The sequence below is a fragment of the Pezoporus occidentalis genome, unplaced genomic scaffold, assembly GCF_034315485.1.
Source record: "Pezoporus occidentalis ecotype Australia unplaced genomic scaffold, CSIRO_AGI_Poc_V1 ctg13, whole genome shotgun sequence".
Classification (NCBI taxonomy): Eukaryota; Metazoa; Chordata; class Aves; order Psittaciformes; family Psittacidae; genus Pezoporus; species Pezoporus occidentalis.
In genome coordinates, this window is record NW_026913103.1 from 14606329 (window position 1) to 14894686 (window position 288358).

Below are 288358 nucleotides of genomic sequence, written 5' to 3' on the forward strand. Positions count from 1 at the left end.
GCATTTAAAAAATAGCAACTCAGCATGTTGCACTGCTCACTTTATCTTCGGATAGTATGTAATTGTTATTATTAGAGATTTCCTTTTAAATAACTAGGGACATTTTATGAGAGTTTCCTAAAATCTGCACTTGATAGCACTAAAGTTTAAGGCTTTTAGATCAATATACCAGAGAGACATTACATGTGGCTGAGGCAGGAGGGAAAACATCATGCTTAAATCATAGAATTACAGACTCATAAAATAGCTTGGGTTGGAAGGTACCCTAAAGATCATCCAGTTCCAAACCCCCTGCCATGGCCAAGGCCACCCCTCACTAGACAAGGTTGCTCCAAGCCCTGTCCAGCCTGGCCTTGAACACTGACAGCGATGGGGCAGCCACAGCTTCTCTGGGCAGCCTGAGAAGAAGGAAGTGTGAGACCCTAAAGCACTCTTTCGGATCAGCTGGACCCACAGATGGTTTTTGTCCTCTCCCACCAGCAGCACCTTGAAGCAGCTGCCAGTAGCGGTGCTGGACAGGAGCAGGCAGAAAGCCCTGTGAGCAGTGGCTCTGCCACCACCAGAGCAAGGCTCCCTAGGCCCCACTAGAACATGAATGTTTCAGAACCATGTTTTGCATGTTACATATCCAAAGCACCAGACAAACAATAGCTAATTATAATCCTTACCAAAGGATTATGTGTTTGGCAGCTTGTGGTAAAGCCTTTTAGGTAATTGCTTCAGGGCTTTAGAAATCTAATACTTTGTTGTTAAATCGCCTTATAAAAATCACTGCATTTGGACAGCAAAGGTTCACAGGACCAAGCCCCATTTATCACTTTCCTGTGCAAACAGTTTTAATCACCAAAATCCTCAGCTGGGTATCAGTGGCAGCTCTAATGGAAGCAGCTGTCTTGGTCTCTGTAGCTCATGGAAAATAGGAGTCCTCTTCAGCAAACCCTTGTGCACACACACAGCATCCAACTCTGTGTTGCGGGAACTAGTAAACACATAGTACTGAGGTCTCATTGCTGAGAACTGACCAAGGCCACTGATGGCAGCTTTGGATCTAGCCCATAGCTTACAGGCTTGCATAGGAAAACACTATTCTTAAAAACAAAGGAAATGCTGCAAAGTTTAGAAGAAGAAACACAGAGGCACCTACTAAAGACCTGCTGTTATCTTCTAAATCTCATAGTTATATAAACAGTAATTAGGGTGAGAAGAGAGAGTACAGAGAAAACATCTTTGAATGGGAGTAATAGGATACTTTCAAGGAACTAGCAAAGTGCTTGGCAAGGATACTGTAACATTTCTGATAATCCTCCTCAAAAGCATGAGTGCCAATCCTTTTGGCCCCCACAATAAGAAGAAATTGCAGCTGCAGCTCTATAGCCCTACAAGGGAACCCTGTAAAGTTAACACAACTGTACTGGAAGCCGATAGAGCAGGCAAAGAGCAGACCCTGTTAGCAGTCATTTCTCAGCTGGCCCCCAAATCAGTAGTGGTTTTTACAGTCAAAATGTGGCCAAATTGGACCAAACCACCTCCAGTGTCCCCTCTTCACCAGCAAACCTGACTGCTTGTGAACTGTCAGCCCTTGTGCGGCACTGACTTAACAGGTACATAAAAACAGGCGAATAGGAGTAGAGAAAGTAATGCAAATGCCCACTTTACCTTGGGAGCCAGCTGAAGCGTAGCCAACAAGTTTAATGGACATTTTCACTTCTGAAGGTGAGAAGCTTTGTCGAAGCAGTTAAGTGAACACTTTTGCAGTCAATATTCAGCACTAGCAGAAACTGCCATACTGAAATGTTTCCTTTGTCTTTACTCAAAGGAATAAGACGTATCCTTACTTTCAGAGTATTTCATCTGCCTGGTTCTAACTTCTCTAGATTTCTGTTTTGGTGGAAACCATTGGCCTTACAATGCAGGAATGTAAAAGAGACTGGAGAGTATGAGCAACCCTAGCAAGGCACCATGTGTGGCAAGGTGCATGCTGCCTTCAGGAAGGAGGGCAGGTTGCTCTGGGACAAAGAGTGAGAAAGTTGGGGCTGTTCAGCCTGGAGAAGAGAAGGCTGCGTGGAGACCTCATAGCAGCCTTCCAGTATCTGAAGGGGGCCTGTAAGGATGATGGGGATGGACTCTTCATTAGGGACTGCAGTGGTAGGACAAGGGGTAAGGGTTTAAAACTTAAACAGGGGAAGTTTAGGTTGGATATAAGGAAGACGTTCTTTACTGTAAGGGTGGTGAGGCACTGGGATGGGTTGCCCAGGGAAGTTGTGAATGCTCCATCCCTGGGGAGGGGGTTGGACAGAGTCTTGGATGAGATGGTTTAGTGTGAGGTGTCCCGGCCCATGGCAGGGGGGTTGGAACTAGATGATCTTAAGGTCCTTCCCAGCCCTAACTATTCTATGATTCTATGGTTCTATGACTCCACCTGCCCAGGAAAAGCACCAAGAACTTCACCAGGCTCTCATGTACCAGCCGAGTGTGGAAGCCTGTGCATTCACTGACTGCAAATTATAGCCTCTAAATATCACAGTAGCTGAGGCAGATACATTTCACACACAGAACATGGGAGCTGCTCTTCTGCTGCAGACCAAAGGACCGTTTGGCTCTGTACTGTCCCTTGGCAGTGACTAGGATTGACACCTAGCAAGAAGATTAAGAGAAGAACCATTATAATGCCCTGCCCTAGTCATTTCCCATTCCTTTCACCCCATTTTTCACATGTCCTAAACTCATCTCCGTTCAGGAGAGGGCCACAGCATCATGCTTTCTGACACACTTTCTTGTCTCTTGAAATGTCCTTGTGTAGCAGAGGAATTATACTGACAGCTATTTCAGAAAAACAATAACTAAGCATAGTTCCTATTACACAGCAATGTAACCTTTTTCTTTGCCTTGGTCATGCTGGTGGCCAGCATTGCCTTTGATGAATGATCACTGTATTAGACTAAATTCAGAAACATGTTAAAGAAAAAAACATTGGTCTGGTAAAATAATGGTTTATCCGTTTGTAAGTCATGGGGTATTAATACCATTCTTTGAGTAAGAGGTGGATGTCCATCTTTCTCAGATCTTTAGCTGTGGTGATTCTGCTTAGCCCTGCTGAAGCTTTAAAAGAAACTTAATCATAGCGGAGGCACATTGTACCTTTTATTTAGTTTTGTGTGGTTTTTTTTTCTTCTTCTTCATCAATCTTCTCTTGTTCCTGTTTTGATTAAGAGATGGGTCATTTTGTAGCATGGAGGTGACTGGTCTCTTCTCCCAAGGAGCAAGGGATAGGACAAGAGGAAACAGCCTCAAGCACACCAGAGGAGGTATAGACTGGATATTAGGAACAATTTCTTCCCCAAAGGGCAATCAGGCATTGGAAGAGGCTGCCCAGGGCAGTGGTGGAATCACCATCTGGAAGTGTTCACAAACCATGTAGATGAGGCCCCCAGTGCCATGGGTTAGTGGTGGCCTTGGCAGTGCTGGGGAGAGGTTGGACTTGATGATCTTGAGGGTCTTTTCCAACCTGGTTGATTCTGTGATTTTGTGATCCACCCATCCATCCATCCATCCATTCATCCACCCATCCATCCACCTTCCTCCCTTTCTGCACATCCTTTTTCCTCCCTTCCTGCACATACCCTAGAAAATTTTGACTAATCACCAAGTGTTAAAAAGAGATTGATTTTGATTCTTTTAACAATTACATGTGACTTTTGCTTATCATTAAGATGTCTCGTGGGGGAAAGCTCCTGCGGACATGTACCCTCCCTCAGCTCGGAATGATTTCAGTGGCTTACTTCCAGTTGTCTTACAACTGCATGATAAGTGGAAAATCTCAACAGCTGAATATTTAGCATTGCAGATGCACCATACCCATGTTTCTGCTTTGTTTAATGCTTGGTACAGTTTCAAATAAAGTGTTTTTCCCCATGAATGTTGTGGTCAAATTTGACTCATTGATGTAAGCCTTGAGTATTCCCACTACCTGGGAGTCAAGCCCTGTCTACAGTAATTTCAGAAGTAGCAGTTGTGCTGTGTTATTTTTTATGACGGGTTTTGTGGAGTGATCTTAACAGGTCAATGCTAATGTTAACAAGTTAAAGGAAAACATGAATACCTAACCATGGGCATGCTGCCTCCTTGGGAATATGGCTAACTATTAATTAAATGGCAAAGGAATCACTAAACACAAAAGGTCCCAGTGCTTCTAGGTTAAGACTATTCAGGTCCTGCATCTCCTTCCAAGTGTGTCTCACAGATGCAGTAACACTAATGATGAGAAAATAGTGACCGCTAGCAATTACCACTCAAATTTCATTTAACAGGAAAAGTAGATCTGAGGCAATAGCAGGTTGGCCATAGTTGGTGAGCATTCATGGGAAGCAAAGCGGAGTCCGAGTATATTTTAGCATAACCCATTGACTGGCTGCCCCTCTTCCCAGCAAAGGATAGTCAATCAGCTCTTAAATGCTGGTAACACCCAGAACAGCCCATGTATTTATGTCCAGCTGGAAGCACTGCTCATTTCCAGGGAGAGCAGAGACTAGAGATGAGGATCCTCATTCGAATGCAGCAGGATCTCCAGGCAGTGACACCGCTCTGTGATGCCGGCAGGCTGTGCCTGTGAAAACATCCGTATCTTGGGGACAAGGAGGAGATCAAGCTCCACTCTAGTTTCTGGGCTGTAGTGAGGGCAGCACAAAAGGAAGATGAAATCAGTAAGAGTTCACCCTCTGTGCTCAATCTCAAGGCAAAACTGGAGTTTTCCCCATTCAAGACAGGAGCGCCTCTACCCACATGGGATGGCAGAGGAACAGAGGAGCAACCACTGCCCCGATGGTGTCTTGCCCCTATGCCAGGTACCCTCCCTTTGTGCTGCCTCTGAAATGTCATCTCAAAATGAGCTGAGTGTCAGCAGCTTCTTCTGTACACCATTCTAATGGAGGTAGAAACCCAGCTGAGGTTAGAAGCCCTTGAAAATGACAGTAGCTTGCAACTGCATGTGCATCAGTTCCAGTTAAAAGTTGCTAATGCTACTGGGCAGCCCAGCAAACTGGGGTTAGCCTCTCTCATCACTTTCTGGCAAAACCTTTATTGGCAGAGTGTGGGAACCAGTCAGGGTCAAGGTCTCCTGTGCGTGTGCTTTACTCTCTCCAACAAACTGGCAGGGCTGGTTTCTTGTGATCCTATGTCATTTTCCACATATTTCAAGGCACTTTGCATTTAGCAGCCAAGGTAACCTTAATTCTGGTTATTGGCACTCATTGCATGTGTTCATCAGCTATAAGGATGTCAGGTTAATGCAAGTACTGTGGTGGATTACAGTTTTCCCTGATACATCAACTTGTGAAATTGCTTGACGAAACACAGAGTTTAGCAACATCAAGTTTCAGTTCTGCCCCAGCTGCCATTTGTGAGGAGTGATGTTTAGGGTTTGAGGTTTTTTTAATTTTCATCAAAAAGAGGTTTAATTGCCCAGAAGCCAAGCATTCTTAATGCCTGCCAATAAGGTTTTATTTACCTTAGATTATTTTGGAAGTCCAAGTCTTCTCTATAAGTGATCATTAAAACAGTGATACTTTGTACATTTTCCATGAAATTATGGAAATTATTTGCTCAGCATTCCTCTGAGAGTGTCCTTTTAAAGTTACAAGACACCGGGACGTCCCCTACTAGGGCGTTCAAAAGTCAGACCTGAGCACTAGCTGCAGGAGGCCCATGAGTAGTTCTGGTCTTCAGCATTAAGTGCCCAGTCCCAGGCATGTAGTATCTCACTGCAGCAATGTGACTGCTGGAGGGAGATTAACCCCTTTCCCCTCCAATATCTGCAAAATAGATATTTCAGCTCCATAACTTGGTGCATGAATCCAGGGACAGGAGCACACAGGGAAGTCAGATGCCATGAGCATTACTTCCCCACTGCTTGTTAGGAGTGCCTTTTTTGTCCAGTTTAGTTTATGTCTTGTGTAAACACTAAAAAGTCCTTATTGCAGAAAGACTAATTCTGATAGAAAAGTGCAACTGTAACAGTCTAATTACACTGGCAGTACTGTGAAAAACTCCCATGTAGATAAGTACATCAAGAAAATCAAAATAGAAACTGCCTCTAACCAAAAAATAAATCTATTTTCATGGCCAAATTAAGACAAATATTATGAGTTGCTGGCTTTTGGTAGTTAACATTATGCAACTGCAAGGGTCATCTTTCTAGTTCTTATTTCACATGAGGTGCTGTCCTAAAATAGCACTTCATACTTTTGACTTTCTAACTTTCTTCCTCTCATGTGCTCCTCCCTAGCACTTGTTCATGCTTTTAGATACTTCCACATTAGGTTTGCATTAGTGCAATCAGCAGCAGTTCTGCACAGTGGAAGATAAAGCTCTTGGTGCAATGAACGGTGCTTTTATCCATCTGTAACATCAACAGAATGAAAAGCACTTTGGAAAAGGTTGGGTAAGGATGCTAGTTATGGAAAAACACACTGCACCTCTGTATGCTCTTTGTGTTTGTAGAACAGTTAGGGAAAAGCTGTGGTTGAGTCAACAAATGGGGAAAATAACAAGTGATATGAAGGATTTAAGAAGAAATTACCTGGATGCAGTTTCTTCCTTGTTACCATGCAGGAAAAGAGTATGAGGAACAATTATCACCAGAGAAGCAGAAAATAGTAAAAAACACGTGTGATAAAATGTCCTGCTTCTAATGGTCAGGGTTAACTTTTCCCTGTACTTGAGACAGCACTGCCAAATGTGTTGTCAGTCCTATTTTAACAAAAATACAGCACTTCCCCCCCTGAAAAAAAAAAATCTATTAAAAGCCCTCATATGGAAACAGGAAATGAAAAGAGCTTTCTGGAATGCTTTCTGCAAAGAGCCATCGCATTAATTCTTAAATCACAGCTCTTCATTGAGACCCTTCCCTCAGAGAGAAAGGAAGCTGTGACCAAAAAGCTCCACAAAAGACAAACCTCTGGTGAATGGCTGGGCTTTTAATAACTGAGGAGAACAAGGAACAGAGACTGAATTAAATCACAAGTAAAATTTTGATGTCTATAGCATGAAACCAAGAATGGATTTAAAAGAGAGCAGTCATGAGGCCTCTACAGAAAACACAAAAGATTTTAAAATATGAAGTTGAATCAAGTCTAAATTTATCAGATGGGCTCAGTATCTTCTATAAACTTATGATAAAGGGGGAAAGATTATGCACACTATTCTTTCTAGGACAAAACCATGAATTCTTAAGAAAAAAAATGAGGTACTGTATTGTTTTTTGTGGCAAGGTTTTAGTAGCTGGGAGTTACAAGGGTGATTTCTATTGAGAAGCTGCTAGAAGATTCCCAGATAGAGCCAATGCCAGCCAGTTCCGAGACAGACCTGCCACTGGCCAAGGCCGAGCCCATCAGCAATGGTGGTAGCAGCTCTGCGGTAACATAGTTAAGAATGGCAAAAAGTCACTAGCAGGCTCCTAGCAGGACCTGCGGCCCCATGGAGAGAGGAGCCCACACTGGAGCAGTTTGCTGCAGGACTTGTGACCCTATGGGGGACCCGAGCTGGAGCAGTCTGTGAAGAACTGCAGCCCATGGAAGGACTCACATTAGAGAAGCTCATGAAGGACTGTCTCCTATTGGAGGGACCCCACGCTGGAGCAGGGGAAGCGTGTGAGGAGTCATCCCCTGAGGAGGAAGGAACAGCAGAAACAGTGTGTGATGAACTGCCCACAACTGCCTTTGCCTGTCCCCCTGCACTGCTGGCAGGGAAGAGTTAGAGAATTCGGGACTTATTTGGGCCCAGAAAGCAGGGTAGGGTGGGGGTGTTTTAAGATTTTATTTTCTCATTACCCTACTCTGATTTATTAACAAATTAAACTAATTTCCCCACATCAAGTCTGCTTTGTCCATGACAGCAATTGGTGAGTGATGACAAAATGGGATCTCCACAGCCTTTGGAATTCAACAGCACCTGGTCAACATGTAAGACCTCCTGGTAATGAAAGGCTGTGCACACTCAGGAGCTGGGTTCACACAGCTTGAGCCAACATTTGTCTTTACCCTTCACTGCAAGCACAGTCAGGAAAATGTTGCACAAAAATCCAGATTAAACCTCAGATTACAAAGTGAATTTGCAGGTGACAGGTCTGATGCTCCGCTCAATGAGCTGTGCTGAGCTAAATGGCTAAACGCTCACAGAAAATGAATTCCAGTCTCGCCCATCACCAAAACACCATAGTTTTCAGTAGAAACACTTTGTTTCTAACATTGGCTTTCGGCAAGCATTTGCAGCAATAACTTTATTGCATGAAAAGTCCCGTTGGCAGACGGAAGCAGAACCACGTGAGTATCGCCCCCAACTGCAAGCAAGCGAGCAGCAATCAAGCTGTAGAATAAATGAAAAGAAATAGAGTGCAAACGAAAATTTGGCAAAACACATCACCTAGTCCTGATCAGTGGAACTGGAAGGAATCACAGCAACAGGCTACAGAGCCAGCTGGCCCCTCTGACATGTCAGGAGTATGAACACTTTGTAAATGTGCTCCTTGTCATGTTGTCAAGGCATGAAGAGCAGTCTCCTGTGACTCATGGCTTTATTATAGTCCTGAACTGTCTGTGGACATCCTGTGAAGAGAAACAGAAAAGAGGGATTTGAATTACTCAGTCTTTGTTTTCAGAAGGGCTCTTGCCTCATTTTTCCCCCAAAATTACAATATGATGTAAGTTTCCCTCACATCTTGCATTAGTGCCACAACTGATGGGTTTGGGTTCTTTGGACATTTTAGTGAATTACACTTTTTTGATTTCGAAGCTTTGACAGAAAAAGCAAGTGGTGCTTGTCTACTAACATTTTAAGTTATTAAATTACATACAAAGTAAAATGAATTTAAGTGATTTTTAGCCTGAAAAGCACCATAAACCCCTGCTTCATATGAAATACTACATGTTGAATGGTGCACGTAGAGTCAGATTTACCATCATAAGGAAGGGCAGTACCTGCATCCTGGTGGGCTTCCTCTGGGGAACAGCATGAGAGGGCCCCAGGTAATAGTTACTCAGAGGAAGGGAGGCATCAAGAATGTTCTCAGTGCCCCCATTGCCTCTTTCTACCGGTCTGGCTTTTCACACAAGACGAACTCATGCCAGAAATGCATGATCTGAGCCAAATCCCGCTCCCAAACTCCCATGGCAACAGCACAACAACATTTCATACCTGTTGTGCCTATACAGCGTCTTCCAGCTGTTGCTGCTGCAGAGGTGCAGTGTTGAGAGACAGCCTATGCATGTACTGGTTTTCTTGATCCTTTTTTCCTAGCAGCTTTTGTGTTTGACAAATACCCCTCTTTTATGTGTGCACGTTTACCTTCTTGCATTCACACTCACTGCATCAAAGCGATGGGACCTCTAAATCCAGGCTCAGCATCCTCACCAGAAGCCCATTCCGATGCTTTCTCCCAGAGGGACACCAACCAGAAAAATGATAAGAGAAGATCCCTGAATATCAGGGGAGCATCCCTCAAAGCTGCTATGCTGTCTTACATAAAGATACTGGGAACAGAGAGCAGTAAGAAAATGGTCAGGCATCCTCAAAGAAAAAGACTGGAACCTGCATTTCCCTTCTTTTTCTTTTATTTTGGTTGGCTGTGTTTTAGTTAATGATGGAGAAACATAGCCCACTAAGCTTCATCTCTGTAGAACTGTAAATGCGGAAGCAGGGGTGCAGGGGAGAAGTGAGGGCTGTTGCCTGCCAGGGAAGAGGGGAAACAGCAAGAGACAGCCATGCCTTTGACATTGCCTGCAACTAGACAGGGAATGTCTCCTTTTTCAGCATGTCACTCAGCTCAGCGGTTTATCTTGCAAGGATTCTCAAGTATTTGTTTTCTTTCATTTTAGAGCATCTTGCAGTCTTGTAACAAAGGCAAAAGAAAAACGTAACGAAGCTTCAATGCCACCCACAGTCAAGAGGCACAGTTATGTCTCTCCAGGGTAGGATGCAACACATTGCTGCCCTCCTGCTTGCTCACCCCATCCGCTGTATCCTTGCTTCCACTAGGCAGGACCTAGGCACACTGACGACAAGTGAGCGGTATTGACAAGGGGTTAAAAATAAGCTATCGGGTCTTCAGTTGTTTACCAACTTCTCATGAATCTCAAGGATCTTCCTGGTGGCTGAGACAGGGGAGGAACAGAAATCCGTGCTTTAGGGGCAGTCTCGAGAGGTGAGGCACAAACAGTGCATTAAAAGCCCACCCAGGGACACCTCTCTTGCCTACTCCACTGCTTCCCTTGCCGCACAAGGAAGGAGCTAACTGCTGTTTCCCTGACCCTCGCCTGAGGGATGGAGCAGCACTTGCCTTGCCCTTTCCCATCTACCCCACAGGAAGACAGCTGGGAGCACTGGCGTGATTTACGTCACCCCCAGAGAGGTCTCTGCAAAACCCCACCGGTGGCAAGGCATCACACTGTATCTGAGAGTGGAGGGGGCGGGGGGGGGGGGAAGTGTTTGCTTCAAGCTCTCCACTTCAGTTTACAGAGGACTGTCAGCAGCACCACCTTGTGCTGCTCCAAGATGATGTCCTTTCCTGACTGGCAGCAGCGTGCTCACAGCTGAACAAGGCACAAAATGAAGACCCAAGTTTTTAGCCCGTGATACAAAGCAGGGCACGCTGAAAGCAGGGAGAGCATCCTTGAAAGACATCCTTTCGTCATACTCTGTTAGAGTGATGACAGGAAATAAAGCTGCATGCAGTCACTGTAGCTGCTGTTAAGGGGGTGATGGAGGGATGTACTGTGATCACCCCATTTAGCCTGTGCCTTGTGCCTTTGAGGGCATGCTGGGTGTAATTGCATTGCCCAGGGTGGACCTGCACACAACTATTCCCCTGGGGGCCTGGTTAGAAATGGGAATGGACTCCCAGGTGTAAGACCTAGAGATATGTTTCAACCAAAATGCTGTCAAAATAAGACAGCTACAAACACAGGCCTCTAGCCTCTCTTTCTCCACTGTGGTTTCATGAGCACATTCATCCTAGAGAGCCATGTTCTTTTCTTGCTGCTGCATGCCTACATGAAAAGCATTCTGACCCAGCAGGATCTGCCTCCTGCTCCCAGTGCAGCAGCAACAAGCAGACCTGGTGGGGGGTCCATCAGTTAAACAAACCCTGCTACACCACCCCATAGGCAGGCAGTGTCACAGGAGGACCAGTGCCAGCACCCACTCACACCAAGCAGTTCCTGCACTGCTGATGGAGACACCCCAGCTCCCTCCAAGGATGGTTTCCTGCAGCAGCAGCAGCAATCTTTCCTCCCTGAGACAAGCTGCATCTGTGAGTAATGGTCTGTGGATGCAGCAAGAAAAACCCACTCCTCCAGGGAGGGCAGTAGCTCTATTGCACTGCTCAGCAGTAATGACAGTGTGACAAAATCTGGCACTAAATTATTTGCATTGAACACCAAATCCATAGTGGTGGCAGCCAAAGCCAGGCAGAAATTATAACTGCATGGTGACTGCAGCATCTGAATCCTGGGAAAAGTGTTTACCCCGGGACTGAAGTGGGTCTGTCTTTGGTCTGAGCCTCAGTTCATAAGATGATGCATACACGCCTATTGTTTCTTAGTAATATCTGATCCCATTGGCCAGAGAAGGAAGATTTTGCAAAGGTACTGTGCTCCTATAAGCTTTAGAAATGAGTGGCTGGGTAAAGAGAGGCACAAATTGCTGCCATGTACAGTGTGCGCTCTGCAGTCTGATCCTGAATGACCTCGGTTGTCCAGCAGGTACACACATACCCACTGCTGGCCAGGAGCACCGCAGCTAGCCCTAAACCCTTGCAGCCAGTGGCTGACCTGGCATTGAGGAGCCTGGGACAGAGCTGGGGGCTGTGGCACATGAGGAGGAGCAGTGGTAACCTGACTAGGTGACACCTCAAGGGAGTTGTGACTGCAGAAGGGGTAGCAGAGGGATTTGAGATGTCCATAGCAAACCTGCCTTTGATAATGGTAAGTGTCTTTCTGGGGCTTATGGTCATGAAGAGAAGCTGGAAACATGCTCTAAAAGCACCTTAAAATTACAAAATATTTGAAAGCAAGTAAGCCCCTTACATGTGTTCTTTTTAAAATTTCAATATTCTCAAGCCAACTTCATTATTTTGGACACACGAGTTGTGATTTCTGAGTACTTTACACCAAGCCAGGCTCTTACAGGAATGTCATGCATGTGACAGCTTTCAGCTATCAGCCTTGAAGAGCAGCTAAACACTGCGCTTCCTCTGCCTCAGCCCAGCCTGGCGTGGTTGGCTTGGACACAGACATCTGAGGGTATCTAAAGCTGGGCAATATCCCTCCTCTTTGTACTTTCTAAAGCCCCTGAGGTATTAGCACCTGTTTGGACACAGCTAAATTTCCAGCATACTAGCCACACAGCAGTGGTGGCTCCTTGGTTTATCTGAGTCCTGTGTTGGAAGGGGCTCCCAAGGAATGGTGGCCCTGAAAATTCAGGGGAGCAGATAGCAACTTGCAGGACTGTCATTTCTGGACTCAAAGATGCATTCTAGCTCCATTGGAGGCATAGCATCCCAGTGGTAAAATCGAGGGGGGTAAAACCGAGGGGGGAACCACAGCCAGCTCCACCACTGTATGCCAAGACAGTCCCCTGAAAGTTTCAGTAAAACAAGAATGCCAAGGTAGAGCCATCACCTCTTCCCATCAATTTATTGGCATTACTTGTTTGTTTTTCCTTCCCCCAAAGTCTTAAATATGATGCAAGTGGTAGAAAAAGACTGAAGAGCTCATATGACTTTTTCCCATGTTCTTCTACCTGAGAACTGTTTAGAATTAAAGTAGTCACAGTAGAAGGAAAATACAAATATAAACAAATGGATACGTTTTGTTTGGTTTTATCTATTGCAAAATAGTAATACAGCAGGCATAGTAGCCTAAGGAAAAAAATATCTTGCTCCAGCTTTTTTTTCCTGAACATATCCCTAAAGTCTCATTGTTTACAAAGAACATTTTACATCTGTCCTTCATCTGGCTTTATTGCTTTGAGCACACAGCAAAGAGGGAAGTGCCAGCACAGGGCCCTGGCTTACACCAAGACTTCTGCCTTACTCTGTGTATAGCTCATAAGGCAAGAAAGCCTTGCCTCTGATCAAACTAGAATACATTTCATACATCGTGTACAGCTATCCACCATTCCCACCAGGCACAATTTTCGTAGCACTGCCATAAGCTATTGAGGGTCTTTCTACCTACCTGTAATCATTTCTGACACTTTTTTCAACAACATAAAGGCTATGAAGATAGCTAGGAGTGGGTGATATTCCTGTTTTGAAGCTGAACAGAGGAAGGAGAGAGTTTGTTTATTCTAGATTTCTAGTCTCAGGTGGCACCGGCTGTTTCATTGTATTGTTTTTTCTGACAAGTTGTTTTGAATAAACAGAGCTGCTGTTACTGCTGTTTAGGGTGGCACTTGCTACATTCTGACTTGCTCCTTTGATGTCCCTTTTGGTTGTTTCTCAGTTCCCTCTTCCTTTTGAGATACCTCTGGGTCCTTGTTTCATTATGTTGAGTCACGCGTAAGGCAGAGCAGTGTGCTTGTGGTGCAATGATGAGGCTGGTACTGAGCCTGCACTGTCTGTAGTAGTTTATTATTGCTGCCAGTGAAAAAGAAATCTAAACCTGGCAGCTCAGCCTGCTGTGAATCAATATTTTACAGGTCGTGTACTTTGAAGAGATGACTCAAAGACAGACTTGAAGGAGGAGAGGTGGGGGGAGGGGAGAAAAGCAAGGAAGAGAAGAATTTACCTTGACATCCGTTGACACACTTTTCCTCCAAAAGTGAGGGAAAACAAGCACCAGGCACTAATGCTGGGGCTATCTCACATAACAGGACTCTGGAGCCTTTACAGGAGCTGTTATTCCCTGCTTGCCTTCCCTGCTATTGCTTTGCCCCAGATGGGATAAAACCCAGTAGTGATATAACTTAGCTCAGAGAGAAACTGCACTTTGGGAAAAGATGGAGCCAGAGAACAGAGCAGTCTCTCCTCGGGAGGACCCTCAGAGCCACAGCTTCTACGCAGCAAACAATCTGGGAAGGAGGAGAAGGAGCCAGCTTTGATGCACCAGCCTGTGCCTTTTCTTCCTGGAGTATTAAGGTTCTTGGCAAAGTTTGGGGTTTTGGTTTTTTTTTCTCCTTTTATACTGATCTGATTAAGCAATTTTTAATTCACCATACAACGGAAGCTTTCTAAGGTACCGTATGGTAATAAAGCCTTTCATTACTTTGCTCTGGCCACCCATTTACTTCCTGGTGAAATCAAGGTATCGGTTACAACCTGCTGAGGCCTGGATGGCCCGACTCCAGATTATCTGAGAAATGATCTCTCACTACCTTCCCCATTTTTACATCTGCTTTTAAATAGGACACTTTTCTTGTGTAACTCAAAGGTAAAGCTGGCAGGAGCCAGGCTCAGGCAGACCCTCGAACTCTGCAACTCCCTGCCCCCGGAAAGAGGTTTGAATCCTGTCTATAAAGTACAACAGAGTGGGTTCTCTTGTTTCCCTATGTTATTATAACAAAGCTTAAATATCCTGCTGGCTGGAGCCTAGAATTCAGAGGCAGGCAGGCAGGCATCCAACAGGCCATGGGCTTCAGCCTACAGGGTTTGCTCAGCCACTATGGGAGGGCTGGAACATCCTGGGGTGAGCCCAAAATAGGAGCCTTATCAAAAATGTGTAAGGTGCAATATCACAGTGACAGACACATCTCTTAAACACATATAGGGAGGTCAGTCTTGCATTGAAATAGATATAGTGGTTAAAATTACAAAACAGTTTGTATTTTACAGGATTTGGATCAGCCTGTGAGTGGAAGGGGGAGTGAAGAGTCTTCACCTCTATATTCATTAGCACAGGAACAATAAATTATGAAATTTTGACTAGCACACCAACAATTATGATGTTTTATGTTGAAATCTGAATAAAGTAAAGCTTCCTAGAAGAAACTAGAATCATATTTCTCCACCTGTGCAGAATGATGCCCCAAATGAGAAACATAGCTCTGAGATTTAATGCAGCAAGAGATCCCTAAGGACAGAGAAATAACTTTGAAAGATTAAGAAGTTTGCCCACAGTTTTACAGAAAATAAAAAAGGTTAAAGCTGAAGTTCACACTTTCCCACAGTAGTTTAGAAATTCTGCATTCTAACTCTGAGACAACATGTATCAAAATGAAAATTATAACAGTCAATTAAAGCCAGCTAATCTGACTTTTAAAGTTGGTTATTATCCTTATCAAGAGAAGTCAGTGAGACTGTCAGACCAAGTGGATGTGTGCAGCAAGAAGAGGGGACTGGGATTGTGGAGATACCATGATGCTTTTCTGGACATGAAGGGTGCCTTGTAGTTCACGAGAGATTTCAATAGTGGATGGCTGCTTGTGTCCATCTTACAAGCCAGCTGAAAAGTACTTGCTTTTCGGAAAATCCACCAGAATGAGACATCAGATCTCTAATTCTAACACCCTCATCATAAAAATGTGTGTAACATAATGCCTAATAGTTCAAAGACACACAGTGATGATAATTATTAGCAATAGCACATGAACCCTACAAAGTAATTTTGGTCAGGTATAAAAGGATTATTTGATTTGATCACAGAGAGTTACAAACCAAATTACTTCTGATACAAGAGATGTTATTAGTGATCTCCATGGCCTCCCTGACTCATTTAAAAATTATTTTGCAAATCTGAATAATGGAAAGTGAAACAATATAGATTTCCACCCCCCTTTCCCAAACTGTATAGATGAAAAGACTCTTAATCCACATGTGTGTACCTAGAATAATGACTGATCCAGGCTTACTTTTAAGTCTGCACTCCCTGATGAGGTTGATAATGAGCTGACATGAATTAAAGTGAATAAAACTCCTGAGACCTATAACCTGGAACCTTTGTGTCTTGGAACTGAGGTCTTGATAATTGCTTAACTTACAACACAGTATCATTTTAAATGCTGAATTACAAACAATTTGAGAGAATGCTTATGCTGTACCCGTGGCATAATAGGTATAAACTCTTACATGCAAAAATGAATGTACCCCTACTGCAGGTTAGTTTGACTCAATTCCTTAAACAATACGAACACACTTTCTTTATGAAATGCATCACCCACAAAGCCTTCAAGTCTGCTCTTGCAGTAACCCTTGCACTTACAGACAGGTATGTTGTCCCACATGCACCAAGCATCTGTTGAGGGAGGCACCCTTGCCCAAGGTATGGAAGCTTCTGCTTCCACCCATCCCTCCAGCCCTCCTCTGCCCTGCAACATAGCCAGGACACTGAGCAGGGCTTTGGCTGCAGACATCTGATGCTGGAAAACAGAGTTCACCAGTGTGTCAGTGACCCACAGGAGAAGCAGGGGCAGCTTCCTTTCACTCCTTCAGGGTCATCATTAATAATGTATGGAATAAATCCAGGGCTGATGCTGTGCCACTCACCAGCAGATCCCAGGATGACATGAAGAAACCCTGGTCCCAGGCTGCAGGCAGGGAGGCCAGTCTGCAGATGGATGTGCCCAGTCTTACTCAGGGAGCTGGTGGTGGGGCTGAGAAGAACATTTGGGCTCCTGAACGTGCTCTGGTATTTGGTGCAGTGCCTTATCCTCATTCCCCATGTTGATCGAATAAAAGTATAAATAGAAAGAGAGACATTTGAGAGGCTGGAGGGAAACAGATGAGGGAAAACCAAGCACGCAAATAAATTTTGTATCTGTAAACCTAGTTCTTATGCTACACAAAGATGTTACATACAGGCAGAGTTTATACCAAGTGGATGAACACAACATGTTATGCCCTGTTACCCTTTATCCATGGTGAGGGCATAGTTTCAGAAGTGAGGCTCTGAGATCAAGCTGCCCACCCTGTTTAACACACAAAGCATTATGCACGCTAATTTTAATTTTTTAATAGCATGAGAACGTCTTGTGCATCAGCATCCTCTGTCTTTTGCTCCGCCCTTCCATGGGGTCCCTATGTATAGACTTTTAGTTCACATCTCAGCAAACCTTGCAACCTGGCTACTCATAAGATGCAGCTGCTCTTTTCTATCCCCCCAGAAATATCAGGGTTTGGAACTGCTGCCCACTGTTTATGGGTGCTCTTAGCTAACCGTTAATCAGTTGAGTTTCCATTACAGTAATTTGCTTACCTAGTATGAAAACCTAGTATCTCAGTGCAATTACCTGGCATACACTGGATACTTAATATGTGCTGTTCATAAATTATTGACAAGAAAGTCTTTCCCTTCATCCTGTCCTACTGAAACGATGGCTGCTTTTAGAGATTACGTTTGAAACTTTGGTAGGTTTATAATTAAATCTCAGTTGTGGAGTTAAATGTTACATACCAAACTATGAAGAACGCATGAGAATTCATTTACAAGGTAATAAGAGGGATCAGCTGAAGTTTCTACTTTTGCTTAATATTCTGCTATTTTTTCCTTAAGTTTCCATCACTGTAAGCAAATTCCAGTTTGCTGGTATTCTGGGTGCAGTATTTTGGACTGGAATAGTTGAAACCCTGCTGTATTATTTTGAAATCAGCATAGGAAAAAAATCCAGAAATCCTTTTGTTTCCCTGTTTATCTGTATTTCCACAAACTCCCTGCTTCAGTTACCTTTACTGCTGTTTTCCTATACAAGCAGAGGTGAGCATCAGAACCTGCATCCCACCCCACCAGCCTGGCCGGTGCCAACAGGACAGGCAAGGGGCAGAGCACACACTGCATGTCTTTGGGAACAGCCACCCATGAGCAGCCCTTTACTAGATTGCAGCTTCCAACAGGACAGGGCAAATGTCCCATCTTTCCAAATACTTAAAGCCAGAAGTCATGATCGTCAAAAGTAACCTCACTGAAACACCTTGAGGCCCTAATCCTATAACCATACACTGATTTTAATGCTATATACACAGTATTCCCTCACTAAAAACAACGACATCTTTGGTGCAAAGTGAAAAAGAGATGTACCAGATGATAGCTCTAAAACTGTGTTCTCCCTCACCTCACGTGTCTATGTGAAACAAGAAGAAAAGATGCCCCTTGTAGTCCCATTCCCCTGGACTGGCTTGTTAGAGGGGATTTTTGGCTCTTGCTCTGTGCAGCCCTTGTAGATTTTAAGAAAAGGTTTGGCTACATATGAGTTTTCCTTTAAAAGCAAACTAAATTTGCCAGGAACAGAAAACTTGCATCTTCAGGAATAACATTGGTATGTTATGTGATTTAGCTTTCACACTGAGAAAAACAGCTATTTAAAAACAAGAGCTGGAATAATTGCATTTCACAAGGGTAATGTTTTATTACACTGAGCTCTGAAGCTCACATCACTGTTATACTTAACTCTACCCTTCACGGTAGTCGTAAACATATCAATGTATCTATTCAGCTGTAAGATGCTAAATAAGATGAGTGTTTTGGAATTTGAAAGGAACCAACTTTTAAGTAGCTAGGGCAGTTTTATGACTCTTTCCCTGTCTCCAGGAGGAGGTACACAAACCATTCCCGTTCCTATGACTGTATTCTTCAAACGTGACCAGACAGTTTCTTTTTCAACAGACTGATTATGGCTCAGTAGATTGGAAACTTTTAGGTTCCAACCCAATAGGCTGGAATAGGAAACAAATAAGGAAACAAAATAGAAAACAAATCTGCAATAGCACTGTCAAATATAGGAAAGACAACTGTTAGAATGATACTTTTCCTGTTTTAAAGCCAACAACCAGTTGCAAGGCTTACAAATATTGCAAAAGAGTAATCTTACCCAATTCCTGCTTCCAGTCCCAATAAACTTAACAACAAGCCATGTCCAGGCACTCTGCCAATGCATCTGAACAAGGGTCCTGGCTTCAGTGAAGCACTGTGATATAATAGTAGCACAGCCATTATGGTCCAAGCGCCAGCTATTTGTCAGCCTCTCTGAAATCAGGTTTCTAACAGATAAAAATTGAAAATCTGATACATACAGATGTGGAAGAAAATCCTTCCCTTCCCCCACACAAAAGTTTTGCCCTGGATTTTGCTTCAGGAGCAGGATTGGTGCATGGATGGGTGTTAGTTACTCTGTATATTCCTTATAATGTATTTATTGTGTCTATAGTGGCCAGGGTAGTAGACAGACAATGAATTAATTTAACAATTTGCAAAGCTGGTGTGGAATTTGATTTCATATACAAAAATCTATCTGAGATCAAAGATATGACATCAAGCCCTATGAGGCTGCTGGTTGGAAACCCGGTTGATAAAGGGCATAAGAAACAGCTAGCAATTTAAAGAGAAACTCAGCCTCCAGGTGAGCCAAGCAGGTGTAAACCCCCTTGCTGAGAGCTACAGCTCTAATCTGTCTGCCCATTTATAGGATGCTACACTTGCAGCATTTAAGCACCTTAGAAAGATAATCACAGCCATAAAATAGGCACATGCATGTGGTCTGCTAATCCACACAGTCCCCATTTCCTTTCATTCCAGCACCAGAATACCTGCAATAATATACATACACCATCAGGACATAAGGCTATATGCAGGCATTTTGGAGAAGAGGCTGTTTTCCTGCTATGATGAAAGTGAGAAGTATCTACATTAGTTTTATATTTATGTGTGCTTCTGCTCTGCTTGCTACCTGGTTTCAAAGCGTTGGCTGCTATCGGAGTTCACCACATACTGCAGGAAAGCATGCAGTGACTTTAGAGAGCTCAGCAGCCAATATTCACCTGAAAACCCCCATAATTTAAGGCTTACAAGTTTGATTATGATCGAACTGGGCACAACCAACCCTATCTTAAGGCAGGGTTGTGTCCTTTCAGTTGAGCAACCTCAGAACAATGATCAGGCTGGGAGAGACCTAGTGTTAGAAAAAATCTCCCAGAAATGCTCCCAGAAATGGACTTACCAGTGATAAATCAGGCTAACTCACATAGCAAGGGAAACAGCGGACTGCAAACAAGGCATGGGCAATACAGGTTGATCCTTTTTACACTGACTGCTACACATGAATGATACGCATAAAGTAAATAATGCTGTAGTGTGACAATGCTGATTTGAGCCACTGTATCTCATTCTGGGCATTCTGGGGAGCAAACACAACAGACCTCATGAAGCAGCACTTTTACAAAGAGTGGGAGCCAGCTGGTGACAGGGAGCCTTGCTGGGGCTCCCAGCTCCGCAAGGGTGAATGCAGGCTGCTGCAGAGATCAGGAGCAAAGCATCCACAAGAGGTGGGTGAAGGGTCAGGGCACAGCTCACTCTCCAGCGCTGATCCCTTTCTTGTCACCCATTCATTTCCTATATCTCATCACCTTAGCTTCAGAGCAAGACAATTAATTTTCTACTCTGCCATCTTTTAAATACTGATAACAACTCTTTATTTACCTGCACTAGAAAAATTAAGAGCTGTAACTTTGAGTGATGCAAAGGCAAAGGAAAAACATGCTGTATCTCCAATACATTCTGAGCTGGAAGTCACTAAAGAGGAAACCTACCCCTGTAAAGGAATATTGGAGGAAACCAATAGGCCAATGCTCGGCTGGGCGTCCTGCTTCACCTGCCAACAGATAATATATATGTAGGCTGTCAGAAGTCAAATTATTTTCCTATCAAGGTTAATGATAAAAACTGCAGCACACTCACCCTGACCTCACAAACCTATCCACAAGAAACCAGAAATTAGGTTTCCTCACAGTTTAGTAGTCAGAAGTTAATTCTTAGGAAAGCCCTGGCCAAAATGAGCCCTCTTGGCATCACTGAAGGACTCCAACCCTGGGGTGTTTTGCTCCCTTCTCTGTGCTCAGGCCCCTTGGATTTATTTTATCTGCGGTCCCCTGCAGCACTACCAAACATCCATTTTCTCCCTAGGATGCCTCATACTTCACAGGGTATCTATCTCAGTTAAACCAGCAACACCAGCCTGTAGTAAAACAGTTTAAAAACAACATTTAAATCACTTGTACAAAATCTAGTAGACAAGATACAGGTAAGATACATGGATATGGTACCCCTGATATCAGTTTTCCATAGCACTGTTTGTTCCTCATTAGTAAACATTTTCTTTAAATTATCTTGGATACTCATTAAATATTATCAGCTACTTAGAACCAAAGGATAATTATGAGTTTAATGAAGCATGTACCAGCTTGCTGAAGTCTAACGTTTGTTTCTCTGCTGGGACTCCATTTTACTTTGCACTTATCCTTCAGCAAAGCTACTCTACAAAGTCACTTTGGCAATAAGAAGTATTTAATTAGATTAATGAATTTTTATCACCTCTCCTAGGGATTAGGCTTGTTAAATCCTGGCGACCAAAGAACAACAGATTTTTTATTACTAAATGTTTAGGGATGCATTGGATGTGTTGCTGTGGCAGTCCTCATAAGTCAGGCTGCTTTGGGCAGTTCTACCTTGTGTATCCCTGGGTAGGCGAGGGATATTTGGCAGGGACAACCTGTGCCTTCAGTTAAACCACAGAAATCAAAATGCAAATGAAGGTTTGCAGACTCCAGACAGGGTTTCCAGTAGCTGACTTTGTTTTAAAGTTTTCTAACTAGCTCTGTGGGAGGATTAATGAAACCCCCCATCATGGGGTCCTCTCTAGACATGTGTGTTTAGCATTGCTCATTAGCAAGACCACAGCTACTGTATGAACTAAGGAAGCTCTGGAGTATTTGCTCTTTTGGTGGCTTTTTGTTACAGTCCTACTCACAGCCTGAGAAACCGGTTTTAGATGCTGCACTGAGACACAAAATGAGCATGACCTCTCCATCCCAAGCAGTTTCCCACTAAAGAACTCGTTGTATCGCACCACACAGAATGACACAAAGCACAGTTCTTACCTGACACCATCAGCGATGAGCGAATGGGCTCCTGAGATGCAACCAGGAAAAACATTTTAGGCCCACTTCACCAATGCTATAGATGTGTTTAATGTCACAATCATATGTACAACAGTTGCACTTTCAAAGCACAGTTAGAGATGAACTGAAGCAACCTCACAGCATAAGTAATCAGACTATTAGATCTAGGTAACTGAGTCCCACTCAAGATAGATGAGTATTTGAAGTTAGTTATGAGACCTTGCTGTCTCAGACTAGAGACTGCAGGTGTCTTTAGTCACAGATACAGTGGGGAGGGAGGATTTGTGTGATTCACATCACTCAAGCCTTATACCAGTTGCACACAAGTGATGGTTATCACCATTGTTCAAGTGAGACACCCAAGGAGGTCGTTTGTAAAATGTCACAAATTTAAAGTAGTAGCAAATGGGCCGAGAAACATAAACCATACACTTAATGTCATTTCTGTTCCTAAATCATCTGGATGCTTTAAAATCTCCACCTTAATGACCTGCCAAACGTGAATGACAGGTGTCTATTAGTCCTGGGACCAGAACAGCAGAGGCCCTGCCTGTCATGGCACACATCAGTCTATAGCTATCAGTGCTCTGGATTTCCCATTAAACATGAAACATTAATATCATGTTCCTTCATTCAGCACAGCTCAAAACCCACATGAAAAAGCTGAACAAAGCGTCAAGTTTCCCCTCATAGGCTCAGTTCTGCAGACTCCAGCTGCAGCCCTGCTGCCTTCCCTGTTCATGAGCAGGTAATGCTGCCTTCCAGACAAGCGACTTCAAAGAGTTTGCAAGGAAGGTGAGAAACTAATGGCAGCAAAGGAGATGACAATGCCATCAATTTTAAAAGGCTATTGTAAAGCAATAGCAAAGGGAGAACATGACACTGATACAAAGGATGACTTTTAAACAGTCATGCCTGCGTGATTGAACATTTGCACAGGTCTGATGCATGCAACCAAGTCTATGATGCTGTGTAGGACTTCCTGTGCACACATATGTGACGTTGCAGGCCCCCAGCTGAAGGTGTCAGAATGACACGGGATCACCGGCACACCTGCACATGTTTGGTAGGCTCAAGCAATTTCCCAGGAGTCTGGATGCGACCCAGCAGCTGTAGTCCCTCCTATCCGCAGAATGGCTGCATCCAACCTCACCCGTTAATGTATGCACACTTCTGTGCCCATCTGTCTCCAATAATCTGTCCCATAGGACTGGGAGAAAGAAGTAGTAATTAAGCTGTTCCATTAAGGAAAGAGGATGGTTTTGACCAGGGAAAGTAACTTATCCATTTAGCTCATCTCACGGACCAAGTAAAATGTGCACTTGTTGACCATTGGTGCTGCAAGTATGAAGTGATTTTAACATGTTAATGAAGATAGCTCTCTGTGCTGGGAGTGTTAGAAGAGGAATAGGGGGCTAGAGGGGAGCACTGAAGTTTATCTGTATTCTGCAGAGTGCATCTGAGTAATGAAGTCACCTTCCTCAGAAACCTTTGCCCAGGAGTGAGCTCGATTCCTCACAGCACGTTTAAAAGAGTCCTGTAAGACACCTGCATGAGTAATACCGAGTAGGACATGCTCACTGAACTTACTGGGATGCTGGATTCAAAGGGGAAAAGAAAGATGGTGAGAAGCAGAAAGAATGGGAGGAAACAGAAGGGGAGGGGGAGAAAAGCAGGATATGAGTAAAAAAACTGAAGCTGCAAACAAAACTTCCTGATACACTAAGGGGAAAATGCAAAGATACAAAAAAGATACAAGGAATTCATGGCAGAATTCATGGCAGTATCTCTTATATTTATTATTAAGAATACAATAGGACTCTTTCTCTGAAAAAACCTGTCTTGAAATCTATTGAGAGAAACATCTTCCAATTACCAGCACTTTAAACTCCAAACTCTGCCCTGTCACAGCAAACAGAGAGGGAATGACACTGAGAGGAAATGCGTGATTATAACTCCATCCGCATCCCAGCTGTGACAGGATGTGTTTTCACAACACATCAGCTGCTTAAATCATCTGATCTTCTTATTGTCTGATAGAGCAAATTAAATATATGATCTGCTTTCATGAGGCCTCCTTGTTCAAAACCTGCAAGTTTCCCTTTTTTTTTTTTTTTTGAATTCACTTTTTAAGTTAATTAGAGCTCAGCTTGCAAATCCCACAGAGGTGATCCATGGGTGATCTGGGAGAAAACCTATCATGGACTAAAAAAGGCTTTTTACAGCCATCCCTGCTCAGGAGGCTGAGGGTGTAGGGCAGACTGTGTCTTCAAAGGCATGCTCTGGGGCTTAACCATTCAGCTGGGTTTGCAGGCAAGGGAAAACATGTACTTGCCACCCACAGGGCTGCCTTCTCTGCGCCTCCTGTTTTGGGAGACAATGAGCTCTGGAGAGGTGGTTGAAGAAGGGCAGGGATATAGGAAGGTGGGTGAAAATTGCATAAGGGGCTAAGGGTGAAAAGTGGCAAGAAAAGGAGTAAAGTTTCTGGCAGGCTGAGATGCTGTCCAGCTGCCACTGCTGAAGCTCTGGCAGCCACCAAGAAGCAAACACCCAAAAATGACCTGGAGGAGCAAAGGCAGGAAGAATCACAGGCACACTAGCAGCTAGCACAGATTTTGAACACAGGGTACAGTCTGTAAAATTCAAACACACTGGACGTCAGCCCATTTTGGTAGGGAAAGTCTGACATGGTGGTGTGGCAGTGAGGGACAGAGAGGTGTATGGCACTTAGAGCATCCAACAGGCAGAAAATGCCCTTTCCAGGTGGAAAAGCAATTCCAGCTTGGTAGGACATAGTCTTTATTTTTCCAGTGAAACACTGATGAGCGAAGATTGGTCTCTGGACACATTTGGTTATGTTGGAAATGGATTGGAGAGGGCAGGAATTCAGACCTAGGGCAAGCACAAAGCACGCCACTCGGTGACCTGACTTCTGTCCTAGGGCCTGCTGACCCACATGGTCCCCACCTCCTTTCGGGTAGCACCAGAAATGCCAGGAGATGAATAAGACAGAGGTAAAACAGCTTAGAGAAAGCACACTGTGCTACTGTATGTATACGTGCGTTATAGATATATGTATATGATGTGAGAGAGATTGTTTGACATACGCTGTATTTACCTTCCTCTAAAAATTCGTTGTAGCTTATAAATACATTTGCTTGTGAAAGAAGATATTCGGGGAAAGGACCATCATTTTATTTACTGTTTGTAAAGTGATTAGTATAAAGGCATCTGCGCTTCTTTTCTGCACATCTATAATGCTGCTTAGATATTACAGGTTTAATAATAATAATTAATGCATGAAAATGTTACATTCTTATTAGTAAGGGCGCTTTAATCAGGTGATTTTCTTTACATTTAATTCAATTCCAGTTTGACCCAGAGTATCCAAAGTTTTCAGCAATATTCTGTGCTGCTATGAGCATAAATGTGGCAATTTTCAGACCTAAGGAAGATTCCTGCTTGTCGTTACAGGGGACCTAATAATGCTATCTAATTGCAACTTTACACTGCCATGATTATATAAAGATAGTTCTTCTGGCAGACTGCAGTTTGCAGAATAATTACATTACAAGAATTAAATGGAATTTGCCAAGTGATCCTCAAGAATACTACATGGTAGACTGCTGAGCACATACACTGGCTGAAACTACACAATTAAGGTGTCAGGCAGCTGAGTAGATCACACACAATGATTTTGCCTTGTACCTTAAGGATCCACTGTGTTATGCTGTGTAACGTGTTTCACTCCAGAGAGCAGCAGGAGGTAGAAGAGGCCTTACTACGCAGACCTTATAGCTTCTGTAAAGGCCTTTGACAAATATGTGCAGGTTAATTCAATATTTCCAGCCTCTGGTTTAGCACTGAAATAGTTCCTGCCTTATAAATCTTTCTGTTTATCTGCAAGTGCAGAGATAGAGGCAGTATGGCTACATCTTAATACTTTGTTGTTACATATAGGCTTTAATTTAATTTTACACTATATTTACTTTATCTGTTTTGATAAAACTAATTCTTGGAGGGACACCAGGGAGGTAACAGAAGGTGATCCTGGGGTCTGGATCTGCATAGGCAACCACTTCTAACCAGCCACGACTGGAGCCGCCAGAGAATGTGATTAGAGAGCAGTATCTTCCACACTCAGCATTGGGAAGGATTTAAAACCTAAGAGAAAGTGAAGGCAAAACTATAATATAATATTGAAAAATGAGGATTAAAGGTTCCATTACTCATGCTGTTTCCACTGTACATATGGAGGTAGCAGTATGTGATTTTGCTGGATAAAAATGTTGGCCCCATGCAGCTAGTGTGGTGCTAGTAAATCCCTACTGTGTTTGTAATGAGGGAAGGTTAGGATCATGCAGATGTGTGACTGTAAGCTGGTTTAGTATTTGGGCTGGCATAATAGGGAGTGATTGTTCCTTGACTTACTGGCAAGTCTGGGTATTCTCCACCATGTTGTGACAACAACAACAAAAGCACCAGGAGACTGGCATGGCTCCGCTCCACATCTCCCCGCTTATCGCCTTCTAATGCTCAAATTGGGTGTCAGTGGGGGGAGCTTCCCACCTGGGATGATCTGGACTTTCTTTCCCATGAGGCTGCTTTAATTTCATATATTTGGTAAGTGTCTGTTTGTAAAGAGCTTGGACAATGTCTAGAAGTGTGGAAAAAAATCCTGATAATTTCTAGGTAGTCAGGGAGGTCTGCCATAGTACTCCAGAGACACCCCAGGGACGAGGCTGCCTGCCCCAATGGGCTTACAATTTAACCTGGAGAATAACACAGCCAGGGACACTGGTGTGGGAAAGTGAGGGAGAAGGAGGTCACTTCACATATGGGAAGCTAGTTCATCCAATGTCCATGTAGGTTAGTGCAAAAGGAGTGGATGAAAGTAGCAGCAGTGAGCTACCTCAATGAAGTATGCTTTGGAAGTAGAAGAAAAATCTGCTCAAGGTTACCTGATGCACAGGAGCATCACTTATTCCACACCACTGAGGAGGGATGGCAGTTCTGGTTAATGTAAGCAGAGCCATAGAGAGGTGTGAGAGAAATTAGAGATGGAGCATCAGCTGTGAGAGGGACAGAAGAGAAGGAAGCTGGTAAGAAAAAAAGAGCATAGCAGGTTGTCATGGGGTGGAAACAGAAAGCAAGCACCCCAGATGAGTGATGTGGAAAATGAGCATCTTCATGAGCCTGCATGGACTGAGGAGAGACCAGCAAAGCCTGACCCTGAGCTCTGTGGAAGGTGAGGAACCACGTGCTGCTGCTGAGGGGGCTGGGGCATATGTAAAGGCAAAGCAAAAGCAAAAGAAATTATATATCATTCTAATCTGTACCATATTCCTTGTTGTCTGGGAATGTATGTCACCTGGGGACACCAGTGCAGCTTACTGTAATTAATTGTATTTTTACATTTCACTCTCCTCCTCACCCCCGACAGATGCACACACATAAATTTCTATAGGTATAAACATAACACTGGCGTTTCATTATGGTTAGCAGCATCACTTGTCTCAAACCATCGCATTGCTGTGTGAATGTTTTTCCACTCCATACCTCCTTTGATTCCCTGGGCAGATAAAGAGATTGTAATTTCCCAGAAGAAAAGGCTGGATTCTCTAGGAGGTTTTCTAAGTCTGTGTATCAGATCACCAAGTATTTCCTAAGACATTTTCTGTAGCTGAGTAGGTCTAGCCGACTGAGGTTTAAAATTAAAATCTCTTCATCATTGTATTACTGCTGTTAAGGCTTTTCTTACTTTTACACCCCATCATGCCTAGGAGATAACTAAGCAGGGACAAGTTCACTGATGCTGACCAGGTAGGCAGAAAATAGCTGACGGGCAGGGACCCAAGATGAATCATAAGAACCAGTGTCCAACACAGAGGTATGTCCTAGGTGCTGGGGTGAAGTGAGTCCACAGTAGTCGTTTTATTTTTGCTCTATAACAAACAATTCATTGTGAAAAAATAAAAACTGCATTGAAGATATATCTCTAACCTGAGGACAAAGCACATCTGAAACGGGGAGGCATTTACTTCTGTGAATGTACCTGTTCCTTATTGAACACATTAGCATACTGAATGCTGTATGAAAAGACACAGTACTTGTTCCCCAGAGTTTATAATTTAAATTATAAATACATTACAGTATCAGAAGGGGTATCAAAATCAACTCATGCTATGATTTACTGAAGCAGCACACCACCCCCCAATGCTGCCTCCACACTGGCTTTTCCCACAGGTGAAGCAAAAGCACCATGGGAAATCCAAGTCCTAGTGCTCTCAATGAGAGTTTTGCACCAACTTCAGCAGAGGTGGGATTTCACGTGGGAGCAATTGCAGTGTTCCTACCTGGATCACTCACGTTCTGTGCATCTGCTTCATCCTCCACTTAGAAAGGGGTTTTCTTAACTTTTTGTAACAGTAGCCAGCACAGATAAGGTTTTATCCAAAATAAAAATGCTGCTGTATACTGGAATAAATGCCCATGCAATACTGGTCTGAAACATTATGTCAGTGTCACTATGTTAACGTCACTGGGCATGGGAATACCTTGCTTTCCAAGTCTGTCACCCAAGTAGCTGGGATGTGCTCTGGTTTTCCACCACCCTTCCCAGTCTCTTGGTCCCCACAGGCAGGAACCCCAGTGTGTTGGCTGGCAGGATGACACACTGCACCCCAAGGTGCCTGAGTTTGCCACAGGGTAGCCAGTAGCTATACTGAGGCATGGTGCAGGAGGCTCAAACGATGGCACACACTGCTATAGTGCCATCCTCCATGTACCACGGTATTCTGTGGGGTTTCTGCCTTCGAACAGGAGCCAGAAATTGTTACTGACTAAAATGATTTTGCTCATTAATGGGTGTTAGAGAATGTCTATTTTACCAGTACTATGGATATTACAAAATTACAATAACGCCAGTATGATGGATATTAAAAAATCAGGAATATTTTTCTAAACAAAGATTTTTGGCTCCCCTTTGTTTAACCTCTCTTGAGTGTTTAAGATTCCTGCATTCAGTTTTTCCTGAAAGATATGATATCTGAAAACCCTTCTGTTGGCCTTTCTTCTTTCAGCTTTCTATTTTTATTAATAAAACCTGAGAGGTCTGTATTAGTGTAACACAAATATTTGGGTCTGAAGAAGAAATCTACATTCTTTAATATTTGATGGTCAATATTAAGTGATCAACACCAATTTAAAATTGCATGTAATAATGAATACATAGTTTGCATTTCAAGAAATTTGCTTGAGAAGTAAAAACTGGCAGCTAACTTTGGTTTACTAAACAGGTAAATGCTGCCTTTAAAGCAGTCATATTATTTCTCAGCATTAGTGTAAACTGTTTTCAGCTAGTTCTTGTAAATTGTTAAGACTGTTTTCCTCCACTTTCCTCCTACCAAATGAACTAGCATAGATTATTTTACACCATTTAAATGGTACTTAAGGCACATACACAAAGCATAAGTCATCAATATTGGTTTTGCCCACCACTGATCTCTGTATTTTCCCTTTAGTGGACAAAGATTTTACTCCCACTCCCTTTAGAGAAAACTTGTGGAGTAATCTCAGGGTCTATTACCCAGCACAGATGTCACACAGGGACACTTTTATGAATTACTCTGGCAGAGTTAAGAGCTAACGGGTATGTGGCCATGTGAAACATTTCCACAGTTTTTTCCATACTGCAGGATTTGAGTTTTCTCTGGCCAACTAACAATAATTTTTTTGTGTGGCCCCCTGAAGAGACAAGACAACATAACCTCTGAACCACAAGCTCAAATGTAGCCCAGGTGTCCTTTCAGTAATCACTGTTAAATTAATCAGCAGTCTTAGCGCCCTCTTCATCTTCACAAAGGATTTAACCTAATGATTGTAACTCTCAACAGACAAGAAGAGTGACCAAGACTGTCCTGGGCCATGGGTCCTCTCAACTGGGAGAAGACCAGGCAAGTAGTGACTGAGCCTTGTGACAATGAGAAGCACACCATGTATTTCAGTGACTTGCAAGAGGAGATGTGTGCCACAGATGACAAACACAGCCCGTTCCTATTGCTCAACCTGGATCCACCACCCTAGGACAGGCTGCAATCACTGCTAGCCCTCACAGTGTGGCCTGTCATCCTGGTCTGGTTCCATCCTTACAGAGCTGTCTGGAGGCTGTATTGCTGGGGACAAATTCAGTATTTCATTGCTGGTTTAGTGTCTGTTCTGGCAAGATACAAAGGATATTCATCTCCAAGCCTATCAACACAGCTAGCAGCATCAACAATAAATCCAGAAAAACATCATATTTTCAACAACTATTTTTGGTGTTCCCAAATAAAAAAGTCTAGTGTTTTTAAATGCTGATTTTTCAATAATTAATAATCCACAGTGCTAGGACAATACAGTTTTAGGGTCATACACATTTACTGCACTGTGAAGCCTGTGGAAATTTATACAGCAATCACCTCCTTCAGCAGCCTGAATCATTCCAGAGACAGATTGTCTGTAAGTAGGAGACCTTGAGGGAGAAGAAAATGTAAGTAAGAAAGTGCAGTTGCACTAACAAGCAAAAAAACTTAAATCAGGGAATGAACTTCAGTACTCAAAAGCATTTAAAAGGAAAGCTGACAGTTTGCCATAAAAAGACATACTGTCAATGCAAGACAAGCCAAGGGAAAACTAGCTGCCATATCAAACAAGACATAACAAACCTCTGCAGTACAGGAGGACCCATACTGTAGGAGAGGACCCTTTACCTTCATGCTTCTTCCTAACAGCACGTGGGCAGTGTGTGGGCAGCACAGCCACTAAGAGGGCAGGGGAACAACTCTGCTTTTGGTGCTTCCCACATGGATTTCCTTCCTTCCAATACAACCTTCTCCAGGGTCAGTCCTCCTTGAGGATACTCGGACCAGTGATGTCTGAAAGAAGTCCTGCTGCATCCAAAGACCCCCAGGTGGAGGGTGGCAGGCAGAAACATAACCAAACTGACAACTCTCTTTTAAAGAGCAGCAGCAATGCCCTGTAGGCTTGTTAGCATAAGGTTTGAAGGCATCACCTTGGTTTATCAGTAGCAGAGCAATCTCCCCCAGGGTGTGTGGGCTGAGTTGGGAAGGGGCACATGCACAGGGGATGGATGGGGTTGTTTACACCACCTGCCATGAGTACATTAGCAGGAAGGTGCTGCAGTCTTGGTGCTTCAAAGGTACCTATATCTAGGTAGATTTTATTAACTTGAAGAAATTGGTTCCAAGCAACTGGAGAAGAGTCTAAAATATTACTTCACCATGCAGAACACTTTTAAGAAGAAAAAGAACATTCAAGAGTCACCTTTGAGCAAATTCACAGGTGAATCAAAGCAAGGGAAAAGTGCTCTTTGCAGACAGCGTGAGCCACTGGTCCCTGCCCACAGCTGCAACATTCTTTTCTGTGAGAGCTTGAACCTGCAACATCCTCTTCTGTGACAGTCTGGACCTGTGCTTCAGCATTTACCTGTGGGAAATGAGTGCAGAGCATTTCCAAATGCCAGCGTGCACACTTCCACCCTCTGCAAAGGGCTGAACGCTTGGAGATGGGTCTCAGACCTGCCTGAGCTGGCAGTTATGGAGAAGCCCATCTGCAATAGGAATCAAGAGTGGGCATAGCAAGAAACAGTGTCCTTGTAACCATTTCTAATGTGGTCATGCGTCCACAAGACAGAAAAATATAACCTACCAAAGATGCAGCTCTCCAAATCCTGCAAGGAAATATGGACTTAAGTAGACCACCTACCACTTCAACCTTTGCCTTTCCAAGGCAGCAGAGTTATACCTACTACCTTTTGTGTACTGTAAATGTAAGCAGTGAATCTAGTTTGTACCAGCTTCCCTGGCCCCAAAAGCTGACCCACTGTCTTCACTTTCAAAGACAGAACTTATAAAGCCTGCATTGCAGTTCAGCCTTGAGTTTAGGCTGACATTTGTCTCCTTCCCCAAATGAGTTGCCTGGTTACATTTCAAGCAGACTTCTGAAAGTATAAAATGTACTTCTTCTAAAACTGATAATCATCTTCAAGGGGGGAAGGCTTGTATCCTGCTTTTGCTGATGAGAAAGGCCCCAGGCACCCTGAGTTAAAAAATGATCTGACAAGAAACAAAGACTCAAATGCTCCCTGACACATATACATCTGACACCTCAGATAATCAGCATAGTTTCATGGAATTAGCTGAAACTCCATACTCACCCCCTACCCAACACTTGTCATCTCACAGCAGAAAACATGCTGAATAACAGAGCATCGCACCAGGGCCAGGCTTTTATTATGTTTTCAGTGCAGAAAAGAAAAAAAAACAAAACAAAACAAAACAAAAAAAGGTTATTTTTCTCATTGTTTCTTCTCCATCAACAGAGCTATTCTCCTCTTGATGCCATATCAGATGTTCAAACATTTTCCACAATTCAGATTTAAAAGCCGTGAACCCAAGGAAGGAAGGAAAAATGGAAAAAGACAAAATGAAGCTGCCTGAGCTCAGCTTTCAAACAAAGAAGCTCAACCAGAATGCCTGTATCCTGGAGCTGGAAGCCTAAATTTGGACAAATGCCTTCACTTTTCACTGATTTCAGCAACATCTGCATACTGCAGGCATAGCATGGGAGAAACTGGACCCAACTTGCTTGGTAAACTCTCTAGCTGTGCAAGATGCTGCTCATAAAAGGGAACCTAAAGAACGTGTAAGTCATCTGAAAACATATGGATTTGGAAAAGGAGCACAGTGTACAGGAGTTCAATAAAGCATTGCTCCCTAGCCACCTGAAGTATTTTTGCAGCAGCTACATTTACAGGATCCCTTCTTTATTCTAATTCTCTTTGATCTATCCAGTTCCTCTGATGCAAGTGATCAGTCTCCATGTCTTTCCTCCCAAGACTTTTGGAGACTCTGTGCCCTACTCTCCTGACTACAGTCAGTATCCTCTGAGTTTGGTGGCTCATCTTCCTCTTCCATCTTTCTACTGCTCCTCCTACTGGTCAAATTCCCCAGTCTTTGCCCAGGTCTGTCTCCTTGTCCCTTGGCAACATTATCCTTAAGTGTCCTCACAGGTGACATCAACAGATAAATAACCTCTAATCCTCTCTGAATCCTGCCCATATCTACTTTGCTTTCAAGGATGCTGGTGCAGGAGGTGAAGGGCAAAACTCTGTATGTTCTGGCACCAAGGGTTTTGTTTCCATTCTTTCATCTCCACTTCATATGTAGCGCATTAAAACCTGATCTCTGTCACCTTTCCTGGCACCACTGTTTTTCTTGATGACCAGTACTGTTATTCCTATGTCTATCTGTACCTATGTGTCTCCTGACCCTTTTTCTATAAGCCCGGGGAAGAAACTCTTCTTTTTTAGCCACTGGAGCAGCCATGTCCCGGACCATGCCTGGACCTTCCAGCCACTCAGGTCAGGGCCATATTACTGATGCAATACTGTACATTAAGGGTTTGGATTTCTAGACATATATTCCTTTCCATATTTTTCTTTCAGCAGTGAGTTTTCAGTAACATCTGAAGGGTAAAAGCTTTACCCAGGCCCTGATTACTGCCCATCTTACTGGAGGTAGCTTATTCTACCAAACTTCCAAGTTCTCACCTAAACTGAATCAAGCACAGTTTCTTTTTCAGACTTTGCTTTAGCTCACAGAGATATGAATTTTGGAGTAAGTTAGCATCCAAGTAATAAGAATAGAAGAATTTCAGCCCACAGTACATTTTGGTTGCTTATCTGAGGTCTCTGAGCAACCACGGTTTCCATCAGCTTCAAAGATGGATGCTCAGCAACTTTTGAGAAAAGTAGGTCATTAAATTCAATAAATTTTATTTGAAAAACTGATATAAAACTGTTCTCTTTAAAAATTTCCAGTAGCTTGTGCTTCTAAAAGGCTAGGTATTCTTAAAAGGATGGTCTCTCCCACATGTTTTAGAGTTGCAGGTGCCAACAAGCACCAAAAAGTGCAGATAGCTGGGACAAAGGGGATTGATGCTTTTACAAGTTTGCAAGGAAAGTGAAAAAGCCACCAGAGTAAAAGGACAGAAAATACATGATGTGTAGATAAGATATCCCACCAGCCTTGCAGCATTCATAGATAAAGAGTTTGCAATCTAGCCTCATTGTATTCATGTGGGGAGTATTTTGTGAAACACTGGCATCCAGCTACACACATTACTGCACAAGTGTTACTATTAATACTGTTAAGGATTATGTTTATTATGCCAGACAAAGGTAGCAACAGCGATAGTTAAGATTGCAAACACTGCTCACTTTAACCCTTTTCTTAATCACTTTTGTCATTATTTTTCAGGCATCATTTTCCATATTCGTTTCAATACTTATTTTCATTCCCATGCTGGATGAGAAAGGTGTTTCACTCAGCCCATTATAGTAATGCTTAAGTACAATAGGGTTAACATCAATAATTAGATATAAAACACATCTGTAAATTTTGCAGCTGTGTTCATTCTGATCTTTTTACTCTACATGCTCAAATATATAATTCTATATGTAACTTTTCCTGTTTGCATGTAGTTGCCTCTCTATTTTAAAGACTGTCCTGGGGTCTTTGCTGTTACAAAGCATTACTTTGTGGCATTTGGAATCACCTGCCATTGTACAGTAAATGCAAGGACATAGACCCTTTATAAATAACAAATCTAGAAAACAGCTGCAGCCCTAGCCCCCTCATTAATGTTCACTGAGTGCCCTTGCAGGCAAGAGAAACCATCTGTGGACAAAGCTTGCTTCTCTGTCCAGGGCAATTCTGTGCCAACAGAGGGCATGGACATAGCCCAAGCAGCGTGTGTCACCTGCAGCAGGAGCGTGCTCAGCCTTGTGAGGTTTACAGTGATCAATGGCTTCAGCATCCTGAATTACTCTGGTTTGTTAAGAAGGGCCCTAAGGGAGCAAGAAATAGAAGCAGGGAGTAGGTTCACATTTAAAGGAAGAACTGGTACAAGGCAATTTATAGGTGAAAATTCAGATCGCCTCCTGAATTTCCTAAAAGCTTGAGGTCTTTTTGTCCAGGGCTTTGCTCTGGGTCTGTCACTAGAACTGATGTGCAAGTAAATAAGCCTCCTGTATGAAATCTCTCTTAATGTGTAAGGCACCATCAATCAAAAGGTGTAATCAGCTTTCCCCTGCTCAGTCCCTGCAGAGCTATTCTTGGCATGCTGCTGGAAGAAAGCAAAAGCAGAGAGATGCTTTTTTTTCCCCTCCAAACATGGTCTCAGTGAGATGGCCGCCCTGCATAACAAATACAGCCAGTACACCCTGTCTGTAAGCCGAGTTTCACAGTGTGTCATCGCCACCTCTGCCAAGGTGATCGATTCCAGGTGTCTGGGACTGTCGGGTCGGTGTCTGGTCCACACTCATCCATAGATATTTCTACCTCATTTGACTGTCAAAAGTTTCCTGCTAGTTCCTGGAACAGAGTCACCAGACATGCCTTAAAATTTCATGTGGGAACTACAGACCAGCTCCTGCCTCCCCTTTCGTGTACGTTCAGCTCTTCAGTGCACCATGAAAGCAGGGCAAAAGGAGTCACGTTCCCTCACATATAAGGCTGTGGAGCAGGATGTGGGAGCCACTACATAGGAGTTTTGGATGACTTTACTGTTTGCAATTATAGAAAACCTCAGGACATCACTGACAGCCCCTGAGCCGGGCTGCAGCCACAGACGTTTGCTGCAGCTCTTCTATGAAACAGGAGCTTCACACTAGGCATCAGGGATGCAGACACATTTTGGTTCTAGGGATGGGTTTTAAACCTATTTAAAGTATGTCTGTGGAATCAGGAGGACATATAAAGGCAGCAGAGCCCCACAGGAAACAGGGGCAGAGGAGTGCTGGGAATTGCCGTACCTGGGGCTGCGGTACTAAATCCATCCCCTCAGTCCTCCTTGGCACTCTGCTGGATTGTATGTCAAGGTTTCCCACACTGATGTTAACCCTCAATCCACACATCAATGGCTCTCTCCCTGCTGGGATGGTTCAGAAGACACACTGCCAGACAAAGCCTCTCAGCAAAGAGCACAGCAGTGAAATCAGATTGACCTCAGGAATTTTCTTCCTTTTTTTTTGTTGTTATACAAAGACCTTGCACTAAGGGTTACCGCATATTTTCCAATGCCAAGATGCATATCATTCACATATAGAGGTTATACAGGTGTCACTGGGAGAGCATATCCCTTCAAGAATTGTTCTAATTACTGACTTGAGCTTTCATTTAATTACACTCTTTAATACACATCTCGGAATTACAGAGGTGGGTGTAATTTAATTAGTAGAAAAAGAAAAAAAAAAAAAGACAAGTTTCTATTTCCTTAAAATATAGGTTACACTTGTGATGGGAACGACACAGATCCTTCTTCCCGGGAACCAGGCCCATAGGCTTCACCTTGAGGCATGCTCAGACACAGCCCTGGGCACAGAGCGTGAGCGTGGCTGGGGGCTGACAGCTGCTCATTAGGGTCTGCCGGGGGTCTGAGCCCTGCTCCGGGCGGACAGGTGGCCACATGACAAACGAACCCCCTCACAATTAGCACTAATTGACACTCCTGTGGCCGGCCTCCAACGAGGGGTCAGGGGGCTGCTGAGCTCAGGGGCTGAGCATCCTGCTCTGGCAGCGTGGGTCCGGGGAAGGGCGCCCGGGCGCCGCTGCCACCGCCGCATCTCCGCCTGTAACCACCGGGACTTGGCGCCAAGCTTTTGACAGCCCTGGCATTCATTGGAGCCTCCTGTGGCCACCGGTTTAAACTATCCCAGTTATAGCTCTGCTGTGAATGCCTCAGCCCGGCCTTTTGCCTGCGCTGGCTCCAGGAATTTGCCCCATCCATCCTCCTGCCTTTTATGCCCTCCCCACAGAGATGCTGGTGCTCTGGGGAGCAGATGCAAGAGCCTGAGTTTGCTACTGTCTTCCACCTTTCTTTTTTTTTCATTTAGAAACATTTCCACATTAAAAATGGGCAGTAAACTGACCAGCTGCCACCTCTTGATGCTTAATCCTCTCTAATCTGGTCTGGGAACACTGAAATGTACAACTTTCTTTTATTATGCAGCTTCCAAAAATAATTGAATGTAGCAAGTAGAGGGGGTAGCAAGAAAAGGAAACTAACCCCTCAGCTATTTATTTATCATTTGCTAAGGGCTTGCATGGCATGCTCACACCACCGAGAGCAATGTTCACCTCCTTAGAGGGCACATGGACTACTCAAGCTGTGGACTGAAAGATGCCCCCATCCAGCATGGGCCTTCTCCACCTGGGAAAGAGATAGCCCATGCCCCATAGACCTTGCAGTCTAACAGCAAACAACATGGTCCTCAGGGACAGAATTAATTGGAGTTTGGCTTTTATAACAGTTGGCTTGATTGACTTCATCTGAGGCCTCACAAAAGCAGTAAGTCTTTCAGAGGGGCTCCCTGTAAATTTATGGCTCACAAGGCAGGAAAAAAATCTCATGTAAATTATACCCTTTGAAAATGATCATGAGGTATCTAGATGGCCCAGGGGACTGGGGAGGAAGCCTGAAGTTTCATCTCTGGCTCATTTAGCATAGGTAAGTAGCAATAACTCATTGTTATTCTCTCAGAGTCATGTAAAAGCTTAGGAAAAACAAGTTGGTTTATTGGCTTGCTTATACCATGTCCAGTGTCCAAATACATTGACACCTACAGCCAGGCATCTACAAGGTTTTCCACATGAAAACCAGCTGGTCTCAGGACTGACTGGTGGGTAGCCACAGAGAAAGACCAGTCCCCTCCTTTCTTCTTGGATTACCTCTCCTCCTTTTGCTGAGAAGGCACAGTCACACCTTTTTGTTTGAAATAATGATTAGGAAACCCTGCCATGCGGGAGTGGTTGAAAGTGCATCTGACAGTACCACCAGCATATTACTCCATGTTGCTCCACATTGAGCCTAGGTTCGTCTGGAGCTCCACTGTCTTAATCATCTTGTCTTCAACAGCCTCCATGGCTGCAGTCATGATTTCTAATCCAAACATCTAACATGACCTTTTCTTGTGGTGCCAAAAGCTTTCTCCCCAGCACAGAGCTTTTCTTCAAGAAAATACAAAGCTTCATCGTTTGGAGAAATTATTTCTCTCAGGATCTAACTTGCATAGAAGAGAATTTCTGGCTAAGGCATACATAGGAAGTGAAGTATTCAGTAAAATTCAGCTTTAAAAAGTTCTTTTACAACCAGCTGTATCCCCCCAGTGCCTCAGCTCTGGGAAACATTAAGTTTTTTCTTTTACTTGGCCTGAGCAAAAGCTTAAATAAAGCACTATAGGAAGCTCTGGAGGTCAGGGTACTCTCTCAGTCATCTGCAAACCGTCTAACGAAGTCATCAGTTCTTAACAAAGTGCAGTATTAAGAGCATATTGTTTCACACATGCTGCTTGTCATTCTCCACTTTGAAACAAGCAGCTACAAGCTCTTCTAGAAGAGCAGTTTATTTCTAGCAAAGACAATCAACTTGGAAAAAGTGACTGATTGCTATAGTGCTAGTTTGCATTTCATGTCACCTTGCTTTCAAGTTCTCATTAATTACATTACGTTAATTAATTAATCCTGATAGCACACCTGTTGTTAAGAATTAACCATACTTTATCGGTCGAGGTACCAAAAGAGAGCTATTAAGAGGCTTTCTTAGGGTCTATATTAAAACTGGATACTCAAGTCCAGTTTTACACTGGACCCAGGTCATATCCAAGACTTCCCAACTTCTAAAATGAGAGGCAGCATCACAGTAGTTATTTTTTCCCTTCCCAGGATGCAGGAGAAAGTGTGGCTCATTTATGGAGCTGTATGTATGCAAGAAAATTCCCAAGCCTTTTCACCACAGCTAGGAAAGTCTTCTGTTGCTGACCCTTGATTTCTATCTGGGCTTAGCACAGAACCAATGTGAGCAGCTGAGCCCTGCTGGAGAGTTTACTGGGTGATGGGTACAACTGGGCCAGCCCTAGTCATAGGTTAAAAGGAAAACCAGTGGCCAAATCCTCATACGGCCTTTCCTTTTTATCGTGATGGAGGTTGACTGGAGTTGGGCTGGGCTCCCCTTTCCCTGGCTCCCTTGCCTGGGGTTGGAAATGGTGCAGGAGACCAGTTGTATTGGCCAGAGCAGTGCCCTCTCCTCCACCCGTCCACCCATCTGCACAGCACAGCTCAGCTTTGCCTGTGCCCTGGGAAGCCCTGCTGTGGGATACAGCACTTTGTGCCAGTCATGTTTCTAAAGGAATGCCATTGAGTTCCTAGATAGGCCATGGTGCCACAGGCAAGCATCAAGATGATGGAGATATGAGCAACCATGTCCCAGTCTCTGCCTGGGATGCATTAGAGATTTCCTGGTAACTCCTCTCAGGGAGAAGTAGACTTTTTCCAGACACAGTGTATTGGGCAGCTAACAATGTCCAGACAAGTCCAAAACCCCTTTGGGCTATGGCCCACCTGAATTTCAGTCTGTGTCCTCCAAAAAGGGCCACACAGCTCTTTGCATGGCTTCTTCACCAACTAACCTACCCACTCACCCAGGAAAACCAAGACTCCTTGCTGCTAGGCTGGGTCCTGAACAGTGTCTTCACATCTCATGAATGTCAAACAGTCCAGTTGCCCCCCTTTCCTTATTTCTCCCTCCCTTTCCTTTTGTTGCCAATGAAGAGGGATTGGGTCACGCCTGGCATTCCTAGTGCCCAGGTGGCTCTTCAGAGGTAGGACAGAGGTAAGAGGAGGCTAGCAACAGCAGGTATGGCCTGGGCACCACATCCCTGCATCCCCCTTTCTCTCTAGCAGCATTTTAGCTCATTCCAATCCCAGCAACTGAGTACTTCCCAGAGAGTTAATTTGTGAAAAGAAATGGTATTGATTCAAGGGGTGGGCAGCAGTAATTCTGTCATTCAGCTTCAGCTCCACGCAATCACACTTCATTTTTAGTCACCAAACAATAAATAAAGATAAAATAAGCATTGGCTTAAACAGTATTTAACAGGCATGAGTTCCCAAAGAGCAGCACGAAAGCAGGATTCGTTGCTGCTTTTCCTCATGAGAATCAATGAGAAATGTTGAATGAGCTAAGAAAAACAGAGAATTAAAAAAAGCAAAATAAAGATCACTGTTATAACAGGGGGTTCTCTTCACTGCTTGTGCTGTACATCCGTGATCCTTTTGTGTCCTTCTTTATCCTACCCTGGCATGGAATTAGCTTTCAGACTTGCCTTTTTTTTTTTTCCAAAGAAAAAAATTTGATCTTATTTAAATCAGCCCCTTAGCAGGTTGGCTGAATTCTTGAAAGCCTAACACAGCCTGCAGATGTCTGTCTGTGCAGCCACATGGCAGAACCAGGCTTTGGGGGTCCCCAGAGCATCATGCAGGACCGGGAACTTCTTGGTGCTGGTTCCAAAAATCCATATCCCTTTCCAGTTCATTACAAACACCTATTGTTTGCCATATTTATCTGCCATCACTGCTGTTTGTTAGCAAATGGAAAAAGAAATGCCAGGACTAAATTTCAGCCTGCCCTCAGAATAGTGGAAAGGGGCTACAGGAATTGAATGACAGATGGTCTTTGAATGATATACAGAACCTCTGCCCCTGGGCCTGCTTTGGAGGAGCTGTTTTGGATTGTTGCTCAGAAGAGTGGGAGGTTGTTGTATGATATGTAATTATTCCATAATAATTTTAATTATTTTGCCTGTTTTCAAACAATGGTCTCAGCCTTTTTTAATTTTTACACTCACTGAGTTGTGACACAGGCATTCTTCCCTCTGTGTTAGCAGGGATTAAAATCAAACCCTCCATCCCTTCCCTTTTTTTTATTTTATTTTTTTTTTCCTCAAATAATCCATGTTTAAATAAATTACCTCAGCCTGGAAAAGTGAGTTACAGGGCATTCTCCTGACGTGCATGGCAGAGAGAAAAGCGGAGGGCTGGGGAGCAGGGATGGGGGAATGGGGAAGGCTTTATTGTGTTTTGCAGGAGGAGATTGTCACCGTAACAAGTTTCAAGAAGAGGCTGCTCTTTAACTCCTCTTCGTCGGCACGGAGAGTGCAGCTCTGGGAGCCTCATTTACATGCATATGGGTATCTGATTGGATCTGTTCAAAGGTACAGTAGGAGTCAGTCAGATTGCATATGATGTGCATATAAATGAAGTTCCCAAAGTGGGGTGTGATGCTTCGGGAGAGACAGGGAAAATATGCTGTCTCTGCTTCATCCAAAGTCCAATAGAAACTTGGGGATTTTCTATTTTTTTTAAACTGGCTGGAGATAAGCAAGAGTGCAAGCCAAAAAAAACCCACATATATATGCACATATATATATGTATGTATGTACATATTTCCCTCTCCCCATTTTCTGAATTTACATTTTAGACCAAACGCAGCTCATCACTGAAACCCCATAAATCGTGTTAGATCTGCATATCAGAGCACGTGTCATTTGGTTTATAGGACAGCTCCACACACATCCCTGTGCACAGGGCAGAGGTGCAGGGTTCAGCTCCTTTGCAGCACATGCACCTCCCGCTCAGTACGCCAGCACCAAGCATGCCTCCATCCCTCCTCTCACAAGCAGGGATCCAGGGAAAGGGGTTGGGTTTTGCTGAACTTTGGTCTCTCTCAGCATGGCAGACCTGCTCAGCAAAAGCTACAGCTCCATAATTCTGGGGGTAACTGGGGGGCACAATAGCATGTGGCTTCGGATGAGCTTTGCTCTTAGGTGCAGGTAGCAAGCCCAGGTTGTGCAGGGAACAGCTAGAAGTGTCAAGAAAAAATGTTGCTTACAAGGAGGCTCAGTCCACCCTCAGGAGCTGGTGTGCTCTGAAAGGGGTAGGGATGCTCAGAAGAATGTAGCAAAATAACGTGGTAAAGGACAAAAGGAAACATTTTCCTCAGTGAAATAATCATGAAGGAAATCTAAATCTGTGGGCGATGCTGAATTTAAGTAATACCATGGCTCTAAACCAGGACAGGAAAATCACTTCTACAAGCCAGGACCCCTTCGGTCTATGGGGCCTCCTAGACCATCCTGTAGGATAGGAGCTGGGATGTGGCCTCACAGCACAGGGGTGTGCACTGGACCCCTGGGAGAGCCACTCAGCCCCCAGCTGCCCCATCCCTGCCTGCAGAGTTGGGAGAACAGGAGGGCTCTACCTCCTCCCTTGAGCTGATGTGAGGAGGAATACACGGATCCTGGGAGGCACCCAGAGGCTGCAAGGATGGGTGCTTTCCCTGAGCCTCACTCCTGCCCCATGATGCTGCACCCACAGGCCTGGGGAGAGGGCTGCAGAGATGGTGCAAGCTGTAGATGGGGGATCCTCATCTCATCCAGGGTGATGGGCTCTGTATCTGCAGTTCTATTCCCATCAAGTCTCAGACTGTGTCTCCGCAGAGAGGTGTCTCACTTGTCTGGCAGCTAATGCCCAGTTGAAATTCAAATTACTCTTACCCACCAGTGAGGAGAGCCTGGGGAGTGTACTCTACCTTCCTGGGGCTACACGCCAGCAGATGAAATCTATCCGTCCCTACAGGGCACTCTCATGCCACAGACACCAAAACAAGTCAGCATATATCTACCCATGGAAACAAAAATACTCTGTATTCCTGTCCCCTTGGCATTACAGGGGGACCTGAAAAAATAGCTTAGATGGTGATGAGGATGCTCTGGCAAATATCAGGAGTCCCTTGGAGCTAGATGCTGTGGTTTCAAAACCTTAAAGCCGCAACACACCTCTCTAAGACAAATGTTTCCAAAGCAATCTGAAAACCTGAACTTAAAAGCTGTGTCTTTTTCTTTTTTTTTGTCTTTTTTAGCCTGCCAAGACTTGTATTCTGGTCTGGGTGTTTCTTGTAAACATTAGATGATATCAAACACTTCAAGCCATCATTAAAAGGAAGTTACTGTACAGCTTTAGGGATACTACCAGACATAAAAGGAGTCAAGCAGAACACTGAGCACAGGTGAATACAACAGAGACATTTCCACTTCTACAGCTTAAAAGGTATTTGTTTCTGTAACTTTGGGCTACTTGCTATTTTCAGTTCAGAATCTAAACAGCTTTGCTTTGCCTTTGTTTTAAAGCTGCAGCTTGAACTCCTTTAGAAAGAACCCACAACAAGCAGAGCAGGTATCAGGTCTTAATAACAGGGCTTAAATGCCAGAGTTTATGGGGAAACACAAAGGAGGGTCACAGCTACAAGAGAGGACTCTCAGGCAGGGGCCCATTTCAGTTTTTATCTGCTAACCCAGATGATAAAATGAAATCTTGCAAAACTCACCAATAACATGAAGACTGGTGGAGTGGTAAACAAGGAAAGCAGCTTATTGTTACAGGCTGACAGGAATTGCCTGAATGGATGGTCGCAAGCCAGCAACATGTGCTTTAAGACAACTGAATGTTGTGTAATTCAGGTTATACATTGGGGATCTAAGAGCTTGGGACTGCAGGGCCTCAGGAGAGGATTTAGAGTCACTGAAGACAAGTGTTTCCGGAGAAGCTCTCACAGCAATGGTATTGCAGAAGAGAGCAGTGGGGTCTCCTGATGCATAAGGGGGAATGTCTGGCAGAAATCACAAACTATCTTGTCTCCACAGTCCTAAATCATAGAATCATAGAACGGTTTGGGCTGGAAGGGACCTTTGGGACCATTCAGTTAAACCCCCCCCTGCCACAGGCAGGAACATCTTCCACTAGTCAAAGCTCTGTCCAACCTAGCCTTGAACTTTGCCAGGGATGGGACAGCCACAGCTTCTCTGGGCAGCCTGTGCCCAGAAATGGACATACAAATGAAACACAAAACAGGGCCCGGAAAGGCATTTCAGCATCTCCAAGGTGAGCACAACACAGATGCTGAGCAAGAAGCAAGGCAAAGCGTAGGGACCCAGAGCCTGCACTTTTACCTATCAGGAGCCTTTCCAAAGGTAAGGAAGTATAAGAGTGCCCCGTGCATAGGGGATTTGTGTAGTTTAATGTCTTTTACCACCTGAAAAGCAGCCCTCAATCTGACTCATGGCACTAGCAATTAAAAAGTTACAGTGGCTGCTCAACACCCTGTTAGTATTTACAATGAGCCTGGGGATCTTGGTGGTGAATCTCCCACTTGCCAACACCCTCTGCCAGGTTGCTGAGAAAAATCTGATTTTGTAGGCAATGAAGTACAGGACAGAGGCACCTCACTCTTTCATTTGCTTGAAGGCTTGAGGTTGCCATCTCCTATCTTTCCATGCTTCAATCAGGGGGCTGGACTAAATGAGCTCCTGAGGTCCCTTTCAACCTAAATTATTCCACAGTTCCATCATGATAGCTCATAAAAAGCAAAGATCAAGTCACAGATCTTGCCTTCAAACCTTGCACGGCTTTGTTGTCCATCACCTTTGCAAGATTCCGAAGTTTCCGGCTAGACAGCAGCTCTTACCACTGAAACGCTGTAATTTCCTCTGTCAAACATGAAATAGCATGTAAAGAAAATGTTATTTTGGACAGCCTTTTTAGAAGGAAAAAAGAAGTACCCCTGGCAAATAATTGTCATCATTCATTCATTATTTAAACCTTCGGAAAACGCTTTGCAAACAGTTGTGTACAGTGCTCTGTATGAAAAAAAGTTAAACCATAGAATACATATATGATACGCAGAGTATCACTTCCTTGAATTGGTCAAATATAAGAGAGACTATAAAGTAAGAATATAAGTGGTTGCTTAAGTAAAGATTCATATTAAGGTGTGCAATAGTTAAATACAGATCTATCTCCCAGGATTAATAATAACAACAACAATAATTAAGTTTACTTCGAACATTTTTCCCAGACCATCTTATCTAAGGCTTAGATTTTAGTGATGTGTAATGCTAACCCACGTTGTTTAAATGCCTGCTGCCCTTCAAAGTTTAATCCATCTGGAATTACAAAAAAAAACCAAGAATCAGTATCCAGTGGTGCTGTTAATTATCCTTCATGGATTAAATGCTTGAATTTCACTGAGTTATCACCCTATAACACCACTGCTCAGTAACTTTGCAGTATCTTTACTCGCCCAAAACAAGCTGAATCACATCATTTCTGCATACCGCTGCTTACATAGTTCCCGGCATCTTCTGCATAATGTTATTCCTGGGAGCCAGTGATTGAGAGAGCGCAAAATGTGTGTCCTGAGGGTTTCCATGAAGGGCTTAAATGGAATAGAAAGTCAGAGGTCCTAAGAGGTCTCCTGGTAAGGGTTGTGTATTGTGCCTTAAAGCAGAGCTCTAAACCGCAAAAGAAGCAGAATATTGGAATATGTTTTTTCTGTTCAAGGAACCAAATCTGTTGAAGTTACTAAGTTCTGATTTTGAGACAATTTGTTCTTGGTCCCATAACAGCAGATTTAACTTCTTACTTGCAATAATTTTATTAAAATTCACTGACATTTCACTGGGAGACCAGAGAAAAACCGGTGTTTCTCACGCCATACCCTGGACTTAATCCTGCAGATCAAGTCAGAAAGGGAGGTGGTTTGTGCAAGGACTCCTGGAAAAGGTCCTTAGTGGAAATAATTGGTATTAAATGTGCTAACATTTCTTGCAAACGGTCAGTTCAGAAAGCACCTGCAATGACGTGGTGTTTTACTCTTTGTCATTCAGGACACACAGATCATGCTGGCAGAGAAGAAAGGTATTTCTCTAACTCTTTCCGAGATACCAAGGGAGGACTTCTTCTTTCCCTCTAACAGATCTCATCATCATCTCAGCTCTTAATTTCCTTGACAAACTCAAGCAGCAAGACCTGGTACTGAGAGAAAATATATTCTTACTGAATGCTGAGCATGTTTTTTTTGGAGAAGCCCTTTCCACCACAGACAAGGTACTGGGATACTATCCAGGAAGTAAAATTTAACTGCAGGATTTAGTGTCCGTCTTTTGCTCCCTGCAGAACCTTTTTTCTTCAGTTTTCACTATTTCAGATAGAACTGCTAAAAAGAGCTGTTTTTTCTTGAGAATTTGCAAGTGCAGGCATACATATATACGCACAGAGATGGAAAAAAATACAAACAGCCTAATTTAATATAGGATATGTATTCTTCCTTTATGAAACTCTATTTTAAAATTAATCGTATTAATCAGTATGAACATTAAAATAAAAAGTAAATCAGTCTGTACGTACAAATGGGTTCTTCGGCAATTCCAGGAAGCTACAAAATAAATGGAAACAGTCATTTAATGCTTACTAAGTACAATATATATTGAGTTAATCAATGCAAGAATACAAAGGATATGATTAAAATGCAGGTTTGGTTATTAAAAGGTACAAAAGGCTAACTCTCTCTCTATATGACTCACCTCCACTAGAAGCAGAAATGGTCAGAAAATTTATGTCTTAGGAAAGGGTTGTTTTGACTGCAAATACCTGCAGGTGAAATCATAGCCAGTTCAGTGAAATTTCCTTTAAAAAAGAAATCAGCATTTTGATGTAAGAATGCAAATTGCAGTATAAAAATTTTGCTTTGTGTTTATTTGAATTTCATTTAAATGCAAATATTTACTTACTGCATTACATATTTACATGGTCAGAGCATTAATGCATATTTTAATTATTATATTATCTTAATGGCAAATTGACATTTTAAAATGTCACATAAAAGCACAAAGTAAAGAGGCTAGCTTAATACAATAAACATGATGTGTGACTAAGAACAGGTACTTTCAATTTTCTTCTGTTAGACTAGAAATACTTAGTTAAACTATTCTGGGGATTAATAAAATTGTTTCAAACCAGTTTATTAAGATACAGGCACAGAAGAGAGTTTGATCTCACAGAAGTTTCAGTCCCAGGTAAGTATGAAAAATAATTATTTCTATTAAAACTTTACAACTTCTTTCAATTCATGTTTTGGTATGCTGCTCATTTAAGTAAAGTACAAAAATTTTTAAAAATACAAACAAAAATCATTAATTTAATTTTTAGAGTGGTAATGAACAGAATTTGTGAGACACTTGAGGTAATCCCCTTTTCGTGGAGAAATTGAATGTGCTTGACATGATTACAAGGAAGGCAAGGCAGTGATGGTTTATTACCCTCAACATACTGATGTATCATATTATTCTATCATAACTATAAGATGTATCATATTATAGATCATAACTAGTCTATGATTCTATGAATGGAAGGAAATTGCTGTTGAAGTCTCAGAGCCCACAACCTGATTCCTTGCCATGGACCCTGCCCCAGTTCTTGACTGCTCTTGCAGACAAAAACCGCTTCTTCTCAGTATCCAGCTTACACCTCCCTGACTTCTCATCTGATCTCAAAAGGACACCTAGACAGCTCAAACATTTTCAGTTTATGCTTGCTGTGTGTTGAAACTGGCCTATGTCCTTACTTCATTTTCTTCTTCAGATGAAACAAAGCTAATCCTGAATTTTTCCTCCAAAGGTCACGTTTACTGGTGACCATTACTGCTGTCCTTACCTGCTCCAACTCTCTGTTGAATATACAGCACCTAACATTCATCTCCAGTGCCAAGCACCATGCTATTTGAATATCTGCATGCTAACATCTAACACATAGCTTTAATTATCCTTATGTAATGCTGTGAATGTACATTCATCATTACAACCTCCAACTCTTCTGCTGCTGAACAGCTCCCTAGACAGTTATTCCCCCTCTTGCATTTCTGCAGTCAATTATGCTACCAAAGTGTAGGCTCTTGCATTCATCAAGATCTATCCTGGTTCTGCAGATAAAATCCTCAAATTTTTAATATCATTCTGAATCCTAACCCTGCCCACCAATGCACTTGAAGTGTTTCCCAATCTGGTATTTCTCTAAATCTGTCTGAGAGTGCACAAATCACAGAAGAGGGCACTCAGTGCAGCCTTACAGTCTGTCAGCAAAGGCTTCCTTGCTATTCTTTGGCCAGTTTACCATCTAGCCATTCACCCATCTGACCATAGGTTGTGTTTTCCATATTTGCTGTTGATACTGTCATGTGAGACATCAGAACTAGGAATCATGACAACTGCATATCATTCTTCCTTCATCCAAAAGGTTTGTCGCCAGTAAGTCAGTCATCTTGGTTCTATGAATTTTATTCTTGATGGGGCCATTACTGGCTGTTGGTCATTCTTTTCTTTCTATCCAGTGGTTACAAATTGTTGATCCATTGGCATGTATGTCAAAGAATTGAGTTAAAATGAGTCTAATTCCTGAGATCTCCCTTCTCTTTCTAAGAGAAACTAGATCCCCAAGCTGCCATTCCCCACTTTTTTGAAGCTGCACACCCCTTTCCCAAAATTCTGCTAATTCTCCAACTCGTTCAGACAGCTCCCAAGCAATCTAAATTCAATACTGGCATGTCCAGCAGATTAAAAATGTCCCAACTTCCATATTAATTCCTTTCTCATTCTAGCCAGAGTCCTTAGACATTTGTTACTAGTATTACTTAGAATCATAGAATAGTTTGGGTTAGAAGGGTCCTTCAAAGGTCATCTAGTCCCTCTGCAATGAGCAGGGACATCTTCAACTAGATCAGGTTGCTCAGCCATTTCATTTAATCATCGATTAAATGCAAAGAAATACCAAAAACTTTGCTTTTCCTAGCTTCCTCCTTTCTAGATTTTCCTCACCATTCAAGGCTGGACTGACATTTTTTCTGGTCTTCCTCTTATGAGTAGCATGTTTTCAGAATCTTGTATCTTTTACAATTAACTTTCCTTGCTGCACTTCCACTTAACTCAGTAAACACCTTGTAAAAATCATTTTTATTTTAAGAGGCACACACAAAAGAAAAATGCAATTGCTTTCTGTAACATAATCAAATAGAGGTTTTCAAAGTTACTATGTCATTTAAATATCCTGGATCAGTAGTGACATGGTGAATGCCAATGAAATACCACTTTAATATTATACCAGTATCATTCTGCCAGTAAATTTCCTCATGTAGACAAGTCCTTAGCAGTATTCCCCAGTGTTCTCCCATTGTGAGTGACATTTCATAGAGCTGAGAAGAATAACATTGAAATGACCCTAAACCGTGATGGAGCGTGGCAAAATTGTGAAAATGCAGAGGCTTTGAATGTGAATTATTTTAGATTTTAAATACATCTTTCTTTTATTAATCTAGTGGAATTAAGGAGCTATTAAATACAGCAGACTAAATAAAAAGAAACCAGGAACTGTCGTGCCAAACAAATTATTCCAGTCAAAGTGAGAACACTAGGCTAATTCTCGCTGCAAAATACCTACAAGGTTACAGCTATTTGCGCACATAGACCCTCGTCTTACTCTTCCATGTGGTGATAAATGCTCACTATGCACATTTTTCTGGGAATTGGCCTTTAATAATTATCATAATCATATCTGGCTCTAAATACTGGGTGGTTTCTCCACTCTTGCCAGCCTGTTGCCCTTCTAGCTGACTTCTGCGTTTCCTGTGACAAGCAGTGACACTGTGGATATCAAACTGTGCTTGGCAGCTTCACCAGAGAAGCTGGGAAGGGCTCTGAGAACATCTCCAAATCATCAGACTTCCTTCCTTCTCCAATGGCAGTCGCAGAAAGCCAGAAAACTTCACTGAGGAGGCTGCAAGTCAAGGTGAGGGTATCTTTGTGTTGGGTGTCCTGTAGTAGTTTCACCTCAACTGCATTGAGGTAGATGGCATGAGCTTCCATGTGTTGGTCTGTGCAGCAAATATTCAGGATTACAACAAAACCTCTCAATTCCCATTAGAACTTTCAGACATGAGATGGCTAAACTGTCACAGTCTATTCAATGAGTTCTCAGCAAATTATGCGTATATAGAGAGAGGAAGATCATAACCATAAATTAACCGTGCATCAAAGAGCACCACATCTTGGGCATCTGCTCACTGGCAAAACTTTACGGTGCAAGAACTTCTCCCCCCAGAAAATGGATACTTATCAGGGTAGGGGATGAACAAATAGGAATAAGCAAGGTCATATCCAGCTGTGTTTTGAATACTTGCAAAGATGGAGACTCCACAGCCTCTCCAGGTAGCCTGTGTCAGTGCTCAGTCACCCTTGCAGTAAAAAAGTGTTTCCTGATGTTCAGAGAGAATCTCCCGTGTTTCAGTTTGTGCCCATTACCTCTGGTCCTGCCATTGGGTACCAATGAAAAAAGCCTGGCTTCTTTATGCCTTCCCTTCTTTGCATTCTCCCTCTTATTCAGGCTGGACAGTCCCAGGTTTAATTCCTGTATATAGGAATCTCATCAACTTTAAATCCCTCTTTTAGGACCAGGCTTAACTAAGCATTCGCCTGGGATGGGGCCTCTACAGGATACCTTCGAGCTATATCAAAGAAAACTTGGCTTCCATGGGCGCTGCAGTAGCTGTTTGGGGTTTAAGTGGGAGACATATAGGTGCAACATTGTCCATCCAGTCTGGTTAAGAAGTGGTAAAATCCCGTTAGTTTGAATGGTTTGTCCCTGTGTTTAAACATGTTCCTCGGTTGCTCTTTGATAGTAATTATTTTGTTCTTACACCTCTTTTTTGGTTTTGTTTTTTTTTCTTTCTGATGATTTTAAAATGGGTGGGGGAGATATTTCTCAGGAAAAAAAAAAATCTATATATATATTAGCAAAAGAGAGTTTCATGCAACCATAATTCCATTTAGATCACTGTCAGTGACAGGCAGAATTTACTTAAAGATATTTTCTGTGCTTTACGGTTACTCATTCATGCAAATAAAGATAGCCCTTGAAGCCAAGTCACCTTGCCCTCTCAATCATCCACCTTGCCCTCCAGAGCTCTGGGGGGAATGCTAAATTAAAATCTGTCTGCTCTGGCAGAGGTGGGTTTTTTGATATAAAGCCAGCATAATTATTCAGACATATGTTTACAGCTGCAAGGTTATATTTTGCTAAAGATTTTTTAAAGTGAAAATGTAACTTGGTTGCTAAAGGGTTTTCTGTTTAATCTGTGCAGAGGTATGGAAGACAGGGAAATTTGTGAATTTGCCCTCTTTCATCTCACTCCTTGCAACTTTTCTTTGCTTTGCGTACAATTTTTTTAATTTTTTTTTTTAACAACTTACAGTTTTGGAGGGTTGAAAACCTTTCCAAGGCATGCCATTTAAGGATTTTCATTATATTTTTCTGTGTAGAAACAAAGTTACAGTTTTCCCCCTTTTTTGGCCTTCTGAGATAATAACAATAGCTGGTCAGACTGAAGTAAAAGACTACAAGAATGTTGTGTTAGTCACGTTAAGAAGAGTTCAGTGGAGGGCTTCAAACAACATTTAAAGTTGTTTTGCAGCACTGAAGATTAACTTGAAGGATGACAAATGCAGATTGAGAAATGCCAACCTGGAATTTACAAACTCCTGTAACAGAAAGAGATCCAGACTTTATTTTTTTAACTGTAGCAATCCTTGAAGCAACAAGAACAGAAGAAACAGAAAGGGAGATACTCAAAAGGAAGATGAGACTCTTTGATGTTTTAATGGCACTTACATTGCATAACCCTTGCAGGAAGAGGTAATAAAATACAAAATAAAACCTCCACAAATGTGGCAGGATTCCACTTTAGGTGTTAAACCCTGGAGTAGTGATGCATCTAAAGAAGCTGTCAGAGGAGTAACTTAACAAGACACCTGAAATACCTCTAGGGTGCTTGTCCCCCTTTTTATTTAAGCTTGAGCTTTCAAACTACCTCTGTTGCAAACCAGACCTGGCTAGCTTGGCAGACTCTGTTTTAGCCTCAACACCAGAACACCTATGCAGCGGGTGAGATACATAGTATATCCTGATTTTTGTCTCTCATTACTCTGTTGCTGAGCTGCTCTTGGAAGAAAATCAGGTATAGTTAGAGCAGTAGATCTCAGCTGTTCACCTCTCTCGAGCTTTCCAGTGCCCTGAAAGCACAACCTGATGAAGCTGCAGAGCCAGGAAGGTGGTGAATGCCGAGGCTCTGAGCAGGTGGAAGCTGGAAACGAGGGAAAAAGCCTCAAGTTGTAGTAAATACTCAGAAAATTTGTTTCACAGTAAAAGACTCCACAAACTTAGTTATAGTATTTAAGCCAAAAAGACTTTAGGCACAGTTGGCTGTTGTACACAGGCACCTTCATGAGGAAGAGATCTATGAGGCTGCTTGGCTTTTTATTCAGCAGAAAAAGACATCCGGGAGTTAGAAGACAAAGCTAGGGGAAAAAATTAGAAACAGATTTTTTAAAAGGAGCATTACTGACACCTCAGGGAATCATGGGATGAAGTTTTGTGAATCCCACATTCAGTCATTTCAGGACTGGGCGGGTTTCTAAAGATGGTAGGAACTGCCTGGGAATATTGATCTGAGGGGAGCCTGGCTTGTGTCCTTAGGGAGGTCACACAAGATGGTCACTGAGGTTCACCTGGCCTTGCAGTTCCATTGATACAGTCAGAGACACCAAGGAAATACCTTCAAGTTAAGGTGCTTGCAGGCAAAAGGACACTACCTGCAGCCTATGAGTCCTTACTTGTGTCACTTCTGACAAAATCTTAAAACTAGCCCGCATGTTATGGAGTGAGAATGGGCTGAAGGAGGAAGAGAATATTGCAGTTCATTCAGAGGAGGTTTGCTTGTTTGTTTTCTCCACCTGCCTGTCTCACACTACATTGTACATAGGGGTGTTGAAGTCTTCAGTGTCATCCAATAAAGAGAGTTTGGGAACAAATTTGTGTACACAAAGAAACTTTTTCTCAGTTATAATCCCTAAGCCTGGATAATGCTGCTACATTTTTGAGACGCTGAGGCCAGCGTTGTAACTGAGCCCATTCCAAGACCTACCAGCTTTCATTAACACAGCCATTCATCCCTGCTTTAATCTTTCTTCTTAAACTAATCAAACTATGAATCAAAGAAAATGTCTGTGTCCATATGGCTTAAGTTTTACCAAAGTCTGATATTTAACTCAGGACCTGATTCGCAAAAACATTTGACCACCAATCGAGATTTGTGCACCAATTTCCAAGTAAGACACCTTTCTTAAAAAAAACATACTCCATACTGAAATTTAACACTGCGTATAGAAAAAAGCATGCCGACACTCAGTTCAGGGGCTTAATGAATCAAACCAGAGTGATTCAGGCCTTAATAGCCCCAGTTATGTATCATTTCATCTTATACAATCATTTTTCCCACCCATTTAATTTAAGAATAATCTTTTGTCACAGTTATTTTTTTAACATTTAGGAATCAGGTGGATTGCCATTGAGGACACTTTCTGATGCAATGTTTTCTTCTTTAATGAATTGTCAAGATGCTTTCCAGTTTTTCTGAAAGCAGATCATAAAAGGAGTTCTTTTAAAGGAAGTAGGTTTTTGTTCTTTGTGGATCTTGTAGAGGGTTTGGCCTCCTGTTTAACTGAACAGTGGACGTGTTAGGGAAATTCCAACCTGTGAGTTGACTAGACATCTGGGAAGTAGCAGTCTCCTCTTGTTGACCCTGTGCCTTCAAGGTTTCCTGTCATGGGTTTGGATTGACCATTTGTCAGTAGCAGGATTTTTGAATGACAGTAAAGACTTATCTTCTCTCAAGGTATCTAAAATACCAAGTGTTATATTGCGAACAGGCAGAAAGCTAGATGATCTCTAGCAATGCAGGAGGAGAGATGCCATCACCAGCCCCCCTGCCTTTCAGGTAAGTCCTGCAGTCCTGTAAACCAGGACTAGTGCTGCTAAAGATACACCAAGTTGTACAGAGAACACCAGTTCCTTACATCCCTCGGTGACCCACTTTAGCAATCAGCCTTTGAAGTGGTGTTTGCTGTCAACATGAGTAGCTAAGAGACAAATCCAATCCATTTCCTCACTAAGAGTAAATCCTAACTCCTCAAGTAGCCTTGTTAGATGGAGAGGTAAGGAAGTGTGGGGAACCTTTGGCTGTACAGTAAGCTGAGCTTGTGAGCCTCCACAGCTCAAATAATTGCAAGGTAACAAGTCCATTGCAATTGCTGTATACATACATGAGCTGGTATACATGCCTACGTACCTACATGTGTAGTACATATAGATATATGTGGCACTTACTGAAACCCACAGATTGGGTGGAATGATAAACATCAAGCAGGAATTTTTGCAAATGGACATCAAACATATCCCGCACCGGCAGTGAGATGAAGAAAGAGGCAGAATAATTCATGATCTGCTATGAAACATCTTTCCTTCTCAGGCTGAAGTCCTCCCAAAATGCATCATGACAACTCTATGCAGAGCTGCAGCCGTCTATACATCCAGTGAGCCAACTTCAAGTTCTCACAAGCCACTAACTTCAACACGAAACTCTTCACTGGACCCTGACAGCCGTCTGGCTCCATCCCAAGGCTGAATCCCTCTCTCGCAATGGGATTTACCTCTTTCCCAGAGGCCTTATGCCCAGGATCTCTGTTGCTACCCCTCCATTCCCTCCCACAGGTGCCTGCCACTGATGTCCTGAAAAGATGAGAGAAATTGTAGAGTTAGGTAATGCCATGTAGACAGCTGAGGTATGACCATGAGGAGACACAGGCTGGTGCAGGTGGCATTCATTTCAACAGCCATGCACTGGAAAGGCAGATTTTGGAGCTTCCTGATGGGCGAAGTTACTTTTCTGTCTCCTGGTACACTGCCACGTGCTAGCAGGAGAGTTTTCATAGGTATCCGGAGAGACAGACTCGTGACTTTTTGCCATCTCCCTTAATACCACTGGAGGTTTTATGCTCCCTTCAAGCAGGCAATACCTCAACTTCCCTCCATTGCAGCTGGCACTGCAGTGCTTGATAGTCTTGCAAAACCACAGATGACTCAAGTTAATATCAGCCCTAGGGAATATGGGACTTGCTTGTAACAGGTGTTATTTAGCTTTTGAAGTTCCTGAAATTGCCAAGAAGTTAAGAGAAATTTGAACAAAATGAGTTCAAATACTTTTGGTGGGGGAGGGAAGGGAAGGTTAATGAAACCAGTGTCATGAAATCAACACTAAAGCATTTAAATTTCAATATTTGAAGCTTCATGTTAGCTGGTCATGGTCAAATTTTTCAGTCTTAGAAGCTAGGCAGCATGCTTTAATGTGGTCTTAGTGTAATTAACCCTTTTCTTTGGAAGCAAAAAACATACAGTTGTTAGATATCTCCTGAAATCAGGTGAATGTGTGTGTCCAGTGCTTACAGACTCTAATAAGCTCCTGTAGTTGTAAGAGACACAGTACCTTCTGCTTAATCATTGATGTCTTAAATCAGTTTGCAAAAATGCCTCAGGTGAACCCTGTGGCCCTCAGAAGAACATAAGCAGGACTCAGATCTGAATTTTAAAGGTAAATACACAGCCTGGTGCTGCAAATGAAGTTAGCATAAAACAGATATTAAACACTGAATTCTCTCTTATCAAGGGATGCAGTGCCGGTTCATCTAAATGAGACTTGTAGCAGCCTTTGCATAGAAACATGTTTCCTATAGGAGACAGGGGAGAGGATTTACATTCTATGATGTTGATGAAGTCTTGGTAAAGAAAAACGTAGGCAGTGACTACAAGTATATGGATGAATGAGACAAGACCTATTTTGAAGAAGAAATTGTTGCAACTATATAAGGAGATACAGGTGAGCATTATAGTTGCTTCCAGTAACTGCAAGTAAATGGAAACTACAAAACATACCTTCATCATTTGATGAAGAGCCTTCTTGCCAAAGACCAGATATGTGCTCTCTATACCAAAGGATTGCCCAGCACACGTTTCCCAAAGTCCATTCATGAGGATGAACCCCTAATCAGCTTGCATTAATCAATGTCCCATTATGCACCAAGCACTTACAACATGACTTGTCTAGGTAGGACAGAAAGAACTTTGCAATTGCATGATGGCATTAAACATCTCACCATGGTCCCCAGGATAGAGCAGGATTTTACAGTGATCCCAAGAACAGACGCCATTTGGCCAAAGTACAAAACTCTCAAAGACCAACTCACCCTCCATTCCTGACCTTCACTTAAGACTTGGGTAGGCCAACCAGCAAAATTCATGAAGGTTCAGGCTATGTTTATCTGCAATCAGATGGAAGGTTGACAAGAAGAATAAAGGGAGCCTAGCCGGGCTTTTTAATACCTAATGCTGTTAGTACAAAACCTTGCCATTTAAAACTTTTGGTTGAAAGTCTATCCTAAGCTTCTGGAATACTCTTTTATTTTTCCTAATGAAACGTCTCATTCTTGTGTTCAGGACTGTTCAGGAACTTAAGTGCCTGGAGCATGTTTGTATGCACAGACTCCCTTATAATTCTCTGCCTCCTCCAGCTCCCTTCCTTAGCAAGTCTTAGAGAAGAAAAGTTTCTTCAACTTTTTCAGCATTCGTGTTACAGCACCTGGCCAAGCCAGCCTGATCACAGAGAAAGAAAGTGACAGTGTTCACTGCCTCATCTCCTTTCCTCTCTCTGCATGGTATAACCAGCCTGGATAGTGCTGGAAGCCACCAGTCTGGTGTGCATCAGTCTGATATGAACCTTTACTGATCATGTTTATCCAGCACCTACTCGGTTTGATCTGCATACCAAGCCACATGAAAGCTGTGAGGCAGAAAGTGCATTTCAAAAATGTGATTTTCCTTTCAGATAAGCACGTTTTACTCGGAGCAACCTGAATTCTAACTTCTCTCACAGATTTTGCATTTAAAAATTGCTCTTGAAAGTTGAGCAGCTAAGCATCCAAATCTATGGGGAAAAGTTCCAGCACCAGTCTGTAAGGCAGGAGCTCTCCTCTATCGATGCCCTTTCCTTTCTGCTTCAGTTTTTGGCTAGTCTTCAGTTTATTTATTTTTTATTGTTTTAGTCAGGGCAGCTTTGGGTGCCTTCAGACGCCCACAGGATTGTCCATCAGTTAAGATAATTATAGATCTGTCCCTAAGACTACCAGAAACAGAACTTTATTTTCACTGAAGTTACTTGTTGTTACTTAGCTGGATGTCTTTAATTGATGTTAGTTACATCAAAAATGAAACCGGTCATTAGGAGATGCCCATTGAGCTGTCAGTACACAAAGCTATATCTTACTCATCTGAAGTGACTGCTGCCTTTGGTCGAATTTCCTGTATATAGGACATGATGATGCATGGGACTACGCCGAGGCTTTCTTCATTATTGTAGTTGGGGTCTATAGCAGGAGAAGACTTGTTTTCCCTATGCTTTCTCTAATGTCCCTGCATAATACTTCAAGGGTAAAGAAGAAAAGCTGCATCTATCAAAAACTATGGAGAGAGTGAATGGTGTCAGGGAATCAAGCAGGATGAAGACTTAGGGAGGAAAATCAGGCTAAAGCAACAGCCACACCGCACTGTGCCAAGACCAAGATGGGAAAACGAAAAAAAGCTGGGACAAACAGAGCAAGGATCTCAGGAAGAGAAATTAGCAGAGTGCTGGGAGAGATTCACAAGAAAAGATGTGCCAACACTAACTGTGCATTACATTTATAGATGTATGCTTAAATATAAATACAAGCGTTTGGGGAAAAGAAAGTCCAGATCCCACACATTTCAAACTGACCACCTGAAAGAAGCCTACCTGCAGCTCTTCCTTGCCTCCACTCCTCATCTGTAAGACAGCAACAGCAGAGTCACCATCACCACACTCACTGGAGAGCCATGAAAGCAAACAAAGCAAGGTTTCTGAAGCACTGCAAAAAACACAGAGATGGACAATACAGCAAGACCTCAAGAAACTTAAAAACTTTTGCCTGCCAAGCTGAGTTTGAATAGTTTGCAGAGACCACACACAGAAGAAGGCAAAACCAAAGTGCTGAATAGTTGCCTGTTAAGCAAGTATTGCCCCTTCCATGTACAGAATAAGGCCAGCTCCTCAGGAAAAATATTATGCAACACTATGACTAAAACTTGTTATGCAGGGGGTAAATTAAGGGCTGCATAGAAAACTTGAATGTTATTGATATGTCTCTTCTGAGTGCTTGTCCACATAATAATTTCCTTTGAAAGCATCTTTTAGTGTAATAGATATAAGAGAGGGAAACAAATTTATGCAGAGCCACATGAAGGTCTGGAAAGAAATGAGGTATTTGTTCTGTGCTTTTAGGTGGACTCTCAGGTGAGTGCCCCTTGCGTGGATTTCTCTGATTTCAGACCCTTCCTGTGAACTTTCCTGAAGGAAAAAGAAAGCCAACAACAGCCACACATAAATTCCTAGGAGACAAAACAAAACATTGTTTTTCTAACTTCTTCCATTTTCTGTTTTATACACCCCCACAATCAATGGTAAGTAAATGTCTTTTTCTGATAGTGTTTGCATGAAAGGTGAAAAAAGCTTTTTGGGGGAGCTTTTTATTGATTCACCAGATTAATTTCTGAAGAGCTTGTCTCAAAATTTCTACCTGAGTTCAGGTTTATAATTATGTGCTCTCAGATCCTGAGGCATCCCAGCAAAAAATCCCAAAGAGAAAGCCCAAAATGTTTAGGATCTGTGTCTATATCTCTGTATCCATTAATGTCTATATATCTTTATATAAAAACACAGGTGTAGGTACTGTACATATAATTACATTTATATTTAGAAGTATTTGTATATCCATACATATATACATATTCATATACATTTATGTATAGAAATATATATATAAGTGTATATATATGGATATAACAAGCGATATATCAAAAAGCTGGAGAACAAAATATTGCCTACCCAGTGCAATGCAGACCCAGCCTTAGTGTCAAGGGAAATAGCAGGGAAAGGGAAACCCGCTGAGTGCTGAAGTTGCCACAGCCTTGCCCTGTCCCCCACTGGTGGGGGATGCCTTGGCCGCTGCTGGCACTCCCAGGGGACGCAGTGTAGCTGGTGGTGGGAACAGCAGCACAGTAGCAGGAGCAGGACTGTGATGGGCATGGAGGAGGCTATGACATGTGCCCTGCCGTCAGGGTCCCCAGGGATGCTGCAAGTATCCCCTGCTGCAACTGAACCTTCCCAGGGAAGAGGGGGCTGGGGGAGAGGAGGAGAGGCTTGGATCCCTGATTAAATTTCATTCATCCCTCCACTGCTTCTCAGGTTGCTTTCAGAATCAGAAAATCCAAGAAATATATTCACAGATGTTCCCTTGTTTATTTGTTGACTCTGTGTAATTTGTTTGCCCTAATTTGTTTTTGTCTGTCATGGGACTTCCCTTTTTAATTTCCCTTTCTCTGTTTACCACTCTTTGTGGAGCAGCGGTCTGTTAAGCTGTGAGAGGCACATGCCAAATTAAAAAAATAAAAAAAAAAAAAAAAAGAGGAAAGAAAAAAAAAAAAAGGGAAGGCACTGCAGATTGTTTTAAGCATTGGCTGCCCCTTTGGGCCTGAAGGCCTTGCTTGCAGCCTGCACCTGCTCCTCCTCTTGAGACACAGGGCTCCTGATCTTTATCCCTTGCCTTTAAGCTGCCTGATTCCTATTATCCAAACTCAAACAGCGTTCTCTACATTCACGCCTCCAGCACTTGGCATGAAATTAATAAGCCTGGCTGATATATTTCCCTGGAAGCCTGCCACTCTTTAACAGTGGTGTTAGATTAAAAATTTTGGCATGGTTAATGAACAGGGAAAAGCTGAAGCCAAAAGTTTCATGCAGCAATGCAAAGATTTGGGGGTTATGAAAAGAATACCAACTTTGTTCGCATTTTCTGAATGCCGTCCTAATTACAGGGTTAGATAACAGACACAACAAAATAGTCATAGCTAGAAGAAAGGACAAGTTCTCATCCTTTCCTCGCATTTGATTTTATCTGTAGCCTTTTCAATCACATCCCATTCTGCTGTATTGTGTAACCTGAAATGCAGTGGTGCTCAGTTGGGTTCAAAACTCAGTTCACACAATTAGCAACAAAAAGGGGGCCCAAACCCAGATATTGACTTGTTGTCCCCCCCCACCCCCTCAGGGCCTGAGAGCACTGAAGTCCTCCTTCAGCCTCTTATGGAGCCTGGGAACAGCCTCTTCCCCAGAAAGCAAAGTCCGATGTGGATTGCAGGCAGTGACTGCAATCCCAGATCATTCTGGCATTTGGGCATTTCAGATCTTCATCCAACTCTAGTTTTAACAGGTTTCATTTATAGAATGCTGTCAGCATGATTATGTTTTTTTCTTAGAAATAATATAAAGGAACTCCATGTGCTTAAGCATGTACATATGTGAGAGTCATAAAAGCATGTACGCATGTGAGAATCATAAATGCATATGCATGTAAGTAACTGGGTGTCTGTACATATGTATATATGCACAATGTAAGAAATGCTATCTGAGTCTTTCAGGTGCAAGCCTTTTACCTAAATTTATGTAACACACAGCATGCATTGACTGGTTTTCTGTTCTCCCACCTTGAAAATGTTTTCTTTGGAAAGGATTGATTTTGAAGATTCCCCACAATAGCCACTTTTTGCCTCCTGGTTACTACAGCATGACTATGCTGTTACTACCAAAGCTATAAAAACACTCTGAAACATACTGTCTGCCAGACTGAAAGAGATGGAAAAGAAGCTGGTGCTAAAGCATCCTTAGCATGTCACCTATGGGTCTGATTTAGCGTTAGGAAGAACACAAGACCTACCTCTTTGCCCAACTGCCATAGTTTCCGTAGCTGCAAAGTCTTGGTGCCTTACTAACAGCAGAAATGCTCTTCCCTTTTGTTTCCTGTAGACTCTGGGCTGTGCTCCTGAAAATCCCCCAAAGTACTTCACCAAGCAGCTCAACTCTATACAAAGGGCCACCTCCTGCTGCAAAGAAGCCCACTCCTGGGAGATCTCCAGCAGTCATTTTGCTCCTGAAAGTTGTGCAACAGTGTCAAACACAACAGAAAAGAACAACTTCTCCAGCTCAGTGCTCAGGGAAAACTTGAAGTGCAAGGGCCTTACTATTGTTCCACCTGCTTTCCTTCCCCTGCCCTTTTTTCCCTCTGTTACAAGCATACATGTAGTATGCCTTGGCCAAAGGCATTTAGCATCTCCTGCCTCTTCTGCTGCTCCCAACTTCCTTATTTCATTACCTCCTCCCTCCTGGGATGCACTTTTTTTCTCCCTGTAAAGGTAGCCTTTGGAGCTGTGTTTTCCTGGTATTTCCATGTAGACTCCCTCCATTAAAATTTCCTTTTTCATACTCTTTAATGACTTCCAGATGAGTAAAAGGAACATCTCCTAGGCAATAAAAAGTCCTGGCCGCTCTGCTGCCACTGAGGAGGCCAAACTCCATTTCCTTTGGAGAAAAGGCCTGTCCTCAGTACTATGTTTCTAAGGTGAACTGTGTCCCTCCCTTGAATTAGCAACATGAGGCACTCTTGCCAGGCTGTTAGCTCTTTACCCACCATGCTGTCTGGTTTTGCTCAGAAAGTGCCGGTATCACACAGCAGCTAATGCATTAATGGCTAGCTTATACTACCACGTCAACTGCGGTCTCAGCTGATACTGCAGAAAAGTGTGAAACGATAAGGAAATTGCTAGTCTGAGTGATAGGGCATGGCTCTGTGTGCAGCTCCTACCTTTCACAGCTGCTCTTTACACATGCATGCCCTTGGACAGCTTCCCAGGCTGTCTCACTCCAAAGGTCCCCCATAACGCTCCTCCTCTCCATCTAGGGTCAAGTCATCTTCTCCTGCGCTAGCACCAACAGCTGGAGGCCAATGACATATGAAGTGCATGCCGAATATAATAAGAGTTTACAATGCTAATAACTTAAGCAGGCAGCATTTGACTGAGGCACACATGTGACATGGCAAAAAAAGTCATATGGAAGCACAACTTGTCAGATTTTGCATCTTAACATCCAGATGAAAGAGAGCATCTGCAAAACATGACCTTTCCTAAGCTGCCCTGCCTAACCTACTGTGGAGCTCTTCCAGGAGTCAGGAGGGACAGGCACATGGGGAGCTTTTGTTCCTGAACTCCGAAATTTTGCTGAGAATCTGGAAACCATTTTTTTCATGTGTATGCCTAAAGGGAAGCAGTTTATAGTTTTCATTTTATGAGCAACAATTTCAAGGAAAATTACTATTTAGCCATCAAATTACTAACTTCCCACTTGAAGAAAACAGGTTGGAAGGAAAGGTTTTGGCTTGGCCCAGCCACCAAGCATCAGTTTTTTCATTCTGCAATCCTACTTTATGAGTCCTTTGTGCACCATTGAGCTCAACTCTTCCAGCCTATGTAACAGCACCAACCACAGTTTCTTTGTACAGTCGGAGGAGGCTATGCAGAAATGGTATACATTACATTGTAAGACAAGGTAGACCCAGCCATATGCTCCAAATTGGCAAAGTTATGATGTTTTCAATGTCCAGAATGCTTCTTAGTTTTAATGATGAGTTGTTACACATTAGTTTATCATAAATAAAACAGAATCAAAAGTAATTGATTATGGACTCACTGTGTATTAATCAAAATTGTCTCCTACTTCTAGAAATAACAAATACTCTATATCATTACTGCATGAAAAACAGAGGACTGGTTTAAATAAGTGGTAAGACAACATTTAGTATTATGTAGCTCTCACTGTTCTGGTCTTTCTATTCCATGTAAGAATGGCAAAATCAAAGAAGATGTAGAGCACAATGATACTGCATCAAATGCTGCTGCTAGAAACAATAATAATACAGAAATTATTTGTTTATGTGACATTTTGAAAAGAATGTGACAGAAATGCTAAATACCTCTCTACATAATCTCACTACATAAACTGTTTCTAGCGTCTGAGTCAGCCATACTACGTGATACTGCAAACTCTTCAGATTACATGAAGTTTGAGAAGTGCAGATAAACACGAATGTTATAATTGCCAAAATAAAAGAGTGTTAAGACAGGGAGAATACAGCTTAAAGCCTAGCTTAAGAGACTGAATCTGCTCTCTTTCTGAAACAGCTTCATCTGAGCACATTTAGGAATCTCCCTGTAAATCATCTGTAGTAGTGTTTATTTCCTCCATTTCAGGTAGGCAGCCTGATGACTTCATGCCTTGGAACACCCCTCTTTTTATTAGTAACCCCTCCCCGTATATTTTAGCTGGATGGAATTCCCTCCCTGCCCCCCCCCCCCCTTAATCTTTATTATTGGTTATACTGATTTATGGAAATTAATGATCATAAGGGAAAAAGACATTTGTATTTAGACTGGGTTGCAGCAATAGTTGGCATAACAAAGAGCCTCTGGGACCTGGTTTGCAGTATTTTCCCAGTAAAGATTCTGAAGAGGGGTATGGACTAGTGATAACTGCAGCTTAACAGTCTGCAAAGACCCGCAGTGTTAGTCCCCTTTCAGACCCATTTTTCCATATCTGTTTGTCTGTTCTTACTCCCCATTCTGCCTTCACACCTTTTTCACAATGCCTGTGGAAGCAAGTCCTAGGCTACAGCTGGCCAATGATAAGGCACCACCAGAACAACTGGTGCTTGTCAACATTTAAGGTTGAATGAGTTGAGGAGGTAGCTCCAGTATAACATGGGGGCTGTGATGAGAAATGGGGCTGTGAGGGTTACCTAGTGAATCGGGGAAGGGGCATAAGGAGGAATGGGTCCTATGTGTAAAAGGTATACATGTGTTTTTGGAGACACACACAAAAGCAAAGTCACAGGGACAATATGCTAGAGAAGGTAGACCAGAACTGGACCCAAGGACAACTGACTGCTGTCATTCATACCCCTGGCCTCTCCCAAACAGTGTCAGACAGTCAGAGATCAGCTGTAGAGCAGCAGGTATCACAAACCCATGACAATGCAGGACCCTGAGACAGTCATCTTCACATCTCCTTATTTCCTGTGTTCACAAGGGGTTGGTTTGACTACTGGTTCTGGTATTTCTCCAGAAATCCCCCAGCTCTTCCTTTTGCTCCCCATGTATCTCCCAAGATTGTGATTGGGTTGTGCTAATTGGCCCCTGGTCTGTGTGAGTTCCCTCACTGCCACTCACACACAGCTGCTGTGGAGATGCAGCACCAGTGCAGGGTGTGAGGAGTGTGTCTCCTGAGGGGTCTTCCTCCCCTGCTCTGTGACCCAGCATATTTCAGGACACAGCATGATCCACTGCACATGACTGCATCCATCATATGGTTCAATATGCAATTTCCATCCCAACATGTGACCTAAGAAGCATCATACAACATTTCACACTTACCTAATTCCAAGTTACACCTCAATAGTTCATATTTCCTGTATTTCTGTGGGGTTTCTTCTCTTTCTTTTTTAATTCCTTTTTATTAAGGCAAAGGACTGTTGTCAAACATGTTATCAACACGGATCAGTCCCAGTTGAAGCTGGAACACATCACTGGAGTTTTTCCCTGGGGACTGTGCACACTGCTCTGTGACAAGCTCTCCCTTGCCCTGCAACCAGCAAAAAGATCTTAAACTACCCCAGGTGCCAGCTGTATCCTGCCAGATGGTCAGGGATTTTTCTCTTTTAGTTTCAGGCTGACCCAGCAAAGATGGCATGCTCCCACCAACATTATGTGACCCACCTCAAAGCTATGTCCTTACATTCAGGCAGCTTTGAGTGGCTGCTCTCCTGTAAATGTGTTACTGTCACTTTTGTAAGAGATCTGGGAGGGGAGGATTAATCTTCATTAATCTGTGGAACAGGGACCTTGCAGTTACTAAATGATTTGGTGCACTGCTATCTCTAGCCCTGGAAAACCCCAGTTCCAGGCACCAGAGGCACCTGGTGCAAAACTCTGTGCTGTGGACTCGCAGCTTGCGCACATTTGCTGAACTGCTGAAGGCCAGATATGTTGAAGATGCCATGCGTTATCCTGGGGGCTCTGCTGACACCCTGCCAGAGTCAGGCTGGCAGGAGCTGCCGAGGCAGATGCTTGCCTATGTCTCCCAGCAGAAACGCAACCGAGTGGTGACTCTTCAGCAGAGGGGAAGAGGTATGGATAAAATCCTCAAAGTAAGAGCATGGTGCGCTCATGAAACCTGATTCTTTCCTAATTATTTCACTTAGCACTCTTAATGTTGCCAATTATACAAGAGGGTGCAATTATTCATGCTATAGAAGTTGCGACATAAAAGCAGGTCAGCGGACTTTTTATTATTAGATAAAGTTCACCTCTCCAGAAATATTCTCATGGGCTAGTCTGTGGCAGACGAATGAACTCTCACAGGAGTGATGAACCATTGCTAATTCTCCCCTGATCCATATGCAGAGCATGTTTCACCATCCTTGTCATCTTTAGCACTATCAGCAAGGTATCTTTTAAAAAACCTGGAAGACCCTACCACAGAAGCCTCTGCAGGTCCTGCTCTGGGAATAATGCAAAATTAAAAAAAATAATTAAAAAATAAAAAAATTGGTGTTGTTTTAAGTAGCTCAGCAAAAGCTTCATGTAGACACACTGAAGTTAGAATTACTGTGGTAGATCGGAGACCATAGGATAGAACAGAGCAGACCAGAAGTTACTTCTTTCTCCAGATCAATTAGCCTATACTTTGGCAATTAGGAGTAGTTAAAATTGATGATGCTGCCAGCTATCTCTTTGAATACGTTTATTTACAGGCGTGTATACAATGCCCTGTTTCCTGAGCAGGGCAGGAATCAAGAGGAAAGCTCCTCAGTCCCAGCTCTACACCTCTTCCAGCTCACACTCTGCCCAGAAAATTAGTTCTCTTCCTGCTTTGCTTTCTTCTTTTCAGCATCGTTTTTCCTGGCCTTTTCTTTCCATGTCTTAGATTTTTTTGGCTGTCCAGCTCATCAAACTCATCTTCTCCTTCCCCTAAAAAGGTTAGTTTCTGACCAGGTTTACAAACTATTATACAACTGTTGCATTTCTTTTAGTCCTGGATGCTGTACAGTTGCCACATTCACCAGTTTTGATCAGGTTTCCCCTAACCTCCACCATAAAAATAGAACAGCCAAGTAACCAAAGTTTGGTAACTCCCAGTGACAGTGGGCTTGAAGAAAGAAATATTCATGCAGATACTTAGGAGAAACCTGCTCTTTGAGGGAGTGTCTGCTTAACCCCTGTCTCTTGAATGGCTTCTGTATTCACTGTGGCAAAAAGGTTTATGTCCCTTTTGCAATACACATCCTATCTAATGTGACTGTGGACTTCTTAGTTATCTGTAATCGACCTAAGAGTAAATGTCTAATTTGCTTTTAATCCTGCTAACCACTTGGAGCAATATATCTAGCCACCATGAGCTTCACAAGTTTATTCTGCATTGTGTTAAAAAGAATTTCTTTGGATTTTAAGTGGTAATAACACTTTCTGGCTTGGATAATTGTTTCATCTGGCACTGCCAGAAAGAATATGCAATCTATTTACTTTGTCCATTCTAAGTATTATATATTCCACCAATATGTTCCCACCTCTTTATCTTCTTTCCAAACTAAGCAGTCTTAGTCATTTCAACTACAACTCAGATGGAAGCAGCTCATTTTACAATCACCTCTGCTACCAAGAAGGCAGCTTCTGCTTCACACTTCTTTTTGAGACAAAAGAAGTAGAACTTTGACCAGAATTCTGGATGATGTCATATTTTATGGTTTGTGTCTTCATAACACGTCAGATAGGACTGTAACATGTTCAATATTCAGCCTCATTCTTTGCACAGCCAACCTTTCAATCCTTTCACCTATAGCTGCATATTGATCATCTACTTCCACTGAGCTCTTAGGCTATCCCAGCTGTTTTCCAAATTATGCCGTACAGAAGTCTCTAGAGGTGATTCATTGCCAGCTGTTATAGGTGTCTGTCTGAGGATGTTATGAAATACTCTCTGGAGATCCCTATTCTATACATCAGGCTCCAAAATGAGCCTTCATGATCAAGTTCCAGTGTAGACATCCAAGAGCCATGAGGAAACTAGCTTTGTTTAGATGTCTAACTTAAAGACAGCTGAGTTAGATTGGGTGTACTCCACCCAGTCCTCCTTTTGATTAATGCCATCTTCCCTTTCCAGAAGACAGAAGGAAAAGATTATGACCCCACCACACAGAGACCACGGGTGGTCAATGTGCAGTGGACCCAAAGAGATGCTGAGCACAGCAGGAGCCTGCAGCAGCTGGCATGGCAGTGGTCCAAACCCCAGCAGTGGCTCCTCTAGAGATGAGTTTGGCCACCTGCTATTTTAGCTAGCAAGACTCCAGCATATACATAGTCCTGCCTTCTGCTGTAAGCCACAGGAAGGCTCAGGCTAACAGCTCATATACCTACACTCACTGCACAGAATCAAAATTGCATGCAGACAGAAGAAAAATTAAATCCCAAGCCCACAATATTTTCCCCATTACCCCATTAAACCCATAATGAACAGGAGAAAGGGAAACATGAGCAGCCATGAGAGGCACACTTACATGACTGGGTGCAGACAGATGTAATCTCACTCCAGTATGAAAAACAAAGAGCTGCATTACTGCAGGGATGTGCTTGAGCTAAAAACTCACCCCTATCTCCTCAGACCTTAGTTTCATTGCAGGAACACTGGTGGGGATGGCAGTTGTGAAGACCTGCTTGACAGAAATGAGTGTGAAATGCAATACTGCTTGCTCAGCTGTTTGATTACATTAAGTGCCACTAAAACACTGCAAGTGCTACATATATTATTCAACTTTTAAAGGTATAACGGGAACTGGCAATCATTATTGGCCTGGCCAGAGCGTGTGTCAGATTTGTTCTGGCTGGCAATAAAAAGTGTAGCTATTACAATTTGAGTAGGAAAACTTGATCATTAACTCATATAATTGCCTCATAATATATAAGGACTGGTTTATCTCTCTGTGTTCAGACCAGGGAAACAAGCTCATAATCCTCATAGCCAGTGCCACCAGATTTATCATTGGACATATATGGTCTGAAAAGTCCAGCTCAAATTCTGCTCTGGTGGAAGTGCCATATAGACCTGCTGCAATGTATACTGCAGTGATAACAGGAAATGAGAAAAAAACAGAAAACTAAAGAAAGAAATTCACTCCTACCTTAAAAATACAACAGAACCCTATCATTGTTGCCACTGGGTTTCTCTTGCAGCCAGACTTCACCAGCCAGACCAAGGCTGTGCACCAGCAGCTGCCTTTCCCCTGCACAGACCATCAGGCCCACAGTCAGAATCGGCTGGGTAAGAGGTACGTAGTCCAGAAGGTCTTATAGAACATCTTCTCCAGTGCCACCATGCTGCCTAGCCCGGAAAACACTTTCTAAAATGTTACTATGACCCTTAGTCAGTGCCAAAAATGTAGAAAGACAGCAGAAGACATCCACCAGCATCTAAGCACCTAAGACCATGCCATTTAAATAATCACTGTATTAATAAATGAGAAAGTAATATAAGTGTTCAGGAGTCAGGAAATGACAAAATGAATGTGACCCTAAAGATGTCTTGTGCTTATGTTTTACAATACAGTCCTTAATTACATTACTGCTGGGTTTTATCTTGCTTTCAGTACTCAAGATACTAGGTACAGGAATTGCTGTTTTCTGCTACAATTTGCTGTGGTAGCACCCAACCTTTTCTGCCAATCACCTGTATCAATACAGCTACACACCCCTCAGTGACAGTCCCACGCTTGTATACTAGATTTAACGCTTCCCAGAGCATGAGGTTAACTATAAGTATGCGAGGTATCCCATCAGCTGATTTGACAGCTGAATTTAATGGACTTGCACCAGTCAAATAGACCACACAATACGTTTTCTGAGCATTCTACAGTGTCATGTCTCTAGTGGGTTACTGCTCTTTGGAGGAACCATTTCCTCCTCAGGTTCTGTAGGAGCAACCTCATTCCCAATTTAAGCTACAGTTAGTCAAGGTGAATAAGCACCCATGATACCTATTTTGTTGGATAGTCATCATTTTTGTAATAGCCACTGTGCTTGGGGTCAATCTCTATGTACTCCGTTGTACATGTACAGGCTGTGTATTTGCCTGAGTGACTCAGGCTGGACAGCCTTAAGAAGAGACCACACGAGTCCATCTGCCTGAGGCATGGACAGCATTTTAATAAGCGGAATGCACTTTGATAAGCATATTGGGTTTGTATGGCAAGGTTTTGGTAGCAGTGGGAGCTGCAGGGGTGGCTTTCTGTGAGAAGCTGGTAGAAACTTCCCATGTCTGATAGAGTCAATGCCAGCCAGCTCCAAGACAGACCCACTGCTGTCCAAGGCCAAGCCCATCAGTGATGGTGGTAACATCTCTGGGGTAACATAGCTAAGAAGGGGAAAAAGTTACTGTGCAGGAGCAATTGGAGATGGAGAGAGGAGTGAGACTGTGAGAGTCATAGAGTAGCTTTGGTGGGCACCCGGCATCCAGCCAGGGTCAACCCACCACAATAAACAGAGGAAAAAGGTAAAGGTGAGTCAGCTTTTTCAGGCTCTATAAACATAGAGCCCACCAAGGTTTGGTTCTTTTGAACCAAAATTCAGGGATGCTGTGAAGAAGGCCCAGCACTGACTACACAGTAAGAAATTAATCTGACAGAGCAGGATCAGAAGGTCTAGAGGATGAGGATGGTTTTTGATTTAGAATTAAAGGGAATGTTACGAAGGGGAAGAAATGAAGCAGCCAATGAAGGTAGATTTTAGATACTACATCTGACCAAAGAACCCAGAGGAGCCTGAGGCTGTCCAAATATCTAAATGAAAATTTCTGAGAGCCCCCAGCACCAGAAAACAACTTTGCCTGGAGTTCTGACCTGTGTCCAACGAACAGCATCACTTGAGTACCAGGGAGCACAAACAAAACTATTTAAAAACAAGGTTAAATGCAATCTTCACTTGAAATGGGCTTGGCAACAAATATCAACCCTAGATAACAGAAAAACTTATCTCTTCTACTCTTCTTCTGCAGCTTTCACCTGTAAAGCTTACCATCAGACTCTTGAGATGGATCTGTGACTGTTCAGGAAGTCATGATAGTCAGCAGAGCCTATTTCTGCACAAGGACAGTCCTCAGAACCCTGTTCAGATGCAAAGACAAAGAGATTGCAAGGCACACAGGATTAATTGGCCTTATAAATTTGGTCCATTAAAATTGGGGTTATGTAGAGCAATTAAGTTTGGGAACACCTCAAAAAAACTTTTATGGCCCACTGGAAACCATCTAGCACCATCTTTGTTGGAAGTTGAACTGGGGCAGGTAAAAACACTGAATAAGTTTGGTCAAACGTATCAGAATTCCACCAACATGCAGCAGGTCAATTTGATACTGCAATTATCTGCTACCTGATTTATCATTTTTATAAGAGATGCAACACATTCAAACAAAGATCATCAACTTTTATGAGAGATGACAGTGTTCACTGATCAAACATAGCTTTTTTCATCCAAAAGGGGTCAAAACCTTATGTTTTGTGAGCCAGAGCCTGGCTAATCAGACCTCCTTGTATTAGTATTCTGAGGGTGGCCCAGCAGCAGGGTAGCATGGAGGGTAGCAGTTGTTTTGATTTGAGTCCACTTCGTGTTTTTTAGCCCCAAGCATCGCCTTCAGCCACTTGCACTTTCTTAAGAGGATTATTTGCTAGTCATATTTGCTCAGAAAAACATCAACACAATGTGAAGCCTTTGCTTAGGAAAATAAGAAAAGTTAATGACCAGGCATGTGTCCAGGAGGGATTACTGATGTCGTTAATATTTCTTGCTTATTTAGTGACTTAAAAAAAACAGCAGCAACAAAATCAGACTTGTCTCAAAACTTTTAGTGCAGAGTAGCTGATCTTGGTAATCTCATGCCCCTCTCTCCTCTTCCACCATCCACTTCCATTGCTTAGCCTAGAAGTGCTTGGCTTTCAGCTCTCCAAGCAACAGAAACAGTTCTCATAACCAAAATGTTTCTCCGGGTTGACCCAGGTCAACACTTTTTCAGCATTTCAGGGAACTTAGACTGCAGCTGGGGTCATTTTTGGTAGATGAGATCACCTGGCAGAAGTCATTGTCAAGAGCTATCTCCCATGAAGGGGTGAGCTGTGATGGGGACGATTTTGTGCCCCAGTACTGGAGGCACTGATGGAGGTTGGAGATGGCTGTTCTTCTGTGAGAGCAGAGAGCTGAACTGAAATCCTCCACTGTTCAGAGCACTGCCATAAATCCACAGTGGTCCCTCTTTGCCCTCACTGTCTCTCAAAGAAGGCAGTGGGAGGTCCTGTTTTGGGAGGGCAGATGAGGTTGAACAGGAACCTGCAATCCATTTTCTTTGTCCTCCTCCTGAACCCACAGCTGTTGTTTTAGGGACTGTGGAGAGCACATCCCTGCCTTGAACATGTTTATGAACCTACAGAGCATTTATGCAAAGCAGAAGAGCTTCAGCAGAAGCTATGTGGAAACACACCACGACAAACCACACAGCAGTCCAGTGGAGAGCACTTGAGTACGGGTCAGGTTTGAATTAGAGGAGGAATTGGAAAGATCATCTCCCACAATCCAAGTGCCTGTCCTAACTCAGTTGAGAAGATCTGGCAGGTAATTGAATGATTTACTGGTGATACTCAAATAGAAAAGGCTTGAAAGTTATTATGGATTAGGACTGCAAGTCAAAATCAACATCCTGCTCTGGAAACAGCTTGTCATTTCTATGTGCTCCTTCTCTCCACCTTCATTTGACACAGGCCTACCTGCAATAGGCAATAGTTCCCATTCCATATGGCAAAACCTGTTCCTTACAGGAGAAAGGTCAGTATTCCTTCAATGGCAAGTCCGTAGGTATATTCTGGGTGGGACCTTTACGTACTGCAGCAGGTTTCCATCCTCCTACACAGCACCATTTGTTTATGTCCTTACACATTGCTCCCAAGATAACAGCACTCAATACAAAACACACACAAAAAAGGAAAATATATCTACCATAGACATTCACATGTCTCCTTTATCTCAGGATGTGGGAAACTCACAGTTTCCAGTGTACTTTTCCCCAGAAGAGGAAAAAATGATTATTGTTCCTACTTTCTAAACAGAGAACTTGAAGGCCAAGTGGACTACCAAAACCTCGCAGATGGAGCTAAGTTTTTAGAACCAGTTGCTGAGATGCTAAGGAAAACTCCAGATATTTAAAGTATATAAAAAAAGGAAATGTCTACTTATTGGTAGGTAGGTCACAAGGAACCAGCTGGCAGCATGCAATATCCAATATTTAAAACAGTTGAAACATTTAACACCCCCATGCTGCATTTGCTGTTGGAGGAGGTAACACAAACAAGCACCTCTTCAGATATGGTTTCTGAATTCCTCCCTGTTGTGTTACAAAAGTTATTTAGAACCTACTTTATTGAGAGATGGTTCTGCCAACAAACTTACTGCCCTGACTGTTGAGGAAAGCAACCAGAAAAGGGAACAAGATTCTAATAACAGAAATGCTCTCCCTGCCTCCCCCCAAAATCACTTACTGGTGGGCTGTGTGTGGGTTTGTGCACACATACCACGTCAGGTACAAACCTGGAGGCTCAGTTTGGTAAAGGGGAATAGTGAAAACAACGCAAGTGTAGAGAAATCCTTCTTCTTGAAGTTTAGATGCAATTTTGGCTGTACTGTAATCCGGGCCTTCAGCTGAAAGAAATGTGTTGCAACCCAAGGCGGATCTGGAAGACCCATACAAAATAAGCCAGATTTGTAAATGCCTGTAAAAGCAGTGAGAGATAAATCACATATGTACCCACACAGTGAGTCCAATCCATTCACAGTGGGCATGTGGAGCCTGACCCAGCAAGCGTCAGGCTGGCCAAATAGAGATTTTCATCAGTCACCCTGTGGTTTCTCATCTGCCCTTCACGGTTAAGGGTCAGGCTCCTCTTGCTTTTCTAGTGCCATCTGAGTGTCCTCTCCTGTCAGCATGAGCACTGGTGACCAGCCAACCTGGCAGCTGAAATGATGGGTCAATAGCCTACTGGTACACATCTGGCCAGTGAATCTATACCCTGTGTGTTACATGGAGTCAAAACTACTTCAGCACAAATCACAAAGCTCCTACCTTGTCAGCTGCTAGGGGCTGTTCTTCTATAATTAGCTGATGGAGCTTGTACTTGGGGAAATGTGAGTTCTGCCCCTGCTGCGACCTTCTTTTTCTGCAATGCCTCAACACAAAGTCTGGCTACTCTACTGCAAATGTCAAAAAGCTCGAAAATGCTTGAAGTGCTACTCAAATACAAATAGACACCCTCTCCCTAGCATCAAAATGTTATGAAATCAGCTCCTTGACAGCCATCCGGAGGTACTTTTATCCCCACTTTGTGCTAGGGAAACTGAGGCACGGCAAGCGTGGGTGACTAGCACAAGGTCATACACGCCAGTGGGAGTTCTGGGAATAAAGCCCAGAAGCTTCTGGCATATTGAGACACAAGCATATATTTCATACTGCCTTGGCAGGCTGCGGATGCTCTCCTCTCCTCCCCGCACTCGCTGTGCCACAGAAACAGCCTTTGTTCTCCCTAACTTGCTTCCAAATGTTTCAAACATCACTTCTGCTGTGAACTGTAAAACTCGCATTCGGTCTCTATGGAGCGCTTGTCCAGCCGGTATGCGGCCGTTTCTGCTTGCTGTTAGGCTGGATTTCCTCTGATCCTGAGTGTTTGCCAACTTCTCTGTGTTTGATCAGGATGCAGGGTCAGTCTGAAGAGCTAGTCCTGACATTTTTAGTTGTCTCTTGTCCATCACAGAGACCCTCTGGCCACTAACACTGATCACAAGGAGACCTGTGCTCATTTGTTTTTACCAAAAATGTTTAATTCTGATTATAATTACAACTTTTGCCCTTTGCTTGCTTAGCAAAAAGCTAAGGCAAAGAGATACACCAGCCCATTAGCAAACCCCGGGAGGGTCTTGACCTCTAGTTTTGTAATTAAACTGCTTGTTGGCAGAAACCTGTGCAGAATGTGGGTCAGATCTTTCTATGGAGAAGGAAGAATTCAGCATGCACCTAGGACAACTTGTGAGCACCACAGATAGCCATTAAACTGCTGGTTCTTGGGCATTTTTCTCGTGGAAGGAAGTCCTGACCTTGAAAGTTGTGTAAACAGAGGAGTTGTACAAATACGTTTCCACTGCTCCCCTCTTGCCCTGTGTGCAGTACCAGGGATTGTATCGCAAGCTCTCCACACACTGATGATAAGCTGAACTAACAAGAATATGAAGAAAATGTGCCAAACCCGCATAGGGAAATGAAAATCAAATCCCCTTCCTCGCATCAGCGTCAAATTTTTATTTCTTGACAAGATAGGAGCTCGGTGGAAGGGAAACGAAACGATTAAAAAACAGATAAAATCCGGAGAGAAACCGCATATCCAAGTCATCCACTGCCCTCCTGTGGCTGCCTGTAAAGCACCTCCAAAGCACTTGGCAGCAGAGGAGGGCCTCATCTTCAAGTCCGTTCAAATACATTTGCCAGGTTAGTGGATTGTCTTTAGGTTGTCCTTCCCCAACACTTAATGCTTGGCTGTTGGCTGAAAGACCGTTTTCAACTAAAACAGGGGCAGAATATTAACAATTAAAAAAAAAACCTAGACAATATTTTATGTGTACAGTTTAAAAACCATGGGAAAATATAATGTATTCACAGTTCCCTACAATTTTTAGAGGAATATAACAGTGCATTCTTGTGACAAAATCAATAAAAGCTCTTGCTACACTGGTGTTATTCTCTGAGATTAACCCTGTATTTTTCTTTACTATAAAGCAAAAGTCCCTGAAAAACTTCTGTATCAGGCACAGACAGGATTACAAAGTCTTACCCATTTTCCCAAGCCATTGCCAAAGGGGCAGGCTTGGGATTGCTGAGTGCGTTGGAATCATTATTATGTGGCTTTTGCTCCAGCAGCATTTCTGGCGTGTGGTGTATTTGTTGTCAACGCTCATGCGACTGAGGTTGAAGAGATGCTCAACAACCCTCAACCAAAAATTGACTAAATGTTTTCAGAATTTCTGCAGTTTGCAGGAGCCATTTCCCGCTTTTGCCAATCAGTAACCTACAAATTGCTAAATTACTGCCACACTGCCAGCACTGCTGCACTGTGTCATGTTTGCAATACTGGGAAATACTGGGAAGATGTGCTGTCACTGCACAGCGATGAAGGTCATCTGAAGGACAGGGTGCTTCAGGGGCAATGTCAGCTCAGTGTAATAACTGAGGGCCAGCTCTCGGCTGTGGATGTTTTTGCCATTGGGCAGGTTGGCAGGCAGCTGCCCCATGCAGTGGCAGAGGAATCCAGTGGAGGGATGTCCCATGCTGCCCAAACCTGCTATGGCCAGTATGCGGTTGTGAAGAACCCCCTAAGCAAGGCGATGGAGAGGGGATTTTGAAGAATGTTCATGTATTCCTATTTAAAAAGGGCACCTCAGTAAACAGCCAACATGCAGAAAGAGGAAGGGCCCTGGTTTCCTCTCCACCAGGACACAGAAGAAATGGCTTAGTTGGTGACACACAGTGAAGCCTGGAGGCATTTGTTTCAGCACAACATAGCATCTCCAGAAAGCAAATATGCTCGAACAGCTGCATCCAGACACCACACAGGGAAGAATAAGTTGTCAGGAACTGGAAACAAGAGAAACTAAGGAGGCAGATTTGTCACCACAGGGGGATCCAGGAGTCATCCGAGTGTGCCGGCAGGACTGCACTACCACCAAGTATCCATCAAGGCAAGCATAGGTGTCTGCAGAAGAATGATTCAGGATGCATCAGGGACTTTTCCTGCAGCTGACAGGAATCGTTCATCAGCAAGGATTCTGCAAAAGGAGAAGAAAGGGGCACAAACAACAGAATTATGTACGTTTCCCTGATGTATAAATATAAATATGGCAAGATTGGATGGGACATCTTATATCTCTCTTCTAGTAACAATACATAACTAAAATCAACAACAGTGCCACATGGGCAATCTCTTAAAGAAAGATGTCAGCATCTTTTTTGCAGCTTCTTCCAGAAGATCTCTTCAGAGTCTCTTTCTATTTCCCCCAGGAAAGAAACCAGGAATATTTATGGTAGAATCATTCATTGCTGGATCCTCTCCTAGTGAGACGGCAGACTGCACAAACAGGAGGGTGCACATCACCGCGTGTGGGAGCAGCCAGCTGTGCCGGACACTTGTCAGAACAACCAGGAAGAGGTTGAACTGCAGAAGCAAACGGAAGTCAAATAACATAGAAGTTCAACTCCAGTCCTCCACAAAGATGTTTTGATGAATGCAAAGTGGGTGGTTTATTTCCACTTCCTCATATATGGCTGCTAAGAGATGAAGTACCAAGTAGGGAGCATTAGGCATTTTAGAAACACAGTATATCTCTGTTAGATGATGTAATTGTGTAGCTGAAAGCTCATGGCGTGATTACCCTACCAGCACATAGCCTTGAATGTTAAACTGGCTGACTGTACCTTCCTTAGGATGAGGAGGCTGAAGGAGGGGAAGGATCAGCACTTTAAATTACAAACATCACTGTCTCATTTAGGGTTCTGGATAAAGAGAAACCACTGATACTTTGAATATGTGTGGAATAAAATGCTGACTAAACTAGGCCAGGAGCGGGGCATCTAGGGGCCTGACATCTCCGGTGTCAGTCAATCACTCATATCTATTGCATTCCATTCACATGTCAAAGAGGAAAAAATATTTACTTACCTAACAAAGCCTCGTTTGCTTACGTTTGCAGTGGCCTGATGACATGAGCTACCCTCAGCTCAAGTACAGACGCAAGTAGGCTTAGATTACAGTTAAAAACAGCACTTCTGTTTGACAGAGATTACGCACAGAGGGAGAATGAAAAACCAGTTAAACAGGGACTTTCTTAGACCAGACCAATGCCCAGTTAAACAGGGGCATTGTTAGACCAGATCAGAATCAGGGTGATTGACACCTGAGTTGTCATTTTAACTCTGGCACAGAAGTTTGGGGTTCTGCAATTAATAACTGGCCTTGGTGCCTCCCAGCAGCAGGGATCGGATAAGGGGCATGGTGGGGGGCTGCTGCTCAGGTCAGAGCTGCCTCAGACTCATTTTCCTAAAAACACTCTTACTCCGAAGCATCATCCTTCTGTCCTGAGCCTGGGTGGAAACAGGAAAGTTTAACAAAATCTGTAAGCAGAAATCCTGCAGCACAGCCCATCCTGCTCCAGCATGCTTTGCCTTGTTGAGTGGCATGGTGTGTATGGGAAAACGGCCCTGGAGAGCAGCATCCTTGAGGTACAGTGATGTACTCAAACCAAAATAAATGACCTGTGACTCCTCTGAGTCTTTCCAGCCATGTTTTGGTATCCACGAGATTAAATCATGGATGTTTGTAATCAGGGCTGTAAAACTATGACTTTATAAAGATGTTTACCTGAATAGCATTTTATTTATCATTGCCTTCCTCACCCCAGTTTCTTCTCTCTCTTCCCATCTCAGCCACCAGAAGACAGCAGAATACATGACTGTCTGTAGAGCTGAGAAACTGTTTGATTTAGATGATGAATGAACCTCTTTCTGACTTACAAATCAATGACACAAGTGTGCACTTCCATTTGTGCAAGTAAAAGTTGTCACAGAATCTACTGATGTTTACTCCTTTTGCTAAAACAAAACCCCAATCAACAAATCCTGAAGTCTCTCACCTTCTTAGCATGGAAAAAAGCTCAGTTTTAAGATAATCTGAAAGAAGCCATTCTGAAGTCTTCAAGATACCACCAAACCTGGGAGCATGGTTTTAGACAGGTGAAAGTTTAACACAAAATCTACCTATTCACTTTGCCAGCACTGGCTACTTCAAGACAGACTGAACCATCACTGCCATAAAGCAAGCTGTTTCATACAGACTTTGTGAACAGAAACCTGCCTGCTGTAGCCACTTGATCTCTATTGTCAGGTATCGGAGTGTTAACAATGATGGAGACACCCTCCCCTGGATCTCACCTCCCTTCTTCCTTAGGAAGTTTTAAATTGTACTAGGTAGGACTCTAAGACCACACGACAACTATTAGGTTTGCATGTGCAACATGATTGCTCATCTTCTGTATTCTCCTCCTATCAACAGCTTCAGTTTTACCCCGTTTGTTTAAATGTTTGCTCTTTTCCACACCAGCCACAGCTATTTGCCAGCATGTGTCACATACATGGTCCTTTCCAACATTTGCCTGATGCTGTCTGGCTCAGGAGATGCATGTTTCCAAAAAAAATCTATCTATGGATTTAACAAAAATACATTATGATAGACAAGGCAAATCATTACTAAGTACTTGAATTCTATCTTGTTAGCCAGCTGCAAAACCATGGAGAGATTAGTTAGCAATCACACCATTCATTCTTGTTCGTTATATTTTTAGGCTCATTTTAAGAGCACTAATATTTTCATGGCTTCCAATAAAAGACTGAAGACTTCTTTAACAACTTATCTAAGGGATTTGATACTGTGAACCACTTCATTATGCAGGCTTTAAAAAGACTGTTATTCATTCTGGTTCTCCAAGTGGGTTCCAGATTTATCCATAGCTATATAAACGGTGTATCAGATTTAGTTATGTTTTTCTCCTCTTTGGTTAAGGTTTGCTTTTGGCTTCACAGCCAAAAGCTAACAATAGTTATAGCAGCCAGAAATTCTTCATATCATCCTCAAACTTTCACAACCTATTAGTATTCTGCAAGATTTCGTAGCTGAGCTACACTGAAACCCAGGCACTTCCCAACTCACATCTGTTAGGACATGTACATAAAAGTAAATGTAATCTTTTCAATTATTTTAATGAGAATAGCAGGGCTAGCATTGGCTTTCAGATGACAGCTGGGAGAACATTTACTGTTCAGATAGCACTAAGCATGAGAAGGCAGAATAGCTACAGTCTTGCCTTTAAAATGTGTGACAGTACCTTACAGCTGAAATATTACAGGGAAGTTTCCTGGAGCTGTAAGAGGAAAAGCATGGGCTGCACAACTTGCACATCAGCTCAGGAGGAAGAAGGCACAAACTTCACCCCCTGCTTTTCCAAGATGCACACATCTGGGAGCCAGCTGCTTTCATGGTGATGCTTTCTTCATCACAAACCTTCACATTTTTCCCTTCTGAATCACTTTGTGGCAATAAATCACCGATGACCTTCAGCAGCAGGACCAAAAACTGGGGTAGGTGCAGAGAAAGGCTGGGGTGGTGGGAATCTTTCCTGTATCCCCAGGTGACAGTAAACATGCTGCTCCAGCTCCAGGCATCTCAGATCCCTTTCCCTGCAATCACTTTTCCCTGCTCCACTGGCTACTTCTGTGATGCTGCATTCACAGGTCAAAAGGGGTGGCAAGAAGCCACCCTGACCAGAGCCACAGTTAGCATGCAGTGAAATTTGTACACTGAATGATTCTGGGTTTCTCCATCACAGTGAATTGCTATTTGTGAAATTATGGCAATTTCTCTATGCATGCACATACTCAATAAACCAAAGCTTCTTATTAGACAATAACTGTGCTTCAGGTGGCTCCCAAACACATGCTGCCTTTGAAACAATGGCAAAGCATGGCCCAACCTCAAAGCCTTTGTGCTTGGACAGAGAAAATTCAGGTCCTTTCCCTACTGCCTGTAAGGGCAGCACAGCCACAGCTGTTGGAGATTTTGCTGTGAAGGACAGAAAAAAGGCCTCTGACTGCTGACAGCCCATGGCTCCTGTCTCCAAATCTTACTATTTCTGTATCACATTTCTCCTTTAAACAATTTCCTTCCTGTTCTGACAAACAATGCTCTGTTTTAGACCCTCAACTTCCATCCAAGAGTAATCAGCTCTTCTCTAAAACCCTCTAACCCACATCAAGTGCATCTGCTAAAAGTATCTTTGATGCCCATCATTTGTTTATGTCTTTCCTGTCATTGAGCCCATCCACTGGCAATCCTATACCATATTCCACTTTCTTGCACTTAGTTTCAATGCGCTTGACAACTCCGTCTTTCTAGTCTTGTCTATTACTGCATGTCAATAGGGATGTTGTGAAAATAAACTCGTTAGTATTTTTGAAGCTCCCAGAAACCACGGTAATGACTGCCACAGAGAAGCTTGGGGAAATTAATCATTCTGTTTCCACTGTAGGGCTGGAATCCTGTGCAGCAAATAAGGCTTGAGGGTCACACTTCAAATGAAATCACCAGCAGCTCATCATTAACTCACCAGTCTCTACCCCCTGCACCAGAGGTCCGAAATTAAAAATACAAAAAAATAGTAAAAGAGTGACAGAAATTAAATCTGCAGCTTGATACTTAGGCAGAAAGAGGTGGCATTAAAACTGTATGAGCTCTGATATTTCCTAACCAGAGAGCACTCAGTGTTACAGCCTGAAGGCTCCTTGAACTGCTTCTCCTGTCTGAAATGGTACATCATTTCCCAGAAAAAGTATGGAAACAGAGGTGATGGCTGGGCTCTCAGGAAAAGACACAGCCCTTCTAGGGTGGGATTCAGCCTGGGATTAAGAGGTGTTAATTCTGATGTCTGACTGTAGGGCATGCTCCTGAGCTGTATGTTCAGCTTCCACTGTCACCCACAGAGCTCTGGGCCATACAGCCAGCACAGTGGGAGCAGGGACGCTCATCCAGGGCAGATACTTTGGCTCTGCTGAGGAGCCCTGAGGCTGAACAGGCCACCTGGAGCAGATCTTCATGGATTTACAACAGCACAGAGACCTAGAGATGGCTAGAGAAGTCTTCATACAAAATCAAATGTCAATGGCCAAGTCCAGAGCCATATACTGAAACAACAGAATTTCTCTTCTCAATCTTGTTGCATCACTACTTTTCTGGGGTTGTAAACCTCATGGTAGGCAGTCTGAGCCTGTGAAGAACATTGTACTCAAGGACTCATGCTGGTCAGGTAACTTGGACCCTACCATACATGCAACCAACCCCCCTACAATGAGCAGGCACAGTATTTCCACCCAGGACCTGGCCGATTGCTAAACTGCTTTTCAGACACCATTTTTGTGCAGTTCTCTTAAGGATGCCATCCTGGGGCACTCTTAGACCACCTTCCTCCATCTCCTCACATGGAAAACGTGTGGGCACCCTCACCTTTTCAGCAGATGATCCTTCTGAAGGGAGGATCAGGTTTATCGCCAGTTACTGTGATTGACCAAACTCATGCCCAGTGCCAACATGGCCAGAACTACTGTGTAACTTCCAGAATATTTCTCACATACCTTAAAGTTTTTGGGACTGGTGCATAAACAGAGTCTGTGACTATTTCACCGAGACAGAAGCTCCCTGGAATGGAGAAGCCCCTTACCTTGACAGGGCTCTCAGCTTTGGCTGCCAGCTCTTCTAGGCTTGCACTGTTTTAACATTTCAAGTCCTGTATTTCAACATAGGTACATGTTTCTGACCTCTGTGTTATTTAGAGACATTGACATTTCTAGTCTTCGTGGAGGAAAAGTCTATAAACACCAACCTCGCCAGACATAAAGCTGTGAGCCAATGAAAAGGAGCTAAAAATCTATTCAGATTGGTGCTACAGGGTTGACCCTGACTTGTCTTTTGGTTTTTTTCAGGTAGCTGAAGTGCACCCACAACACTGACATCACTTACAAAGTGGTATTTGATGTCCAAGCCTCTGCAAGGTATTAAGGCACCTGTGTACAGTCTTGCTCTATCACCTGCACACTGCTGCCCCATATTTCTTCCAGCAAGGTCACATCTCCTGCCACACAGTCCCCATGCTGCATTTTGTGCAGCATGCTAACTCTGGCTAAGGACTTACACTTACTGAGGAGTGTCAAGAATGTTACTGTGTGATGATACCAGCACAGTGCTTTGGACACAGACCATCAGGAGCGCATAAGCTTTAAGAAGCTCCCTTCTCAGGATTACTTGTTTTCTTGTTGGTAGCAGTAACCATGAGACAAGAGAGAGGGGAGCAGGGACCCCTCCTCACACCCAAGTTTAAGTGCAGCCCTTCCTCTTGTCCTGGCCCTGAAATCCTTCCTGCAGAGTCAAGGGGAGAGATAAGGAGTGACAGAGTGACCCCATCCAACTACTGGTGGCCACCAGTTGAGGGTTGCAGAGTTGAGGGTTTAACTCACTGGCCACTGAAGTTTATGTACTCCCCATTCTCACACTGAAAGAGAACACTGTTAGTTCACAGCTCTACAGAAACCACAGCCCACTGTCAGAATAAGGACATGAGCCAGAAAGGTATTTTTAGATCCATTAGTTATAATTTACACACCAATGACATACAGCATTAAAGACAAAATATACAGATTTTCATATATATACATACATGGATCAACACAATGCACAAAGTTATGTTACAAGTAAGTGTACAATTTTAAATATGGCTTTATAAACTAGTAGTAATAACAGTGCTAAAATAATGTACGTCTTATGTAAGTTCATAGACAAACAACATAGTGTAGCTACAGTATTAGAGTCCTCATTTAGCAATGTGCTGCTTCTTTTTGTTAGTTGAACCTTGTACACTGCAGCTAGCTGGATATATCCCTCCCCCCACACCCATCCACATATATTTTATTTCTTGCTGAATTGCACACTCCAATGATTAAAACTTTGGGACTTGTATTCTTCAAGTATCCTGAAAAATAAAACCCTGTGCATTCAAGAAGACTTTTGTCATAAGAACAAGCTAAGAAGTGAGGGAAGAACACACACAAACATAGCGCCTAGTGAGAATATCAGCACAACCAGTGATGATTAAAACAGCACTGTCTTCTTCTTGCTGTTGGTTAGAGAGCTTAGAAAAACCCCAACAGCCACATCTTGTTTGCCTTACTGCCCCAGGTAAGGCAAATCTTTAGGTGAGGATAATTACACAGAGGAATAAGAGAAGTGGTAAATTCTGGGTCACTTGGAAACTTGGTTGGAAACTCTGGCCCCGCTGAAGCAAATGGCACTTTTGTCAGCAGCTTCAAAGGGGGCAGGATTTTATTTGTTCTGCAGAAGTTGAATGCCTTTTGGAAGCATATGCTTCGTTTCAGCTTTAGTTTGCTGAGCTGAATGTGGAAATCATTAGACAAAATCCCACAACCCTTTTTATGCACAAGTCAAACAATGCCCATAACAATCTCCTCTCGCCTTAAGAATCTGGAAGTGAGGCAACCAGGACATGGTACTCTCATTTTAGCATGTAGTGACACACTCAATGTTTTCATCAACTGAAATTCCTGTGCTGCACAAAGACATTCCATTTCTTTTCCAAGCAGCCCAGGGAGCATCAGAAACCTCTGCCAACAAGTACTTCACATTAGGGTAATTCCATAGGGAAGGATTGCAAAAAGAAGTCCTCCCCGATGGCCATCAAAGAGAGAATTGCCCAAAACCACAGAGAGCTGACTGATGCTGCAACACTTTTACCCACTAAGGCAGAGCCATAAAGATTAGGGTCACTGACCTGAATATCAAACCCCTGCTCCCGCCAGCAATGCATGCAGTACAGGGGAACACCTTCTCTCAACAAGGGGCCAGTGGGAACACAACAGCCCATGCTGACCAGAAGCTCAAAGCTGTGCTTGCTGCAATGCTCTGGAAAGGGTCAAAACCAAATGGCTCCTTGCCCTTCATCACCAGGACACAGACAACCATGCGGTGCAGGCACAGGATGACAGTATTCTGACAGCCTTACTTGGAGCCACAGCTACTGAATGAGTCCCTGCGCTGCTACCTAGCCCTAATGAATGCTCAAAGAGTAGCACAGTGTACATGAATACTCGTGGCACTAATGAAATGCTGAAAAACACTGCAGTCAGTCAAAGGTACCTCTAGTCCTCTTGGTCCACAGGATTAAACAGGATTACTTGGGTGATCCTCCAGATCACAGCCTCTGACACACATGGGCATGACGCACACCTACGCTATGTATATCCATTTCCACATGCCAGCTATTGGACCACCCAGTATAATTGTGCTTTTAGAGAGCACAATCTGCTTTACTTCTATCATATGCCTAATAAATAATTTTGCAGTGTTTGGGGATGGGGAGGGTTGGGCTAAATGGCTACTTGTCAGAAAACAGATTCAAATTCTTATTCAAACATCTAAGGACAAGACCCACTTGAATTCATCCCCTGCCACAGAAATTTCACTTGGTGAGCTGCCCTGCATAAATCTGCACATAACACACTTTTCCAGCGGGCAATATTTTGTAAGGCTTAGTATCTGACAGATACAGCCCTTTCAATGAAAACAGTATGAAACTGTCATGATTACTTGAGCAGACATCATTGACAAAAGGGAATTCATGCCTGAACTGTTGCTGCAGAAATATTTCAGGCAGTAATTTTTCAAAGAGAATATAGATCTGGAGGGACATTGCCAAAGTTTTAAAGATCAAAATGTGTGACTTTCAGTGTTGTAATTGGATGGAAACAGTCCTTCAGATATGAAACATCAGGTTCGCTTTGGCTTTTAAATCAAGCAACACATTTGAAGGATTTCTGTAGGACCTATACATCCCACCGTCTGTTTCACCCCCTCGGTAACAGTGAGCTCTGCTGACAGAGCCAATGAGGCCAGCAAGGGTAAACAAATCCCTTCTGACATGACAAAGTGTTACCCAGTCAAACACTGCAATTCACATGAAAAAAACAAGACTACTTCAAATCTAACTCTACTGAAAATGCAGGCCTTGATTTAAACTCCCTTTTGCCAAACAAGCAGCAGAATAATTACCCATTCTATTAAAGCAGCAATAGAAAAACAAAGGCAGTACTTGGCTTCTGGTAGTATTTAAGGTAAAGTAACTGGAAGGAATGGCACTGTCTCCTCACCAGGATGAGAGGTCATGCTCCAGTCTGTGAGCAGGGTAGGGCACCCTGTCCAGTCACTGGAACAGTGGCATTAGCCAGGACACAGGTTCAGTCTTCCTGCAGCCACCCACCACCTAGCACCCTTCCTGCATCCCACTCTCTCCTCCTCCCCTGACCATCCCAAAGGCCCCCTGCCCTATTTTGGGAGGGGCCAGACAGTGCTGAGGAGGCCAAGCTAGCTTTCCTCTCCTTCTGACAGGACTACATACCACCATCTCCACAAAATCAGCAAAAGGCTGTGGCTGGGACCACAACCAGGTTTGTCACCAGCAGCTGTAATGCTCTCAGAGACCTCACGAACCTCCGACTCTCATGAGGAAGGGCTCAGGGACCCTTGTTACATTGTCCCGCACTGAGTGACTGGCTGCAGGAGCAAGACTCCCAGCCAAGGAAATACCTTATGTGGTCCGAGTCACCTCAGACACGACATCGTGGCATCCATCACCCTCCAGCTTGAAGCAGCCATCCCAGCTCACCTGCCAAGCAGTTGTTATCCTGCAGTGTCCCAAGTTTCATGGCTGGAGAGATACCTGATGTCCCTGACCCCCATCAGCAGCATGGACAGGACCTCTGGCATGGAGGTCCATACAATGGACTTGTTCACAATTTTGATAAGAGGAGGAATGGGGGAAAAGGAGAGGGAAGGGGAACAAAACCAAAAAAAAACAAGAGGAAATAAGGATGCTGTCTGTTGGTTTGTTTTGTTTTGGGGGTCTTTTTTTGATATTTTTTTTTTTAAGAAAAACTCATCTTCTCTTTCCCAATGCAAACCATAATGAACACTTTGTCATAAAGGTTAAAGAAGTTGTTTGTGTATATTTTTTTAAACATCCTTTTTTTCCCCTGGAACACTTTAGCAAGACCAGTTTCTAAAGGAAAAAAGCTTGCATTAGATCCTTTTAAAGAAATCCAACAGTTAATTTTGTTTCCAGAAGGGATACACAAACCTAAGGATTTCCCACCAAACCTGGACAAAATACTACACCTGTAAATTCCTACAGAGATGCCACTTCCTTATTTCACCTCCAGCTGGAAACACAGCTAAGCTCAAAACCAATGACTTTATCAAGAGTAGCTGTCATGAGGAGGAAAGCTAACTTCTCTAAAGTAACCTGGGCAGTCCCTCAGAAAGGGAACACATGTGACAAGCTGCAAAATAGTCATTTTGCTAATCAACAACCTGAAGAACACAGCTACAGCAAAAAGCCACTTCCCCTTCTGCAACCCCTTCCAATCCTCTCTTCCTCACCCTCTCCAGGGGCAAAGCCTGGCTGGTCAGGGTAGGTTCAGGCTCCACTGAGGCACACCAGTTATTCAAAACAAAAGCAAGGAATGCCAGATGTGAACGTGACCACAGCCCAGGGAAGCACCTACATCCTCAGCGCAGGTCCCCATGCAATGGTGCAGCAGCACTGGCTCTCCCTGCCATGGCAGCAGCTCTGAGCATGACACCAGCTGTAGACTGCATTGCGTCTCTTGTCTCCGCACCCACCACTGCTTGCGGCCATAAAAAATCCAGACCTGGCTGTGTGCACACAGAAGGGGAAATGATGTCACTGACTTGTGGTTAACCTGCGTTTGGGATGTTGCAAGGACACTGCCATGGACAGATCTGTCAGCCCACTGAAATTATAAAGGTGATACTCCCAGCTGAACTCAGGCTGGTCTTATAGCTGGGACTCACAGGTGGGACTCACCTGCTGCAAGCTAAGATGGAGAAAGCACAGCCTTCAAATATGCATTGGTAAATGACTGAGAACATCTCCATCTGAATTTCCAACACACAAATACTTCTAAAGAGAAGCTTTTTCACATAGATGTCTTACCTAGAACACCAATACCTACATTTTTGCAAGTAGAATCTGCCCTAACTTGCCTATGAAGTTTCACAAGCATTTCAGGCCATCACCTCTGTGCTTTCAAGCCCAAGACATGCTTGTGCCTGATTCTTGTTCCTTGGTTTCCCGAGAAGATTCCCAAGTAACTGGATGATATCTTCCTCCTCCTCAGTTTTGGTTCACTTTGCACATGATACTTGCCCACAACAATGGAACATGACAACTGAAGAGTTGAGGAAATGGGTATGAATTCATACCCATCTCAGACCACACCAAAACTCAGCTCTTGAAGCGGTAGTTCCTATGCATGAACAGTCCCAGGAACTCACTGCAGACCTGTGTGTCTCTGCTTTCAGAGCCACAGCTAGCTCAGTGTTTCCCCAGAACAAGTGCTTTCCTCTGCAGAAGACACTTCACGATATAAAAAAGAGAGGTATTTTTTTAAAGCTGGAATCCAGCTTTAAAATTTGGAATTCAAGCTCCAGACTATTAGGACTACCAATAATTAACATCCTAAAGCAGTTGTCTGCCCTGTCTGCTCCCAGAATGTATGGCACAATCAACACATTGTAACAGTTTTGCTGTAGGATCCTAATTAATCTAACTAGAAATAACTGTGAAAGTCATAATTAAAGTATTTCCAAACAGACCTCCATCAATATCTGCAGGCAAATACCCAATTGTATATGCATGTTTACAAATACCACAGCTCTCTATGTTCTGTATGCTTTACCTTTACCTAACATCAAGTAGTCACAGCCAAGCAACCCTGACATAAATGCTTTGCCTTCAAAGTGGTGAGTAAATCATTCTTCATTCTCACCTTTAACCCGCATTTAAGGAGACACGAACACAAAGCATTTCAGCACCTGTGCAATCATTCTAGATTTGGGGTTCCAGATTCACACATGTGCTAGCAAAGGCGTGTTAAAATCAATTCTGGTCACTCTTTAAACACCTGGAAATCTCCACAGACAGCAGTGCTGACTTAGCTGTCCTGTTTCAACTGCCTCCTATGCATCAGCTTTAGGGACTGTGCACTGTAAGCTCGCACAGTGCCCAGCACCCCCTGAAGCACCTTCCTAACAGCTCTAAAGCATTCGACTGCCTGGGCCAATATCCTGCATTTACACAGCATCCCACACCTAGAAATACCCCAAATCACTTTGCAAGCTCCATGGCTTTGATGTGCCTGTTGGTAAAAAGCACAAAACACTCACTGCTGAGATACACCACATGTTAAGTAACAAAACCCAATTCTTTAGCCTTGCCTAACAATAGCAGGCAAAAGCCAGGGGCAGGAAGTAAAAACATAATAATAAATTGAAAACACAGAAGAAATTCAGCCAACACACATTCCAGATGAGTGTTTGGGAGATTACAGAATAAAACTGACATTTCCCTCCTGAATAAAAATATTCTAAAGTAGCAATTTCAATATTTTTCAAAGAACAACACTAAAAGCTGCTTTCTGTAGCAATGTTTTTCTCTTGTCCTCCTTGACTGTCTCCAAAAGAACTGGGAGCAGCTCTTTCCTGCAGACACTGTAATAACATATGAACCCAGAGTATAAGTAGCTATCAAATAAAATCCTCCCAGAACTCATAGAATCACAGAATTCTTTAGGTTTGAAAAGACCTTTAAGATTGTCAAGTCCAACTGTTTACTTAGCACTATCAAGTCCACCACTAAACCATGTCCCTAAGTGCCACATCTACATGTCTTCTAAATACCTCCAAGGATGGTGACTCCACCACTTCCCTGGGAAGCCTGTTCCAATGCTTGAGAACACTTTCAGTGAAGACATTTTTTCCTATCCAATCTAAACCTCCTCTGGCACAACTTGAGGATCTTTCCTCCTGTCCCTTGTTACTTGGGAGAAGACACTGACATCCTCCTCACTATAACCTCTGTCATAGAGAGCAGTAAGGTCTCTCCTGAGCCTACTTTTCTCCAGGCTAAACAACCCCAATTTCCCTCAACTGTTCCTCATAAGACTTGTGCTCCAGGCCCTTCACCAGCTTCATTGCTCTTCTTTAGGCAGGAATGAGACACTCTCCAGCACCTCAATGTCTTTCTTGTAGTGAGGGGCCCAAAACTGAACAAAGGATTTGTCACCAGTGCCTTGTACAAGAGGACAATCACTTCCCTAGTGCTGCTGGCTACGCTACTTCTGATACAAGCCAAGATGCTGCTCACGTTCAGCTGGCCATCAGCCCACACCCAAAGGTCCTTTTCAATACAGCATCAATCATTTTCTTCCTTGGGAGAAAGATGTGCCAGTCATGCTTCTTCCATTTTTGTCCTCAGTGCATTCCTGTAAAGAGAATGTATCAACACAAACTAGCTCTGACAAATGCTCCACTTCCCAGAGGTCTGTCCCACCTGGCTGCAGTATCTGGTTTTGAACTCAAAAACAAAAATGCAGGTCATTGAAAGGTCCTGTTGCCCTCTGGACCTCCAGTTTGCCTGTGTTTGTTTTAAATAACACTTTACCTTGGTTCCACCTGAATAGTTACACAAAATGAAATAAGGCTGAAATAGTCCAGGTAGCATGTGACAGCTGAGACAAGCACAATGGTCTCTTCTGAAGTGATATAACTTCTTCCTGACCTGGAGGAGAAGACAAATCAGAATGATCCCAAGAAACAGCTTATCTGTAAAATGGGATATGCCTGTACGCATCACTTGCGCTGTTCATAATCTCTGTACTCATCCATGTCCACATCTGAATCAAAGAGGGAGTGTCCAGTGTAATCCGTGTCAGGGGTTTGAGAAATACTGTTCCCTTCCTCGTCAAAGGTTTCTGTCCTTGAATAAAAACTGAAGTCCTGCAAAGGGGAGTAAGTCTTGCTTGCTTCACTGCTTTCCTCAGATTCATACAGAGTGTTATCATCATCGTGGTGCCATTCTGGCCAAAATTTCCTCCTTATTCTTTCACAATACATAGCAAGGTTGATCAGTTCACCTACAACACAGCACAACAAGCTCCAGTAAATACATACAGCCAACAATGGTCTAACTCATCTGTTAATCCAGAAACAGATTAGCACTGTATGGAAATAAATTGTGCAGATTCTTTCCAAAGAGGTTTCAAGTTCCAAGATCCCATCAACCCTCTGTTTGTAACTTAAAACACGTATTATTAACCTACATGCAACAAGAAAGGTTACACCGGAATGAACATAAATGCATGTAGCAAAACAACTATCCCAAATTCAACCTCTACTGAAATAAATCAGGATAAGATAGCGAGACTAAGCTTACATAGTAAAATTCTTGCTTATTTTTTCAGAAACCTGGTTTCTAAACACAGAATTTGATCCTATACATACAGAATACACTTATTAAAAAACAGTGAAATTGGGGTTTTCACCACCAGATGGCAGCGTTGTCTGCAAGATAAATTCATGGGTTTAGATGGTAACCGGCTCACGCCTAATGTTCTCAGTACCTTATGCCTTATGTTTATATACACAACTATGCTTAGAGAAGAAATAACAAAAACCTTCAAACTAGTCTATGCCTCCTGACTGTTACTTCAGTAACACTCTCGTGCACATAATAGATCTACGGGTCAAATTCATTCTTTTAGCCCTATTTCACATCTTTTTCCTCCTTAGCTCTTCCCATTTTTCATACTGTGTGGTTTGATTCTGAAAAGGGATGCAAACACACTTTCACATGCCTGTAACCGCACACAAGACAAAAAAAAAAGAAGAAAAAAGAAGTGTGTAGGGGAAGGGTATGTTGCTTTCCAATTAATACAAAATGACAGTAACTCCGAAGTAAGGCTGCATTTCTTCCTTGCCCAGCACGTCCAGCAACAGCAAAGGCCGTAATTTCCATGATACTTGCAGTTTTATCATCAATGAAACTACTCAGTTCAGCAGAACTTGGCTCATGGCCATGCTTCTGTCTTCTCATACTTTACCCAGCATTCATTCCTTAGAGACATTCAGGTCTTGCTGAATGTTAAACAGGGAAAATATCAAGGACTGGGACAGAAACAATTACTGTGTAGAACATAAAAGAGAAGAAAAACAAGAATTTGAAAAGAAAACAACATTATGTGATACAAATGCTACATCAAAGGCACAACAGTCTGCAATGCAGCTGAAACATTGCTACATTCCTCGAATGTTCATCCCAGGTGCTCCAAGTTTAAAGACTGCGAATGCCACAAGAGTTTTTTCATCAGAGATCACTTCAGCTTTCTTACCTTTGATTAGTCTCTCTGGTCGAGTCCCTGGTAGTGTCCACATTGCCTGTGCCAGATGCCCAAAGACTGTGGCATCAACAGTGGAAATCTTTGGTCCCATAATGTACTTCTTGTCACCTGTAAATACAAAAGAAAACATTTCTCAACCAAATGTCACTTCTCAATTAAAAATAAATAAATTTTTAAAAATCCTCACTTATAGCCTTAGCATTTTTTTTTAAATTGAAATCATTTAGCTGAAAGGTTCACTCTTTCAAGGACAGGGATTCCATGTTGAATACAGTTCAAAAACTGTTTGCTCGGGTTCAGTGGGTGAAATCCATTACTGCAGCTTCCCCTGTGCTCACTTCTCTTCCCCTTCTCTAACTAGACCAATTGCAGAGCTACTGCTGGCCAAGTAACTTTCTCCATTCATCGCAGCTGGCAGAGCATACACACTGCACTAGTTCTGCCGCATTTAAAGCCTTCCCTGCAGCCAGCAGGTGCCTGAAAGCATGATTCTTTTTGGTGCAAACCCAAAATTGCTCAAACATCATTTGAAATCATGACTGCACTGAAAGAAGCTGGTCACCCAGTACTTCGCATGCATGCAGACCCCGTTTCAGATTACCTAGCTGATCACAAGAGAACAGAAAGCCATGCACAAAGCTTTCCTCTGCCACCATTTGTTCAGGATGCAATCAATGCACCAGCCAGACTGGCCGCAACTGCTCAGAAAACCCTAAGCCTCCAGGAAGAGGGCAAAACCAGGCAGGAGTGAACAGCTCCTCTCACAGATCACCAGTGGAGTGCCCTAGCTGCAAACACTGGCTCTACTTGGCAGGGAACAGGGGCACATCAGGCACGGAGGCAGGCACGTGAAACAGCAGCCTGGTCCAGAGGAGGGACATGTCTGCTCCACACTGCTATTCTACTTACCCCTCTGGGCACCCCAATGCCATGATGGTTCTAAGTGGCCACCACAGCACAAACAGATGGATAAATATGCAAACAGGGAACACAGGTGAAACATGCAGTATTGCAGAGGTCAGGTTAAATGGTTGCACTGTTCCTGCCTTGTCCTAAAGTGCTATAAACTCCATAAAATGTGGTAAGTAATTCAATTCTCCAAATCCAGTTATCCCATCTCCCCAGGACATTCTTCCTCTGCCCATAATTCAGCTGGTTATTAAATGTTAGGGTTATTGCATGAGCTTAGAAAAACTGTCCAGCAGTAAAATGCATCAAGTTCCAGAGTACAGTACAAAGACTGCTGTCATCTCCCTGTACAACAGTGTAAAAAAGCAGTGCTCAGGAACAACCAGTAACAATAACCTCCTCTAGCCTGTCAGATATAATTTTAACACGAAGTTGGCTCTCCCCAGCTCTTTCACAGTTGTATCAATCTACTGCTGAAAAACTATGTATGGGGTAAACACGCATTTTCAGTATTTATGTGACACCTAGCATTCATCAATCTCAAACACAGCTCTAAAACTGGTCTCCAAACCACAGTTATGTGCCAACACCAGGATTTAGCACCATACAACCAGGTCTGAGACTCGATGCATAGAGATGTTGCACTGGGAAGGAATACTGCCATTTCCATCTCGGCACAACTGAGACAGAGGGTGGGTGAGGGCTGAACCATCCCACCCTTCTACAAACAGAGTGGCTCCCCAAGCACAACACTCCACACCATCAGGTGTGTGGAAACAAAGGGAAAGAGGAGGAAATAAAGCTGGGGTTCTGTAAAACTGTAAATCTGGTAGGTCAACCTGCACCATGTAACATGGCCTCCATGCCCATTTCCTTCTACCAGTTCCAACGTGTACCCAAAACTTCCAGGGCAATTTTTATCCAGAAGACTTTCTGACAGAGCAGGTATCTCTCAGTGCCTAGTTTTGAACCAGATTACACAGAACCTCTCACATCAAGGCTGCCATAGTGCTTATCATTGCAAACACATCTCTGCATCCCCTGGCTAATCCAACGGAACTGTATTCACCCCATCACACCTGGGCAAGTTTGTACAGCCCAGGGGGATTTGAAAGCACACAGCTCTGCTCTTTTGGAATGCACGCACCAGAGGATTCAAAAGCAGCTAATTCAGCATTGGGTCAAGAATCAAGAGAGAGATCTGTAAGGCACAGGGCACCTTGTGCCTGCACCCTCCCACTGCAGCATGTACAGCCGGCACAGGCCATCACAGGGCATTTCAACCAGCATTAAAGGCTCACCTTCAGGTTGGTCCCACCTCTGTGTTTCAGCCCTGAGCACCCCTGCCCTCCACAAAACGTCAAATGCTTTTAAAAAGCTGGTTCCAGCAGCTACTGCCCTGCAAGTCTTTGCTCAAAATCCTCATTTACCCTAAAGCCTGAGGCAGGCAGACTGCTAAGAGAGCACCAACAGATTTATGGGTACTGCTCACTGACTTGCATCTTACCCAAATGTATATCTTTACATATTGCTAGTTCATATGCCTGCTTCCCCCAACTTCCTTACACTTCTACCAGGCAGCAGGAACCTACCATAGCACAAGGAAATGACATTTGTGGTTTAGAGACTGCACAACAAAGAGCAAGATGGTATTAAGGGGGCAGGCTAATCCACCACATGAGGATTAGTTCCAATTTCCACATTTATATGAGATCTGGAGGAGTCTGTTAGGGAAGTAGGTATATGAGAGAAGGAAAAATGATTCTCAGAAATTAAAAAGAAAGAAAAAACAGCACCCAAGATGTGACTGGAAATGTCAAAACGAGTGCCACAAGACTTAGCAGCTGCCAAGTTACCATTCTCTGGAAGCAACTCTTGGAATTTAAAAATTATTCTTGTTCCCATGAGAATGGGCTCTGTTAAAAAATGGGGAGCATTAAATTAATCTGATATGCCTGGTGACTGACAGCTACAGTTTGGCACGTGCAGCTATGCTGCCTGACAGGCCTCCTTTGTAGGCTCTTAAGATTGCCCTCTAATTAACAGCCAAAATTCCAGCTGCTTCCTCTGCTGGGAAAATACATCAGCACGTGTATGGGGAAGGGAATCTTACGAAGATTCTTGTGCAGGCAACAGGCTGACTGACTGCCTTCTCCCTTCCCCTGTGAAACAGGGGAGTCTCCAGTCAGGCTAGAAGTCCTCATTCCACCTCCTGTTCCCATTTTCCAGGATAGTACCTGGCGACCACAGTTACTATCTCCAACCATAAACAGCTGGCTGGAGAAAACCTGAGCATGCTGATGTTAATGAAAAAAATCAAGACAATTATAGAACAGTAGACAAATGAAGGAACAATGAAAAGGGCTAATACAATGATTCACATAACTGCACACTGACTAACCTGACATCCATTTCAGAAGGGAAGATGAAAAAAAAAAAAATGCACAATATTCAGATGTTAATGTAGTAAAATAACAGGTGTGCAGCAGATTCCCATCAAGGCTTTTTGAAGCATACAAAGCACAACATTCTCATCAATAATCTGGAAGTAAATACAAAACCTCTGCTGATAACATATGCAGACCATTTAAAAATATATATATAGTGAAGAAAACACCTTATCCTTGAGGATTTCCAGTGATTATTCCCACCAAAACCAGGAGAGACCAATTACAGCATTTACTTTCACAGGAGACGACCCAAGCCACCCAGGGAAGGAGAAGAAACCAGTAGGAGCATCTGCCTGCAGGCTGGAATTGGACAAACTCCAACTTGAACAGGTCAGATCTTGAGCAGATTTTGATGGTGACCAACATCTGTCACCAATTACTAATGAAAGTGGTGGCACCTCCCCCTTGTAATCAAAACTGAATGAAAGACATACTCCAGACAAAAAAGACACGGTCCTCGGGACAGCAACCAAACAGTCCAATTCAGAGATCTATCTAGATGATTTAATGATCCCTTTGAACTCCAAACTTTATGAATCTGAGTGTCCGTACAGACTCCAGAGACAGAAAGATGCAGATTTCAAATAAGCAAACCTAGAGGCTTCTACAGGTACTCAGGAACATGTTTCAGTTTTCTTTTGAAGGCTATATCTGCTCTAGGCAGACAAAGATGATTTTAGCACAGACACATTCACTGCTGCTCTATTCAGCCTGCCAGCATTGTCTAGTCAGAACTAGGGGGCTCTGCTGAGGTCCCAGATCATAAATTGAACTCGCTTTAGCTTCCATTCCAGCCCCATTCGTCTTTGTGACATACATGGAACCATACAGTGCTGACTTCGAAGTTATGGCAGCAGAAGTCCAACAGTTGAGGGCACCTTGATCTGGCCACAGCTCTGCAGTAGATGTGCCCAGACCTCTTCTAAACTGAGCTGCTGCCGCCCTTCCTCCCCCAGAAAGAAAAGGGACCTCAAACTCCAAACCAGGTTTTCTTTGAGAAGGCACTAAAGTAGGTAACTTTTTTTGTTAACAAACAAAATACAGCATGAGAAAGTGTTGACAGAAGAGCTATCAACAATTCTTCCCCTTGCCCATTGTGCTGATGCATCACATGTCTTTTTTTCCACTTTGCTCCTAATCCATCAACTTGGCAGGTGTGTTTCATAAAAAGTTATGGAAAACTCTACACACCCCCATCTAGGTTCTCCTTTCCAAAATACCTTGGAAGTCCAGAAGTATCTCTCTTCCCCTCCTTTCTGAGCAAGCATGCAGTTTCTGCCTTTTGCTGGGCTCTCCCTCACCTTGCTCCCTTCATCCACTCCACCTATTTTAAGCACAGGGCACGGGAGGCATCCCTCCTGCCCTCCACTCAGCCACCTCTTTAAAGCAATCACAAAAGGAAACAAAGCAGTCACATGTGTACCATCTCTCTTGGTTCTTTGTGCCAGAGAGGCACAAGCTCAAGGGAAGAAACAACCTGCTCCAAACCAACTCCTCAAAATGCAAATTTTACACAAAAGCACAAGATGGTTAGCTCTCAGCACACTGCAAGGGGAGCAGCACAGCGTAGACAGCTCCAGTGCAGATTTCAGCCTAAGCTACAAAACAGAAACAAGGTCCATACTGTTCTAACTGTGGACAACTTTAAGGCTAACTCCATGGGATCCATCCATGGCAATTAAGAAGCTTAAAACCACCTATTTTAACAACACAGACCTATCTTCTACTAGCAGCTTTGAATAAAGCTGCTAATACCAATAAAATACAAAGTCCAACTTATCAAAATAACATCTGCAAAGAGTTTCAAATGGCAGCCTCCTAACAATCTTATCAAACAGCCATGAGTCTCTTGAAGAAAAATAAGCCCCCCCCCAAAAAAAATATAAGCAAGTTTCATTTGCAGAACTAAACACTATGTTTTCCTGAACTCACGTAGAAAAAAGCTCTTCTAAAATCACAAGCCACGTTCTGCTCCTGTAGATATGCATACCCGGTGCCACTTACTCCTCCAAACACACAACTTAGCGGCAAACAGCAGGGAAAGAAACACTTGTCCCTGCCAGAGTGAGGGTGGCACTGAATGACAAAGCAGTGTGGACTCTGCCTATTGACAAAAAGAGATTGTGCACACAATCAACCTGCCAGCTGATTCCATCCTGCAGACAGTGGGGTGCAAAAAAAGAGAACACATGTAACTTGCTGTACGTTACCCAGGAGACTTGCTAGAGTCCGCATGTCCTTCTCCATCAGTGTGTACATCTCCTCCTCTGAGAAGCGGCCAATGCCATGGCCAAACATCTCCCGCTTCACAATCCCTTTGGTCAGATGGCACAGAATCCATTTCAGCAAGTCACTGAAGGGGCCAAAAAGCGAAACCATCTTCTGCGTCTCATGAAGATTTTCCACCCACTGGCAATAAGTTAAAGTCCTAGAAGGATATAAAAATAAGTTACAGTGGTGCAATACCCAGATAGCCCATTCAAGCCCCTGCAAAGGCTCACACAAAGGGTAGGCAGCAAACTAATGCTGAACTTCTTAATGCTGAGTGCTCACTGCCCTGATGGAGAGGTGGTTTCCAGTGAAGAGTAGACCCTGATGCAACTCAAGAGTGACAGCAGGGAAAACTTGACTTTGTGGTATTTACGCAGACTGCCCAGTGCTTATTCCCTCAGTAAATCATGACTCACTTCAAGAGAAAATGAGATTCACATTGAAACACAAAATAAAAGTTCATGTAACAAAATGCAGTGCCAAAAAGATTTATTAGCTATAGATGATTGACTGTGCAGATCTGGGGAAAATAACAAGACAGCCCGCAAAGAAACGAGTCTTTCCTACAAACATATACTCCTCATTTTCTATACTGCTGAAACTTGGCCAAGCAACTGTGCCCTAACATAAATATTGTAGCAGTCACAGGTTTTGTCCTCTATTTTTTCCTCTTTTCAAAACGCCAATTTCATCAGTAAGGCATTTCTAAAGGACTCTTGTATTTTAGGCTGCATTTCAGCTGTACTGAATGGCAAATATATTCTTTTGAAAGGTCTTTTATAAAAAACTTGTCTTTGCAGGTGAAATTTTTATTTCCTAAGTGAATTTTTTTGTTCTTTACTAATATTTTAGGGAAACAAAAATTTGGTTTCTTGCTGTCACTACTCAAGAAACTTATGAAAAAACGAACATTAACTTTCTGAATATCTAGCATCTTCTGACATTACAAAGAAATCAAAGGCACCACACAAATTCTGTGACCAAATTCAAGGAATGTTGGAAAAAGGACTAGAAACATCTCAGAGTAGACATATGAAGCCAACAGAGTCTCAGAAACATTGCATGTTGATACCCATATTCTATTGTGTTTGTATCAGTTTCCAAACTGAAAAATATAAATGTGGATTTGCATATTTGAGGTCACATAAAAACATGCTCATGGAGACATAATAAAAATAGTGAAACTGGACCCTTAAAGTTGAAATATCAAAAGTTGCAAGTTCACACATGCAATTATATTAAACACAAAGTTAATAATCAAATGTTTCCATTTCCAGTATGATTAGAGCGCCATTTTTTTTTAGTTTGGAATATGACTTCTCATTGCACATAATCTCCTTACTGCTGATATGGATTACCTCATTCAATTTAAAAACAAACAAACAAAAAATAGTAGTAGTATCTCCTGGAGAACTCCTGTGAATTTCTTTTCTAAATTAGACTCCTATATGTCATGAAGCTGAATTCAGCACTACCATCAGGGAACAACTATGTTTACAATAGGAAAATGATCTAACCTTTAAGTTTCCTCAGATTCTTGGATTAGTAATAACAAGAAGTAAAAGGAGAGTATTTGGCATAACAGCAAATCTACTTACAGCTCAAATTTAGAGTGCTCCCGACAGAGTGGGTGAAAGGCACTTTAACTCTATTAAAGATTGTCCACTGCAGAACAATTCCTTCTGCTCAAATTGATTTCATTAAAGTCAGTAACAGTCAGGCATGTGCAGGTTTTGCTGCAAATGCATGAACATTGAAGAACAAGATGCCCCTGCTATATTACTGGTGGCTTTATCCTCAACAGAGGTTTTCTCCACAACCTCTTGTGCTGTATTAATGACAAAAGCATACCACTGACACTTCACACACTTCAGTACCACTCTTCAAACTGGGGGTGTCCTGCACAATCCTTGTTTTTCACAATGGATAAATCAACTCAAGTCAATGGGCTGGTTGCATCACAGGAGAGTTTGAAACAAAGGCAGAGTTAGTGAGAGGCACCAGCACAAAATGGGAACGTGAAGTAAGCAAGCACAGGAATAAATAGCTACTGAAACTCCAGAAGTATATAACCTTTGTCTAGAAAACATGGTGTGAGATTGCCTTGTTCCATGACCAAAGGTAAAACAGGATTTAAGAAGGATGAAGAGGAGACTGGACTGAAAGCTTTAGGGTGTTCCGTAGAGCAGAACATTTCAGTAGTCGTGACTCACGGGCCTGAGAAAGGACAAAGTCCCTTGGGCAGGTACAGCTCTGAATAGGGAAAAAAAAACTGTGGTCTTGATTGGAACACTGGGAAATAACTACAAATACTAACTATATCTGTAAGTTACCATTTATTGCTTGAATAAGCTAAGAAAAACTTCTTCTCTGAGAGCACTGCTGTATCTTGCTGCACAGACCCTCCTTCCCCAGCGTGGACCTGACCAGCTTCACCTCCAACTCTGCAACACAATCTAGTTTCTTTAGGATAACAGGCCTGGCCATGAAAGGGACAGCAAGACAGCAAAACAAAACAGAAAAGGAAAAGAGGAGACTCTGCTTTAGCACTTTTTAAAGCATCACTCCAGTCAACCACAATTAACATAGCCCTGTGGGCTTGTCATCAGTATTGTTCACTCCTACCACACCAGCAAGCTGCTACTGCACCAAGAATGACCAACCATGTCCAGGATGCTTTTAATTTCATGAGACAGGATTAACAAGGTTTCCCACAAAGCTAATTAGCTCATGCATTAAAGTAAAAATACATTTCCCTAGTGCTTGCTTGCTCGCTCTGGGGGAGAAGGTCTTTGTGTCTGGAAGAGGCAGAGACGAGATCAAGCTTTTAACGATCAGGACACCAGTACAGAAAGATCAGAGCTGCACAGGATCTAGGTAATCCTGTTTAGGCTAAATTGTCAAGCACAGTCTTAGACATCTACTTGTCATCTTGAATTAGTCAAGTTGCCACATGTCCCAAATCTCAAATTTATATGAGCAATGAAGGCTGCTAAATACACAACCACAGAGTTTACTTCTAAAATTGTATAGTTCTGAGCAGGCAAAAGCAAAGAAAATAATAAGCTCAGATTCAACAGTTACAAGCATTTTTAAAACTGGCTTTACAAGCACTTTGTTGAAATAATTCTATTCAAAGGCTCATTAATCTGCCTCCTACCAAAACATGCTCCCACCCATCACGCCTCTGTTCAGACTACATTACTAGAGTATTATCAACACTACAATAGGTTAAGGAAATGCCAGAAAACAGGTAGCGTATATAACCTACTTCAGCATAACTATATATTTTAAGCTACAGCTAGTATTTATGGGAAGACATGATTACTTTAAATATTGTCCTGAACTGAGCATTTTGGGAAGCATTAACAGTCCCATTTGTGCCAGGACATCTGTACAAATATTAAGGGTATAATAAACCAAAAATGCTTTAAAGAGCAATGCTGTGGAGGTAAAGCAAATCTGAAGATTAAATGTAACAGCAGCTTTGGCCTCAATACATAAATCAGGAGAGGAGATGGAGAAAGTGACTCATCAGTAGCAGCTTGCTTGATTATCCCCAAACTGTCTGTACATCAAGAAAAGGGAGAGGTGCTCACAAGGATGTGAACTGGGGGTTATTTTTCCTATCTGAACCTGTGCAGACTGGAACTTCTTGATATACAAAAGGACTGTAGCAAATTAATTCCACAGTCAGCTGTAGAAACCCCACCTGCTGTTCAACTTCCCACAGCAACTGGTTTTTAAGCCATGTGGGACATTCAAGACTCATCAATAGAAGGAGAAACATCACTCTTACAATTGGCTTGATGTATTTAAACATTTATACTATAAACATATTTTATGTTTAATACATTTTAAGTCTGAATACCAAAGTCAGATTTATTTGTATTCTCATACCACGCTTTTCCTGGACTTCAAGCACTCACCACTTATGTTTACATCATCTTCTTGAAAGACGAGGCAAAAAATGAGTTAAATACATATGTGTGCACATGTATACATACACACACTTACTTATAAATTACTACGGCTGGTTTAACTGTATTGTCAAATACCATCTAAGGGATTAGTGTGGTTAAGCTGCATATTCAAGGCTTTAGGTTCTCACTAAGCACATCAGTGTCACTAACCTGAGATCCCTCACCTGAGATTAAAGCACCAGAAAGCACTTCACAGTGATGGCCAGCCCTCCAGGTACCAGCAGCTGCCGGGCTTGAAAGCTGGCAGTGCCACTGAGCCCAGTATGCCAGCGCCAGAAGGACATGAGAAACAGATGTCCTCAACCTATGTTACCACTGAGGTCCAATCCCACAAATGTGCTGCAGATACACCAAAAACTTAACACATCCTAAAGGTGGCCGTGGATGTCACACTGGTTTCTGAGGGCACACAGCTGCTGGAGACAATGGAGGCAACCCAGGGTAAGCGAGCAGTTGACAGAGGTCTGCATCAGAGCCTGGACCTGTGGTCAGCACGACAGAACTGGTCTGCTCCTATCTCTTCCCTGATGACTTAACCCATTTAGGTTATCGGTCTTTTAGTCTTTTGCCAACATAAATGTAGCAAAAGCCTAATAGTTATAGCATTCCCCAGAAACAGCAGCTCCGGCACCAGCTCCAAATTAGTCTTGAGCCTCTTGGAGATATGCTCAAATCCAAGGATGAAAATAGATACACTCACTCAAATGCTGTCTTTCTGCCTGACCCCTGCTAGGTAGCCTGGGGCAGAGACAGGGTGTCTAGAGGCTGAGGTTCACAACAGCTCTGCACTGCTCTCAGCTCCAGCCAGAGCAGCAATTTCCACGTGTAAGAGGCACTAATTGGTAAAGATGAGCAATTACCTCAGCAAAACCAAAACGTTTCAGGAGGAAATGCTAAGCACCCACCAGAATTACCTCCATCCAAAGAAGCAGCCACAGGATGTACTTTGCTGCTCTGTTCAATAAATGTCCTATAGCATTACTTATTCATGATGAAGCTACTTTGCATGCTGCTGGCAATGAAACACTGTGAATCAAGTTTTATATCACTGCTTTGGAGGCTTGATTTTATAAACCTCATCTGCAGAAAGGTGATCACTGTTTTAAATTCCTCACGATGGTACTTGAGAACACCACGAACAAACCCTAAGCTTCTGGTGATAAATTGGGCAGGTTCAAGAACCAGTGTGAAGGGATTCTGCAACCACAGATACAATGCTAAAGGGGTCCTGCACAGCTAAAGCCTGATCTTATTTTGGTGTATCTACAAGATGGTCAAAATTGTTAACCAGGAATTACAGTGCTACAGCTGTGATGCCTCATAGCTCAGATTTTGCCTAGTGCAGAGAACCAGCATGGTATAACCTCACCAACATAGCAAGCCTCTGGCACAGCCACACAACAGGGACATGCAATAAGGCTTACAGTTGGATGTTTCACTATGCTGCAGCAAAAATGCATGCCTTAAGGAAACTCAGCTGCATGACTCAACAGGAAAGACAACAGGCACATAAGCCACGCATGCATATCTCTATTCTTACTTGGCCTAGCCACCTCCCTGGGTCAGTGCCTGAATTTGGAATACCTGCCTCCCATGTTCCCCTACATCATGTCAAGCAGTGTCCAAATCAACTCAAGAGGGAGCCTGGATGGACAGACAACAGCTTCACAGAGGAAAGTGTGGTTTGTAACTGACAGCAGCAGTATAAATTGGTCATCAGTCATGTTACAATTTAAACAGTTAAGTCTATGGATCACAAAAAAAAAAAAAAAAAAACAAAGCTAAGGCAAGGAGATGAAGCATTAGGGGATTAAAAGGCCTCTTCCCTTTGGCAGCTGGAACAATTAAGGGGGGGAAAATGAACAAAAAAAATGTTACATTTGCATGCTACCTGAGACATTTGTGAGGCTATGGCACTAACAGATGGGTATAACTGATAAAGATCACACTTCCTGAAAGGCAGAGATTATATTTCTAAACCATATAATTTTAATCTGCCAACTGAATGCTAAAATTATTCCCAGGAAACACTAAAAATTATTTGAAGAACTGTATGTACACATGTTGCTGCTAATCTTCCATCACAAGGTGAAAGAAAAAGCAGGTAAATGCATTCAATTTAAATCACATGTTGTTTTGGAAAAAAAAAAAAGTGCAACATAAATGCAAGACTTAGCATAGCCAGGACTTAAATGCAGGCTAAAAATAAATGGGGGGGCTGGGGGGGAGGAAACAGAAAAAGCCTTGTGCTTGTTGAGGCAGCCAATGCAGCATCCAAGATGCCATGTCTACCTGCTAATTCTATGAATCCAGACTGGAAGAGGCATTTAAAAAGGAGTGAAATTTAAGGTGGGGAGGAACGCACAGGTATTCTTTTCAAAAGTGCCAGTAAAATGCTTAAAGTACCAGCAAGGTTATATTTATGTTTTCCATTCATACATGTACTTTAGCTTCCCAGGATACTGTACTAATACTGTATCCTATCAACTGGCAGCATTGTCAACAACACATCAGCAGGAGTATCCTGTGTTACAGAAAAGACAATAACCCATATTCTAATCACACGCACAGATAATTAAAATTAGTAACTGTAAAAACACAGTATTGCAGATTCACTATGAACACCAATTTGTTCCCCTGCACCCCCAAACCACAAATGTAATGAGTTTTTGATCCTTATTAACAAAGCTGTTTCTATATGGAAGTCACATAAATCAAGACAGATGAACAGCCCACTGCTGCTCCCTTCTGCAAAGCTGCAGGCGAAGGGCCTAACTCCTTACCTTGCTTACACAGCATGACAGCTTTTCAGATTAATTACCCCTGGCTCATATTAGTGTACATAGAAAGAAGCTGCAGCTTTCCAGGGTGAAGAGTTGTAAAATTAATAATTGGGTACCCAATTATTACCAAGCTTTCTGCAAGAGAAAATAAGCATTCACATCCAGGCACAAGCGTAGGGGCAGATCTGATACCACAAGAATGCAGCCAGCTTTGCCATGCAAACTCACCAGTACAAGTGCTCCTCCACCATTTTTGTCACGGCTCTGGAAACAGCTCTTTCATGTGGACCGAGGTGTTTATTCAAATTCACTCCAAGCTTCTCTTCCAAAAAATCAATAATGAACTCAGTGCCAGATACTTGAGTGTGATTGTATTCAATCCAAGGCATTTTCCCTTGAGGGGAAAGTTTTCCATCAAAATAGTTCTAAGGAAAAAGCAAAGCAAGTAAACAAAGAGACATACAGACAAAAAAGGACCATCAGGTTATGTTTCAATGTGAGTAAAGCTTTTAAAATATTTTTCTGCATTTTTAAAGGCAACATTATCCAACAAACTTTTGGTTTGTTTTGTTTCGTTTTGTTTTAAATTAATACTCTACACTAATAGCAGCTGCTCAAATCAGAGTTCTTGCTCCAACTGTCTATAGGATAACTAGGATAAAACTGTCTCCAGGCCCCGCGAGGTGTTATACGCTATTATATTAGATGCCAAGTGATGAAGTATTATTTCAGCACCCAGGTTATTTAAGAGTTGGAGGTGCTCAGTCTCCCAGAAGATTGGATCCATTATTCTCAACAAGTTTTTAATCACAAGACTCAACTACATTTGGCTTTTGCAGAGAGCAGCACTTTTAATGTTAAATGGACTTTACAAAGATTAACTCACTGCCTATCTTGGACAGCTGCATTACTTCCAAGGATGAAATGAACACAATCACCAGTGTATAATGAAAGGCATATCATTCTCTCACTGAGCAGCAAGGAAATCTGCCTTTACCTTCTCTCTCTCTTCTGCCACTTTGTAACTTAGAAATCTCATACACTTACAATTGTTACAATTGGGTCTCCAACAGCCCAACACCAGTACAGCACTAGTATATTGCTAAATACTGCTGTGTCTGCTCAGGATAGCACTCACACAGAAGTAGTCATCTATCTTCCCCCAGTTTACAGTTGAAGAAGATGAAACAGAAGTCAGAAACTTTATGCCTCACGCGATGGAATTGCTGGCTGTCAAAATGTGAGCATTTAACTTCAATTGTGTCCTACTCCTTAAAGCAAAGACACAAGGCAGAACTTTTTTCTTTTCTTGTGATTCCTGTCCTTGAGTCCTGTTATTTAGTGAATGAAAAATCCTAGCTCAGAAAGCTGAGCCATAAGGGCTCACAATAAAGACCCTGCACTATCTCTGGCAGTCACCTTAAGCACTTCCGGATGTAGCTCCTCATTGCTAGAGGTTTTGGGTTAGCAGCTCTGGACTGACTTGTTTAGGTACCAAGTATCTACCCTTCCTGAATCCACTAAAGATGGATCATGGTCCTCTTGCGGCAAGGAGCATACACCAGAATGTTCCTCCAGCTCAGTCTAAGAGCACCACATTCTGGCTTTTGTTCAAACACAGATGTGCAATGCACTACAAACACGCAGCCATTCCTGGAGGCCTTTCCCTTGTGGATGAAAACACAAAGCAGGTAATGCTGCTGGGAAAACAATGACTTCTGGTAGTGGCCTCTTCCAGGATTCCAGCTCAAACAAATAGCATGGTAGGGACACCTGATTATATAATGTCTCGTCTACTGCATCCTTGCATGGGTGAATAAAGTAGCCAAGTCCCCTCCGCTTGCATGTGTGGGTGAATGGGAATTATTACTCTGGTCCATGGGAGAAACTCTAAAACTGCTGAACATCCAAAACTGAAAGGAGAACACTGCCACATCCTTCCACCTTCCAGACCTTTACTTCATCAAGAAGACTCTTTCAGCACTCAGGTTTCCATAATTTTTCACTATGAATTTACTATGCAATCACAAGCCTTTTCTGGAACTACACAGTGTGTCTATATGGCACTGAGCATTTCTGGCTTAATCTTTGGTTAAGCCCCTCCAGTATGAGATCTCTCTTCTTGCGCACACACTGGTGTTTTGTAGAAGCTGCTAGACTTGAAGATGTGTTTATTATGTATTGCAATTACTGTAGTCCATATCATTTGCAATCCAGAAAAAAAGCAAGTTCCTCTTATTCAGCTGCATATTTCTTCGAACACATATATATATATAATAAACAAAAACACATTGCATAAAAACTTGTTAGCACTGCATTAATATTACACTCCCAAAAACACAAATGAGAGCTAAGGTTTTCACAGCAAAACTGGTTTGCCTAAACTTTAAAAAGTCTTTTCAGGACTTGCATGTTTCATTGCATACAGTTTATCAAACAAAATAGGAAACATCTTAGGGATGTTTCTTAGGAAACATAGCCTGAGAAAACCTTAGTCTCTTGACAAATCTGTTATACTGTTCTTGTATCCGCTGTTCTCAGATGGGTATTTTTAGGCTTGAAACCTCAGTATCCTTATGGCTGCTACTAACTGCCATCAAATACTTATCCATTTTCCACTTACAAATTGTTCCAGCTGCAAATCGGGAAAAAGCTATGTTATTATTTTTTAAAAAAAACAACCCAACAAAATATCCCCTCACACCTCATAGTACATTTAACTGAACTGCAGCCTGCAGAGCAACAATAAGAAGAGTTTCCCAGAACCTCATTTATGGAGGAATTTATAAACAGAATGGCACAGGGCACTTCTAGGCTAATTTTATAGTACTATCCAGAAGAAATTAGGCTCCACATTTTCAATTACTGCTGCTTATGCTTTTACTTTTACTGAAGTAAAAGTCTCTTCTCAAGAAGCCTACCATCTTTGCAGGCTGTGCTAGTTACTTATCAGATTACATAAACCCTCAGCGTTTCACATTCACGAGGGAATCAAGAAACACCAAAAGATCTCCACAATAATGCAGAATGGGATCTTTCAAAGCAAGCTTTATCAACTAAAGCATCAAAGGTTTTGAAAGAACAGCCAGATACTATGACAGCCCAGCCAGGGTGGGGGCTGCCCTAATTATTTTTAGTGGGGAACTCACACCCAGAAAGGCAGCTTCAAGAAAACACATTACAAGAGCACATCTGCTGGGAGAAATTCAGGTGAGAGTAAGATAGGAATGTGTCAGCCAGTTGCATTTCTCACATGCCATTAAAACCTTGTTGTGTAACACAGCATGTTATTTGACATGTGATGACCACAGCAAATCTCCAGAGGTGAGCCCTGGCACCCACCACCACCTGGAGTGCCATCGCTTCTCCACCACAGCCCCCATTGGCACATACAGAAGTGAGGTGTTTCCTCCTGCATCCAGCCGCACTCCCTGCTGGAGGAGCTATCACGTGCCCCTGTTACCTCCAGTGTTCTACAGGTAATGCAGCCACAAGCACATGAATCAAAAGTCTCCATGTAGTCCAAGTACAGGAAAACTCGTAACTCCAGCTGAGAATGGATGTACCTGCTTGCTCCCCTCTTGCTCTCCTACCACTTAATCCCACAGCAGCATCCACACCTTCCTCCACCCAGAGCAAAACAGCATTATACTCCTAACACAAGGGCAGAAATAGAATCTTGCCTCTTCTGGGGAGAAAAAAGCTGCATCCTCAGCTTGTAAGATTAGCTCCAAACTTACCTCTAAAACCCTGCATAGGGTTGGTAATCCCACAAACACCTCAAGCCTGTATAAACCTGCATAGCTAAAATCAGCAACCTGGTGTTCCCCAGCACCCACAGGACCCATTCCTGTTCCTCCAGCATGGCACACAGAGCATGTGGGCAACCAAGGTGGATTAAAACCAAATAAACCAAACTTCCATGGCTCCAGCTAGGCCAGCTTTGTCCCAGTCTGATCGGGCACAGAGAAGCACATGCAGGGAAGGACAAGTGGGAGCTGCTAGAGGTAAGACTGTTGCTTTTGGTGGTCCTGCTGACCTACGCCAGCTTAGTGTGGTCACAGCTAGCAAGCAGGGATAGAAACAGATGCAACCCCCAAAAACAATGCTGACCTTCAGTATAGAAAAAATAAAGAGGGGAGGATAACCCTCCGGAAATCGGTCTCCATCCAAAATGCTGAACGACTCACTTCTACCCAGCATGAGCTGTCTGAACAGCTCCATCCTGAACCACACAAATGCGCTGCGCTGTCTTTTACAAGTGACCATACCCTACCACAACCATCTCTTATACTGCAGCTTTCTTTAACCACTTTCCACCAAAGCAACTTTAATAAACACAAACATCTGAACCACATCAATTGCCATTAGAAAGAAAACAGATCTCACCAAAATAGTTTTTCTTTCAAATGTGCATTTTCTACCCAAATTACACTAGGCGGAGAAACAATGTACACTAAGTCCTCCTGCTCCAATGACATGTTTAAACTTCAGTATCTTGCAGGTTCTGCACACCTGAATGCAAAAAAATACATCCCACAGATGGAAATCTTCCTCTTTAATACTCTGAAGAATCTGATTCAAGTACCATTAAATCCTAAGATAATGAACACTAAACTCAGGCTTTTAAAATGTACTAATTAGGGATTTTCATTCACTTCCAATATAAAGGAGTTGAATTGCATATGAAGCCAAATAAGTATCAATCACAAATGTGTAGGAAAAAAAGAGTTGTAATATGGTTGGTTTTCCTCTATAAAATACCGGACATAAACAAACCATTCCTCTTAGCACCTTGGCATGCAGCAGTAGTAAGTGACTTGAATCCAACTGGGGTGAGCATGCAGCTTAGTCACCTTGAGACAAAGAAGGATGCCAAATTTACATAAGTGAGGAGCTTTCTTCTGCCCAAGATCCTCATTATATTTATCACCACTGTTCCATTACCTGAAATGTACTCAATGCTTTACACAATCAGACAAGAAACTGGCCCCATGTTTCAAAGAGCCTGTATGCAATATAGCTTGCTGACACCACATCAAGGCACACACCAGACTCACAGCATCGCAACTCAACCCTGATACTATTCCTGCTCTCATGGCTTACATTCATCAGACTAGTTCAAGCTTCATCCCCTGCCCTGTGGGAAAATGGCATGGAATGCATCCGACCACAGTTAAGGAGCAGTGTTCACAACCTCTAAAAGCAATCCTGTCTCCCTTCACTGGGAAGAAGCACCAGTGATGGGAGGTGAAGCAAAAGGCAGGCATGTCTTCCCAGGAGAGCTCTAAAGAGAAACCCTCCAGAAAAGTAAGAAGCTGCAGCTATTGAACTTTGATCTCTTCGGTATGGTCAAATTCAAAGACCATTATGCTTTAGGTTTGGGGTGTTATTTTAGTATTATATAAACTCCAGACTACATTCCCACTTCAGCATTTCCAGCCAAGTTAACTTCTAACATTCATGTAGCCTTGCCAGTTAAACCTAGAGCTGTCCCAGACCAATCTCATTTCAAGCCACATCTTCAAAGGTTACATACCAAATTTAATTGAAGACATGAAGTGTACCCACCCAGTTGTAGGTGTATGTCTACATCTTCCTAGGTGAGACAGACTCGGGGCAGGGAGGAGGAGGGAGCCAGGATGCCTATTTACTATTTCACGCAATTATAGCTGCAATATAGGAAATTAAAAAGAAAAACAGGCCAATGTACCTGATAGGGCAGATCAGCCATCCTCAAGTAAGTTTCCATTTTCAGACAGAATGGAGATAAACTTGGAACGCCATTGGTAGGCCTTGAAAACTGGTGCAGTATGATAGCATCTTTCGAATCCAGCTCTTCCTCCTTCCTGTCAGAAACAAAGCAGAATTAAAAACAAATAAATAACCAAACCCGAACCCGTGCGTGACCAGCTCACTGAACACACACAGGAAAAACGCTGACCGAGGCAGCTTACACATCACGGCCTGCAGCAGTGAGGTGATGCTCCGATCTGGAGCCCAGTCCGCTCTGGGGCTCGGCTCATCCAGCACCAGTGAGCGCAAGCAGTGCCCGGCACAGCACCAGCACAGGGGCTGCCGGCCCCGCCGCCGCCCTGGGCCACCTGTGGAGGCGACCGCGGCTCCTGCCGCCTCCTGCGCTGCTGCGGACGGGAAATGGGGGAAAACCGGGTTATAAAAAGGGGTAAATGGCAAAACCGCGGAGGAGCGGAGGTACCAGCCGGCCAGGCCCCAGCGCCCTCTCTCCCTCAGGTAAGAGCCGCCTCAGCCCCGCTCCTCCGCGGACAGCGCCAGTGTCCCGTGCAGGCCCTGCCGCCGCGGCCCCCGCCGCATCCTCACCGTATGGCCAGCAGCTCGTGGATCACGTACGCGGCGGCGGCCAGCAGCGCGCCACCCGTCAGGTACAGCGTCTTCTTCCACCAGGAGTCGGGGCTCAGCGCCGCCATGGTGCCGCCCGCGCCCCCGCCCGCCAGCGGGAAGGCGACGATCTCGCCCCCATAGAAGGCGGGCGGCGGCTCCTCGGGACCCGCACACCACCCCAGCGACAGGCTGCGGTTGCGGCTCAGGTCCGCCACGCAGGAGCGGGGCGCCGCCAGGCCCACCCCCCACAGCATGCTGCGCCCGAGCACCGCATCCCCCGCCGAGCACCTAGCCCCGCACCTGCCCTGCCCTGCCCGGCCCGGCCCGGCCCGGCCCTGCCGCGGTGGGCGGCTCCGGCGGCTCCCTCAGCCTTCGCTGCGCGGCTGCGCAAGGCGGTGGGGAGGGGAGGGTTGGGCCTGCCCTGCCCTTGCGGAGGTTGCCCCGGCGGCCCAGGGCTGGAGTGGGGTACCAGGAGTAGGCAGGCGCTGCCCGAAAGGCAGGGCTAAAATGCCTGCGGCGCTGCTGACCGCGCTCCGCCAGTGGGGTATTGTGTGAAAGCCTGTCCTCCTGAAATAGCCGTGATCTGAGCAGAGGCCTCGTATGTTACCCCGTATGTGGGGCGAAGGCCACCACCCAATCCATCACACCGCGGTGTCCGGCCCTTAGCAGGCACACCGCGGTAGTTTTTTGTTCCTCTGATGCTCGGTCACAGGGGAGAACGCCTTTACACGCACAAAAGGAAGCAAAGTGACTTCACATCCCTCAGCCCACGAGGTAGCTGGATTTTACTGACACTGAGGGTCCCAGCGCATCCTGGGCTGCCGCCTCCCCGCTGCAGGGGGAGCCTTGTATGCCCCGTGATGGCATGACCAGAACTCACGTTGTATTCTGCCCAATATCCATAGCTCTGCACAACACAGTGACCCTAAAATGCAGATGGTGCCATTTGTTTTATGATTAATACGGCCGCCCAAACGTTTAGTCCTTCATCAGATGTTGTGGTGTGTACACAGCTCCTCCAGAGAGTTCCTGCAATTTACATGTTTTATTAAGTCACCAGAGTCAATAGAAGTGACCTGATTTTTCATACAAATGGAGCAACCTTCAGTCTCCAGTAGGAGATAGATGGGGTCTATGACCAGGGCTTTTTAGATCAGATTTGTTGGGCTTTACCTCAGAGTATAGGAAAGATTAGACAAAGGAGGAAGATGAGCTGAGTTCAGAGCCATGTACCAGCTTTTCCAAGTGCCAGCGGTAGCCGGATTTGCATTTAGTTTTACTGTACAACATCATTGAGAGCAAGTGTCTCTGCCTCCTGCCTGTACTCACCAGGAACACTGCTGTGCTCTGGCACTGTCCTGCAGTAGCTCCTTGCAAAATTCTGATTATATTCCTCACTTTTGACTTGTTCTTTACAGGTGTTCAGTAATCACAGGCTACAGCACAAGAGCCTCATGTTTGATATATAGCATGCATTTGACGCTGTGCTGACGCCCTGCTCTCGGGAATCAATGGGATCAGAGAGGTTTCAGGGACTCAGCACATCTTGCAGACGCAGGTTGCTCCCTCCTAATCTGTTGCGCTCCTTTGCCCTCCTCCTTAGTGAGGTGCTGGCTGAGCACCTTATTCACAGCTTTGGGGCATTTTACACTACAGATGATGCACAGGTAGTGAAGTAAGAGTAGAATGTGGGAGCAGCAGCTGCTTTATGCCACAAATGATGATTTGCAGCATGAGGTTTTGTTAAATTCTTACAAAAGGGCAATGAAGACACAAGGAAGAAAAGTGGGTTTTCTCTGCTACAGCACCTGTAAATCTCAGGCTGAAGATTTGTTTCAAGTGGCAGACAGCCTAATAAATCTGGCCAGTCACAACCTGCTCACTGGTCTCAGCTTTTGCTGCTGCAAGGGAATTGCTTGCTGTGTTACTGATAAGAGGGATCCAGTGACAGATGGGATCAAAGCTTCTGTGAGGGCAGAGAAAGGTCCTGGGTATCCACATCCCAGCTGCTGCCACTGCTTTTCTTTCAGAGGCAAATGAGCTATCCTAAAACCTGTTTTGGGTCAGTGGCCAGCACAAGTGGGGATAACCTGTGAGGAAGAGGAGAGAGGTAAAGAGGGAGTAAATCATTCTCCTCCAGTGCTGCCCTCGGCAAGGCAGGCAAGCCTGGTACTTCAGAGGAAGCATTAGTGCAATTTATGCTCTGAAAGTGTTTTGGTAGTCTTGCTCATGCCTTTGCTGGCATTGAGATGCTTTACAGGTGCAAGGAGACAGTAAGGCAAACTGGTTGCCCCCAGATTATTACAGCAGTACTCCAGTCAGTTGTTTAACGTGTTCAGCAAGGAGACTGCCACCCTTCTTTCGGAGAAGGACCTTGTGATATGTTACTCCTGCTCTGGGTGCAGTGTTTCCTGGAGGCTGCAACTGTCCAGTGCACAGCAATGCCTTGTGGGACACAGCACAAGAAGCCTCAGCTCAGAACCCATGTGCCTCATGGTATGTCAGATACACATCCCCACAGACACCCCGCAGCCTTGCTGTGCTGCTCATAAACCAGATGTTAAGAGGTTGGTTATGACCTGCATAGCACTGACCAGACTTAGCCATTTAAAAGGTGTAGGTCCCAATGCCACATCTTGGTAGCCACAGTGGAACAACAGCAAATCAAGAGCATGGTACAAAACACAGGTTCTGTACCCTCATACCTGTTCTACACACATGACTTGTTAGTGGTGCTCTGCCAGCCTAAGACTCCTGCCAGCAGGTATTCAGTCCATTTGGCCTGGTAGTCTGGTAGCTGAGATGCTCTACAGGCAAGACAGCAAAGAGCGTGTCCTCAGCCTGCCTATTCCCTGGCTGTGGCAATATCCGTTCCTCCAGGGAAGGTGCACAGCCTCACAAGGCAGCACTGTTGCCTGTGGCCAATGACTTGTATTACAGAGGCTTATTAGCCAGCAGTAGTGCTGAGGAAGCCAAGCTGCAGTACTTTGGCAGGGGGTATCGCTTTCTGCTCCTGTGCATCACAGGCTCTTGAGATATGGTCTGGTATTCCCACTGTTGCCTTGAAGCTCACAGGTGGACATCAGCCACCTTGCTGTCTTGCTCAGGGAGTGTGAGAATCCAGCTCTGCGTCTTTGCTAAATTACCAATTTTCTTTTTTGAGTGGGGAAAATAAGAGCTAACAGTGATGCACCCTCATGCCTGTTTGGCTTAGACACCGAGTGTGGCACAGTCTGGCACAGTCATCCCTCAGATATATTATCACAGAGAGCAAAAACAAGACCTAATATGTTAAAGCACACTTTTATCTGTAATCTGTTCTAGTGTGGATACCTAAAGGAAGAGAGAACAACAGAACAAAATAAGTAGACTTCTTTAAGATAAAGCTAAGCCTACTTTCTTACATAACAAGCCAAATTTTTCTTCTGAGGTCTACAGTTTAATCTGGGGCAGGGAGGCACTAAGAAACTCATCAGTGTTACCAGATTCTGGATGTTGGTATAAAGACTCTTCATTACATCAATGTATTTTTTTTTTCCTGTAATGCCTTTGGGTTCACTGCACCTCTTAAAAAAGCCTGCATTCAGCGTGGTGGGTTGCCCGTGGAGCTGGCGGCACATGTCAGAATCCCTGTTTGCAATGGGTCTCTGTGGAGTCCCACTGCAGAAGCTGTCCCATCTGTATTTTGGCTGAGAACTAACAAAGCTTTTTTTAAATCAGGTCTCACACTGAATGCCTCACCCCAAGTTTTGCTTTCCTGTATTGCTGCTGACTGGGTTTGAGCAGCAGAGCTTCACTTGCCAAATCTCCCCTGAGGCTTTGAGAAATAGGGCCACCCATCTTCCACTTGTCTCCCACACTGGTATCACCTATGGCTCCTACTTGCTGCCATTCCTTCTTCCAAGCAGGCAGAGTTCGGGCAGCAATGAGCTGTTAAGAGCTCTATCAGTCAGTATGGGTTGCTTTTCCAGGTTGCTGTGCCTGAAGTGAAAGCATCTCGCTGTGCCCATGCACAGTGACCAGCTGTCCCCAGCCAAAGTGACACCCCTACTCAGGTTGGACTCCCACTTTGTGTGCTGGCGGGGCATCCTACAGTGGTACAGAAATGCTTTCCTTCTCTTTGAAATAGAATTATAGAATAGTTAGGAAAGCACCTTAAGATCATCTAGTTCCAGCCCCCCCTGCCATAGGCAGAGATGCCTCACACTAGACCATGTCTGCTAAGTCTGTGTCCAACCTGGCCTTGAACACTGCCAGGGATGGAGCATTCACAACTTCTTTGGGCAACCCATTCCAGTGCCTCACCACCCTTACAGTAAAGAACTTCTTTATATCTAACCTGAACTTCCCTTATTTAAGTCTAAACCTGTTACCCCTTGTCCTATTGCCATGGTCCCTGGTGAAGAATCGCTCTCCAGTATCCTCACAGGCCTCTTTCAGATATTGGAAGGCTGCTATGAGGTCATCACAAACAGCCCAAACATACTGAGCCCTTGTCTGCAGAATAATTTAATAGGGTTTTGTTGGAGGGCTGAGTTTATGAGAGGGTGAAAAAAGGCTTTTGCATCACCAGGAGGCTCTCCAAGATCCTTCTGAAAGAGACAATCACTGACTGCTGGCAGGATTGGTTTTGTTGTAATATTAATGATCTCTCTGGGCAGCTTGAGTTTCATGTGCACATCTTTTTAATTATTCAGATAAAAATAGCTAAGGTATAACTGCAAAACAGTCATTCTGTGTTTCAGTTTGGATTTAGAAAAGGGGTTAATGATAACTTCAATTACATACAAAGGTACAAATGTGTAGGAAATGCAAACCATCCAGAATCTAAACTGCCTCCGTGCTATACAAAATTACCTGTATCTAAGTCCACATTAAGTACAATTCCAGCAGTTCCCCAAGGTTTACCTTGTACTTTCTGATAAACAAAGCCATAACAAAGACTACACACTTTTATAGTCAGATCTTTCATGCAGAACTTTCTTGGTAGCAGAACAGTGTTGGGAACCAGCTACAAACTGCTTGCCATAGCCCACTGTGGTGGTTCCCAGTCTGCCCATTTGCAAGTGCTCTCCCATTGACAGCATCCTCAGAAGAAGTAACATTTGCAGTACATACTGTCAAGACCTGGTTGGCATCTCTGAGCTGCCACATCTCTAACAGCTGTAAGGCAAAGCTATGCATTAAACCCTAAATTTCATTTCTGGAGCTAGGCTTCATGAGAGGGCATTCAGGGTAAATGTGCTAACTTTGGCAGTTACTTTCATGAGGTAGATATGTTCTTCTGAGGTCTCCTTTTATTTTATGCTTTGTTTACTTCTACTTTTGTATGACTTCAGGTTGTACGTGCTTATCTAATTGAGGAAAATAAACATATATTTTTCTATGTCTTCTATTATTGCAAGTTTTTACACTACAGCTACTGTACAAGGCAGTATTTGAAGTTCAAGCTCCAAGTTGTTTCAGGGTTGGTTTTTTTTTCATTTTTTTCAGTTTTCAGTTTTTCAGCATCTCATGAGGATGCAACAGAGGTTTCGGATTTATTAATGGAACACTAATGGTCTTCACAATCCTTTCAAGAAGAAAAAATAAAGATTATTTTAGAAAAAGTGAATATTGATTATATTGCTGGAGTGACTCCATGGGTGAATTAAAGCACAGTAAAATGCAGACCAAAATATATATATTGCATTCCTAATGCACTAAGAGGTGGCTGTGCAATTAATGCAGTGTAAGTCAAGACAGGTCAGATGATTTTACAGCCCGGGTGAAATCACAGCTCTTCTGGTTAGAATAAAACATGACATTTTATATTGCTTCAAGAAAATGGGACATGTGTCAATACAAATAAAGTCTATTGGTAGCACAAGCTTTAAATGATTAGAATCTTTTTTCCTATAACCTGGAAGAAATGGGAAATACAGCCTGATTTTTATCACAAAAACATGATCTGAAAATAACGTTATCTTTATTCAAATGTATAGTACTGTTCAGCCTAAGCAGAATCAAATTATTTTGAAAGGATTATAAAAGCAGGTTTCTACTTTCCATTGGAGAAGGGGCCAGGGAAAATCTGTGGTTATGATGGCAAGACAGTGCGCTACATAAAAAGAAGAATTTTTGGTCACTCGTCATGAAGCAGGAAACAATGCAACAAATTCACCCCAAGCTAAAAAAAAACCAGAAAAGTTATTTTGAGATGGCACAGAAACAAATAAACCACAAACTCTGCTTTAGAGGTACTGAAGGATGATTGTACACCACACCTGATGACTGTACACCATGTGGTACTACTCCCTCGCAGGCTCAGCAAAGCCCAGCAGAGCCAGTAAGGGAGAAGCAGTACCCCTCAGCAGCTTGCGAACTTCAAAGATGAGGTGATGGGGCAGAGAAATTGTGCATTTGGGCTTCTGCATTTTCCCTTTAACAAGATAATGTCAGTAATTCTACTAAATAAAAGCTGACTCAAGTCAACAGAGATGCAGTTTCAGGACACAAGTTGTTCATACCTGTGGGCATCTTGGAGTAGATAGTGAAGAAGTTTTGCTCTAGGTTATTGCTCCTCATAAAAGGGAATTTAATGCAAAGAAGTAAGTGGAATGCATCTGTATGTGGCAGGGCAAAAGATCCTTCACACTAACATAGGGAGCACAATTAATAAGGGAGCTGGCAGCAACTCACGATTACCAAGTGACCAACCCTCAGTCTGAAATGAGAGGAGTGCTCCTTTCCTTCCCAGGAGCTAAGCAAGGGTGTGGGCATTTACAAGACACGGGAGGCTAATGTGCAAAATCAAGTGGGAGGCTGGGAATACCTGAACTGTTAGGCTCCAGACTGACCCAGAGCCACCCTCCCAACCATCAATAGTTCTTCTTTGAAGGCACACTTGAACCTGACTGCCCTCTGTTAACTTTACTTCACATTTTGCATCTCCATCAGAATTGTATTTATCTTCCAGCACCGCACTTCTTCCTTCTACAGTTTCTGGCTTTCCAATGAGAATGGCTGTCCCCCATTCCATGTACTCCTTGGTGTATCTCATATCCCTGCAACTGCAGTATGTGATGATTCATGTTCCATCTCACTTTTTCTCTTCCTGTCTGCTTCAGCAGGCTGGCTAATTACAGAAGCTGAGCCTTCTGACTTCTGAACCTCCAAGCTACATGTGACTGTTCCTTTCAAGTGTTTCTTAGAAGTGTGTGGAAAATAAATAAACTAATAAACTGCTTTTTTTTTTCTTTAATTACAGCTGAGATTTCAACATAATGAAATAACTTGAGAAGCCATTTTCAGAAAAACTTTCTACGAGATAGTCTTAATTCTTATCTCTGCTCATAGCCACTGTATATTTCTTTTCCCACTACTTTCTCCCTCCTTTTCCTAGGAACCTGACATAGGGTGTTTGTGGAAAATATGTAAAGAAATTGTGAAGTCCTTCAAAAATGACCATTTAATGTCACTGGATCACCAAGGAACAATGAGCAACGAGACAGTGTAACAGGATGTGATGGAATTCAAGTTTTGATTTTATTTTACATGGAAATTAAATGCAAATCTCTTCTGAGGCTCTCATACAAGTCCAATTGGGTTTTGGCACAATTAATGTTTCAATTATTATCTGAAACTGTTGTTCCACAACACAGGTTAAGCCAACCTTAAAGCTTACTGCCCTTCTCCAAAGGGCTGTTCTGCCCCAGCTTCTCCCTGGCCATATGCTCCCTCCTGGCACTGCTCACCTCCTGGCTGGCACTAGTCCTCAATAAGGGGAAAATTCAGCTGCTTGAACAGCAAAACCACCAGCGGTGCCTTCAAAGGAAAAAAAAAAAAAAAGGAAAAAACATATATTTACAATTCAGACAAGCATCAGTTTCAGTGAAGGGCTGAGACTGGGACTGGGACTGTCTGGAGCAATGGGGGAGAGATGAGGCAACACGATGAACCACAACAGAGCTGAATAGCTGAGGCCACCCAGACCACCATGGTTGGCTCTGTTTGACTTTTTTTTTGGCAGATCAGCTCCTTGCTCTGACTGCAGTGTTGCAGAAACAAATATCTAGGAGCAGGAGAACCAGGGGCCTACAACCAGAAATAAACACAGAGACTGAAAAACACCAGCCCCAAATATGACTTTCTCAATTTCAAGGTGAGAATCACCTCTTGCCTCACCTCTAATCCCAAGTGTGTGCCTGATGCTGTAACATGACTTTATCTCCTACCACCACCATTTCTGTAAGCATCAAAGCTGCAGCTCCATACTCATGAACAAGTTTCAACACGAAGGCAAAAAGATTTGCAAATTTGACTTAAATGCTGTCCCCTTCAATAGCACCTATTAAATTTCCGCAGAACTGGGCTAAGAGAAGTGTGAAATCTTGATTGGCTTCCTATGCACAGATTAAGAAAAAACTTTCTGCAGCATGAATATGTAGCATGTACTCAGTGCACAGTACTCAGTTACACTGTGCCAGAGTTGCATATTTATGAATAATACAAGAATTTTTTAATAAAAAATCCAAAACAGCTAAAAACCAAGGTGCAGGATATTCTAGCACTGTTTATCTTGCTAAAATTATCTCTAGTGCAATCATGTACATGCTAGCTTTAAACCAGATTGTTTTAACCAGAGGAATGAAATACAGCCATAACAGATAGGATACTCCACCAGGAGAGTAAACCTGAGGGCTAGAGAGTGAGGAGAGAGCACATGGGGACATCTGGAGACATGCCATAAGTACACAAGGACCTGCTTAAGCAGTCCCACCCCTCTGCCCACACCACTCACTGAACTCTCCCACGTTGGCAGGGCTTCTATGCATGCTTAGAAGCAGAAAGTCAGGTGCTCATGGTAAGGTTTTTGTCAAAACCAGGGGTATCCACAGACAATTAGGTCCATGTGCTTGTTGCTTCAATGCCAACCATTGTTAATTAGGTACATGATCCCTCTTACCAGATACAGAGAAACAAGCAGCATCAAACGCTTTTTGTATTAAGCGATATAGGAAAAGCAGTCCAAAAACAATACAGTTCCTTCCCCAGGCAGCTCACAGTTTAATGAAAAACTACAAGCAAGCAACAAGCAAGCGGGAAGAAAGGAAAAGATGAGAAAGCCAGGATAACAGCTGATCACACAAACCTCTGGATCTAAGGCTTTTAAAGCAAACAAAAATTAGCTGTTCTATTCCAGTTTTATCTACATCAGTTTTATTTCACTTGATAGGTCTCAAAACAAATAGATGAAGTGAGAAACTGTGCCCCTTGGGGGACGTTTCTAGTGGGCTAACCCAGGAATCTGTGCAGGTCTCAGCACTTCTCAGAATCTGTTTTCTTTCAATTCACTGTTGGCAAAATTTGAAACAACCAACCATACAGTTGTAGTAACTTACGCTGAAGCTGTTAACTTGGTTAGGGTAATGTTAGGAACAAAGACCACTGGTTATCTGCTGTGGCTCCATATTTGTCCAAGTGCAACTCCTCTCCTGAACATTATGTGGCACGCTGCATGCATGACCAGTGGAGCAGAGACTCCCCTGCAGAAGGTGGTCAAGCAGAAGCAAAGATATATTCCTCTTGCAGACAGCATTACTGAAACCATCTCTGAAATGCTGCATCCGTTTCCGCTGTCATGCTTCAGAAAGGACGTTTACCACAAAATTTTATATGGTCTCAGCACTGCAGTGGTAATAGCTATAGAGATAATCTCAGCCCATTTATCCAAGAGAAAATTAAGGGCTGACTTGACTTGAAAATACAGCTGATAGGTCCTTACCCTGAAAAATGAAGATGAGAAGACATCACTGGCTAAGATCTGAGGTTAGACCACTTCAACTGATGAGCTTTTGGAACAATAGACTTATCAACGTAGTGGTTCCTCCATCACTCAACTCTCTATACGAAGATGAATCTTCTTTTCAAAGCCAAGCTATAGCCAAATATTATAAAACAGAACTTACTGTCATGGAAATGATCACACTAGATAATCCTTTCTAGTCTTAATACCTATAAATTAGTAGTATTTCCATTATAAATATTCTTTCACGCATCATCAGATCAATCATGAAACTTGGATCCTAAGGCAGCATGTAGATTCAGCAAAACAGTAAGAATGCACATGCAAAACAATAATTTAGGCCACCAAACTGCTACAGTGGAAGAAATGCAAAAGTAATAAGAAAGAAAACACAAAGAAAAAATAAAAACATTTTTAAAAGTTTTGGTTTCCTCCAAACACAGCAAGGCCACCTCTCTGCCTGTATGCAAGCTGAAAGAAGACAGAGAAGGAAAGAGATACAGCAATGGATACACACACATTGTGTTTCCTTGTAAACCAACGCTTTTTCTTCCCCTAGCACCGGGCTGTAAACCTGAGCAGGTATGGCACTTCAATTCTAGGACAGAGTGCCAACATCATTTTCTAGCATAAAGCTCTGGTTGCTTAGAAACATTTTACCCACAACTTTTACTTTCCTTTATTTGTGCAGAGGAAGAGTTGAAATAATAGCCACAAGTACCTTTACGGTGAAGAGGCTTCTGACAGCTGGGGCAGTCCGGTCTAGGAGACTCTTCTTCCACCGCACAATCAGCTCATGTCAGCTGTAGAAAATAGTGACCTGACAGAAAAGGTTTGCTGCTCTTTTTTTTATCCTCTCAGGAAGAGGACATAATATGGAAATAAGTGTTTATGTTTTCTAAATACTTGTTTCCTGTATTTTAACTGAGTTAGGTAACTTAAATACCTAAGGCATTTTATTTATTGTACATCATTGTGGGTTTTAGCTCATTCTACATGCCGTCTGAAAATGCCATCACAAATAAGAGCTTCCTTCAAGCTACAGACAGAGTAACTTGCATTTTCCTGTCCAACAGTTTGAAACTACTTTCATATAAAAATACTCTTTAAAAGCTCATTTTGATCTTACAAGATTCCTGAGATAATGGGCATTTGTTTTTTTCTGAGACTGCCCAAAAATATCTGGCCAAAAATAGCATTATTAACACGAACAGCAAGCTTGTTGTTACAAAAGGTTTTATTATGTTCATTTGGGTAAAACCTTCTTGTCTGTGCCTGGTGACAGCCCATCATCACACGTTTCAGACCATCATACCGCAGTGCCAGCTGTGTCTGAGTGCTGTTTGCTTTCCATCTCTGATGGGGCATCTGTTGGGCTTGACTGTCCCTGAGCCCCAGACTTCACAGCATGCATTGCATAGTTAATACTTGTGCTTTCTGTCCAGCTCCACGACCCCCAGAGGGGATTATACAACATCCCATTCACTGTCTTGACTGAAAAGCCATCTAGAAAAGAAAGAAGCCGTAAAGCAAGTGATGTTCTTAAATACTGTAAGTCACTGCAACATCAAACCATTTAGAACAGCAAGACTTAAACAGGCTGTTTCCTCTGAGCTGGGGAGCAGTGCTTCACAAGCTGGCCTTTGTCAGACAGCATCACAAGCAGCAGCAGCAGCAGGCATCACTGGTAACAGTGAGTCCCATTATTGGCAGCAGCAGCAGTAGCTCTGTGCCTGACCATGTACCATTAGCATGCTATACAGTGAGCCACTGCAAAGTCATAAGCTAGAAACCTCAACTTCACCACATCTTTGTGACTGGTAATGTTTTCTGTGGGTGGAAATATTCTTCAGATTGAGGTCGCACTCTTCAAAGTGAAAACCTGAGCATATCTTTGGAAGGATTCTGCAGACTCCCCTTAGGAGTAGAAAAATGTAAGAAAGAGGCAGAAAAATGCCATCAAGGACCCAGTGCAAATGAAAATTGATTTAGCACTCCCTGCTGAGCAGCTCTCAGTTCACTGCATGGCTCTGCTGTGTCCCATCAGGGTACATGATGGAAGTAGAAACACCCTATTGAAACAAATCACTGCACTGCATCTCCTTCTCCTTTTGAAGGGAGAAGAGAAAGAGACACTGATATGTGAACTGGTATTAGTCATGTTCCTTACAGCAGTACTGCAAAGCGCCAGGAAAAGACCTTGCCAAGAGAACAGCTCAACTCGTAATTCAGCACTGCATGAGCTATTAGGAGGGAGGAAAATAACCGTTATAGCTGAACCCAGGACAGCCTCCTTACAGTGAACTAAAGCAAAGTGAAATATTCAGTGAGAGGGTTTTAAAACATCTGTAGAGAAGGAGGAAAATGGGTGGAACTCTTCCCAGCTCAGTGTTTTGTATATTTTAAAAGCACTCAAGCCATGGTAATTTAATTATTTCTTCAAATCAGTATCATACAGTTTCTCAAGAACTGACTAATGAATTTGTGGTAGGTTTAATCTTCACATTTTTTAAGAAATCTTTTAGTCATATAATATGAATAAAGAGCATGGAGCAGCATCCAAAATTAAAAACACCTTTCTCCCAAGGAAAAGATGAGAAACAGTGCAGTGCAGCTCTGGAATGCCAATACAGTTATTTTCTCAAACCTGACCTAGAGCATAAGGAACCACTTCAGTGCATACATTCTGTCATGTGAACAGGATGGAAAACCTTGGGATTTTCATTTAGGCTATCAAATAGAGGGAAGCTGTACCGGTGATTTTGTTTGACTGATCTCTGCATCCCTAGGGCTCCACTTAGTTTATTTAACTTATGCAAAATACAGTAAGCAATAGTGTCCTTAAACCAGAAATCAATGTATGACTGCTAACTCACAGAGGAAAAGCTGTGTACTGTTGCTAGCACACACCCCACCTAACTTATCTCCTTGCCATTTCTACAGGGACCATGTGAATACCTCTCTGCATTACCATCATCCAGCCTGGAACTCACTTGATTCCAGGAGGCGCTCCAGGTCTTCAGGGGGAACAAACTTCTCCCATTCATGTGTTCCTTCTGGTACAACGCCCAGAATTTTTTCTGCAACCACAATTCCCAGGACATAGGACAACTGTGTTCTATTGACTGTAGTAATGAATAAAGAACCTCCAGGCTAATTAAAAGATTAAAATATTCAATCAGAAAAATATTTATCATTTTAAAAAATGTACATTTAATGGCATTAAAACACATAATTTGTCTATCTACAAGTCTACATGCTGCAAGAGTAAGAATTAATTTCATCCCAGGATAAATATTTACAAGTATACTATTAAATACAATAAAGAATATAGTGTTCTAACCATATTACTCAGTAGTCCTTCAAGAGTCGACCTAATCAAAGTCTTGGGCAGTCTGAAAACCACTTCCTTCCTCAAAAAATGTTACTTATAATGCACCATTGCCAAGGAAATGGATAAATAGAAGATACTAAGGTACATAAAATACCTGTTGCAAAAATAAACACTTTGTAAATTTAAAACCAAAGTAAAATATGTAATACTGCCTAATTTTTAAAGCTGCTGAATGCTATGCTTGTTTTAGTGATTACAGGGTCAAAAAACAAAGCCAGAAATTAATTCTAAGAACTTCAGAGATTGTTTGGTAGAAATAAAGGGTAATTTCCATTACCATAGCAGGCTGAAAATTAGTTCAGCATTTCATTCAAATCATCTATATTCCTTTTGATGACCAGAAAGGTAAATCAAGAGATTAAATGAAAGCTGTTACTTGTGTACTGGGCCCACCATCCTTCTTTATCAGAGAGGAATAAAACAACATCTGATTACATCCAGGCATAACTATGACCCTTCATAACCCTTCATGACGCTAGAGCTGGAATGGAATCTTAGGAGCCAAACATCATTACAGTCAGCTTCAGTGCAGTCTGAGCCACAGCCATCGATCAATAGCAGCAATGTCATGTTTTCTCTCATCTGGGTGAAATCAGAAGCAACCAGGTTTCTTAAGGTCTTGCTTCAAAGCAACACTGCAATTCTGGGTAATGCCAATATCACTTTTCTAACGGAGGGTTGGGGAAACAAATCTCATCTAACTTTAGTTACTGAAGTTGGAAAGATGTACTTGCATGATGGAGGCGAATGGAATGTACCTCTAGAGCATGGTTCAAACTTCAAGGTGGAGAAATGAATGCAGATGTAGGTGTCTTCACACCCATTCAAATGAAAGCCTTAATAATAAAAGAGAATAAATGTTCCCAATAATGAAAGCAAAAACTCTCTTACCTTTAACACCTGAGAGCAACACTTGATAAACATTTCAAGGTCAGCCACATGCTCCACTACTTCAGAAGCTACAATTACATCAAAGGTTTCCATAGACTCTTCCACAATCTCCTCCAGTGAACTGGACTTATACTGTATTCTCTGGGCCAGGACCGGATCAAATGACTTGTGCTGATCTGCTGTTCTAATGTTGTCCTCCAGAGGATCAATTCCAGTAACTGAAGCTCCTAGTCTACCTAAAGGCTAATAATACAGAGTATAATTTATTCTCTGCATGAAAACAATTTACTTAAAGGTGTCTGCAGCTTTGCAAGGTACATACATGAAGCAGAAAAAAATCCAGGAGAACACAAGGTAAACAAAAAAAAAATCATGAGCTCTGACATGGCAGTTTTATATTAAATGTTTATTAAAGCAAGGAAATTCTTAGATCTGGAGGAGGTGGTGTTAATTTTCTTAGAAAATTATGCATTGCAATAGACATACTGAAATTGTCTTTTAGAATAAATTGTTCCAAACCTGCCACTATTATCTTCCAATAGAGGAAAAACAAAGGGGGAAAATCAACACAGTCCTCAAAGGGGGGAAAACAATGCAGTATTTAATTACGGTCATTACTTTCTTCAACATCCACCTGTAATGGTAAATCCTCATCTCTTTTTAATGGTTACTTAATATATGATTATCTCTGGGACTTTCTCACTGCTGAGAACTAAACACTGATGTTTACTAGGATAGTATCAGGCTTGGCTGTCACTCAGGTTTCTCCCGTGTCTTCTTACTCATAGGTTAACACCTCAGCCATCACCTCTTCTGAAACTGAAACAGGCTGCAGAACATGACCACATGTATGTTATTCCAACCTGAAATTCACCATTTGTGCAGCCTGAGAACCTGATGCAGCACTCTGGCTTTGCCAGCCTTGTCAGAGAGTGGGCTCTCACAAGACCACAGGGTTTTGCTCAGAATAAATGAGAAACAAAACAATAAAGAAAGCACAGGGAGAGATTCAGGTCCCTCTTTAACACGTTTCAGATGCTGATAAAGTTCCCAGATCTGTAATAGTAAATTTACAAACAATCCCTATTGTCAGGATATAGCACTGCTCCAAGGCTGTGCAACCAAAAGGTTCCACCAGAGACAGTGACTTCTCACTCCCAGGTTTGTGCAGACTCCTTCAAAAGCAGCTGTAACATCAGCCCCTGTACTAGGAGAACCTCTCCCAATAGAGGGAAGGCATGTCTCGGGTATTTGACTTTATTCCCTGCTTTTCCCATGAGATCAAAGCAAAGGCAAGAATCCCCACCCCCAGTATAAGAAACTGAAGATAAGCATTTCAAAGAAACGAACATGTAAGAACAAGTTCGTAACGGAAAACACTTCTTTGCTAACAAGGATTGTCATGATTAAAGTGTTCTTGCCTAGGCTTGTAAATTGAAAAAAGAAATAGCTGTCACACTGTGACTGCCCAGAGGAGTACCCGAAGACTTTGACATTGTTCTTCCCCTCTCATTTTCTTCACAGTGTTTGAAATCTTACTTATCTGATGAACCTTGGAATTTCATAACTTCTCATTACCAGCTCCTTCTCTGGGGTTTGTAGAACACTCCACACTCCAAACCAGGCAGTAACTAATATATCATGCAAAAGAAAAGCTCCTCGGAGGAGGACTAGAAACTAGGCAGTGTAACAATAGAACAACTCAAACACTGTATGCTTTTTAACAAGAGAAAGCAGAGAACCCCATTTCTTACCTCACTGAGCAGTCCACCTCCACAGCCAACGTCCAGAATTTTTACTCCAGAAAGTGGACTTCCCAGGTGGTAATTATTGCTCATGTTTAACAGAGTATCTCTGGAACAAAAGGGATGGATTAATGGCAAACACATGGCTGCTTTCATAGCTTCAATATGCAGCTTAAGGGCTGGTAACTGCTTTTCTCTTACTGACCTTATGCAGAAACAGTATGTATTATTTAAAAATCTGTCTTCAAACCCATACCTAATAAAGGGCACTCTAATATCATTCATAGAATGAAGGGCTAAATATTCTCCTTCTTCATCCCACCACTTCTGCGCAAGGAACTGGAATTTTTTCATTTCTTTGGGATCCACTGATGACCGTGAAGTGCTGAAACGTGTCTTCACAGTAAGCCTGAATAACGAAAGCTGAATGCCATGAAACTCATACAGGTATTCATGTCAGGTAAAATATGGGAAATTCTGCATCACAAAATGAAAAAGAGATAAAACACACACTCCTTTAGAGGCTCCAGTTACACCTGATTAATAAGAAACAGATTTTATACACTTTATGTGTACAGATGACCAGACACCTGTAATTTTTAAGCGAGTAATTAATAAAACAAAACTAGGCCACATTAAAGGTTTAAACATTTGTGAGATTTAAAAATGACTTCACAGGACACTGTCACGAAGTAAAACTGAACTGTTACACAAAATGATGGTCCTTGTCACGCAGGATATTTTAGATACCACACTTACATGCTGCTTTTCATTTTGAACAGAAGGCCAGCCAGAGTACTGCTGGCTTTCAGCTGTGTTTTCCAGTTGCAGTCCTGAAGGGTACCTCTCATGCCTGCCTGAAAGGACAGATCAGCATGGCTGTCTGCAGAAATAAAAGGAAGGCAACCGAATGGAAAACATCAGCTTTATGAACCTTGTTTGACAATATTGTGCTAGAACACCACCACTAACCATGCAAACCTTTACACGGTGCCCACTATCATACTTGATGAGCGGACGTGATTAAATAAAAGAGCACGTGCTAATTCAGAGCACTTGTACTTCTCAAGTTATGTATGGTGGCATTTTTCAGAGCCTGGATGAGAAGGAACTTTTCACGCAGCTGAGGTATTTCTATTACTACACAAAAACATTTCCTCTGACAACAAGCTGCGCATACACACACCTACCATTAACGCTGGGATCTGATTCCTGTTTCATCGCCTATCGGAGTAAGAAATACACAGCTGCATGCTCATTTTGTCTTATGAACTGGTGATGAAACATAAAACCTCTCGAACAGTGCAGACAGGCCACGGGCACCTGTCCTTCACACCAGCCCTGCCAACATGCACTGGGCTTTCCCAGCGTAACACACACTCACACGATCCAGCTGTGGCCAGGACACCAGCAACCAAATCACAGCGATACCGGAGTAACAGCCCCTGCAGATGGGTTTAGGCAGCAGGGAGCGGCGGGGTGAACTAGGTAAACTACAGGTATCTCTGGGCTGACGGGATGTAAAGGAGGCAGCAGGGGAAAAACGCCTCCATTACGAGAGCTCTGTTAGGGCTCCGTAAAGCCCCCCAGTCCCTACCAGGCCTCACAGGCCGGCGTTAGCCTGGCGTGGCACTGCCAGCACGAGTGGCTCATTACCGGCACGAACACGGTGCGGCCGGGCGGGCTCCCGGCTCTGCCGCGCAAACCATCAGCCATGCCCCAGCCCAGCGCACCAGACCGGGGACAGGCCGCGGCCGGCACGCCGAGCCTAGGCCAGGGGGCCGCCGCCGGGAACTGCCAGAAGCAACGGCCAGGTGGAAGCCGGTGGGAGGCTTACGGGGCCCTGCTGTGAGGCAGCCGGAGAAGTGACTCCCCCGCTAGGCCACCTCGGCCGCGGGGCGGGGGACGGGAACCAGCCAAGCCCCGCGGGCACCGCGCCGGGTCCCTCCCACCCGCGCCCTCCCCGCCCGCCTGCTCACCGCCCGCTGCCCGCCGGCGCCACACGGTGCGGGTGAGGGCGCGGGCCGGCCCGCCGCCGCTCCACATCTCCGAGGCCGCAGCAGTCCGTGCTCGCCCCGCCCCGCTACCCTGCCAGCGCCGGGCGTGCGGCGGCGACACGGTGCCGGCTGCCTGCCGGCCCGGGCGCCGGGAAGGTTGGTTCCGGCCCGGCCCTGCCGTCAGCCGTCGCAGCCCGGCAGTGCTGCCCTTGTCCGTGGTAGTGTCCGGCCGCAGCCCCGGGCAGCGCCTGCTGCGGCCTTAGGTGTTGTGAGGCACCGCCGCCGGTCAGAATGTGTCACCACATCGATTTAAAGATGATTATTTATTACTGCATTTTTATAATATTATAAATGTAAGGGAAGCAGAGCAAAACGCTGGACAGACCATTACAAGCACTTAATCATGCTTGCTAATATGTATTTATGTGTGTGTGTGTGTATATACTTCAGCTGAAGATGTGGTACAAGACGGATGAAAACACTGTTTTTACCTTTCTCTTCACAACAGTGAAGCGCTGTTGTGCGGCCCACTGCTGATGCAGCAGCCGGGAGCCCTCCCTACCCAGCCCATGCCAACCTGCGGTGCACTGTGGCTTGCGGCAGCAGGGCTTCACCCGGGCGCCCCGCGCAAAATTCACAGCCGTTTTATGTATGTCCCCTTACTCCTGCGTGTGGGCCTGATCCTTGCATGTCCTGGCACAAGGAAGCACTTCTTTAGGAGAGTCATGTTGCAATGAGACAGCAATTAGCTTTCAGTCTCTTGTATCACCAGGTAACGCCCGGATTACAAGACTCCTCACTTCTGTGAGAGGGGAGACATGGGGAGGACCGATCCTCAACAGCCTGCACTCCATATCCACGGCTGGAAGCAGAGCTCTTGGGCCTCCCAACACAGCGACGCTTGAGACAACCCCTTGGGTGCTTGGGAACTTCCCAAGCCGTGTTGCTCCTCCCTGTTGCAGAGGCTGCTCGGTCACAGTGTGCAGGCAAAGCCCTTGCTGTGGCCCAGGAGGGACAAGGCTGCCTTCCCCTCCCCATCCCTTGCCCTGGCACAGCTGCCCAGGGCCCTGAACAGAGAGGTTCAGCTGAGGGCTTCAATCTGCATGGCTCTTTGAGATGACACACAAGGAGATCTTCTTCCCCTCCTGCCTCCCCTTGGCAGGCTTTGGCCTTTTCCGATCCACATGGTGAGCTAGTTTAACACGCTGAAATGGTAAAGAATTCAGGCAGTTTTGAAAAAGAATCGTTTTCTGACACTTTATTCAGCCACAGGTCTCATGAAGAAGTCCCATGAAAATCCAAGGTCTCAGGAAGGGAGGGGTATGGAGAAAGGCAAAGATAAGCCATGAAAGCAGGAGCTGGCAGCGCTCCCGTGCTTTCCACGCAGATGATTGCAGTATCCCGGTTCCCTGTCCAGCCACGTGGATGGATGTTGGCAGCCACAGGCAGGAGCATGGCCTGCGCAAACCACCCGGCAGCAGGTTTGGAGCAGTACAACCTCTATCCAAAGCCAGGGTGTTTCATTAACTGACCTTGCTCAGTGCACCAACCCTTGCTGCTTGAAATCTGCCCACTGGCAGGTCTGCAAATACAGTGTAATTCATCTACTAGGTAATGTTTGGATTTACTTTTTTTAAAGCTAATTAAGGACTGCTGAAAGGTCTCAAAAGACCTGGTCTTGGCAGCAAATAAATACGTGGCAAAGCTGCTCAGTATGTATGTGCACCACTTCACTATGCACCTACCTCCCATGCAGCAAAGTTCACATTGCAGTGGACTTAGGAGTCATGAATGACACCTCAGAGCTACTGGAAAAAGCTCAAAGAAATGCTTTATGCCGAGACACACAGTCTCTTTAAGACACAAAACTAACCCTTCTTTCAAGTGTGCTTCTGCATATTATTTATGCAGATTAATTTATTACTTGCCATTTATTTACCACAGCAAATGCAAAATCTGGAGAGAGCCAATCCTTCTGTTGCCATTGCTTTTATATTTGTGACTTCTAAAAATTTAGTAACAAGCAATTAAATATATGCACAATGGCAAGTATTTTACTTATTAGGATAAGCTGGTTTTAAACTAGAGGCAGCTATTCCATTTTTCTGACCACAGACTTCTAAGGTAACTGTAATTAGGAGCAGCAGCCTGGGCACCAATCTCTCCCACAGGACACAAAGTCTCTCCTCAAAGACACGAATGACAACAGATTTTTCCCCCCAAACCCCCAATTATCCTGTATTTCAAAAAACATGTTCAATCTTTAAAGCTGGAATATTTTACCCAACTGGCCTGTCCATGGCCACAGCCGGTTCCTGTTCATAGATGGCGCAAGGGGTGCCTTGGGGTTTGCTCACATTGGGTTTGCTGTATTCATCTTCAAGACAATTTGCATGGAAACCATTTTTTACTCGATTCCACACCATCCCTTATTAAAACAATTTTTCAAGGTGTCGTGCCTGCATCTGTCATGCTGCTGCATATCATTCAAACTTGTACGCCCTGCTCTCCTGCAGCACACCAAAATGGTTTTTGCAGTGTTTATTTCAAAAAGCAAAAGAACAGAGCAGCAGCCCAATTCAGATTTTTCCAAAATTATACATTCCCATTGTGTAATATTTGTATGTTTGAATTTAGGAACACTTTACATGTGTGGAATTAAAGACTAGATGTCATGTTAGCTTTACCATTGAAAAACAGCCAGAACGGAGTTTCTAATCCACAAAGAATTCTAATGTAGGTGAAGCTGACATAGCACTGATGTATTTTTAATTACTGGTGTGCTGAGTATGCTGTTTAGTAAGATTTCTGAAACAGTTAAATACAGAGATCGTATGCTCTTTTTATTGGCATACACTCACTACCCATATAAGTGCATTTGTGTCAAAAAATAATTCTCATATTTACAGGAAGTGACAGAATTCCAGTTGTTGGCAGAGTATATAAAGCTTTCCATACACAATCTTTTTTATTATTAGACAGAGAATATAAAATCTGAACTGAAAATCAAATTCAATGCATCATGGAAACTGTATTCCTCAATAGCTTTTCTTAAACTTAATTCCTGCCCTGAAGAGACATCCTTCCAAGCCATCTGTTACGCTACCTAGTCCTCATAAAACTCTCCCTTTTACCAAGAGCAAATCATGTACTGCGAATGGATTAATGTATCATTATTTATATCCACACCAATGCAATTAAAAGTCCTGTGCTGCAAATTGTGCCTTATTTTGCTAACAGGTATGAGCACATATGCTATGTAAAAGGACTTAATTGGGTGGGGGAGGTATGCTATTTATAACCAATTAACTTATTATTTATCTGTAACAGTGTTTTGATAAACATGCATCATGTATTCGCCAGCCATTAGCTTGCTTAATAAACATGTATTTAAAATGTGATTCTTTGCACTGAAGCAGTTTACTTCTAACTTACGAAAAAATTACACTGGCAAAAATGCTGCATAACTGAGTTCTATTTTTAGTTAAATGGATTAAACTGTTCATGAAGACATGCTCTGCAAGTTGCCCATACTACTAGTTTGTTTTTCTCAGAAGATACAGCCATCAAAGAGATGTTACTTTGATGTTAAGCCTGTTGTCTTTTTCACAGTTGGTATCATAACCAGACCTTCTAGGCACAGATCCCCAATTTTTTCCTGCATTAATGTTCCTTGTTAACAGTCACTGGCCTAGAGTTATGTAGTGTGGCTTTTTTTGTTAATTAGTATTATTTCACACTCCTGTTACTAACAGCAGCAGTTAATTTCCTGAAGAAGGAGGTATAATCGGTGACCTTTTTCACTTTATGGTGACGTTAAAATGAAAAATTTAGTTACGTTGCTGTCTCATCACTGTGATTTACAGGAATCACAGTTCTCGTTCGTAACACTAACAAAAAAAAAGCAGCTTTAATGTTTACTACACATTTAATGCATGTGCCAAAATGTAAAGTTAACCTACTGTCAATTTTCTACTGTGTACTGAGTGCCATTTATAAATATATTCCGTAAAAACGTCTAAAATAGAGTCTTGTTCCTGTAATATCCCTGGACATCCAGAAAGTCCTCTCTGAAAACTGGGTGAGGAATATAGTTCCAGAGCTTAACAATGTCACACAAGATCAGTTAGTTGCACATATTCCTAGTGGGGTTCAGTCTCTTTCAGTATAGCTTGTATTACAGTGACCCATATTTTACACACACAGCATATATTACTTGCTAGTTCAAATAAAAAGGTTATTAAAAATCTATTACACAGATCTGAAGAAAAAATAAGATGTCTTTGCTTTGTTCTTCCACCCCCCCAATAGATTAATTTCATCATGTCCATGGATTACATATTCTGACAAGTGGTTTACGTTAAAATCTTTTTCAAGTACTTTAAAAACTGTTATACCAAAAAAGCTGCCTTTTTCTTCGCTTATTTTTCTCCTTAAAAAAAAAGTACCTTCTACAATTTAACACAAAATTCAGGTGCAAGAATTTTAAACAAAAAAAATGAACTAAAGAGCTTTATTGACATCACAGTACATTCAATAGTAATTTTAAGAACATTACAGCTGAAAGAGAATGGCCTGGTTTATATTCTTAATAAGCACTACCGTTCTTGGGGAGAAAAAAAAAAAAAAAAGGTAATGCAAAGAAATCCTATTAGGTATTTAATTCTGAGCAGCATTTGGAAAAAATACACTTATTTACAGATAAAAAAAGGATTCTGGTTTCACCTACATAGCCACAATGTGCCTCTATAATGAGACAAGCCTTTATAACTCATGGAATTTTTAAACATCATAGCACTGGTGCCATAAATTCCTCAGCGTTTACGACGAAGAGGAGTCATTGATCTGAAAAATAGAAGGAAAAGGGGGCAAAAGTTAATTGGAAAAAATAAAAGACCCCCAAACCCACAAACACTTTAGGCTTTAGCTATTAACAGTTTTAAGAGATTTTTCCAAAGTTACTTTTGCCTAAGACAAAAAAATTAACAAATACCATACTTTATTAAAAAACTTCATATGCCGTACACATGAAGACGAATATAAAAAAAATAAAAGTAAAAAGTCAGACAAAATACTTAAAAAGTATACTACCTTGATCGTGACTTAGACTTGTGTTTGCGGCTTGCCTTCTTACCAGACCTTTGAGATTTCTCCATGGAGCATGACCGAATATGCTTCGATTTCTTAGCTTTCTTTTCTTTGCTGCTTCCTGGCGATTCAGAACTACTCCTCGCACTAGATTCGGAGCCTGACCGTTTTTTGCTATCTTTGGTAGTAATTCTTTTGCATTCTTGCCTGGAATCCTGTCTTATTATTTTCACACATATGGACTCACCGCGAGTGAAAGTTCTTTCGCTGTCCCTTTTTCTCTTTAATCTACTGTCGTCATGACTACCAGCCTTACTTTCTTTTTCCTCTTTTTTGGACCTGTCTTTCCTTTTTTCTTGATCTTTCTCCCTTTCTCTGTTCTTTTTTCTGTCTTTATCTACAGCTCCACCCTGCTCCTTCTTCCTTTCTTGGTCTTTACCCTCACTTTTATGTTTGTGCCTATTTCCAGGAGGGCTTCTACGCTGGTCTTCAGCTTTACGCCTATCCCTGCTTCTGCTGCGGCTTGCACGGTTAGCTCGCCTATCTCTGGAACGGCTACTACGTCTATCCCAGCTTCTCTCTCTTGAAGGACTCCGATTTCTTCGCCTCTCTCCTCTTTCAGCACTGTGATTTCTACTAGATCTTCTCCTTTCCCTTATTTTCTCCCTGCTCCTACTTCTCTCTCTCCTGTTTCTGTGGGTGTAACTCCTGCTTCTGCTGCGCCTAACTTTATGTGAAGGTGTCCTACTGCGACTGTGCCTCTTCTTCCTTTTAGGAGAGGAAGAACGTGAAGAGCTGCGACTACTACCTGAGCTACTGCTATAGGATGAACTAGATACAGTGCTGCTGCTGCTACTGCTTCTGCTATTGCTGCTACTGCTACCACTGCTAGAGCTTCCTGACCCACTCCTTCCTGTCCTCTCTTTACCCTCTTTTTTAAGCTCTGTATCAGGAGCAATTGCATTTGGAGATCTTTTCTTTTCATGAACCATATCTGCTTCAATTTCTTTTGCCTCCTGTGATGCCGAGTTACTATTTTGTTCTTTGTTGATAAATTCATTCATCTCTTTTGAAACTTTTTCACTTTGTAGCTTTTCTTCTGGAAAAAAAAAAAAAGTGTGTAAAAGAAAAAAAGCAATTAACTTGGAGTGAAATGACAATAATTTCCATACCATTACTTTTGGCAAAACCAGATTTCCAAGCATCTTTCGTAATACTTATAATAAATACACTGTCTGCCATCATGCCAACTACCCACCAAAAGACTTTTCTCTTTTTGTAACTCTAGAAGAGCTGCAGTCCTGGTTTAGAAAAAGTGCACAACCCACTTTTAGAAGTCCTTGATGTTATTTCCTGTTTCAGTGGCTGAAGACAAAGTTCTCTAACAAATACCCTGGAGCACCAAAACTCTCAAACTCATCTACACAAACATTTTTTTTCCTCCTGCAACTTACTAATTCTTTCCTTCTCCTTCCTACAACACTCCTCTAGCAGTACCTACAGCTCCTGCTTTCCTTCCAGCCCCACTTGTCTGGGTTCAAGTAATCACTGGCTGGTCTGAAGAAGCTGCATTTTCCATAGAGTGCACAGGCGGGCTCTCAACCTCAGAACAGCAGCTGTACCTGCATGTTCTGTAGGACCACAAAAAGCCTTAGAGGAATACCTTGTGCTGTAGTGACATGTTTGTTTTTTTTAAAGAAAACACTGGGTTTAGAGTGTAAGATAACTTAGATTAGTCCTAAATGCTAACAGGTACCAGCAATTCAAATTTTTCCTTGTTTTTATCGGTTTTATAGCAAATGAATTCTAAGGAAGGTAAGAACAGTATAAAAGAGAGACTTATAGATAATTCTTTGCTTAAGATTAAGCTCAAAAGTTAAGACCACAGTATTTAATGTGAATAGATTGTGAAGCTCTTACAAAACAAAAAATTAGTCAGTTTGGATTGTATGTAAGCTTGGTAGTCAGCATGGTAAGAAGACAACAGAATGTACAAATACGTTTCTTGAAAGTAACATAACAAATATCAGGCCAAGATCTTCACAGAGAAAAGTAAAGAAATTCAGACCCTCAGAGCATTTTCCAGAGATTTCCAACCTTAAAAATAGTTTTACTTATTTCTATTCAACCTAGGATCCTTTGCATCACTGGCCAGGGTTTATCTCCTCTTCCCATTTTAAATTGAGCTCAAGAAAAAAATATCTGACATACATTTTTAGCCAAAAAACCCCCAAGCACAGCCTTTTCATGTGGGCTATCACACTGATGTGGACTGAATTAACTTATGGAATAAAACTGCATCTGTAAACCCAGTGATCTTAGTGGCAACTGAGAGTCAAATCTAACCCACAAAAAGAATTCCACCTGCTCCCTTAGATATTAGGTGATAAAGGCAGAAGCCAGACTATGTTAGAAGATGACGTGTTGTATTGTATAGTAGAAATATGCTGCCTTTCCTAAACACCACTACTGTGAGACCCTGAATTTAGTATTCTTTGGTATTCTGGATGTATAGAGTCAGCTTCTTTACTCCAGAGTTACATTTCTGTAAACAGCCTCATGGAGATGTCCCCAAAGTGACATACGGTTTCCTGCACTAGGAATACAGCAGTCACAGGCCACTACTCAGTCACTCTCCATAAAAAGCTATCCTATTATGCATATATCTTACAATACTCAGACAGACAGGAATATTAAGGAACCCAAAAGTTTAGCTAGTTCAGCCTTTTATTAAGAGATCCATATGTCTTATTTCTAGGCCTTTAAAATAAAAAGAGGGAGTCGTCCATCTTGAAATAAGAAAAAAGTATGCTATTGTAATAGCACTTTATTTCTTCTGCAGCTTATGAACTTAGCTCATGACTTCTGCCCACTGTATTTGTGTGTTGATCTACGCTGCTCTTCATCAGTGCAAGGTGACTGTGATTCCCTTTTGACCTACATTATTGGTACAAAAGGAGAAACCTTACCTTGCACAGAGAAGAAGAATTAAATTAGAGATTTGGTTTTGGTTTGTATTTTAAAATCAAGCCTGCCACCTTACGAGAGGCTAAGTGTGAACTGACTGGATTCAGTTATCTTTCCCCAGTATTAGGTATAAAACCCCAGTTATGAAGAACCAACATGTGGAAACAAACCTCTGCTACAACTGAGAACAGCGAGTTTGAAGAAGCTGCAGCCTACCACTGTACATTCCGAATGGAGCACTGCTCAACATTATGTAACAGAAAAGCATGTTTTTTAGATGATGCAAAATATGCTTTATATACTTAAAAGTATATACAACTTTGAGGAATCAAGTTTATACAAACTCCAGTCTGGTGCAGAAAGGTGAAATTTACAGTCTAGTCACAACTGAGATACTAATAATTTTTAAAAAATACATTATACACACACATGAATTTTTATAAAGCAATACTAGTATTTATATAGTACAATATCTATAGCATATAGATACGCACCATGCCTTAACTCTGAAGTAAATATTTTATTGAAAACACTACATGGATTTTTTTTCTTCTTATAAATAAAAGCAGCAAACCCCATTTTGATCAAGTAGCTCAAACCACCTTTTTTGTGAAAACTTTTAGAAGAACATTATTTCTAAATTTGATAGTTTTTGGCTTAAAATGTATTTTCTCTAAGTAGTAAACCCCATATACAGCAGTATATGTAGCATATGTGTATGTATGTAAGCAGTATATGTAAGAAGACATTATATGATTTACCTTCTAGCTGTTTTTCTAGTAGTAGTTGCTGTTCTCGCTCTTTTCTCCAAAATGCTTCCTGTTTTTGCCTGATTCTGTGTCGTAATTCCTCATCATCAGTATCAGATGATTCAGAGCCTCTGTCACTCCTCTCATCTTCACTGTCTCCTGATCCATAACCACCCAGTCCACCTGCGTGCATAAAGTCCAGTCTATCACGAGGAAAGATTAAGCTTTGTTCCTAATATTTCTGTGGGGCAAAGAGGAGAGTAACATTGCCCTTCCTTCACTTCCTCTTCTCTGATGAAGTCACTTTATTCTGGTAAGCGCCAATGGTGTTTGACTGGTGTGACCAAGGCCCCCATATCTGCATTGATGCTCACTGTCTGGTTCTACTTCTTCTGGAATGTTTATTTTCAGCAGGCAACCACTGTGATCATGGTACTTTTTCTATTGCATGGAAGAGCAAAAAAGCTCTCTGTGGAGATCGTAACAGTGCCTGCCTCTGTATCAGCAACTGGACAGAAAATGCCTGGGACCTTTCCCAGAAGACACCTCTGAAATTACTTCAGCCGCCTCCGCAGTCCAAGGCTACAGAAATTCTGAATGCCATTTCAGTTTTCCTATATTGATTTAGAAAACACTGCACTTTGACAGGTATGGAGATGGAACAGAAATGGACTTTCTTCTCCCCTAGAGATATTAATAATTACTTGACTGATAAGAATGATAAAGTCAATTTAAACAACTGACATGGAGATATTTTACTTTCTTTCAGGCTGAGGTTCTTATGATCTTATTGACTTAGTTTTAAAACGTGAATAATTGTGATAACATTCAACCTAATTAATCAGAATTCCAAGTTACAAACACATAACTGATCACTGACACTGACAGTCTTAGATGATAAAAAGCATATTGGGAAAGATCTTTTGCTATTGTTTCTCAAACTGGGATTTCAAACTCTTTTTCTTGTGTTGTTTCTTGTAATATATCATATGGGAGCCTCTGTGCTTAATTAGGTAAAATGATAATACCAAAGATAAAAAAATATTTTTATTTCTAGACTTTCATGTTAATCTAATCAGCTTTCTCTTCCTGCTTGGAAGGATCAAAATGGGAAAGAAATACAAACAGTATTCCTCTCTCTGAAGACTGCAGTATGCTTCTGAAACAATCATACTTTGAAAAGTAAATTTATCTGAAGTTTTTATGTATTTTCAAAATTAGGGCAAGATTCTCACACACTAACTCACACTGACTAGTCCTTTACTCCAAAAACCATCCCACTTATATCATTAGGATCACCTGTGGAACAAACAAAAGTGCTGATAAAGTTATCAGAAAGTGACCCATACTCCTGGGCAATGAAAATCTAGTTTCAAAACGCAATTCTAGAAACGCAAGGCAAGAGTGAAACTCCCCCTTTAAGCCCTCTCAAAAATAAGGAACATACTTACCGAGTCCAGTGAGGGAAGCCAGTGCACTGGACTGTGCCAGCTGTTTTGCAGGAGCTTTGTATCACATCAACAACAGGAACAACATGTTAACACAAATAGCCACGATTTCATAGTCATGAGTCTATGGTATTGTTAAATCTACTACTATTGCTGTTCTTTGGAGGGAGAGAAGAAACATTAAAAATGCATCATCCATTTAAAACCACTTCTAGATTTTCTGACCACGAAGATTTAGAATTTAACTGCAAATTAACAGTGAACAGAAAAAAAGACACAAATATACTCATAAATCACTTTCCAAGTTACAGCATCTGCACATCATTTTCAAGTTTCAGTAGTTACATGTTTAGATTACTCAGTTATGTTAAAGAAATCTTTTACGCAAGTACAATATGTGTTAATAGTGAAAGGAAATTAATTACTAATTGAGGACTCAAGGCTTGTCTCTTTTCACTTCTGAACAGCTAAGAACTTGAGATAAAGATGACAGCATTAAGAAACAGCTACAACTCAAGAGCCATTGACACACAGGTATCATTTTATCTAAAATGAATTGTATGAAAGAAATGAAGTAACTCACAATACACTGCACAGGATGACAGTACATGATCACTGGTTTTGAACTCTACCAAGTTGGATGCATTATACTAAAATTGTTCTTGGGGAGTAACTATGGAGTTTAAATGTTCTAGAGACATGCAAATATAGAATATTCACTGAAGAAACTAACAAAAAACCCCAAAAGAGCTGGCATACCTTTAGTTGCTTTACGGTGAACATCTTTGGCCACATAATAAATTTCTTCATTTGTGACATCTAGGAGAATCTCTGTCAGCAGCATTTTTGTCAGCATCATCTGAAGTAAACGGTATTTACAATTAAAGGCCAAAACACCTTGAATAAATACTATGTTTAAATTTTGTCCATAGAGTTTTCCTTCTTTTGATGGCTGTTAAAATACTCTCCTACATGTGTTATTTTATGACTTCTCGGAACATATGATTTAAAAACATAGGTCTGAAACTGTTTAAATTTGACCTGACTTCAAAAATTTTAGAACAGTTTGTATTTTGACTGTGAACTATATCCATGTGTATTACACACCGCTGATTCCTAAAGTCAAAAATGAATATGTAAATCAGAAATGTACTTGGACTGACCCCATTTATTTTTCAGAAAAGAATAAAGAGCACATTTAAGTCTGATACGCTGTCTCACTGACCCCAATCCTGCAAAAATCATCAGAGGTAACTTATGTAGGATTTTATTATGACATACTTCCTACAAAAATTGAAAATGTTGGTAGCTAGTTCTCCAAGCTGCTCTGCCTGGCCACGTGCTTTGCAAAAATACAGGGCTTTCAATTAACAAGGTTTCAGTTGCACAATTAGCATGCTACTTTGATTTCAAAATATGAAGTTTCTAAATTCCTAGTGACATAGAAAAATTGTTGCTCATCTAGGACTTTCTTGCAAGAATACATTTCTAAAACTCCCTTTCACAGGAACTGAGGTTTAAGCATAGATTTCAGACACTTAATCATCAAAAGTTTTCAGAAATTTGGCAAATTAAGCAAAACCACAGAATTAATAATGATCAGTGTGTAGAGATCACAGTCATTACATTATTTCACTGTTGTGCTAAATACAAATTATGTAACCCATATCCTTGTATATATGAGAAAGAGCAATATAGAGACATGCAAATATAACTCTGCTTTACAGTATGTGCGCTATACCTCTATTGATAGCATCAGGCAGAGAAAAAGTGTTTTACTTAGCTATGCCTGGAAAATAGGAGCAAACAGACAGAAACACTCAGTGAGAACTACATTATTAATACCATTTGATACTCCTTTTCCTCTTCTGTCATTTCTGGTTCGCTTTGCTCCTCTTGAGGAGCCGGGGATGGACTCCTGCTGGTTTTCCCAACGCTTACAGCTTCTGTGTTTTCAGCATCTTCATCTTCCTCATCACTGTCCTACAAGAACAACATCATGTATTTCAGGGAAAACTTAGATGCCAAGCTCATTAGTGTCTATTGATGACAGTCAACTTAATTTACTTTGTACTGAAGTCTGTATTACAGTTATCATAAAACTCTCCTTCCCCCCTCCCAATAAACATGCAACTCCGTCTCTACCCACAGGAGATAACAAAATACAGAGTTGTCAGTTCACTGCCAGAGAGGTACTGAGAACTGCTAACAACTGAGATAACTGCTAAAGTGAACAGAACATAAGGTTTCCTAAATGGGCTCAGTTTAGCAAATACAGGTATCTAAATTTTTCAGCTGCTTCAAAGACCATGCATGCTCCCAAAATACAGAAAAGAAAAAAGCCCAATTTCATCCTTGCTTCTTTGCTACACACATCAAATAACATACTTTTACCTTTCAGACATTAGCAACTCCAAAACACCAAGTAATTATCTACAAAGCAGCAGCTTAACCTTAGTTTTAAGCTACGGAATCAAAGAGAACCAAGAACACACAGTCTCTCTTTTGAGGAGACCAGGAAGTTGATACCTTTCAGGAAATACAAACCTGAGCAAAATGCAACCACTTCTACTTACAAATTTACTTTTCTGAGGTAACCGTGGGCCATCCCCTTCTCCAGCCTCCTCACTTTCCTTTTTTTCTTTTTTAGACAACTGTGAACGTTGCTGCTCCATCCTCTCTTTTTCCAACTTTTTCTGTTTTTCTCGTTCCATCTTTTCCAGGCCCTCACGAATCCAGGCAGGCAGAGTTCTACGCTTCACAGCATCTGCATAAACAAGGTTTACAGTTCTGTAAGATGAACAAACCCTTCCCCAAAAGAAGAAAAAAAAACAAACCAAGCAAACCCAAAGAAATAAACCCTTCACCCCGATCCAAAAATGCCACACATCTGATTGTGGGAAGAAAAAAAAACAAAGCATTTACAAAGCTTTGCCTTTCCCTTCTTTTGTACTTTATATATATATGTAAAAAAAAAAAAAAGTCTTCAAATTTTTATGTTTTTTTTTATTAAGGAGTGGTTAACATGTACCAATCTGTGGAGGCTCCTGCTTCACAGGCATCGTGATAGGTGAACGCTGTCGGTCTCTGAATGAGGGTCTTTCCCTTCGATTTTGAGGAGGTGCAGAAGGTGCTGGTGGACCTGGTGGTCCTGGCGGTCCTGGCTGCCAATAAGGTGGGTGAAAGCCACCTTGAGGTGGACCAAAAGCAGCCCCATGCTGAAAGAGTAATGCAGTTTATTTTTCTTCACATGGTAACACTAAATACAGCATGTGTGCAAGTCCATGCAAGTAGAAATCCACGATTTCTAGGCTACTAAGAGCTCTTAATCTCTTTCTGTGGTCCCCAAGAAACAAGTTTTCCTTAAATATTTAATGTGTCAACTTAGATTGAAGCAGGGATCCTAACAAAGCTGAAAGGGCTTCAACCAGTCTCCTTTTATACTGTGCTAAACAATAAGCCCAACAAGCACCACCTATCTCCAGCAGTTCCTTACCAGCTTAACATCAGAGCATGCAGTTAAATGAAGAGTACACAAAACTAAAAAGTCTAGCTATGGGAGCAGTCTTTCCTTGTAACTACAACATGAGGACAAAAATGGAAAGTTCAAGCTTTTATTACAGAAGTGTTTTGCACTGTGCACTTCCCAGAAATCTTTCATGGCTGCTGCTAATATAGCTGATTAAAATATTAACTGCATCAATATGCAAGTACAGTAGAGACCCTCGGTACTGAGGAAGCTGTATACAACACAAAAGTCACAAGTCTTGAAGCAAAGATGGGGGGATGGGAGTGCTTTAGTATTTTCTGCCCAGAAATGCCTAATTAAACTATTTAAGAGGAGAGTGTTTAGGAAGAGAGTTGCAACATCAAATCTGGTTTTATTATATTTCACTGTGTATTTAAGTCACTAGTGCTAAAAACACTCTTCCACTACAATTTCAGCTCGAGCATCTTCCTGTTACTCACTGCAAAACAAGTTTTCTGTAGAATTTAGAAAAATTAATTTTAAGAGTTGATCTCATAATAGTAAACAAAGGAAATTATAATAAAAATATTTTTATTTGAAATATTTGAAAATTACTGGTTCACTTCCTAACAATATTGCTGAAAAGAATTAAATAATAAAGTAGGCCAGAAGATAAACACTCATTTCTACCCATCTTCACTTGGGTTTGTTTATGAACAGGAAGTGTTTTAACAGGTACAGCTGGTCTTTTATAGCCAAGTTTTGGAAGAAAAATACTGAAAACAGGAAGAAGATCAAAAAAATTTTGTACTTTAAGATTTGCAATGCCCTCTGCTATTATGAGCACTAAAACCACCTACAGATTTATTATGCTATGCAATTTATATGCCAGAATGAAGAAAAAAAAGTGTATGTGGATTTTTTAGAAATACCATTGTTTATTCAAAGAATCACAGTAGATAGGTATAGAGAAGCTCGATGGATCATCTAGTCTATCTCCCTGCAAATACAGGACTGTTCCCTATGGTACGTTATCTAGTGGTTTTAGTACATATTTCTGAGATTATTTTTTTTTCCTCTTCCTCCTCTGTTTTTTTTACTGTTTCTTTTTTTAACCACAAAACTACACAATGTTAATTTCTATACTGGAACATGATGATTCGTTTTAATACTGCAGACAACAGCCATTTCTCATTACTAGTATAGGAAAAAAAAACCCCTTTCGCCTCAGAACAGAACTGAAAACTCTAAAGTCTCTTCTGCAAGGTATTTGGTAAAAATGTATCTTAGCAGATAACAGATTCTGCAGATGTTTGTAGAACTGAAGAATGAAAGTCGCCGCTAGATGATATTAGAGGAACACATCCACGGAAGAGACTCGGCACGCCTACAATATTAAAGCAACAAATATGTTTCACCTGATAGTCAAACTGGTTCACTGGCCCCATTGCAAAGTTATCGGGAGGTCCCCCAAAGTTGTGATTGTTCTGGTTAAACATATGCCTGTTGTCGGAAGCAAATTCCCCACTGTCCTGACTGTTGCTGTCTTCGGACGGAGGAACAATTTCCATCTGACCTGGGGTTGGAGTCATCCACTGCTGATCTGGAGGTGGGTGAGGGGGCTGGTGAGGCATTCCCCATTCTGTTTAGGGTTTAGAATATAATTCAATACCAAGTTAGTACAATTTATGAGTCACCAATCACTCAACGTTTTTGTACCTCTCAAAAGGTTCCTTCCTCAAAGCAACACAGATGATGAAGTTATGAAGAATCATTAATCTACAGACTGTTCCACACTGTCTCAACAATTTCTTCAACTTACTGAAGGAAATACAAATAGCTGTAGCTGAACTAACACCCAGGGGCTGGGGGCAGAACTGTATGTACACAGACACACTGTACATCTGTTTTTATAAATTTCCAATGATACTCAGTCCATAGCACTTATAAACTGTATAAACTGTAGAAGAAGTGACCCTACTTCTCTACTTCAACTAAGTAATGAGCTATTTTATTCCTTCACATAACAGGCTTAGAAGACCTATTAAGGAAAGCTAATGGTTTTCTGAGGAGCACAGCCACTGAAACCTGCTTTCCAAAGTCTTATGTCTTAATAATGGGTGATTCCCAGGATTCTCCAATATCTAGCAGAGCTCCTAGCATAAGCTACAGTCATAAGCCCTCAAACGTAAGTTACAGCTGGCTAACAGAGCAAGAAGTGCCTAAGGAATGAATTAACAGGTCATACGGCCATAACCTTTGTCTTCCTAGGAAATAAGTCTAAATACTCCTGAAGTATTCTAAAGGACAGAATCCTTTATCCTTTAAATACAGCTTACAAGAATTATTGTTAATAAATGCATTAACATTTGACACTATTTAAATGCTCAATTTACGTCAAGTCAACTGATATGGAGAAAGATTAAGCTTTGTAGAAACAAAGTAAATATGTGAAGAGAACTTTGGGTAGCAGTGCATGGTATGATTCAGTTTGTCTACTTTTACACACTGAGAACAACACTGGCTAAATTAAGGGAAGCTAGGTCATATCTTCATCAGCATGGTCTTTTATTAGCATCCCAAAAAACTGGGAAAACAGCATATCCTTTGAATGATATACCCAATCATAACAAAATGCATTGGCACATTGTTTCCTGTCAATAAAAAGGGGTTCCATTCTTCTCACTCCTAGATCTAGGCTGTTTTCCTGTTCTGCATTTTCTGTGTGAGCTTGGGCACCAAGCATTTATGATTATCAGTAAAAATGTCTTCCTCACTTTTACTGTTCTGTGACTGTTTGCAAAAGATACTATTTAAGATATTATTCTCTTTCACCTTAGAGACAGCAAAGCATAGGATGAATATGCTTTATGTGAGCATACTCACACCACAGGATCATATGAAAAACAAAGTGTCCAATGACAGTATTTCTGTGAAAACCTCTACCTATATAGAAATACTGCTAGAATACACACTGTGTACTGCCACATAGTAAAGTTCAAATTCTTGCATATGGCTACAATAACTTAGAGCCCAGAGCAGGCAGGTGAAACTTACGCAAAACCTGATGGCTACACCTCCCTTTTGTAAAGCATACCTAAGAACTGCCAAGGACATTTTCAGCCTACTTCTATGAAGCACTGCAATAAAACAAATGTGAATAGTCACAGTGAAAACTGGAGGTGTTACTCTTTCAATCATTAACAGAACCAAGCATGAAGTGCAGTTTTCACCAAGATGACAGAAAGCATGCATACAGGCTTACTAAACACCTTGCTCACGCATTTCCAATTGCATTAAGAGAATGGTGAGGTAACAAACTTTCAGAAAACAACTTCAGAAAAAATTCAGCAGAAAATACTCAATCTCTACCCCATGCTTATTGCCAGTGTTACTTTATGAAGTTTAAAAAAGAAAATGAATTTTTGGCCAAAACTGAAGTTTTGAGGAAGTTATAAAGAACTGAAATAACTGATATTAATAGAAACGTTCAATCAACTTGTAACTGAAAAATTATGCAGATGACAATCAGATACATAAGCAAAAAATGGAAAATACTAAGTATATGAAACTGAGAATCACAGAAACAACTAGGTCAGAAAAGGCCTTTAAGATCATCAAGTCCAACAATTACCCCATGACTGCCAAGTCCACCACTAAACCATGTCACTAAGGGCCTCATCTACATGGTGTTTGAACACTTCCAGGGACAGTGATTCCACTACTTCCCTGGGAAGCCCATTTCAATGCATGAAAAAATATTTTACAGATAAAATTTTGCTCATCTCATTTTTCAACATTTTAACACACCCAAACCCAGGATCTACAAGCTATATTGTGAACTCATTCTACATGTCAAGATTACGCAAGAAGCAGGTATTACACTACAGGAGAAGGTAACATATACTCTTTAATTCTGAGGCACCCTGTTGCATTCAGTGCTGCTGTTCCTAGGGCAGTGGGATAAGCAAAACACAACATAAGATGTAAGAATAAGAACCCAGGGAAATAGATAACTGCAATTCACACTATCTTTCTGCAACAGTCAGGGCCAGAACAAATCTTTTGCTTATGTATATTATAAACACGATTTATTTTATACAAAGATTACTGAATTGCGTTATCAGACCTTTGTGTCTGTGCTGTTACACATTTTGTGGAACACTTGACTGGGTAGTAGCAGCTGTGATACTCAGTTACGATGCTACTGTTAGTTTTGCATCTTGAAACCTAAGGGACAGGGCATATTCACACCCAAAAATGTCTGACAAAATTAAAATTTCATTATATATTAAATAAAACTAAAAATGAATGCATGGGAAGGAAGACAAACCTGGCTGCCACATTCTGTTGAAGTTGGGATCCCCCTGAAAATTATTATGGTTGTTTGGACCAGACTCTATTGCTGAAATATCCTGTCCGTTCGGCATCATTCCTTGTTGTTCCACTACACTCTGTTGCCCTGAGGCTTCTCGCTGAGCAATCCATGCTTGAGCTAATGCAGCCCAGTCAATCTGGCCTAAAATAAACAGAGGAAATATAAAAGGTTAGTATTCACATGTCTGAAGTTTAAATGTTTCTCAATTACATGTATCACTGCTCAAGAGAAATGGTCAACGTTTACCTTCAGCAAGTACCATGAGCACCATTGAAACACACAGTGTAGAGTAAAACAAACTGAAAGCAAATGTCAGTGTACATACTTGCTGAAGTAGCGTTTCTCTGCATACGTTTAAAATGCCGTAAGGCAGATTATTCTAGGTTCACATTAGCACTGTATGGGTGGTAGCAATACATTTTTTACCTAAGTGATCTAGTTTTGATATCAGAAAAAAAAATATATATATAGCCTTAATTTCTAAACTCAAGTCCAAGAAAGATGCATAGTTATAAATTTATAAATTTATAAATATACATTTTGCAAGGTATAGCCTTTGTATAACCCTCTATTTCTGGAATGCACATTTCTCTCCCCCCTTTTTTTCTTTACTACCATTCCTTCCTGTAAGTAAGTTGCACTCTCAGATGAGGACACTAGTCTGTGTATTATGCTCATTATCAAGTCACGAAATCTCTCTAGTGAAGTTAGAGAAACTGAAGTAACAGAAAGCAATGTAAAACCAGTGTGCCCAATCACCCAGATTATCAAATACACACCTTCACTTTCTTTTACCTATTCCTATATTTCTCTTCATGCTTTGAATGGCTGTCACCTCACTCTCAATTTCAGGTTTATTGCTTTGGTGGGTTTATTTTTTTGATGGGGGAAAGAAATCCAAACAAGAGATCATGATCATCACTGCTGTAACCTAAAATACCATACCAATCTTCCAGTGAGAGTTTTTCTGTGTATAAACTTGCATTAGTATTTCTGCCACACAAGCACTGAATAAAAAGCAGATTTCCTCAAATAAATAATTAATCTTGGCTATAGAACTGGCAGAAATACAGATTCTGTAACTCACAGGGACAGATTCTGTAAAAGTACATAAGGTCTAAATGTTAATCAGTATGACTGGTAAAATGTTGATAATTTGTCCAGGATAACTCAGGTTGCTTGTCTGTACTTTGCATATTAAATATTAACTATGTTAAAACATTTGGAATTGACGCTATTTTTCTAGTTCTTTAGAAAAACATTATAACTGTATTATCTTGGGAGCAGCTACAAAAAAGGCAACTATCAGCCATGCTCTGAACAAAGATTCACAAATCCAATTGACAACAGGAAAAATAAAAGAATCCACAAAGCTTTCCATATACTTACTTGGATCTTGCTGGTGCTGAAATGACTGCATCCACTGCTGTTGGTTCAAAGGCCATTGCTGCCAAGGTTGTCCACCTTGATCCCACATCTTTTAAGTCTTTATATAGTCTATATTTCAACTAAAAATAATAGTTGTATGTTTAAATAGATGCCCATGAAATATCACATAACTGAAACTTACATAACTGCAGACACAGTTAAGCCTTGCAAAGCAAGCTGAAGCAATGCTGGCTTAATATTTTAAGCTGGAGGAAACAGTTCATCCTTTAGAGCAATATCTGCAAACATTACCATTAGTTTCAGAAGCCCAGTATGCTTTCTCTGTATTTTCACAAAGAAATTAACTACAAAATGACGTTCAAGGAGAGGTTTGACAAGTTTATAAGACAAGAACTCATCTGACAGTAAATGCAATTTAAAGTCAAAATGTAAAAGACATTAAGTGATATCCTTGCCTGTTTCTTAAGGAAAAGATGTGTATTTTTCTATACAAGTGTCATGCAAGTCTGTTAAGCGAGACAAAGGAAAATCACTGAATGGTAAAACACATCATTAATGATTGCACAGGTACAACAAGGTGTCCACATGCATTTTATGTGCTGTACAGGCTCACTGTAATTTCTAAACGATACATGCTTTTTGAGGAAGAAGAAAAAAAAAACCCACAAGCCTCTGCTTAGCTGCACATTTACCACATGGTCTCTTAAAATCATGAGAAACATTTATTGGTGCTGTGCTCCATGCCCTGAGCAGGCAGCAGCAGCTCTAGGACCCGATGGCTCCATAACCTGCTTTAAGTGAAGCTCCAGGACCACCTTTGCAAGAATCTGACAAGGCAGAGCAGCCTACCAGGTTGGTATGCCTATAATAGAATGCCAGCTCTTTCCGGTCATTTGCACCTCCTGCGTACACCTAACCTGCTACTACACATGGAGGACCAGTGGCCACCTGCACTGCTCCAAACAGCTTTTCTGAAGACAAACCCTGGGCGCAGTTTTGAGAACATTCTAGAAGCTGTTCCCAAACACCAGTGGGGTAAGACTCCCTCTGTCCTACCCACTTCGCAACAGGCTTCACTCTCAAAGAACATATCCTCATACCATTCACCAGACAATCCTCGATTTCACGCAATAAAACCATCAACCATGTAGGCTACTTCAAATACTCCAAACTTAAAAGAAACAGAAGCATTCATTCACAGGAGGTGCACACAAAACCTCACTGTGGCTCACAGCCAAGTGCAATACAGGATAGATGAGTACAGCCTGTCAACTTCAGAAGAAAGTAGCTCAGAGCAGCCAGTGCCACTCAGGTGGCCAGCCAGGAACATAACCACAACTGCTCTTACAGAGCAGGATGCAAGCATCCCTGGCTCTGGCAAAGCCAGACAGAGCTGGCTTTCAGCACACAGAAAAATAGAGTAGATCCTACTTGCAAAGGGATCTCATGCTTAGTGCTTACACATTCGTACAAATAATTACATGACTGCATAGGAAGAGAGCATCACGTTGCAAAAATGCACAACAAAAAAAGCTATACAGAACATCGCGGGGTGTTGGGTCATGCAGAGGTGAATGCAATCTTGTCTCTTGCATACTTCTGTCATATTTTCTTTTTAATCTGAAAAACTGGAGAACACCTTTGTTCTGAAACCACTTATATTCAAGCCAGTACAAAAATTATGCATGTACGGCTCAGAAAAATTCAGTTGCAAATGCCTTTTGGGGTGGGGGGGGACGACACAGGACTGCAGGGGGGGAGCTTAAAACAAGACCAGATCAACTTTACAACAGCAAGAGCACTGGGCAAAACCTACTTTACCATTTTCACTATCTTTTCCTACAAAATTCAGTATGGTGGTTGTTTTATTGTGGTAAGGTTTTTTGGTTTTTGTTTGTTTTTTTTTTTCTTTCGTCCTTTTTTCTTTTTTACATTTTTATCTGTACCTAGGAAATCAACTTTCTTATACCAATTGAGTGCAAGGCTGGCTAATAATGCACTTAATGCAACATTTAAGCAGGCCCTCACATACATAACTCTCCAAATACTCCTATGTGCATATTTCATACACCAAGTATGAAGTAGTAACCTCATATACTATTTCCACCCTAAAGAAGAAAAAGATAAGTTTCTTCCTCCCCTCAGTTCATCTTTCCATCCAGAATCCAAATTCTTTCAATTGTCAAAATAAACTTGTTAACATCTTAAACCAAAGTTGTAACAACTGTGGTTCAAGATAACCACCAGCCCTGAACAGCCTCTCCCCTTGTTCCCAGCTGTTAAATCACAAATTCAACTGAAGTGCAGCCTCTTACATACAGCTTTTACCTGATAGGATCAGATGAGATTTAATTTTATGGGACTGTTTCTGTCCTAAAATCTTAGATACTTTGGATTTATTTTTTTTTTACATGCTCCAGCTAACAGAATTAGATTGTAATAAACTTTTGTACCTGATAAAATGTTTATCAGTTATCTGTTTCTCATGGATTCTGCACTGAAAAGGACATTCAGTATTTGAGCCTTTTCTTGTTTATTTGCAGGCCTTGATCCTCACTGTGGACAAGCTGAAGCACCAGTTTGGAGAGTAAGAAGGCCTAAGGTAGCAAATCCCTCCAGATCTCCTGTGCATATCCTGTCCCTGAAATAGCAACTATCTTACCATTTTATAAAGTGTTCAAAGAAATTAACTCAACTTTTTGGTGATAGGGAGATAAATTATTCTGCAGCTATATCAACTGGCATCTGAAAAGGTGACCATGAGACACAGAATACAGGCAGTGACTTTAGGCAGCAACACCAGGCAGCAGCAACATTCATTCCCCTCCTGGTTTACCTCTCAGCATAGGATGCTGAGGCCAAATCCACACTCCAAAGGACTCCACCATCTCCCCATCAGAGAGCAGCACTGACCCAGGACACCTACCATTCATCCAGGCTGCTCCCAAACACGTTTCAGGTATCAGCACAGACCTGGGACTCAGAAGGCAGTTAAGACGTGTTCATTCTGGTTTGGAAGGTCAAACACTTACCCAGTGCCAGCTGGCTTCAGGGCCAGAATGAATAACCCTGTCAGGTTTTAGCTGTTACCGTACATAGCTGCTTCTTCATCAGTCTGCAACATAATATGGCCTAGAGTCTTCAAGAGGTTATCTCACCTTATTATTGCTATTTTGGGCAGAGAAATCAGGTGGGGGAGTTCATTTCTATTTTGATGCACAACAAGACAGCAACAGCTGTGTAAAACCTTGAAGAACTTCAACATTTGGTTAATTCAATTTATGCCATCCAGAACAGACTGATTTAAGATCACTGCTATTTGAACCTGCTAAATTTTGTTCATGGACTGTATTTGAAAGCTTTTAATTCTGTATTGCATTTGTACTTTCACTATTTTCCTGAAGAAACGTTGATTTTCTTAGGTTGGCAACTACAAAAAATGCTGGCTTTCAAGCACACAGATTTATTACCAAATTCAATATAAAAGCTTTCTTTACTCATGAGGAATATGTACTACACAAATCACTTTCTTTATGAAACTGAACAGGCAAAAGCCCTTTTTCAAATATCATGTGAAGACTAGCCAAAACTATTATTAATTCTTATTTTTATTTCAATTTGATCTTCAGTATGCTATTCTTTGAAAAGAAACAAACTAGATATGAAGGAATATGAGCATCTTAAAATGTTTATAAAACTAACCTTAAGGTATATTGGCTAAAAGACCACATGTATTCAAATTCTTTAATACTGAAAACAAAATGATATATTTTAATATGCTCTATTCAGAGACAGTGAACAGAACTGGTTTGCTGTATGGCCTCTCCATCTGTACGGTGACCTGAAAGAAAGGGACACCATTGCTAATTCCTCCGTTTTTTGCTCCCTACTTGGTTTCCTGCACCTTTTCAAAGTTTTCACTCACTGGTATAAGGTAAACATGGAAAAGGTACTTGATGTACAATCTTCTCAGTACAGAGAGGCTACAGGCATTCAAAGATGATTTACTGTCTTTACAAAATATTCTGCTAAGCACTGTTTAATGGTTTCATCTCCTATTAAGTTTCTGAGGCAAACAAACTGGCTTTAGTTACTCCTTTTTACATAAAAGTAATGCAACTTTGTATACTGTTTGGGAAACTTTACTGTGTATATAAAACTCTTAAAGAGAATCTCATTGTCCCAGGAGACATCTCTGACAGTTTCCTTTGCTAATGATGCTAATTTAAAGATGTCGAAAATAAAAACAGTCTGAGGCAAGTCTTCTGATAACGAACAAACCAAATCAACACTTTTGAACCTCAGTGCCATACAATGAAAGGGAAAGGGCACAAACTGTTTCTAAAAGAACTCAAAAAACACAGCAAAGAAAATGTAGCCTGTTCCCAGCAACTTTACATTTACTGCAAGGGATTCACACCCAACCTGGGGAAAAGAGACAACACCAAACCCAAAACCAACAGTGCCTCTCCACCAGCCAAATAGGTAACTTAGAGCTTGAAACAGTTGAAACCTCTTGCACTAACGTATGTGGACAAGAAGCAAACATTTTCCTGAGACACATAAAGTAGTAATAATGGAGAAAAGAGAAGCAAAGTCTTCTCCCACCTAATTAAAATCTGCACTGCCAAAACTAACTTAGGGTGCTGCCACATGAATTATAAATGAGTTTTAATTTCTTACAAAAAGAAAATAAAAAATCAGCATCACCTGAAAGAAGCTTCACCTATCACAGCAGAAGGCTCTTAGGCCCACTAGTAACAACACATGGCCAAATACACATCAGAACATCCAAATCGCAGTGAAACAAGTTTTATTTTCCACTGAAGGGGGGGAGGAGGCGATGAACACTGGCTATAATCTACTAAATTCAAACCTTAACAAGACCTTAACAGAGAGGTACAAGAACTGAGAAATCGTTAAGACTCACCAGTTCTAACACCACCAGTGCTTACAACAGGCTTTGAAAAGCAAACAGGTTCACAGAATGGATCGATTTTACAGGTACCTATTTGCAAAGGAAAATGCAGATACTACCCCTCTCATGATGATGGTGTAAGCTTTTTTTATTTACCTCTTCTATCCTCCATTTGCACACAGCGCTTCTGCTTTCTCTAGCAGACACAGAAGAACACTTATTGGTGCTTAAAGAGACATTCCTGATGTTAGATCACAGAACAAGAACCTGAATCTATTAAAAATCTGTTTACCAATGAAGACATAAGCCAATTCGGGATTCTTTTTGTTTTATACAGAGGCACAATCACACAGGAAAAATATCCCATCGATTCGCATTTAATTTCAGTTACATGTACTTAACAGATCATGAAAAGTTAACATGAGATCTTAAGATTTTGCTAGAGTATTTAAGAGCAGCAATGTTCTGAAATACATTCTGTCATATGTTTACAAGTGTCCTGGGTTCAGCAGTAGCAGTCATGCTTCTCCTTCTTGGTAGCTGGTGCAGTGCAGTGTTTTGACTTTCAGCCTGGGAACAGAGCTGATAGCGATGTTCTGGTTTGGCCAAGGACTTTCTGAGCCTCATGCTCTGCCAGGGAGGAGGGGAAGCCAGGAGGAAGCAGAGACAGGACACCTGACCCAAGCTAGCCAAAGAGGTATTCCATACCACAGCACGTCATGGCCAGGATGTAACTGGGAGTTAGCCGGAAGGGCTGGGGGACTGCAGGGTTGGAGGAGGTATCGATCAGAGCTTGGTCGGGCTGGGGGGGGCGAGTTATTGATCGGCTGGTGCTGAGGTGTTGTGTTGTATTCTCTTCCCTTGTTATTTCCTTTATCACTGTTATTATTGGTGGTAGCAGTAGTGATTTGTGTTATACCTTAGTTACTAAACTGTTCTTATCTCAACCTGTGGGAGTTGCATTCTTTTCGATTCTCCTCTCTGTCCCTCCGGGAGTAGGGGGAGGGAAAGAAGGAGGGGAAGTGAGTGAACAAGCTGTCTGCCTGGTTTTAAACCACGACAACAAGAAAAAGATTCCTATTCAAAGGAGGGAACAACTGGAACTCTATTCAAAGGCAGGATCTGCTGAAGTTCTATTACAGCAAATTACTGGTACTAAATGTGCCACCTTTGAAAGGATTTCTGGTGAAAGCTCCTCTGCTGACAATAAAAGCTGACAACAGCAGCATAGATAGGACTTGCCTTGATCTCCAGCAGACAGCAACCTCTGATGGCCAAGAGCACCCACGAAAATTTAAAGTTGGTGTCAAAATCTCTACTATACTCCGCTATTTTACCCAACAAAAAGCTAGGTTGAGACAGAGAAAGAATAGGTATTTTAAAAGACAACTTTCTACTTCTCTCCTCAATTGCGATGTGCATCTCAGCTATAGATTATACCTATTCTTTTAGGAAAATGCCATCTCCTTCAACATGCTTATCTGTCTGCAAAGTAAGTTATTTTCTGATACGGTTGTATGATGTGTCCAGACACACCACACATACTGAAAAGTATTAGACGCTACTTACCAGTAACCAGAGTTTTGACTGATAGTTCACATGCTCACCTTTTAACTCTGGGAGACTTCCCCAGCACTCCCCATAAAACACAGTTACCTTGATATAATCTGACTTTCACAGAGATGGGGATGCCACCCTGTCAAATAGAGCATGGTTTCCTGACAATTTCCCAATGGCACAGTACTTGGTGAAGGAGCCCTTCAGTTATTTGCCCACATGTAAAAAATGGGCCTGTTTTTTAGACAAGGCCACCAATCGAACTTGAGCTCTACCAGGCTCACTCAGATTCCTCAGACAACTCTACACTGGCAGCTTTGTAGTATAAGATTATCAAATCTGATAGCCAGTTCAATAGCACTTGTGCAGAGGTAACTATGCTCAGCCCTCTCAACCATACATAGGAACAGTCTTAGGGAGCAAGGCTCAGTCCTGTGAAGTTCAAGAGACAAAGCCCACTTATCATCCTGGAGATGCTATCTTTCTTATACACCTATGACACTGGTTGCAGCAGAACTGAAAAATATCAGGAAGTTTCACCTTGAAAGGTAAGCAAGACTTGCCCCTACATAAAATTTAAGAGAGCTAATGGATAATCTCAATTTCTCCAATGGATGCAGATAGTCTAAGACAAGAAACACAGATACTTACAAAGTTACCTCAGCTCCAGGTGAGCATCAGGAAAATAGCTAACCATACCTAGTTGGCCAGGCGAGTACATCAAGCACACTCTTTTCTTGCTCTAACTTCCTGTTGTGACATTATGCTTCTCCTCATTATGAATGTTACACAGCAGAACACCTTGCACACTGACACCTTCTGCAGAAGAGATTTGGAGATTCTGAATGGGTTGTCCCAAGAAATTCATGGAAGTGAAATATCTTAGCAATGAAATACAATTAATCTCTGGAAAATGAAATTAAACAGGGTATTTGTTAGAAGAAAGATTACCTCAACACCAAGAAAGAAGGAGAGAGCCTAGGACTCAAGCTGTCCCTAGGAGGAACAGAGCAGGCACCTTTTGCTGTGTCATGAACTTAAAAGATCAAAGTCAGGAACTCTTACATCAGACATCAACATCATTTGACTAGATCTCCAGGACACACAATCTGGCAGTCTGGTTTATTCAAGCCTGTAGACAGGTAGACTAATAATATGATTCCAGAGCCTACAGAACCAAAGCAAATAACCAAGTGCTTTCTGATGCAGAAGAGAAGCTATTGCATCACCTTCCTGATAATGTTACTCATCATCCCTGAACGCCTGGTCCACAAGTGATGCAAGATGGCCTGACAAGTTTTACTTGCAATCTGAGCTCTAACACATAGCTGCAGAAGTTCTTGCAGTGACTGAAGATCTCATCTTGAAGGCCTTCCAAATAGGCACTGCATTTTAGCAAAGTATCCACCATCTAAATAAAGAAAGAAGCTGAAACCACAGGCAATCATGCATGCTTTGAGAACACCTATATAGCTAGCCTTTGGACCCCAGGATTTAAATGCAACACACACTTTTTGATATTGCATTCATAGAGTAAAAAAAAAGCAACAAAACAAACCTACAGATCCTGCATCTCCTCTAAGACAACCTGCCACTGCAGCCATGACTTTTGGCTATCTTTTGATCTACAGAGCAGCTGAAGGAAAGGATCCCAAGAGGTTGGATTCCTGGTTTGTAATAAACTGCAAATACTGGTTTTGAAATGAATTAATATTAAATAATCAGTGCCATTAGCTTTCAGCATGAGTTCAAGACAACACAAGCAGCAGTCTCTGATGCTCTTCGTGGAACTCCTGGGCTGCAGGGAGTTACCCATCTCGCATCCACAGAAGGATCTCAAAAGCACCACATACTGTGTGGACAGAGTTTCTCTGTCCCCTATAGGCTTAAGCCTGGAGATGGACCTAAAGGAAAAAGAAGATGTCTCAGAAGTAGAGGCCCTTGAAATCAAAAGCCTGATCTCTTGACCTTTTGTATAAGCACCTTGTTCTAATGTAAGGTATCTTCCTTTCATTCAAGGTAGTCGAAATTGACTTTGTGAAGTTTTAGCACAGTGACTGAAGGTTTACAGTGAATTTCTGTGATGAATTTTATGGAACCACTCATTTGCACACAGGATAAATCTAACCATACATTCACAACCCTAGAACAAAGCAGGTAGCAGAAAGACAGGAATCAGACCAACAACATGAAGAGTTCAAGCTTGAGAGCTGCTTCTCTCCCACCTTCCCCCTCCCCCTCCCACTATGCTACTGCTTCATTAGGGTCATGACAGCAGAGGCATCACTGATGAGGCTGGAAGGACTAGTGGATAAATACAGATACAACCCCAACAGTTCACATGTTTCTCCCAAGGAATGACACAGAGCAGCTCATCCATGTGAACTGGAGTCCAAACTCAATAAAGGACACAATGTATAGATTCGAAGAATATCTATCTCAGTGTGCTCCAAACTGGAAGGAAATTTAAAACTAAGCACATCTTCCACTACTGTGCCACTGGAATAAAGAATAATTTACTGTAATAATATGTACACAGCAGGTGACTGAAAAGAGAGGTACAAAAGAAAAATAGCCTCACACAGCCAGAGGAGCCCTTCTACCAAGATGAAAAATTTAATGCAAAAGGGTACCACAAGAATCAACAGCTGGTGGTCCTAATGGGGGGGACCCACATAAATCAGAATGCCTCTGCAGCTGAAAAGATCTGGGAGTATGGGAGCATTCTGCACCCTATGCACCTGTGTAGGAACCAACTCTAGGCATTACTCCAGAAGGGCTGCAGACACACATTCACTCAGAGTCAGAACAAATGAGTACTATCTTTCAGACAAAAGCACACCAGCTTCCATTTCGTTTGTGAAAATGAATATTTAGTACTGTATTATACTCAGCTGCTGCTTAGAAAATGAAACTTTTCTGGGCTGAGATAAGTTTGTAATAAATTAGGAAAAAAAAATTAAAATAACTATGTTGACTGCTACTCTGTTTCACCTATCACACTTTAAGTTGAGCACAAACTTCTATACATCCCTTAGGGAATTACCCTAAACTGTTGCAGATGTTTAATGCCCAGAAAGTATGGATCTTTCTCTTAAGAGCTAGTAGCTAAACTGGTGTGTCTGCTGTGTCCAGCCAAAAACATGCAAAATTCTTCCAGCCTATTTACATCTGTGCATTACTAGAATGCTGGAAGTCAACTTCACTTACTCCACTGCATCAGCGTAACTTCAGTTACACCCATTCTGCCACATCATAACTATTCTTTCTCAGATTGAAGAACAGAGGCCTTCCAAATGTGTAACCAAGATCCAAAATACAGAACCAGAAAAAGAACTGAAGAAAACAGCTTGTTCTGGGACAAAGTTTTCCAGAACCAGGTTCACACATCAGCATGTCCGACTAATACAGTGCTACCAAGATGAAGTAGGCTGAGCAAAGGCCAAATAAAAAAAAAAAAGGAAAAACAAAAAAAAAAGTACTATGAAAACTTCAGTGAGTCATTCAAGCAGTGCTTCCACAGTCTGCTACTTTAAACTTCAATCTACATATCCACTCAGCTGAAGCCAACCCTTTCAAAAGAACAAAATGAATTTTGGGGGAAGTCTGATCTGCTTATTTTTTGCACATATCATTCCAACAGAAGACCTGATGCTAGATTTGCAATTAGCATTATGTTTTTTCTGAAGTGAACTGTCCATCTGCAACTTCCTCCTTGACGAATATGCACTGCACAAAGAGTACTACCAATAACTAAACAACCAACCAACTACTCATTGCTGGTCAGGAGCAGATATTACCCTCAATGATACACATTATCACTTAAGGAAGAGAGCTCAGCTAGTGATGAAAAAAGGTTTAATAAAACCTGCTCATAGTGTCACTTGTTGCCAAAGGCAGGTATCTCAGTCATGAAAAGAAGGGAGACAGGACACCACTGTGTCCATAGTATATTTGCATAATCCTGCACCTAACTGAAAATCAAACATTGTTAAGACTCCTCCCTATCACTATAGATTACATATGGTGAGCTGCCCACTAAAACACTGCAGAACTATGCTAAATTCATGGACTTAAGCCCTCCAATACCTCCGAGCCCAAAAGTGGAGAAACCACTCTTTGAGAGCAGGAGTTTGCATGTCACTCTGACAAAGACAATAAGGAATTCTTGTAATGACATAATAGCAGAGATGACACCAGGTTTGCTGCTGCCCCAGACTAATTAGAAATCAGTAGCTTGTCTTCTGATGGTCACTGAATTGTCAGCAATTCCAGTACCTTGTCCCTGGACAAAGCTGAGGCTCTCAGTTCCCCAGTTTTACAATCACAGGGAGGCACAGCTTCTGTCACCTTCAGAAGCGGCACTATCTCTTAGCATGGCCTGACCTTTGAATTTGAAAGGGGTTTCTTACTTCTACACGTGATACAGCTATTCAGCTGGACTGAACTGTTATTTGTAACTTTGCCTTTGTAAAATGATGCTTAAATACTGTCTGCTGGTAGACATGACTTCTGCTTTGAAGACTACCATTCCTCATCTTTAAAAGGTGGCTGACACTCTGCCTTAACACAAATCCTTTAGGGCATACCTCGTTCCCTGTATCCCACACCTTTCAATATTTTTTGCATACAAACATTTACAAGTATGGCTGTAAGAGAAGAAATAAACAATAACCAAGGTGGCTGAATAGTCTGTATACTGATTTGTTCCAGCCCTCTTACCATTTTTGTGGCCTTATCCTTAACTGTAAAGCCTAGCACATCCCATCCAAGTTTAGTTCAGTGTTTAACTTTGTGGGATTGTCCGAGAATCTGTGCATAAGTGATCAATGCAAAAAGCTGTGGTTTGCTTAGGATCAATGTAGAAACATCCTGTGTTTACCAAACTACTGAACCAGGTTCAGGTATCTTCAAAATGTTGCTGCATGTAATTAAACTGTTAATGTTAGTTCTCTGGAGCCCTCCAGCGGAATGAGCTCACGAGAATCGCCACGAAACCCATGAAACAGCACAAATATTCCACGGAGACATTTTATCTGCAGAAGCCAGGCTGCTGACACGGTCAGCTACCCCTTACTGGTGCTCCTTAGCTAGGCTACTGACTGCATCAGTAGACGTTCTCCCCTACACATCCGGGGGCGTTGCTGCACGGGCACCGAGCAGCACCGGTCCCTCGGCGCGCCCGGGCCGGCTGCGCGCTCCCCCCGCGAGCCCGCTTACGTGCGCTCCTCACGGGCCGCTCCCGGTCACAGCGCTGGGCCACCAGCACCCGCGGCGGCTTCACTCCCGGCACGGGCGGCCCCGGGGCATGCGCACGGGCAGGTAACGGACCGGGCCTCCGCGGACACCGGAGACCCCGCAAGGAAAGCGGCGCATGCGCGCTAGGAGGGACCGAGGTCCCGAGGGCTCCCCGGCGCCGGCAGCCCTTCGTCCCCCCACCGCGCATGCGCCGCGGAACACCGGGCGGCGGGGGCGGTCGAAGAGCTCGAGTCTGCCCTTCTCACTCAGGCCACCGGCTTCCGTTCGCAGCTGCACGCCCTCCAAAGACTGCCGGCCCGGCTCGGCTCGGCTCGGCTGGGGGAGGAGGAGAAGGAGGAGCGAAAGGGAAGCTCGGGTCAGCTCGACAACCGCCGGCCCCCGGGAGCGCTGGCGAGCGCAGCCTGCCCCGTTACTTACACTCTCCCCTGCCTCCCGCCGCAGGCGCTGCCGCTGCTATCGCTCCACCGTCGCCTCCTCTCTTTCACTCCCCGTCTTCCCGAACAAGACAATATGGCGCCTAGTGGCGGTCACCCGGAAGTAAAATGCGTCACGGCGTTGACCTTTGCCTGGAACACGCGAGCGCCTCTCGCCACCATCTTTGCTAAGGGCGCGCGGAGAGTCGGGTGGTGCATCCCTTGCTTGCCCCCAGCGGCAGGAAGCGAAGGGCAGCGGGAAGTGTCCGGTGCCGCCATCTTGATTGTGGGCAGCTACACCAGTTCCTGTTTGTCGCCGCTCTCCATGGCAGCCGCGGCAGGGGAGAAAGGCGGGGTCGTGCTCCTAGCGGTGTGCTCCTCCAAAGGAGCGGCGCGGGATTCCCCATTCCGCCTGTATGCGTTAGTGTGAGGGGAGCCGGGAAAAGTTGTCAGCCCTGCTGTCTCCACAGGTGATTGCTAGTGAGAGTGTCCCAGGGTAGAGGAGGGCTGAGTCGGCAGGAAGAAGTATATAAAGTTGTTTCGTTAAGCGGGTGTAACTCTGGGTAGTGGTATTGCACTGAAATCCGTAACATACATGCTGTATGGCTGCAGGGTGTCGGCGTCCTGAGTAAGTCGGCCCGTGTGTGCATATGTGGAGGAGGGCAGTTAAGTCTATTGAATATCCAAATTAAAGTTATAGTTGCATTTTAATGTATGAAGATAAGCCAAAATTGTGTATGTAGTTCTTGTATCGACATGAGGGTTGTTTACTTAGGCAAGGACTTGGTGGTTGCATTGCTTTTTGTGGAACAGACATTGTCATTAGCTGGCACATTACTCATTACCATGGTCACTGCCTGTCGTTTCTTCAGTGTCATCTGATGTAAATGCCTAAAACACGCATCGTCTCTTTGATCATTGGATAAATTAACATTAATACATGCAGTAGCAAAATAACTTTTTATAAATCTGTAGGAAAGTGTTGAGAAACTTGTGTTCTACTTCATGTAATGATTTCAGTGTGAGATTTGTTGGTGCCACTTACGCTACGTCTTACTGTTAGCTGAAGTGTTCTAGAATTTTCTCTTTTTGTGTCACAAAGAATGGCTAGACAGAGAATGGTTTCCATGGATTTAAGTATTCTGGAAGTTCTAAATCTGTGCAGCATTGACTGACACACAGCTGGAACCCTGGAGTGATGCTTATGAATGGATGAGCTTCAAGCTGCTACTGAAGCTGGGGATGTGAGGGGGACCCACTCTTTGTCTCGCTCTTATCACAGAACTAGAGAGCTTGGTTTGTGCAAAGGAAAGAAACTGTCTTAATCTCTGACCTATGCCACAGATGGTAAGGCAGGGGGAACAAATGGTGTAGGTTAAGGGTATGGACTCATCTCTGGGTAGCTTCTCCAAGTGCAGCGAAGTTGTGACACAAGGTGAAAGGAAAAAATACTGTCTTTCTAAGTTGAGGGGGAAAAAATGGAAGCTTTGTGAACTCAATTGTACAGCATACAGCTTATATTTAAACAATATAGTTTTCAAATGGTTGGATGTTCTATTTATACATTTGTCAAATATATAACATAGATAAAAGACAAAATGAATAGAAGACAAATGGCAGCTTTATTCTGAGAAACTTGTTAAAGCACCTAGGACAGGCTGGAAAATTGATCAGGTTTTTTAAATACAGTCTGTGTTTAAGGCTCTGTTTACTTAATAACATTTGGAATTATAAATCTACAAATTAAGTGTATCGGAATGCTAGAAGTTCTGAAAATATTCTTATTTAAATACCTGCAGAATAAAAGTAGACTACTAATTCAAACAGATGAAAAATAAAATGAATGAAAACAAGGTGAAATTTCTAATATGCTTGATTTATTGCTCACAAGTATTTTGGACTTAGAAACGGGCTTTTTTGGTTACTTGGATTGTCTTTTGTTTAAGTGCAAGAACATATGAACGTACCAGGGATTATCTGAATGAATAAATAACAGTAGGATCAGAATTCAACTTTGTGAAATGGCTGCCACTGACATGGTGGTTTCCTTAAGAGTTTGCTGTTACACATGTTACACAGCTCAAAACCAAAACACTAACCTAGCAAAGCAATGGGGTAAGCGTTAAGAAATCATCAATCTACTCAAAATAAATACTTTTCTGTTTTCTTTTAAAAGCAGTACTGCACATTTTTATTTTATACTAGAAAAAAGAAGCTGCAATAGATGCAAGAAATATTTTTGACACTTGCAAAATAGTTTTTCTATGAATATCAATGAAGACAGAAGTATTTATAATTTTATGTCAATGGAATTTATGTCAAGTAGTCTTAGTAGTTACAATGCATTGGAATTGTTTTAACAAATTCACTTAGGCTTTTTATATAAGGTTGTGCAAAGTAAGCATTTTGACTTACACTGACAGACTGCTGTCTGAAAATGTATTTTGTAATCACATAATCTCAGTTAACAAGAAAAAAACAGATTTTAAATCATATTGAATAGTCACTTACCCACTGTTTCTGCAGTTTATTTATACACCAAGCCCAGCTAAAACAGCTAGCAAAATGACATCCTAGGACAGAGTAAATAGATACAGAAGCAAAAATAATCCATTCTGAAGTAATTAGACTGAAATGGTTCTGCTGAGCATTAGTGGCATCTCTTTATGATTTCATACGATTTCACACATAAATCTTTGTACAAATGCTTAAATGTGTACAGGGCACAGCAAGAGAGCTTCCAGCTGATAAAAACTGAGGAATATCAAATCTTTGTTTAACCAGGACTACTGTGAAGCTGTTCAGTAAAGTATGCTGCCACTTTTTATTTAAAAGTGGATTTGCCAGTTTTTGCTAACAGAAGTGTTGTATTCAAATACTTTGTTCCCATTTTAATACATCTTCAAGTTTCTTCTCAAGAAATTATTCCTTTCCAAATCTTAGGGTTTTTACTAGTGTGTTCAAATAAGCTTTTTATAATGGGTTGAGAATGCAGATGTGTTAATTTCATATGTTCCTTTGTGATTCAGTTGGTGTTAAGGTAAAAAAAAGAAGTCCAAAGAGAAGCAAATGGTGAAATTAAGACATTTCAGCCTTTTAATGAATTTATAAACCACTCTCACCTGCTACCACTTGAAGTCCATAAGCAAGAGCACTTCATTGATACAGAGCGCGCAGATGGGAACAGGGGAGGGTTTGGCATACTGCATAATTTCATTTCCTGAACAAAGACAGTCACACTGCATACATTTTGGGCAAAGAAGTTCAGGGTTGGTTTGCTGTTTTTTTTCCTTCACCACTGAGTTATTTGTAATCCTCTCTTAGGAGAACAGACTTATACAGACATGGTGTTTGTACATGTATTGGTGTAGGTAGGTTAGTATAATAAATCTCACCATCACCTGTTGCCATCTTTAGTATAAATTGTACCTAAATCCAAAGGTAAAAAGGTTCTTTCTGAGGAGAAAGGCTTTATAATCTGGACTAATTCCTTAAGTGATACAGCCATCTTTATTGATGCCTCTGCTCCGGGGAAGCTTTGTAGGGCGTTCCAGTTGTCCATATGTGAATCAAGTACTTCTCTAAATTAGATTTACTTACTGAAGAGTGAGCAACTGTTTACTTTGCTTCCTTCCTCATTGTTTTGAAGGCACTGTCTTGTGACTGGTTGGCAGAGAGCTGCTTGGGAGTCACAGATTTTCTCAAGATACCTGTACAGCAGTCTGTAGGAAGAGGCAAGACTGCAGTTACAGTACCTCTTCCAATAGGAGTGTTTCTAGTTCAAAGAGTGCAAGTGATGGGACTGGGAAACGTTATGGTTAAGGATCAGTGAAATAAGACATTGACACAGGCTTATAGAGATCCAGGAAATGAACAGATGAGGCTCATGAGGAAAACAGTGGTGCCCTTGTGAGAACAGAAGGGTGGAACAAAGAGGCAGCCATTTCTAAGTTACTCCACATGAAGATGCAGGGTACTGCACTTTTTCAGGGCTTGGGGGAGGACCACAAAGGTACAGTGCAGCTCAATGAAGAGAAGGCGCTATAAGGCTGAAAAGATCTTTGGTCTGGTAACAGAAGATTCTAGACTAAAAGAAAAGATTAACATAGGTCCTTAAGTTTAGTAGTTTTAGAGAAGTCAGCAAAGCTAGGACCAGGGTTAATCTAGTCAGTCTCTCTGCTTTAGGGTGGATAAAATACACTCATGTGTGGTCTCCTAGCAAGACTGTGTCACAGAAGTGAAACTCAGTTGGTATTTGCTGTGATTCTTGCCCAGAACCAACTGGTCAGTTTTGATCAGCAATATACAAAGAGGGGGAAGGTGTGTGTAGGTGGATGAAGGGTATAGGAAGATTAGGAGCCTAAAGCAAATCAATGTATTTTAACTAACTTTGGTATAAATGTTATTTTTTCTTTCTTAGTGTAGACTCAGGTTAAGAAGTGTTTAGTTGGAATACAGATGGCTAAAGTTGACTGCTTGGTTTCTGTTTTAATCATAGAATCATAGAATAATTAAGGTTGGAAGGGAGCTTAAGATCATCTAGTTCCAACCCCCCTGCCATGGGCAGGGACACATCACACTAAACCATGCTACCCAAGGCTTTGTCCAACCTGGCCTTGAACACCGCCAGGGATGGAGCATTCATAACCTCCCTGGGTTAGTCGAGAACCTGCCAACTTTGCCTCACAGTCAAAACTGAACCCTGCAATTCAAACGGAGAGGACATCAATGGGCAGGAGAAAAATGTGGCCTCAAAATGATGATTTTTAAGAAATGTCATTTCTGCAAGGTCTTGCAGAGGGATTTGGTCCAGGAAAATAGAGTCAGTGAGTCCATAAGAAAATAGAAGGTCTTTCCAGGACTCAGCTTGAAAGAAAGAAAAAGGGTGGGGGAAAGAGTGTAAAAGGAGAAAGACAGACTTGTATAACCCAAAGGAGCTTAGGGATCAGTGGAAGAAAAAATGATTGCACTGGCCAAAATGTATAGCCTAATTTTGACCTAAACAGAGCAGTCTTCCTTTGGAACATAAAATCTTGTGCAAGCAGGGCCTCATTCCAGTATGACCATCAGCTGTATGGCCTAAAAATCCTTAGTGCCTTGCACAAGTATGTACAGGTAATGTGGCTATAAAATGTATCTCAGCAGTTTGAGCAAATGCTGCTATGGCAGGTTTTGCTATTTTCTTTCTACAAAAGAGTAAATACAGTGAGATGAAACCCGGAAACAGAACTGAAGAATAGGAAAGCTGTCCAAATAGGTATGATGACGTGTGGGACAGATAGTAACAGGGACAACATGGGTTGCTGGTTTTTGTTTGGGGTTTGGCTTTTTTCCAACAAAACACATTTCCATAAATTAAAATAGTAAACAGAAATAAACATAGTTTTTTCCCTACCAAAGAGGAAGTTGGACAGAATGGAACTGTTACAGAAGTAATTTGTATTGAAGTAACTGCTTATTAAATAATTGCCACATAGCTTCAAAGTAGTCATCAGATTTTGAGCTTATTATGTATCTATTGCTCTCTGAGATGGCAATGAGAAATTGCCAAAAGAAGTAACAACTCCATACAGGGGAGCCAAACATGATACGGAAACAAGTTCTGCCACCAGGACACCTGCTGTCCTCCAGTGATGACAAAGGGAAGTCCAGACACATATTGGAGGGCAAAAGTCATCATTTACTGTCCAACTCAGACACAGTGCAAAAATAATTTATAGTTTATTACTCCTGTGAGAAAAGTATTCAGGAACAGATAAACAAATTCATGTTTAGATCCAAAAGTAACAGAATTACCCAGTTACACTTAAATTCCATACATATTCATACACAAGCTTATATGCTGTACATTGTCATAAATACGAAGTTGAAAATTTACTAAATACAGAAGTATTTGCAATTGTCTTTCCTAGCAGGTAAAATGACAATATATATTGATGTATTCATGGTGTGCATATATACACACGTGTGTGTATGTAAATATATATATATAGGAAGATATACATATGCACACCAAGTATATATTTAAACAGGAATACATTGCTATACCAGTGCCAGCTGGAGACAGCTGAAAGGGTACTGGGTATCTGAGGATTCCCTGTTACTTTGAGGAAGCCACGTTTTCCCAATCTATTCCCAGCTCTATTGGGAAAGTGCACTGCAGCCTTATCCAGAGACAGCTGTTGTTACTCCATTCTGGAAGCACTGTGCTTTCCAATTACTACATGCGGAAGCAACACGATTTGACAGGTTCTTGTTTACAGGATTCTTAACAGCTGACAACCAACCCAGAGATGGGAAGGGTCTGGACTAGATCACAGAAGCTGAAATACTTTATATAGTTACTTTACACCACCAAATCCAGGCACTTAACGCTATCAGTATTTTTATTCTCAACTGTTCTAGTACTATGGGTGAAAGCTTATCTTTATCAAAAACAAACTTTCTATAGACTTCAGTAGGATAGGACGTCATCTTACATTCTAACAGTACTGTATTTTAATTAATCCAGGAATTTTAAATGTTTGGAAAAGTGCATACTTCAAGAGAACAATTCAGATATTTATAATAGCTTGACTGAACTTCAAAGTCAACATATGATAAATTCTCTACAAGATAAAGGCACAATATTTACAGGTACTCTTACCACTGCAGCTTTAAATAAGATAAACTAAATAACCACTACCATCTTTAAATTAAATCGTTGAGACTTATAGTAATAATCTTTCATAAAAAAGTAGATATGCTTGTGCATTTAGTACTCTTGATTCTGGAACCATCTGAACATGGGCATCACTAACATACACCCACTGTCCTCCTGACGCTCCCATGGCTTCTTTTAAGCCTGAAATGCAAAAGCAAAGCAAGTTGTTTCTTGTCTTTCATGTCATTATCAAACAAATACAGTGGATATGTCAAAAAGCCCCAAGAAGAACTCATGACTTAGATGCAATCCAGTATTTTCAGTTTGAAATTTACATGCTAGAAAGTGCTGTAAGAGAAACTGGTGGAAGACAAAGCTTCCATTGCTTTTTTCCTATTTTGGTCAAAAAGCCTAACATTTCAAGTAGAGCGTGCTGAGTTCTAACAATAAGTTATAATAGCATACAACCAGTTCTGACATAGAAAAAAATCATATTTCAAAAGCTGACCGGTGTGAAATTAAGAACACAGAAAGATCTAATCTATTCTAATAAACACTGCATGGGAAGCGTAAGACTGAAGGAGACTTCAGTTTCAAAAATCATATCAAAAATTTTACTTCTGGGAAATGAGCTTCAAATGCAAAGTGACACATCATAGGACGGACAGGATACTGCTTGGTTCTCACTCACCCCATGAAGGGAAAGAATAAATATATTTACCTTGCTCTGACAGCTCAACATTCTTGCCTCCACAAGTCACTCACTAACAGATTCTATCCTAGAATCTGACTTCATTCTGTATATCCAAAACATATTAATGAGAACTACTGTGTTGTCCTCAAAATTCAAGCAGAAACCCTACAGCAAATCTCGCACAACTATTCATCTGGACATATTACTTTGACTAGGAAAGAGACAGTTTTCCATCAATTCTCTCTTTAACAGCTGAACCAAAATTCCATTATTCACTCAGCTCTATGTGGGATTAATACAGAAGTAGGTCATGTAGTGGGTGTAACAGAAAAAGAATAATTTCCTTATGTGATACAGAAATAACATAGTATTCTGAGCTAAAACAATTATTTGCTATGAATCCCCTTAAGGATAAGGAGCTGTAGCCAGTGCTTGCTTTTGGGTTTACTCACAGAGAAAAGAGGCTCTGTACATACCCAGAACATTTTTAGTGGTAGAAATATGCTCCAGTAATTTCTTGGAGGGTGTCCTGACTTTTACATATGCCGCATAATGACCACCTCTCATTGACCCACTGTGCTCCACAATTCCATAAAGACTGTACAGCACTCTTGCACCATCTGTAACATTCTGCATTCCCAGAAACACAGAAAATAAAAAGTAAATTATTTCAAGAGGTATTTTACAGATATCTTAACTAGCTACCAACAGTATCACTTTAAAAGAAGCAGACAGACATCTACAGCTTTCCAATGGTGAAATACATCTATTAAAAATACTCTATTAATTGAATTTGGTTACCATGGAAGCAGCAATACTTGCTTAAACGCTGTTAGATACACTAACACCATCACGGCCCCATAGCTTAATTAATACTAGTTAATTTCTGTGATATTCTTGATATGAATGGAATTTCAATTCCCAGTTCTGACCTGAGGATACTATTTGAAAAATTTACCCTGCAATTTCTCTAGGAAAGGAAGGAATAATAAACATTATCATCATCATTATCATCAATTCAGTTTAACTTGTGCTCAAAGCAACATCTTGAAGTACCATAACAATAAAGATTTGAAATGGGTACCTTGCAAGACACAGCACAAAATGGTGCCAAGTCTAAAATCAGTGGGAAATCCACATGCCTATTCACTTTCCGTAGACTCAAACCAGCCTTCAAAAGAAAAGGAAAAAAAAAAGACTGTAAAATAAATATTTTTACTAGGAAGCTTTTTAAAGCTAAGGTGCATTATTATACTATTAAAATAAACCAAACCCAATAGTAAGATTGTAACTGATTTAAACATTCTTTGTTATGCTTTCAATACAATGCCTGCTACACATAAGCATGATGGACACGTAAGAGGTTTCCCTGGATACATCTGAATGGCTAAATGCACTCTGAAGGTATGAGACAATAAAAAAAAAACAACACAGGCATGTTTCAGATAGTGGTTCTCCATATAAAAAGCAAATATCAGTATACACGACAACACTGAAAGAACTGCTTGTCCACCGGTGGGGCAGAGGAATATACAGGAGGGTTTTGGCCTTTTACCTGGTGGAATCTTTTCAGATGGAGAATAAGAATAGCAGGAACTGAAGAAATCAGCAGCTGTTTCCGAGCATTTGTGTAGACACCTTCCATTTTCTTTTCTGTATATATGAATATCAAAATAATTTGTAAAGTGAAGGCAGTCACACAGAATTTTGGTATTTTTTAAACATCTGACAGAATATGTTGCAGTGATTGTGTGCATGTTATATAAAATGCAAGGGAAAATTTTAAGAGTAGCAGAAAAATATTTCCTCTTTTTTCTAGTTTTTAATAAACAATCTGTCAAATCTGAGCATTATTTTAGCTCTTCCTGTGCAGATCAGATCAAAAGTTGAAAACGTACACTATCCAGCTCAGCTTGCACACTGAGATACCAACATCATCTGTTACTATAGCACCCAACTTTCCTGTTAAAACCATTTCATTTGAAATTAATGGACGATCACTGGAACAAGAATTGGAAGGCACATGTCCCTTTTACCTATGCTAATGTCCCAACCACTAAGATAGAGGTTAATTTTCCATTCTTCAGTTCTTTCTGAATGACTCCACACTTTGTAGTCATTTATGTTTATTTAAAAGAAAGGTCTGAGGAGGGATGTTTACTTCAGGCCTCATAACCTGCTGACTTAAGCACACAGGACTGGGATATGTGAACTCCAATCTCCTCTGGTGTGGAGGAAATTGAACCTGGGGCTCTTGCCAAAAGTAGCTCAGTGATTAGCTATACAGTAAAAGGGAACATGGCACCAGCTTTTTTTTTGCTGACAAAAAATAATTTATTTACTGGTTTTACACACGTCCAAAGGAGAATATTTCATCTGAGGTAGAATGGAGCATTTCATGTAAATGCAGGTGACTTCTTACATCTTTTGTTTTAGAAAGAAAAGAATAATGCTTAGTTGTGTACAGATTTTCCTCTTCCATTTTTCATTGTGCCTATGGAACCAAAACATTATTTATATAGCACTTAGTCCAGTAGTGAATGATTATAAAATACTACGCTTAATTATTTTTCTGAATTTACTCATGCTTAAATTGTATCTCTTTTAATAGCTATAAATGCACAGCATATGGGCAATTTTTTGTTACTGTACCTCCCTTTATATTTTTACAAATTATCTTAACAGCTTAATTTTTTATCCTTCTGAATTACTATACACCAAAACAGATCCTCCAGTCCTTTTTAATAGGTTATTTTTCATGATTTTGAATTTGTTTTTCTCACTCAGGTAACCCTAACGGTCTGCTTGGGCTACACAAACATCAACGAAACCATTGTCACAAGAAGGTAGTTCTCATCTCCATCCTTACAAATCTTTGTGTTTCCCCCCCACCTTCATCACAAGTGTCTTTTTTTCCCTCGTACATACTTAACTACGTTACTTCCCTGAGGATGTAAGTTGCTACAGCTGAATATTACATACAGCATTTATTTCAAAGCTTCTAGTATTGTAAGGAACAGAAACAGCAGCGAAGATTAATATTGAACGATGCATCTACTCAGTTTATGGTCATCTTTAAATTAGTTATCTTGTGTAAAACAAAGAAAATCTGCAAAATTAATTCTAAGTTATATCTGCAGTTATGTTCTAATATAGAATTTTGTCTTGGCCTTGTCAGGATTAAGTTTTAAATTGTTAAAAGTTTTGCTTGGGAAGACATTTCCTATTTAGCCACAAGGGGGAGGCCCATGCTGGAGCAACAACCCAGCAGCACAGGTTTTGACAGGCGATTTTGTGAAGTGTCCAGACAGGTACAAGCACTTTACCTGTGGAGTTGGTTTTCTTCTGATACTTCTGCTTCTTTTCTGTGCAGCTCTCACATAACAGCTTGTTGTTCCCCATTAGGAGCTCCACAGAGGTGAACTGGTAGAGGCAGGACTGAACAGAACATTCCTTTGAGCTAGTTATGTAGCTTTGGGAAAGTGTCTGGAAAGCATTTTGAGGGTTTTGGGACAGAGGGGATTTGTCTCCTGAGAACATGGAGTTATTTGATAAACCTGTTGCTGGATCTCCACGGCTCGATTTTTTATCTTCATGCATAGCATCACATAAACTGAGTTTGGATATGGCACTAGAAATCATCCCTTCGTTACTGTCACTTGGTTTGTTGTGGGGCATTTTAACATTTATGTGGTTGACATGCAAACCAGACATGTTGCTGGATGGACTGAAAGCTGTTTGCTTAGAAGCACTTTCGCTTTCTGAGGCTTCACTGTCTGCATCAAAGCTGCTTTCAGAGCGGCTGGCTTCCTTCTCACTGCCATCCGTCTGACTTCCATTTACAGCAGAGTCAGCGGTCGTGTCTTTGGAATACAGAACACCAGAGCCACCTTCCAGCTCAAGCTTTTTGTTTTTTTCCTGTATTATAACAGGACTTCTTTCTTCTTCATTCGAGGAAGCTTTTCTGGCAAGCCGTCTTTCCTGGTTCAACTGATTCTGTAAATTATGGCATTATTGTTTCAGTAATATAGAGGAAAACAGATCTGTGATCTAACATAGCTTTTGAAACATGACCAATTCAAAGCAAATTCAACCTATTACTTTATATTCTCCATCTCTCACATGTTTAAGCTAGTTGATTTCCTTAAGATCTTTTTAAACCAATTTAGGATTAGAAACCTACACCCCAGCCAGCTAAGAGCATTACACTTACTGCAAGATCAGTACTTCCCCCCAGCTAATTACATTCAGTTTGACAGCTGTGATGGCATGTTTGAAGTGGTTTGAAGCTTAATCTAACTTAAGCTTCTAAAAGTTCTTAAGTTTAAGCTAGTCCCCTAACTTCCCTTCAGAGGCCTTAGCTGATGGGCAGCTCCAGAAGAAAATCCAACTTACTTTGTAGGCATTTGTCTTAAAATTAAATAAAGCATCCCTGGCAGTAGTATGTTTGCTAATTTGTGTATCATCTGAAATTGCTTATTTTATTTTATCAAGATTGCAAGAAGGAAAAAACCCAAACCACTACCTTTGCTGTCACAGAAAACTAGTACTATAGATTAAAAAAACCCAATGCTGCCATAATTTAGGTGATTTATAATCATTCATGGTTCTTTTCTTTCTTTCATTTGGCTGCTTTCCAAAAGAAAGAAGCAAAATAAATTAGCAACTTTTTTTCCCCTTTGCCTTATAAATAGCAAAGGGAGAGAGGAACTTGCTCCTCATTTCAAGAGAAAAGCCTTACAAGGAGTGTTCAGGTATTCTGTTAGTTTACAAAACCACCAACAGGACACACCCCAAGTTTCACAAGCAAACTTACAAACTGATAAACTGAAGTCACAGAATATGAGCAAACACTGACTGAATTCAACAGCTGTTTGTTTTGGATTATAAGTTTAGTGCAAAACAGATCTATTACACTGAAAATAATAGTAATAACAGACTAAAATAATGATAAATACATATCTGAAAAGAGAACAGAATCACAAAGCCTCACCAATTAGACAGACGTACTTCATAGGTCAGTTTATCTGTTCTTACTGAAAGCAGAGTTGTTGCTTCTTCTGTATTAGTCCATCTAGTCTACTTTATTGAATGATATTTTCTTATTTTTTAAAACATTTCAGTAATTGTGTTTGCATTTATAAGTATTAACACTATTATTCACACTATGTTGGATTTTTCTATGTCTATTCTAGTATAGATTCTAACTGGCCACATAACCCAATATGGACAAGAAGGCTTACTAAAAAAAGTGTTAATAAGACACTCTATGTATACAAAAAAACCCCATTGGTATGTGTCAAAATTCTCACCCTGAGCCATAGAAACTTCAGAATAAACGCAAGATTTAGTGTATTTCAGTTCTTACCTTATCTTTTGTTAAAGCATGTTTCTTGACAATTTTGGGTTGATTATTCAGTGTAGTGACAGAAGAACAGTTATACTGACCAAGATCTGCCTCTTGTACACTTTTACCTTTACCTGTTCTTCCCAAAGGCACAGGTTTTGCAACCTAAGAAATTAGACAGGAAATTAGGGAAGGAAACATGCAAATTTTGTATTCCTTTGCAACCTACAGAAAAGATAAATGTAGGTGTGTTTTTTTCCTTTATTGTAGAAAACAGTAACCAACATAAATCCAACTAACTAGCCCCTGAATTGTGGTACAAGACTACTTTCTCATTTTATTTATCATAAACTCACTGTCAACATCTTTGAAGGATTGAGAGCCACAAAAACAGGAATGGTACAAAATTCCTGTACAGAACACATGCCAAACAATCTATTTTAGTATTGTATAAGCACATATGTGTAAGTTGTGAATTTATCAAAGAAGACATAGCTCCACATCAGATAATCTCTGGAGCAGCCTACCACCATATGACATGATGAAGGAACTGCCACACGTCCCCCCATCACATTAATGGCAGCAGCATATCTGGACTATAACGGAAAGAGATGACCATAAAGTAATGAATGTCCTCAGGTAAGTGCAGCAATTGCTAAAAAAAACCCAAAACATAGAATAATAGACTAGTTTGTGTTGGAAGGGACCTTAAAGCTCATCTAGTTCCAACCCCTCAGCCACAGGCTGGGACACCTTCCACTAGACCAGGTTGCTCAAAGCCCCATCCAACTTGGTCTTGAACACTGCCAGGGATGGAGAATTCACAACTTCTCTGGGCAACCTGTGCCAGTGTCTCATCTCTAACGTGAGGAATTACCTATGAAGTACTTGTCTGCTTCTAAAATTAATTTCTTGCACATAGAAACATACAGCTAAACATTATACTTGAACTATCATATAAAATTAATATATTTTAAAAGCCAGCAAGTCTCTCTCTCAAACAGAACCCATGAAGATCCCATGTTTACATGTGAGCCAGAAGCACAGGGGCCCACATACTCAAAATGCTCTTAAAGCTTTAACTCCCACAGACATCTGCACTCAATGCAGCAACAAAGATGAAGAATTTCTTATGAGCAAAACTGGTGTTTAGAGTACATTTTATACAGGATTGAATATTACATTAAATACTCTTCCTCAAATATACATGAACATATGCAGGATGGGGGAAGAACCACTCTCAACCCACCCCTCCTACTCTCAAATGGAAACACCAAGTCTCGCAAAACCAGAATGTGTGTGTGTGTATATATATATATATATATACACACACATATATATATGCTTTAAAAAGAACATAGTTCCTCTGCAGCTAATGGAGGCATTTTGTGAAATGCCAAAAAAAAAAAAACCAGAATATATTCAAAGCCTATCCATTTTTACACTGTCTCATCCCATAGGTACACTTCAGCCCAAGGGATTCGTGTTCTCTAGATGCAGAACCATATGCTAGAATCTAACTTTCTGAACCATCAAAAAAAGAAAAAAGTTTATAATCATTCTATTCATATAAGTATATAGTAAAACTACTGCCAAATTAAGCTCATCTTAGGCCTACATGTAATGTAAATTACTATGGTCATTTGTTGTAAGGTTGGACTAATTTAAAAATATATGCACTTAAGACACTGTATGTCTATATATCTATTTAAAATCATGAACAGACATATGACAGTAAAGCATACATTTTTAGGCTTGAAATCAAAACTGTATATACATAAACATCTTCATAAAGGTATATAAACACAATCCACTGAAGCAATAGTTACTTATTCTGTTTCTTACCCTCTCCTCTATTATAGGTAGTGAAAGATCAATGAAAGGTTCTTTTACTGTTGAAATCTTGAAAAAAAGAGAAAACGCATATTAAATGCAGAGAACGTTATATGGGTTTAGCGCATAGCTCCCTTTTTTAAACGAACTTATCAGAAACTATTAAAAAAAAGCGAAAGAGTTAAAAGCTGTATCAAACTACAATGAAGAACTTCCCAAAAAGTTTATTTATTTTATTTCAAATTAACTCTGATTTTCTCTCTTAAGACTGCACAAAATTACAGCATACAGATAAAAAGGGGCAAGGCCATTCATCTGGGCATGAACTGCACCTCGAAGCAGGGTGGTGCTCAGTTTCACTGAGCTCCAGGCAGATTTTCAAGTCATGTGGGCCTTCTACATGGTACAATTCTGCTGAAAGCTAACTTTTAGAGCTTCCTGATCCTGGATGCTTCTGCACAGGCATTTGACCTCATACACTGTTAAGCAGCAGGGACTGGTTAATGACTGTTAATGACAGGTTCCAATCTGATCCTCTCAGAAAAGGTTAAGTCAGGCTTACTCATTACAGCCAAAAGATTTATTAATTTTTTTCATACCATAATATACTGTAGTAATTGTTAAAATAAATCCAATTAGTGGGGGAAAAGGGAATGAAAAAAAAAACAACCAAAAACCCCTTCTTTCTTTTTTGTACTTAAGTTTTGTCATGGCTTATAGAAGCCATATGCAATCTAAGCTGAAACTGGAAATAACCTGGCAAAGCATACCTAAGGAGATTTTCTCTCAGTACTTTCCATCTGCCTTTATGACTAGAACATACCATCCAAGCCTGTTCCTTAAACTCTCTCCCTTGCTGTTCTCAAATTCCTTCCAGAACTGACTTATTTTATCTCTGGAAAGACTCTGAAAAACAAGGCCTTAAAAAGAAAAAAAAAGGATCATGTAGATGTAAGTTACTGAATACAATCATGCCCTCAATTACTGTCATCATTGTCCTTATCTTGTATTTGTGACCCTATCTTCCACCTGTGACATCTGATACAGACAGTAGGCTTATTTTCACTTGTTGTGCGACTCAGCATGATTTAGTTCCAGTGAAGCAATAAATGAGTTCAAAACTACTGTAACTATGATGGCTGACTGCCTGATGAGAGATGTTCAAACAGGGGTTCCTCTAAAGAGCAAGTGTGCATGAACAAACATTAGTCAAAAATACCTTTGCCAATGCAGGCAAAGGAAAGCGAACGCTAAACTCTTCCTCAGAGTGTTACAGCTAGCAAATTCCTGAGTCCTGTGCAGGCAGAATATAGGAATCCAACAAAAATAAATGAGACATGCAAAATACATACAACCTCTGTTTTTTACACTGTCAAAGTTCTTCATTGATACTAGTAGCACAGTGAGGTGTAATCTGCACATCACACACAGGGAAGTTTACCTGGCACTGCAGGACTGTGCTTAATTATTCACACAGATTGATTTGCTTAATCTCTATAATATGAAATATAATGTTTTAAACCAAACACAAATGTAACATTCAATTAGAAAAGTCATGCAAGTAAGATTTTTCTCTTCCAAAGTTAAAGAAAATTATAAGGATCATGGAAAGTATTTATGATGAAATGTCAGTAATATTAATTATGAAAGGAATATGCTGTTCGTTAGGTTATTATGTTAATTATCAAAAATACTTCAAGAAAATAAAAGGTAATTTTAGCATTTCCCCACTCAGACTAATTCAAAGTAATTCCCAATTTTCAGATATATCCCAGAAGACCAGGCAGGAGGATTTATGTTTTAAGATAGGTATGTGTTTTAAAAATATCAAATAAAATCGTAGTGTAACACAGATGATTATAGAATTTGGAACCTCCAGCCTCAAGTTAGATGTAAAATCAAGGCCAGTACTTGGATCCTTTTTGAATTCAAAGGACCCCTCTTCTTAGGTTTGGGAGGATAATGCTTTATAGAAGGAATAAATCATTTTAAATGAGAAACTTTCAATAAAGTCTTGTTTTTACAAACAAACAAACAAGTATAAAATTGGCAGTACAATTTTATACTTTCAAGACAATGTAATCAAACCAGTATGTGATCTATTCCACATCAAACCAAATTCCAGAATACCTACATTTTCACATTCCTCACACATGACAGTGCTAGTCAATTCACCAACAAAGATCCTATCTATGAAGTTCATCTTCACACCCTCTCTTCCATATGCTGAAAAAACATTGCCTTTTTTAAATGTGAAAAATAACAGATCCAATGTACTATAAGTACAACAAAATTCTTTCCAAGATATATTATGAAAGCACAATTTTTAAACAAACTCAAAACGTTTTGAACACAATACAATAACTAATACATCATATACTGTATTATCTCAACATTTTAAACTATTTTAGTGAGATGGTTCCCTTTTATCCTTCCCTTCCCCACCTACTGTAACACAATACTACCGTATCACTCAAGAAGAAGCCTTTAAAATGAAATCTCCGTTTTCTTTTTAATGTATTACTTTGATAATGATACTATGGGAAGGGTGACTTTCAAAATAGCTTAATCATTATTAAGACTTTAGTTAAAAAGAAATAAATCCCCAAATTAGAACTTTTGCATAAAAACAAAAAATTTAATCGAAAAACTAATTTTAAGAGAACATGCCTGCTTTTGAAACAGCTTCTTATCTCGGTTTTGTAATCAGATTTAGTGTCACAGTATCTCTGACAACTATTTCTGACAGGAATCAGTGTTATTTATATCAGTGGCCTCTCTGAGTGATACAGTAATTGTGGCTTTGTAACAAACCTGAAGATGCGGCAGGCTATTTTAGGAAACAAAATTAAATTCTATCATTAAAAGAGGCATTATTAATACAGTGAAAGCCTTTATACTGAACACAAAGATGTAAGTCAGCCCATACAAAGCTCTATACTTTAGATACACACTGGGTGGCACTAGCATAATACATAATAAAAGTCTTGTAACTACAGTACTTCAGGACTGCTGTTTGCAGTAGTCAGGTTTGAAGAAAATGGCATTTAGAAACGTGTATTTTTAGAAGTTTTCAATAAAGAGTTGCATACCTTTGACTTTTCTTCTGGTTTCTTCATCTGCTGTCTTAGTAGTTGGATTATTAAATGCTTTTAAGATACCAGTTTGTATACGCTACAATTAAAAGAAAAAAAAACCAAAACATTTAGCAAGTATTGTAAGCCTAAACATTCTAAAAGCTACTACTATATTATTAGGTTTTATCTTGTCTTATTTCCATACAATAATTGTAATTCAGTATTTTTAATCTACTGTTGTTATTCACTAACAGTGTCAAAACTACATAAGCTTAACTTTAGTAAGTAAAGATCCAAAAATTTCCTCCCCTTAAAAAGGGAGCCATTGTAAAGCACTCAACAGGTTATCAAGAAACGATAAGTTTTTCAGTGAATAAATACTATCCATTTCTTCTACTGTTAGGGAAAAAATACACTGAAGAATGGACTATTACTGATGGACTAGGACACAGAATACTTGAAGACAGCTAAGTATCTTTCAACAGCCAGACTTCAATGACTGTGTTTGGACAGTACTTTTATTACTTCTGTTTATTTTCTAACACTGCACATTTCAGAGTTATGTTGGAAAACCTTAGGAGAGATAGAAAACTTTTTATGAATCCACACAGATGTCATCAGCATTTGCTCAAAACATCCTAAACCCTACATTTTTGAAAGAATCAGAAAGAAGCAAATTCATACAAGTAGCTTGAGACAGGGGGTGCTCCCTTCCCCATTGCTCAGTTGCCCTGGCACAAGGAGATGCTGTGTTCCTAACAGATGTATCCTAGCAGTAGTACAAAAGGCTGCTCAGCCCAACCTCCAGTGTGCCCTGGAAAGGGAAGCAGGAGGATGAACTGGGTGCCCTGACAGGAAACTGCAGCATGCATGACACGTACTTCCCTTTTCCCAGCAAAAGTACTGGCTCTCTAATCCACAAACTCTAGTAACATGTACAAGTCTCCCATGCTGGTGTGCAAATTATGTTTATAATTAAATGTGTCACTGAAGTCACACTTGGAGCAAAGTACCATCTAGAGACAAATGGTGATACCAAACCTTCTGCAAGTAACTCAAACCCTATGTCCTAACAGGAAAAGAATAATAAATAGCTCTTGTTTGCAGGAAGCAAAGTACACTTTCAAGCCATATATCACAAAAGCATTAGGATGACAGGCAGTGTTGGAGGTTTGGTTTCCAGTTCAGGCACCCATCAGACCAAGTCAAACTCCGACCTTACCAGTATGTGACCTGGCTTGTGAATTAACTCCCGCTGCCCCAAGCTCAGCTTTGTTCATCTTAAAGCCAACAATATACTAAAAGGACTAATCAATAGGTAATTCATGAAGTTGAGCACCATAAATGGGTTTAGGGCCATAAGCAACCCTTTTGTTGGGATTAGCGCGTTGAACCATTTATTTAGGTCAAAGAAAGACACAGTCTTTGAATGGGCAGGGTGCTGCGGACAATGGCAGCAGACATTAATCAATTAGCAGCAGGGTTCAGCCACTTCAGGCCCCGGTGTGAAACCATCTCCAGCCCACACTGCTGGGAACAGCAGACACTATGTCATCTTTATTGTAGTATCGACAAGCTTTTATCTTAAAAGTCCACTGGTGTGCATATGCACTTGCTAAATTTTTTTAATGGAGACAGGAAAATGTTCAATGCTGGTGTCAGATTCAAGATACAAAACTAGAGGAGAGGCAAAAGTGTAATATGACTTTTTGTTAGTTCCTATTACTAGTGCTGTGTTATGCATTGTATTTATTTCTCATGAAAACTCTTAGGGTTTACAAACAATGAATCCGATAAGGATAGGAAAGCAGGGACAGCTGTACAGGTTCAGCTCTCTCTCAGGTGGACAGCAAAGCAGCCAGCTGTCCTTTCAGTGGGGATATTCCTTCTTCTGAGAAGTTTAAAAGTGGTGTGAAAGAGAAAGGTTAGTGGCTGTAACCCCTGCTATAGGGCTCTGGTGGCAGACACGTTGCTGCAGTCTGTCCCCTGCCAGAGCCTGCGTGGTGGGGAGGCCACGTGGGCAGCTGCCTGTCTCCTGTGGCCAGCAGAGCTGCTCCTGCCTGTGTCCAGCCATCATGGGCCTGACGTTTGGTGTTTGTCACACCATCTACAGACCTGAAACACGAGATAATTACAATTAATAGAGTGCTTTTGTACTGTCCACCACAGAGCAGCCCAAGGTGATAAAGACTGTTTGCAGTGATGCACTATTAGAGCAGCAGAGGGGTGTAATTGCAGGGACCAGCCTTTCTCTGCCTGGTGATGGGGTGGCAGAAATACTGCCCCAAATGTCACTTAAAATTCTCATTGGCTTCTATCACTCCTTTGTGGCAGCTCTGTAGCTGTCACTGCTCTCTAATAATAAAAGATTCAAAAGGCAAACACAAATGCAGGTTATCATAATGACAGCACATTCACTCATGAAACTGACTTGAAGGAAAAGCACAACTGCCTACTGGAGAAGCTTAGTCATTGTAATAATTCTGCTTTCAGTGAATCCTCGTTTGTGAAGCAGATAACATTTTCAACCTTTTATTACATGAAAATCAACAAAGAAAAAAAATGAAGATTCCCTCTACTGCAAAAACATGACAACCACTTTCTACCTGAAGTCATCTGCTTCTGTTGTGTGTCCTGTTCAACACATAGTCTTGTAAATGTGACAGTGTCGAAGTTCAGCTGATTCTCCCTGTAGTTCTGTTCATGATCAAGTATACTGCTGACAAGATCAAGGTATATTAATATTCTGTAAGGACGGTGATTTGTTCAGCTCTAGTGCCAGGAACTGGGCTCAGACACAGCTTTGTATCTTATCTGCAAGATAATTCAGCTCCCGAGTCCTAGTCCTGATCCTGATCATGACATTCGTCACATTACTAAGTGGAGGGAAGAGGAAGTACACTGGTCAATACAAGATTTAAGGCCTTCCTTTTGAGACTTGGCAAAGAATATTTACCAAAATATCATCTGAAAAGGAGGATCCAAGACTAGGGCAGCTGAAATGTGATATGGTCAAAATAGTTCAAGCAAGCAAACACACTTTCTTGCATTCAACAGTGCAAGAGGCAGAAATAATGAAGTAATTTTTCATATAATTAACTGCTTATATACTCAGCATACTTAAAAGCAGGTTTTAAGTAATGAAAAACAGCACTGTATTTATAAAACAAGTAGTTCTTCACACTTTCAAGAGGATACCCCCAAAGTCTTTTTTGATTCATTTTTTTCAAACACAGACAATTGAGATTCCTGGAGTAATCATGATCTACTTACCATACTCTTTCTAATGCTGACTGAAACTTCAATACCTATCAACATCTTTCAAATAAAGTCATTATTTTTCTCCAAACAACAAAACCAGCCACTCTTACTTCATTAAGTACATCTTTAAAACATTGGGAACATATGAAAAACATTGAAGCAATGACTAGTAGTTCACTATACAGTCAAGTAAGTTCTTTAAAAACACAAAGACGTTACCTTTGTTTCTTCAATCCTCATTGCATCCAACAGATAGTGCAGAAGCTCCTGGCTGTCCTGCTGCTGGAACCCCTTAAATCGAGGAGCCCTACAAAAGAAGCAGTGAAGAATTTACATTGACCTTGGGAGGTTCTTAGTGAGACAATGTCTACATCAGACTCTTCAGGAGGCCAGGGGTACAAATAGGTAAAATCCCTGCTGGAACTCATGGTGCTTTTGGAAGTTCCTGCTGTGGCAGCAATTACACCAACAAGACTGCACTTCAATCTGAGTAACATTTTGACCCTGTTGGGTATAGCTTGACTAAAATACAGCTTTGCCAGTAGAGTTTCACGCATGCTAGCAGAACCTTCCTGACCATCTACATCAGTAGACAGCCATCATCACTGTTCAAAAACTGTAGATTCCCTTTTTTACCACTCATTGCAGCATAGATTACACAGAAATTGCAAAATACACTTACAATTACATGGATATATCCTTAAGGTGTTATCTTTGCTAAGATAACCATGGCTAGAAGGCTCCTACATCCCCACCTTCTTGCAACTCCAAGTGAGGAATTTTATGAAACTGTCAGAGCAGCCAGAGAAACCAACCACCAACTCGGTTACTCAGTTTTATTAAACACATATTGAGCCAGTTTTCATTTCCAGCCTCAGATTGCATGCTCTGGATGACCAGTACATCCAGCTGTAAACGCGTGTCACTATCTCCTCTGGGCACAATGATCTTACTTGCCCACCAGACACCCTCTTCACCTGCTGTAGGTTTCCTTCCACTCACACTAAAACTGCTCAGGCTTGCCTTGGAAGCTTGTGCTCATGGATAGGAGATACTAATAGCAATCAGAGAACACATCAAACGTGCAATGTGCCTACAACAGTAAAACTTCAAGCTGGGCAAGATGTCAAGATACAAAGTTGTGCACAGTGGCTCTGGGCTACAGGCAGGCAAGTGATACAAGGGTCTCAGTTCTGAACTGCTCCCTGAAGGCAGCGTGGGATGTAACTGGAGAAGGATCTAAGGTGACAAGGCACCTAAGGTCAGTGCCTAAAATTAAGTGGAATCAATCTGGACCTGCATATGCAAAACAATGTGTTCACATTTACAAATACAACATTCTCACACTTGTACTTTGTATCTACTTTTTGACATAAAGTTGACAGTATCCCTAGTTTACAATGATTCAGTGATGCTGCTCTGCATACGAGGCTTACTATAAAATCTACAATCAGTAGAGCAGTTGATTTTTTTTTAAGCATTCTCTTTAAAGTCAATTTTTTTTTTTTGCATGTACAGGTCAACCTAAACAATTATTTTCAAATTAATTTAAAAAAAATTAAACTTGAGGGACTGCTCTTAAAAATGAAGCATTTTAGGGTTTTTATGAAAAATGAATTTTTTTCTTCTATTAAAATCAAATGTTTTATTTCCAATTAATTTGATTATAAAACCCCAAATAAATTTTGAAAAACACTGACTCTATTTTGGATCCAATAATACAATTAATATACATTAAAAAAAAAAAAATACATGTACCTGCATGCAGTTTCGCTTTTCAATTTGCTAAAACAGTTTTCTCATTGATTGTTTCACTAAATGGCCAGGAATCTCAAAGAATCTCTTTTTTCCTTTTTTTAACCTGTATGCCAGTATCAGTTCACTTCTGAGAAACCCAGTTAGTTAGCCACAGTGTTAACATAGACCTCATAGCAGCCTTCCAGTATCTGAAGGGGGCCTATAGGGATGCTGGGGAGGGACTCTTCATTAGAGACTGTAGTGATAGGACAAGGGGTAACGGGTTAAAACTTAAACAGGGGAAGTTTAGATTGGATATAAGAAGGAAATAATTCTTTCCTGTTAGGGTGGTGAGGCACTGGAATAGGTTGCCCAGGGAGGCTGTGAATGCTCCATCCCTGGCAGTGTTCAAGACCAGGTTGGACGAGGCCTTGGGTGATATGACTTAGTGTAAGGTGTCCCGGCCCACGGCAGGAGGGTTGGAACTAGATGATCTTAAGGTCCTTTCCAACCCTAACTATTCTCTGATTCTATGATTAGTTTTATTTATGAGAAATGCCTTGTTTTCCTGAGACAGTGAGAATCAGTGAGTATATTCAGCTCTCTCCTCCAATATATGCACATTAATAGCTCCAGTGTACAGTGAGAAAACAAAATGTTGCATTTACATGACTTGGATCCTTTTACTAATAGGGATTTTTGTTTGTTTGTTTGTTTTTTGGCCACAGAAGCAGGCCAACAGACATTACAGTAAAAAGGAAATAATAATAGTAACTACTTGACGAAGAAGCAAGCAAAAAGTGCACCGGCGTTACAGGTCTTTCTCATTGTCGGCACACCTCACAGAGCTACATCTTCAATACAAATCAGATAAAAGCCCCACACGTACCTTTCGTTACTGTTTATGGTTTGCAGTGTAACCTCCCACTGATGAACATACAGTAATCATTTCAGATGAAAACTGATTTAATAAATAATATTTCAAGGGAAAATAGTTTGCCTGTACATTTCATACAGTTTATTTTGTTTAAATGAAAGAGGGGGCAGGGAGGGGAAGAACTCAGCTATGACAGTTTTTCATTTCTCTTAGTCTTTCATTTTACTAACACGCAGCACATCTACAGCACATCTACAAGGACAAGATTATTTAAGCTTCTCTGTACTTGTACTAAATCCTCTTTCAGCCGCACACCAATCTACATGCTTGAATTTTTATGGCAATAAGTATGGTGGGAATATAACAGCTACCACTTAAAAAGTGAAGTGGCAGGAAAAGTGACTTGTAAAGATGCTATGTAAGGTTTGAGTCATTTAATTGGACAAATGATGTAAGTGTTAACATTGCTTAATGTATACGTAATCAGTCACTCATGTACATGCATGCTACGTAATGCATATAATTCTAAATATCTCATGTTCTGTATAAAACCATTTGAGATTAGTGCATTTGTTTTCTGGGGAAACCACACATGAAAACCAAAAACCCACAATAAAGAGGAGGAAGGGAATTTCACACCACACAATGAATTTACTGGAAACTCCCTACACTTTACAAACCAGTATGAGGGAAAGAAAAAAAAAAAAGGAATTAATCCATGCTGATACACAGAAATCTGACAACTAAAAGATGTGCACTCTCGTCTCCTTGCAAATATGCTTCAAGCAAGATCCTTGGCAAAAGTGAGGGACTTGAAAATGGTTGGTTGAGTTGACCGCTCACAGATGTGCTGACATATGGAAGCCAGTGCCAATGCAATACAACCTGTTGTACAGTGTCAGCAGGATAATGACAGAACAGGTTGAACCCCTGCTAATGGCCATAAGTGGTGAAGGACAACTGTGACATCTACATGCATGCTACTTATCTAGCCTCTCCTTACTCAGCTGGAGACCAGTTATAACTGCTTGACTGTCAGTTAAAGAAATACTACTCATGTTCATCTACTTCCTAGAACATTTTAATAACAACATAACAACGTAATTTTTTAAAGGAGAAAAAACAACTACAAAAAAAAGTCCTCTAAGCATTAATTCTTCTAATTCTCACATTCGAGGGAAATTAAGCTATGCTTCAAAAGCAAAACTGGGCTACAATTACAGTCATTCAATCATACTGCACAGAACTCCCATACCTTTACTGTCTCTAATAAAAATCCTTTCACAAATCATCCTTTCAGTAATTACTGTATTTGATAAGAAGATAGCCTAATACCTTGGAAAACTTCAAAACCAATAAGTGCTTGGAAGAGAAAACAGACCATACTAGTTGATTTTCTCTGCAAAATGCAGAGGAACCCCTTTAATACTGCTATACACTATAGAGAAGCAAAGAAAATGTTTACCTAACATTAGTCTGAAGGAATAAATTTTGCTTATCTGCAGATGAAGACATTAATCCCTCAAGAGTGAGCAGTTACCAATGAAAGTTACAAAAAAAAAGATGCAAGGGACCAGTTTATAAAAGTTACCACAATTCACAAGACTTATCTTTCCCAGTTACAATATCAAATATTTATTCACTGACATTACAGAATAGCTAGACGAGAATGAAAAGTTTTGTTCTTCCTAAAGCAGTGGTTCTCATTAGCAATCCCAAGTTATATGCAGCACTGTGACAGAAAAGAGACTGAAACCTCACATCATGATCCATCTCATCTCAAACCTCCCCACAGACATAAGAGCTTGGCTACCATGAGGCACTTGGTAAGAAAAAGCCCAACCAAACATGGGCTTGCCCCCACATGCATGGACAGACAACACTTAGCTCTCCTTTGGACATGCCAGCTGAGTTCTTTCTATCTTTTTTTTGTCTCACCTTCCCCTCAAAAAAAAGAAAATGAGGCAGTATCTCTTTCTTGCAATGCACCAGATCTCTGGTACCTGTGCAAAAAGCACTTGTTAAATATAGCTCTGAATGGATATGATAGCTGACGTGATGCTACAACAAAACCATTTCCCACATAACAATCAGAGGAAAAATACAACTCTTTCATACCAAGTAATGAAAATACCTGTCTGGGGAAATTTTTTCCTACCAGCTGTTAGACAAGTGAAGGCCTTTATGCATGAGGCCTTGCATTCCTATAAAAAATGGTTTCTCTTTATATGTATGTCTCACTCCTCTTTAAGTCTTGCTAAGATTTTTCAGCAGAGCTCTGTGATAGCAAGTTCCACAGGTTAGCTCTATAAAATGTCTAAAAGAATCCCTTTTCCCCTGGCTCTAAATCCGTTGCCTTTCAGTTTCACAGACAGCTCCTTGAACACTCAAGATGGCAGTTAAATAAGAAAGCTAATTCATCTTCTATCATTTACTGTCTTCTCTTGCTGTCATGCCTCTTTTTCGTGTCCTCACCAGCCTAAACTCCCATCATTGAAGTCCCTCTTTACATGAAGGCTTTTTTTGTTACATCTCCCTAAAGCTCCAAACTGGCTTTAACTTATAATGCTCTATTCCAGTTAACATGAACATTGCTACTGAGGATACACCTCCAATATACCTCATAAAATTACAGCTTTTCTCCTTCACTGTATCTACAAGCATAACTTACACAGCTCACCAATACCACACGCATTGCAAATACTTGTGTTGTCCAAAATGTTGCACAGGTCTTCCTCTGGAGTAGAACAAGTGAACACAAAACTCAGGAACAAGTGCAGATGATTCCTGCTACTGCACACTACTTAAATATGCCATTCATCTGCTTTGCACTCATAAACATCCAGCTTTGTTAACTTGTACCTAAATTAAGGAAACTCTGACACAGCCAACTGAAATAAAGATGTGTGATCTCTCAGCTGCACAGAGAAGATTCAATCTCCTCTGACCAGTGAGGTCCTAAACATGACACAGCACCATCAGCAAGGCATGTGGAGGCACAACTGGCCAAGGAAGTATCAACTGTGTTCTACTGCTATTACCTTTAGATGATAAAAGTCAAAAGAGAAAAATAAGCAATTTGGAAATCCTTTCTAAAAAGATGTTCTTCTCTCTACCAATATTATTTTAAAAGAAAAGGCTCAAAAAGGCTCCTAATTAATATGAAAAATACTGTTTCTTTCACCCTTTAAATCTTGTACAACATTACCTCATTTTCCCTTGGCATTTCCTCTCAGAGGGGATAAATGCTCCAAGTATTGTTTAGGTTTCCCTCCAAAACTAATTAATAGTGTTAACTGGCATGACCTCCATTCTGTCAGTCCCACCTCTGTCTTGAGTTCTTCTTTCTTCACCTGAGAAGGAAGGATGAATGCTCCTTGGGGAGGAAAGACCTATGACCAGTAAAATCTTTGTCAGGCAAGTAGTTTTTCCTGCATGCTAATGTAGCAATATACTACTCCTATAAATAATTACTCGGCCAAGGTTCAAAGCAGCTAAATTCTCTAAGTACTTTCTGGACTCATCACTTATATGCTACAACATTTACTTGCTACACAAACCTAAGCTTCCCTCCATCAATAAAACTATTCCATGATAACAAATAACAGAAATAAAATTCATGTCCTCTTAATACATCAGTGTTGCATTAGTCACTAAGTCTCCAGATAAGTCAGAAGTCTGCAGTCCTGATATTCAGCATAGTGGAAAACTAACAGAAGGGCCCCGTAGCTATGCTCACAATCTGTCCTCACAAAACATCTGACAGCTGCAACACTAACAAAATTAACAGTGGATGAATTAGTACCAGACGCTAAACAGTTGCTACAGAAAGACTCATCCATTTCTTTTCGTCTTCTCCCCTTCTTCAACCTGGCTACCCCACCACTTGATAAAATTAACACTCGGTATCATTTTTTTCTTTTGTTATTTAATAAAAAAAGGCACCACAAATACCCTTTTGTACACAAGACAATGAACTTCACTCTGTGATCTCCACAGACTCTTAAAGAAGTGGTCTGAAGTTCAAAGGACAATGTCCCAGTTCTCTTACTGCTTCTGAGCAGCAAATAGGCATCCACTTCCAGAGTTTCTCACTTGGAGGTTTTGGGATCCTACCCAGTGCCGTGACAGAACAGCAGTTGAACAAGGCAGCACCTGCTCCTTTCTTTACAGGCTCTCTGCCCACACCTAACCACTTTCCTACATGCCTTTGCCACTCCTTTTTAGTATTCCCTTCCTTACCTGCTTCCTTAGGTCTTCTTTCACTTAGTACTTTTCAATATTTGAGTGAGGATGCCCAGTTCAAATGTGAGCATTCAAATGCTCACACACTGCAATATCTGAAGCAGGTGCTGTCCTGAAGTCCTACAATGGCATCAAAAAGAGCAATTCCAGATACTAAATTCAGAAGCATTGTTCCAGCACTGAGCTGGAAATGAGGGCGAGCGTCAGGTGTTCAGTTACACAGCTACCTTTACTATACCTTGCATCAACTGATCCAACATCAAAACATGTCACCATTCACCTAGATTTAAAAAAAAAAAAAAAAACACAAAAAAAAAACAACAAAAAACCCCACCCAAACTCATCGATATCAATTTAATAAAAATTTGTATAATATATAATCCAATTATGTCATCAGGGAAAAGCAACCATTTTTAAAGGGTCAGAATGCTGCTACACATGAGAAAGATGTTATTAGGAAACTGTTTTAAATTGCTGTGTTACTTCTTGGCTAGATAGCATACTATAACAGCCCTGCCAAGAAGATAAATCTAAGTATATAAAGAACAGAAGCATACCTGCTGACAGCTTCAGCATTTCAACCATTCATGTTTGCAAGTAGCCTAGTAGGATTGGGAAGCAACTATACTAATTATTAAGTAAAACACCTGTACTCTGAAGAACCACTCTGTGTGCATGTCCCTGTTTTGCAAGCTATGAGCAACTTTCAAAACATTGTTATGGTAAAGACTGGGAAGACAATTCCTGGGTCACTGAGTCCATATGAAGACAGGCTAAGAAAGCTGGAGCTGTTCAGGCTGGAGAAGAGAAGGCTGTGTGGAGACCTCACAGCAGCCTTCCAGCATCTGAAGGCCTACAAGGATGCTGGAGAGGGACTCTTCATCAGGGACTGTAGCAATATTTACAAGGGGTAATGGGTTAAAACTTAAACAGGGGAAGTTCAGGTTGGATATAAGGAAGAAGTTCTTTACTGTAAGGTTGGTGAGGCACTGGAATGGGTTGCCCAGGGAAGTTGTGAATGCTCCATCCCCGGCAGTGTTCAAGGCCAAGTTGGACAAAGCCTTGTGTGACCTAGTGTCTGCCCATGGCAGGGGGATTGGAACTAGATGATCTTAAGGTCCTTTCCAACCCTAACTATTCTATGATTCTATGATTAACATGACTTCTTGGCAGGATTCAAAAAGCAGTTTATGGAGAATGCTGCAGCAACAGAGACTTCTTTCTAACTGGGACTCATGCAATCTTGCCACGACCTCTCCTTCATTTCAGCTTTGCTACAGAGTAGAAAGCCATCTTTAAAAAATTTAAAAATGCTTCATAAAAATGGCATGACAGAAAACTTCACTCATACTGTTTAATATATCGTACTTCCACCACTGCAGACTGCTGTTTTTGTTGACATTCTCCCTTTCTTCTCTTTCTTACATCACCATCAACAACAAAATAAATCAAAAGACCAAAGCCTCCTGTCATACCTGTGCAGCCACTAACTGCCCATGAACATTTACCTTCTTGCCAATAGGATGTGGCTGACACTTTTGTTACTGATACTAGAGCTAGAAAGCATTTATATCCAAGTTGTGTTCTGCAAGGCTAACAAAAGAAAGAAGTGGGAATGAAGGCAAGAAATGGCAGAAGCCGACAGATAGATGTCTAAACAGCAAAAGTCTGCTGCCCACATTAACATGTTTCAATTTTAGCTGGTAAAATGGTATATGCCCATGTTAAACAACAACAAAAAAAAGAACAACTAGGTATCTGAGATTTAATATCAATACATTGTGTAGACATCACTTGATGACAACACAAACACACATACACAGAAAGAAGAGCAGATACAAAATAGCTATAATTTAAAAAATACAGTGCCATCTGAAGTGTACTGCATCATGATTATTTTACAATGAGTTTGCTAAGGTGGGCTTCAAAACATGTTTTACATCATCTTTTCCCTTCTGTCCTCAATACAGAGAAAAAACTACTATTCTTATTTAACCATTTTCCTTTCATTTCTTGGCCAGATGTTATTCTTATAATCACATTTTTTGAGTCACCCCTGAAACAGGAGAAGGAGTGAAGAAAGAACTTATTTTTTTTCATGTAGATAATGTCAAACAGAGAACACTGCTGTTACACTCAAAATCACTACAAGGACAATTTATACGCATTTCCTTTTACAGCTCAAAAAAATCAACAGGAGTCAAGTACAACAGAAAAATATAATACTAAATTTCTCAAGTTGAATTTTGTGGATAAAGAAAAAGCAATAAGTGATTTCTTTATCAGAATTACATTGTCCCTTCTTTAGTCTAAAAACTTTTATTTCTTTATACCAGATCATAAGCCTCTGTTTACAGAGTGAGGTTACCCTGGAATGACTTGTAAAGTCAGTATTTAAGTACGTTTATCAACTTTTGAGTAGGTCTTCTACAGGTGTTTTAAAAGGCAAGACTGCTTGCATCATAATTGAAGGCACCTACAAAGCACCACTGTAAACATTTTCCACGCCAAGAAACAGGAGTTTCTTTAGGGCTTGTAAGCTCTTTGCAATCTGGAGCCATATGCCATTTCAGTACTGCTTCAAGTCCTTACTTGTTAGACCCTTTTTAATTTTGAATTAATGCCAAGGTCAGACATCATAACAGAAGTTTCCCATTTCAAGCTTACCCTTTTTTTTTATAAAACACCTACACACACTTTGCAGTATTAGCACAGCTTTATTCTAATATACAACAAAACCTGAAAGTGAATTCTATTTTCTTCAGTTTTACCACGCCGCCTTCTGCCCCCTCACTTGGTTCAAACCCACTGAAAGTTACTGGTTCTGGACTGGGCCATACATCTGAAGAGCAAGTAGGTACAACCCTGGTACACAACAAGGAGCCCTGCAACTTAAAAGATGAAGACTTTCTGGACTACCTGGTAAAAATCTAATGGCATCTTAGAAAGGACAATAGGCATGGCACATTTAGAAACATCACTGGAAACTGAAACTAAATAAGCAAGTAAAAGATACTGACAATACATACTTTTGACAAAGCTGGCTGAACAGCACTTTGGGAGAAAGAGGACCTTTTCCAGCCTCCCTCATGCTGTGAAGGAACAAGAACATCGCTGAAGTCAAAGGTCCTGGGCTTGAGAGGTTTACCACCAGAGGATCCTTCAAAGCAAAGGTAAATTGTACATCAGATTTCAAAGTTAATGATATAAAAGACTTATTTCAAGTTAGTAGATTTATGATAAAGAAAAATACAACTTTCAGACTTAGAGCGTTCTAGGATTTTTTTCTTTTCTTGAAATGTTGATGTCACCTATATGATTGAAATAGTTGAAGAGAAAGCTTATTACTTAAGCAGTAACAGTAGTAAAGCCAAACAATACTTGTCAAGTAAATTGGTTGGTAACCACTAGTTTTAGAAACAAGGCATGTCAATGAGCCAGTCTGATTCTCACAGAAACAGATTACCTCCTGTATTACCCACTTTACTCTCACTTCTGTGTGCACTGAAATTCAGTTGGAGAGACAACACAGGTGGCCTGTTCGATGGGCCAGCATGAGTTGGGGCCCAGCGGCACTTCGTCTGCTCAACCTTAGGGGGTTAAGGGTGGCCTCTGACCTGAGATTTCCACACATCCGACAACCACAGAAACATACCCTGTTCCTTCAGACATGAGGTGCCAGGTAAGCACCATCAGTGGTTCATAGCAGGAGCCAACAGCAGACCCTGCAGGTCCGCCATGGCAGTGAGGAACAGGCACAGGATGCATTCCACATAGCCCATCCTGGTGTGGGATTTGCCCCAGCCAGTGGGCCCAGGGGCTGGAAGAAGCTGGTCAGCAGCTAACCCAGGCAGTCTCAGAGCAGCAGACACTCCTGCATTGCTTACATGCTATGCGTGTCTCAACAGCCACAGATCACCAGCTCTCCCTAACATGCTCCCAGGTTCATACATGACCACAGGGCTTCCTACTACCTGGCCTGACTCTCACAAAAACAGATTACAACTGCCAGACAAACAATTAGAGAGGCTGCCTCATCCAGAAAGGAGATCCACACAAAACATAAGCACTAGGGAAACACATAAGGTATTCCCATTACATGAACTATCTAAAGGTAGAAAAATGCCCTCTATCAAGCAGGAAGCTGAGATTTCTCCATTAGCATTAGCTAGATTGCTGACGCACTCTAATTGTGTGTTGACATACAAAGACCAGAAAACACAATCTTTTCTCCAAAGATCTCATTTACGTTGTAAACACTCTCATTAAAAAAAAAAAATAAATAAATCTTTCAGCCTTACGGCTGTGCAAGTTTTACATCAAGCAAATAAGCCAACGTGCCACTGGCTTTCTAAGTCTCTAGGCACAAACAAGCTCCAGACCTCTGTTGTGGCTCAGGATAACTTAGTGAAACATGCGGCTGCTCAGAGGAAATACTGGAGGAAATACAGGCAACAACACAGTGAATTCCACACTGTCCTTGCCTGGAGAAGCTATGAACATTACTGACAGCAACATACAGAAATCTTCATCATCTCAGAGGTAGCTGAAACAGAATCCTACCCCTCAACCCTCACTGCCACCAGAAAGGTCAGGGGAAAGAGCAAAAAAAAAGGAAAAAAAAAGGAAAAATTAAAAAAAAAAAAATCCTCAGTAAATTGCTTGCTTTAGCAATTTTCTTTAGATACAGCCTGGAACAGCAGTATATATTCTTTGATAATAACCACAGGAGTCTCTTCCCCATTTGAATGGAACTTGAGGACAAGAAATTTGGTCCTCACCAAAATTTTACTTCTCCCAGTTTAACCCTCTGGCCTGTGAAGGCTACAATACATCTTAAAAGCCTTACCAATGAAGGGCTGGACAGACTGGAATAAAACATTTCATGAATACTTTCTAGAGCCATATATACTAATTCCTCTACCATACATTCACACTGAAGAAATGAAATGGGAAATAAAATGAGCCAATCACTCTTTCTTAAGGTCAGGCATTATTTGCTACTTCAGTGTCACAAAATGTGAAAGGAAATGATTATTCCTTCTCCACAGCTGAATAATTAGTATTGTAAAAGTAGCGAATTCACAGATACCATAAACCAGCTAAAACAATTAAAAAGCAAAAGAAATAAGAAGAGTGTGATTTCCCACCCTTCAGCTTCTTCCCACGTCTCCCCAGATTTGTGTTTCTCACTGCATACTCACCAATTGGGAGTCTGAAGTATGACAGATTTTTAACTTTGTTCCTTTCTCCTTCATCTCATACATCAGTTCATTTAGTACGTGAGTCTGTGCCAAGTTCTTAAAGACAAAAAACCAAACCCAAGAAACACAAGCTAATCTTTCAACTATACATTTGTGTTAGACAGAAATTCTAGCTTTGGGGATAGACAAAACCATATATGTTTCATAATATACATGTACAACTGAGGTTTAAATCAGACTACTATAAAAAAGCAGGTATCACCCCTATATGACCTGAGATCATTGATCTCAGACTGTTTCTAAAATTGTATCTACTTCTTTTTCTGTAATTCCAAAATAGTTTCCTAGTAATAACTTTATTATTTTTGATTAACAAGGTATTTTATTATACTTTTGATTTTTTATTTTATTTATAGTGAGGACATTAGTACCAGAAATCGTTTATTTCTTTAGATCCCCTCCATCATGCGCCAAGAAGCACAGAGGTTTGGGAACACTGAAAAGCGTTATCTCTCCAAATTTAAGAGAGAAACCAACATATCTCAGCTTTGTTTCTTTACTTTTGGTTAACTTTGATTGCAGATCACTGAAGTTTCTAAAGTGCCCTAAGTATGGACAGAGAAAAATTTGCAGTAATTCTACTCAATACACATGTACTGTTTGTTTGCTGGGTTTTGTAATCACCACCATAAACACAAGGTAAAGCGTGCCAGTTCAGAACACTTTTGTAACAGTTCTCTCTCATCTATGATTATTTCACTCCTGCCTGCAGGCATACGGATGTATCTGACAAGCAATAGGATGGTCCAATATAAAACCCACTAAGACTGCTGCTTTTTTTTGAGGATGTTGAGGTAGTTGTACACTAAAAATGTATTAGTATAGCTCATTCCTCTTATTCTGGTCAGAAAAAAAAACAACCATAATCAACAAAAGCACTTTTATAACTGCATCCCTTGTAGGGGCTTAAAATCATCACAACGCTCTGTGCAGACATTTACATTATGCATAAAGTACCACTTTTCACACCCACCAGTACGGTAAATACTGTGCAATACTCATGACGACTAATGCTGAACTACAAATAAAACCATATGCTAGAGTACAACCCACACACATACTCAGTGTGTAAAACACTTTGACATTTTCATTTGCCTCATTACTGCAAAAAATGCTACTGATCCAGGAATCCTTTTTTGTTATAATAGGAAATGTATCCTGAACAGCAAGGAATAAAAAGAATTTGAAAAGGACCTTCAGAAAGCAGAACGAATACTGGTAACAGTCAGAACCTTTTCTGAAGCCCACAGTTTATACATATTAAGTATTTCTGAAATTTATTAAGAGAAAGCCGTGTGATCTTTCCATCTTACCTGCATGACAGCATTAAAAAAGCATGTATTTCCCAAATTATTTATTCCTTTAACTGGAACTGATGAACCATTTCCAGAACCTTTTCCTTTCAGTATTTCACTAGTTTCACTGTTCTCTTCACGGAGTCGTATGATTTTTGATGAACCTATAATTAAACTATATGTTAATATTACTATCATTGTACTATTATAATTACTTTTAATAATTTTAACACTAATTGCATAGTTTAATCACATCGGCTCTTCCATGGATTATGTTTATCCTTTTTAACATATGCAGAAACATATCTCGGTACTCTAAACTGCTTTATGAAATCTGAAAAAATAAAAAAAAAAAACACCATCAGCAGTTAAAATTCTGGGGGAAAAAAAATCCCTCCAACAACTACATATATCCAACAAAAACCTTCACATACTGAAACTGTAACTTCTTCAATTAGCCAAGCAATAAAGCAAAATGGCCTCTATTAATTTATTAACAATAGGCAGTTAAGATGTACATTCATTAGACACACTGGAAACATTAAACACCTTTGAAGAGAGGTAACCAAAAGCTGCCACCTGAATGCTGCAAGCCTTTATTAATTATCGCACTCTGTTTGAATTCCCTCATACAACTCAGTGAACAGCCAAACTGGAGTTATCAGTTTCCCCAAAAGCTACATTTGCTCCTCGACCCACCTCCTTTTGTCACAGCCTCACAAACTGCTAACACAACCCAAAATACATACAGTGCTAGTGTTTTAATTTCAAACAACAAAAACTTCATACGTCTGTAGTGGAATATGCTACTAGTATAACATCCCCATTTCCCTATTTCCCTTATTATTCAAATAGATGAGGGACAGCAAAGTTGGACAGTCATTAACTTGTAGCCTAGAGGTAATGGGAAGACTTGAGATAACAATATTTAGCCTCAAATTCTACTAGCAACTTTCATATCTTTATGGTTGCAAAACTAAATGTGAACATTACTGACATATGCAGTGTCTTAAATATTGATTAACAATGCATGTCAATGTAAATGAGTTATGGACTTAATAAATGCCAAGAACTGTGATGCTGCAATCGCTGTCTTGACATATGAATTCATATATTTGTTTTAATGAGTTTCACATTGAAGTCTCATTACAGTATTCTTGAGAAATAACTAACAGACCTATTTACGTTAATGAAATGCTCATGGCAAAAGGTTCTTTTATGTACACTCCTAGGTAGCTTCACGCTTACAAGACGAAAAAATATAATTAAATAAAGAAGAAGTCATTAAAATATCTACTGTATCTGGCAACAAGCTTCTGATGCAGTCTGTCTGCACCCTACAGTGCCACAAAGGCATAATTATTTTTTCAAATTGTACCCAAGTTTGTCAAAACGTAGTTAAAGGTGCTTTGCTGGTTAGGAACATTTTGAAATGTTCTCGGTAATACCACTTACACAGCTTTAAAATACACTCCTTTCCACTCGTATGTAAAATTAAGACAGTACAATGGCAAACTAAGAGACCAAGCTCGCCATGAAAGAAGAGATAGAATGTTTTTCAGCACAATGAGTGACAAACATCTTGGGAGCTGCTCACACCGGCAGAGTCACTGCTTTATGGGCTATGTGCAGTAACACCTTTTAACTGACACATTCACAAGGGGCACGCTACAGTGTCTGAGACTTGTCCACCCACAGAGGGCTCCAAAAGAATCATAGCAGGAGAACGGGAGCTCGAAGTGTCTGCAACAAGAAGGCACTGCTCACTCCCAGAAATTCCACAATGTAAGACAAGACTTCTTCCCCATGGAAGAGTGCCATACAGAGCAGGGCTGGGGAGAAGAGATGGTTAAAAAGGGAAGAAAAAAAAAAAGCCAAAATTGTGTAAATAATTTGTGTATTAGTATACCACAGTTGCTGCATTTATCCATCGGCATTCAAAAACATCTGGGACAGCATCTTAAAGTAAACAATGTTCACAAGGCCATCTGGACAAAACTGCAGGCAAAAATTAAACCATAAGCATATGGAAAAGCAGATTTTTCTCTTCCCTTTAGCAGTACAGGATGACAAATGTCAAACCTAGATCTGTCCACGCTTCACTGTGCTATGCTTTGCAGCACCACCTGGCTCTCCTTGCACAGCCACCAAATATGGACAGCACTGCCACAGCGGACCATATCTGCAGGGCAAACTCGATAAAAGCATTTCACTTCATGGTTAAATGGCAGCTTCACACAAGTAGCAAGGTTCCATTTGCTGAACCTTACATATAAATTATTTAAGGGAGGGAAAACAAAGCTGAGGCATCCAGCTTTGTGATAAGAGCTGGATGAATATGCAATTATAAAGGACAATAAATGAGAACCAGACATCCGACTGGCACAAAGCTGGATAATTAGTATAGGGATAGGAGAACTAGTAGTAAATTAAGAAATCTAACAGTAAATTAAGATGTTGTTACTGAAGTCTATAAACCTCCTTTCCTGCAGAAAGTTTTAATTACTGTCTCTTGATTTTTTAAGGATTTTACAAACACGATCCATGTGACATTTTACTGGGGTCTTTATCTGTGAAACAGTCTTGCCAGAAAAATGTTGCTTTGCCACTACACAAACATTAACTGCTGCTTCCCTTATTCCATGCAGATATTTTTAAGGACAGAGACAGAGGAAGGACAGCAGTTTTTAATTTAACTCTGCTCAGTGTCCCCAGCTCAGTGATACATGACAGACAGGCCTGAAGCTGAATGTTTAGTTGACATGTGAAGAGTTGGTCAGTCTTAACAGAAGATGCTGGTAATGACTATGATAGCTAAATACTTCTACAGATTGGGGCTGGAGGGTCCTTCTGCAAGATTAACCCAAGGCTACAAGCATGCTATTAATCAAAAGGCTAAGATGTAATTTTTTAAAGTGAATTTGCACTGAACTGTTTCATGGACTCTTGCCGACTCAATCTCACTACCCTGTAATGTTTTAACAGGCATGCTTTTGGATATGAAAAATCACTTTTAAGCCAGTATAGACACAACAAGGAGACCAGCAGAAAGATTCCATCAAAATGGCTGTCGTCTGCTGCTGCCCACAAGGGCCTTCAGCTCCTAGCCAAACAGGAGAAATGAAGTAGTCCAAACCATCCGTGTGCGATACCTGTTATAAAAGACTTTGTTAACATTAATGAGAGCAAGGTGGGTGAAAGGCACAGAGTAATTAAATTCGTAGACTGATTTCTGTCTGTAGCTATTAGATCTTTTAGAGTTGACATGGTGACCTTCAACCCCTCTGTCCATCTCTGCAGTTGGGGACAGCACATGTAACTGTGACTGTTTTGGGGCTCACACATTCAGACTGCACCTCTCCGTCAGACTAGTTCTGCAGTTTTATTGTAGAGGTGGCCTTTCTAATCCAGTCACATTGGGAAAATTCTCACCCAAGTTGTGCCTATATCACCAAAACCTCCTTTTCCCTTGACAAAAGGTACTCAGCTACTGAGATGCCCTGCTGGAGCACTCTGCCAAGACTCATTGCCCAGCTCTCCATTCTACTTATCACACCCTACTGACCACCTCTTCCTAGGCACCAGGTTAGTGACTGCCTACAGTCCCACCATAGAATTACAGAGTCCTAGAATGATTTGGGTTGGAAGGGACCTTAAAGATCACCTAGTTCCAAACCCTCTACCATGGGCAGGGATACCTTCCACTAGACCAGACTGCCCAAAGCCCCATACAATCTGGCCATTGATGCCTACCTCCAGCACTCACTCTGGCTCTCACAAAGCCACATTTGTGCATAGGCACAGCCTTCATGCTTGGCAAAACTTCCTGACATCACCCTGCTCTCCCCCATGCTAGCAAACCCACTTCCCACCAGACCCACAGGAAAGAAGACAGCAGAGACTGCTCCTCTGCTACAGCTCTTGCCTTTTCCTGCCACTCTTCTTCAGCTTTTTTTTCCTGCTCACCTGCCATCTTGTCTAGCAAGCTTTCTGAATGCAGGGAACATCATTTTGTCCCACAGTTGCACAGCACCAGCCTCATGGATATGTGACTGAGATTCCTAAGCCCAACGTTAACATAGACATTCAGTCCATGAAGCAAAGCAAGTCACCGTACCAGGTGCACAAAAGCACACGGTGCTCACACATCCACTTGCAAAAGACATTCAGAAAACTTATCACAGGTTCCATATCAATTTGTTTTGCCCGTATTTCAAATGTTTGCAGGCACATTGGCTTCTGTACCACTCTTGCTGAAACTGAGCTGTGCTTGGGAGTGCGGATGGTATGCAAGCAAAAAGACAAATGATATCCAGTGTTTCTTTCAGCCAGGGGAGTGCGCAGTTTTGCTCATCTTTTCAATGCAACTTTTAATTTTAATTAAAAATGAGAGTTCCAGGAATATACACTTTTATTCCAAGGTCAAGCCTTTTCTCCTGAATACAACTGTATTGTATTCAGGGGAAATCAGCTGAAGGTCTTTACAGTAAAAGCAAGGTTAATAAATTGCCTTTCTTTTACCAAGTTCTTATCATGCTATATTACGAAATGCTACTAAATTGTCTGGAATGCCCTTTTCATTTAAAAAATTTTGATTTTTTTTTTCAACACTGTACAATAACAGGATCTGTTAGCAAAACAGCATGGTTCTCTTCTGAAATGGTCACTAGCTTTACATTTGAAAAGCCCAATCTTCCTTGCAATGTTACAATCCTGCCAAATTAAAGATTCCAAATGGCAATTCTATTTTCCTGATTCTGCTGGAATGTTATAAACTGGAAAATACACCTGCAGAGTTTGAACAAGCAAGCTACTCAAGTACCAGTTTTGATCCCTGCACTCACATGACTTGTGCTACACCTCACAAATAAGTATGTACACAGGAAAGGGAAGACTCTGTGGAGAAAAACGACGGAACGTTTAAAAATTTGTTTTGCCAATTATTAGGTTTTCATTTCTTTGCAATGTGCATCATTAACAGCATCCCCTAACATGGAAGTAAACTTGAAAGAAAGCTTATGACCAGCAACAGAAATGCCTTTTTGCTGAAGCATATTTCATATTTGGAGAATCAAAATACTCTGCTTTACTTTGCTAGGTAATTTTAAGTAGCTAGAACAGACTAACATGACTTCAAGCTCCAAACTACCATTTTTTTCAGTGTGATTCTTTGTCAAATGCTAATATCCACAGATGAATAGAAATCTGAAAAGTTATTCACCATACTTTTTGTCTTGCCTTACAAGTTAACACCTATTACTTGTACTGTAAAATTATATATTTTTTAATCTTTGTTATACATCAGTTATATCCATTAAAACAGAGATCAAGTTTCTGACTTTCACCTACTGGCAAATCTGAGCAGCTGAACTTATGGGGAAAATCTCATTCCTCTGCTTGACCTTCCCAACAATAAATTTAACTACAAAATCTGAGATAAATATTCTTCCTTCTTATGCTATTGCCACACAAACCAATTTAATTAACTGCTCTATAAAAAAAACAGTGTGCAATCTCATGTCTCCACTGATGTCTAATTTGGCCTTTGTAAAGGAAAATCTGCGTAATATTCACCTTTAAGACTGAAAACCAATTTATTTTCTCCAGCAAAAGAGCAGGCACGCAGACCGCAATGTCTCAGCATGGTTTCTGTGTACTACATGTGCATTATGTCCATGTGAAGCTCACAAGTGTGCCACACGGACAATACTGCACCTGCCTTTCTGTGAAAATCATCATGGCCTGCTAACCTTTTCCACAAAACAGATTTCTGGGTGGTACACCCTAGAAAGCAATCTTGCTTTATTCTTCCATCTTGTGCCCAACATGACCTCTTAACCAAACAGACTCCTCTAAAACAAAACCAAGAAAAAGGAAAACAAAAAAAAAAGCAGGCATTGCTGGGTACAACAAACCATAGGATCAGATGCGAAAATCACACAGCTGCAAGCATTCTTTTGGGAACCCAGCACTGGGATTTATCTCAATCGCTTAATGTAATTACAAAAGTCAGTCATGTAGTAGTAATGTAATTTGCACATTTTTACAGCTGAAGTGAAGTTGAATCTTTATGAGAGGCCGAGTGAAAAGCAGGGATCCTGCTGCCACACTATTCCACCACATTAGTACCAAATGACAAGCATTTTGCTTTTGTTTATTTTCCAAGATGCATTAATTAGGAAATCTATATAACCCTCCCTTACATGTTTAAGCTGATTATTTTATCTTTCAATGACTCCTGCACTTTTGAGAACCAAAAAAACCCTAGCAGTCCTCACCCGTTACTCAGATCCATGTTCATCCTGCATTTCTGCAGAAATTTCTACAGCGTGCTATTTGAAATTTAATGACGCATGCCAACCAGCTGTTACAACAGAAAGAAATCCAGACAGAAGATGAATTGTTGCTACAGTGTCACATTCTTATATGAAAATTAAGTGTCTTCACTTGGGCTGCTTTCTTCGGAAGAAATGGAAAAGCAATGGAATAAAGCACAAGACTGATTTTTAAGTGAGAAATATGAACTATTCACTGTCAGTCTTACATTACTCACAAGTTATTTTACATTTATTTAAAATTAGTTTATTTTTTGAATGGCTGAATGTACAAAATAAATTTAAAAATCTAAGTCAACTAAGAATTTAAAGGACGGCAGTTACACTACAAATATTATTGTAACATGAAATAAAATGCTACACTAAAAAAAAGCCAAATGATAAATTATTAATAGAAAAGTTAATTTTCACTGTTATACTTTGTGTTCTTTGTGTTTTGTACAATAACATGAATTACATTTCAATTTCTGATTTAATTTTTAAAAAATCCTTAAAGGCAGTGTAATTTAAAGAAAAGGAAAAAAAACTTACTTAAGTTACATTTATTTAGAGGAAGTACCAACTGTGTCAGCCCAAGTATTCGACATAAAACAGAAAATGCATTGCTGTTACATTTATCAAAGTGAAACCAGAATGACAACTCTGGCTGGGAATTCCCAACCCACACATACCGTATTTATCAATACACAGCTGTCTCCCAGCCTCTTCCAGCGAGAAGCCTGGCCCAGAGGAACAGACCAAGCCAGGTAAACAGCTTTTTCCTCTTTTCCTTGCCACTTAAAACCCAACAAATCATATTTGGGCTAACGTTCCTAGAGCTCTCAAGAACGGGACCCAGACTGCTCAGCACAGCCATACTCTGCCATGGGGAGAGTGTCACAAAATCATAGACTCAACTAGATTGGAAGGAACCGTTCAGATCATCAGATCCAAGCATTAGCCCAGCACTGCCAAGTCTACCACTAAACCATGTCACTAAGGGCATCTACATGGTTTTTGAACACTTCCAGGGACAGTGATTTCACCACTTCCCTGGGAATCCTCTTCCAATGCCTGACTACCCTTTCACTTGACAAATTTATCTCCCTTGGCAATTGCTTGTTCTAGCAATTAAAACCCAGTAACATAAGTGAACACAAAGCATTACATCCATCAACAAAGTACAAGAAAATCCACTTAAACAAATTTAATTAACTGTGGAAAACAAATTTAAATAAGAAAAATTTTAAGATGTGACACACCCACACTAGGAAAATACAATCATTTTATGCTTCTATATAGTTTTTGTGCATTAATTTATATGGCATCTTATTTAAGATAACTTCTTTACAATAAACTTTCCTCATTAAAGACAAAACTTGGAAAAACAGTGCCCAAAGTATTTTTTAAACATAACCACATTGCAGGGAAAAAAAATGGCATGTTTTGACAGGCATTACTTGTGCAAGTAATTGTGCAATTACCAATTGCATTATACTCACACCATACCCAATTTTTCAGTTGTACGTTTAACATGACTAAAAATCTGAAATGCTGATTTTTAGAGGCAGCAACTTACAGATCTCTCCACATAAAACTATTCATGTAAACTTACTTGGTTCAGCCCTGGAACCATGTTTTTGAAGAAAGTCAACTATCTGAGCCAAAACCTTTTTGTTGCAATGTGTTGACAGCTCTTCATCACATTCGTAACACCTAAACAAGAGAAGAAACAAACTGAAATTTAGGATAACTGGATACACCTCCCACCTCTAACAAACCTCACAAAAAACTTCACACAAATTACTTAAGCTCCAGGTTTCAATTTTTCATACTAAAAAGAGGAGTCAAACTGAATCCTCTCATCTCCTATAGGCTCTTCTACAGATCAGTCCCAATTCAGTGTGATACTTACAGATTTAAATAAGCTGAGTTTATAGTCTTGCAAATAAGCATATAGAAACAAGCAGGAAGGACAGACTGCTATAACTAGCCAACTCACTACAGAACATAATGGACACAAACTTCTATCTTAGTATTGATTTGTGCCCCCTCTGAAAGTCCTAAGGACACTAATTTTCTCTCCAGAAAGCATGCCTTTCCTTTATATTCATTTTACCTGTCAGAATCATTCTTTCTCATGAGAAGACTCTGCTTCAAGTTATGCTTTTTAGTCCTTATATATAAGCATATACGAACATCTGTGTACTCATTCTTACCATATGATCCATGTGCTGAGGTTGATAACAATGCAATGAGGTTCTGTGCGTGCTGTTTGGAAGTGTTTGAGAGAATGCTGGCCTTCAGAGTTCTTACTACAACCCTAAAAACAGAAACACCAGCACAGTAAGGACTAAAAAAGGGAAGTAGGAAAAGACTGTATTATTAGTAAATAAACTACCAAAACTTTGCTTTTCAAAATGAGGCAGAAAACTGTAGTGCCCTAAATACTCATTCAGCATTCCCACGGATTGAGAGGGTTTAACATTCTTTATAATCCAGTATTATAAAGATATTAACTTTTTTTTTGTTGTTTGCACTAAAAAGCCACTCACAACACACCATTTATATACAGCAACTTCAAAAGAAAACATTTACAATTTTTCAAGTATCTACACAATGGGATTTAGAAGAGTCAGGACTGGTCTCTGAATGAGGCATGATTTTTGGAGAATACGTTAGTATACATGAAAATGCATAGAGTTAATTCCTTTTCAAAGCCCTCAACTACAAATTTTCAGAGACAAAATATATGGGTTCTCCTCAGATTCAGTTAGCTACCTTCTGAAGCCTGCAAATAGCACAGTCCTTTCCAAAATTAAATCTGTTCAGATAATACCGGGAGCAGCTTCTGTCCTTACTATGGCAAAATCTACTGAAAGTTTAAGAAAATTGTGAAATGCTTCATTCAGGCAACTGTTAGCTAAACGAAGCATGATACTTCTGGTAAATTGATTTTTTTTCTGTATTTTTACTTCACTCAGAAGGCAGAAACCTGTGCAAGCCTTTGAGGTCAGGATCTGCTGTTATAAACTCTTGAGGCCACGATCTGACACTATAACTGATCCAGTCTAATGGCTAGCTCTCACAAAAAGCAGAACTGTCACTTCGGCACAGTCCTTTCTCCCTAGTTTCAGTCAAATCTAGCAACTGAGTGTCCACAATATAAGTTGATTCAGCAATATACATATTTACATGGTTTTTCATTCATTTGTATTTGTGGGATCCAAAGGTAAACAAGAACACTGCTGCAAACAAGACACGATCAACCTAAGGCTACATTCCACTCCACTGAAGCTGAAGAAAGCATTTATGTCACACTGTTTCACTGAAGGCAATGAGATGCTCGAGAGACAAGGATCCATACCAGTCATATCCTTTAGGAAATCAGGGCCAATCCACCTCCATAAATTTACAGCATACGCTTACCTGAGAGCCACATTTGAGACACAGCCATATGTCTGAAGGTGCCACAGGTTCACCATCACTCATCCGTCTCTCCTTCAGACATTCTGCACATATTGACCAGACACTCTGAGCTACCGCCCTCTTAACATGATGCACATCTACTGCTTGGCTCACATGCTGGCAGGTTAAGCCTAGAGAAAACAACACATACTTGCTTTCATCCATTAAAAATAACAGCTATGAAGGGGAACACGTGTACACTAGAAGAGCAGAATCTTTAATGGATTTAGCATTTGGAAAAAAATAGCAAAGAACTAAAAGGGGAAAAATAATCCATGCTGCTCCCCATATACTGAATTTTATGAAGAATCTATTTCAGTCTTTCGATAATGAAAATCCTTTTTAAGTCAATAAAAGCCACCTCTTAAAAAGAGATAAACTACTTTGTACAAAAGTACAAGGATTACTTCTGTACAAAATTCATTTCCCTTCTTTTTGTTTGGCTTTTTTTTCTCTGTGAGCAATAAAATACTGCATAAATCTATTTTTGCATGTAACAACATAGGCAGTTGACCTCCTTTTCAATCTATAAAGAAAGATTTTCAAATACCTGTGCATGCCTATTACAACTGTCCATTCTGCACATTCATTATCAACCACCATTCTTCTCTGTCATATTTTTTGCACAAATTCCACTGTAATATTACACAATAACATAGGTTTGATGGAAGCTCTAAAGGCCATCTTGTTTAAACCCTCATATAAGCAAGACCAAATACAAATTTAGATATGGTTGCTGATGGTTTTCTTCAGCTGTGAGTTTAACATCTTCAAGAACAGACGTTTCACCAACTCACTAGAAAATCAGTTTTCTGTCTGAACATCCTCAGGGTGAAAAGAAAATAAATTTTCTCATACCTAGCCAAATTTTCCTCGCCCTAACTTTTGTCTGTTACATTTAGTGCTTTCACTGTAGACCTTCTGGAAGAGTCCAGCTGTGCCTTTTCTGTAACTGCCTATTAGGCAGTCAAAGAAGGATACTATACTTTCACACCTTAGGCTCAAAAAAGCCATTTCCTTTAGCCTCTCTTCACACACCATGTTCTCAATCTCCTTAACCACATGGAGGAGGTGAACCACTGCTGGACCCACTCTGACAAGTCAGTATCTTTCTTGTAACAGAGCCCACCAGCTGGACACAGTACTCCAGATGAAGTCTCACAAGTGATGGGAAGACAGAAAGAATCAGGTACCTCACCCTGCATTCCAGTTAATTTAGTCCAGCATATAGCAGGCGCAAACCACACTGCTTGCTTTTATTCAGCACGTGCACTGGGAACCCCAGGCCCTTTTCTGCAAAGCTACTTTCAAGCCACCGATTCACACCCTGTAATTGCATGTGGTTATTTTGGCCCCGGTGCCAAACTCTCCACTTGCCTCTGTTGAACTCCAAGAAGTTTCTGCCACCCATTTCTCCTGCCGGTCTAGACTGCTCTGAAAGGCAGACCTATCCTCCAGTGCTATCACCTGCTCTTCTCAATTTGTTGTTATGAAGATGACAGAGAGTAGCTTCACAGTGACACCACCCATTTCCCTTAGCATCATCAGATGCATCCCATCTGCTTCCATGGACCAGTTCACTTAAGAGTTCTCAATCTTCTTGTAATATGGGAAATGCTTAAATCCCAGAGTCTGCCACTAGACTCAGGGACCAGGGAGCACCGAGTGCAGAGCTCACATGTGAAGACAAAGGCAGGATTTTGTTCCTTAGCCTTTGCCCATGTCCCCTGTCCCTACGTCCCCTGCCCCCTTAAGCAGCATGCTTGCACTTGCCTTAGCCTTCATTTTACTGTCACAGTATCCATACAAGCCCACCTTACTCTTCACCCTCATCAGATTCAACTCTAACAGAGGCTGGTTTAACTAATCCCATCCCTGCACACCTGGGGCCCCTGAAAGGGCAGCCCAAACCTGCTTTCACCTTCTCTGCCCCTCCTTTTTGCCGATGAGCTCAGCTAGAAGCTTCCAATCCAGCCAACCAGCCTCCTGCCACATGTGCTTGACCTTCCCTACACGGGAAAGGACCATTCTCCTGCTTTGAAGAGGTTGTCATCAGGGATCAACCAATTTTCCAGAGTTGCCCCTTCGGGGCAGTCATGCAGTGTAACAACAGATCATGTCATAAACACTTGACTGGGGATATTTCTGTTATAAATTCAAAAAAGAAGTGTCTCATGGTACCACTGATTTGTGGGTTTCATTGGTCAACACACTTATTAGCCCTCAACTTCAAGACCAAACATCACATAGTGCATTTACCTGAAATATCATCTGAAGAGTCCTCATCCTGTGGCCTGTTAGGCCTTTTGCTTCTCTTTGGTTTCTCAGGGGTGGCTCTTGATGGATCTTTCACCCGCATCTGTTACTTACTAGGAAACAGAAACAGAGGCTGTTTTACTGTCTGAACACTTCATCAAATATAGTGCGTTTAAAGGCATGAAATCAAATCACACATTCAAAACTCATGAATACAGTTTTAGGCTTTGACTAATGTCCGCTGTTGTGTAACAAGGAGTATGAATGTGCCAGGAATGAATTCTTAGGAATGCTGCAAGATCAGTTTGTTACACTACATGACATTATAAATTGTATCTATAGCTACAGGAGACACACTTCCAGGCAATGGCATTAAATATTTGAGATAGCAAGATTTTCTTCATGTTTGTTATTGTAAGGTACTACAGAGCTCCAACCATACCCTACCAAAAAAACTGCATCAAAAGAAAAGCTTCTCTTCCTTATCTCTCTTTGGAAAGGCTTCAGTCACCATTTATCCTTCCACATTACCTAAAAACTTTTGAGCAATTTCAAACAATTTAATACATACAAAAGTCTTCCAAATCTCATGAGTGAGGACAGACTGGAGTGCAAGCTGACACACACACCCTCCCCCCCATTTAATAGCAGAGAATATATATAGATGAAGTCTCTCATAGGAAATTAGGGTCATTAATCAAGGAGTCCTATGAGGAACAGAAGTAAAGGATAAGTATTTGCCACTAAATTTAAAAAAACAGTCTTCACAGATTTCAGCACACTGTTCATTTAATCAAAATCCAAATATGAATTTACCAAAGGCATGTTAGCTGTGTGTCACACAAACAGCTCCTGAGGCTTAGTTTACAGGCTTTTAATAATATGACTCATAAACAGATTTATGTTTTCATATACAAAGCATATGAATCAAATATAGCCAAATATTCATACACTGCAAACCTGTGGACCATTCTGTTATCAAAAAAAAACCTATGTCTTTTTGTATACCCCAAACAGATTAATGTCACCTGAGCCACCACGACCAAGCATTTTCAACTGTGCTAATAAATTTACGTATAGGAAACCTCTAAATTCATAAAATCATAGAATGAATCGTAGAACCACAAAATGGTTTGGGCTGGAACGGTCCTTAAAGCTCCTCCAGCTCCAACCCCTGCCACGGGCTGGGACACCTTCCACTAGAGCAGCTTGCTCCAAGCCCCTGTGTCCAACCTGATCTGAACACTGCCAGGAATGGGGCAGTCACAGTTTCTCTGGGCACCCTGTGCCACTGTCTCACCACCCTCACAGTAAAGAACTTCTTCCTCATGTCCAATCTAAATGTACCCTCTTTCAGTTTAAAGCTACCCCCCCTTGTTCTATCAGTACATACCCTTGTAAAAAATCCCTCTCCAGCTTTCTGGTAGGCATCATTCAGGTACTGGAAGGCTACTATAAACTCTCCCCAGAGCCCTCTCTTCTCCAGGCTGAACAGCCCCAGTTCTATACTTGGGAATAGCAAAAGATATATTCTTGCTACAGATCACGTAGATGATTGCCAAAGTTTAGAAAGTTTGTCTGTCTAAGGTTTTAAATCTCTGTATATGCATTTAGACCTTTGTACTACTGAAGGTTTGAGAGACAGGGGAATTGACCTGTATATTGAACTCACTGTTCCCTCTCTTATCCATTAAGCCAATCAGCAGAACAGTTGACAATATGTACATTAGAGCACCATCATTGCTGGTATTTGAACAGAATTCAGTGAAGCACAGCAGGCAACCATACCTCAATGCTCCTGTTCCAGGTTCCTACACATCTTGACAGACGTCTCTGCATCTGTCACACATACTGGTAGTGCTAGAGGTTTTTTGCACAAACAGGTAGAGATTTATTCTGGACAAGTCAAATTTCTGTAGAGTATGAAATAAACCTTTACTCTTTGCTTAATGGCTTCATGTCTCCTCAACCTTTCAAAACGCACTCCATTTTTTTTGCAGAATGCTACATTTACATAGCAGTCAGTTTATACTATATTAAACAGCATGGTCCTCTTAAATTACAGATTTCACGATCTCCTGTACTTAAGGGTATAAAGCTTCCAGCATTTACACATGCAAGTAAACAATGACAGTGAATTCAGCTTTGCTCTTTTTGTAGGTTTGCAATTTGCGTCCATATAGTAAGGAAAATGTCAATATTCCAGCCCTTGACTATTTATAGTCAACAAACGTTAGCATGTCTAATGTACATCAACAGCCTTCTTAGAACACAAAAAAGTGCTTCCGACCCAAACTTCAACTGTTTCTATATTGACACCTTATCACAGATACACAAGCTTTATGTGAAAGTAGCCATCATCACCTGTCATTGAGACATTCACTAAACAGTAAGGCAGATATACATCTGCTGTTAGAAAAGCCATGATTTGACACTAAATTATGTAAAGAGTCAATAGCAAAGGCAGCAAAAATGTCCTCCCTAAAGGAACGCAGTTGTGTTTAGCTTACTCAACACTGACACAAACAATCTACAGGTTAATTTCAGCATAACAATTTTTATCTCTTTGGACAGATTACATAAGACTGTCCAAACCACAGACTTCACCCAACGGAAGTCATGTTGAGAGCTCAGATAACTTAAGGAAAGAACGATTATGGACTAAATTAGCTGAAATACAAGCAAGCTTTTCCACCTATGAAACCCTGTGGCACATAGGACAGGTGATACAATCTGGATCTGGGCACACGCAACCCACCACTCAACCCACTCTCCAGGGTCCTTCAGGACACATGGAAAGGACAGTGTCAGCAGGTACCCGCAACAACTGAAAATGTGGCATTTCTAGCCCAATATAATGAACATGGAATTAGAAATGAACACTGGCATAAGAAGCCAGCACTCACACTGCAGGTTTGGGAACCCACCGAGCAACCCAAACACTTTCAGTCTTCTTTCAGCAAGAGCAGGCAGAACAAATGATAACATGGACCGTTAGATAAATTAGTTTTCCTGAACATACATATAGACAGGCATCCATCAGACAATGTTTACTGACCTGTGTGCACTTGGAAAAGCCACAGCATGTCAAGGACATAGCCAGCCAGGGTCTGTGCCCAATTTTGAAAACCATGTAAGTGGGATGGAAGGGTAAGAGCAGCTAGCTTCTCAGCATGCATCTACAATGCAAGCAGCACAGTATATATGCAGCGCTATCTGCCCTTTTCCAATGTATTTCGGGGTGGAAAACATTACAAAGAAAAAATCTCATTTAACAATTAAAAACATGATCAACATTTCAAAATCAAAATGTTTACACTAGGAATTTGATTATCACACTTAATTGAAATAAATAAGGAAGAAACCTAAGGTGCTACAGAAACTACTTCTCAGAAATATTTCAGTTTACAGGAAATAAAAGATTTTATTGGCATTAAACCCTTGAACAAACATAAATGAAATAAAGCATAAAATACAGCTAACAAAAAAGCAAGAGAAAAATTCTGTAGGTTTCTGTTGACTATAGGTATAAGTCATTCACAACAAGCAGGCAGAAGAAAAATTAACTATTTACACAAAATTAACTTGATACATTGAAGATTCAAAACTGTGGGAATAATCCTATGATTTGCCTCTTTCCAACCCATTCTCCTATTTTTTTAATATGTTCAATGACGAATTTGTGACTACAGCTGTCAACTGTGGAGTGGCCTAGGAGACTGACTCTCCCTCTTCCCCTGTAAGAAAAGAAGTCTCCATGACTTCCTTGCCTGGAAGTTTCTTTTTTGTGTTGGAAAAACAAATACAGGAATGTTTTTATTTTGTATACAAAAAATTAAGTCATAGTGCAAATGACACTTGACTAATGAATCAGACAAACAGAAAACACTGATTTTGGGGGTAGAAAAAGCTGAGTTCAGAGGGTACGTTAGCTCCATCCTGATCTCTTTTTGCAGACAGTAAAAATCTTAATTAGAAATTATGCAGTTTCATGGGAAAAAGTTAAAAATAGAAAGAGATAGATCTCTTCCTTTTAAACACTCATTTCATACAAAACTAAGAACAAGTTCTTGCCAAACTCAGATTCTTTGAGCTCAGTTTGAAGTGTAATCATCATCACCTGAAATTCTCCCTTTGCTTTTTACTTCTTAAAAGACTCCTAATGCCAGTCTGCCTACAAATAGCTGATTAAGATCAAAAGCTCCTCACTACAACTGCTCATTTCCACCTTTGTAGAAAGAATAAACCACTTCAAAAGCAACAGAATGATCTGCCTACAGAATTTAAAGAGCTTCAAATCTGACAAAATGCCAAAAAAAAACATGCTAAATTCATTATGTTAAATCTAAGGTATGCCTAGACTGTTTTAAATGTTAACTATGCCTAAAATAGGCTATATTTAACAATGTTAATATGTTTATCTTTAGAAATGCACCTTCTTCATAAAATACATATTCAGAAACTAAAAAGAGCTGGATGCAATTCCTAAAATAAGTACTTGTTATTTTTTTTATAATTTTATCTTTTGCTGGAACTCAGTAGAGCTAGGACCAATAAAGGATATAAAGTTATTGTGAACTACAATTCACTTTTCTGTTTGAGGACAGATAGATGTACAAGCAAACTATGTCTTCACTGACTAGACTCCCCAAAATCTATTACCATCTTACCATCTTGCACTCCTGACTTAGAGCTTGAGTCCCTCCTCCTACAATGTCTACAGCTCACTTGCTACAGTTTCAAATGTGCCACCTTAGTGAGTTTTCCAGTGTTGTACCTTCACTATGATACATAGAAGAAACTTGAATCAGATCATCAGTATGTTAAACAAATAACTTGCCATGCTGACTGCTACCATATCACTGGTTCTATCTGCCAAGATCATGTTCTCTCCCCTTATGGTGGTGCCAGCCATTTCAGGCAAGTGCCACATTTTTATTCTTATTATGTGTTTAATACCTATCACAACCTACCTGATCCTTGATTAACTGGGAGGATTACAATTTCATTACTGGAATGCAAACAAGATAAAAATGGTGCAACAACCACCAACTCATCTAAGCAACTTACCCTATGAAATATAGCCAAGTTTGTCTACAGATAGTCTCCAGGTACTATTTTGGATAGGGGTAATATTTTACAGTAGGACTGCCAGTTAGCTGTGAAACCAGCGTTGTTAATTATTTCATCAGTGAGCACCTGAATTCAAAGAAGCTGGGGCAAAGACATTTACCTCAGTCCCTCAATTCATCTGAGACACCCTAAATTCCAGCTGCCTCACCACTTGTAGTAAAACTTTCATGTTAAAATGATACCATTTTAGGTTGCTAATGCAAAAAAAAAAAAAAAAAAAGAAAAGAAAAGCAACTGCATCGTAATGAAAAGGCATGGAGTGAAAAATCAGCCATTTCACTTAACTCAACAGAACTGTCCATTTGTCAACAGCATCCTGGCCAAAGGGGCTGAGGAACAGCACAGATGTGCAGTTAAATCCAAATGCCAAGATGCTCCGTAGTGCATCTGTGAAGGGCCTTTATGAACTCCCACGTAACTGTCAGGCTATAGAAAAAAGAGCCTTGTACAGGTCAGTAATGACAGATCCTCAGCAGAACTGCTACATGTTTTGATGTAAGCTGCAAGTTGATCTATTTTGGATGTCTGTTCGAAGCGTTACCTGTGGCATTTTGGCTTGCTTGCTGCTAGATCAAATGTCACCCAATCAGAGCAAGAACTGTGTCCATCACCGTTAGCAACTGGGCAGTGTCACCCATCAGTGGACCAGGCAGCTCAGCGCTCTGACAGCCACCAAAACCTTTGCGGCAAACAAGCCCCCGTTGCCTGCTGCAGCAGTAAAAGGACCAGAACTGCTGACTGGTAGTGGCAGCAACACTTCTTCCCCTGGAAAATGTCATCTGAGATTCTGAAAGTGTCTTCTCCAAGATTTCCTACCCCAAAGGCACATCACACATCCTACACTGTCACTGGAGCTCAAACGCTAACCCTGACATTATGTTACAGTCCTAAAAGGGTGAGACACTGATGCACTTTTTGCACAAGGAATGAGATGGAGCCGTCAGACCACTAGATGCAACTTTCCAAGTGACAGTAAAAATCTTGCATTTCTCAATTTTATTAATCTTTTTTATCCAGCTGACCATGCTAAACATGGTCTGATGACATTCATGTTTGCATCCTGAACAATCCCCCTCAGATTTCCTCCTAAAACCCACTTGCCACAGAAAAACTACTTCTAAAGATGAATAGAAACCAGATGTGTCCAGAAACAAGAATGAAGAGACCCTGTAACTGGGTTTATGACTAAATGAAGGATTGAGTGGGTAAAAGGAGTAGTATTTTCATGACATATTTTTGCTAGCATCTTACAGCACAGGTCTGACAGAAAAATTTCCGGGATATCTGTCAATATCCAACCTCATAAAGCAAACTGAAACTTCTGTTATGTTCTCTATCCCACCTTAAATGTATTAAAAAATAAATAAATATGAACACACCAAGAGGGGAAAAACATTTGATAGATGCATTCATGTCTAACATGGATTTTCCACAAATTCACGCTTTAAAAAGCTGAACACTGTTAAAGTACCATAAAAAGAGCCATGGCTTTTAACTAATGATGTTAGCCCACAAGTGAAAACTTTGTTATGTGGAAAGGTAGGCAGATGACCCTCTGTGTTACAGCTGTAACAGTCATTTTTCTCATTTTTAGTAGCTGGTGCAGTGCTGTGTTTTCAGCTTTAGTCTGAGGACAATGCTGATAACACACCGATGTTTTTGTTGCCAAGTAATGCTTACTCTGATCAAGGACTTTTCAGTCTCCCATGCTCTGCCAGTGAGGAGGGACACAAGAAGCCGAGAGGGAGCACAGACAGGACATCTGATCCACACTAGCCAAAGGGGTATTCCATACCACAGCATGGCATGCCCCGTATAAAGCCCACAGCACCCAGCATTCCCAGGCAGTCTCCCATCCAAGTACTAACCAAGCTAACAGACTATGCACATTGGTGATACGAACACCAGTGTAACAGTGCCATCACCACAGAAAATCTGAGGGCGTAACAACTGAAACAGCTGGAAAGTAACCACTGAAATCTTGGCAGGATAACTATGTGGACAAAACCTAGAGAAAAAAAGTGATCTGACATGTCACTAAGAGAACATGAAGGGCAACATCAGCAAAGGATGAACTTCAGAGAAATGCTAATTCTGTGAAGCCTGAAAAAAAACAAACGGAACTGGGGATGCAACACAATGCGTGAAATAGCAGGCTGAAGCCCACACAAAACAATACGTTAAGCTGAGACTCACTTTGTACCCATGCCTAAAAGGCTGAGTCAGAGCAGATGAAGGAAGACAACCGCTCCACCTAACTTCCCATTTACTCTGGAAGGGTGCTGTGGGAGTGAACTGAAGTAAAACATAGAATGGTAAAGAACTATGGAAAACTGGTTTGAGTTCTTTGAAAGTCAAAGTCTTGCCACTGAGAGCAAAAAATTTCATTGCAACTTCTTCCTCCACACAAACTGCCCCAGTTTCCTTTGATGACATGTGTAAAGTGGAACAACTTGTCCTTGATCCACGATTGATGCTCACAGCAGAACCCGTAAGATGCCAGCTGCATTTCTGTGAATCTCGCAGGAACAAAACTACAGAGCACCCATTCTTCAATATTTCACGAAAAAATGTGACAGAACATCTACAACTGTAGTAAACTGCAGTGCAGTTTCACAAAGGCATATTCTGCTACCAATCTGCCACTACTATACTTCCATTTAGAAAGCTAATGAGAAAAGAAAATAAGAGCAGAAAGAATCCTCTGAACACAACTCTGCTTTACGTGCTTGTGTAAGAGGATTATTTAATGGAATTGGAAATACCTGTAGCTAAAGACAACACGCAACAAGAACACAGTCTACACCTGGATTTATTACCGTCTGCTTCTGCATTCTTGGTATCTTACTTTATTCTTCTGCATCCGCATTCAATACACTGCTGTGCATATCCTGTTTAACTACGTGAGTAGCAACATTCTACAGCAAGAGCATGATGAAGTTCTAAACTAAGGGACATGAACAGCAAATGGCAGAATGAAGTCCTAAAAACAAAATCCATAGAATCAAAACATTAATGCAAATACAACATGCAGAGTTGCAGTTATGGATCTAAAATACCATCTCTCTGGTTGATCAAGAGGACTGTCACCACGCTGTCATCTAACCACCAGGCACATACCAGTCTGCATTAGCTGAAAACCAGACTTCAGGTAGTGGAGCATGGGCACTGTGGCCACACGCAATGCCTGCAAAAACACTTGGTGTGGAGAGCTCCACGCAGCTGTGGCAACAGGCCGGGCAGTGGCATCACCAGGCCGGCATATGCCACGCTGTCAGAGCAGGGCAGAAATGATCACGCCAGCCTCATGACACAGAGCCACAAGACCATTTTACAATTGCATTCACTTGCTAACTGGCCTAATGCAAAGTGAACAGAGCATATGTTTAAGCCCGATGCTACCAACTCTAACTGAACAGGCCGAGATGCCTATTGCGAGTCATGGAGACAGCCCGGTGCTGCTGTTTTCATGTCACAGTAGGGTTAGCCTATTTCAGACCGACAGCGAACGGTCAGCACCAGCAGCTCGCAGCCAGCTACCCAAAACGAGCCCACGCGAGCCGTAGTTGGCCATCAGACCGGAACACGTAGAGAGAAGCGCTTCTCGGTACCGGGAAGGGCGACCTGCCCGGCCCGGGGCCACGGCGAGGCAATGACCCTGCCCGCCCTCCCGCAGCCCGTCACCAGCGTCGCGCGCCATCCTCTCCCCTTCCGCGCCCCGGCCGGCTGCACCTGCGCGGCGCCCTGGGGACTCGGATCCGCAGGCCGTCAGCCCGGCCGCCGCCATGGTGGGGCGGCGCGGCACGGCCCGGCTCTCCAAACCGCAGCAGCCGCGGGTTAGCGCCGAGGCTCCGCGACCCCGGCTCCGCAAGGAGGAGCCCGCGGCGGACACGGCTTCCCCCGAGCTGGGCTGGCGCCCTTCCCCTTCCCCGCCCCGAAGGCCCTGCACTCACGGAGCGGCGGGCGGGCTGCAGGCAGGCGAGCGCGGCGGCAGGAAGCGACGGAGGAAGCTGGGCCGCAGCCAGGGCCGCGCCGCGCCGCTCCGCTCCGCCCGGCGCGGCCCGCCCCCGGTCTTGCCGCGCTGCTCCCCGCCCCAGCCCGAGCCCTTGCCCGGACCCCAGCTCCAGGCTCCCGGCGGGCCCCGGAGCTGTCGCGGAGAGGGCGGCTTGGCTCGGGGGGTGGTGCCGGTTTGAGGGCAGGATGGGTCTCCCGGGCAGGAAGGGCGGTGGGGAAGTGAGGCTGCCGGCCGGGTCGGAGCGTATCTGAGCCCGCCTAGAGGCAACAGGTCGCGGCAGGTCTGGCTGCGGAGCACCTTAGAAACTCAACGGAAAGAAGGGAAGGGGTGCAGAAGGGGTTACCTTCGCACTGGAATTTGGTGAGATCTTGCTGAAAGACCTGGAGATGCTGCACTGCATTTGCGTATGTGGGGAGCAAGCTAACAGGTTTGCATGCTTGCAAGGGTGTGGGTAGTTATCCAGAGGTTATACAGAAGGGTCTAGGCTCTGCGTAGGTTGTCAAGACAGCCACTGTGGGAGGGACGGGAGTGATCAGAATCAAAGGTGCAAATCCTCGCTGAGGGGCAGGCAGAGTAAAAGGTGTCCAGCGCACAAGGGAGAAGCTAGAAGAAACTGGGATTCAGATTAAACTCAGCATGTGGCTAGACAGCAAGGGGGGCTTTATTTGGAAGAAACCAAATCTGAATTAAGGACTAAGAAAATAGTAGTTTTATTGGAATAATATTAACCAGTGATAAGCAATAGAGAAGAAAGGGGGAAAGGGTGAAGTTGCAGTGGCACCCCTCAAAAATCAAGGATGGAGAACCTCTAGTGTGTCTGCTCATAAGATGACAGAATGGGAAGGGAAGCATGTAGAAGTCATTGAACCAAGCAAAGACAGGATGTCAAGAAGAGTATTGTTGAAAGTGGTTGACAGATTACGCGGGATTTGATTTAGGTAGGAGGAATTCTTCAGGCACTTCAATGACAGTGGTGACAGCTGAGCACAAAGATCTGCAAGCATGCTGCAGACCATGTAACAGAGGAGCCCCAGACTTGAGTTAATGGAATCTGTATAAGAAAGAGAAAGAATGTGGGACAATAATCTGAAACAAATTGGATCAATAAGTGGGTCCTTCCTTCTCCAGATGAAAGAGATTAGAGAATTATTGTACTGCAAGAACAGTAACTAAATTAAAAGGTTAAAGAGAAAGAAGGTGGTTGTTATTTACTACATAACATACACAGTAAGTTACACCTGAAAATTTGTAGAGGTAATATATTCTATCCATACCTTGTTAAAAATGGAAAATGCATAAATCTTCAACTCATATATAGATATACTGCCTCAAAGAGACAATTTGCAAATGCCTGTCAAGGCAGCCATATGGAGAGGCTGGCAGAAGGGCAGCTAGTGAACCAGTTATACGTGCCAAGTTCAATTTGTCACACTTTACGGTACTGAGAAGTATTCTTGTTTTGAGAAGGAAAACTCTCATTAGTACAGAGTCAACAATATACTCCTCAAAATGCATCTTTACAAAGAAAATATCCAGCATGTCTGCCCTTACATATATACAGCTGGTGCATAATACATCTACAAGGGTATGTAGTAAATACAGAGTCCTGATATAAATAAACACTAAACAGAGGGACCCTCATTTAAACTTAAAACATGCCTTGGCCATCAGTCCTTGGGGCTGAACGACTAAGAGCTTTCAATGCAAAAGCATATTGAAATTAGGGGTGCAGTTATTACCCTTGGGCCACAGCCCGTGTCTGCAAGGGGCAGTGGCAAGCATGACAGTGGTGCAGGCAAGTGCTGGTATCACCTCTTCTCCCCAGGTCTAACACTGAGGGTTTTTTTTCTGATTACTTTGAGTGAGTTTGGCATCAAAATTCCTCATCCCTGTTCAGTCGCCAAGCCTTTGGTACTTTAAGGCTTCTCAACAGCCTGGCTTGGTTGTGGAAGTCATCATGCCCAGGCAAACATCAGCTTTTCATAGCTCTGGTGAAATCCAGGACTTCCCTGAACCAGGGGGATGCCCTGCTGGCCACACGTAATCATAGACTCCTAGAATGGTTTGGGTTGGAAGGGACATTCAAAGGTCATCTAGTCCAACTCCCAAGCAATGAGCAGGGACATCTTCAGCTAGATCAGACTGCCCAGAACAACATCCAGCCTGGCCTTGACTGTCTTCAGGGATGGTGCATCCACCACCTCTCTGCGCAACCTGTGCCAGTGTTTTACCACCCTCACTGTAAAGAATTTCTTCCTCACATCAAGCCTGAATCTCCCCTCTTAGTTTAAAACCACTACAGAATCAGAGAATAGTTAGGGTTGGAAAGGACCTTAAGATCATCTCGTTCCAACCCCCCTGCCATGGGCAGGGACACCTCACATTAAACCATGTCACCCAAGGCTCTGTCCAACCTGGACTTGAACACCGCCAGGGATGGAGCATTCACAGCCGCCCCGGGCAACCTATTCCAGTGCCTCACCACCCTTACAGTAAAGAACTTCCTCCTGTATCCAATCTAAACTTCCCCTATTTAAGTTTTAACCCATTACCCCTTGTCCTATCACTACAGTCCCTAATGAAGAGTCCCTCCCCAGCATCCTTACAGGCCCCCTTCAGATACTGGAAGGCTGCTATGAGGTCTCCACGCAGCCTTCTCTTCTCCAGGCTGAACAGCCCCAACTTTCTCAGCCTGTCTTCATACAGGAGGTGCTCCAGCCCCCTGATGATCCTCGTGGCCCTCCTCTGGACTTGTTCCAACAGTCCCATGTCCTTTGTATGTTGGGGACACCAGAACTGTACACAATACTCCAAGTGAGGTCTCACAAGAGCAGAGCAGAGGGGCAGGATCACCTCCTTCAACCTGCTGGTCACCCTCCTTTTGATGCAGCCCAGGATATGGTTGGCTTTCTCGGCTGCAAGCGCACACTGCAGCTGGCTCATGTTCGTTTTCTCATCGACCAACACCCCCAAGTCTTTCTCCACAGGGCTGCTCTGAATCTCTTCTCTGCCCAACCTTTAGCTGTGCCTGAGATTGCTCCAACCCAGGTGTAGGACCTTGCACTTGGCATGGTTAAACTTCATGAGGTTGGCATCAGCCCACCTTACAAGCGTGTCAAGGTCCCTCTGGATGGCATTCCTTCCCTCCAGCCTATCAACCGAACCACACAGCCTGGTGTCATCAGCAAACTTGCTGAGGGTGCACCCAGTCCCACTGTCCATGTCACCGACAAAGATGTTGAACAAGACCGGTCCCAACACTGATCCCTGAGGGACACCACTTGTTACTGGTCTCCAGCTGGACATTGAGACATTGACCACAACTCTTTGTATGCAGCCATCCAGCCAGTTCTTTATCCACCGAGTGGTCCACCTATCAAATTGATGTCTCTCCAGTTTAGAGACAAGGATGTTGTGTGGGACAGTGTCGAAAGCTTTGCACAAGTCCAGGCAGATGACATCAACTGCTCTACCCCTGTCCATCAGTTCTGTAGTGCCATCATAGAAGGCCACCCAATTGGTCAGTCAGGATTTCCTCTTTTTGAAGCCATGCTGGCTGTCACCAAGCACCTTGTTGATTTTCATGTGCCTTACCATGCCTTCCAGGAGAATCTGCTCCAAGATTTTGCCAGGCACAGAGGTGAGACTGACTGGCCTGTAATTCCCCGGGTCATCCATTTTCCCCTTCTTGAAAATGGGGGTTATATTTCCCTTTTTCCAGTCATCGGGAAGTTCACCTGACTGCCATGATTTTTCAAATATGATGGACGGTGGCTTAGCAACTTCATTCGCCAGCTCCTTCAGGACCCACGGCTGGATTTCATCAGGTCCCATGGACTTGTGTACGTTCAGGTTCTTAAGATGGTCTCGAACCAGATCCTCTCTAGCCCTTCCCTGTTGGTGAGCACGAGGTCAAGCATGGCACCTCTGCTTGTCGGCTCCTCTATTACTTGCAGAAGGAAGTTGTCTTCCACACCCTCATCCCATCACAACTGGCCCTGCTAAAGTCTCTCCCCATCCTTTTTACAGGCCTCTTTAATTACTTGAAAGACGCAGTCTTCTCCATGCTGAACAAGCCCAGCTCTCTAAACCATTCCTCATAGGTGAGGTACTCCCTTCCTGTCACCATTTTTGTGGCCCTCCTCAGGACCAACTGATCCATGTCTTTCCTCTACTGAGGACTCTAGAGCTGCATGGGTAATCACCAAAGCAGATTTGCCCTCTACGGGGCAGGATCACCTCCTTTGGCCATGCTGGTTTGGATGTAGCCCAGCACGACTGGTGATTGTATGCCAAGGTGTAAATTTATCAGATGCGAGCATGCAATTATTTTATCAACTGCGAGTCATAAATTGTCATAAATCTGAGAGATCCACAAGAAGAAGGAAAAAGGAAAAAAAGGAAAGAAGGGGAAAAGGGGAAAAAAAAAAAAAACCACAAAAAAAAACCCAAACGCCAAACTAGCTGTTTTTAGCTCCCGAACGTCCCAGCGTCGGAAGGTCTCCGAGTCCCCGCCTCTGAGGTGAAGGCGGTGCCGCCTGGTTAGCCGTCTCCTCCCCGCTGGCGGGGCGGCCCAGCAGCCGCCATGTTGGGAGGCGGGCAGATGGGGCTGAGGGGTTGGTGGGGGGCAGCGCGGGGCGTACGAGCGGCGAGCAGTGGCTGGTGGCCGGCGGCAGCGCTCGGTGAGGCGGGGAGCGGAGCGGCCGCGGGTCCTCTCCCGAGGCGGCCGGCTGGGGAGCCCCTTGTAAAGATGTTAAACACACGGGGCGATGGGCTTCCTTCCTCGAGAGGCCGGGGGAGCGGGCGCCTGCGGTGGTCTGACGGGCTGCGCTTCTCCACCAGGTCCCGGGGCGGCGGGTGCCACCAGCCGTGGGCTCTGCGCCGGAGGAGCGCCGAGCCTGTCCTACCAACAGCTCAAGGACTTGAAGAAGACCAGCGTTCTCCACATAGACGTGCGGGAGAGATGGGAGATCGATAGATCTGGTAAAATCCCGGCGTCTATCAACATACCGCGTGAGTTACTAGCACTGCTACATGGAGACATTGGGTGGTGTCAACGTACGGGTGTAAGTTGCTAACATTGCTGTGGGGATGTTGGGTGTTCCCCTTTGCGTGTTGATCAAAGTGGTGGTGACTGAGCAAAGGGGAGCTATGCTAGACAGTTGCTAGTATGTTGTGAGGCTAAATTTTTCCTCCAGAGGAATTAGAACCTTACAGTGTAAACTTGCCTGTGGATGGAGAATAAAGGAGGCTTTTCTTTCCGGTGTTTCCCAGTGGGTGAATTAGTGGAAGCTCTACAAATGGACCCAACGGAGTTCAAGGAGCGGTACAATCAAAAGATGCCATCTAAGTCGGACCCTGTGGTTTTCTCCTGTTTGGCAGGAACCAGAAGTAAACAAGCACTTGGGTTTGCCATGTCTTTGGGTTTCAGCAGGTATGGCTTCTGTAAGGATGGGATTAGCACGGCCTTCTCCCATCAAGCAGGAATGTTTAACCCTTGCCCACTCAGCTTCTTGTGGGCAAGGATAAAACTTTAAATGGGGACTATAAACAAAACTACTGATGTTTGAGTTAGACACAGCCTCTTGCTTCTGCTTGAAAGACACTGTTGGGCATTCCAGGAAAGTGAAGTGTGTCACCTTGTGAAACCCCCTTGGCATGTGCCACGGGTGGTGCAGTCTCCTGCAAGACCATGCTGCCAGTGACGACTCTCTCACTAAGATGATTTGTTATACAGCTTCATAAGCACTAGCCCTGAGGTGCAGGATGATTGGAAAGGTGGAAAATTGCTCGCTTTGATAGAAGTATGATCTAAATTTCTGAAACCACACCATTTGGTAAATTGCAGTTTTACCTGTACAGTTCACTGTTGACAGAGTACATGTTCACTTTCAATAAAGCATGGGATTGTTTGCCAGGATACATTGCCATGAAGGCAATGGCTAAAAAGAGAATGAGATTGATAGGGAGTGAAAGCAAAAACAATGTTTGGTTGGCAGAACTGTTAAGCCTGTGCCAGAAGGTGGCTCGCTGAAGACTTCAGATAAAATTTAAAAAACTGTTTGTTTGCTCATGTTTTCACTGTGCTGCAGTTTATGAACTGGAATATCCTTGCTAAGGCTAGTAAAAAATACATAACCATGTTCTTATTTTGTAGATACATTGTTCATTGTTTTAGTAAGTGCAGATATCCTGCATTACCTGTTTTTCATGCTGCCTAATTGAAAGAGTTGGTTTTGTGCAGACACTTCTGTTGGATCTGTAGATCATGTAGGTTTGCAAGGAAGTAAAGATCAGTGTTCTGTGTTTGATGACATCTGAAGTATTCAACATAGCAGCGTGTAAATCTCCCACTGCATTGAGCCTGTTCTTTTTAAAAAATGAAGTGGCAAGCTGTTCCATTGACCTGTCTGCTGCTGCTTGCTTGATGTTTGATGTCTAGCATTGTGCCAACTGGAAAAAAAGCATTACAGAACACACTGCATGGCAGCAGGCAGCATTAGAGTATAAGGAATGTTGATCTGTCTCATTGGAACTAGGTACCAGTGTATTTGATTGCAGAGAATTTCTGTAAGGTTTGGTTTTGTTTTTTTCCTCTGATTAGTTTTGGTTTGGGGTTGGATTTTTTTTTTGCCATGTCCTCTTAGATACTTTTCTCAAGAAGACTCCTTAACATTGTATCTTTTGTATATTTTCAGAGTTCAGCAATATGCGGGTGGCTTTGAGGACTGGATAAAACATGAACCTCCAGAGACAAAATGAAGGTAACTCACCCAGCCCTTACTTCATCAAGGCTTCAGGATGATTTGTAGGTTTTGGCATTCAAGCTATGTGTATTCCACTCCCAGAATACAGCACACTCTTCTTTTCTTGTGTAAATGGACACTCAACTTCAAATAGCCATGCATGTTGGTTGCTTGGTTTAAATTATATTTAAAGACTGTGACATGAACAAAGAACATTGAATTTGTTCAACCTTTACTTTGAGCTATGTTTTTTGGTGAACGTATGTAAAGAAAACTTAAGAACTTTACTAAGATTTTTGTATGATGTAGTTTATGGCTGTTTAAACTAATGATGATAGAATAAATAAATTTAGCCTTCCCCAAGTAACTCTCTTTGGTGGTTTGTTTAGAGTAGCTAAACTGCAGATATTCTAATGGAATTGGGGTAACTTTCCTAAGCATGGATTTATTATACTTCATGTGTAGCTGGAGTTCTAAAATAGTTGTTATCAAGGAGTACAAATGTTTAGGTTTGTATTTACACAATTGTAAGGCCAAAACAGCACTACTGATCAGAAAACACAAACGGAAACTGACCTGATGCTAGAATATTTGCTGTTCAAAATGTTGATTCCTTATTTAGAAGTGTATTAATTTTTATATGCAGATCTGTTTCTGAGCACAAAATGCTGTAGCGTTCAGTCGACAGCTTCTCTCAGCAGCTCAGTATCAAGTGAGAACTTGACTGTACTTGAAGTTATTATTAAAGAGAAGTAATAATTTTAGGCTGGAAAATGTAAGGAATCCAAGGAAGTTACTAAACCCCCTTTCTTCTTTTATGTACGTTAATTTGCATGTCTTCAACTTTGAAAAACAAACCAACCCATTGCATCTCCACCTGTAAATACACATAGTCATCATTGTAAGGATTTTTTTGTTTGCTTGGTTGTTATTTTCAATTCTGTTAGCATTTCAGGAGAACTAGCAAAGGTGAGTTGCTTTGACCTCTAGAAAATTGAAGTCCTAGCAAAGAAATTCAGGACTCTTCAGGATGTCTGGAAGAAGGAATTCAAATTTCTGGTCCTGCTCTAACCAGTATTGCAGGCACAGTGCAGTTATCCTATGGCTCTTCCATTCTGACAGTGCAGTCTGCATGGTGAGAAGAGGACCTAAAAAATAAACCTTCTCAAGTTTAGAGAACAGAGAAGAAAAAGTGACTTATCTTAATAGAATTTTATTTCTAGTAGATCCAGCAGTCTCTGCAGTCATTTGTTTCTAGACAACTGTAGCTGGCCCAGCCAGCTGTGTTGCTGGACAATGTATCTTACAGGGATTTCTGTTCTCTCCAGTAATAATTAAAAACCATGTAATGTAGCTGTCGTAATAATGAGTGCCTTTTTTTTCAAAATACCATTGTCTTTTTAGTGGTCTTATTGCTACACTTTATTTTCAATCCATTAAAAAAAACCCAAACAACTTAAGAACCAGAATTTAGACCAATTTCCAAAATAAATGCTTTAGTTTAACTGATGAATTAATAGGAGTAAGATGAAATTAAAATGCCAGAATGAGTAAGGATGTTACCTTGTGGTCAGTTACTCTGCACTATCTTACTCTGGAAAGGTCTTTTTCAGACTGCATCAGGAGGAGTAACAGATGCCAACAGTTTTGTTGGATTTAGCTAAATCCTATGATTTTGCCTGTTTACCATGACTTAGACTGTCAGTTCCACCAGTGCTGTGGGCACATAGTCAAAGGGACAGCCAAAGCTCACTGTTGGCTGTGTTGTGCCAGGACTCACCAGGACTAATGATGCCTTTTGCTCTAGATCACTAAGGTCACACGGAAAATGTTTATCTAAATGTGTAATTAAGCATGCCTAGCTACATTGATTGAGACACCTGACTTCAGTGTGCAAATGAACAAAGCAAGGAGATCTCATCAACTACACTTGGTCAGAATTTAATCTAAGCAGCCAATGCTTCTTTTTGTAGTTTATGTTAAAATTTGTTGGGAATACTTAGAACTACATAACCTCAAAGAATGAACAACAGTTATATTGGGTCACACCAAGATCTGTATAGCCCAATATTTTCTGTTTGGCAGCAACCAGTGCTAAATATCTAAGGAAAACATAAAACAGGGTAAGTGTGCAGTGATACAATCCCCAGATTATTCTCATTTACTACTTCTAGTGCTCTGATACTTCCTTCAGGCTTTGCATGTCCTGGTATATTTGGGTATTTGTAAATTATCAATACAAACGCCTGGCATTCACAGCAGGTGGCACTGGGTGTAACAAGGTGCTGTGAAAAGTTTCCCTTTGTTGCTTCTCAGCTTGTCACATATTGTTTTCATTGCATGCTCCCATTTCTTCTGTCAGAAGTGATGAACAGTTGTCATCAGTCTTCACACTAAAGATTTTCCTAGACCTCAGCTATCTCTTCTGAGCTGAAGAGTTGTGGATTTTTTAATAGGAAAGCCACTCTGTATCACTTATTTTCATAATTTTTATTAGTTGTGGTAGATACAGTTTTTATTAATCTTGGTAGTTTTTTGCAACGTGTTTCTCAAATTACTTGTATCTTGTCAAAGTCAATGATCCTTTGTGTCTATGTATCTTCCTTATATGGATATACAGATATATTTAACTTGCTTTTCAAACTATGGTTTTTGAGTTAACTTGTCTGATCCAGTTCAGTTTGCTTCCATTTAGATTTTTCCTCAGGTCTTTGGCACAGATGGCCTGTGTTTGCTTTGAGACTCCACTATCACCTGTAACCATGTATCTCAGACGATTTTCAGCTACTTCTCTTTTAAAGATACACCTTATTTTTACACATTTCTCTCCTCTGAATGAAGCATGGTAAAGGTAGGGTTTTTTTCTGTCCGGCTGGTAGCAAAGCTGCTGAATTCACATCATCTCCTATCTCCTGTTGTTCCAATTTACATATTTCTTTTCATAACTATCCATCATCGCTGGTAGTTCTTTTGACTGCACTTCATATCCTTTCACTGTTTACACTGGAATCACAGCTGGTAAAACTATCCTAACCTCCCCAGTAGAGAAATTGCTTCTATTTATCATCACGAAGTGGCTGAACTTTCAGCTCTGAGGTTTAGGTCACACAGCTAATTAAGGTGTGAACTTATGTCCACAAAGGTTCCTGAGCAGCAAGAAAACTTTTAGTCACTCCAGACATAATTCTTAATTAATGGTGTGAAATCCCTGATTTCAAAACATTTGCTCTCAGCAGATTATGTGGTACTGTGAGAAGACTGATGTTTACCTAAAGAACAGTTCCTGTTAAAGAACTCCACACAGCAGTCAAGTTGCATTGATTTATTTCTACTCCCCCAGTCCACATTACAAATAGCACATTTTAGACTTCAAGAAACAGAGGCAAATAGCCAAATTCCACTTCATCAATCAAGTGTCTATAAAAGATACGGATCAAATGACAACAAAAGTAGCAAAGACCAAGATGTTTGGGCTTGTTTGCCTAATGTTTTACAAAAATGACCTGAACAGAAATGAATGCTAGTAGCCAAAGGAGCTACATACAACCACATTTCGCTGAATGACCAGCCAATTACAAAGACAGACAGTTACTCACAAAAACTGTTGAGGTTTTTTTCAGGGGATGGTTTGTGGAACCAAGATGCATCACAGAGCAAGAGTTTTTAAGAATTTCCCTCCAGGATTTCAGACCACTGACATGTGTTGTTTCGGGGAAAAAAAAAAATAAATAAAAAAGGAGAACCATGTGACTGCACTCTATCATTCAGTTTTGATATTTTTGGTATTATTACTCAAAATGAAGTTGTACAGAACTTAATTAGAAACAAAGTTACCTAAAAATCAAGAAATTTGATTTAGGCCAATTCCTGACTTCAGTGGGATAACTGCCTGAGTAAGGAACACAGGATACGGCCTTCTGCTTGAAGGAATCTTGTTTTCTCCAGCACATAGTTAACCAAGGAATCCCATTTCAGTTATTCTAAAAAGTTGCTCCTAACATCACAATTAGCCAGTATGAAGCTCACCGAAAGCCTGAACTTCTTAAATAAACTCTACTGAACCACACAAATTCACACTAACAGTGAAGGCAGACTAACAGCGTTTATCTCTTGTACAAAACAAAATCCATAAAAAATGGTAATCATATCCAGATTGGTACTTGATTGTGAACTATTCCAATTGTACTACACAGAACGCTTACTTGCAGAAAAGAAGTCATAGTATGTTGGGTTTTTTTAATTTGTAACACTTGAAATGTTTAAGAAAACTGCAGAATGACTATATATATTGCACTTCTCTGATCAGCTGGGCTACTGTGCTTCATGGCAAAAACACCCTCCAAGTACATCTACTGAGTAAAACAGCTTTCTGCTAACAGAAAAAAAAGGAACTGAATTTCCTTCCTGCAGCTTTCATTAAAACTGTAACAATACTCTTTGCTGGCTTTGTTTCTGAAGGATAGCTGTGTTGTTACTAAATCCACATTTATTGTTTTAAAAAAACAGCAGAACTCAGGGTAATGAATAAATTTAACATACAGGGCACTATCTTCCTTCAGCCACAAACAAAACGAAGACAACACAAGTCATTACACAGTTACACTTAGGCTTCAGGTTACTGTCGCTTTAAAAATAGTTCCCTTCCATAGCAAGTTACAATTTCCTCAAAGCAAACAAACCAAATAAGGACCTACTTGTTTTGAGTGGATGGTGTTAGCCTTTTGCAGCTTGGTTTAATGTTTGATTCCTTACACTGAAAAATCTTAGTACATCTGCTCCAGCGTCAGAGAAAATGATGCAGTTTTAGAGAAAAAGCTTTCAAAATGCTTGACACAAACAAGCTATTTATTCTTCAAGCTCTTTGTCAAAGATGTTACTAAAACCTTCTGTCCATTTCATGAACACAGGAAAGATCCCAGGGTGTCTTGAGTCAAAGTGGTCCATAAAGAAATTCTTTGGAATGTCTTAAGATTGGCTATAGCTAGAGTTCTGGCTACCATTTGGACCCTGTTCTCCTTCACTGTTTGGAAGAAAAAAAAAAAAACAAAAACATGTCTTCAAAAAGATGCATCATATTACATTTTTGGTTTGTTTTTTTTTTTCCTAAGCATTTTGAAAGTAGTAAAAACCTTTTGAAGGAAAATCCTTCCAACATATACACACATAGATTAAGATATTCGGCTCAGTTTCATTAAAAATGCAAAGGTTATTCTCCACATGCATAAATAACTTCAGTCTACTTATTTGAAGAATAACATCAATATATCCCCATGCAGCATGTATGGATATTTAAGCAGTGATATTTAATTACAGTAATTAAATACGACATCAAGCAGGCCTAGTTCCAACAGATCTGGCCCAGCATGGAGCCTCACACTGCCGTTCTTTACATTCCTAAGCTGTATTGATTATATTCTAATCACATTAATGCCCTCCATAAAACAATGTATTCTGCTTCTCACTATTTCCTGAACAATTAGACTGGCAGTTTATAATACAAAGGTCTGCACCATAAAAACATAACACTATACCTCAAACTAAATATAAACTCATTCTGAATATTCCAGTTTTTCCATGTGAAAGGCATATTAAGGAAGTACAGTACCTGTTTGGAGGTGGTTTTGGTTTAGGCATTTTACTAAGAATAGTAGCCATCTCTTTCCTCTCATCAAAGTTCTTCCACTGCTCATACAGCTTCAAAATAACCCTGATTATTTCTAAAATCTGATTAGAAAGAAAAGAGATCCTAAGGTCAGACACAATAATGATTTTATCTTTGCCATAGTCAGTTTAAGTGTGCAATTAATTAAACATGCCCTGAACTGAAATAAAGCAGCACGATTTTCATATTATAAACAGAGATGTCTCACTTAATCTGGGCTCGCAATCAACCATTTTTATAATTAGGTTTTGATTTAATTTTGAAAGGAAGCCTGAACACAATACTTTCCCTCCCATTCAACTGTATATACCACTTCTCCCCTGCAAGCTAAACAGCTTTTTATTTATTTGCAACTACTGCCACAGCTTACAACTGTGCTACAGGGAAAATGCAGACACCTGGCAGCATGACTGCAGCTAGATGACAATGGATTACTAATATAATAACTGATGGCTAGAAATGTTCTACACACATCACAGGCACAGCACATGAAAAATAAAAAGCCCAAAACCACAAGACATTGGTCTTAATTCTGTCCTTCCAAGAAATAAAGAGTCCAGGAGTGTCTGAATTCTTCTTATTCTTAGAATATTCTTATTATTTTACACTTATATACATATAATAAGAATAGTTGGAATTTCATATTCCATTTCTGGAACTGTAAGCATTCTCTACCAGTTTGGACATTTTCTATCTACTGAACCTCAACTGCCTTTATTTCCTATTAAATTTCTAATGCAATATTTTATATAAAAGCTGGACAATGTTCAGTTTGTAATTTTATGAATTATTCCCTAATTCAATAAAGTTGACTTCTTTCATAGAATCATAGAATAGTTAGGGTTGGAAAGGACCTTAAGATCATCTCGTTCCAACCCCCCTGCCATGGGCAGGGACACCTCACACTAAACCATGCCACCCAAGGCTCTGTCCAACCTGGACTTGAACACCGCCAGGGATGGAGCATTCACAACTTCCCTGGGCAACCCATTCCGGTGCCTCACCACCCTAACAGGAAAGAATTTCCTACTTATATCCAATCTAAACTTCTCCTGTTTAAGTTTTAACCCATTACCCCTTGTCCTGTCACTACAGTCTCTAATGAAGAGTCCCTCCCCAGCATCCCTATAGGCCCCCTTCAGATACTGGAAGGCTGCTATGAGGTCTCCATGCAGCCTTCTCTCCTCCAGGCTGAACAGCCCCAACTTCCTCAGCCTGTCTTCATACGGGAGGTGCTCCAGTCCCCTGATCATCCTTGTGGCCCTCCTCTGGACTTGTTCCAACAGTTCCATGTCCTTTTTATGTTGAACCAGAACTGCACACAATACTCCAAGTGAGGTCTCACGAGAGCAGAGGGGCAGGATCACCTCCTTCAATGTGCTGGTCACACTCCTTTTGATACAGCCCAGGATACGGTTGGCTTTCTGGGCTGCAAGCGCACACTGAAGCTGGGTCATGTTACGTTTCTCATCAAAAATCTTCTTTTTAATACATGGACTTTGATTATATATCCTTGAAACAAAAGTCACAGTTGACTAAAAGGTACATGGTGTTAATGTTAAAAAAATCATCCTTAGATTGTATCACTGGCAACCATGACATGTAAACATTCAAACATGTTCAGTACCAAGCTTATGGTAACCTTATCTGTCAAATGTAGGCTGGTTCTCCTCTGCTGCCAGTTGATTGTCACCCTGCTTTTACATGCATGACAGCATAATTCACAGAGTGCCTGATGCAGCTCAGCATCCACACTGTGCTTAAATTTGAAGACAAATCCTGGAATAAAAATACAATGCCAGGATACCATCAGTGGGCTAAAGGGCAATACTGAGGGCACGGAGGGCAATGGTGTGTTTCATCCGTAATACCCTATTTAATTCCAGACAGTTTCAAAAAAGGAAGACTGAAAAATATGTGCCAAGTGAAACAGCGTGATATGAAGCATGAGTGCTAAGCAAGCTCCAGCTTGCTTGCTGGAGCTAAACAAAGATTAAATAAATCAACCTAAAGACTGAAAGGAACTAGTGAAGATGAACAACATTACTGGTATGAGAACAACTGTGCCTTGGAACCTGATAAATTTAAGAAGGGGATTATTTGACACAGATTTTGCAATAGCAGGAACTCAACTGAATAATCTTGGCATTCCTCTATTTAACACTGACTGACGTCATGGTCCTGGTCATCCTGAAAGTGTTAAGCACGTTTTACACTGCTATTCTAGGCACAGTTATAGGGAGAAAATCAGAACAGTATGCAGGCACAATGCTGAAAGGTGAATCAGAAAATCACATGCACTAGAATTTAAATGTCGAACTCATGCTGGCAATCTTGGATGATGAAAAACACAGGGAATTCATTTTTCTGGAAAAAAAAATGCAAAGGATATGGGGTTTATATTTCCATCTGAAAAATGGCAACACTTACAATAGTTCTGTCCTGACTTTCAGAGCAGGCTGATAACCAAATGATCTGACATTGTCTCTCCCTGTCAGATACACCTAATTTCAACAGTACCTAACATATGATCACTGAATGAAGTTCAAAATCAGTACTGCAGACATGTAAGACAGTAGTTTTATAACCATGACTACCATTTCTGGTCAGTCCACAACAGGTGGCACAAATTACCTTTTCCATATCAACAGACAGCTCAGCAAACCATTGCCTTGCATCCTTCTGCTGGACAACACAGGCCACATGTAGGCAAGCTGCAAAGATCAGGTGACACGGATACTGAATAAAGATCCACTCTTTATACAGTTAAAAACATTCTATGTTTCATAAACAGCACATGGAATACATCCATTTAAACATGGCAAGAGACATTACTTCTGTTACTTACCTAGAGCTATCATAAAAGGAGGGTACAGCAGACAAAGATCAGTTCTATATGTGTCATTCACTATCCTCCTGTGCAAGAAAGAACTCGTAAGTATTGTCCTATTCACCTTTAGACTATATGATTTCAAAAACTGCTGTCAGTTTATACATATTTTGCCAGTTCCTCAGATGGTAGAAGCTGTGAGGCTTTGTAAAAAATCTAAAGCCTTTCACTTTCTTCCTTGTAGTCACAGCAGAAGTCTATTCGGAAGTACCATAAATGTCTTTCTGCAGAGGGTGCTGACATACACTGTAAAATAATTATCCATGTTTTACAAATAAATAAGAGCAAGCGTAAAAGTGGTACTTTCTTTCTGTACTTGAGAAATAGTTCAAGACTGAGAGTTCTGCTAACACAGCTGAAAACCCCTATATACTGCTTCTACCTTCTATTACAAGATACAGCAGAAAGCCCACTTTGATAGAAAAAGATTACCTCTGCTCATAGTCACCATTCTGTACTGTAAAAAACTGCTATTAGATCTAGTCTAAAAAAAAAAATTAGACCACAGTGACATAAAATCATTTCAGAGCTAAAGACAGAATAAGCTAAGTCAGGGACATATCCTGCACAGGTTAACTAGGGCACCCTTCATATTCAAATATGGCTAAGCCTGCTTTTGCTTAACCACCTTTGAAACATAACTGTTAAATACTTGCTTTCTTTCTGCAAGGAAGCACTATTGTTAATCACTCTCTTCATTACCATGCAAGAGGTAGCAGCATGTCTTCTTGGCCCATATCTTGTACATATTGGAGCAAAGGTCTATAAGGATGATATACTATCAAACAGCAGTCCTAGGAAAAATGTCAACGGGATGAAAAGTTAGGTTACAATGCAGAACATGTTGTCAGTTCATATTAAAACCATCTAGTTTACAAGTCAATTACTGATTATTTTTTTTAAGTAGCGTTCTGACACCTAACCCTGCTCTAATGAGGGCAGAGCTCTCTCTAGAATACCATTACATAGCATGGTTGCCAGTCCATCAACATCTTTCCCCTAAGAGACAGAGAAAGCCACATCTGCAGCACACTGAAACCTCATTTGCTTACAAACCCGTAATTCCCACTCGGAAATACAAAACACTGCCAGAAAACAGTCTGTCACTAAATACCATACATGGAAAGCATGCCAAAATAATTGACACTGGTTTGGAAAGAAAGAAAGAAAGGAAAGAAAAGAAAAAAAAAATCCACTGCTCTCAAATCCCTTCTTTTCGGGCCCAGGTTGATGTAAACAAGAAAGAATAACCCTCTTGCAGAAAGCAGCCAACTATATACTGAAGGAGCACTATAGGGAAAAGCCACATTAAGTTACATGTGCTGAACACTGAAGTGAAACAGTTATTACACATACTATATATTAGATAGCATACTGAAAAACTAAGCTAATTCCCAAAATCCTACTTCTTGTAAACACAGTTATTTGTATAAAACTCATGTATTCAAAACTCAAGAGTTACTGCCATACTGCAGAGGTATCTAGCACTAAATCTAAAGGTTATCTATAAAGGGGTTATAACAACTCTAGGCACAAACAAAAACTTTTGATACAGCTTCCTCTGTGTCCTGTTCCCAAAACATATCCTTTCCTGGCTGCTGCCTTTCTTGCTAGACTCCCTGGCTTCTCTCTCCTCTTCTCTGCACTTGCACTTGGGCAGAACTACTCTAGTAGAGCAAGCTTGGTGCCTATAGGCAGAAACTGAGCACCACTTTACCGAAGCCCCCTAAGAAGCCTGGTCTGCATGGTTTCAGCTGCCCTAGAAAACGCAGAAAACATAGCTCCGGGTTCTTCCAGGCAAGAAGAAAAAGGCATAGAAAGAATACAATTCTTCATGCTCTTGACAGTCCATTCATCTGGGGAAATAAGGACACTGACATCCTTGTCTCTGCAGCAGGACTTATATACAATTACCTTTCTTTTAAAAAAAGAAACAGTTCTGGAAACAGAACTTTGATTTTACCCATCACAACAGCGCCCTAACCACTGGGATGCAAAGCCAAAGGTGATCCTCCTGGCCCCACTCTCCTGCAATATGCCCTCTTTAAGTCCAGCTTCAACACAAGGACGTGAGAATGCCCTCACTCAGCTTAGACGACAGCACAGTAATTATGATATTCTGCTGAAAATGTAAATGCTAGATCTGCATGGACATCATTCTAAAACTGGAGGGGGGCGTGGAAGAAGACAGCCTAATGCATATTTCATAGCAACACAAAATTCAAAATATTCATCAGTAAAAAGTAAACCGAGGCAACAGTAAAAAAAACAAAAAACAAAAAACACCACTTACCATTAATTCTAAGAGATAGAATTCACATTCTAGTATCTGCAAAGAAGTAAAATCACAGTTAAACAGCAGCATGTTTCAGAGAGTAGAAAGAATTAACCACCAGGCAGAATTTCAACACACATTTCCAGCAATTCTGAATGCATTTCATCTGAAGCTACAAAACCAAATAAAAATCAAATTACCATTAGCAATTTCCTTACCACCATTGTAACTTAACTCCAGTCCTAATAACAATGCATTTAAGCATTCTGGATCAACTTTACTAGGAGAGACTACCTAATTCGCAGTACTTGTCTAATTTGTTCCAACACTTGGCAGCAACGAATTGTTCCCAGTGTATTAACAATTAACAAGCAATAGAGAAATCCTTTTGTAGAATTAAAGCCTCTTCACCAGACCACTAACATGCCAAATGGCCTTTTAAAGTATTTTCAGATTTAATTTCACATTAAATGTTTAGTCCAATTGTAGTAATTAAATCAGCTCTTATTTTCCATAGAGACAGTGACGTATTAGTAGTACCAAAGAAAAGACTGCTTTGGCTATAGGAAAGCGATACTCCCAAATATATTTCCATATGCCTTTATCTCCAAAATAGCAGCGCAGTTTTACTGCGAAGACTTAGATATTTTATATTCTTGATGTATCATTTGGCTTTCTAGACTGGATGAAAAGCCAACCAACAGAAAAGTAGTATTTGTCACAGTTGATCTAAACATAATTAGGTCTGGTTTAACCTTCACGATACTCCAGCACAGGTCAAAACTGGTTTCAAGAAAAATGACGAAAATTCTTAACATTGTGGCCAAGAATGCCTTGAAAACCACTGATAAACCTAAATTTTAAGTCATAAATAAATTTATTTTTCAAAAGCCATTACATTTTACAGGCAAAACCAAAACTGTTTTCTGTAAGCCAATTCCTCCTTTGTGCAAGCTTGGAAGCATCCCAGGTGCAAGGGCTATTTACTTTCCCTGCAGCAATGTATTTGTAAACAAGAACATTCAAAAAAGAGCTCAAAAAATCTCTCTTATCATCATACTGCATTACTATTTCAGTAATATATATATATATTATAGCATTCCTGTAAACAATTTAAGGAAAGATTATATAAGATTTATTACTTTTAAAGGCAACTTCGGCAAAAGTATATCCGAAACTCATTATGAGCAACCTGATATATGAGTACGAAAATATTTCTTTCTTAGAATTTAAAAGATAAGATTTCCTGCTGCAATTATTTGTCTTTTAATTTATTTGATCAAACTGTGTTTTGAACAAAATACTTACATGGTTCATCCTATAAGGAAACTCCTTCGGAAAGGCATACGAAAACCTAGTTTTCACTACAGTAAAGAAAAATCAGTATGTTAAATATTATGTAATTAACACTTTTATTTGTTTTCCTTTCTGTTAGTTCGTGTGTATATAGCCCTTCACATCCATTTGGCAGCACAACTACTTGCAATACAAAAGGTTTTTATTTGAAGGAGAAAAGTTAAGTTATAAGATTCAAGATCCTCAAACGGAAAGAGAAATACACCTGAAACCTAGATTTGCACAGGTACTCAGCCACTTGTCTGCTGCTTTGGGCATTATTAAATGATCTGGTCAACCAACAACAACTAGCTTATGGACACTTAACTTTCCATGAGTTATCATTCATAGAGCTATTGACCTACTGATGTCACTCCGAATCTGGTGATCCCGTCAGGACCTCGGTTCCAACACTAAATCCAAATGAGATTTTCACATGGTGTTTTTTTTACACAGGCTTGATCCTCCACCATGCAAGCTTTTAAATGACATCATGGTCTCCACTTCCATGAAATAGAGCATTTCAGGGCAGGCAGAAGTTCTAGGTCTGAAGGAATAACTGGGGGGAAAATCTGCTATGGGATTCTGACACTTAGGATTTTCAGAAACAGCACAGCTCAGGACCAGATGTCCAAGTAAAATCAGCTACTGCATATTTACCAAAATCCGTCTTTCTCATTGATTCATCAAAACTGCCACATAGATCTGTGCTTTGAATTGCTACTGATGTAAAAAACAGCAACTCTTACTGCTAAATCCAGTACTGGTCTTGGTTATGCTGGCACTGAAGATGCGTTTCAATCCCTGGTGGTGGAACTGTCATATGGCCAGCCCCATGGACTGATATACTTACTACATGTGGAGGCTACAGATACAGCCAGTCACCTGTCCCCTCAATGGCTAAGAGGGATTTCAAAGTCACTGACCTACATTTTGAAGAGCACAGCCAGAAATCGTCTACTGAGAGCAGCTGGACCTTCTGGGTCAAATTATAATATTCTGTTAAGGAAGCCATCACTTTAAGACCTTGATGGATAAGATGCAAGTTACAGGAACTGGGAAATACAAGGCGAGTGGGAAAGACAGAGAATTAACTACTGTGCGATTTTATTGCATTTATTTGTGAACAATATATAGGTTGTAAAATGTACTTTTATAAATATCATGTGCAAAGACTAACTTTATAATGAGGGGTGCTGGGAAAAAGGATTCAAAAAAACCAAGGAGGTATACAGCCTTCCAATAATTCTGAAAAGAGGTACTTCCATGAAGCCATATCTTTAATAAGACAAATAAAGCCCTAAGCTTCCAATTCTACCTTTTGAGTAGTTCAGAATTCAGTTTACTATTTGAGACTGTTTATAAACCTCAATAGTTTAATTTTATTACTTTGGTTTTATTTATGTTTGGCATAAGTTCCAATCAGAATCAAACTAACACAGAAAGGACCTGTCTGATCTATATTTAGAAACAGAAGTTGTTTATTCTAAATGGCTTTAACTGGATCCTAGAAGTCAACACACAAGCCCCACCATGACATGGTAAGACACCTTTTAACATCAAGCAAACATAAAAACCCACAAAGAAAATGTCAGATCTCCCTACAGAGGTACCTAACCACAGTGTAATGGAAATCACTGATACTTACATACAGAAGTAGCAGCAGAAATCAACCTTGTATTTGAAACAACACCAAATTCCTGAAGAAAAAGAATGATAAATGATGTGAACCACCTGAAACACTATATACTCACACTGTTATCAAATTAAAATAATAGCTTCTTACTAAACTGGGCTTCTATTATGCAGTATTTCCCCCCACACACCCCTTTTTCTTTTTAAGGTGAAGAGGGTAAACTCTTAGGTAAAGAGTTTTTTTCATCAGTTAGTTACTTTGTTGTTTGAGTTGTGAGGAATAGTAAATATTTATGAAAGGAACTAAAGCCACAAAAGCTCAGATTGCTAACACTCCACATACAAAATAGACAAGAGGGCTTCAAGAAAGTATATTGGTTTTCCTTACCCCACTTGGGAGGAAAAACTACCTTTAGGAACCGATCTTTAACTACCTTCCCTATTATGTTTCCATGAAGCCTTAGCTCCTCTGCTGAGACAGTCAGCAAGCTGAAAATTTTCTGTATATGCTGTTCTTCCAGAGAAGTGTATAGCTGAAATATTACTACTGAAGCTGCCCTCTAAAGCTGCAGAAACTTTAGCATAGGGAGGGCTGCACAGACTTCTAGTATTTGTTCTAAAATATAAGATACATGTATATGTATACACTCTATGTCTGTACCTTCTTAAAGGCTTAAAATACTCTCTCCAATACACTTTCTCTTCCAAACACTGAAAGGTATCACAGTATTTGTACAGACAACAGCACCACATGCAGACACTGGCTTAGCAGGACTGCTTCTACCATCACTAGGTATTTCAGTTCCTCCTGTAAAATTCATTTGCATTGACATATCACAGATTGGCCACTGTGTTTTTTTTTTTTTTTCCCATTAAGTAGACACTTCTCAAACAGCTGAAAAATTTCCTGCATTACAAAGGATTAAGAGCAGTGCCCAGCTGATGCTAACTCTTGGCCACATTCAAATTGGACTTCTAATGGTAGAGGCATGGAGCCTTCTCAATACTAATGGATCAGTTCCTTACAATAGTTTCTCAAAGATGACATATGAGCTACAATACACTTTTAATTCAAGTAATGAAAGTGTGGTAAACTCTGAGAATCCCTGACTATATGTAGGGAAAATATATGAAAGGGAAAAGGGTCATCAGGAAAAAATTTCAAATTAGGTTTTAAAGTCTGAGTAAACATAAATAAGGAAAAACACACTAGAAAGGAGACACTTCACAATTTGAGATATTTGAGTATGTAAATATGTAAACACTGTATCACAGTGAAACAGCCATTTAAAATACTCCTTCCAATTTTCAGAGGTCCTTCAGGGTTAGTAGTTCAGACAAAACTGAAAGATCAAATATTAAATAACATGTTTGAAGACCTTCTCCATCTCCTTTTCTCAAATGCTATAGAAATCTATACAAAAAAAAAGAGAGAAGGTTTCAAACCCCAAAGCATGAAGAAAAATTTACAAGTTCTAAACGTTTTCTCTCTCTCATACATCACATAATTTACATTAAAAAATCGTAATACTTCATACCTCTACTTTGGATGCCAAAAACACACACGTAGGAGCCATTAATACTGGATCTATACTTTTTAGGGAATATCTGAAATGTTATAACAAAATTATAATATGTTGTTTCATACACGTAGAACGATTAATCTATTAAGAGCACCACACTTCCTTTTGAAAAAGCAAAGCTTAAGTTAACTTTATTAGCATAAAAGTTTTATACCATCCAGAAAACAAAAGTGGCACTGGTTTTAATACAGAACTGCATATTAAAAGGGCTACCAAAATGTGCCTAGCAAATGTTTTATTCTTGTACCATCATAGTAAACAGTCCTACCTGGCATAGAATCTCTTGAAGTAGACTGTAGCAGTGGCAATAACTTGTTGTCTTAATTTAAGATGTTCACCTAAAGCCTGGATAACTTAAAAAAAAAAAAAATGAACAGAAGCTTGAGTTGAGTTTTTACAACAACTTGACACCAAATAGCACAGGATCCAACATATGACTAGCTCTGGGGATGCTAAGGAGCAGCTGCAGCCTTCTCCCCCAGTTCAGATACGTAGTTCTGGTGAAATAACGCGTTCCTGTAAACCTACAGACCTGCAGCTGAAGAAGCAGCGCTGCATCCTGAAGCTTGTGGACACCTTTGAAAAGGGAAAAGTAACTTCATTGTGTACAAAGTGGGTATGATCTTTAAGAAGATGACAACACAAATCTCAGAGGGGTAAAGCTTGAGTATTCCATTTTAGAGCAAAACAAGATCAAACACTTAAAATGTAAGTCTATGGCTTTTCAGTGCTGTGGAAAATGATGGTTTGGGTTCTGTTTTGGGCTTTTTTTCAAACAACTAAAGCTGCCAACACAAACATGGTCATTAAATTTGGCAGAGACAGCAGGTGTTAAAAAAATGACATATTTAGTCCAGGGAGAGGGGGTGGGAGACCAGAGGAAGCAGTCAGCTGCTCCATCACAGTGGTCCTCTGCCAGTTGGCCGAGAAACAACCCTGGTGTCATCTGTGCAGGTAGCTCTTGTTTGGCCTCCCAGGCAAAGGAAAAGTGCCAAGCAAATTAGATGCATCAAACTGAGATTAAGTGCAGTGGTTGGATATAGAGAATGGCACACTGAAACACAAGGTTATTACCTGTTATTTTTCCCATACTTTTTTGCGGCCATTATTCTGCGCAAGGCTTCTCAGTCACTACTTAAGCACCCAAGTCCAGATTTCTTTTCCCTATGCTCTTATCCCATATCCCTTGGGAACAGTCAGGCTACACCCTACTCTCACTTCTAATGAGCATCACAGCATTTTAAAACATGCAAATATCAAAGGCATTGTTGGCTAGAAAAGGGTGGAAGGTAGGAGATAAAGGAGAAAACCACCCTGAACAGCATGGATGACTTTTTCCCCCCCCCACAGGAAAAGGTAAGTAATTTGATACCCACTACGATTACCCAAAGCAACATTAAGTCCCTGTCCGTGTCACATCACTGCTTTCCTAAAGAGAAGAATGCCAAATTGAGCCTAGCTGGCCAGGGACAGTAGGACAAGCAATACTGCCAGACAGGAGCTTAAGCCTGGTATGCAGTATCTCTACAAATATTAAAATATTTATCCGCATACCTTGGGAGGTTTGAAAGGATTTTTTCCTTTGATTAAACCATGGGGCTACAAAGCTGCCCTGCTACTAGAGCATCAGGAAAAAATCAAATATGCAGATAAACAGAATTCTCCAAATATGTTTCTTACTCCCATGGGATTTTCAGGAACAGTTAGGCCATCTGCTGTCAGAGAAAAATCAAGTCTGGTTTAGGGAAAAAAATGGACAAGAGCCTAGAGAGACTTAATGAAATGGAAGCTTGTATATGCTGGGAAAAAGTCCAATACTTGTAATTAATTTTTAAATTATTTTAAAAGAAACTACTGGATTACTTATTCCCTTCTGTTTACAATATAAGTGGTTTCAGTGGGGGGGTTAATAAAAATTATTTAAAATCTGAGTATCTTGAGAAGCCTGTAACACAACCATTACAGCTTCTGCCCTAAATCAGTAAGGGAAGTCAATTAATGTGCTTTTCAACCAAAAACTCTAAGACTTGGTGATCCAAAGAAAGACATCAACGTCAGTTTCCCTTTTTGAACGATTTCAGAATATGACAGTTTTCTTTCTTTAGAGTATTAACATTCTGAATAGTTGTGCATGGCCATACAATCAGTTGGTGATCTACTGTACTCGTTTTCCAAAGAGAAGGAACAGGAAACTGCCTCTCTCCATGCAATTTTTTGGTTGCTTTAGGGAACAACCATGTCTTGGGCAGACACACTCTAAATGTGACAAGCCATGCCCAAGACTCATATCCTTACTTAGGTAATGCAAAAAGTAGGAGAGAAGAGGGGGAGGCTCTATGAATCCAAAGCAGGGTCCTGTTCAGAGGCAGGTGTTGATAATACAACGCATATCAAGGGCATGAAGAAGGCAAGCTCTGGCTGAGGTGTCACCAGTGCACAGCAGCCCCTGTCCATCCTCCCTGTGACAGTGGCTCACTTGGCTACCGAAGGGGTAAAAGCCTAGCACGACTCTCCTCCATGGCAGGTTGTGTTCATACACGCACAAAGGAGATGCTGGCAGACCTGTTCTCCAGCTGCTGCAGGTCGCACACTGTACCTTCAGGGGAGGCAAGGAGTGCCAAGAAAAAGAAGCCTGAGAACCGCAAACTGAAACCAACTTGTCTACGTTATAAAATTCTGCTTACTCAAGAAAAATACTGAAGTGAAACATTTTTAAAAGCCTATTTTGTAATTCAAATTGTTAGTGAAAATTAGCACAGAAATAGTTTTAGAAATACCAGTACTCCATCTTCTCTTTTTGCATTATGAAGCTATGACACTTTGTTTTAAACTGAAGGAATTTCAGGAATTAATCGAATAGGTAAATCATTACTAGCTTGATTTCCTGGTGCTGTGTAAGTGATAACACAGATGTATCCACAGGAATCAGATTTGCAGCATACACAATTATTACAAAAATAGCTATGCTAAGAGAGAAGCTGGGACAAGTATCTTTCACAGATACCATTCCAGCACTGACATAACATCTTTCAGCAGCCTTGGGAAAGTCACTTCTCTGTCTCCAGTCCAGCCAGATAGCATTCTCTACTTTAAAAGACTGCTGTGAAAAAAACATTTAAATAGCTGTCTATAAATAAACTGCTCCTTTGCAATATCCTTGCTTAGGGAGTGGTTTGGGTTTTTTTTAACACTGTACTATTGCACAGAAAAGAGTTTAATTGCCTCTGTAATCTGAAATGCTCTAGCACGATGGTTCATATGGTTAAATACTTTGCAGGACCAAATTAAGACTTAGATAACTTCATAGGCAAGCCCCAGACACTGGGAGAACAGGCTGCCTGCCAACAGCTCTTGGAAACTTATAGACAACGTGAGAGCCGCTCGGTGCTAGGGAATGAATGAGTCACAAGGCAAGACACAGGCTGTGGTGCAGGTTTCAAAGAACATAACTGAGCACTAGCAACAAGTTTCAAAGCTTTGCTCTTCAACAGGACTGCGCAGATGGGACAAAACACCACATCTTAATGGCCCACCAAAAGCCCAGTCTGAGTATTATTGTTTACATTACGCCCTTCCTATACTAGGTTAGCAGGTTCTCCTTGCTTCTCCTCTTTGGTTAAGAACCTCTTGAAAATAAGAAAATGTACTAAATGTACAAATGGGATTTGTCCTAAAACATTATATGTGCAGCTAGCCTGCCTGCAGGTTCTCCTGAATTGTGTTAATACCACAAACAAATGCCAATGTTACTGATATTCTAATTTTTTTGTCAAAACAGGTTGTGAAAGCATATGTAGCATCACAATGAAAACATTACATTCTCTAGGCAATTCAAACTTGCATTTAGATGTGGCAGACAACACATTTTATAGCAGAAATAAAACAGTTTTACCATTAGTAAAAAATATCTGTAGCTTCCAATATTCTTCTTCAGTCAGAAATTTCAAGTCTTTCTGGCGTTCCTTCAATAGGTCTTGTTTATCCAAAATCCATTGCAAACTAAAGGGAGGTAAAATAATGTCAGCAACTCTTTGTCAAGATTACACCTTTTACTGTATAAACAGACTACAGACTGAGGCTCAGGTTTGAACGGCTAGTGACCTTTAACATACAATCCTCTCACGCCACCATTCTCTACAGGTTTTTACAGACACGAAAAAGCACTGTCTAGCAAGGGCCAGGATTATTAGCCTTTACCTACAGCAAACTAAACTGGCTTTATAGACCTTACACTGACACTCACCAGCAAGCTTTACGCTATATTTAGTACTTCACAGGCACCCATTTAAACCTCAACGCGCTCACCACGAGGTGGTTTAACGCAGACCGGCCTGGGTGTCCCGCCACCGAGAGAAAATATACCCCACCGCAGGGGCCGCGGCTGCCTGCCTCGGCCGCCCGAGACCCGGGCACGGCCCGGGAGAGCCCCGACTTTGAAGCCGCAGCCACTGCAGCCGGGCTCCCGGCAGGGCTCCGCGCCGAGCAGGCCCCGCCGCCGCCGGGACCCGCGGCCCACTGCTGCGCCGCGCCCCTCATCCCCGCTGGGCCTCCGGCAGCGTCCTGCCCCGCGCCCCCGGCCCGGCAATGAATGGACAAAGCGTCGCGGCGGCCCGCAGCCCCCCCTCCCGCCCCCGCGGCGGCGGCACCCACTAGTGCGAGCTCTGCCAGAAGTTCCCGGCCATGGGGAGCGGAGCTCAGGAGCGGGAGGAGGCGCCCGGGCCCGCGATGCCCCGGCCCCGCCGCGCCAGCGCCGCCGCCCCCGCGCCGGCAGCAGGAAGGAGGCGGCCGCGGCCGCCGCCACCGCCCCGCGCCCGCCGCCGCCGGCCGGCAACACGCGGCACGGGGAACCGTTCCCCTGCGCGCGGGTTCCGCCTGCCCCGGCAGGCCCCGCTGGGGCGGTCGGGTCCCCGGAGCGCTGCCGCCCGCTGCGGTGGTGGGAGCGAGGGCACCACGCACACAGGGTGCACACACCGGAGCGCCGCGCGGCCTGCCAGGGCTTTCCCGCGCCATGCCCGCTTCATACAGACTCGAGCCGTTTCGGGACCATCCTGTTCCAACCCCCTGCCACGGGCTGGGACACCTTCCACTACACCAGGTTGCTCAAAGGCCTGCCCGACCTGGCCTTGGACACTGCCGGGGATGGGGCAGCCACAGCTTCTTCGGGCAGCCTGTGCCAGTGTCTCACCACCTGCATAGTGAAGAACTGCTTCCTTATGTTCAGTCTCAAACTGCCCTCTGCCAGTGGAAAACCGCTGCTGTCTAAATTCAGTACCAGTCCACTCCCACCAAGGTCCCAATTGGGACTGCAGACAAGGCCGCTCACTTGTCTTCCACTGTATCTACCTCACTTAAATTGGTCTTACCCACCCCGAAGGTTCCAGGGCTCAGCTTGCTCCATGATGGAGTTTTCAATGGAGATAGTCTCTGGAGGTAATTTTATTTAACATCTAACAGGAAGAACCCAGACCTGAACCCTTTGCAACTTTCTTTTCATGCTCTTCCTTGTGGCAGCATACAGAACACTCACAGCTGTCAACTTCTGATGGGATCTGAGATGCATATATTGCCAGGAAGGGTGTGTCAGGGCAGGAGCCGTGGGTCTGGAACCTGCACTGCCACCAGGATGCAGCGCTGCCAGCAGGATGAGCATGGAGGGAGGAGGGTATGCATGGTGCCTTCATTTCTTCAAGCAGAACTGTTGCTAGGGGAAGTACACCCGAGTTCTGCAGCAAGATCAGTAAAAAAGGATATGTTTTAAAAGTCTGAAGGAGTCTAGCTGAATACTGTCCATCATCTCCCAGGTCAGCAGGTCTACCTGGTATTTGGCAGAGCTGGGAGTGCTCAGCCGCGAAGGGACCCTGAAAGGTTGCTAGGACTGATGTGGTTAGAGGCCAAGTATCCACACTCCTATCACATGCTGGGTAAACCCCGCTCCATATTTGCGGAGAGGGCTCATTAATGCAGTTTGGCTGCATGTAGCAGTGTCTGACAGCCTTGGAGAGCTGAGATGGGGTCCTGGGCCATGGAAAGGGTAAGGTGAGCCCCAGGGGGTGGGCAGGGATGGCCAGGGCTGTGGGTGTCCTTGGAGCCCTGGCACATGGTGCTGGTGTGTGGTGTGCCAGCATGGATGCAGTAAAAGGGACGTCTTTGTTTCATGAGATGTAATATTTCACCCAAGCGTGTTTGCATTAAGGCTTCTCTCTAAATCATTAAGTTTTGCACTTTATTCCCTCAGCTTTCCAGAATAGTTTCCTAGTTTAGAATCAATCATAGCATCAACTAGGTTGGGAAAGATCCTTAAGATCATCAAGTCCAACTGTTAAATTGGATTAATTAACCATTAATTTGCTAATTAACCAAGAATATTAAAAAGGTGAATCTCTTGGGGTCTTGAAGGCAAGCTTGAGCTACAGGTACTGGAGCCAGAAGTTACATTCATCCATTCCTCTCCCCTGTCCCCTACATGCACCGTATATGAAATCAATGGATTGAGTAAGTCAGTCCACTGGGTATATTTCCCATTTCCACACCTTCTACTGCAAAATCAACAGGCTGAGCTGTTTACGCCTAATGAGGACCATGCTGTGGCATAACCAAGATTGGGGGGATTATTTCCTTTCACACCCAGAGACATACATGTGTGGTCTCACCCAGATGAATGCATATGCATCCCTCCTGCAAGCCCAGTTTTCAGGGCTGAATGTGGGCAGGAAAAGGAAGGCTGCCTGGACACAAGACAGGAAGACAGATAGACAGGCAACAGCTGGCAGCAGCTATGGGAAGCTGCAGCCCTCATGGCCTTCCCGTTCCACCACTAACCCAGGCTGGGGCTCAGACCCACCCCTGCACCTACACAAGTCAGCAGAATTCCTGTCAGCAATCATGGTGATAGCAAGAAGCACTCCAACAGGGTATATTCTTGGCAAGATGAAATAACTTCTGGTATATCCTGCTGGGAAGGTTGTGCTTGGTGCTAATGGATCTCAAAACCTGTAGGCACGTGAGGACTATTTTTTGCATGGTCTGACAAAAGCTATTTGTTCTGGAATTTAAGTATGCCTCTCCCATCTGAAAACAGTGCATTGTTCAAAAAGCAGCCTGCTTGCTTCCTAGGGGTTCCCCTCACAGTGGGCAAACTCCCTCCATTGCTGTCCCTCACTTCAAATATCTCTCTCAGCTTCATTGGTCTGAACTGAGGGGCTGTCCACAGAGCCAGAAGTAAATATCCTGTAAGGCAGCCAACCCCACCATCACCAATAAGAAAGGAAATAGCTTTATTCAGCAAAATTTAACATAGGAACTTTCTACATACTTGAAGAGATGAGAGAGAAGAGAGGGAAGAGAATTATTACTACCCATGGATCCAGTGACGTCTCATTGATCCTATTCACCCAGGGTATCATCGATATCATGAGAGGGAGGTCTCCCTCTGACCGGAGACCTGCCCTTTTGTGTTCATGTTCTTTGGGGTGTTATCCATCGTTTGCATGCGAAGCGTGAAGAGGTGTTAATATGATAATGATGGGTGTAGATTAGTGAACACATGCAGTGTCCCTCATATGGTGGTGTCAGCTATTTGACTCCCTCCACTTGAGTGTCCTTTGAGTTAAGCATTTTTCACATTCCTGTGGAGGCTTGTCAGCTTTGAACCATGGGTTCAGAACAGTCCTATCTACTCAGTATGGAGAGCCAACATCCTTGTTATTTGCTTCTTTAAACTCAAGGTCTCGCATGGTCAAATGCAAATGGCGCCTGAAACAAGCTCAGTTTCCTGTCTCTGACTCTCGCTATGGAATGTGAGTGGTGTTTGAGACAAGCTTAATGTCCAGGCTCTCACAGAAGCTCAAGGGAGACGTTACTGCTCTCTACAGCTACCTGAAAGGAGGTTGTAGTTAGTTGGGATTGGTCTCTTCTCCCAAGTAGCAAGTGACAGAATCAGAGGAAGTGGCTTCAGGTTGCATCAAAAGGTTTAGATTGGATATTTGGAAAAATATCTTCACCAAAAGGGTTCAAGCATTGGAAGAGGCTTCTGGAGTCACCATCCCTAGAGGTATTTAAAAGATGTGTAGATGTGTAGCTTAGTGACATGGTTTAGTGGTGAACTTGGCAGTGACGGGTTAATGGTTGGACTCAACGATCTTAAAGGTATTTTCCAACCAAAACAATTCTGAGATGCTGTGCTACAGTGTGGCACAAAATATTTAGTAGGGACCGAGCAGGAGACTTGACACAGCTATGGTAAATACCACTGCTTCACTGCACACTGGGCACAGGGGACAGCTCTGCTTGCCCTGCACCTGGCAACATAGGGGCTGTCTAATGCTGCTGGAACAGGAGCACTTGGCATCACAGGGACAGCTCTGCTTGCCCTGCACCTGGCAACGTAGGGGCTGTCTAATGCTGCTGGAACAGGAGCACTTGGCATCACAGGGTCTTGCCAGCCCTGCTCCCAGACTGTCCTTTTCCCAACAGGACAGGCCTCGCATTGCATGACCCCGTTTCACAGCACTGCAGCAGGTCACACTAGTACCAGAGTTATGGAGGAAGAAACACTCCCTGCCCCACACAGAGAGAAGCAAAAGCCTCTGGGATATACATTGCCCTACTCAGCCACCCTCCTGGTGCCCTGCAAAGGGACATCCGGCCATGCTGGAGATCCTTCCTGTGCCACAGCACCCAGGAAGCTCCCAGTGCTTTGAGGGGTCCTTCCAGCCCAGCAGCATCCCTTGAGCAAAAGGGCAAAGGCTCGTCTTGACTGCAGCATGCTGAGGATGCCCATTGCCAGGCCAGAAGTCCTGCGGCTGGTGTGGAGCTGTGGGACCATGTGCTTTCCCATGTTTCTTGGAGGATGTGGATACTGCTGTGGCTCCATCTCCCTGGAGGCCCAGCTGGAAGGTGGTTTCCTGGACAAGGGCATGGCGGGGAGCAGACTCCAGAGCTTTTTCCCATTGACATTGCTTTACAGCCTTTCTTTTCCAGAAGCAGTGCTGAGGATTGCTTTATTTACCATGTCCTCTCTGTGTGCTTTTGTCAAAACAGGCAAACAAAGATTTCATGAAGCAGATGTGCAGTGCTGCAGTGTGCGCCGATGTCTCCTGCCCAGCATTGGACCTGGCTGCTGCTCTGAGGGACGTCCAGATATGGGATGAAAAAATCGCATCCAAGAACCTGCAGGTAAAATTATACTTCGTTGTATTTGTGAGATGAAATTATCTGTCAGCTCTCACTGATCTCTTCCCCCACTACCCCCCTGATAAAACCTGTCACAAACATTGAATATACTTAATAGTGCATCGCTACATAAAAACTACACAGGATACTTTGATAGATTCTTCTTTTCTTACAAAAATGCTTCTTCCAATCCACATGTCATAAATAGAATTTAAAATTATGGAAGGGTGATGCATATTCCTCCTCATGGGTCCTCCACCACTGTTTCAAATACAACATTTCCTTTAGCCCCTTCCCTTAGCTGCTCACAAAAAAAATTAGTCTCTGCTAATACTCTCAGTTTTTTTACACATTTACATATTCATCTAATAACTGAAAACAGTACATATCTTCTCACAGACCTGACAATAGGCATTCCTGTTTGCCTTCTTCTGTTTAATATCCCCTCAGGAAATGAACGAGTGGTACAAAACCAGATTTCCTGACTTTAATCAAGCTTTCACAAAACATGCCAAGAATGTGAGATGTTTCAGGGAAGGAACGGGGAAAAGAAATCTAAGTGGAATTGAAAGCCCCTTCCAGCTTATGTTACGTCACTTCTAATGGAAGCCTTTGTTATGATTTCACTAAGTTAGGTAATGTGACAGTTGTCTGATATTCTTCTCAATAATGGTGGTCTTTTAGGCTATATTTTGCAATGAGGGAGGTGGATTGGAGGAGTGGTGACTCTGGATGTGGCCGCATGTCAAACCAGTAGGGAGTATCCACAAATAATGTTTATACATATGAAATAAAAATTCAGCTGCTCAGTCATGCGCATATCTGAACATAAGGATCCTGTTGTTTTTGAGTGACAATTTCAGGGGCAATGGATTTATACTGGAGAATTTTTTATTTGAAGCACCCTCCCCCCAATGCACACACAAAAGACTCTCGCAAAGGCAACCATTTAATATTCTATGTAGAAGACATTCAGGGTAATTTCATTAGATGAGGGAACGACTTTCAAATAATGAGAGTCCAGTTTATGACATGAGGATAAATGAGAAGAGAATGAGGTGTTATTAAAAGCATCAGCTCTGTTGTGAGAACTCCTTGGTGAGGGTAGCTGGTCCAGAAAGATGCTCTCAGCCACCTCCTACCAACCTGCACAATTCTAAAAATCGCCAGCATTCCCATACAGTAGGATGCTATCTCAAAGGGTTTCCTTTCTGGGTCACAGACACTCTGGCATTTAACCCCACCTCCTCTCAGTAAAACAACAGGAACATATGCAGGATATAGTATCAAATCGGTGTTGTGTTGGATTGATTTTTTATTATATTTTCTTGTCTGGTCAGCTGTTGGTGCAGCTCCCGTCCCCAAGGCTCAGGGGTTCCGTGCCTTTTCAGGGGGTGGCCTGGGGTAAAGCCGTATCCTGAGCAACATACTCAGACTGAGATGGGGATTAAAGTGTCCTTCAAGCCGTTGTAGATCAACCTGCAGCCCAGACATCGGGTGGCGCTTCTCTGGCAAGTGGCCCATCAGGGAGGGCTTTCCTTTCTGGAAAGACCATGTTCGCAGGATGAAATGCAGGCCCCCGAAAAGGTATTTGGGGATTACCCCATTTCCCTCTCCACAGACCAGCGCTGAACAGGGTCCTGGCTTCTCCTTCCTCTGTGTTGGTGCTGCAAGGGGCGGGGTGACTGCTCTGGGCACAGGAGGAGAGGACCGGAGGTCTCTAAGATAGCCTGTACCTCGCAGGGAGTTTACCTTCCTCAAACCTTCAGTTAAACATTAAGCCGTTGTGGGCGGTGAAAGGCGTCCTGAGAAGTTAGGAGGGTGACCAAGGCTGCTTCCCAGCCCAGGGCTGCCTGACCATCACCTCCGGGTGCCTCGGGGAACCCCTCCTCATCCTAAACGCCTTCTGGAGAAAGCAAGTCTGCCCCGAGGGTGTCGGGGTTTGTCCTGAGCTCTTGGCCCCTCCGAAACAACGGAAAGGATGCTGCAGTAAAACGGAACCGGCTTGCGGTCCCCCCGCAGCACCAGGGGGATGTCCCGGTACTACCCCAGGCTTGCAAGAGTCTTTCCCCACCTGCCCGGGACTTCTTCCTTTCTTGCTATTCCTCCAGGTTTTCATTCAGAAATCTGCGTTTGCCCCCGGGAGAGGAGCCCTTCCGCCTCTAGCCCGAGCCGCCCGCGTATGCAACCCTGTTGTGCCGCTTTTCCTAGCTCAAATAAAATAAGGAACACGTATTTTCTTGTTTGACTCGGTAGCGTGGGACCTCGGGAGCCGGGGATTCTGCTCGGCTTCACGAAGGTACCGGGTAACCTTGAAGCAAGCCGGGAGGCGTCCGGGAGGTTGCTGCTCCTGGCCCGAGGAGAAACCCCGCTTCTCCGCAAGCCCTGATACTACCGGAGAAAAAATGAGCGGAAAACGGAGAAGCGGGTTAATTAGTTGCATCTTTGGCGGATCACGCTTGAGAGGCTTTTCCGGCAGGAGGCTTTGCTGCCTCGCTCGATCTGGCAGCAAACTGTTTCTCCCCAGCCCGTAAGCTGAGGAGGTGTTTGTGTCTGAAACTAGCTAAGCGAGGCAAAAACTATATAACCGGTGAGAGAAAATAAATCACTGCCGCATTGTGTATTTCCGTATCTATATTCCCCCGAACAGGTTTCATGCATGCGCACATCTCTATGCACATCTTTTCTACCCAGCTTTGCCGGCTCCCAAAGGGTGTCTGAGAAACTGCCATCTTCTTGCCCCGTGTTTCAATCGCCTCCGACACAACCGGCCCCTGGCCCGGGCCGGTTGGGCAGCGGGACCGGGGTGCCCCGACAGTAGTACCCAGCCGCTCCGCGCAAGTCTGTGGGCGGCTTCTCCCGCGGACAGGCTGCGGGCGGAGCGCCGAGAGGCGGGTATTGGCAGGGACTGAGGGACTGGGAGAGCCGGGCTCGCTGTTACCGCGGGCACAAGGGGCCGGGTGACAGCCTCAGGTGCGCTGTGACGAATATCCGGATATTTCCCCTCCTGGGAACTCATCCCAGAGGACAGGCTTACTTTTGCTCTCTCGGAATTATAAAAACAAGTAGGTTTGGGGATTTTTGCCTTTTCATTTTTTTTTTTTTTCACTTTTATTTTTTCTTTACTTCTTTCCCCTCCCCCTTTATTTCTTATTCTTTTTTTCTATTTTCCTTTTTCTTTGTTTTTTCATTTTTACTTTTTTGCGTGTTTTTCCTTTTTTTTCTTTGTTTTTCTTTTTTTTTTTTTTTTTTTACTCTTCTTCCCCCTCCCCAGGGTAAAGCACTGGTGGAAAAGAGACGTCCCTGATATAGGACGGGGTTGCCCTTTCTCAAATAAAAACTGCACAAGGTTGTGGGGTCTTCCCACGGGGCGGGCACTGCAGCAGCGCTCATCCCGCAAGCCAGGATGGGGAGGAGAAGGGGTGCTGGCGTCTTGGGCCAGCCCAGTACAGGGGGATGAGGGCACCTCGGGGACTGGCCTGGGTCTCAAATTCCAGAGAAAAAACTGTCTGAAAGGCTCATAAGGGGTGGATGGGAATCAAGTATTCCCTCCATATAGGGTTATGTTTGTGGTGAAGGGTCCAAACCCGCAACCGTCTGAGAGCAGTTTCTGTACCTGGGGATGAGCCCTGAAGCCCCGGGGGCTGTTGAAAACTCCTCCTAAGCGGTAGCTGAATGTGCACACTCGATTTTTTTCTTCAAATACCTCGGAACACATTGTGTTTAAACACAGTGGTGGTAAGCCACCTTCCTCAGGCAGAAATACGTGTACTGTAGGCATCAAAATTTAGTTTTAAGACCAGTGACTCAAAAACAGGGGTTAGCTTGACCCTGATATTTTGAGCTCAGCTTAATTCAAGTCCGATTTTAAGAAGGGTTCGTTCTACAAAAAATTAAGGAGCTCAGTTTATTAAAAAGACGTCCCTACCCAATACCATGCCCTGCTGGAAAAATTCAAAGATAAACAGGATTTTCCTTTCTAGTTTTGGAAGAGCTAACCCTTCTGTATGTGTGTGCCCCAGGTGTACCCTTATTTGTACGTGTGAGAGACATAGAGACAGAAACTTTGAGGTTAATCTGTCTTCTTGTAAAACGTATATTTGAATATTTAGACTGAAAGATGATGGCACTGTGGAAGCTGAGGGCAGCAGTCCACAGGCGATCGGGCAAAAAGGCTGAATAATTTTATTTTAATAGCACAAACAAATAACAGAAAGAACAACGTTAAATCTACAGGCTGTAAACGAAAAATTATTTCCGACAGATGACACCTAGAAGTTCCTTTGGTTTCGTAACTCCGAAGCTGTCAAAAATGATGCATATTTCAGCATCAAAATATGCAATGCCAAAATAGAAAAGGAAAACGGCTGTACTTCGTGGCATACTTTAAGAGAAGTCCTAGATAATGTGGGTTTATCTTCCGTTATTCTGCATATCTAAACATTTCTTTAAATACTAAATTTAGAAAAATTTAAATAATGTCTATTATTGAAATACCTAAATACTTTCTTGTTTCAGGTATGCACAGAAAAAAAGAAAAAAAAAAAAAGAAGAAGAAAAAACAAGCTAAACCACAGGAACCAGAGAAGACTTTTCAGTTTGTCAGGTTCATTAATTAGAGAGCTGCACATGCTAGAAGAAGCTGCGTTTTCTTGCCCTGCCTGCTGCCTCCACCAACGATTTCACCATGAGGGGATGTTTACCGGAGTGTAACGAACAGTTTCTGATGGCTCCATTTTTGCTAAAGTTCGGGTTTTTTTTCCTTCTTGCTGATAGTCATATCTTGAAAAGCATAAAATGCTGAAACCCTTTACAGCATTATAGTCGCTCATTAGGAAGTCAGCTCTCTTACAGCCCTTTCTCCCACTTGCTGGCAAAGCCCATCTCTCTCTCTCCATTTACAGCATTACCAGCCAGGCAGCAAGCTCTGCCGTACTCTCTGGTGCCACTGCAGGAACAGTGGGCTGTTCCTTCCAGCACCTACCATGTTTTTTATCCTTTTACCTCTTCTGTGCCAATGATTTATTTCCCTGCCTCTCCTCACATCAAATGATGGAATCAGTGGGAGCGTAACAGGGGAAATCTCAGTCCTTTTCACCTGCCGACTCCTGAACCCAAAGCAGAGGGAATGGGTCCGTGCCTTTCTTCCGCCATGCCCCGGCCCTCACTCCCATCCCAGTACCGGTGGCACCTACTTCTTCCGAGGTCTTTGGCCTCCTCCTATGAGCCACCCCTCCCTCCGTCTGAAGCACCCCTCCACAGGAAGCACCCCTCCACAGGAAGCAGCCTTCCATAAGCTCCAGCCACGTGGGTGTACTATAACGCTGCCCCTCGGGGAGAAAGTTTACAGAAATTGTGTGCCTCATTTTGCAGCTGTAACCTTCCTGTAATCAACAGTGCTGATTTTAAGAGATGAGCTCCCCTGTAACCTCTTGTGGAAAACTCAACAAATTTACTCTGTGTATAAAGAATTAATTTTCGCCTATAGCAGAGCTGAGCAGGGTGGAGGAGTGCTCTGAGGTGGAGGAAGGAGGAGGAGAAGGGATGTGGTAGTGGGGGTAATCTGAGGGATGCATGCTCTGTCTGCATGCTTTGGTTTCCTCTGTCGCTGCACAATTTCATCCCTGGAAGAGATTCAGGGTCGGGCTCGGCTCTATCAAGCTGTCAGGACGGATATAGACTGTGGAAATGCTTGGATAAGGGGACTCCCACTGTATTTAAAGCACCCAAACAATTAAAGCTCAGGCTGAAATGAAATATCATTGCTAGTTGCCTGCCTAGAAGTGAAAGGACCGTGTGGTTTAAGTGGTACAACCACTGTCTTTACAAAGCCCGACTCAAAAAGAATACAGCTTCATGAATTGGATTCCCAGGGATATTTGTGATACTGGAAGACAGGGAGGGACGGCAGCACCTTCTGCTTCTTTACCCTAGTACTGTCTGGAGCACAGGAACAGCTTGATTCCTCAGAGCATACAGACCTTTACAGATGCTTCCCAGCGCATCCGTCCTCTCTATGTTTGGTAACCTATGGCTCTGTATGTACAGTATGCTTCTCCATAAGTCATAGCCCTGTCTCTCAAAGGCAGCCAGAAAGGAGAGGAAGGGCCTTCACCCCTGCGCTCCTGTCATGAAACCCATGGGAAAAAAGGAATTACAGTGACTCCAGCACACCGACTTCTAAATATATTTGTGTGAGTGCCTATACACACAGACATCTCCAGGTGCATATGCACAGACACGCAGGCAAGCCCGCATCCCTCCTGCTCACTAGGCGCCTGTGAATATACGAGTGAAACCTATGGATGCTGTAGCTGTAGGCTGCAGCTCTGCTTCTAACCCGAGGAGCCACCTCCGGGCGGCAGGACCTCTCGGGCATCACTTTCGGGGGCTCTCTGATGGGGCCGAGCTTTTCTCCTCGGGCTGGCCCGGGGGCAGATATTTGGATCCCGGGGGGGGGGGTGGGGGGGGGAGGGGGGGGGTGTGTAGGAACAAACACGGGTCGCCCCGGCTCCGGGGAACAGACTTCAGTCCTTGACATATGCTGCAAAGAGTCACGCTGCTTCTTTCCAGGCGAGCATCCCGAGCCCTGTTCAGTGCTGGGAATGGAGCACCATGTCCGGGACGCGGGGCTGAGGTCAGACCCATCTTCTCTCCCCACCCAGGCAGACCCACGACACATGGAAAGGTGTCCGCAGAAGCGAGCAGCGTTATTGGCTAACAATGGGGTGCGGGCAGGACCCTTCCCACCGCTACAGATCTGCCCACAGAGTACAAAGGGGACACCCAGCTCACTGTCGTCGAGGAAAGCTGTGTTCCTATCACCCCAGCGGCTCACGGGCTTGCCGGGGACTCCGGAACACATCCGCCCCGTCGGGGCCACGGGTACTTTGCAGAGGAGCGTAGAGAGGACGAGAGCTGCAGAGAGACACCAGCTCTCGGTCACCTCGCTGGGACAAAGTAGCCTCTGCAAACAAAGGCCCTGGTAGCGGTGCCGGCTCTCCTCCGTCTTGCTGAGGAGATTAAATGTCGTGGTTTTGATAAGCCACCACAGAGCTTAAAAAAACATTAACCTAAGTAATGTTTTCCTCACTACGTTTTGGGCAGCCACATGCAGACGACCCCACACCCGGATTTGTCACAACGTAAAGGCCAGGCCTGGGCTCTGCGCGTCGCCTCTCGCTGTGGTCCCACAAGTGGCCCTCAGGAGCAGGGACCTCCACCCGGCCAGGGCCATTCGTGCACCGCTGGCATGCGGGTGAACAGATGGGCAGGCAGCGCGGTGGATGTGTACGCACGTTGAGCAGCTTTGGGTTACAAAACCGCCCACAGACTCGGGGTGCTTTGGGTTGGAAGGGACCTTTAAAGATCATTTAGTCCAACCCGCTAGCCGTGGGCATCTCCCGCTAGATCAGGCAAGCCCGGTGCACGGAGCGCAGCTCTCTCCCAGCTCCTGACGCATCAGGGCCACATTTCCAAACCGCGCATTTCCCCGGTACCAGTACTAGGATGGGCACGGAGCGGTGTCTGCCTGTCTCACATCTCCCCTTCTCTTCCTCCCTGCCTCCCTTCTCCTCTGGGATCCTGTTCCTTAGGCTAGAAACACCGGGAGAGGTTTCCTCGTGGGGTTTTTCATTCCCATCCCATGCAACCCTCAGTGTTTCTAAGCCAAAATACAAGCTTACTATCTTGGGGCTGAGGGAGCTTGTATCCCTTCCCTTCCTCTCCCTTCCCTTCTTTTCCTTTCCCTTCCTTTCCCTTTCATCCCCTTGAAGTGAAAGCCTGCGCCGGGTCGCTCCTGGCTGCCTGTGGCCCTAACCCCGCCGCCACGCCGGGTCCTACTAGTGCCCGTTGTTGCCCCCGGCAGATGCCACGCTGGCAGCCCCGCCGAAGGACATTAGCCCGGTCATTTTCTGCCTCTCCTTTATTTCCTCAGTTTCTCCCTGAAATCTTTCTAAATCCCCCTTTTCCAGCGGGAGTGTCCAGGCGGGTGGAAGTCTGAGCACAATGAAACCTGAGAATTTCTGTCACTCTCTGCATATGGTCCGAAGTGCTTTAATCCCAATTAGGGGCGGCTGACACACGGTCCTATTCATCCCAATCAGCTCTTGAATACATTTGCCTAGAAATGAACTTCACAAATAGACTCTCTCCTAAATGTGCCCAACAGCAAGGAAAATCGAATTGAGGCAGGGGCTCATTCTGAGGCGATCGAGGGAGAAAAGGTATGAATTTATAAGGTACACCGAAACATTGCAATTCAGCAACAAGTTTACTGACTTTTATTTGCACCATGTCAACCGAAAGAACCAAGAGATACGCTGGGGGCTGCGGGAGGGGGAGAATCCGGTTAAAAGGCAACTTTAGACAGACTTTGAATACTTTATGCGGCAAGTTTCACCTCCAATTGAAGCTGGGCTAAAAGAGAGAAAGACAGAAAAAATCTCAGCCCCTACACTGGAATTTTTAACGAGCACAAAACGTGTTTAAATCCTATCTGGGCTGACGCTCGCGATTAACAATACGAATACCAAATCGGGCTCCTGTCATCTGCCCGGGTTCCCATAGAACCTGAATTACTATTCAAAAGCTGCTTTAATATCCCACCCGCATCTCGTCTGCACAGCACAGCTGGTTGGGGGCCGCCGGCCCGACCCGGCTCGGCCCGGGCAGCAGCCGCCGATCGGCCCCGCCCGACCGCAGCAGCGGGCACTGGCACCGGCAGCGCCGCGGCTGGAGGCGGTTGTTGCCCCTGCTGCTCCTGCCGCTGCCTATGCCGCTGCTGCTGCTGCTGCGAGCACGGGAGGAATTGTTACTGTGGGAAGGGACAGAAAGGGGGAAGGGGTAGAAAAGGGAAGGAGGTTGGAGGGAGAGTGGCTGAAAGACCGAAGGTGAGCGAAGTGGAGGAAGAGGTGTACAGGAATTGCGAAAGAGAGGGGAAGGCGGGGACGGGGAAGGAGGGAAGGCAAGGAAAGAGGAGAGGAGATAATTTTTTTTTTTTTTTTAAGAAAGGAAAAAAGATAAAAGATGTTCAGACCTCATTGGTCTCTTCAGTTTAAAGGTGATTTCCGAATTTCAGGGTCTCACAAGTCGCCCCCTGCCCTCTGCCCAGTCCCTTGCATCCCCATCCCTTTGTAGCGGGGCCATGGCGGCAGAGCCCCGGGGTCGACTCCCCGCTCTGCCCTGCTCCGTCTCGCAGGCCGGGGCCGGGCCGCCCCGTCGGGGCCAAGCCATTTGGGAACGAGGTCACTCCGGGAGCCGACGGCGGGGCCGCCCAGCAGAGCCCGGCCTGCTGAATGAACTTGCAGCATTTGTTGGAGCCTCCGCTGCGGTGCTCGGCGGCATAATGAGTCGGGCCCTGTATACAGGCATTCATGCTGGTCTGAATGTGGTGTTGAACCTTCTCTGTGCCGGAGAGGCTTGATGGTTTGAATGGAGCTCCCTGGTGGGACATTGCTCTCTGCAACTGTGCTTCTTTGGATGACTGTTGTTCCTTAACATTCATGCCTCATTATGGGGCAACCTGTTAAATCAGGGAGAACAGTGTGCCAAAGTGTTACTCAGGGGCACCGGCAGTTCAGCAGTGGGCATAAATAAGGGCCGCCGAGGAAAATAACTTTCATCGCATCTCTGGGCAAAAGTGATCTCGCTTTAATGATGCCTCTAGTAGCCCGGTTTAAGTCTATAAAGGAATAGTGGAATGTTTTGATTGAGTCTAAACATTGTCTTTGAATAAAGCTGAAACCATGTAATTAATGTGTCTTTTTAATAAGGGACAATACGGTCGTTCAAGCTATTTAATTTCATTTAATTTTCCATCCCATTTGCTCCAAAGGCTGCTTTTACTTTTAACACCCGGCCTTTCATGCTGCATCTTGCTCCAGTGGGCACATTAGATCGGTTTCACCCTTCCTTTTTAGGGAAGGAAAAATAAAAGAAAATGTGGTTCCTTTCCTCTTTTGTGGACAATTTATTTCACTTGGGGAACTTCAACTTTGAGCCACAGGACAGAATAAAAATTGGAGAACTGGTGTGAATGCTTCCAGAGCAAGGCTTTTCTTTTCTGAGTGGATGGGAACCAGCCACAATCGGCTATATTAATAAATAACTTTCCTCACAGTCGGCTTTTACATGGTCCTATTGATAAAATTGTTCGCGTGTCGTTCACGCTCTTTGACTCATTAAGGCCTGGGAGGGAGCTGCTCCCGAGGCGGAGCAGTAGGGTACCTTGGTCGCCTTAAAAGCCCTCTCTCTCTCTACCTCTGCGGCTCCCGGAATTTCAGCCCGGTCTCATCCTCAAGTGGGCAGCCCAGAGGTTACAGGGACATGTTCATGGCTTAAATTTATTGCCCTCGACTTCTTGTTTATCCATTTTTCCCCATTCAGGCCACTGATCAAAGGGGTCATCTTCAGTTCCCCACATCCTCTCTTTCCCGCCTCCTTTCCCTACCCTGGCGAAGTGAAAAAGACACACACACACACACACACACCCGGCCTCCGCTCTCCCGGGACAGTCCCTGCCACTGCACCCCGGAGAGATGCGATCGATGATCATTGATGCTACGGGGGGGGCAAGCGAGACATCTATCTCCTGTGCTTGCCAATACGTATCATTAATAAAAAACAGATTCACAGCCCAGTGCCGGCCAGCATCCCCCGGAGCAGGCGGAGGGAACGCCCCAACCCGTCCAGGTCCAGCCCGGCCGGAGGAGCTCAGCGCTGCGGGCGGGACGGGGGGAGCCGTCAGCCCTCCTCTCCCCGCCGGTCCCAGCACTGACACTGACATTTCAGGGCACCAGAGGCCGGTGCCTTGCGGGACCGGAGCGAACAGCGCTCGGTGTGGGCGCATGTCAAGACAGCAGCGGCGGTAACTCGCCGGCCTGAGACTCCATCGCTCTCCCTGCGCAATGAGAGGGAAGAGCATCTTTGCAACCGCCAAATCCTAAGACGTGCCCGTTCAAAATCGCTTTCGTCGCCCTTGCGTATTCCCCTTGGCCCGTGCTCCCACGGTGGGTGTCACGCGTGACGGCGGCAAGCGGATCCAGGGTAAAGCCCACAGTAAGGATCACGTCGGAAGTGATGTGCCAAGTTTCATCTTGCAGAAAGCGGGATTACTTCAGAAGAGCCACTCGGTTACCTGGCACCTATCGGCAGATGCGCCTCTAAGCGTAGCTTTTGGGGGGTTCTTTTGAAATGTATTAGGTCTGACTATTAGAAAAACGCCGGGGGCCAGGAGGGGGGTGGGGTGGGGGTGCTGGGGAGTAGGGGAATCCGTATCTGCAATTGCTTCTGAAAGCATTGGATAAAATCTGCATGTGAAACTTCTCCGCAAGAGAAAGGTTCAACAATCTTCTTTTTGGAGAGTTACGAGGTACGGAGAGGAGTAAACATGCTAGCGGGGACTAGACCTGGCTAGAAAAGCGAAAATGGATCACTGAATTTGTTACTGTACACTTTGGTCTGACAGGCACAGCTGGGCTGTTGCATGTGCCTGAGAAAAAAGTCGCACACCTTTCCTCTTCAGCTCCTGGAAAAATCTTGGGTCATTTCCCCAGCTTGAGTTACAAGATGACGTAATTCTGGCACCTCGTTGTATCTTAATTAAAATATTTATGCGAAGAGGAGGGACAGAGACACACTCTGTTCGAACGGCGTCCTTCTGGCTTTATTTACAACCGCTTTTTGCAGGTTCCTCCTCTGAAAGCAGCCTCGATGCAAGCCATTTTGCTTGTGGGAGAGGAACCTGTGGATGTATTAAACTAAGATTGCAGCCACAGGCTGCTTGCTAGACATCTGTGTTGTCTGCTGGTCGTGCCCCTTCATTTCCCTTTGCCTGTATGTCTCTATTTGCTCTTGTCCCTTTTTCTTCATCACAGGAACTACAACCACAGCTTCCCAGCGCTCACAGGTGCAGCGGGTTGTGTTTTACAGGGGCTACGACGGCTCATATTTTGAAGCTATTCATTCTCCTTAAGGATCAAAGCTCTACTGAACAGATTACTGGCCTGCAACCAACCCACTGAAATGGTAATATGGTCGTTCTTTTTAAAAAAGAGAAAGTGTAGGTATTTTCTGGTGTTTTCCCATCAAGTACCTGCCCAATTTCTGTATGGCACACGCCGGGAATCAATAGAAGTTAACAAGTCCTCAAAACATTCCCCATCTCTTTGTTTAATCTCCTTTACAATAAAGCCAAGGGAAGAGAATTAAAAATCTTTGAAGTATATTAAACCTCAAAAGGCTCAGCCAAGTAGACTTAAAATAGTCACTTATTTTCCAAAACTGGTTTGTCGAGGAACAATAAAAGGAAATAAAATTTATGGAGAAATTATACAGTGGATTTGTCACTTAAAATATCGTAACTGTCTCGGGGACAATACCCCATGCTGAGGATTAATGGTCCCTCCAGACCTTTGATTCACCAGCGCCTTTTCTTTGCCCTTGACAAATTGGATTTTTAGGAATGGGAAGGTCGCCTGGCCCATTGTCTGCCAGCCATTCACTCCGCCTGATTATGCAGGAGGGTTAGGGAAAGGCTCCATGTGACCCTCTCGGATGGGACTCCGCAGCTGCTCGAGGAGCCAAACTCTCTCACCAAACTCCGCGCCCCGGAGCATCCCCCTGCCAAGGGGTACCCCTCCTGCTCCCGTTGAAAAGCCGGCGCCCACAACACCGCCGCGTCACTCCGCGGGCGGGGATACGCCGCGGCTCGTCCTCCCCGCCTGCCCCTGTCACTCCGGCCCCCTTAAGTAGTTGGGGTTCCCGAGCGCTGGCACCCGGAGGCAGCGATGCAAAGCAGCAGGGCCCCGGCCGGCAGCGTCAGCGCCGAGAGCTGCATCCCTGCGGGGCTGCGGCTGGGCCCTGTGCCGGGCTCCTTCAAACTGGGCAAGTACCTGTCAGACCGCAGGGAGCCAGGACCCAAAAAAAAGGTATTTTCCGACGGTTTCTGCTGCACCGCTGGACCTTGCTTTTCCTTCGTCCGGGGGAAGACGGCTTAGGAGAAAAGGCTGCTATTCTAGCTCCCCCCTCCCCGCCTTCGATCTTTCCTTCTTAGAACAAGCCAGGAAAGGGAAGGGAAGCATGTCCAGAGCGTCCCGAGATGTCTCCTTGTGGCTTTGCCAGGAGAAGTCGCCCATACCCTCTCCCCCCCCACGCCAGCGCCGGGGGTCAGCTAGCCCGGCTCGCCTCCGCGACGAGGCCAGCGGACCAAGCGGCTCTCCCGGCGGAGCGGAGGCTCTCCCGCCTTGAACACAGACGTGCTGAAAACGTCGCCTCAGCCCCGTGCCTGGTGCCCGGTGCTGGAGGGTGCTGATGTCTTCTCTCGGCCCCCGTCCCGCTGGCCTTCGTTCATTCGGGCATTGCCCCTTCCCGGCAGGGCTGACTTCGTGACCCCGAGCCCCGGTGAGAAGGGGACATGCGGCTTTCTCAGTCCCCGGGTTTTGTTCGAGGGAGGAGCAGATGCACCGATGGTGCCTCTGGTGCAGCTGGCTCGGGTTTGTGCCCCGTGTCCCTCCATCCCTCTCCCCAGCCGAGAGCCCTTTGACTGGGGCCGCAGGGGAGAGCGGGGCAGCGGACCGGGGGTCCTCCAGGGCAGGGGGTGTGGGTGGTTGGGGGCCGGGGCAGCCCGCAGTGGCTCGGCCTTCTCGGAAAGCCTCAAACCCACAAACCACCCGCACAGCCGGAGCGGGAGGGGGTGATTGCCTCCCGGCTGTCGGCACCGAGGTCAGTGCGTGTCCGAGCAGGGACGATGCTCGGACGAGGCGGTGAAGGGTGCTCGCCCCGTCCACCGGGCTCCTCAGGGTACTGCGGGTGGTAGCCCTTCCTCGACCCCCCGGGCAGCCGCGGCTCACGCGTTCCGCTCGGATTTTTAATGGCCTTTAATTGTTTTTAAACGCTCTGCCAGCCCACTCAAATTTATTTCTCATCTGGCTCCCTTGGTTTCTCGCTTTAGACCGCTTTGTTCCGGTGACTTTTATTGCACGGTCATTCAGGGAACGGGCACTTCATTTTCTCTTTGTATGGGCAAACAGATTATGAAGTATGGGGCTACAGAGACTTTGTAGCTAGGCAGAATCCTTCTCCCCTTTCCCCCTCCACATGTCCCGACAAGTCGTGTGTGTCGCGATTGTGTTGCACCGACTCAAAGACTGCACAAACCCATAAAAAAAAAAAAACATCTTACCTGCTCATTTAATACAGCGTTAAGCTAATTGTAGCAGCTGCGACTGAACGAGGTGCATTTGGACTAGTGTGATCTGAGGGTAAAATCCCATTTCCCCTCGCAGTGCTGGGGACGGGGATCTTCCATCCCGACTCCTGCAGAGCAGACCCCCCCCCCCCCCACTCCCTCCTAGGCTGGCCGCAGCTCTCCCAATGCACCTGCGAGCCGGAAAAGTTCCTGCCCAAAGGAGGCTGAGGATGTAAGGCCGACAAAACGAGATGCTCTGGTCGCTGCTTCCGAGATGCGATGCCCAGGCACCTGCCTGGTGTAGGACAGCAGGCTCGCAGGGCATGGCAGAGAGGGCAGGCAAGGAGGCAGGGGGACGGGTAAGCTGTTTGCTTGTTTTCTCTTTAGTCTTGCGTGGAAGTGACAGCGGTGCCGCCTGTCTTCCAGGTGCGGATGGTGAGAGGGGAATTAGTGGATGAAGCCGGGAGCTCAGCTCTGGAGTGGATAGGGTTAATCCGAGCTGCCCGAAACTCCCAAGAGCAGACACTGGAGGCTGTTGCGGATCTGCCAGGAGGACAGGTACACCACTCGCGGCTCCGGGCCGGCCTGATACTGCTCTCCATCACCTGCCTCCCCTCTCAAGCCTCCTGAAGAAGTTTCCTTTTCCTCCTTCCCAGATTTTCTACCGGGCGCTACGAGATGTCCAGCCGGGAGAGGAGCTCACCGTTTGGTACTCCAACCCACTGGCTCAGTGGTTTGACATCCCTGTCACGGCCACCCCAACGCACGACGAGAAAGGTACAGATGCAACCATTCGTTTCCGAGCAATCAAATTAAATTAATCAAACCAGATCCTCTTAATTATCAGCTTTGGCGGGAACTCAAACTGCGGTAGGCAACAGTGGGTCCTTCAAATTGCTCCCTTAGAAAACATTAATGCCAGCACAGCTGCAGTGACTTTTAACCTGCCATCCTTTAAACTAAGACTCCATCTGCTTATGTTTAAAGGGTGATCTATTAACTCAGTAGCGTATGGAAAGGCCCCCGTGCCTCGAGTCATTCCGACTTCGGTACAATTTAATGATCTTTTGATAGGCAAATGGGATTTCTGTGAAACAAGGCTAGTGTTACGGTGCGAGACAGCAACTTGGCCTCACAGTCTTTAAAAATACCTCTTGCATCTCCCATGTTCCTCGGTCAGAGCTTCAGAGCCTATTTTCAGGTTATCTTGTGGGTAGGTTCATATAGTCAAATCCAAACGGGCATTGGACGGTCCCAGTAAATTAGGGTGTATGAGGTAAAAAATTAAGTCGGCGTCAAATCAGGTTCAGATAGGGAAATCCGAAGATACCGGGAAGGGGAAGACACCGGGCTGCGAGCTGAGACTTAGCTGGAATCACACTGGTGTTCACAAAAATTACAAGGTGGCAGCACATTCAGAGAGAGAAAAGAAGACGAAACTAAAAGGTGGCCGGCACACCCTCCTGCCCATCCCGGGGCGTCCGGCCGCTCCCCCGGGCGGCAGCGGCTCTGCGACCTGCTGGAAGGCAGTAGGCCACACCGGGCCACGGCTGCTCAGCTGGCGACGAGAGACCCCCTTGCTCCTGCACGACACAGATGTTTCAGCCGGCGGAGTCCCCGAGAGGTGAGCAAGGGCTCGATCCGGGGGATGTTGAGACCTCCCCAGCCCTCGAGGCCTGCTGCTCCGAAGGGAAATCGGGATCCGACCCGGAGGGATGAATGCAGAAACACCGGGCTCTGACTGCTCACCTCCTGCCCAACTCGTGCGATGTGCAAGAGCACAAATCCCTCCTTACACTAAAACTTCACCCGGAAAAGAAACTCATCGTCACGTCTCTGTCCCACCCTTCCACGGAGAGCAGTGAGGCCGTGGGCCTGCGGAGAGTCACCCCTTCGAAAAAAAACTGCTCTGGCGAAGTTTTGGCTGCAGGAAGGAGGACACGGGGCTGGGTTTTGCCCCCTCTCCCCGCCCAGCAGCCCCTGCCGGCGGATGCAGCTCGAGGAAACGGCAAGGAATCTCGGGCCTGCGAGATGCAGCAGGCGTGTGGCATCTTCCCCGCCCCGTCGAAGCAAGGCTTAACTGCAGACTGAGCCTGCGGATCTGCCGTGTTTCCGGCCCCACCATTTACAGGCTAATTAGAACGGGCTGAGAATAAGCGCATCAAATGCTGAAGTGCTCTTCCTTTAAGGACAGTATGCTGGAAAAAAAAACCTCAAAGTCCCACCAAAAACCGCCAACCAAACAACGGCCAACCTCCCCCCCCCCCCCCAAAAAAAAAGAAAAAGCCAACAAAGCTCAACAAACAAACAAACACCACCACCACCCCCCAAATCCAAAACCAACAAAACCCCCAAAACAACACAGCAGAAGAAAGTCAGAGGGGGGTTTGTTTGTTTCTTTGCTTTGGTTTTGTTTTTCTTTCTTTTTTTTCAGAACAAACAAAATTTTGCAAATCTTCTTTTCCAAATCTTCATTTATTTGGGTTTACTGGGATGAGAAAGGGGTATTTTTCGTTTCTTTCTCCACCCCCCCTCCCGCTCCCGAGCGATGGTTGCTGGACTAGAGCTGAGCCTGAAAAAGCCTCGGCCCTGGCTCGGTGGCGCTCAGGAGGCCGCCGGTCCTATCAAACTCTTGCCGAGGACAGCCAGGACCGAACCGCTCCGCAAAGGCGAACGACGGCAGCGGTCGGTGGCCGCAAGCCGTTCTGTCCACAGCGATCCTCCGACCGGTTTGCTATGCACGGCGGTGGGATTGGGCCGCGGTTCTCCCTCCCGCGGCCGCTGCCAGGCAGATACGCTCCCTCCTCCCGCCAGCCCCCCTCGACGGGGCGAAAACCCGCGTCCAAGGACTTGGTAACGCCGCGCAGCTTGGGACATCCGATTCGCAGCAAGCAAAGAAGGGCTGAGTACGACAGCAAGCACACAGGAGACGGGACACTCTCAATAGCCCCGGATCCGTCCACGCGAGTTCCCGAGGACAGCGAAGACTTCGTGTTTCACCGGCTCAGCGGCCACCGGCTCAGCGGCCACCGGCTCGTCCCTGCCCCAAACGCTGAGTTAAAGCCCCTCGGTCTGGTTGAGGCCACAGTGCCCGCCTCGGTGACCTTCTGACCAGCCCCATTCAGCCGTTGCCCCGGCTGAAGCTGCCCCATTCCTGGTGGTTTGTGCCCCACCCCACCCTCATCGTACCCCAAGGGATCCCCCTAATTGTGAGGAGCTGGTCCCAGGCCCGAGCGGCCTCTCGTTCTTGTGCGGCACTTGGTCACATGGTGAGGATCGGCTGGAGACGGGGTGAGGATGGGCAGCAGTTCGTGAGGGCCCCGGCGGCTCCCGAAACGTCTAAGTGGTATGTTGTTGTGACGAGGAGAGACGGGGCTGGAGAAGGATTAATACTATGTAGACATAACACGAGAGAGAAGGAAGGAGAAGGGAGAAGGAAAGAGAAAGAGAGAAGAGAAAGGGAAAAGGAAAGGGGGAAAAGATAGGATAGGAAAGGAAAGGAAGGGAAAGGAAAGGAGAAAAAAAAAAAGAGAAAGAAAGTGAGAGAGGGAGAAAGAAAAGGGAGGCAAAAGGAAAAGACATAAAGATACCCAGGCAGGCAGGTTGCCCGCAGAAGCAGCGTTTCACCTTCGGGGCTCGGAGATGCTCCTTCTCAGGAGGACAACCCTGGCAAGGCAGAGCCAGGAGAAGGAAAGAGAAGCCTGTTCCTCTGCGTGCCGGGGAGTCACCAGGGCCGCTGCCACCGAGGTCTGTTGCGCTTTAGAGAAACCGAAGTGTTTAGGGGACGGGGCACAAAGGGCATTGTCCTCTGAAAGGGAACGATTACATATGGCCCATACATATCGGATATTGTCTCGCCGCGTAATGAGGGGCTCACGATCATTAGATTGGCCTTTGTTCGGTTCAGCCGACTCCCTGACATACGCTACCTCCTTTGCAAACGCCAACAGATGGCCCCCCCGACAGACTACTCGCGGCAGCAGCTGCTCCCCTCTGCCTCACGGCGATCGTCCGCGGGAGCGCAGCTCGAACCGCGCGGAGTCTGCACCGCGCCGCGACAAGGCGGGGGAGCGGGGATGCGCGGCTAGGCGCTGAGATGCGTGGGGTTGCGCGGGGGCCGCTGATGGGCCCTTCTGCTTGCCTCCGCAGGTGAAGAGCGGTACATCTGCTGGTACTGCTGGAGGACCTTCAAGTACCCAAATAGCCTCAAGGCACACGTCCACTTCCACTGCTCGCTGAGCCACGGCCGCCCCTTCCTCCACCACGACCACGGCCGGCCCGCTGCCTTCGGCCTCCAGCCCAAGGAGCCGCCTGCCGCCGCGCTGCGCGCCCACCCGCCGCCGGGCTGCGGCCCGCGGGAGCCCGTCAAGCGCGAGGCCGCCGTCGCTTCCCCGCCGCTCGCCAAGCCTGGGCTGCCCAAGCGTGCGGCGGGCAAGGAGGAGCAGGAGCGGGCTCTGGACATGAGCGTAGGGGCCGCCCGCGGGCCGGGGCCGCTGCTGGGGCCGGCGGGCGGCAACGGGCTGGCGCTGTGCCCCGGGGCGCGCTCGGCCTTCCGCCCCGCCGGGCCGCTGCGGGAGGAGGCGCGGGGCGCCGCCGCCCTCGGCTTCTCCAAGCTGCTGGGAGGGCTGAAGGCGGGACGCTCAGCCTCCGAGGCGCCGCCCAAGTGCGGGGCGCTGCCGGGCGAGGCCGCCCCTCCGGCGGCAGCTGCCGGTCTGGCGTGCGGCGGCGGGCTCCGCGCCTTCCCGCTGCTCTCACCGCTGGAGGAGGCCTCGGCCTTCCGGCAGGTGGAGCGGGGACTGCCAGGAGCCGCCCTGCCGCCCGCCCGCTACCCACCGCTGCCCGGGGGCGCGCTGGAGCGCTTCGCGCTGCCGCCCTTCGAGGGACTGAAGGCGTACGCGGGCGAGTGCGGGCTGCCCGTGATGCCGCTCACCGTCTACAACGGGGAGCTGCTCTACGGCGCCGCGCCCTACTACCCGCTGAAGCTGCACCTGGGCGGCCTCCTCAAGTACCCCGAGTCGGTGTCGTACTTCGGGGGGCCGGCGGCAGGGCTGCACGCCGCCGAGCTGGGTTCGCTGGCCAGCATCGACCGGGAGATCGCCATGCACACGCAGCAGCTCTCCGAGTTGGCGGCTGAGAAGGGCCGTGGGCGGCTGGAGGCCCTGCCAGCGGCAGCTGCGGCCGGCGGGAAGCCCAAGACCGGGCACCTGTGCCTCTACTGCGGGAAGCTGTACTCCCGCAAGTACGGGCTGAAGATCCACATGCGGACTCACACTGGCTACAAGCCGCTCAAGTGCAAGGTCTGCCTGCGGCCCTTTGGGGACCCCAGCAACCTCAACAAGCATATCCGTCTGCACGCCGAAGGCAACACGCCTTACCGCTGCGAGTACTGCGGCAAGGTGCTGGTGCGGCGCCGCGATCTGGAGCGGCACGTCAAGTCCCGGCACCCGGGACAGAGCCTTGGCAAGGCGGCCGAGGACAAGAGTGACTCTGGCTACGCGGCCCCCGAACAGGAACAAAAGACTGACAACGAGAGCGACGTGGACGTCTGCTTCACCGACGACCAGAGCGACCCGGAGAGCGGCAGCAGGAGCCACGAGCAGTGACGCGGGAGGCGACCGGGGCAGAGTGGGCCGGTCCGGAGAGGGAGCTCTCCCCTCCCGCTGACTCGGAGCTGGGGCGGTTCCAAGGGAGGCCGTGTCGCGGGGAAGCGCGGGCTGGCTGGCACCCGCTGGCGGCTGGGCGGCCGGGAGTTGGGCCGGGAAAGTAAGGGGGGCGAAACCCTGGCGGGCCTGGGATCCCACCGAACAGACAGCGCACCCCCATAGGCGCCCGTATTTTAGCGGCCATATATTTTTATTGTACCTTTGTGTGGAGGAAATTGTGCCTTTTGGAAGCGATTTTTTATTATGTGCTCTCCCACCACTTGTTCCTGCGATCCAAGCCGTAGGACGCAGCATAAGACCCAGGTCACGGGCACCTCTGGCGTCTGTACACCTTATCTGACACCTCAGATGTGCTTTCTCGGGTCCTATTAAAGCAATACCAGCAGCTTTCTTGAAATAAATAAATAAATAATAATTAAAAAAAAGCAACAAAAAGCCACACTTGCAGCACTGAAGAGGTTCGCATATAACAGGTGCACCATTTGATCAAGTTGCAATTATTTATAACAGATAATATTTGAGTAACAAATGTAAATTACATATTGAAAAGCATGAATCTAAAAGCACGCACTATATCATTTTAAGGGAAATACACTCTCTGTTCGGTAGAATACAAATGTGGTGTATGTTTGTTTTCTAATGAATGATGTACAGTGGATACAGTATTTTGGTCTTGGTTCCGGTTTGTCATGCTATTTTGTTTTATTTTATTTTATTTTTCTCTAAATAAAGTTACTGACAAACTGCTGTTTGGTTGGTCACTGAAGCGCTGCAGGCAGGATCTTGTATTTCTCCATAACGCTTCTGATGATGAGGAGCTCGACGCACATCCCGCTGGCTTCAGCTTCGAGTCATGCTTTAAAGTATTCGCCCCATTGAATATTGCGTCTGAGTAGTTTCCTTCTGTCACTCAGCAAAACGAACCGGCAAAACCCAAACAAACCCCAATCTGTTCTTCCCCATGCCTACGATTTTTGGAAAACAATTTTCGGAAAACAATTTTCTTTTTTTCTGCACAGGGTCAGTGGAGAGATGTTAAAGGCTGAACATCATTACTCTGCTTTATCTATGTTCTGTCAAACGGGCCCCCTTTGCAAACCCTTTTCTTTAGAATCGTTGTTACTTTCATCTAAGGAAAAAAAATCTCCTTATAATGTTGGCATGGGAACCTGAAACTCGTCCAACTTATAAAAGACTTAGAAAATTATGTTTCCCTTGGAAAACTCTCTAAGTCCCTCTCTCTTAGTCTCAGCCAGTGCTTTAGGTGGGAATTTGTGCTTGGGCAAGAGGAGGAGACGGGAGAGAGACCCACGTTTTGCTGTTGCATATCTCCCAACTCCGAAGCAGATGGTACATCTCTTCGATTGATGCTGCGACCCACAGGACGTTGAGAGTTTCCAGGATCGGGCCCTATTTCAGCCCAGGGTGTAGGGGACGCGATGTAAAATGCAAACAAATTGCTTCCAGCATCTGAATCACTCTCAGATGCAAAGCTGAAAGAATATCAGATCCTCTTTTTGCTCACTTAAGGCTAAAAGTGCTTGGTAGTAATAGGAAATGTGAATTAAAATACCAGGCTTGTATTTCCTTTAAAGCTGTAGGCTTTAGGATATTATTATTATTACTATTAGTATTTTAATTATTATTATTTTAATTATTAATATTTTAACTATTATTATTTTAATGATGATGATGTCCGGGCTAGTGCACTAAATACCCGCTCACTCGATTCGTTTTTATCCCAGGACACAACTTGTGTTTCTGTCATGAAAGTGAATAGAAGAAGTGTCTCCCGTGGAAAATGGGGTATTGTTCGTCTGTCAGTTGAATCGAAGATCCCGTTGTCATGTGTAGCGAGACCCGGAATTTAACCTACCATGTCTTTATTTCCACATTTATCTGTTGCCTTCTCAAGGCGGGAACCTGGGGAGAGCTGCGTCATTTGGGCTACGAGGTCGGGGAAATCCTGGAATAATAAAGCTGTGATCTGGGAATTATTTACATGTCGGTGGAGGTTGTGTGTTTTAATAGAGGTGTCCCATGACATCGTAATACTTGGGCTACCTTTACAAACAAAGGTACTCCTGGCAGTCAATTTGAATTAAAAGTGAATTATCGGTCTGTATGTCTACAAATGAATGCAGTCGTTGAAAGAAGCAAACCACAAACCGAAGTAAGTATTTAGCAACCACGAGCAGCCAAAGTCGAGACCAAAAAACCCCCCAACGAACAAACAAAAACCCCCACATTCAAAACACGTTTTGTGTTTTTATTTTATTTTATTTGACTGCTGTGTAGCTGATAAGCAGAAACAAAATACACTAGGAGAAACGGGGAGAAATTCTGCCACATTTAATTTTTCGGGCCCCATCCCTGCGACCTCCCCAGCGGGGACACGCGCCCCAGCACCGACCAGGTCCCATCGACTCCGTGCAGTGGGCAGAGGGCCAGCTCCGGTGATCCGCCCGGGATCCGCGCATCAGCCGCAGCTGCACAAGGCGGGAGAACAGTGTGAATCCTGAGCGTAGTCACCGCGCTCCAGTGCGGCTTCCGATCTGTCAGCTGCAGGATGCACTGTGCCAGCCCTCTCCTGAAGGAGAGCTGGTTGTTACTATTTCCTTTCCTCTATTGTCCCACTTAAGCCAGGGACGAGGCGACAACGTCCTCCCGAAACCTCCGGGATTTGGGCAGCGCCAGAAAGCCGGGAGCAGCCGGGCCGGAGCAAGAAGCATCCCGGTATAAGGCTAGGACCAGCAGCTGCAGCCCTCCGGAGGTCTCCGGCTGGCCCCTCGCCCTGGGCCTGACCGCGGGCCCTGGGGCGGCTGGTCCAGGGCTCCGAGAGCAGCGTCCCCAGCAAGGGTACCAGCAGCCTGCTCGGACGCTGATTGGCTTAGCTCTCTCAGGTCCAGCGCCCCTATTGGCCAGCCCTGATGTGTGGGCGGGGTCCTGGCGGGCCGGAGTGGGTCCGGAGCATCCATCCTGCCGCGGGCACGGCGGGTTCGCCTGTGAAGTCCTGTGCCAGTGGTGTTGGTTCCTGCGACCTGGGGCCTCCCTGGAGGCAAATGTGTGTCTGGAAGGACGTGAGAAAGCTGCGGGCTGTAGGTTGAGCGTGCTGAGATGAAGGCAGAGCCAGCCTCAGCATAGCGTGCTCCAGAGTTCACGCTCGCAGCATCTCTAGGTCTAGCGTGTTGCTGTCTGTTTGTCATGAGGACTACCATTTGCAACTAGTTAGAAAACCCCAAACCCATCAACAAGTTTTAGTTTCTGAATTCGTAATTACTGGTAGCTGGAGTAACCTGAGTATGTCCTCTTCATTTTATAATATGAAGAAATAAATTAACCAATTTTACAGGAAAAAAGAGCATGCTGTGTTTGTTGATCTATACAGAGTGGAAAGCATAGGTGGAAAGAATGGTGGTGAGGCTGAAGAAAAATGATCTTTTAATATTGCTCATAGAGAGTTTGTTTGCTAAAAGGCTGTAGGGATTAAATGACAAGATTGCCTTGTAGATGAAAAGACAAGATTTCCCCGTTGATTAAATATCACTGTTTTATTTCCTATGAGTGAGTTCAAGTTTTCTGAGTAAAGTTGAACCGGCATTAAGGAAAAGCTGCGTTCTGTGAAGAACAGAACACTATTTATTTGCTGGAAGTCAAGAGCAAAGAAGAATACATACACCGGGCTGGCTTTTGGACATTACTGGGAACTAGTCTAAACAATTTTGGAAACTGACCTTCTAGTTTCCAAAAATTCCTGCTCAGCCTCAGGTATTTTTGTGAAAACAATTGATTTGAGAAACCTTTTTTTTTTTTTTTTTTTTTTTTTTAAATTGAGGGACAGTTTTGACGATTTTTGACTTCCCGCATATTAACCTGTTCATAGAAACAGCATCAGGAATTCTGGGTGCATTGGCAGGAGGTGCAAAGCACTGCCAAGATGCAGATAGTAAGAATCTGGGGATGATTTTGGTTTCCAACTGAATTTGGTTTCTGTATGAAACTCTGCCTTGTATCTTAGTAGTTAATGCTGTAATTACTGTTGTGTTTGTAGTCCAAGAATATATGTACAAGGATCAATGGTACTATGAATGACAAAGCCATAGGGCAGGGTCTTACTCCTCTAAAGTTGCTGAATGGGTTTAAACACAAGACTTGAGTTTATAGCTGTAGCCAATCCATCAAATTACCTGATTTTGCAAAGGTGTTGAACACCTGCTCTTCCCAGTGAACCATGTGGGACTGATTTAGAATTAGTTAGGTTCTTTGAAATACTGGTGAGACAGATGTAGGCTGCTGTAATGCAAACGAATTTGGGTTTTGGACCCATTGCTAGTACAATACTCAGGGAGGACTTGATCACTTCTGAGCAAGGCAATGGCTCTATACAGTTAAATATAGTTTAATACAATTTCTATATAGAATACAGTTTCAAAGCTTTATGTGTTAAACTCATATTTTAAATTCACACATGCACAGATGTGATCTGATCAGAAAGTTCTGCTACAGGTATGAAAATGTGCCCATTTTTAAGGATCCCTTTCTGCAGCTGCAACTCTGATGTGACAAAGAAATGTTTTATCAATTCAGAAAAGCCTATGAATCAATTTGGGTGCATTCATGCTGCAAATATATTCAGGGAACTGTTTTTCTCTTTTCACTAAAAGTTATGTGTTTGGAAGTACATTTTGAAATAGAAGCTGTATATGTAAGCTGTATTTTCATTATGAAAAAGGTTTCCTGGAGCTGCACATGATGAAGTGAGCAACAGGCTTTGGATTCAAACTCCCTGTGTGACAGAGACACATGAGTACAGGAGCAAGTCTAGCTGCACTTGGCTTTGGGTCAGGGAGTGGTGGAGGTCAAGGTTCGATTTTGATCTTTTTGTTTTCCTCAAAACTGTCTGAAAAGAATTATTTTAAACTTGAATACAAGCAGTTACTTTCCAAATTATCATATGAGCAGCATGTCAAGGTTGGGTTTGAACTCATTGGAGTTCATTGGACCATAGCAGATAAAACCTAGGAGTAACAAAATTCTTTCAGGTATATTCAAAGTCAATCCAATGAGGAACGATCCTACAGCATGTAGGATGTTGTAAACATGTATTTTACAAGAAACAGAAAGAAGTTTCTTAGCAACTGAAAAAACATAGATGAAGAAATAGCTCACAAGGTTTGAGGTATATATTCAACTATGTTTAGAGTGGATATCCTGAAATATTACGGAAAGCTCTCAGCAAAGTTCACAAGGTTTTTCTGCAGAGTTGCAGCTAGGTGTGGGGTTTGGATGTTCCATAATTTTAAAATCTGTTTTGCTGTGGAAGGTATTACCCTGCTTCAGGGGTAATGGAAGGGCTTGTATTTGTATTCTTCTTTAGAAATTGTAGCCTGCTTGCTCCTGAGGAGAGTGATTTGATACCAGGTAATTTGAAGTGCTGATATGAAATGAAGAAAATGTGATTTAGAAAGACAACATCAGTAAACAGAGGTTCAGAGGGCTAAGGAATAATTCATAGCTTTTTTGTTGTTTGCATTACTTTCACCTCATTGTATATGAATAAAGAGTTGCATGGGGAAAACATCAGGAAAAATGGGCAGCAGTGAAGTCCTTATACTCTTGTGTAGTTTGTGAAACCTGCTGGTGGGTCCGAGCAGCTGCAGCCTGTCTTTGACTCTCGAGTCTGGTTCTTACAGGAGGAGCAATTTGTTTTTTTTTTTTTAGCTCTATTCAGAAAATTGGAGTGCTAATAATACATGTCAGCTCTGAGTCCTATTTATCTGTGTAGAACTTCCACTTATCCATTTTCCAGTACACTAAACTATGCAGTAGCTCACCAAAAGACATTATTAAAAAAGCAGACAGTGTACTACGCAGTGTACTTCTTTAGTATATTTACTGAAAAATCAAAGAGGCTGAATACTCTGGGGTTTTCAGGGGTACTTCACCGAAGATTCTGATAGCTACAGCACAGGGCTAAAGCACCCTGTTAAGAATGCACATTTGCAGCTAAGCAGCAACTTAAAATTGAGTCCCAATAGCTATGCAACTGATGGTTTGCCTAGAGTTTGTGTTTTGTATCTGTTGAGAGAGTGCCTCCTTGTAGAAATTATCAAAATAGACACCTTTTAATTGAAACAAAGGACTCTGGAGACCATATTCAGTCCCTGGTCTGAGTTCAGGCAGGATTCTGGTAGAGCCTTGCATTGATAGCTGTCCTTGGGTCAGTGCCATAAGGCTTTGCACAGGACAGAATTCACTACATCGATAGGCTGTAATTTTGTAACCTATTTTTCTTTTTTTTTTTTTCTTTCTGTTTTTATAACAGAAACTTAATTTAACATCCTTTTGTTTTGAGTTGCTGACATCCAGCTTGCTAAGAGTAATGCCTTTTGGACAAAGCAGAGGGAGGAATGGAAATAATTTTTCAATGTTTTAGTGTGAGAGACTTATGAAACTGTAAATAAGTTTGTTATTTTAAATGATTTCAGTGGTTCTGTAATAGATTGTATGTTAAAGTCAAATGAGGCAGCTTAGATATTAAAGAAATGAAAGAGAGTTCAGCTCCTGAATGAGTTAATGTTAGTGTCATGTGAGGCAAGAAAGTTACTTAAGCTTAATCTTTTCAGGTAGCCTGTATTGATTTTAGCATATGACTCTATCCTTTGCCACTCTCTTCTAAAAACTTTAAAAAGAGATAGAGACATTTAGAATTTCAGGAATACGTATATATATGATAATATATATGATAATATATATATTATCCAATAAAGAGGAAAGAAATGTATAACTTTTGTTCTTAAATGAATTTTGTTGGGAATAATATTGCATGCTTCTGTCATAGTGTCCTGGGTCCAGCAGTAGCTGTCATTTTTCTCCTTCTTAGCAGCTGGTGCAGGGCTGTGTTTTTGACTTTCAGCCTGGGAACGGTGCTGATAACACCGATGTTTTTGGTTGCTGCTCAGTAATGTTTAGTCTGACCAAGGACTTTCTGAGTCTCATGCTCTGCCAGGGAGGAGGGGAAGCCAGGAGGACGCAGAGACAGGACACCTGACCCAAACTAGCCAAAGGGGTATTCCATACCACAGTACGTCATGCCCACTATATGAACTGGGGGTAGTTGCCCAGGAGGGCTAGATCACTGCTCGGGTCTGTCTGGGTATCGGTCGGCAGGTGGTGAGTGGTTGTATTCTCTCCCCTTGTTATTTCCCTTATCATTATTATTATTGGTGGTAGCAGTAGGGGTTTTGTGTTATACCTTAGTTACTGGGCTGTTCTTATCTCAATCCATAGGAGTTACATTCTTTCAATTCTCCTCCCCATCCCTCTGGGAGTGAGGGGCGGAGGAAGAGGGGGGAGTGAGAGAGCAACTACGTGGTTCTGAGTTACTGACTGGACTTAAACCATGACACATAACTAATGAAAAAAGAAAAGACTTGCTGTGAGGTTACATAGAAAACAGGCAAAAATATAATTAGCAAATTAAAACACTATGTGATGATGCAGAGAATGATGTCAATTATTAAAACCAGTGTTTTCCTTAAATTAGAAGAATCTATATAGAAAACATAACCTTTTTCTCTGACTATATGCATCTCTTCCATAAAGGTCTGATTCACCACCTTTAGACAAGACTTTCCTGCTTCTTGCCCTCAGCTTAGTGTTTTGGAAATTAATGAATTTGTAATGCAATGCAGAAACTAATAGTAAATGAGCATCCCTAGTTAGAAGTGTTTTCTCAAAAGGTTCAAGTGCTCATTACTTTCAAAGTCAAGCTACACATTTGTAAAAACAGGAATATATTCCACTGATTAAGATGTATCGTGTAAGAAAAGGAAGAGATTCTTTTTTGCTTTTAAAATGCCTTCCTCTTTTATGCAGCAGATGGTGCTAGATTGTGAATATATGTCAATTTGATTTATTTATAGTCTGAAGAATATACGGTGAAAGACAAGACGTACAATGTTCAAATAGACTACATAGCAAAGTGATCTTCATAAACTCATCTGTTTTGGCACAGTCTTCTGTGGTGTGCAAGCTTTTCCTGATGTCTCCTCTGCACCTTTCCAAGACTTTCAGAATTGTTTCTGTCTGTTGTGCTTATGAAAGATGCCAAAACTAGCAAGGAATTGAGTGACAGAATTACGGTCAGTTCTAAAGAATATGTACAGCAGTGTTAACGGGAGTTTACACAAAGTTCATTTCTTTTGTACTAAGGCCTCTGCCAACAGCATCCCAAAAGCATGGTAATTTTCCTGATGCAAGTACGTTTGTCAGCACTGCTGGACTTTGCTTTGGCAGGTACAGCCACACTACTAAAAAGACAAGCCAGACTCCACTTGCCTATAAGTCACCTCTACGCTTTTGATATGTGACAAGGTCCTTTCTAGAGTGGACTCTGGAGTGAACTTCTCTGCTGTATGCTGGCTGTATGGTTATGTTTCCACAAAAAAAGGAGGTATTTGGGCATCCGCAGAATGTTGAATGTTTAGACCTGCACTCAGAGTGCCCCTCAATAGGTCTTTGGGCTCACTTAAAGTGCCTGTTTGCAGCCTGGCACCTAAAGTTGCTAGAGGTAGAAGAGTTGCAAAAATGACAGCTTTACATAACTATCAAAGCATAGGATGCCACATGGCTTCTAACATTATCCTTCCCATGTGCTCTCCTGCCCACATCCAGCATGAGACATTGTTAGAGTACAGTCAGCTTTAGTCACATCACCTGTACCTCAGCATAATTGAATTTGTTGGCTGAAGCATTACTCAAGGAGCTGAAGGAGCATGTCTGACTCTTGAGGAATTACAGTGGACATTTGGTGAATAAGTAAGTTTTTGGGGCTCTTTTGAAAATTCCAGATGCAATAGTTTTCAAAATAGGTTGATTTGTCTCTTGATAGTAAGAGCCTTTGTTAGAGTCTGGAAAGGCATAGGTCAAGAGAGATGCAGAGTTGTAGCTCATTTGCCTTATCCAAGCCCTAGAGAATGAAAGAGGTGGTGTTACTGTAGCCTTTATGAAGGCTTTTTATGGAATGTGATCCTTCATCAGGTATTGATTAGATACCCAACAGAGAAACAAAACCTTCTCAAACATGGAGGAAAACTAGGATATATTTGTAAAGACACTACCAAATATCACCTCACAATCTGTGCTTTTTTCTGGTGGTCAGTGCATTGGTTAATTAGGAAGAATTATTATTATTAAATGATTGAAGACTAGTGGATTTTCTAAAAGAGTGACAGAATCGTTTAATCCTATCAAAGAAGTGGTTACTAAAGCAACTGCAGGAAACTGAATCACTGAAACGCACTTAGTGTCAGTGAATCCAGGTGTTGTTAAAATTCCTCAGAAGTGAGGCCTCAATCACAACAATGGCATAATTATTTGGTGACTCTGCAGGCAGTGAAAACAATAAGAACAGTCCTGAGACTTGGATCACCTGAGACATTCTTTCAGAAAGAATTAAAGTGTTACTCAAATTCATATCTTATTAAGGGTTTTAAATATCATTCAGTGTGAGTGTTTATGAAGAAATTTCTTGTATTTTAGCTTTCCACATACAGTTCAGACTGCTTTTTTTCTTCAAGGTCTTGTGAAAATTAGCTCACATCTGTTTTTCTTTTTCCATCTTCTAGCCCATTTCTTGTCTGCCTTGCTTGGCTCAAACTGCCCCTTTTTCTACTTCCCACCACCAGTTTCTTTTCTGGCAAGTTGTTTTTTTCTATTAAATTTTGCAAGTTGCTAGTTAAAAGCCTTATGGGACCATGAATGTCTTGTTTTCCCTAATGGAGAAGACTACAGTGTAAAAAGAGAGAAATCACACAAGAATTATATGCCAGTTCTGTGTACTCTGTATGGACCTTGCCTATGTTGGACCCTCCAGCTTTTCTAAACTTTGTTTAAACAATTTTAACACTATTTCTACAAAATTATTATTTACTCACAAGAATTTCACTGCAACCATGACTGCAATAAGCACATTTTGGTCATAATTTGGTTTTCTCAGATGCCTTAAAAATTAGCCTACTCAGAAAGATGTCTTAAGTGTGCACAATAATGAAGATTTTTATGCCTTTATGATTTATTTTCAGTTCTGCCCTTGTGTAGCCCCAAACTTTGCTTTGCACCCATTTCTGTTCCTCCATGTAAGACATGCCCATTCTCTGTACATTGACTTAGAAAAAAGAGCCCAAAGAGCTTAGGAGAAGTCTGAGAAAAAATATTGTTTCAAGAGGACAGCTTGGCTGAGGTTGTTCTGTTTCTTCTCGGCTGCCTAGGCATTTAGTCCTCAGTTTTAATGGCTCAGAAGGAGAGATCTGGGTTTTGTAGGATCTGTTTCATTTGAGAGACATCTCCTGGCATTGCCGTCTTTTCTCAATATCCTGCCTTCAGCTCAGTGATTAAGCCTGATACTGTCTGTAAGTGGCCGACTTCAGTGTGTTTGAAACTGAGAGGCAGATCACTCCCTATGAAATGAGTTAGATAATCATGGGGTGCTAAAAGGGTGTTAAGAGGGCCTGCTCTTTATCCATGATCTCTTGGAGTAGGAATTATAGTATCAGACAGCAGTAGAGGTTTCTGGCATAAATAAAATGCATCTTCTTTGTTGACATGTGTCTTGTTTCTTGAATCAGTGCCCTGGGGAAAGGACCTTAACTTCAGGATTCAACCGAACATGCACTAATCAGAGAAGGCCCTTGATTCCCCACCAGCCTTGGCCATGTCCCTGGGTAACAGTGAGCACTACTGATGCTGAGCCAGGCTCACGGGCTCCCTGTGGGGAAAAGGAGCCCAGGCTTGAGGAATACATGCTAGGAGATGACAAATGAGCACCATGAGATGTGACAGTGTGCTGCACCCCTGCAGGAGTCTCCTGTGTTGGGATGAGCCGGTCCTACAGAGCAGATGTTCACTGCTCTGCATATTTTGTCAATAATTCAAAGCATGGGAAAAGCACAGAAAAGGCTGATAACCCACTGAACCATCCTGTTTCCAACAGTCCTCTTTCCTAGTCCTGGGTTTATAACAAAAGGTAATGAAACTCCTGTTATGAAGGTTATGAAGGTACAGGCACATGGTACAGCAATGACTATGGAGACCCCAGGAGAAGGAGGCTTGCCAAGTGTGCAGTAAGACTTCACAGGACAGATGAGACATTTTTGGGGCAGTATGGGTGTGACTGTGAGTCTCCAAAAGCACCATGCAGTGTGGATGGAAAATAATAGAATCACTGAATGGTTTGGGTTTGAAAGGATCTTAAAGATCATCTGGTTCCAACCACCTGCCATGGATAAGGACACCTTCCACTAGACCAGGTTGCTCAAAACCCTGTCTAACCTGGCCTTGAACACTGCCAGGGATGGGGCACCTACAGCTTCTCTGGGCAGCCTGTGCCAGTGTCTCACCACCCTTATGGTGAATATTTTTTTTTCTAATATATAGAATAATTCTACCTTCTTTCAGCTTCAAGTCATTCCCCCTTGTCCTATCACTACATGGCCTTGTAAAAAGTCCCTCTTCAGATTTCTTGTTGGCTTCCTTAAGGTATTGGAAAGCTGATAGAAGGTCTGCTATAACAAAAAGATAATTTAATCCTGGATGAGCTCTCAGGAGCACCTCAAATTAACAACCTCATAACAAAATGAAAGTGGCCAACAGGATTTAACATCTAGTATACTTTCAGCCCTGAAATAAGTGCTCCATTCCCAAAACTCTTACAAATGTTATCTTTTTGAGATTTTATTTTACCTTACCAGAGTAAAGAGTGATTTATTGACTTCTCCATTATCTCAGTTTTATCTGTGTTCAACATAACTAAGTCATGTATAGACAGACTTTCACCTTAGTGTCAGATACTGTCTTAGTTCATTTAAAAGATACCTAGTTCTGCAATTTTCAGACTGCTCAGGGTAACTTTTTCTCTGCCTTTGCCTTTCAGTTCCCTGTACCATTATTTATATTCCTTTAAAACTTACAGACTGGTTCTGCAACCTTTAGAAATCCTGACGAGAATCATTTAACAGTTACTTTTTCACTTGTGTGTTTCTGATCCTTATTTTGAAAGGATTTTGAGTTACTGTTGCCACAGGCACTACAAAACCATATGCCTGACTCAACAGTCTCAGGTGTGTTAAATGACAAAAAGAAATCACCTGTTCAAGATTTTCTTAAACATAAAATCTTGTCTTTTGGAAATATCTTTTTTTTCTGGGATCCTATATTTGAGTTTCTTTATTACAATCTAATAACTGCATTCTTTCCTGCTGCACTGTAGGCTATTGAAAGTGTATCATCTCTGAGCAAACAATAGAAGAATGTTAGAGAAAAAAATAACCTTTTGCACACTGCAAAGTCTGCATGATCAGCTGTTTTTTTTTCTGGTTATTCATCTCTTGCTGCTGTTTTTCTTCTGAATTTAGTCCTTTGGCTTTACCTGTAACCAGGAAATGTTCTCTGGTAGTCAGAAATGAGGGCTGTGACTTGTAAGCTGTAGCTTGTAAATGTCAGGTGGGCTCACCCAGAGTAGCAGACTGACAAGGCTGGCATGAGGGGCTCCCATACTCAGTGTAGCAGTGTTGGGCTGAGGGAAGCTGGGTTGGTGCAGTAGCTCAATGCTGAATGTGGGAAACGACCCTCCCAAGCCACAGCATTCACCGCCCTCATCTCTCCTGTCCTTCCTCTGTCCAGCAGGAGAAGCAGGCCTGGTCCTTCACAGTTTGTTCCCTGGCTCTCCCATCCCAACTCCTTTCACAGCAGGAAGAGCCTAGGTCTGGGTCTTGTTTTTGGCAGGGAGCAATTCAGCTGTTTTTTTGCCATAACAAATCATGGAATGATTCAGGAGGCCATTCAGCCCAATCTCCTGCTCACAAAAGGGTCAGTGCAGGATTGTTCGGGCCAGGTTGGTCAGGACGTGGGAGACTTTGTAAATGCAGTGGATCTGCAGATGATCATAGTTAAAAGAATGAGAACAGAATGTCTTGTGTAGTTGTTTATTTTGACAATAATAATTTTATCATTAGCAAGGCATCTGACATCATCTCCTGCAATATTCTCATTGAAAAACAGATGAAAAATGAACTAGATGAAAGGAATACCTCCTGAACTGATGGTTTCAAAAGGTTGTGATCAGCAACTGGAAGTCCAGCTGGAGGCCAGTCACTACTGGTGTGCCCTAGGGATCAATACTGGGGCCAGTGATGTTCATCAGTGACCTAGACGATGAGACAGAGTGCAACCTCAGCAAGTTTGCAGATGATACAAAACTCGGAGGAATGCTTACAGACCAGATAGTTATGCTGCAGTTCAAAAGGACTTGGCAGATTCAAGAAATGGTTTGAGAGGCGTCTCATGAAGTTAAATGAAATGAAATGCCGAGTCCTGCCACTGGGAAGAAGTAAATCCATGCACCACTACAAGCTGGAGACCGACTGTCTGGAAATCTGAAAATTACAGGAAATGGCTTGGGAGTTCTGGTGGACAGCAGTGTGTCCTCACAGCAAAGATGGCCAACAGTGTCCTGGGCTGGGTTAGGCAGAGCAACACCAGCAGGGAGGTGATCCTTCTTCTTTCTCAGCCCTGGTGAGACACATCTGGCATGCTGGGTCTAACTCTGGGCCCTCCAGGGCAAGAGGGACAGGGGCTTACTGGAAGTGAGTCAAGTGAAGGGCTATGAGGATGATTAAGAAACTGGAGCATCTGGCATAGCAGTAGAGGCTGAAAAAGCCAGGGTTGTTCAGCCTAGAGAAGAAAAGATTCAGGAGGATCTGATCGATATGTACGTATGTCTCATGGGAGTAAGTAAAGAAGGCAAAGACAGGCTCTTTACCTGGTGCTTGGTGACAGGACAAGAGGCAATGGCCACAAACTGAAACAGAAAATGGAGTGATCATGCAAAGGTGCACTCTGAACACTCATTGGCCTCTTCAGGAACCTGCTTAGTAAGGTTCCATGGGATATAGCCCTAGAGGATAGGGGTGCCTGAGACTGTTGGTTGATATTCAAGGTTCACATGCTACAAGCTCAGGAGTGTTGCATCCCAACCAGAAGGAAGTGCAGCAGGAGGGTCAGGAGACCTCCTTGGATGGATAAGGAGCTGTTGAGGAAACTTAGAGAGAAAAAAGGGGCTTATAAAAGGTGGAAGCAAGGACAGGTGGCCTTCAAAGAATACAGGGATGGTGTGTGGGAAGCTAGGGACCAGGTTAGGAAAGCTAAGGCCCACTTAGAAGTAAACTTGGCTACAGATGTGAAAGATAACAGGAAGGGATTCTATAGGTACATTGCAAATAAAAGACAGACTAGGGATGATGTGGGCCCCCTCCAGAAGCTCTCAGGAGAACTGGCTACCCTGGATTCGGAGAAGGCTGAGGTTCTCAATGACTTCTTTGCCTCAGTCTTCACTGGCAAAGGCTCTGACCATACCACCCAAGTCTTGGAAGGCAGATGCAGGGACTGTGAGAATGAAGACCTTAGGCCCACTGTAGGAGAGGATCTGGTTCGAGACCATCTTAAGAACCTGAACATGCACAAGTCAATGGGGCCTGATGAAATCCATCCATGGGTCCTGAAGGAGCTGGCAAATGAAGTTGCTAAGCCTCTGGCCATCATATTTGAAAAATCATGGCAGTCGGGTGAAGTTCCCGATGACTGGAAAAAGGGAAATATAACCCCCATTTTCAAGAAGGGGAAAATGGATGACCCAGGGAATTACAGACCAGTCAGTCTTACCTCTGTGCCTGGCAAAATCTTGGAGCAGATTCTCCTGGAAGACATGCTAAGGCACATGAAAATCAACAAGGTGCTTGGTGACAGCCAGCATGGCTTCACTAAGGGAAATCCTGCCTGACCAATTGGGTGGCCTTCTGTGATGGGACTACAGAACTGATGGACAGGGGTAGAGCAGCTGACGTCATCTACCTGGACTTGTGCAAAGCTTTCGACACTGTCCCACACAACATCCTTGTCTCTAAACTGGAGAGACATCAATTTGATGGATGGACCACTCGGTGGATAAAGAACTGGCTGGATGGCCACACACAAAGAATTGTGGTTAATGGCTCAATGTCCAGCTGGAGACCAGTAACGAGTGGTGTCCCTCAGGGATCAGTGCTGGGACCGGTCTTGTTCAACATGTTTGTTACTGACATGGACAGTGGGATTGAGTGCGCCCTCAGCAAGTTTGCCGATGACACCAGGCTGTGTGGTTCGGTTGATACCCTAGAGGGAAGGAATGCCATCCAGAGGGACCTTGACACGCTTGTGAGGTGGGCTGATGCCAACCTCATGAAGCTTAACCATGCCAAGTGCAAGGTCCTACACCTGGGTTGGAGCAATCCCAGGCACAGCTACAGGTTGGGCAGGGAAGAGATTCAGAGCAGCCCTGTGGAGAAGGACTTGGGGGTGTTGGTTGATGAGAAAATGAACATGAGCTGGCAGTGTGCGCTTGCAGCCCAGAAAGCCAACTGTATCCTGGGCTGCATCAAAAGGAGCATGACCAGCAGGCTGAAGGAGGTGATCCTGCCCCTCTGCTCTGCTCTGCTCTTGTGAGACATCCCTTGGAGTATTGTATGCAGTTCTGGTGTCCTCAGCATACAAAGGACATGGAACTTCTGGAAGAAGTGCAGAGGAGGACCACAAGGATGATCAGGGGGCTGGAGCACCTCCCCTGTGAAGACAGGCTGAGAAAGTTGGGGCTGTTCAGGCTGGAGAAGAGAAAGCTGCATGGAGACTTCATAGCAGCCTTCCAGTATAAGGATGCTGGAGAGGGACTCTTCTTTAGGGACTGTAGTGATAGGACAAGGGGTAACAGGTTAAAGCTTAAACAGGGGAAGTTTAGATTGGATGTAAGGAAGAAGTTCTTTACTGTAAGGGTGGTGAGGCACTGGAATGAGTTGCCCAGGGAAATTGCAAATGCTCTATCCTTGAGTGTGTTCAATGCTTCATGTTTACACACACACACGATTTTGTTTATGATTTGCCACCTTTCATTTTTACTTTTTTGTATGATTTATTTATGTTATCCAGGCTGCAACCCCCTCATCCTCTCAGAGACAAGTGTCTTGTATCAAAGAGCAAGTACCAGCTATTGCCTATACCTGCTAAAGAAGACTGGTGAATACCTCAATGCAAAACCAGAGATGTAAACAAGTGCTTTTTGTGATCAAACAAAGAGAAAGACATTAAATTGTAAATTTATTTTTGGCCCTGTGGGCCCATGACACTTCAGGCCATCAGGGCAGAGATGCAACATACAGATGGACATGATCGAGGGGTGGACTTAACAGTGGACACTATTGCCCAGGTTATTCATGAGTGTGAAACGTGTGCTGCAATTAAGCAAGCCAAGTGGTTAAAGCCTCTCTGGTATGGAGGACGATGTCTGAAGTACAAATATGGGGAGGCCTGGCAGATTGATTACATCGCACTCCCACCAATCCTCCAAGGCAAATGCTCCAAGGAAGCAACCACCGGATGGCTGGAAACATGTACTGTGCCCCACGCCACTGCCCAGAACACTATCCTGGGCCTTGAGAAACAAATTCTGTGGTGATGTGGCTCCCCATCCCATCATACATCCCAGCAGCAGGAGCCAAACGCTGTCCCCTCCAGCACTGTTATCTCTGGCACTTCCAGTGGAAGAGACCTTGGTGATGAGCACATTGCCACTTGTGTTTGATGTGAAGCCAGTGAAAGGGTTTTACTGAAGAACCCATGAGGTCTACGGAAACCTGTAAATGCTTTTTCAGGCTCTCATGTATTTGTAATATTTAGTATGTGTATCACATAATTTGATCAATAAATTGCCTTGGGTGACATGGTTTAGTGTGAGGTGTCCCTGCCCATGGCAGGGAGTTGGAACTAGGTGATCTTAAGGTCCTTTCCAACCCTGACTATTCTATGATTCTATGAAATTGTGATTTTTTTTTTCCTACTAATAGACTGAAAATCCCTAAGACTGATGTAATGGTTTAATTTGGCATGAATTGGACCTTTGGTTTAGCTGCAGCGATTATAACTGTGGTTGGAGTGGCTGCAGTATCTGTTGTCGGGGTTGGTGCAGCTGCTGTGCTTGGGGGTTGAGTCGCACCATCAGCTGCATCATCTGTTGCTGTGGGGGTTTGGGGAGCTGCTGTACTTGTCTCTGGAGTTGGTGTAGTTGCTGTGCTTGGAGTTGGAGTAGCTGCGTTACCTGTTGCAATCAGAGTTTGGGTAGCTGCTGTACTTGTCACTAAGGTTGGTGTAGCTGCTGTATTTAGAGTTGGTGTACTTGGAGTTGGAGTAGCTGCCTTGTCTGTTGCTTCGCCATGAGATCCAGAGACATCTTTTTCCCTTTGAAGGTGCTGGACAGTGTTGAACAGGGCTCTGTAAGCATAAGCCAAGCCCCAGCATGTTGCCATGATTTGTCCGTCTCTGGTATGGCCAGAATGACGACAGACCTCGTTTAAGTGTTTTACTGATTTTTCTGGATTTTGCACCTGTTCAGTGGTGAAGTTCCAAAGCACTGGAGGGGCCCACTGGCCTAGATACTTGCCCATACTGTCCCACACACCCTGCCACTCATGACTGTCCAGCCTTGGGGAAAATCTCTTGGCCCTCCTATATTGTCATCCAATCCCAGACAAGACCCAAACCTGACTCTGCTTAACTTTCGAGATCAGACGAAATAGTTGTGGGTAAAACACACTCTGCATGTGTGCCGACATGCTGATCCCCATCACAATCAGAAGGCAGGACTCAAGGGTATCCAAAGGCCATTCAAAACCTTCAGAACTCTCAAATGTTGCTGTAAATAGTGTGTGTGTGGGGGGGGGGGGGGGGGTGGGCTGGGAAGGTAAGAGAATGTCTCCTTCAGAGGTTGACCACCTGAGGAGGGGAAAAAAGATGTGTAATTGCTAAACAGTTCTATCATATACTTCCCAAAGTATAGAGGTGGTGACCACACTGGGAACGCAAGCCAGATGAGTTTCATAATCAATGAGTCTATTGTATTAGAAGTCATTGCCATGAAGTACAATGAAAAAAGAACACTAGCCCAGCCCTCCCAGCCGATAAACACTAAACCAGCAAATACTGGCTGTAAGTAAGGTACAACATGCTGAAACTCCGAGATCAAGAGCAACAACTTTGAGAGCCAATAAATCAGCATTGTGACGAGTGACTATTAAACCAAAATACTGAATGCTTATCACAAATACGATTAGACACATTCCAGTCAGATCTGTCGTTATCTCAGCCCTTCATGCCCCACGTTGGGCGCCACAAAGAACTGTTGTGGTTTAAGCGCAGCCGGTAACCCAGAACCAGTCTGCTGCTCACTCACTCTCCCCTTTCTCTGCCACTCCTGGAAGGATGGGGAAGAGAATTGAAAGAATGTAACTCCTATGGATTGAGATAAAAACAGCCCAGTAACTAAGGTATAACACAAAACCACTACTGCTACCAGCAATAATAATAATGATAAGGGAAATAACAAGGGGAGAGAATACAACCACTCACCACCTGCTGACCGATACCCAGACAGACCCGAGCAGTGATCTAGCCCTTCTGGGTAACTGCCCCCAGTTTATATACTGCTCATGACGTGCTGTGATATGGAATACCCCTTTGGCTAGTTTGGGTCAGGTGTCTCTGCTTCCTCCTGGCTTCCCCTCCTCCCTGGCAGAGCATGAGACTCAGAAAGTCCTTGGTCAGAGTAAACATTACTGAGCAGCAACCAAAAAACATCGGTGTTATCAGCGCTGTTCCCAGGCTGAAAGTCAAAAACACAGCGCTGCACCAGCTACTAAGAAGGAGAAAAATGACTGCTACTGCTGAATCCAGGTCAACTGACTTCTGTGCACTACAGCAAATACTGGAGACATAGTCAGTGGCAACTTTAAGCTGCTTCTATGAGTTTAAAAATGCAAGGTTAAAGCTATTCTAGTGAATCACTGAGTTGTACATGAATTTACTCCAAGCTTTTTGATGGCATTATAAATAAGTGCCAGTATCGCAGAAGGTATTCAAACACTATGTGTAATCACAAGAGCAAGGTAACAAAATTATGCTAAACCAGGATGTTTAACAATAAGCCAGGAAGAAGTCACTTCAGTAGTCTGACAGAGCCTCTTCCTGTTGTCGGTGGAGTAAGCGGAAGATGTGAAAATTTCAAGGAGTCAGGTGAATTATAATGTGTTGAAAAAGTTTATTTGCTATAATTATTCCCTACCCCCTGCATGCTTTTAAAAAATTACAGACCTTGTTTTGAAAATCAGGTGTCTTGCTTACCCCAAATCACTTCTTATCAACAATTCAGATCCTGTAGCTTCCTGCTGAAAAAGAAACTTCCAGCTTCCATCCCTGGGAGGCAGCCCTCAAGCAGGCAGAAGCACCTGGTGGACCAGATGTCGTGGTTTAAACCCAGTCAGGTAACTTGTTCACTCACTCCCAGTGAGTGGTGCCGAGCTGACAACAATCGAGGTCCGTTCCCCCCCCCCCACCGGGGCTCTCCCCTTTCCCCGCTCCCGGAGGAACGGGGAGGAGGATCGAAAGAGTGCAACTCCTACGGGTTGAGACAAGAACAGTCCAGCAACCAATGTACAACACAAATCACCACCGCTACTATCAACTACAACAATGATAAGGGAAAATAACAAGGGAAGAGAATACGATACCACCGGCCAAGAAAAACAAGTTCCACCCGGAAACCCGTGTCCTTCCGGGTAACTCCCAGTTACCCCTCACCCCGGGCATGACGTGCTGTGGTATGGAATACCTCCCTGGCTAGCCCGGGTCAGGCGCCCCATCTCTGCCTCCTCACAGCTTCCCCTCCTCCCTGGCAGAGCATGAGCCTCACAGAGTCCTTGGTCAGGGTAAACATCACTTAGCAACAACTGAAAACATCGGCTTCACCAACACTGCTCTCAGGCTGGAAGTCAAAACACAGCACTGCACCAGCTAACACAAAGGAAAAACATGACTGCTACTGCGGAACCCAGGACATTATCCACCCCTTATTCCATACCATTCACGTCGTGCTCAGATCCCACATTTTCAATACACCATCGCTCTCCCACATATATACATCCATATACATACAGACCAAGAGGAAAAGATCATTTTCTTAGTGCATGGACCAATCCCTATAATGCTGCCGAGTCCATTCGGTCCATGATGTTCAAAGTTCATTCTCTGTTGGGATGATGGCTGGAGGGAAGTCAGGGCCAGTCGCTGGTGACCTGGAGACATCTAGTTGATGGGCTATAAAAGCATTACACAGCAGGCAACAGCATACAATTGAGTTCACTGTCTGTTTTCCCCTAAAATCAAATCCCCTTGAGGTATACATCGGACTTCCCCATCTTCCCGCATTACCCACCAAGTATATCCAGGTCCCTGAACAAAAGCAATCCCACGAGTGGGTTTGCCTTTACCTGAAGCAGGAATAACCCAGACTGTCTTCCCCAGCAAATTCTTCATATGCACCACAGGAACTTTGTCCCCCTCTACAATATGTAACAGTTCTGACTGGGCTGGGCCAGCCCTGTTGGCAGATCCTCTGGTGTTGACCAACCAGGTGGCCTTTGGTAAGTGTGTATCCCAATGCTTGAAAGTTCCCCCACCCATTGCTCTCAGTGTAGTTTTTAACAGCCCATTGTACCGTTCGATTTTCCCAGAGGCTGGTGCATGGTAGGGGATGTGATATACCCACTCAATGCCATGCTCTTTGGCCCAAATATCTATAAGGTTATTCCGGAAATGAGTCCCACTGTCTGACTCAGTTCTCTCTGGGGTGCCGTGTCGCCACAAAATCTGTTTCTCAAGGCCCAGGATGGTGTTCCGGGCGGTGGCATGGGGCACAGCGTATGTTTCCAGCCACCCGGTGGTTGCTTCCACCATGGTAAGCACATGGCGCTTGCCTTGGCGGGTTGGTGGCAGTGTGATATAGTCAATCTGCCAGGCCTCCCCATATTTATACTTCAACCATCGTCCTCCATGCCAAAGAGGCTTTAACCGCTTGGCTTGTTTAATTGCAGCACATGTTTCACACTCATGAATAACCTGGGCAATAGTGTCCATTGTTAAGTCCACCCCTCGATCATGAGCCCATCTATATGTTGCATCTCTGCCCTGATGGCCTGAAGTGTCATGGGCCCACCGGGCCAAAAATAATTCACCTTTACGTTGCCAATCTAAGTCCATCTGAGCCACTTCAATCTTAGCCGCTTTATCCACTTGTTGGTTGTTCTGGTGTTCCTCAGTGGCCCGACTCTTGGGTACATGGGCATCTACATGACGTACCTTCACCACCAGGTTCTGCACCCTGGCAGCAATATCTTTCCACAGTGCAGCAGCCCAGATGGGTTTACCTCTGCGTTGCCAGTTGCTCTGCTTCCATTGCTTCAACCACCCCCACAGGGCATTTGCCACCATGCATGAGTCAGTATAGAGATAAAGTACTGGCCACTTTTCTCGTTCAGCAATGTCCAGGGCCAGCTGGATGGCTTTCACCTCGGCAAACTGACTCGATTCACCCTCTCCGTCAGCAGTTTCTGCAACTTGTCGTCCAGGACTCCATACAGCTGCCTTCCATCTCCGATGCTTTCCCACAATACGGCAAGAGCCATCAGTAAACAAGGCATACTGCTTTTCACTTTCTGACAGTTTATTATATGGTGGGGCCTCTTCAGCGCGCGCCACCTCCTCCTCTGGTGGCATTCTGAAATCTTTGCCCTCTGGCCAGTCCATGATGACTTCTAGAATGCCTGGACGACTGGGATTTCCTATTCGAGTTCATTGTGTAATTAGTGCAGCCCATTTACTCCATGTAGCATCAGTTGCATGATGTGTAGAGGAGACCCTGCCTTTGAACATCCAGCCCAGCACGGGCAACCTGGGTGCCAGGAGGAGCTGTGCTTCAGTGCCAACCACTTCCAAAGCAGCTCAAACCCCTTCATAGGCTGCCAGTATCTCTTTCTCAGTTGGGGTATAGCTGGCCTCAGATCCTTTATATCCCCGACTCCAAAAGCCGAGGGGTCGACCTCGAGTCTCCCCTGGAGCTTTCTGCCAGAGGCTCCAGGTAGGACCGTTCTCCCCAGCTGCAGTGTACAGCACATTTTTTACATCTGGCCCGATCCAGACTCGTCCAAGGGCCACTGCATGAACTATCTCGCGTTTAATTTGCTCAAAGGCTTGTTGCTGCTCAGGGCCCCATTTAAAATCATTCTTCTTCCGGGTCACATGATAGAGAGGGCTTACAATCGAACTGTAATTTGGGATGTGTGTTCTCCAGAACCCCACTGCACCCAAGAAAGCTTGCGTTTCTTTCTTATTAGTTGGTGGAGACATTGCTGTTATCTTGTTGATCACATCTGTGGGGATCTGTCTACTTTCATCTTGCCATTTTATTCCCAAAAATTGAATCTCCTGTGCAGGTCCCTTGACCTTACTCCGTTTTATGGCAAAACCGGCTTTCAGCAGGATTTGGATTATTTTCCTCCCTTTCTCAAAGACTTCTGCTGCTGTATCGCCCCACACAATAATGTCATCAATGTATTGCAGGTGTTCTGGAGCTTGCCCCTGTTCCAGTGCATTCTGGATCAGTCCATGGCAAATGGTAGGGCTGTGTTTCCACCCCTGGGGCAGTCGGTTCCAAGTGAACTGGACACCCCTCCAAGTAAAAGCAAACTGTGGCCTGCACTCTGCTGCCAAAGGAATTGAGAAAAATGCATTGGCAATATCAATTGTGGCATACCACTTGGCTGCCTTTGACTCTAGTTCATACTGAAGTTCTAGCATGTCCGGTACGGCAGCACTCAATGGTGGTGTGACTTCATTCAGGCCACGATAGTCTACTGTTAGTCTCCATTCTCCATTAGACTTTTGCACTGGCCATATGGGGCTATTAAAGGGTGAGCGGGTCCTGCTGATCACCCCCTGACTCTCCAGTTTATGGATCAGCTGATGGATGGGAATCAGGGAGTCTCAGTTGGTGCGATATTGCCGCCGGTGCACTGTTGTGGTCGCA

General features: G+C 42.7%; 7 protein-coding genes across 16 annotated transcripts; 2 read left to right on the forward strand and 5 right to left on the reverse strand.

The window, feature by feature from the left end:
- Nucleotides 1-86798: 86798 nt before the first annotated feature.
- On the reverse strand, nt 86799-109642 carry FAXC (failed axon connections homolog, metaxin like GST domain containing). The gene is made up of 6 exons (XM_062608466.1): nt 109286-109642; nt 108660-108795; nt 103175-103371; nt 96120-96337; nt 90542-90658; nt 86799-89287 (listed from the first exon to the last, which is right to left on the reverse strand). The coding sequence occupies exons 1-6, from the start codon at nt 109558-109560 to the stop codon at nt 89004-89006; spliced, it is 1227 nt and encodes a 408-aa protein (XP_062464450.1). The 5' UTR covers nt 109561-109642; the 3' UTR covers nt 86799-89003.
- Nucleotides 109643-120312: 10670 nt separating this feature from the next.
- On the reverse strand, nt 120313-127202 carry COQ3 (coenzyme Q3, methyltransferase). Of its 2 annotated transcripts, XM_062608456.1 has the most exons (7): nt 127103-127202; nt 125883-126006; nt 125380-125532; nt 125133-125232; nt 123379-123621; nt 122087-122246; nt 120313-120599 (listed from the first exon to the last, which is right to left on the reverse strand). In XM_062608456.1, the coding sequence occupies exons 1-7, from the start codon at nt 127167-127169 to the stop codon at nt 120403-120405; spliced, it is 1044 nt and encodes a 347-aa protein (XP_062464440.1). In that variant the 5' UTR covers nt 127170-127202; the 3' UTR covers nt 120313-120402. The 2 variants fall into 2 exon arrangements, with proteins under 2 accessions (XP_062464440.1, XP_062464441.1); XM_062608457.1 differs by lacking the exon at nt 125380-125532 and having other exon boundaries at nt 127103-127178.
- Nucleotides 127203-131559: 4357 nt separating this feature from the next.
- Nucleotides 131560-158873, reverse strand: PNISR (PNN interacting serine and arginine rich protein). 3 transcript variants are annotated; one of them, XM_062608461.1, is made up of 12 exons: nt 158760-158873; nt 146609-146727; nt 145175-145360; nt 142260-142483; nt 140404-140590; nt 139949-140139; nt 139218-139355; nt 138132-138231; nt 137376-137429; nt 135937-136107; nt 132212-133304; nt 131560-131965 (listed from the first exon to the last, which is right to left on the reverse strand). In XM_062608461.1, exons 2-12 carry the CDS (start codon nt 146694-146696, stop codon nt 131935-131937), a joined length of 2463 nt encoding a protein of 820 aa, XP_062464445.1. In that variant the 5' UTR covers nt 146697-146727; nt 158760-158873; the 3' UTR covers nt 131560-131934. The 3 variants fall into 3 exon arrangements, with proteins under 3 accessions (XP_062464445.1, XP_062464443.1, XP_062464444.1); XM_062608459.1 differs by having other exon boundaries at nt 132212-133307; XM_062608460.1 differs by lacking the exon at nt 158760-158873 and adding an exon at nt 158304-158447 and having other exon boundaries at nt 132212-133307.
- A 5541-nt stretch (nt 158874-164414) lies between these two features.
- Nucleotides 164415-214273, reverse strand: USP45 (ubiquitin specific peptidase 45). 4 transcript variants are annotated; one of them, XM_062608462.1, is made up of 18 exons: nt 214153-214273; nt 205070-205179; nt 202772-202941; nt 201562-201665; nt 200958-201058; nt 193047-193192; nt 191674-191769; nt 189499-189629; nt 179830-179917; nt 176365-176446; nt 175407-175498; nt 173285-173341; nt 171461-171604; nt 169419-170088; nt 167648-167745; nt 167177-167263; nt 166569-166722; nt 164415-165599 (listed from the first exon to the last, which is right to left on the reverse strand). In XM_062608462.1, exons 2-18 carry the CDS (start codon nt 205167-205169, stop codon nt 165466-165468), a joined length of 2454 nt encoding a protein of 817 aa, XP_062464446.1. In that variant the 5' UTR covers nt 205170-205179; nt 214153-214273; the 3' UTR covers nt 164415-165465. The 4 variants fall into 4 exon arrangements, with proteins under 4 accessions (XP_062464446.1, XP_062464447.1, XP_062464448.1 ...); XM_062608463.1 differs by lacking the exon at nt 214153-214273 and adding an exon at nt 213932-214125; XM_062608465.1 differs by lacking the exons at nt 164415-165599; nt 166569-166722; nt 167177-167263; ... (1 more) ...; nt 169419-170088; nt 175407-175498 and having other exon boundaries at nt 214153-214204.
- Nucleotides 214274-218782: 4509 nt separating this feature from the next.
- TSTD3 (thiosulfate sulfurtransferase like domain containing 3) lies at nt 218783-225347 on the forward strand. 3 transcript variants are annotated; one of them, XM_062608472.1, is made up of 4 exons: nt 218783-218830; nt 219057-219227; nt 219489-219648; nt 220913-225347. In XM_062608472.1, the coding sequence occupies exons 1-4, from the start codon at nt 218800-218802 to the stop codon at nt 220974-220976; spliced, it is 426 nt and encodes a 141-aa protein (XP_062464456.1). In that variant the 5' UTR covers nt 218783-218799; the 3' UTR covers nt 220977-225347. The 3 variants fall into 3 exon arrangements, with proteins under 3 accessions (XP_062464456.1, XP_062464454.1, XP_062464455.1); XM_062608470.1 differs by having other exon boundaries at nt 218784-218896; XM_062608471.1 differs by lacking the exon at nt 218783-218830 and having other exon boundaries at nt 218837-219227.
- CCNC (cyclin C) lies at nt 224268-241133 on the reverse strand. 2 transcript variants are annotated; one of them, XM_062608468.1, is made up of 12 exons: nt 240991-241133; nt 240233-240339; nt 236609-236693; nt 236296-236365; nt 234771-234822; nt 233096-233151; nt 231806-231841; nt 230215-230306; nt 229471-229538; nt 229257-229336; nt 226566-226684; nt 224268-225980 (listed from the first exon to the last, which is right to left on the reverse strand). In XM_062608468.1, the coding sequence occupies exons 1-12, from the start codon at nt 241020-241022 to the stop codon at nt 225926-225928; spliced, it is 852 nt and encodes a 283-aa protein (XP_062464452.1). In that variant the 5' UTR covers nt 241023-241133; the 3' UTR covers nt 224268-225925. The 2 variants fall into 2 exon arrangements, with proteins under 2 accessions (XP_062464452.1, XP_062464453.1); XM_062608469.1 differs by lacking the exons at nt 236609-236693; nt 240991-241133.
- A 16729-nt stretch (nt 241134-257862) lies between these two features.
- Nucleotides 257863-266344, forward strand: PRDM13 (PR/SET domain 13). Its single transcript, XM_062608129.1, has 4 exons — nt 257863-258440; nt 260126-260257; nt 260356-260476; nt 263849-266344. Exons 1-4 carry the CDS (start codon nt 258300-258302, stop codon nt 265300-265302), a joined length of 1848 nt encoding a protein of 615 aa, XP_062464113.1. The 5' UTR covers nt 257863-258299; the 3' UTR covers nt 265303-266344.
- Nucleotides 266345-288358: the final 22014 nt, after the last annotated feature.

Excerpts from the sequence above, each read along its gene's own strand:
- USP45 (XM_062608462.1), bottom strand. The coding sequence starts at position 205,169 with ATGCGGGTGAAAGATCCATCAAGAGCCACCCCTGAGAAACCAAAGAGA. Across the intron at positions 189,630-191,673 it reads ATACTTCAGACTCCCAATTG|GATCCTCTGGTGGTAAACCT; the intron begins GTGAGTATGCAG and ends TTTGCTTTGAAG. Across the intron at positions 179,918-189,498 it reads TTCAGCCAGCTTTGTCAAAA|GGCTCCTCGATTTAAGGGGT; the intron begins GTATGTATTGTC and ends CTTCTTTTGTAG.
- PRDM13 (XM_062608129.1), top strand. The coding sequence starts at position 258,300 with ATGCAAAGCAGCAGGGCCCCGGCCGGCAGCGTCAGCGCCGAGAGCTGC. Across the intron at positions 258,441-260,125 it reads AGCCAGGACCCAAAAAAAAG|GTGCGGATGGTGAGAGGGGA; the intron begins GTATTTTCCGAC and ends CCTGTCTTCCAG. Across the intron at positions 260,258-260,355 it reads CGGATCTGCCAGGAGGACAG|ATTTTCTACCGGGCGCTACG; the intron begins GTACACCACTCG and ends CCTCCTTCCCAG.
- CCNC (XM_062608468.1), bottom strand. The coding sequence starts at position 241,022 with ATGGCCGGGAACTTCTGGCAGAGCTCGCACTA. Across the intron at positions 229,337-229,470 it reads TCCTTTTATGATAGCTCTAG|CTTGCCTACATGTGGCCTGT; the intron begins GTAAGTAACAGA and ends TGATCTTTGCAG. Across the intron at positions 225,981-226,565 it reads CCAAAACCACCTCCAAACAG|TGAAGGAGAACAGGGTCCAA; the intron begins GTACTGTACTTC and ends TCTTCCAAACAG.
- COQ3 (XM_062608456.1), bottom strand. The coding sequence starts at position 127,169 with ATGTGGAGCGGCGGCGGGCCGGCCCGCGCCCTCACCCGCACCGTGTGG. Across the intron at positions 125,533-125,882 it reads TTCAAAATGAAAAGCAGCAT|GCTTACTGTGAAGACACGTT; the intron begins GTAAGTGTGGTA and ends TTCGTTATTCAG. Across the intron at positions 123,622-125,132 it reads GAGGTGGACTGCTCAGTGAG|CCTTTAGGTAGACTAGGAGC; the intron begins GTAAGAAATGGG and ends CTGTATTATTAG.
- PNISR (XM_062608459.1), bottom strand. The coding sequence starts at position 146,696 with ATGTGGGATCAAGGTGGACAACCTTGGCAGCAATGGCCTTTGAACCAA. Across the intron at positions 140,591-142,259 it reads TGAACCAGTTTGACTATCAG|CATGGGGCTGCTTTTGGTCC; the intron begins GTGAAACATATT and ends TTACTCTTTCAG. Across the intron at positions 139,356-139,948 it reads TACCTCAGAAAAGTAAATTT|GACAGTGATGAGGAAGATGA; the intron begins GTAAGTAGAAGT and ends TTGTTCTTGTAG.
- TSTD3 (XM_062608470.1), top strand. The coding sequence starts at position 218,800 with ATGTTGGGAGGCGGGCAGATGGGGCTGAGGGGTTGGTGGGGGGCAGCG. Across the intron at positions 219,228-219,488 it reads GGCGTCTATCAACATACCGC|TGGGTGAATTAGTGGAAGCT; the intron begins GTGAGTTACTAG and ends GGTGTTTCCCAG. Across the intron at positions 219,649-220,912 it reads ATGTCTTTGGGTTTCAGCAG|AGTTCAGCAATATGCGGGTG; the intron begins GTATGGCTTCTG and ends GTATATTTTCAG.
- FAXC (XM_062608466.1), bottom strand. The coding sequence starts at position 109,560 with ATGCTGTGGGGGGTGGGCCTGGCGGCGCCCCGCTCCTGCGTGGCGGAC. Across the intron at positions 108,796-109,285 it reads CACGAGCTGCTGGCCATACG|GAAGGAGGAAGAGCTGGATT; the intron begins GTGAGGATGCGG and ends TGTTTCTGACAG. Across the intron at positions 89,288-90,541 it reads ACCAGAGAGACTAATCAAAG|GTGAACTGATCAACCTTGCT; the intron begins GTAAGAAAGCTG and ends GCTGTGTTGTAG.